At 44.5% G+C, this 288358-nt stretch overlaps 2 protein-coding genes and 1 non-coding gene across 5 annotated transcripts; 1 reads left to right on the top strand and 2 right to left on the bottom strand.

Moving 5' to 3' along the window:
- Positions 1-4077: 4077 nt before the first annotated feature.
- On the top strand, positions 4078-130460 carry LOC147895252 (uncharacterized). 3 transcript variants are annotated; one of them, XM_087383571.1, is made up of 8 exons: positions 4078-4431; positions 21758-22390; positions 22492-22551; positions 22633-23309; positions 26854-28411; positions 43875-43984; positions 98798-98945; positions 128867-130460. In XM_087383571.1, exons 1-8 carry the CDS (start codon positions 4209-4211, stop codon positions 129625-129627), a joined length of 4170 nt encoding a protein of 1389 aa, XP_087239697.1. In that variant the 5' UTR covers positions 4078-4208; the 3' UTR covers positions 129628-130460. The 3 variants fall into 3 exon arrangements, with proteins under 3 accessions (XP_087239697.1, XP_087239698.1, XP_087239699.1); XM_087383572.1 differs by having other exon boundaries at positions 22651-23309; XM_087383573.1 differs by having other exon boundaries at positions 22681-23309.
- Positions 130461-153870: 23410 nt separating this feature from the next.
- TRNAG-CCC (transfer RNA glycine (anticodon CCC)) lies at positions 153871-153941 on the bottom strand. Its single transcript has one exon. It is a non-coding gene; the product is annotated as a tRNA-Gly (tRNA).
- A 48225-nt stretch (positions 153942-202166) lies between these two features.
- LOC147895254 (syntaxin-22-like) lies at positions 202167-254935 on the bottom strand. Its single transcript, XM_087383514.1, has 7 exons — positions 253760-254935; positions 212499-212592; positions 212124-212263; positions 211856-211927; positions 203792-203949; positions 202542-202642; positions 202167-202383 (listed from the first exon to the last, which is right to left on the bottom strand). The coding sequence occupies exons 1-7, from the start codon at positions 253945-253947 to the stop codon at positions 202312-202314; spliced, it is 825 nt and encodes a 274-aa protein (XP_087239640.1). The 5' UTR covers positions 253948-254935; the 3' UTR covers positions 202167-202311.
- Positions 254936-288358: the final 33423 nt, after the last annotated feature.

Here is a 288358-nt window from a genome sequence, read left to right on the forward strand (position 1 = left end):
TTACTCTATCCATAGCTTGACAAATATTTGCTTTCGCAAGTGCTAGCATTTCTTGATTCAGCTTACATGCACAAACACCCCAAAGCAAAAAATGTGCATAGGATGGTAGCACGCAGGCCATCGAATCGTGCAGTCATCTATGATGGGGGTATGGTAGACCTTGCATTTTGGACCCTGATGTAGGCATTCGATTTAACTATTGCGGCCGTCAATACCACAATCTTGCTCTGTATATGATGAAGTTGCTTCTTGATTCCTTTTTCCCTCATCCTAAGGTTGCGGATGTTCTCCTTTATCTCCTCCGCTCTTTACTCACTCTATGCAATAACTTCATCTGAATCCCTCAACACCTCATCCAAAAGACCCCCCCCCTTGGGCCTCACATATTATGAGAAATATGTACAAATCTAGAAATCTTGCATATTTTTGAAGGTATATACCTTATATTTTGTGGGAGGGGGGACATGAAATTTTTATATTTTTCCTTGCATATTTGAATTTTTTAAAGGAAATCCATGCATATCATATATGGACCTTGTCCCCCTATACCCGGCATTTTGGATGAGGGTAGTAACACATTACATATTGAGTTACTACAATTTCAAATATGCAAGGGAAAAATATGAAAATTTCATGTGCCCCCTCCCACAAAATATAAGGTATATACCTTGAAAAATATGCAAGATTTTTAGATTTGTACATATTTTTCATAATATGTGAGGCCCAAGGGGGGGGGGGGGGGGGGGGTCTTTTGTATGAGGGGGGTAAAACAAAACATACACTAAAATATCAAAACCCATCTCCTTTCAAATTAATGTAACTTTTTCATGTGTTACCCAAATCTCAAGGGTTAAAGACATATTTGAAGCTCTTCTAGTGTAGAACACAACCATGTTAATTTGGATAATTTCTACTCATGGCATTAAATTCATCTCATACTCAAGATTTTGGTAGGTTTTCTTACTAAAGGGAGTTGGTGCCCCACGGTTGGTGCCTTAGGGGTGCAGTAGGAGGTGCAATAGGAGCGTTGAATAGGAGACAAGGGTGGAGCAGTGTGAAGCTGATGAGGGTTGTGGAGGTGAGAGTAGAGCAGCATGAAGTCAACGAGGGTGGTGGAGACGACGAGGTTGGAGCAATGTGAAGTTGATGAAGATGGCAGAGACAATGAGGGTGGAGCAGTGTGAAGTTGACAAGGCTGCATGGCACTTAGATAGCTAGTGGCCACCCAATCACCTCAACAAACAATTGGCTATTTTGATTAAATTGCTAGTCGTCGACAAGGAATTGGCTACCTACCACACAAGGTTGCATGGCACTTAAATAGCTAGCGGCCACCCAACCACTTCAAGAAACAATTGGCTATTATGATTAAATTGCTAGTCGATGAGAAATTGGCTACCTATTATCATTTTGAAGGGGCACTACAATAAATTTCCAATGTGGCACTTTATTTTGAAGGAGAGAAGAACCTCCTTTGTGTAGAGTTCCCTGGCCATAGGCGGCGTATCAAATGATCATGCAAGTAGGTGGTTGTAGGAGCCCTGTGGCTATTTAATTTCCCGATGGTTAAAAAGCATCAAAATTGAGTCATCCCATGTAATCCTAATCAAATTTTGAGGGCCACCACTTAGGAATTGGTTGCAAGCTTGGTGACTAACAAGTAGCGAAATTAAGTCATCCTACTTAATCTTAATCGAACTCCGAGGGCTGCCACTTATCTCACCATACCATCATTCACCTGCATGATGCTGTTCTCTCCATCATTTTCCCAACTACCATTATGTTACATTAGAGCAAGCACCATGGTCAATTTCCATTATCATTATTATAAGTATCTAGGTCCCAATTAAGTCTATTGAGAGGACACTATGGCTATCTTTAGCCCATTCCACAACACAACTTCCAAACATGGGTTGTGACATGGTGGACACAAGAACAATGCAATCATATAAGGAAAAGATTTCAAAGGGTGTTGGCATGGCCACAAAGTTCACATTCAGTTACAAATGAGCATGGTTGTCATGCTTCATGCCACTCCATCTTTTTGTTCTTTTTTTCAACATTTCCAAATTCATAGAACAAAGGCTATGTGGTCATGTAAGCATATAGATGAAACTGTTTTTCATGCTTTGCCTGGGGAGTATCGGGGGAGCAAGCAATGTGAACAAAGGGTGATTTTTTTCAATCTCATGCTGTAAGGACAATGTGGTTATTAGGTACCACATATTACAACAACCATTGTATTTTGCCTTTTAGTATAGGAGGTGAAAGAAAACAAGTGGCCATTGGCTTTCCTTTGATTCACACATTCATGACATCTCCCCCATCAAGCTTGATAGGTAAACATACCACTATGTTGTCATCATCATTCGAGTCACGTCATAGTGGACTCTTAAAGATACTCGAGCACTAAATTCAACGCAAATGTTTTTTATTTTTGCCTTGAAAGTTGAAATGTTATAAAAAATTGGTTATATTGGACTATAAGGTTTTTATTGTATGGTTTCATGTTATGATGTTAAAAATTATGCATTATTTGAAATTCACCTTATTTAGGGGTTTTAACTGCTATATAAGGTGTAAGAGCCATTTGTTATTCACTTTCACTCTTTTATAGCAAGAATTTCCATAATCATGCCAATCCCTATAGCACCCCTAGCTCTAACACCACAATCTCCATGGATTCAGCACGAGCAACTTTCAATGAGTTCATCTCATGAACCTCGTTTGCTGATAGGGAGAAAGAGCATTTTCCCCTATTTTACAAGGCCATAGATGTCCTAGCTAATACAAGGGGGAAAAGTGAGCTTCTATCTCATTAAGTACATGTAAAGGAATTTGCATGGCAACTTGATGAACCTGGGAAGCGATGGCTCCCCATAGATTACTGTCCTTTGCGGAGCCTTGTTTGGTAAAGCATCCTGAGTGTTTTGCCTTTGATCTTCCAGTCGATTGTTACACATGATGTTAATATCAGGAGCCTTCTAAACCCCTTCTAGACTTGGGTATCATAGGGAACATAGAACTATGTTCCTCTCTTAAGAGATGACTTTTATTTTCCTTCTCCAAGAAAGCCACTAAGATAAGAGCCCTCATCCCCACACGATCCCTCTACCTTTGGTTCCAACATGCTAGACCCTAAGGATAAGTCTAGCCTTTGCTTGGAAGAGGCGATTGATGAGGAAGTTGAGGAGATTTAGGCAATGGAAGCCTCGAAGATGCTCTAAATTGCTCCTAGCACACGGCCCTTGATCAACACAGAGCCTCACCCACCTTTGGAAACATGCCCAATAATCCTAAGACGATCTCATTATTGATGGAGAGGAATACCTATTCCTCCATGTCATCGAGGCTCTTGTTGGTTTGAGGGAGGATGAGGGACTAGGAGTTTTGTCGAGTTATGACATTGACACCAACATCAAAGATCCTGAATTTTTGGGATTGGACGAAGACAAATATAAATTTCTTAGCACACTATTGGTGAGCTTGAGAATGCAAACCCCTCGATTTACAACATGTTACTAGATGTTACACAGGATGCAGTAGCTTTGACCTCTTGCACAAACAAAATGAAGTTGAGAGGAGTATTTACAAAGGAGATAAAAAAAGGTGGAGAAGACGATGTGGATATGGTAGCAACGAAAAATTCATTCTCTCTCTCTCTAAGAAAGGCATGGTTAGATGGTCTGATGGGACCTTAATATTGCCAATTGACCAATGCTCTTGTGATTAGTTGGATGCTTACTTCTCATTGATTACTTCTAAGCCTACTCTAGTTCAAGAATTGTTAGCAATTATTCCAATTACCAATTATGCCATAGAGATTTATAAGTTTGAATCCATGCTTAATTAGGTGATGTTCTTTCTTTGAGATCTATAATAGTAGAGGGAGAAGCTTGATTATGAATCTTATAAGCATAATATGGATTTACTTCAACGAAGTGCTTAAGAGCCCTCTCAAAGTGGGAAAAATTGCAAATTCCATTTGCATAAACTCCAAGGCTTTATCATCGTTATCAACGATGCACTTCTCTTTGATCCTTTCCTTGTTTCGTTCAAAGAACGCTGCTCTCCTATACTCTTGCATCGTCTCCTACGACGAGAACACTCGGAATCATGGATAACAAGAACTAAATTGTGCTGTACTTCCATAAACCTCCAAAGATCCCAATCTCTATCTTAAGAATCGCCCAACAATCACAACGAACATGAAATCCTCTCAGCCTTTCACATGGATCTCCATTACCCTCATCAGCATCGCCACCACCATCAGCTACAATGACTGCGCCTATGCTGCTCCAGCTCCATCCTCCTCTGACTCTGGGCAGCCTTTCCCCAAACAGCAGTTGCAATGGGCCCGGCTCACAAAGGAGAATTTCACATCTGATATTCGGCAGCACCCTTATGTCCTCTGCATTGCCACCGTGCCTTGTGAGTATATACTTCCCGCTTGTCAAGGTACAAGAACGAATGTATGTGCGTGTGCATGTTATTCATCCAAAGTTTGAACTTGCATTTGGAGTGTACTCGAAGTGAATTCGCATTTCAAGTGTACTCGAAGGTTTGCACACAAACATTGCGTTTGTGGAGCTAAGGGTACCATCGGGTGCAGCAAAGGAACCGGCAGATACAGCTGCCCTTAGCCATTGTGTAGAGGTCACCCAGCGGGCAGATTGGATCGGGCAGAAAGGGTGCTGAGTTTTGGGGCTCCTCCCATAGCCACTCAAGAGCTCATTTAGAGGCACGCAGCGTAGTATGGTTTGTGAGTGCACCTTTTTGTATCTGTTTGGGGTCTTATCTCATGGACACTATTATTCAGTCTTTGGTTGACATATCTTGCTGTTCGATTCCAAATCTGAGTGTAGTTTAAATTTACATGTTTTATGCACATCCTGAGTAGGATCTAGACTTCTCAGATGTGATCTCGTGGACGATTCAATGTCTTCTGTGTATTCTAACATTGTAACAAAAGCTAGGACCATACTTCAATTGGGCTATGGACGCCTTCCCTCTTTGCATCTCCCTTTGCTGTAACTTAAGATCTGGCTCACGATTGTTTGGTGTTTTTTTTTGGGGGCGTGGTGCTGCAATCCTAATGTGGTTGAGCTTCTTGAGGGTCATGGCACGACAAACCACTTTGCCACCAGCTAAATTAAGTCGTTCCTTAGTCTAGGGTTTCATATGTAAATGTCCCTATACCCCCTTGTTTGATCAAGAGTGCCATTGCTTTCCTTAGCAATAATTAATTTTGCATGATGGTTTTTGTCTCTGTTAGGCAGGCACTAGTTACACTTTCAACGCCCATTCTCCATAGTCAATGGATTAAGAGGCATGTAAGGATGATTGGTTGTAAGCAGGGTCACTAAGTGTGGGCATAATGAGATATGAAGATTGTAGGGCGTAGATTTGGATGGCATACTAATAGACTGTGGTTTTTTTGTGAATCATTATCCCTATGTAGTTCTTAGAACCAATATGAACCATATGGTAAAAGAGCGTGGTGTTCTGTGAGTTTGGCAGACCTGCAGGTTCTTCACAGATTTCATCCACATGGTGATGAGTTGGAAAGATCAAATTTTTGGATTTCTATGCCTCAACAACTTTCTTAGTGAACACAACAGAGGGCTTTAACAAAATTTGCTTGAATCGATTGTAACTGTTTGTAGCCTTTTTTTGGATTTTCTTGTTTGACGTTTTGCTCCTCCAATTCTCATTCTTTCTTCTTATTATTTGATCTTTGAGCCTCTTAACTCAGTGATGTTGGTCATTGTTTTGCTAATTTTTAGCTCCTTGTTATATTACTATTTCACTATCTCTTATTATCATGATTCTTAGAAATCATGTCTTCTGTACTGAAACTGTTGAAGAGTATTGTGACATTGAGTTTGCTTTCGTGGAGATTTGATTTGTAGACCATCCTTATCTGACAATCTTCCGTGGTATTTGCAAAATGGTAACCACACAAACGGTTATTGTGTGCTTGTTGCTGATCGGGCTTGTGTTGCCATTCGTCTTGGAGCTATTTCTCTTTATGTTACCTTGTAATGAAGAATCACTGCCCCTCTATTTGAGTCTTGCTTTTCATTTGGAGCTACCTGCACAACCCCTAGCTGTTTGAGCAAAGATTATGGATAAAATATTTGAAGCTTGATCTTATGGTCCTTTTGTAATTGAATGGCCACTTGTTTAATTCGTTTGCATGTTCGTTTTTTGACTTATTTTCTCTTTGAGCAAGCCTTAGAGTCAAAACAAGGTTCCTTAAGGTACTTCATGTATGGAGGTCGAAGGAATTGAGATCTAAGGGATTTGCATAGGGTTGGTGCAAATGAGTAATGTTCAATCTTTTGTGTTGGTGCAAATGAGCAATGTCCAATCTAAGGGATTTGCACAGGGTTGGTGCAAATGAGCAATGTCCAATCTTTTTGTGTCTGTCTGATTCTTTTTTTTCAAAGAAAGGAACCTTCTATTAATGCTTGAAAGATTTCATACAAGACAACAGCCCCGAAGGTGCTGAGTATGAAAAAACCGGAAAAGGCTGAAAGAAAAAACCGGCCTGTTCCAGAGAAGCCCAGCTCACTGCCTAGGGGGTCTCGGGAACTGGGGCTAACAGCCAAGTGGGGGGACTATACAGCCAGCGAATCCCTCGTGGAGTGAAGATGTAGAAAACACTTGCAGGCCAAGCCTTGCAGAAATGAGCATGCCTCTCAATAGTCGCCCTGGAGCCTGGAGTCCCACGCTCCCAGGTGGACCGTAGAGTGCAAATGATATCCTGCGAGATGGCAACCAAGGTAGCCGAGGGTGGAGCCGGGTGCTCTCCCCCCATCACAAGATTGCAGGGAGCCACCCAAATGTTCCAAGCCGTGATGTTGGCTACCACCTCCCAACTACTGTCTTCCCTAGGGGAAGGAGGAGCTAGGGCGTCAGGGGGGGCTGCCTCGTGGAGTGCAATCCTCTGAATGCTTTGACCCTGTATCCGGTAGGTTGGGGAAATCTTATCAATCTGGAACGCGTGTCCTCCCTCTGTCAACCAAGCCACCATCCCCCAGGTGTAGTCTTTGTGAAGACTCTGCATGCGTGTCATGATCCTGAGGGCTCTCATCCAAATCCTCGTTGCGCTACGACAACTCCATAGGTAGTGTGGGATAGTCTCTAGGACACCATCTGAGCAGCAATGGCACTGCCCCTCGACTCGCATCTGCTCCAACCACGGGCCGATGGGCAAGCCTCTGTGGGCTACCAGCCAAAAGAAGTAAGAAATCTTCCTCGGCCGCAAGCTGGACCACAACCGCGTCCAAAACCTGGAGCGAACATCTCGGGGCACTCTCTGGGTCTCTTAGTGTCTCTCTCTCGAGGGAGTCCATCTCAACGAGTCCATTTGAAGTCTCCTGCCAATCCGTGTGGTGTAGGAAAAGAAAGGCACCTCATCTATCGTCTCAGCTAGTCCGCTTTTGGAGGGCCAGAACCACTCCCCCGGGTCCCACTGGACCTCTCCAGGGGTCTACCCCTCCCATAGCCAGAGGTGCCATCTAGAGGCGTTCTGCTCTGAGATACTGGGAGGATCAATGTGCCACTCCTTTCCCAAGCATCCTACCACTCTGATCATCTGCCAGTGTATCCCATCAAGACTCCCATCCATCTCAGGGTCACTCCTAGTGAGGGGCTGTAGTAGGCCTCCAGGTCCTACATGGAAGAAGCCAGGGTGCGTGTTGTCGCGCTGCATCAAAATCCTCAAGGGAACACCAGTATGGGAAAACTGCCCTAGCCATCTGCTGTCTCTACAAATGTGAAGTCCTTCCCACCAGGACTCAGGAATGGCTAAGTTGATCTCGCCCATCCGCTGCCCTGCCCCTCTCAGATGCGCTAGGGCATCAGGCCTCGCCTCTGCCTCCATAGGTAGTCTGCTCCAGTGACCAAAAGACCTTGTTGGACCACTGTCCCATTGTGCCCAACCAATGTGAGTCTGCTGCCCAAGCATACGTCCCTCCTAATCTCTGACCTCTGGGTGCCACATAAGGGGTTGACACTCGAACTCCTCTTTGCATCTGGGCGGAGCACGGATGAGACCCCCTGCTAGTCTTTGCCAACCCTGTGAAGACTCCTCATTAGGGGGGAGCCCTTCCCCGTAAGGGGGGCCTCTGAGGAGATCCATCTATGTGAAGGCTGCCACTGTCCCCCAGTGCGTGGGGTGTTCCTCAGAAGCCCTCTCTGTAAGAGGAGCTTCCAAGGCTTGGCACCTAGGGTGAGGCCACGAACCACTAGCTTGCCCAGAAGGGCCCTGCTCTGCATCTCCGGATCAATGATACCCAAGCCTCCCAGTGCCTGCGGCATGATCACCGTCTGCCAAGCTACTCGGGCCCTAATGTTCCTCGTGCCGTCTGAACTTGCCCAGAGGAAGTTCCGTACCAACCGTCGGAGCTGCCCAATGCATCCTCTGTGAAAGCACCAACAGGAGGCAGTATACCAGGCAGTGGCAAGAAGGACCTGGTTTGCCACTAAGGCGCGACTTGCAAGGGAGAGTTTGGCCGAGCTCCAATATAGAACCTTGCGCCGAACACTTTCAAGGACCGGGGCAATCTGCTACTCTGCTGTAATGTGAATACCCACCTGGCATCTGAGGTATCTCGCTGTTTGGCCCCGCGGTATCCATCTGAAACCAAAGTCACTCCCCCACTCACGGATCCCCTGTGTCTCCTCAAAGCCCGTGAAGAAGCCTATGGATTTTGTCCAGTTGATCCGTGCCCCCGAGGCCTCACAATAGATAGCCAAGGCGCCTCTGACTCTCTCTAGACTCGCTGTGGTGCCCTCAACATACAAGGCCGTGTCATCTGCAAACTCCGAGTCAAGAAGCTCCTCCTCCTGCCTGATTGGGAGCCTCAACCTTGTGAGACCCGCCACCTGTGATCTCAAATAGTAGCCCAGAGCCTTTGCTACAAACAGGAAGAGGAAGGGAGCTAGTGGGCAGCCCTGGCAAACCGAGCAAGAGAGGAAAGGCCTCGCCTGTGTGTCCTCCGATAATCATCTGACTAGAGCTCCCTGCGTATAGTGCTGAAACTCCTCCGACCCATCTGTCTGAGAAACCCAATCTCCTCATAGTGCCGTCCAAGAAAGACCACTCCACCTTGTCGTAGGCCTTCTCAAAGTCCAAGAGAAGGATGGCCAGTGGCTGTGACTCCTTCCTGGACCAATCCATTGCCTCCCAGAACATGAAGATGTTGTCCAGGATGCTGCGCTCTTGGACAAACCCAGTCTGTGTGTCATGGATGATGTTGGTAAGACGAGGCCGTAACCGCAAACTCAAGACCTGGGCGAGGATCTTGTATGCAGTATCAAGTAGAGTGATCGGCATCCACTGTCGAATATTTGACCTATCCCCCCCTTTTGGGATCAAACAGATCCACCCCCTGCACAAGGACTGAGGGAGAAGGCTTGTGTCGAAAATCTCCTAGCAAGCTAAACGGAAGGAGTAGAGATAATCTCCCAGAAGTTTCTGAAGAAGGCCGGAGTCAAGCCATCCTGCCCCGGGCACTTCTGGGTCGGGAGAGCCTTGAGGGCTTCCTAGAGCTCCTCCTTGAGGGCTTCCCATAGCTCCTCATCTGTGAAAGGCTCCTCAAGTCTGCTGCATAAGTCCCGCGAGACTACTGTCGGAACATGACCCAAACTAGTTCTCGGGCCACAAGACCAGCTGGGGTCATCCTCTATGTTTGAAAGAGCTGGCTATAAAATTCGGTGGTCATGTCAAGAATCTCGTGCAGGTCAGTGTGCATGATGCCCTGCGAGTCCCGAAGACGCTGTAGCTATGTGTCGGTCGATCGGGGCCCAGTGGTCTGAAAGAACTGCTTCATCATCCTGTCCCCCTGCTGTACCCATCGGGCCCGGGAGGAATGGTAGGAGAACTCAGCCCACCGCAGCTCTGTGTCCTGAAGCTCGAGATGAGTGCTCTCCAATCTGTCACTAAGCCACTGAGAAACTGAGTCCTGCTCCCTGAGCCTCTCGATGGAGGTGAGGTCTCTCCTCAAAGCCTGCTCTCGCTCTTGAAGGATCCTCCTCCGCCTAAGGGCATGAGCCTGCAGCTTTGCACTGCTCCTCTGAATCGCATTGGCCACCCACGCAGCCCAGCCCTCACTCGGTGCCATCTCTGAGTGCTCCCAGATCTTTGCCATAACTTGCTGAATCTCCTCGTCTTGCAAGAGGTCCTCTGGAATGCGGACCCCCTTTTGGGGGAGACCTCTGTGGGGCTGATCCAAGTGAAGTACCATTGGAGAGGTCGGACATCGTGGTACTTGCCAGAATCCCGGTAGAACCGCCTCTGTGTAATGCCCAGTCCCCAACATAGAAGCAGTCTAATCTCTTGAGCAATCCATCGTGTCTCCTCTGTCCAAAGGAGAAGAGAAGGCTGCCAGGAGTCCTGCTGAACTCTGGCTCTCTCCACGGGTCTCTGCCATTGATCATGAAAATGAACTGCTCCCAGGTGCTACGCTCTGCTGTTGGCATCTCTGAGAACGAGGCGCCACCCTGCTTGTCTTCCCCAAACTGCAGGTTGTTGAAGTCCCCTCCAAGAATCCAGGAATCAACATCCGGAAGACACTCTGATAGCCTCCTCCAAAAGGCCGGGCGATGTTGTCTACACGCTGGGGCATACACATTCAGGATTCCAATCTTGGACTCTCTCGTCCGAACTCCCATTCAAACTGCCCATTCTGGAATGAGCTCACCTTGATCGTAGACCGCTGAAGCCAAAGTCTGTGAGACTGAGATGCAGACCTCTCCGCTCTGTCCTACTGCGGGAGACCACTCCTCTGGACCTCTCCCTGGGAGAAGGTGATGGCGTTGTGTGATGTCTGCTGCTGAAAACATGTGCTCCTAAATCATAAGGATGTCCACTGCCCGCCCTACCACTGCCCTTTGCAACTCCTGCTGGAGCATTAGGTACTGCGGTTGACTACGAACACGGTCGTGGAGCCCGTGTACGTTCCAGCTCACTATGGTCCAGCTCATGAGGACGGGGGAGTCGGGAACAAGGCTCTCCTGTGAGTGGGTGCCTGTTCTAGAAAGACTGCCCTGTGTGATTTTGTCGGGGGTTTGGAGGGCAAGTAGTCAGTGTCTGTGCGGTTCGTACTAGGGTGGATACTGGCTCAATACCGATCTTCCGTGCCCACTTCATCATGAAGGAGGCTTCCACCCCGAGCAACTCGGTGCATGTCTGGAGGGGCCATAAGTGTGCTTGCTCCACCTTTGCCTCCATTGGCAATCTGATAACTCTTGTTGCCAAACCACACATTGGCTCCTCGCACGTGAAGCTCAGCTGAAAGTTCACCTCCGCGCCATGGGCGTACCAAAGATCTAGTCCCTGTGGTCCCATCCACTCGTCCATCATGAGCATAATCTGATTACCCAAAATAGCATCAAACACCTCCGGGGACCACTTCTCCAACCCTGTGGAGGCAAACGGAAATCTCCAAACGGGGTGTGTCTGAGATCCCACTGCACTGATCGAACCCCCTTTCGGGGCTGAAGGACCATGAGTGTGACCTCCAATGGTAGAGGGTATGAGTCCGGAATCTCTAGATAGTTCCAGGGTCCTAGCCTCCAGAAGTCCCGCGGTAAGGGACACCCAGGCTGGAAGTTGGGAGCTACTGGTTGGGAAGACGAGCCTTGTCCCTCAGGATCCCTCTCTGAGCGGACCTGTTGCTGCGATGAGGAAGCAAAAGGGGGCGTCGTCGTTCCCTTGCCTAATGGCAGGGGTGTCGAAGCGGAAGAGGCTGCTACTGAAGCGGGGAGGGGGGCGGCAAGAGTGAGAGGTAGGGACGTGGGGGACAGAGGGCGGGTAATGAGGGTGACCATAGAAGGGGGGGCTGAGGGGGGGGAGGGGGCGGGGGCAACTCTGGGGAGGGAGGGGGAAGTGAAGAGGAGGGGGAGGGGTCTAGGGGAGGGGGAGGAGGAGGGAAAAGGGCGACCACAGGCCCCCCTGCTGATCAGGCTTGCCGGAGCTCTGGATCGGCTCCTTCACGGCCCTCGTCGGGCTAGCGTATGCGGCTTCCGCCATTGCCGCATCTGGAGCTCCTGGGGCTCTCTGCTGCTGCAAGGGTTGGTGCGGAGGCTGAACTTCCGAAGTTGGAGGATCGACTGGATGGACAGTGGCCTCTGCTGCTGGGGGAGGCGACTCCTGCTGTTCCTCCTTCGAGGCCTCTCAGTCAACCTTGTCCCTCTCCCTACAGTTGGCCCTCTGTTTGCAGCGTTTGCGCGCCTGCTTGCTTGGTTTCTTTTTCTTTTTAACTTGTGTCCAGTTCCCTTTTGAGGGGGTAACCCATGGGGTTTGGGACTCCTGCTGCTCCTGCCTGAGAGGGCGTTGAACTCACTCTGTGGAGGAGGGGGGGGAGGCGCACGAGGGTGGCCATGGGGGCAATCTCTGGCGAGGTGACCCATCTGTGTGTAACGAAGACACTAGCCTGGTAGCCCAGAGATCTTCACCCTCTGGCGAAGTGTGCCCCCTTCCAGGGTCTCGAGAAGGATCAACTCTGGAAGGGACTCCGGGCTCTACACCACCAGTCTGATCCTGGGGACTCCATCATCTGCTAGGACGGAGGCGGCTGTCTCTAGCAGGGATTCGAGCACTGTGCCAAATGTCCGGCCAATGGAAGGGAGGATGGCTCGATACTCCGTGGGGAGCCCTGGGAAGCGGAGTGTAATCGGAAACCGTGGAACATGGTGTGTCGTATTCATGTCCACTATGAACCCATGATACCAAGGAAAGAGGTAGACAAGGTGCGGGCCAAGGAGAATGGGGCTCTGCTCCACAAGTGTCGAGGTGGTGTTAGGGGAGCTCAACTGGATGAGGAAAACACCTCGTCCATAGATGGTGACCTCCTGGATGTGGTCGCCCTCTAATGTCAAGCTCGCCTAGATCCACTCTCGCACCTGTCTCCGTGTAGGCGTGAGGCCCACAATTCTGCCCACAAGCGCCTTGTCTTGGAGGGGCTGGACTGCCTGCTGTACATGTTGCTTGTCAGCTGGGGAAAGAAGAACCTTAACGGCTGTGGGAGTCGAGGGTGCTGCCATAGAGCCCCTCTGGCTAGACCAAAGGTCACCACCAAGATTTTCTTTCGCCGTAACAAACACGAGTGCTCCCGGTGCAGGGAGGCAAATGAAAAAGGGATGAAGCGGAGAGGCGAAGGAGAGAGAAGGAGAGGGCAGGGGGAGGAAGGAGGGAGCAAGGGGAGGAGGAGGAGGAAGGAATGGAGAAATGGTAGGAGGCGGGAGAAGAAGGTGGGAGGAGGCGGAATGGCGGGGGGGGCACTTTGGCGGGAGGGCAGAAGGGCAGGAAGAGGTGCGAGGCGGCAAGGAGGGGAGGCGAGGAGGCGGAAGGAGGGAGGGAGGGGGGGCGGAGCAGGGAAGGCAGCGGGCGGGGGGGCGGAGGTGGAGCGGGGGAGAAAGCAGGGCGGGGGACAGAGGTGGAGCGGGGGAGATGGCGGAGGTGGAGAGGGAGGAGGAGCGGGGGAGGCAGGGCGGAGCAGGGGGCGGAGGTGGGCGGAGGTAGAGCGGGGGGAGGCAGAGTGGGGCGGGCGGAGCGGAGGTGGAGCGGGGGGAGGTAGAGCAAGCGAGGGTAAGGGCGAGGGCGGAGGCAAAGCGGGGGGCGGAGGTGGAGCGGGGGAGGCAGGGCGGAGCGGAGAGGGAGGAGGGGCGAGGCGGAGCGAGGGCAAGGGCGAGGGCGAGGCAAGGAGGCAGGGCGGGCAGCGGGAGAGCAAACAGGCCATGGGCAGCCTACAGGCCGCCGTAGGGGGGAGCTCACCTTGACAAAACACTTCAAACAACTCTTCTCAAGAAATCGTCTGTTTGATTCTTTTGATTCCACCACGTTACTACCATTCTGCTCAAGTGCATGGCTGCAAGGAGGCATGTTTAGTTGTTTCATTCATTTGACTATTGAGAATTAGCATGAGATAAGAAGTTAGAACAAAAGGATTTTTTTGACAATCTTTTGCCCCTCTTATATTATACTTTGAAACTCAACACAAGATCAGCTATCTGCAAGGGTGCTAACAAAAGGGGACCGGCTGCTTCACAGCCTCCTTCTCAAGGTTCTAGTTCATTGCCTAAGGTAACCCCAAAGCAATGCCATGTTATGTTTTAGGATATTCACCAACACGGTTATAGCTGAGGCACCGATGGTGTCGATATTGTGTACATTTTATTTGTAATTGTTGCGAGTGGGTGAATTGTGAGGTGGGAAATGTGTGTGGTTAAAGCAGGATACCCTATTGTGAGAAGTGCAGTGGAACTGAACAGAAATGGAGAGAGAGAGAGAGAGAGAGAGAGAGAGAGAGAGAGAGAGAGAGCAAACCTCACACACACAAAACTGGAAAGGAGAGAGAGATGAGAGAAATGTAAGTGATCTCACGAAAAACCCTGCTCTATAGATAGGAACCGAGCTCCACAATGAGATACCAAGCAATGAGGGAAGGGGGCCTATATATAGCCTGCACTCCCCCCCCCCCCAGTCGGTTGTAGTAAATGGCCGGCCCCTAAGCTGTACTAAAAGGGGAGGAGACAGTCCATCTGAATGCCTTGACTGCGAAACCATTTGGTTATGCGTGCATACCAAGCCATGCTAAGCCCACTCAGCTAGTCGTATACACTTTGGAAAACTTCAATACACCTCGAAAAACTTCTCTTTTGAAGATTTGAATCTAGAAAAGCTCCATTAAATACAACTTAAAACTTTGTTCCTTTCAAGGCAAAGAACTCTATCTAAAGTTTAAATAAGGAACTCTTGATTACTTCTCCCTCTCTTGACAAGGTAGGCTTGAACTCAATTTTGAAGTCTCCTGAAGTAATGGATTCTCTCCCTCATTATGTGAGAAGAATTTGGAAGCATCCAGTAGGATCTTGAAAGCATGTAAAAACTTTAGGACTGTCAAATTAAGAGGTTCCAAAGCTTTATTGATGTTGATTTAGGACATGTAGGCACAGCTGATACTTCAATTTTTCTTTCTAATAACTTAAGAGACCTTTCACGAAAGGCACAAAATTTCGATTGTACTCTTCAAAAGAGTCTTTCCTTTAAGAGCTATTAATAAGGGAATCTCAAAGTTTGTTTTGCAAATACAAGAAAGTTTAGGAGTTCAAAATATCTTATCAGAATGGAAAGGGAAGATTTTGAAGAAAGTTGCTTTGAAACTAGAAGGAGTCCCTTTAGTTAATTGCTCAAAGCAAAGTAACCATCTTTCTAAAGAAGATGAAATTCTTCTTCGAAAATTCCATAGGAAATTTGTCATTTCTTATATGGACAAATGTTCCAAATTCCAATAACTTTGTTTTAGGGTTTGTCTTTGCTAAAGCTAGATGCAAAGTGCTAAAAGTTGAGAAAACAGCTTTATGTTTTGACTTTTTGGTGGCTAAATAATAAAGATCATGACATTGATACGCTTTCCCATGAGTGAAGTGGCGATTCTATACAAAGGTAGTAAGTGTTGAAGATGTTTGCTCTTGGATAGATTTTCTTTTAGATAATCTTTACATCACAATAGGTGATTCTTTGTTTAGGAATCCCTATGGGCACTAATTGTGCTGTCTTTTTAGCAAACTTCCATCTTTTCATTTATGAATTTGAGTTTATGCAATGTCTTATTTCTATCAATACCTGCCCTATCATTTTACATGAACTTTGCCAAGTTAGGTGTTTTATAGATGATTTATATATACCTGATGTTCCTGACTTTCAAGACGTTATGCACAGTCTAGGTATAGGGCAGTATACCACGATGCCTCACCTCCTCTTGGAGTTCCCTCACAAAATGTGAGGTCTTCGGGGGAAAGTGGCAAACTGCAATGAATATGTCATGTGAAGATGTGCCCTTGATCCTGATCCAAAGGAATCTAGCATGTGGGTTGCGTTGCTCCATAGAGATTATCCCAGATAGAGAGGATCAGTACAAAACTATGATGCCGCTTGATCCTTGTACCCCACTTGTTTCTCTAGTCTCATCCGGATAGGCTGATTCCCATGTGTATCCACTTATTGGTAATAGTGAATGCTCTAGGCTCTGGTGAGTCTCTTTGTAGAAGACAATGTCTCGTCCTCTGTATGACTTGAGAAGCTCCCTAGCTCTAACCTTAAGGTTCGATTGCAGTTCCAAACGGGTCACTTGAACAAAAAGGCATAAGAGAAGCACTTGAAGAAACAGGAGCTCCAACCTGCGCCGCCTGCTCCCCTTGTGCCGCCTTGCTCCAACTCGCGCTGCCCTGCCCTTGCTGGTGCCGCCCTATTTCCGTCTGCTTACCCTACGCAGCCTGCTCTCTCTTCTTTTTCCTTCCTATTTCTGAGCCTAACTACTCCTGTTTTATATCTCCTACCTTTCACTTTGTGGTCTCTTCCTCCTCTCTATGGCTTCAGATGCTACTATGTTAACTACCTATGTGCGCAAGGAGCGCACACAGGAGGTTAAAAGACGCTGTCCTGATCTCACTTCAGACGCAAGTATGGATTTAGAGGCCCAATATGTCTTTGATACTCTCAAGGATGACTTCCTTCAATCTCGCCAGGATTGGAGCAAGCCTGTTCCCCAGGTTACTTATAAATTGCAGCTACCATCCTTGGTACAGCCACTTAAGAAGCTTGCCCACACTGCAGTCATTATCTTTTTTCCGGGAAAGATACCATCTGCCAATGATGTTGCGCAATGGATTCAGTCCATCCTCGGAGGCTCTTTTGTGGAGGGAGTGTACTTTGCCTCTCGTGGGTTTTATGAAGTTCACCTCACCGATGCTTTGCAGAAACAGCGTGTGCTTGAATTTTCTCCTTTGTTTTATGGCCGGCAAATGGTGCATGCTATGCCATGGTCCCCTAACAAGGACTATCAAAGTCTCATTCGGCATCATTGTCCTGTTTGGGTGGAGGTGGTTAATTTCCCAGACTATATGCGAGAAGAACTGCCAGGATTGGCTGCTGCACTGGGCCAAGTTATCTGCCCTCCTCGCCCTGCTGGGAATCGTAATAGATTCTGTATATTGTGGGACACGGATACCCCTACTCTCCCCTCCATTGCAGTGGAGGTTGAAGGTTTGCCGATGGGGCAAAAGTACTTTGAATTGAAATGGGGAATTTTCGCAGGTGCTTGTTTTTCATGCCATAAGTACGGGCATTTGGCCTCTGAATGCCCTACTGTCTTGCATCCTCCTCCAGCCACTGCCATACCTCCTCCAATGGTTCAGCCAGCTCGTAAGCAAGAGACTATTGGGTCTAAGAATCAGGATAAAAATGCCTCTAAAGCTGGAAAAGTGGCTTCACAAATCCCAGCCATAGTCAAAGCCAAGGACAAAGGTAAAGAGAAAGAGAAGGCTCCTGATATTGATGGCTTCTTACAGCCCAAGCGGGTTCTCAGGCAAAGACCCCTTCAATCTCGCCACTGGGATGCATCTACTCCTACTCCAGGCCAAGCTTCTACCTCAGCCACTCCCTCGCCCTTACTCAATTGGGTTGGAGTCCTCAAAAAACATATTCCTGTCTGTGAATCTGAGGAAGGGCTATCTTTTGACCCAGGGAAGGAAGGGCTGCAGCCCATGATGGCAGATGATTAGCACTCTTTGGTTGTACATTCTTGGCCCTTTCCTTTGTATATATCCTCATGCTTGATAAACTTCTCTGTGTTACTTTCAATGTACAGGGTCTCTGCAATCCCTCTAAGTGGAGGTTAGTGTGGAATTATGTTTTAACCAGGCAGCCAGACATTCTCTGTTTGCAAGAACATAACCAGCATTCTATGGCAGGCCAAGTTGGCCATTTTGGGGGTTATGATATTCACTATGCAGGTACTAAGCTTTTCTCGGGTCTATGCATATTGGTCAGACATGAGCTGCAGCCCCAGCTTGCCTTTAATGACTGTGATGGCAGATGGATGGTGATTCAATGTGATGTCAATGGTGATATTTGGGAATTTGCCTCGGTTTATGCTTCACAAACTTCTGCTTCCAGAGCCTCCATGTGGCATGCTATTGCTTGTTACCCATGGCGATCTTGTGCTCTTCTTGGTGGAGACTTTAATAACTCTCCCATGTCTTCTGACAATACTACTCAAAGATCTCATATGATCCCTTATGAAAAGCAATCATGGGAAGAATTACTCACCACGACACATGCGCAAGATTTATGGACAGCCATGCACACTGGAATAGGGGGCTACACCTATCATCATAATGCCTTTACTAACTACTGGGCTCGCCTAGATAGATGGTATTTACTGCAGGCTCAGCAATATACAGATTTCTGCCTTCATATTGAGATTGATCATTCCCTTGGTCTCTCTGACCATGCTCCTTTATGCCTGCACATTCAGTTTGGTCAGCCCTGGGACGACATGCCCTTGCATTCCATTCGGATGAAACATATCAATCAAGGCTATCTGCAGCATGCACATTTTCAACAGTTGATCCGACATGCCATAATTCCTCTTGCAGCACATGTCCATTATGACAGTAATTTTGCATGGCAACGCCTTGTGGACAGGCTTCAGCATGTCATACATGAATATGGGAGTCATTTTATGCTTGATTGGAGAGCTAAAGTTCGGCATGCTAAAGCAGTGGTTCAATCTTTGACTGCACTTTTTCAGATGCAGCCCCTTTCTTCCCAACAAATGGACACTCTCGCTCAGTCAAAAGCTCTTTTGCAAGCTAATGACCGACGTAAATTGGCCAAGTGGCAGGTTCGGGCAAGGATGACTCAATTTTTGGATAAAGGATGCTCTTCTAAATCCTTTTTTCAAGGGTTACATGCTTTCAGGAGAAAGACATCTTGCCTCAGAGTCCGCAAACGGGATGGGGAATGGACTCGGTCTTTCTCAGAGCTTCAACATGAATGCTTTTCTTACTTTCAGAAGCTGTTTGCACCCCCTAATACTACTTCTTTGCAAGAATTACAAGCTCGGGAGACTCTTTTGCATCAAGTGCATCCCATTATCAACCCACAGGAAGCTCTCAAACTGGATATGCCTTTCACTGATAAGGAGCTTGACGATGCCTTGTCTCATCTTAGCCCTGGTAAGGCTCCGGGGTATGATGGTCTCACAGTGGAGTTTTTCTTACACTTTTGGGAGGATCTTAAAGGTGTCATCCTACAAATGATTAATAACTCTTGGCACACAGGAGTACTCCCCTTCTCATGGAAGCATGGCATAGTTAAACTCATTCCCAAGAGGAAATTGTGTGAGCATCTTATGGATTGGAGGCCCATCACATTGATGCCTGTTGTTTACAAACTCTTTGCTAAAATGCTAGTGCACCGTCTTCATCAAGTGCTTTATGAGGGCTTGCATCCTTTGAATATGGTTTCGTCCCTCGGAGGCAGATTCATGATAATATTGGCAATGCTCTCATGGCTATTGAATATGCAAAATATTCTGAACAGGATGTTTTTATTATGCAAGTGGACTTTGCCAAAGCTTTTGACACGGTCAACTGGGATTTTATCTCACAAACAATGGCTAAGATGGGCTTCCGGCCAAAAATGGCTAATGTCATCTACTGTTTATATGCTGGCTCTACAGCCCAATGCATCCTTGGAAATCATCTCTCGCAATCTTGGTCCTTGGGTCGTTCGGTTCGACAAGGATGTCCACTCAGTGCCTTGTTATATGCCATTGCCACTCACCCACTTCTCTCATATTTGGATCATCTTACCGCACAAGGTCTTCTCACTGGTCTTCAGATTCCTGGAGCCCCTTCCTTTATTGCTCAGGCCTATGCAGATGATTCTTTTTTTATGCAACATAATTCTCCACAGCAGTTGAAGACTATTATGGACACTCTTTCTTCATATGGCTTGGCTGCTGGCATGAATGTTAATTTCGATAAATCTAGCCTCATACCTTTGCATTCATATGATTGGCATACTCTTCTATGGCCTGGGCACATTATGCAGCCCTGTGATGTGGTCCGCCATCTTGGTCACCCTATTGGCTGGCACATCACTAGGAAACAACAGTTAAAGTGGATTTTTGATAAGCTTCATGCCAAACTCCATTATTGGAAGCTCCCCACTTGGCCACTCCATGTTAGGCTCCGGATTGTTCAGTCGATTATTATGGCTTATGTTCAGTTCTATTTGCCTTTGATGCATTGGACTTCTCAAGACATTTCTGCCTTTATGTCTCACGCTATGGAACTGTTATGGAAAACAAAGTCTTCTGCTAAAGCTCTAAGACTAGGATGACAAAAGTCTGTTCCCCAAGGATGCACGGTGGATTGAATGTGCTGAATATTGCGCACCATGTCTTGGCCAGGAAAATTCCTCTTCTACTCACCTTTTTTTGTCAAAAGCAGCCATGGACTCATATGCTTGCAACCATGTGCACGTCCTTACGTACTACTGCACATGGTGCATGGATCACTGATTTTTGGGAGGTCATTTTGGGCAGATTTGTAGGCTCTATTCCGGGTTGCCCTTTTGCTACTTCACTTATTAGCGATTGGCAACAGGTCCTTTCACATGCTCATTGGGCCCCTTCCGTTTTATCTCATGCCAATTCCCTTCGGCAAGAAAGTATTTATTGGAGTGCTGTTTTTGATCATCCATTGGCCCTCCAAGAGCCGATTCGGGCATATAATCTCAGCAAATTGGGGATCAGGTGTATAAATGACGTTGTTGATGCTACTGGTCATATGCTTTCCTTCCCTCAAGCCATGGCTTCTTATCCACTAGCCATGCATCACAGGTTTATTTGGGGAAAAATTGCTGAATTACTGCAGCCTTTTCTTCCCATCCCTCCTTTATCTAACAGGGACCGATTATATGATTGGCAGTTACACCCGGTGGGCTCAAATTCTCGTCCTGTTACTCTTCCTAACCTAACGGTTAGCACGACATACTCTTTCCTCCAGTCGTCACCATGGATTCACTTACATGCTAATTCTCTTTGGCATATGGCAAAATCACTTGCTTGGTGGCGAAAGAATCTCCGCAATTTATGGAGAAGCAAATTGCCTCTCAAGCAAAAGCTTTTCCTATGGCGTTGTCTTACAGGAACCTTATCCGTGGGGGTCACTCTGGCTCAACGAAGGATTGCATCTGCTTCTTGTCTTCGATGCATGGCTCCTTCTGAAACGGTGCCTCATTTGTTTTGGATGTGTTCCAGCACTAAGACCTTCCTATGCAAAATTTCCATGTCGCTTCGCCTTCGTTTCCCTAACTCTCCTTTTGGGAAACATTTTTGGCTTTTTGGCAGACTTCCTGCAACCTTGGTCCATTACTCTTTATTTTTGAACTGGGTCAGATATTGGGCTTTTTGGACCATATGGCAGGATCACAACATGCGATATTTTGGGAATCCGTTCTTGCAATCTTATGAATATTTCAGACTCTCCCTACGGCAATCTATCTATGATGCTTGCCATCAAGGAGATCTTCCTCAGTCATGCCTGGAAATAGTTCTTCTTTGCTTTTGATTTCCTGTTGAGGCTCTCTGCTTTTTTGAGAGCCTCATGTAAATTTTGCTGATAATATAATCATGGATTTACCAAAAAAAAAAAAAGTGTGTGTGTGAGAGAGAGAGAGAGAGAGAGAGAGAGAGAGAGAGAGAGAGTATGAACAAAAGGGCATAAGAGAAGCACTTGAAGAGAGTGTCATTTGCTGCTGTATGTAGCAAACTTGAAACAGGAGCTTTATTTTAAGAGTGGTAAGTGCAGAACAATAAGCTAAGTGTCAGGTTAATCATCAAAGTCACTGAGAATTATCTTGGGATCTATGATCTTTGTGTTGCGTTTTCAGGGTGTGGAGAATCAAGAAGCATCATGCGAGGACTTTTGAAGTCTATAGAAGAAGATACTGATTTGCTTCATTTGGTGCAATTACGAGTTGTCTATGTGAACCTAGATAAAGATCTAGGCTTCACGTTCTCTGAAACAAGAAAAACCCCGATATTGACACTCTATGGGCATGCTGTTCCTTACAAATACAAAGGGAAGCTCAAGGTGCAAAATATCTTAGCGGGCATTCGTCATGGGATTTCTATTGCTCGCAAGGATTTACCTTTTAGGAGGTTGTCATCATTTTCAGAATTGGAAAATTTTATGGAATCCACAGATAGAGCAGTTGTCCTCTTTGACCTTTGTAATTGGGCTCAGACATTAGGTCAGAAGAAGCGGCAGAAAGTGCAAGAAGAGCGCTTAGTTTGTAAAAATGCACCTATCTGGTCATCTCAAGATACTGTGGAAAATGAGGAGGAGATTATGTTTGGATCTTTGTCTCCTGATGGTATTGGAGGAGATGAAAAGAAAGCCATTGGCGCCAGCAAGAGGACTACCACAATGGCTTTAAGCAACTTAGAAGAGGGGAGGTTATCCCAACAAGGGAATCATGAGCTGGAGGAAATCGGAATATCGGCTCTGAACACAGAAAATGGTATGTATCTAGTATCTGGAAGCTTTTTGCATCAATAAGGGTTTGAGGTGGGAGAGGTTACAATAGGACTGATTTTAGTGTTAATGTTTGTATTTCTGCAGTAATATCTGGGAATCATGAGCTGAAGGAAATCAAAATATCGACTCTGAATACAGGAAATGGTATGTACCTAGGATCTGGTAGCGGTTGCACAATAAGGGCTTGAGGTGGAAGAGGTTGCAAGAGGACTGATTTTAGTGTAGATGTTTTTATTTCTGCAGTAAAAGCTTTCGAATATACCGCATCAACAGTTGTGCAGATGGGTGCTTCACATGATCAGCAGAATCTTGACAACGACACTTTGCCAGATGGAGCGGATGATACGAAGATTTCAAAGGGCATTGTAAAAGAAGATGCTGCATCATCTAAGTTAATACTTGTGGAAGATCTGGAAAAGGCTACGTCAAGCTCTGTATCAGAAGACCAGTTGGAGAGTCAAGATGAGATTCTGCACGTTTTGCAGGGCTGTGAGTCAGATTTTTTTGGTGCACCATGGAAGGCTCCAGGGTCTGAGACTTATCTAAGTTCAATCTTGAGGCAGATGAGCTACACAGAACCATTTGGTCAGTTGGGAAACAGCAGCAGAAATAGCATTTTTGAGCAGGTTCATGGTTGCAATCAGACGGTGTACCACCAGTTTAGAAATTTATATCGAAACTTAACAAAAATTGCTAGGGCTCATGTCCTCACTCCCGAGCGTGCTAATTTCGGGATTGTCACAAACAAAACTCTGCTTGCAGACTTAGGCCTTGCCAGGATGCAAAATTTTTCATGGTTTCTTATGTTGCGACTTTTAGATCAGCCTCATATTCCTGAATTCTATTTTGGAAATGAAGGGTTGGATTCTTTCATTTCTGGCTCGGTGCAGCTTGTACCTGAGGTAAACTTGTTTTCTTGCATGATATTACTAGGCCAGTTTATAGGTAACAAGGAAGGGTTGTGAAATAATGAGGGAGTCCTAGGTATTTTTGCAGTAAGTCTATCTTTTGATGCTTTAATAAACACATAAAATATATACCAAAAAGGTAAATATGTTATCCTATTCAGGACCTGGCTATGTGAGAAGTCCTTTGTAATTTCCAATAAATTTGTTTCCGAGGTTTCAAGCCAACATGAAATTGAGAACAATCATCTATAGACTATAATATGTTATTGTATTGAAACAAGGAACAAATTGGAAACTTTGTGACAAAAAGGGGGAGTTGAACACCCGTTTGTTTGTTTGTTTGAATAAGCATGTGCATGTGACACTCGCTTTTTTTGTATTTCACATTGGTGTCAGAAGGACTATTCTAGATAATATAGGTGACACTGCTGCTCACTCCAATATTCAAGCTTGCATGTTTTACACTTCATTACTCTAGATGCTCTTCACTTGTAGACTATGTAGAGCTGGCAAAACTTTTCAAAATAAGAGTGGTTCACCTCCCGTGCTGGGCCTTCAGCTCATGTGTGAAGCCTGCTGTCTGCGCTCTTGTACTTACACCCTTCGATGCAATGCAAGACCTTTTGAATTCTTTCATTGTATCCCCTCGAGTGGTATCAGAGCTTTATCTCATCTGCATTACTTAGGCACCATGTCAAGACATATTCCAAGGTTTGTATTGCTTTAGGGTTTGTAAAAAACATTAGACGGAGAATGCTCGGACAGCATCAAGGAAAACATATGGGGTTCATACTTCGACCAAGCATAAAATGCTCGGACAGCATCAAGGAAAACATATGGGGTTCATACTTCGACCAAGCATAATTTTATTATGCTTGGTAAAGAGTATAATATTTAGGGTTTGTAAAAAACATTAGACGGAGAATGCTCAGACAGCATCAAGGAAAACATATGGGGTTCATACTGTGGCCTGCATTTTAGCATTTATGAACTCCATGTAGAGAGTGGGACGAAACAAAATTCGTAGAATGGCTAAGGTAGTAGATTGGAAGGAAGAGGGGAGAGATGAGTGAAAGAAAGAAAGAATAATTAATATCTGTGGAAGATCACAAAGGTCAATGAGACCAAAAGATAAGTAAAATGACAAGAAAATCTGCACGCAAAGTGCCGTGGTGGCATCTCCAAGTCACAAAGATGCTTCAAGACCAACCTAGTATGAGCTAGCTGCATCTTGAGTAAGCGATGCTGCCAAAGGAGCTTCCAGAGCTCAAAACTTGGGGTAAGGCTATGTACAATAAGCTTGCCCAAGAGGCTCTGCGACATCTCAGGGTCAATGATACGTAGTCATCTTTCCAAATGTGGAAGCATGACTCTCTGCTAAGCTATTTTGCAGTGGTCTCCTATGTGCCATGAAAGCTGGCCAAAGAAAGTTCTTAATGAGTTGGTGAAGCTGTCTCATGCAGCTTTTATCAAAACACCAACAAGATGCAATGTAGTATGTTGTGGCCAACAAGACTTGCTTCATGACCAAAATCTCTACATGGAGTGAGAGCTTTGCCAAACTCCAATACAAAAGCTTTGTCACACATTCTCTGGGACCGGGCTATCTGTTACTGTGCAGAAATGTCAAGCTCCATCTGGCACCCCAACTTCCTGCTGTTTGACCTCGTATGATCCATTTGAAACCTAGGGTCTTGTTCTTCGTGAAAGGGCTCTTGTCTCCGTGAAGAAACCAGTTGACTTGTGCTAGTTGATGTGTACCTTAGAGGCTGCATAAATTTGGTCCAGAAGGAGTTCAACCATCTCGAAACTGGGAAACTATCAGCTGATCCCTCCACAAAAAAAGGGCCGTGTCATCTACGAACTTAGATTCTAGTGGGAACTTCTCTTATTTGATTGGAACGTGCATCCCAACCAAACTTGCCTTCTGAGTTTTCTGATAATAGTCTATCCTCAACAACAAAAAGAACAGAAAGGGGCCCAGAGGGCACCCCTTCGGACTGACCGTGGGAGCGGGAATCATCTGTGTCACCCACAATGAGCAACTGATTGGAGCTGCATGCATAGAGGGATGAGACTCCTGTAATCCAATGTGCAGAGTGCCCAAGCGCCTCATGGTACCCTCTCAAAGATCCAGTCCACCCTGTTTAAGCCTTTTCAATATTGAGAAATGGTATTGCAAGGGGGTGGGAGTCATGTGTAGCACAATTAATAGCATTTTAGAATGTCTATCTATCCAAAAAACCTCATGTTAAGAACTCAATATTCTCACCAAGGACTGGCAAAAGGAAACTTTTCATTTTAAATGACAAATGTAAGCTACAAGGCTCAGCGTTTTTATTGATGACTGGTTAAAGAAACTTTTGATTTAATGCTACACAAAGTAAGTTATAATTCTTGAAAGGCTCATGGAGATTTGGGATTATATACATTAAAATGTGCTTGATTGTGGAGAACTATGAAACTTTGTGCTTGTTGGCCCTGACAAAACCTTTACAATATTAGTTGTCCTTATGCAAGCTGCTCCTAGGTTGTTTGATGGGGTTCTACTTGCTAGCATGAATTGGAAATAAGAAATATTTTATAGTAAAAAGAAGAACAATTGATCACAGTTCAATGTAGGTTTGCACATGGAGCTTAAATGCAGGCATATAATGTTGGTTTGTGCATCAAGCTTCAAAAAGATTTGTATGACACTTTTTGCACCCTGATAAAAATCTTATGATTCCATGTATGTACTTGCCTAACAAAATATTCTCAAAATAGTTTTTTTTTTTTGAGTCTGCTTATATAGGTAATAATAATCTTAGGTAAGCCTGGAATATGTATTGTTTCTCTCTAAAGTGTCGAGCGATGGGGGGCGATGGAAACTTGGAGAGGGGGCCTGAGAGCAAGAGGAGAATAACTAGCAAGGTAGAACTTATGGCTTAAATACAGTAGAAGAAGAGCAAAGCGGGAGCAGGAAGAGTAAAGAGAAGGCTGCCAGCAGTTGGCCAGCAAATGTGTTAAACAAGCAAGTATGCCATTCCGTGGAGACTTTTACAACCATGTCCTGGTGCACCTCCAGGGTGTTGTTACTGCAGAAACACAGTATTGGCTTTTGTGTGTCCTATGGCTATATAAATATTTATATGGTGTCAAGTTTTGGTAGGTTTCTTCCCATATGCCGTCCGTTATGTAAGCACCAGGTGGTTTGGGAAAAGTTGCTAGATGCAAAAATTGAAGTCTGTGACATTGGAAAGAATCGAGTTGAAGGCTTTCTTGAAAGCCGGTGCCATGTCTTATTGCCTTGTGGCTATCTCCTAGCTAGATCTATGATGTGTGGAGTTCAGTTAATGGATAGTAGCATAATATTAAGAGGCTTTCAATGAATAGACATCTACAATAACATACAAGATTTTCCAAACATTGCCGTAATGCGTTAGCCGTTTGGGTTGTATCACGACTGTATGGATATTTAAACTTTTGTTTAATTACATGGTCTATCTTTTCTCTAGTGCGGAAAATTGATATTGTCTGATTTCCATTTCTTTTACAGCTGGATGTTAAGATGGCCAAGTATCATTCTTCACTCTCCAGTGACACTCCCTCAGTACTACTTTTTATTGATAGGGCGTCCCCGTCGTCTGAGGTTCTCACAAAGAGCTGGGAGGCTCTAAGAGCAATTCAGGTGGTTGCAAGGGAATCTGTTGGACATGAGAATGTGGAGGTAGAGGAATATGTAAGCCGAGAGAACTTTGAAACGACAAAATTGATGAGAAAAGATGCGATGGATTTTGTCAAGACTAAAATCCAGACACAGATCCAGGATCATATGTTTCCTTTGAAAGAATTATCAAGGCAGTTGGCTTCTGAGTTGGAGCTTGGCACTATGCAAGCATCAACTGCACACTTTCAAAAAGGCAAAGAGAATGCCCTGTTCAATAGCAAGGAATATCGCTTGAGGCCGGAATCAAGCAGTCAGGATACTGCAGTGATTTTGCAGATTTCGCTTGAAGGTGACGAAAAGACACAAATAGAAGCTAATCTAAGAAACCTTTTATTGCAAAATCTTCTTGCTGTAGATCCTCACAGGACAATCACGTCTGAAACTAATGCTGTTGAAATGCAGCAGGATTTAAGTCTTGAGGACAGAGGAACAGTAATTGGCAAAATGACTACAGGTTCTGAAGAGGAAACAAAAGACTCTGAAAATGATTATCCTCCAGCTGAAAGTAAAGAAGAAGGGTCGTCTGACATAAATCTTAGTATTGATGCTGATAGAGTGCAAAAGGACACCAATATACACATTTTTACACCATTGGAAGTAGTTCAGACAAATGGTATAATAGGAGAGAATGTGCTTGTCAGCTCAGAAAATGTGGTTCAAGACTCAGATCTGGAGAGCAGCAAATCTGTGAGGGGTAATAATATGCTAATCAAAGACGCTGCATTATTATCACGTAATAAAGAATTAAATGATAATGCCAATTGCGAGCAATGGGAACAGGTCCTGTCATTCTTTTTTGTAGATGGTAATGACCAATTGAAAGACATGATTCTACCTAGTTTACCCTATCCATCACTTGTTATTCTCGATCCTCTCCAAGGTGGGCAATTTGTATTCCCTAGCAATCAATCTATGAGTCAGTCTTCCTTGAAGGAATTTATAAAGGGCTTTGGAAGAAAATCCCTTCAGAAGACTTATTATTCAGAGTTGACACCAGAAAGTCCCAGAAAGAAGCTACATCCACCGTTCGTGAATCGAGACTTCCATGAAGTGGATGGTGTGCCTCGGGTCACAGTCGATACATTTTCACAAATGGTATTGGGATCTCAGGTGGTAGAAAATACTTCCACTTCATGCATACAGGAGCCTTTGCATACAAGCAAGGAGGAGATGGGAGTGTCTTGGAAGAAGGATGTTCTGGTGCATTTTACAAATCCATGGTGTGGTTTCTGCAAGAGAACAGACCTAATCTTTCGTGAGTTGCATCGGTTATTATTGCAACATTTGGATACTGATGTTGGAGACATATTCACAGAACAAACATTCATGGAAATGCCGTCCATGACAGAGGGAAAGCGGCAGCTTCAGAGTGGGCAATTGCTTGAAGGTTATTTCCAGCTCTTTATTTTTTTGTAGTTATATGAGGATAATAAGTGTCAGTATTGCCATTGGATTTATCTGTACATTCTTGCTTATGATAATGTGTTTTCTGTCTCTACTTGTATGTGCTATGTAATTGCAAAGAAATCATGTCTGGCTGGCCTTTCCTGTATCCCTTATCCCGCTTCGAATCTTCAATGTCCTGTAAAACTGGCTGTTTATGTGTAAACATTCGTCTAAAAAATGTGTACCTGTGTCAATCACCGCCGCTAATACCATGAAATCCTTGGAAGTAAAGCTCCCTCCAGTTTGTGTGAATTTGATACTGTTTTTTGCTTTTATTCAACCTTTTCTTTCATATACTTGCGTCCCGAGCCCCTCCCAGCCACACCCCGCACTATACTACCTATCATGATATACACTTCGATCATAACCTCTCACCTGATTACTCAGCCCACCTAGCCTCCCTCCTCAGAACATAGGCACCATACCCTCTCTAGATCACCGAGCCACCCTTATCACCCACTCCCTTCACAATGCAGCCCGCCACATACCCGCCCTCCACCCGCTGGCTCTACCCCTTGCAACAGATGGTATGATGACGAGTGCAAAGCATTATGCCGCACACTCCGACTCACAACCCAGCGAAACGCTAGGGCCAACCCACGTCTTACCAGGGATTATCGTCGACTAGTCCGTCGCAAGAAGCTAGCCTTCCTGTGCCAGAATGAGGATATGCTACTGAACATTCTGTTAGTAGCAACTCCAAGGATTTCTGGAGGAAATTCCTAGAACGCCGTCCCCCTCCCCCCTCATGGACACTTCCCTCTGGCACACCTACGCACACACACTCTATGATATCCCTGATCAGCCCCCTCTCGACCTCTCAGCCACCCCCCGCCCCAATTCTTGTATCCTCTTCACAACCCAGGGAGTCACCCACGCAGCACATAAGCTTCATAACGGTCGAGCTAAGGATCATGAGGGCCTATGCACAGAGTTTGTTGCCTATGGCATCAAAACTCTAGCCCCCATCCTGGCAACACTGTTCAATGAAGCTGTCTGTCACGGGTTCCCCAGATCCTGGACCCTGAACACTATCACACCCATCCACAAAGCAGGAGATCCCATGGATCCAGGGAATTACAGGACCATCATGGTTGGACATGTTATGTCCAAGATCTATGCATCGGTGTTAGATGGTGAGGTCAGTGCTCACGCAGAGATACAGGGGCTCAGGGCATCCGGATAGGCCGGCTTTAGGACGGATCACTCGACTTACGATACATTTTTACACTTAGAGGGATCATTGAGGAGGCCAGACACAGGAGACAGAGAGTATATTGTTGCTTTGTGGATTTTCGCAAGGCATTCGACACCGTTCCCCGCGCCTGACTCATCAGACGTTTGCAGGAGTTAGGCTACGACTCGGCGATTATCTGGGCAATAGTAGCTCTCTATGAGCGGGTGACGGGGCAGGTCAGGATTGGCACCAGCTGGACCCCAGAGATCACGAGCACTATCGGAGTCAAACAAGGATGTCCCTTGTCACGGACTCTATTTGGCCTCTACATCGACGAACTCGAGACCACCATCAGGACACTCGGAGGTGCAGGCTGCTCTCTTGCGGAGACTGCCATCCAGATTCTCCTATACGCAGACGATGTAGTACTACTATCCTCTTCTGCTACTGTTCTTCAGCGACACTTGGATGGACTTCAGGCCTTCTGTGATACACATGACTTGAAGGTCAACCTTGGGAAAACCAAGGTGATGATCTTCAACACTTCCAGACCCGCTATGCACCGAGAGCAGTTCCTCTTCGCCGGCGACCCTGTTGAGATAGTTGACTCCTACACATACTTGGGCGTTGTCTTCTCAGGCTCGATCTTCACGATGCGCCCGGCCATGCAAGCCAGGATCACGCGGGGATACTCCGCTCTTGCCAGGCTGGAGCGACAGTGCTACCACTCCCACTTCCAGGACCCGCGGACCAAGTCTCTCCTTTTTGATTCTTTGGTCCGCCCAACAGGCATGTATGGTAGCCCTTGGTGGGGAGTCGACCTTTTAGACACAGAGTGGGCTCGAGTTGAGCGCCTGCAGATACTGATGTTTGCTCGGATGATCTGTAGCAAACCATCGGTACCACACCAGATCATTCTAGCAGAGTTCGGCGCCTCACCCCTACAGCTTGATGCGGCTTTTCAGGCTATCACCTCCTCTATGGCCTTATCCGTTGATTGGGACCAGCGATGCTGGTATAGTCGTCTTTCCAGTTGGTTCACCGGACTGGGCCTCGACTTAGACCGGTTGCCTCCTTTTCAGTACAGCCTCGACGCTCCACCATCTCCTCTCTCCCTCACTGACCAGGAGGTCAACCGGCTCATTCGGGCGGATCTGCTCCAGCTCCACACCTGGCGGACATGGTTTCTTCACTCCGAGCTTCCTGTGAAGCTCGACTTCTACCGCCGACACTGCCTCCAGATCTCACAGGAGGGCTTCATCACACCTCCGGGTTACACACAACTTCATCTACCACATGCGCTCCGGATCTCCCTCGGTCAGTTTAGGGTCTCGTCACACCGGTTACGGATCGAGAGTGGACGCGCAGAGGGTATCCCACGAGAGGACCGCCTTTGCCCACTTTGCGACTTACAGGAGATCGAGTCGGAGGAGCATTTTGCTTTCAGATGTCCTATCTATTATGCCATTCGAGGCCGATACCACTGCCTCTTCCGCAACGGATTCGGCTCCCTCCCACACATGCTACAATTCCCGGATCAGCGGTGCCTTGCCGCTTTCTTACATGAGATGACCCGCCACCGAGATACTTCTCTCCGAGCACGGCGACACGAGCAGCACACACAACGTGAGGACACCCAGCGGCCTATCACTGACTTCTTTCAGCCACAGGATACCTCTTCTCAGTCTAGCCGACGACGCGGACGTGAGCGAGAGCCAGAGTCACGACAGCTGCGTCAACGGACAGACTCACGCATCCAGGTCCATGACATCTCGTCTCTGCTCTCAGCCCGCCCCACTGGGGTTACCGTTGCCCTCATCCACAGGGCCACCCGTCGCCCCCGACGATCGAGCTCGACTAGGCCGCGTGACGTCAGAGGCCAATCATCTATCGCAGGGTTTTTTCCGACTTCCCATTTGACGGCCCCTCTATGATTGGTCTCTGACGATCACCACCTGCACATGTATACTGTATCTCCCCCCTCTGCCCCACTTTTTTGTGCCCCCCCCTTCTTCTTCTTTGTATCATCTGGAGGTAGACACATATTTTTTTGTATCAGGACTAGACACATAGTCCTTCATAACCTCTTTTTTGTAGAAATGGTTGGTTGGCCCGTTTTGAGACCACCACCGTTATGCTCATTGTATCAGTTATCTTTAGTCTCATAGACCTTCACGGTCTCCCGAAGACTTTAATAAACTTTCTTTCTTTCTTTCTCTCTCTCTCTCTCTCTCTCTCTCATGCAGTATGGATCACCATGGGCCATATCCGGGCCTCATCCCACAGGTTTCAGATTGAGGTAGGATATGAGATTGCAGCTACTCGATACCATAGAGACTTGAGGCGAAGTACACTTTGTTATGCACGAGGTGGAGACAGAGGAGCATGTCTTGATGCGATGTCGCAGATACTATGAGATTTAGGGGAGGTATCATTGCCTTCTTACCCATGGATACACATATATGGACAGTGTCATTGACTACCCCGACTTGAGATGCGCCACACTTTTCATATATGAGGTCACTGGACTCAAGTCACGAGACTCATGAGATCCACTGTGGGACATGACCGTAGACAGCCAGACTTCTTCACAGTGGAGGAGATCTTTGGGAGATGCCCGGATCAAGACTCTGACTTTCAGGCACACTAAGAGTGGGGTAAGCATTAAGGTAGGATGATGTGTAAACAGTTGACTTTGTCAAATGTTGGGGAATTCTCTAGAGTGGACATGAAGAAAGGTGGCACGAGATGGATAGATCATGGGCACCGAGAGAGGGGGATTCCCTTCTTTCGTTTCACGGTTGGTAATGCCAGGAGGTTTCAGCTGAACAGTAGGGGTTGGATTCCGTCCAGAGCCTCCTATTGGGAAAGCTTTTTCATCACTGCAGATTTGCGTAGAAATTTCTAGAGGAGGATCTGGAAATCCCTCAGAAATAGAAAGATCACTCTTTTCTTTTGGCTTTCTATTCATGGAGGGATTGCAGTGAACCTGTGGAGATCACGATTTGGGACTGATCCCACTTGTCCTCGATGTCATTGTGCAGAGGAGTCAGTGCGACATTGCCTTTGGGACTGCAGTTAGGCGAGGACTGTTTGGAAAGGGGTTGCTCGGATACTCAGCATCTTTCACACTTCCCCTTTCTTCATGACTTGGGGCTCGATCGCATGGTTATCTCTTACCGGGCCCCAGGTGTTTTATGAGGGTGAGCCTTCTTCTTGGGCACTCTCGGTCTGCCGGCAGGTGATAGAGCCCTGCTCTCTGCAGGATGTACCACTTACTCCCTTCATAGCTTCTCATGTTTCAGTGGACACCTCTTGGGAGATTTTGGCTAGCATTTCCTCTTGGCACATTTGGAAAGCCAGATGTACTGAGGCCTTGGATGGCATCCAGATACACCCATTACAGGTGTTCACGGGTATTTGGTCTGACACGGTTCACACTTTGATAGCCATATGGGCTAGCATGCAGGGCCCTTCACGGGCAGCCTCTTCTAGAAGGACTATATTTCTTCGAGTTTGGAGGGGTTCTCCCTTTTTCTCGGAGGTTTCTACCGGATTGAGATGGCACTATCAGCCTCAACCCTTTCTTTTTGGCTCTTGAGCTTTTCATGCATTGCATGATGTATCCCGTATGGAGCTTGCTCTAACGGTTTTTCTTTAATACTTAATAGAAGTCTCTTTTTGCAAAAAAAAGAAAAGAAAAGAAAGGTGGCACGAGATGCCTTAGATAGAGGATACGTGAATTTGAGAGAGGAGAACAGAGCATGTACAGTTTTTTCGATTGGAATGGAAGAGCAAGTTGGTGTTTTTCTCCCTCCTTCACCCTTGCTTGCATCTCGAATACAAGGCACGATGAGCACATAAAATAAATAATTAGCTTTCATTTTTGGTGGAGACGGCGGGCAAGCTCGTGGTCACGTAAGGAGAGACTCATCAAGACTTTAGGGATCATGCGGAATGGAGGTTGTGGGTAGTTCATCGTGAAGGCTAAATAGTGGAGAAGCTGACGCATGATTAGGACAGCACGCAGGGGACGTGGAGAGGTGGCCGGTGTGAATTGCGTGTGATGAGGAGCGAAGCGGACCAGAGCTGGACTAGAACAGAAGAGCTCAGAGGCTTGGGCATGTACCAAGTGTATATGGGATAACTCCTAGAGTGACACGTGGCACTCACACATGACTCACACACATGAACTAGTACTAGAACTCCTAGTACTACACCAACACATCACATGACCAACACTTTGGCTATGATATCTCCAACAACAACTTGGTCGACAATTGCCAACTGGAGAAGTTTCGTCCTTTGAATTTTATAATGGCCGCCTCGGTTTTCTCTTTCTTCATAGACTCCATCATGAACCGTTTCACTTACGAAAACTGGATTACGATCTTTCCAACTTGCCAGACAGCAAGCCTTGTCAACCGTATGGCTTTGATACCACTTGTTGGAAGTAAGAGCTCAAAATCTTATATTGCATGCAAATAAAACAACCAGTACAAGACGATGTTCTCCTACTTCATGCACATGAATTACGAAAGAGCTATGAAAATAATTTGTGACTAAGGCATAAGGAGCTTCATCAACATAGCAAGTCGAATGACAAACTTCTCAATGCATGTATTCCTTCTAGAATGACTAGACAAAGACTCAATACACCAACCTGGACATCATCTCATCCCTACGGGACTTTTTGTTGGTACAATCGACAAGATGACTTGACTAAGGACCCTACAAAAAGCAGCTTTGAGACACAAGACCTGACGACATAGACAGAGAGCCACAAAGGCTCGGACAAAGGGAGTCTGCTCATCATATGCGACCTGCATATAAGGTATCACCGCCTCAGCTTCACCACGCCATGAAGATGGCGCAGCAACTACCAGATCGCCTACCATGCACAAGCCAGCCAATCATAATCTAGATTGCATGGACCAATAGTCATTCAGTATCCATGTTGAACCGTGTCTTTCCATGCGTGTCCAAGCCAACCTTTCGATGACACCACACCTGAAACCTATTCACGAAACTACTAGCCACCCCATGTGGGTGTATCACAAGGAACCAACTCCAACAGCTGGGCACGTGAGCATTGATGATGGAGATGGTCAAAGCAGTGAATGAAAGTCAAATTGATTGATTGAAATCAGCAAACAGTTCACTGCTGACTAGATATCTGGGTGCTGCCCTGTGTGAAGAGACCTCTGTAAAGTATCTCTTTTTGGTGAGAGGCCTTTGTAAAAAGGGTTGTGTGGATTGTCCTTTTCTCTATTTGCAGGTGTGATTTGACAGTGTTGAAAATAATGGAGGTACCGATTTTTCAAATGCAAGGAGGGGGAGGATGTTGAGGCTTATCTCAGAAGTATTGTGAGAGCCAGCCATATTGTTGGTTGGCCAGAAGCTTTGTGGGTCCAATTCCTTTCTGACTTCTTGGAAGGGATGGCATTAGCCTGGTATAGGACACTTTCAGAAGGAGTAAGTAATGATTGGGGGGCTGTTACTGTTTAAAGAAGCGGTTTGGGGTAGAGGAGTCCCCAAATGTTTTGCTATGTTTTGCTGGTTCAGCTATATCAGTTATGCCAAGTAGAGGGGGAGTCAGTCAAGAGCTTTGAGGTGCGCTTTGAATCAGTGTGGAGCAAGTACGAAGCACATGTCGCAAGGGATGTTCCTGCAAAGGCAGGCTGAAGCCGTGGATAGGCTGAAGGTGAGTCGATGAAATCACTTGTACCTGTGTGCACTACTGGACTTGAGAATTCGAAGTTGAATTGATTCTTGCAGGCTTGGAACCCCAGCTGAGACGGAAGGTTCAGAAGGACCCCCAAGATTATGCTAGCACTTTACAGGTGGCTCTAGCCAAAGAGGAGTAGAACTTCGAAGCTAAGCCAATTATACCTATACCTTTGACTTCAATGGGAGCGGGTACATCTTTTGCAGTGAATAACACAGTTGCTATGCCATCCACTAGTGCCAACTAGTTGGAGAAGAATATAGAGAAGATGATGGCTGAGTTCAATGAATTGAAGTACATTTGGTGCAGGCCCCACTAGCTAATGTGCCCAGGATGGAGCCTAGAATCCCACGTGACAGTGGCAATATTATCTGCTTTGAATGTCATGAAAAGGGACATTTGAAGTATAATTGCCCTCTTTTGGTAGGAAAGAGAGGAAATGATAAACCTGTCTTTTTGTTGGATGCAAAGCAGGAGACTGCTGGAAAGGTTAGAGGTGTTTGTATGAAAGCGAGGTTGTGGAGATGAGATGAGTAGTGGACTGATGAGGGCCATGGGGAAGGGTGTATGAAAGAAGGAGGAAGAAGAAGAAATCTTCCAGGCGGAGGATTGGGTCAGCAGATTTTTCGTTGTTGGTTCAAGGAGTGCAGGATTATGATCTCATCACTGACTTGCGTGGAGTGAAGGCAAAAGTCACCATTCCTCAGCTACTTGCAGTCAGCTGTGCTTTGAGACAGCAATTTGTAAAGGCAGCCAACTCACGTAAATCAAGGAAGAAGAAAGGAACAGAGGATGCCAAGTATAGATCTGAATGACCAGATTCCGGTGGTGATTGCCTCAATAAATGGTATACCTGTTAAAAATGTGTATGTTGCTGGTGGGGCTGCCATTAATGTTATTAGTGAACAGATCATGCCTAAAGTAGGTTTGAGGAGCAACGCTTCTTCCCCGTATAAGATTAAGTTAGCAGACAACTCAAGAGCTAAATCTTCAGAAGCTATCACTGATGTCCGAGTAGATGTATGTGATATTGCAGCCTTATGTACTTCTCACATACTCCCGACAAATCCAGATAAGAATGCTTATCCCATCATATTGGGAAGACCATGGCTGCGTCAAGTTGGGGTAGTGCAAAAGTGGGCAACATGGGAGTTAATCTTGCATGATGATGCCAAGAAAGTGAAGTACAGCTTGGGAAATGGGAAGAAAGAGTTAATAAAAAGTGAGGAATTAAAGGAACATCATACACAGGATATGATGAATATGACACAATTATAGAGGAATCTACTTCTGAGGAGTTGTAACTGCTGAACCGTTTGGCACAACTTTGGGGGCAGCAAGGAAGCCGCAGGAAGAAGAGGACACAGTGGACAGATCTGAAAGGATGGCAGCAAATGCAAAGATGTTGAATCCACAGTTGGAGAGCTCAGAAAGAGAGAAATATTTCTTTGTTACTGACTACTGGCAGATGCGTAGACTATGATCATCATGCAAGTGCAGCACGAGATTAAATTGAAGCCTGCTGCTAAGCTGGTGGTATAAAGACTCAGAAGGCTAGGTGTGATTCAAGCAGATGCCTTGAAGATAGAATTTCAAAGGTTACTTGCTGCTGATTTTATCTTTCCCGTGGAGGATATAGAGGGGTTGTCTGCAGTGGATGTCACACCAAAGAAGGGGGGAAGTGGCAGATTTGTGTAGACATGCGTCCTTTGAATTCATACACTAAAAGGGATTATTATCCTCTCCCATTTGAGGATGAGATCTTGGATCAAGTGGCAGGTCACGAAAGGTACACTGCGTGTGATGGTTACTCTGGATATTGGGATTGTAGAGGAAGACCAGAAGAGGACTACCTTCGTGACACCCTGGGGTACTTATGCATATAGAGTCATGATATTTGGGTTGGTGAATGCACCCGCCACCTTCTAGAAGTTCATGAATGAGGTATTTGAGCCCTACTTGGGCAAGTTCATATGAGTCTTCATAGATGATTTCTGTATCTATAGCTCTAGAGTGGAACATTTGGAAAAGACTCATCTAGCACTGCAAAGGATAGATGATGCCCAGGGCAATTTAAACCCTCTTAAAATGTCACATTGTAGAAGAAATTATTGGGGCATGTTGTTTCGCAGGATGGGATTGAGATGGACCCCGAGAAGGTGTCTGCCATAGATGTTATGCCGGTGCCAAGGACAGCTTGCCAGCTAAAAAATTTTGTGCAAAGGTTACATACAATGGTAGGTTCCTATGGGAGTTGGCACAGGTACTTCATCCTTTGCACCCACTGACGAAGACTCAAGCTGTATTTATTGTGGTGTGATCAGGCCCAAAACGGCCTTTGAAAAGGTTAAACAAATGCTTCGGGAAGGGCCGATTCATATGCCTTCTGATTGGGAGAAGATCTTCTTTGTTAGTATGAGTGTAACAGAAGATGCCGTGGCTGCAATCTTACTGCACAAGGGAGTAAAAGGCTTTATGCAACCCATCTATTATGCCAGCTGCCATTTGATGGATGCAAAGAGGAGGTACTCTGAGATAGAGAAATCGGGGCTGTCTATGATATATGCGGTGGGCAAGTTCAGGTCATATTTGCTTCCCCAGACTTTTTTTTTCAAAGCCAGTAGGGAAGTTCGTTAAATGGCTGGCTGAATTGCAAGAATTTTGGTTTAATTTCATGACAGAGCACTCTACACGTGCCACTGTGGTGGATTTGCTTACAGGGAAATAGGTGGCACAGGAGATGGAGAATCAGGTCAAAGAGAAAGGAAGAAATTAGTTTGAAATGCAGTCCACGAGGCAAATGCAGGTAGTGACAAAACCAGCATATACCCTGTACTTTCATGGGGCTTTTCAAAGGTCTACAGGAAGGAAGTATTGTCATATGTGTATGCAACCCAGAGGGGCAGGAAATTGCTGCAGAAGGAAGGGAAATTGGTTGTGTGAACTCAAATAATGAGGCTGAGTATGCAGCCCTGATTTATGGCTCAAAGTACAGCCAAGAAAAGGGAATACGAGGGTTATATGCGGGGATTCTCTGTTGATAATTTCTCAGATGCAAGGGGCGTGGCAGGTACGAAATGAAGCATTTAATCCCTTGCAGAAAGAAGCAGAGCAGTTATGCAAGGACTTAGGAGTGAGGTCATTCCTGCCAGCAAAATGCACGGGCTGATGCATTGGCTCAAGAAGCACTTAAGCCCATGGTGGGTGCGATATTCCTGGAAACATGATTGGAGAATTTACAGGATGTGTATAACTATTTGCAGGAGGGGGTGTTCCCTGAAGACATGCCAAAGTAGGAGCAAAGGAAGTTGTTGGTGAAATCCAGGCCCTACACACTATTGGGGAATACTTTGTATAAGATGGGCAAGGATATGATCTCGCGCAGGGTGATTGGGACTGCAAAAGCACAGTGGGTGATGGAAGCTTGCCATGAGGATGTATGTGGAGGTCATTTTGTGCATGAAAGCACAGCTAGGAAAATCTTGGCAGCCGGATATTTTTGGCCTATTATGCATAGAGACATTCAAGAGTGGTGCGCAACATGCCATACCTGTCCGGCTTTTGGCAGGAGGGGACTGAAGAGAGGTCCTCGTCATCGTATTTTGGCATTGAGGCCTTTCGAGAAGTGGGGATTAGATTTTGTGGGACCACTACCCTGCCCTGTCATGGAAAATATTGTATTGTGGTTGCTACAGACTATGCTACCAAGTGGGCTGAGGCAAAGGCAACAGTAAATTGTAGTGCGAAGACAGTAGCCAACTTCTTGATGGAGAATATTTGTAGTTGCTTTGGGTGTCCACTAGAGATTGTAATTTGTCACTGATCATGGTCCTGCTTTCAGAGAACTACTGCAAATCTTTCTGTCCTGATTGTCGGTGAAACACATACTTTCTTTTGCTTACTACCCTCAATGCATGGGTCTTGTGGAAAAGACCAATGGAATACTGTGTGGCATTATTGCTAAGATGATTCAAAGGACCTAAACTGAATGGGAAAAATGGCGTGCTACCAGATGGAGAATATTTGTAGTTGCTTTGGGTGTCCACTAGAGATTGTAATTTGTCACTGATCATGGTCCTGCTTTCAGAGAACTACTGCAAATCTTGCTGTCCCGATTGTCGGTGAAACACATACTTTCTTTTGCTTACTACCCTCAATCCATGGGTCTTGTGGAAAAGACCAATGGAATACTGTGTGACATTATTGCTAAGATGATTCAAAGGACCTAATCTGAATGGGAAAAATGGCATACTTATAGTGGTAGCTTGTTGTAGTAGAGTCGATGATGAGACTGTAGGTCCATCATGGCTGTAGCAGTGAGACAGGGCTGTCCTCTTGCCCCCTACCGTTCCTCTTTGTAGCGGAGGCCCTAGGTTACCTTTTGTGCTCCCAGGCACTTAGTCTCGTAGGGATGAGGCTTCCGATCCGGCAGCAGGAGGAGCTCTTGAATACTGAGTTTGTAGATGATACAACCCTTTATGTGGAGGGCTCAGCATCCAGTTTAGAGAAGGTCAGGGGGGCCTTGTCCATTTATTGTGAGGCTTCCGGAGCTCGCATAAACTGGACCAAATGTGCCCTGTTTCTTTACAGGGCTAGAGGAGATGCAGGAGGTTCGCGAGTGGGGGGTTGATTTCGGCTTTCGGTCGAGGGGGAGTCAGCAAGGTACGCGGGCTGCGAGGTTGGCATTGACATTTCGGCAGAGCAGCAGTTCAGCCCAGTCCTAGAGAGCGTTCGGCACAAGCTCTTGTATGGGAGCTCAGTAGGTAGAGCATTAACCAAGTCGTCCTTGCCACGGCTTGGTATATTGCCTCCTGCTGGTGTTTCCATCGGGGTTGCATAGGGCAGTTACGACACCTAATGCGGAACTTTATGTGGGAAGGATTGGATAGGACTCCTAACACCAGAGCTAGGGTAGCTTGGCAATGGTGATTATGCCACTGGCGCAGGGAGGATTGGGCATCATTGACCCAGAGATGCAGTGCAGAGCCCTGCTGGGCAAGCTAGTGGTGAGAGGCCTCACCCCAGGAGCGGAACCTTGGAAGCTCCTCCTCCAGCATAGGCTTCTTGGAAACACTCCTCGCATAGGAGGTTAGTGGCGGCAGTCTTACAGGTGGATTTTCTCCGAGGCTCCCTTGACAGGGAAGGGCTCGCCATTGATGAGGAGTGTGGCAGAGATTAGTTGGAGGACTCATTCGGGCCAGCTCGTCCTGCAGGGAGGAGTTTGAGAGGTAACCGCTCATATGGCACCCAGAGGTCAGGAATTCAGAGGGACGCATGTTCGGTCAACAGACCCACATTGGATGGGCACAATGGGACAGTGGTCCAGCTGGATCCTTTGGAGCTTTGAGGCGACTTCCAAGAGAGGCAGAGGCTAGAATGCATGCCCTCCCTCATCTTTGAGGGGTAGGCACCTGGATGATGGAGATTGAGCCAGCCATCATCGATTTGTGGTGGGAGTGGTTACGGAGTCCTTGGACCCCACATTGCTGGTGAGGATAGTTCTCGCGGACCAGGGTAACTCTCAGGATACGCTTCTTTTGAGAGTCTCTTGGATCCTGCCACTACCAGTTTTACAAGGTGGGACCCCGGAGGCTCATTGCAGGCATATACAGAGTTGGATGATGAGATAGTGTCATCCCTGGATGATCTAGAGTGGTAGAGGGGTAGGACGGTGGGCTGCTTGGCCAGGATTTGGTACATAGACCCCACCATAGTCTTATCAACACTAGAGGGAGTAGTGTGGCGCCTGTGGCTTTGGGAGGGCAGACCCCTATGTGATATCTACCGGGGTCCCAGAGAGTGGTTTTGGCCAGCCCGTGCAGGGAATGTGGATCGGGTGGAGGAGGTCTCCTTCTTTTCCTACATGACTCGCATTGGACGCTGCTTACAGCTTGAGGCAACAGTGTGGACTCCCTCGAGGGAACGACATTGGTTAGCGCAGGTTCTCTCGAGGGAGGTTATTTCCCGGTTCTGGCCTCGTCTCTGGACAAGCCTACGCCCATGCAAGATTTCCTACTTTCTTTTGGTTGATGGCTCACGAGGGTCTGCCCATTGGCCCTTGGTTGTAGTAGATGAGTGTAGATGGCAGATGCATTTGTTGGGTGGATGGAGTTCTTGAGACGATCCCTCATTGCCTATAGGGATGTTTGGTTGCATTGCGGATATGGTTGGCTTCCCTCTGTGGCTAGTACATATAGGATGATGAGGGACTTCAGTTGGGGGATGGCAGCCTGGCTCACAGAGGGAGGACACGCTTTCTCGATAGATCGACTTTCACTGGCGTACAGGGGACATGGACAACAGGTTTCCTGGATAGAGATCTACGATGCATCTCTGCCCTCCCGGTCATGTCCATTGACTCTACCAGAGGATAGTGCTTGGGAGACGGTGTCCAACATTACGGCTTGGAACATTTGGGTCGCTTGGTGCAGTCGGGTGATGGGAGGCCAGCTGATATCCCCGGCAGCTACCCTAGTTGCCATCTGGCAGGACACCACTTTTACTTTGCACGCCATTTGGGAGCATGGTACTCCAGGTTCGAGAGTGAATGCCGAAAGGCGGGAGCGTTTCTGCAAGGCCTGGCCTGTAGGAATCTTTTACACACTTTCTGCGAGAGGTATTTATATAGACCTCCACCGTGGTTGCTAGCTGTTGTTTTGGGATCTCTTTAGGCAGTGAGCTGGAGATCTGGAAACAGGCAGGCTGTCCCATAGCTGGCAACCTGTCTCTTATGTATGTACCTTCTACAGCTCCTCTCGGGACTTGTTTTGGTATGATATTTTTCAAGCATTAATAGAAGTTCCTTTCTTTGGGGAAAAAAAAAAAGAGCTTCAAACATCTTGTTCTAGATTCAACTTGTTCATGCACACTCAGGAGCAGCCTGCCTCCCTCTTACTCCATCCAAGGAAGGCTTATCTTCATCAAGTCAAAGGAGCAATCGTGTGCATTGAAGTATTGTTCTGATGATGAGCCTTTTGGCTGCAGCAGTGCATAAATATTCTCTACAAAGAAAGAAGAGGGGGAGGCGCAGTTTAGGGGTAAGAGGGCAAGTTGCACCCTAGGTTCTGTGTTCTTCTTTCATTGGGGGCAGGGTAACTCGTCTCTTTCATTTCAGCAAGCCATAAAGCTTCCGCAGTCAGTTAGTCCAAGGATGCATGCAAGATTTAGAAGAACCTTTCATGTATGCTACATCTGAAGTGTTTTTTGGTTCATATTAGCGAAAACTTATGTGCGGTCAATATGGAGATGACATGTGGCATTTTATGAAGCCTTTCTTCAAATTAAACACATTCTTTAAGGCCTTTAAATGATATTTCAGCTAAAAGGAAGAGATTCAACTAAATTGACCGAACGACTTCTACTTGGGACACGTCACACATAGACATCTAGGTAATTTTGTTTTGTAATACGCTTCCTCTCATGTGTGTGTATTTGAGTCTGCCATTTATCTTCGGATCTTTTTGGATCCTATCATGTGCCCATCACCTCACACCCAAGCCTTGTTCAAGATAATCTTAACAAGCTCTGGAGGCGTGATCTTTTTTCCCAAATAAAATACTTGTCACGTGAACCTGCCAATATAGAATGCAGGGCATACGATCGTCAGGAAGTCAAGTAAGTATGAAGTAAATCTGATAAATGCTCATTGACACAAGCCCAAGGTGACCTCTCAATGTCGGCCAACCTGGGCAACACTGTCTAGTTCTACTGCCTGGCACTTTGGTGTCACAATTCGACTACTGGCCTGCTCTACAGGTACATAATGTGTGCTGGTGTATGCAAAATGATGTGGTAAAGTGATTCAGTGGGGATGCCTATCAATGACTTATCTTAGATCTATCATAGAATTTAGTGCTTTGCTAAAATATGACTTTCTGCAATAGTGTGGAACGAATTGAAAAATCTCCATTACATCCTATCAGATAGAGATTGCAGTAGCATACTAGGACCTGAGTAGGAAGAAGCAATGGCAAGGTTTGCTTATTAGGGGAGAGGTGGTGAGGGAGGGACAAATGCAATGTAGCAAGGTGGACAAGGTCCAGGCGGGGTGAAGCAAAGGAAGCATGATGCAGCAGCATGACAAGCTCCTAATTGGTGTAGCTTTGATTCAAGATATTGACCGCGCTGTTTGGCTGCTTTTGCATCTCCACCGTCTCGAACTAGAGCTTCTTGATTGACAGGCCTTTCATCTATTGTTCCTCTCATTCTGTTGTGTGGCATGCTGTATGTGCCCTGAATGCTGCTCGTTTTTGTCTCTAATGTCATCCTGCTTGCCTTCATTGGCACAAACAGAAACTCCTTTTGTATTAGGACTGTTGTCCCTTGTGCCCCATTCACGCCCTCTTCACTTGGCTTGCTAGTAGTTGCTTCTTTTCTCTGTTTCTACCAGTATGCCAATTATCTAAGAGTAACCTTGCCCTTTTCCTTTCTGGTTGAATAACTGGTTTAGATGCACTGATTCATGTCCCTTCATTATCATCTTGTGTATCCACTATCCAGGCCATTTAACAGAGAATGCTGTGCGTGGTATGAATGGTGAACTACCTTTGCTTCTCCAAATAGATTGCACAATGAATGACTGCAGTGGTCTGTTGAAGAGCATTGGCCAGGTTTCAGTCTGCACCTTCACTTGAAATGCTACCTGCTTCAATAAATGGAAAATTTTGATGCACTTTTAAGCTCCAAGACATTTCTTTTAAAATCATGGCAAGAAGTAGAATTATTTTTAAAAGAATTCGACCTGCAACTTGCTTTCTGTGAAATTACGTTAAATGAAATATGAATATAGATGTATGTGTGGATGTGTTGCACACATGCACATGTGTGCGTGCTCACACTCTTTTTGTGTGTGGGTGAAAGCACGCGCTCACATGCACAGAGAGAGAGAGAGAGAGAGAGAGAGAGAGAGAAAGAAAGAAAGAAAGAAAGAAATTTTATTAAAGGTCCACGGAAGGCCATACATGGCCTATGGGACACAAAATCATCCGAAAGGAAAATACATCATCAACGATGCGCCAACTAGGTGGCCTCATCGTAATACCGCTAAGATGCCAAAAATGGCTACAAAAATCCTGGATACAAAATGAAATGAAATAGAGTACCAAAAATGCCTAGATACAAAATGTAAAATATGAAATATGAGGAACATCGTCTTCCCTAAGGGGTCTGTGATCCAAAGAAATGATGGAAGTCATGGCCATCGACCATGCCTCCTGCCATGAGTGTGAAGATCTGGGCAAGTGTCAAATGGGCTGCTGGCGGTGCCAAGTCTCCATGGAGCAATCTCCTCCGAAAATCTGCCATCATCCTCCGTCGTCTAGAAATAAAGCGACGGGTACGGCCTCTGTGTAAGATCATCCTGCGGTGCTGCTGGATCATGTCATATGTACATCCTCGGGGTGGAACCATCGGTGCTCTCTGGCAAGATGGGCTATCTCTGTGCTCATGGTCCTGCGCCTCGTCCTGCTCCTCATGAATAAACAGGTCTCTGGCAGGGATGCGACGGTGCTCTCTGAGGAATCTCTCTCTGTATCTGGTGATCTCCCTGATGAACAACGCTAAGCAATACTGATCCTCATACTCCATAATCCGAGAGAGAGGTCCAAATCCGTGCCCAAATAAACAGTGAAATCTGCCACGGATCTCATAATATAAAGGGCATCTGCAAACAAAGTGCTCCTCAGTCTCCACCTCCCCCATAGTGCAACAAGGGCATATCCTAGTCTCTCGCCTGGGTCTATGTCCGGTAGCTGTACGACGCATCCTGCCGGCCTCAACGTCTAATCTGTGGGAAGATACCCTGAGCTGGCCCAAGGCAATCCTGAGTGAGTGCGACATATGAACGCCGATATATCCTGGGGATATGATGAAGCCATCCTCTGAAATCCTGAGAAAATGGTCACGATATGTGGCCATCTTCGTAGGAAGCTCCGTGGGATGAACCCAAGTGCGAAACGTGTGTAGTTGCAACAAATCTGCCCTGATAACCTGGCTGAGCTCATGTCGAGTGAGAGGGAGGCGAGGGGCATCTATGCTGTATCGAAATGGTGGCAGCCTATCCATATCCAAGCCTAGCGAGGTGAGCCATGTGGAGAGTGTGTGGTACCAACAAAAAGTATGACCTCTCTCCGCTAACATCTGCGAGGATGTCAGTGCTAGCCACGGTAATCGTGCTCTGCCTGCTGCTGAGTCTCCGAGCGCCCTGATCCTATGCAAGTATGTAACTGACTGAAATGCTGCATCTAGCGCTAGGGGTGTAGCTCCGAACTCTGCGAACGTAATCTGATGCGGTACCGTGGGCTTCGCTCTGATCAATCTGGAGAACATGATGATTTGTAACCTCTCTACTCGTCTCCAATCTGCAACACTGAGATCTCCTGCCCAAAAGGGGCTAGCATACATGACTGCAGGTCTCACCAGCGTATCGAAAAGTAAGGACTTCGTGTCGGGATGCTGAAAATGTGACTGTGCACACTGCCTCTCGAGAAGAGCCAAGGCGGCATGCCCTCTACTGATCCTATCTCGTGCTGCATGCGTCATGGTGAAGACTGGACCTCTAAATGTGGCACCCAAATATGTATACTCCCTGACTAGCTCCACCTCCTGCCCATCAAATGTGAAAGAGAACTCGCCTCTCCTATAAACCTGGTATGACGTGTTGAAGACCATGACTTTGGTCTTCCCAAGGTTTACAGACAACCCTCTGTCCTGACAAAAGCTGTGGAGTGCATGGAGATGTGCCTGTAAACCCTGCTGGGAGGAAGAAATAAGAACCACGTCATCTGCATAGAGGAGAATCGGTATCGTGGATCCTGCCAGTAAAGAACCTGTATCACCCATGGTCTGTATGTACATCTCTAACTCATCGATATAGAGACCGAAGAGTGTCGGAGACAAAGGACACCCCTGCTTCACCCCTATCGTACTGCGTACTTTCCCCGACAGCCCCACCCGTGTCCTGACTCTACCTGTGACTCTCTCATACAAGGCCATAATCGCCCATTGAATCTCCCCATTGAATCCCAAGTCACGAAGTCGCTGGAAGAGTCTGAAACGCGGCACAGTGTCAAATGCCTTTCTGAAGTCCACGAAGCAACAATAGAGCCGTTGCTTACGTGACTTCGCCTCCTCAATCAAAGCCCTGAGTGTGAAGATATGATCTAGAGTCGAGTGCTCTGCACGAAATCCTGCCTGCCCTCTAGCTCTCATGCCTGTCGCCTCGGCATGGTCATTTATATGTCCTTCTAGAATGGTCGCATAAATCTTGGCCATGACATGGCCAATCATAATGGTCCTGTAGTTCGACGCCTCCAAAGGATCCCCCGACTTGTGTATGGGTACTATAGTATTTTCTAGCCAACTAGGTGGAAGACCTGTACAAATGGACTCGTTAAAAAGACGGGAGAGGACTGTAGCTAAGGCATCAATCCCATGGGTTACATACTCCGCTTGCAATCCATCATGGTCCTTAGCTCTCCCAGTCTTCAAACGATGAGCTGCTGGAGAGGAGAGAGAGAGAGAGATGTCCGCGGAAGGCCTCACGGGTCTCTGGAGCAAGGTACACCAAACAGAAGTGTAAACTCATACAAACCTCAAGGGCTGAAGCAAAGGGCACGCTAGGGCCCTTGCTGAGTCAGGAGGACTATGATAGTCTAAGCTATAGCTATAGATTGCAAAACTCAGAAATACAAACAAAACTGGAGCTGAGAGTCCGGCACTGAATCAAAAACTGAAACCTGGCACCGTAGTAGCTCTCCAGTGGGCTGCAAAGATCTCTCGAATCTGTGTCTGTCGAGTTGTCTCATGCTGTGGCGGAGGGCGGGGTCTCCTCGACCTCTTTATTGGGTTATCTATGTCAAGGATGACCCCTCGTCTCGGGCGATCGCCTCTGAGGAGGACAGAGATACGTCAAACCTTGATGGTGTGTGCATTGGTCACTCTCCATGTCGTTTGTGGACTCTGTATCCCTCGGTCGGCAATATCATGTCGTCTCCCTCTACTGATCCACAGTGCTCACAGGTTAGCTAGATCCTCCTCCTCCTCCACTCCACTGTATCCTGGAGTCGGCTCAAAGGCATAGAAGCTATATTCCTAGGTAAAGCGATAACAAGCTGGGGAAAACAGGAACTACTTGTCTACACAAACGTAACTATGCTGATAGGCCTCCTAGGGCACGAACTCTCCCTCTGACGGACTCGTATAGGCTCATCACCCCCCAGAGCAAGACCTCTGGAATCTGCATCTCTTGAAGCCTCCTAATTAGACGGGAGCGTGGGACAGTGTCGAACGCGTTCCGGAAGTCTACAAAGCAAGTGTAGACTTTTTGGCGCCTCGACCTTGCCTCCTCAATCATGGCTCTCAAAGTGAAGATGTGATCAAGGGTGGAGTGCTGTTGTCGAATGCTTGCCTGTCCTAGAGCCCGTTGTTCGTGTGCCTCTATGTGACTGCTGATCTCCCTCTGTAGTATTGATCCATAGATCTTAGCCAGAGGGTGCCCAATCATGAGAGTACGATAGTTCCTAGTGTCCATGGGGTTTCCATCTTTGTGTATCAACACAATGGTGGTAGTTACTAGTGCTCTAAGAGGATGGGAAGCCATGACATACCGCGTGTTTAAACATCTATGCGAAGATTGGAGCAAGGACGTCCTACCCATATGCGAAATGCATCCCTCCTAATCTTGGATCTCTGGGTGCCAAACAAGGGGCTCACGTTCGAACTCCTCTCTGCATCTGGGCTGAGCATGAATGAGGCCCCCTGCTAATCTCTGCCAGACCCTATGGAGGCTCCTCATAAAGGGGGAACCCTTCCTCGTAAGGGGGGCCTTTGAGAAGATCCATCTGTGTGAAAGCTGCCATTGCCCCCCAGTGCGTGGGTTGTTCTTGAGAAGCCCTCGTTGTAAGAGGAGCTTCCAAGGCTCTGGACCTGGGGTGAGGCTGCGAACAACCAACTTGCCCAAGAAGGCTTTGCTCTGCATCTCCGGATCAATTATACCAAAGCCTCCCAGTGCCTGCGGCATGATCACCGTCTGCCAAGCAACCCGGGCTCTAGTATTCCTCATGCCGTCCGAACCTACCCAAAGGAAGTTTCGAACCAACCGTCTAATGCATCCTCTGTGAAAACACCAGCAGGAGGCGATATACTAGGTCGTGGCAAGAAGGACCTGGTTTGCCACTAAGGCATGACCTGCTAGGGAGAGTTTGGTCGAGCTCCAGTAGAGAAGCTTGCGCCGAACTCTCTCAAGCACCAGGGCGATCTACTGCTCTGCTGTAATGTCAATACCAACCTGACATCCGAGGTATCTCGCTGTCTGGCCCCACGGTATCCATATGAAGCCAAAGTTGCTCCCCCACTCAGGAATCTCCTGTGTCTCCTCAGAGCCTGTGAAGAAACCTATGAATTTGGTCCAATTGATCCGTGCACTCGAGACCTCAGAGTAGATAGCCAGGGTTTCCCTGACTCTCTCCAAACTCGCTGTGGTGCCCTCTACATACAAGGCCTGTCATTTGCAAACTCAAAGTCCAATGGCTCCTCCTGCCTGATTAGGAGCCTCAACCCTGTGAGGCCTGCCACTTGTGATCTCAAGTAATATGCCCAAAGCCTCCGCCACAAACAAGAAGAGGAAGGGAGCCAGGGGGCAGCCCTGGCGGATTGAGCGAGAGAGGGGAAAGTCATCGCCCATGTGCCCTCCGATAAGCATGTGGCTAGAGCTCCCCGCATAAAGTGCAGAAACTCCTTTGACCCATTTGTCTGAGAAACCCAATCTCCGCATAATACCCTCCAGGAAGGACCACTCCACCCTGTTGTAGGCCTTCTCAAAATCCAAGAGGAGGACGGCCAGCGGCTGTGACTCCTCCCTAGACCAATCCATTGCCTCCCAAAACGTGAAGATGTTGTCAAGGATGCTGTGCTCCTAGACGAACCCGGTCTGTGTGTCGTGAATGATGTTAGTAAGATGCTGCAAACTCAAGACCTTGGCGAGGATCTTGTATGTAGTAGCAAGTGTGCATGATGCCCCGTGGATCTCGGAGACGCTACAGCTGCGTGCCTGCCAATCAGGGCCCAGTGGTATGAAAAAACTGCTTTGTCATCCTGTCCCCTTGCTATACCCACCGGGCCCGGGAAGAGTGAAGGGAGAAGCCTGCTGAATCTCCTTGTCCTGAAGCTCAAGGTGAGCGCTCTCGAACCTGTCACTAAGCCACTGAGATCCTAGGTCCCGCTCCCTGAGCCGCTCTATGGAGGCGAGGTCTCTCCTCAATGCCCGCTCGCGCTCCTGAAGAGTCCTCTGCCGCCTAAGGGCACGAGTCTGCAACTCCACTGCTCCTCTGGATCGCATCTGCGACCCACGCAGCCCAGCCCTTGCACAGTGCCGTCTTTGATTGTTGCCAAATCCCTGCCATGACCTGCTGAATCTCCTCGTCCTTGCACGGTGCAGCCCAGCCCTTGCACGGTGCCGTCTTTGATTGTTGCCAAATCCCTGCCATGACCTACTGCATCTCCTCGTCCTGCAGGAGGTCCTCTGGAATGCGGACCCCCTTTGGGAAAGACCTTAGCGGGGCTGCTCTAAGTGAGCTACTACTGTAGAGTGGTCTGACATCGTGGTACCTGCCAGAATCCCGGTAGAGCCGCCTTTGTGCAGTGCCCAGTCCTCAACGTAGAAGCTGTCTAGCCTTTCAAGCAGTCCATCATGTCTCCTCTGTTCGAAAGAGAAGAGGAGACTGCCAGGTATCCTGCTGAAATCTGGCTCTTGCCATGGGTCTTTGCCACTGATCATGAAAATGAACTGCTTCCAAGTGCTCCGCTTTGTTGGTAGCATCAGGCACTGCCCTATTTGTCCTCCCCAAACTCCAAGTTGTTGAAGCCCCCTCCAACAATCTAGGAGTCTACATCTGGAAGAGACTCTGATAGCCTCCTGCAAAAGGCTGGACGGTGTTGTCTATACGCTGGGGCATACACGTTCAGGATTTCAATCGTGGACTCTCCCTTCCTAACTCCCATCCAAACTGCCCGTCCTGGGATAAGCTTGCCCTGATCATAGACCTCTGGAGCCACTGTCTGTGAGATCGAGATGCAGACCCCTCCGCTCCGTCCTACTGTAGGGGACCACTCCTCCGGACCTCTCCTTGGGAGAAGGTGGTGTCGCCGTCTAATGTATGATGCTGAGAACATATGCTCTTGAATCAAAAGGATGTCCACTGTCCGCCCTACCCTCTGCAACTCCTGCTGAAGGATCAGATATTGCGGTTGACTACGAGCACGGTTGTGGAGCCCGTGCACGTTCCAACTCACTATGGTCCAGCTCATGAGGACTTGGATTCGGAACACAAGGCTCTCCTTCCAGAAAGACTGCCTTATGTGACTTTGCCGGGGGTTTGGAGGGTGAGTAGTTTGTGTCTGTACGTCGACGTACTAAGGTGGACAACGGCTCAATGCCAATCTTCCGTGCCCACTTCATCATGAAGGAGACTTCCACCTCAAACAACTCTGCACACTTCTGGAGTGGCCAGTAGTATGCCTGATCAACCTTTGCCTCAAGTGGCAGTCTGATAACTCCTACCGCCAAACCACACATTGGCTTCTCTCGCGTGAAGCCGAGCTGAAAATTCACCTCCGCACCATGGGCGTGCCAAAAGTCCAGTCCCTGTGGCCCCGTCCACTCGTCCTTCATGCTTGAAATTTGATCTACCATAATAGCATCAAACACCACTAGGGACCACTTCTCCAACCCTGTGGATGTGAACTGGAATCTCCAAACTGGATGTGTCTGGGAGCCCACTACGCTGATCGAGCCCCCTTTCTAGGGCTGCAAGACCACAAGCGTTACCTCCAGGGGTAGAGGGTAAGAGTCCAGAATCTCTAAAAGTCCCGCGGTAAATGAGGGACGCCCAAGGTGGAGATTGGGAGTTGTTGACTGGGAGGATGAGCCCCTTCCCTTTGGCTCCCTCCCTGACTGGGCAGGATGTTGCAGTGAGGAAGCGGAAGGGGACGTCGTCTTCCCCTTGTCTGCAGGCAGGGGTGTCGAGGCAGGGAAGGGGTGGAAGGCTGAAGAACCTACCAAGGAGGTGGAGAGGGGGGGGGGGGAGGAGGAGTGGGGAGAGAGGGGGGCGGGTGGTGAGGGTGACAATAGCTGATGCAAGGGTGAGTGCGGGTGTTGAACCTCCACCACAGGAGGATCCTTTGGCTGGGCAGTGGCCCCTTTCGTTGGAGGAGGTGGATCTCCACATGAGGGCTCCTGCAGCTGCTCCTCCTCAGGTGCCTCTCGAAAAGCCCTCTGTGTGTGTGTGTGTGTTTGTAGCCCTCTGCCTGCGATGCTTGCGGGCCTGCTTGCCTGGTTTCTTTTTCTTTTTAACCTGGATGCAGTCCCCTTCTGAGGGGGTCACCCAAGGGGTCTGAGACTCCTGCTGCTCCTGTTTGGGGGGGTGCTGGGCTCTGTTGACTCTGCTTGCTCTGCGGGGGTTAGGGGGGAGGAGCTCTCGGCCTTGGCCGTGGGGGCAATCTCTGGCTAGGTGACCCATCTGTGTGTAACGAAGACACTGGCCTGGTAACCCAAAAATCTCCACTCGCTGGCGAAGTGTGCCCCCTTCGAGGGTTTCTAGGAGGATCAACTCTGGGAGGGACTTTGGGCTCTCAACCACCGCCTGATCATAGGGTCCCCATCATTTGCTACCACTAAAGCGGCTGAATCTAGCGGAGACTCGAGCACGGTGCCAAATGTCCGACCAACGGAGGGGAGGATGGCTCTATACTCCTTTGGGAGCCCTGGGAAGCGGAGCGTAATCCAAAAACGGGGAACATGGTGTGTTGTGTCCATGTCCTCCACTGTAAAGCCATGGTACCAAGGAAAGAGAGACACGAAATGCGGGCCAAGGAGGATGGGGCTCTGCTCCACAACCAAGTGTCAAGGCAGTATCGGGGGAGCTCAGCTGGATGAGGAAGACGCCTCTTCCATAGATAGTGACCTCTTGAATGTGGTCACCGTGTAGTGCCAAGCTCGCCTGGATCCACTCTTGCACCTGTCTCCTTGTGGGTGTGAGGCCCACAATTCTGCCCACGATCGCCTTGTCCTGGAGGGACTGAACTGCTTGCTGTACTTGTTGCTTGTCGGCTAGAGAAAGAAGGACCTAACGGTTGTGGGATTCGAGGGTGCTGCCATAGAGCCCCTTTGGCCAGACCAAGGGTCACCACCAAGATTTTCTTTCTCCGAATAAGCACAAAAACCCCGCTGCAAAGGGAGAAGAGATAAAAAGAGGAGGGGCGGGATGAGGTGGAGAGATGCCGATGGAGGAGGCGGAGAGGAGGTGAGGGGGGGAGCGGAAGAAGACAGGAAAGGAGGGAGAGTGTAACCGGCCTTTGCTCACAAAGGGCAGTGTAACTGTCTCTACTATCTCACAAAACTGGAAATACAGCCAACTTGAAATATTGCCATTGTCCACAAACAAAACTCAGAGCTAAAAACTTCATTGCATTGAACCATTTAACAAAGGGAGGCTAGAATGCCCCTATTCAGAAGCATGAAGAGTGACACCTGTTGGCCCCAACACTTGGCGCCCCTTGTGGTATTTATTTAATTACTGGTTAGCTTACAATTTAGAGGGACTTCCTTCAAGAGCTCACCTGCAGGTGCAACCCAGTACAACGCCAACCCGTGGCTGTGCTAGTGACCAACTCCCAGTGCTATTCCTTTGGTTCCTTTCAGTAGTCATGCATAACACCAGTAGACAAACCTGACAGCATGCCAAGCAATGCATTCACACATATCCAAGCCATTACTGAGCCCAAGGCTAGCCACTGCACCCCCAGGAAGAGAGTATCACAACCAGTGCCCCAATCCTCTCCAGGGCCAACGGCAGGGCATCAAACCTTGCAGAAACTCAGTAAGAATGGCAGCAGCATAGAGTAGGAAGAGAAGATAAGAATTCAGCCAACAGAAAGAGCCTGTTTCAGCCTGTTCCCTGGAACATCTTCAGAAGTTACTCTTATGGAGATGGATAGATGCATGCGAAAAAGCAAAAAATTGCCTCACAAATTTTGGCTTAAAGGTCTCATGTGTGCCAATTATGTTTTGAATCGGGCTCCCACAAAAGCTTTGAAGACCAAGACTCCCTATGAAGTTTGGAAAGGGAGAAAGCCTTTTGTGGATCATTTTCGTGTTTTTGGATGCCTTGCATATGCTCATGTGCCCGTTGAGTTTCGGCATAAGTTGTCTGATAAGGCAATCAAATGCATTTTTGTTGGGTACAGTGCAGAGAGCAAGGGCTACCGTCTCTACAATCCTGTCACACGCAAGATTATTGTAAGTAGAGATGTTATATTTTCAGAATGAAGAGATTTTGGACTACCTTTTGATTAGCCTTCTCCTTTAGTGCTAGCCTTCATCATGGCTGAGTCTGCCCTTCACCTCCGGAGTGCTGACAGAAACTCAGTACGAAGACTTTGTATAAATGGATGCTCAAGTATGTGTGGGTGTGTGGATTTGTATGTGTGAGAGCATATTTTTATACTATGGTCTACACCCACTGTTGGGCGCTGATGACGTCAGTGGGGATGTCATAGTAGCTAGTCCCTGCTATGCATGATGGAGTTTATGGTTTTCAACCTTGTGAGTGACTCTCATGAGATTGAAACTGCACTATGTTGTGTTTTTAGAGGATGAGTTTGGGAATGTTCCTGGATTCATCTAGGTATATGTTATATTTTCAGAAAATTCAGCTCACACTCAAGCTGAATTTGATATGCCTACTTCTTCCGATGATGTCTTTGAGGGATTACTACCCATTGCCTTGGGTTCCCCTGCTGATATATCTGATGCAAATAACAATTTACAGATACCTCCACATGCTCCGATTCAGCCACAGGATGTCTTACCACCTCCACAAGCAGTGGAAGAGGTTGTTCAGCAAGAAATTGCAGATATACATGCAGCAAAAATAGTTCCAAATTGGCTGTTACAAACTCTCAGTGAGAGTAAAATTGATGCTCCATTACCTGGCAGAACTCATAGTGCAGTAAGGCACATGGAGGGAGCTTTTCAGTTGAATCAGCTTATGCAGGTACTCTTCTTGATGAGGAGGAGCCTGAGACATTTGAAGAAGCACATGATAATGTGCATTGGATGAATGTCATGCACGATGAATCGCAGTCCATTTAGAAAAATCAGACATGGGAAGTTGTCGATTTGCCACCAGGTAAACATGCCATAGGTACACGGTGGGTTTTCAAAGTCAAAAGAAAGCCAGATGGGTCCATTGATTGGTACAAGGCAAGGCTGCTTGCAAAAGGATATGCTCAGAAAAAGGGCATAGACTATGAGGAGACTTTTGCTCCTACATCCAGAATGACAACTATCTGGTTAGTTATAGCCATGGCTGCAAATTTTGAATGGAATGTTCATCAGTTGGACATTAAAACAGCTTTCCTTAATGGAGACTTGTTGGAAGAGGTTTATGTCAAACAACCTAAGGGCTTTGCAATTTCAGGAAATGCACATCAAGCTGAATAAAGCTTTGTATGGGCTGAAACAAGCCCCACGTGCATGGTATGCCAAAATTCATGCCTTTCTGACCAGCAAGGGGCTGCACAATAGTCCAATTGAGAGCACCCTTTACATCAAGAAGGATGGGGGGGGATATTTTAGTCATCATTCTTTATGTAGATGACTTACTGCTCACAGGGTCAAATGAGGATAATATTGCAGATTTTAAAGCTGAATTGCAGTGGGCTGGAGACTATGATACTAGGCAGTCCACAAGTGGCAATTGTTTCTTTTTGGGCAAAGCTTGTATTTCTTGGCCAAGCAAGAAACAGTCTACAGTGGCTACCTCCTCATGTGAAGCTGAGTATAGGGCAGCTTTCACAGCGACAGTTGATTGTGTTTGGCTGCATCGTTTATTTGCTGATCTTCATCTTTCATTGGAGGGTCCTTCTCCAATTCTCACTGATAGTCAGAGTGCTATTGCAGTGGCAAAGAATCATGTGTTTCATGCTTGCACGAAACACATTGAGGTTCACAATCACTACGTCAGAGAGAAGTTGCATGCAGGAGAGATTAGTATGATCTATGTGTCAACACATGACAATGTTGCAGACATTTTTACCAAAGCACTTCCACGTGAAAAGTTTGAGGCATTTTGCAGTACCCTGAACTTATCTCCTTTTGGTGATTGATCATTTCCTTGTACATGACATTGGCACTGTAGGGGGTGTTAGAATTATTGTTATAATTCAGTAGTGACCAATGTAATGTAATAAGTAGGTTAGGGGCACTTTTCCCTCATTTTAGAGGTTTTTTCCCCTAACCACAGTTAGTTCACTAACTACGGTTAGTGAAGGATAAGGTTTTGTCACTTAGACAAAACCTATCCCACTCTTCAGTTGTACTACACTCTTCTATTGCAACTATTGCTTTCAGCTCTCACTCTCCTACTCACAAGCAGTCCACTGCCTAAGCCAATGCATCAATACTGGCCCCAACAAATGCTCAAACAGCCTCAAGGCATAAGAACTGCAATACACCATCCCTCTAGCACCTTTCCAGGCACACCCTCTGTGGTTGGGTGCCTGGTTACAGCCTGTATGGCCTAGAGAGAGACTTCAAGCAAACAGAAGCAATAACAACTTCAAAAATGACAAATGAAATCCAAGAGGAAGTCATAATATCCATACCCGCTGTCCATGGAAGTGGGGCAAACTCTATCCTTGCACCTATCCTCTGTCCAGGCCCCCAGGGGTGTAGAAATGACTTCCAGCCAAGGGAAAAGAGAGAATATGAGAGACAAAGATTCTGGAGCTGAGAAGAGAAAGAAGAGCCAAGGTCACGAGTGCAGAGGCCAGAAATCGGTGAGAAAGGGCTAGAACATCAGCAACAGGGCGTCGAGAGGTGCGACAACAGCCTGTACAGCTTCCAGATGATGCCTCGGGGTGCGTGCCAGCTGCAGGAATCACCGTACAGCAAGGAGTAAATGCTGTCCGTACAGCAGCTATAGGTGACCATACAGCAATTAATGAGCCTAGGGAGGCATGCTAGAGAGAGAACAGCTTGGGAGGCACCTTGGGAAGTGAGCCGCGAGAGAGAGAGAGAGAGAGAGAGAGAGAGAGAAATTTTATTAGAGTCTTCGGAAGACCGATGGGGTCTATGAGACTGAAAGAAAACCTGATACAAATCACAGTAAGGATGGAGCTACTGAAACGAGCATCATCACCCATGCTGAATCCTAAGTCTGATAATACATAATCAAATCAAATACATCTGGATGTAACAATGAAAAGAAAAGGACTGGAGCGGAGCGGAATTCTCCGTATGTCATGTCGCCCTAGCTGGTGCATAGCCGATGATGGGACGCTGGTGCCCGTCAAGGGGTGTTGTACGTCTCGATCTCCTGGACGAGGCTCGATGCAAGACCAGAGCCACCGTGACTCTCGTGGGACGTATCTCGGGTCTAAACAATGACGGGAGGTCCCCCAGAGTGATCTGTGTGTCCCCTTGATGTCTTGTGTGTCGTGCTGCGGTCGTCGGGTCGGGGTCTCTATCACGCCTACGGCTAGAGACTGGACGATCAATGTCACTCGATGGGAAGAACTCTGTGATCGTGCTCTAAGAGGTGTCTGGTAATATGGCCAAGCCCCGTCGCTTGAGTAAGTACTCTATGTGTCGGACCCCCTTGTGAATGATGGCCGCGAGGCATCTCTGATCTGGGTAGGCGAGGAATTTGGAAAGGAGTCCGAAGTTGTCTCTGAAGAGGCAGTGGTAGCGACCTCGGATCTCGTAGTACACTGGGCACCTGAAAATAAAATGCTCCTCCGACTCGGCCTCTCGACAGTCGCACAATATGCATAAGCGATGCTCCCTAGGAATCCCCTCTGCTCTGCCGCTCTCTATGCGGAGGAGGTGTTATGATACCCGAAACTGTCCGATGGAGATCCGTAGTGAGTGAGGCATATGAAGCTCAGTGTACCCCGGTGGTGTGATGAATCCCTCCTCCGAAATACGAAGATAGTAATCTCCGTAGAAACTCAGCTTCACTGGAAGGTCCCTCGGCTCCAACCAGGTCCTAAAGGTGTGTAGTTGCAGGAGATCCTCACGAATGACCTGGTTGGTGTGTGGCCCGATCGGGATGGTGGGTGGGAGTACCGGAGGGGCATCTAAACTATACTGAAAAGGAGGTATCCTATCGATGTGGAACCCTAGTCTCACAATCCATCTGTGAGTCCGTGCATACCTGCATCACTCGTCTCCCTCTGTTGCCAACCTCACGGAGGAATCGAGAGCCAACCATGGCAACCTCTGTCTCCCTGATGTGCAGTCCCCATATGATCTAACCCGGTGTAGATATATAATGGTCTGAAAGGTTGCATCTAGCTGGAGTGGAGAAGCACCAAACTCGGCCTGAATGATGTGATGTGGTACAGACGGTTTCCCTTGGATCATCCGTGAGAGCATGAGGATCTGCAGGCACTCCACCCGTGTCCACTCTATCTCTGACATGTCAGGCCCCCAACAAGGGCTGCCATACATACCGGCTGGTCGGACCAAGGAGTCGAAGAGAAGAGCCTTGGTCCGAGGGTCCTGGAAGTGGGAGTAGAAGCATTGTCTCTCTAGCCGAGCTAGTGGGGCGTATCCCCTGCTCAGTTTGGCCTACATCGCTGGTCTCATCGTGAAGATCGGGCCGGAGAAGATGACCCCCAAGTAAGTGTATGAGGATATGATCTCATTTGGTGACCCACCGAAAGTAAAAGTAAACTGCTTCTGTTGCATGTTTGCTAGAGAGGTGTTAAAGATCATGACCTTGGTCTTGCCAAGGTTGACCTCCAAATCATGGGATAAACAAAAAGCATGCAGTGCATCCAGGTGTTGTTGGAGCCCCTCGGGTGTGGACGACAAGAGTGCCACATCATCTGCATAAAGAAGAATCCTGATGATGATCCCGGCAAGTGAGCAACCGGTCTCTCCGAACGCCCCCATGAAAGTCTCAAGCTCATCGATGTAGAGGCCAAACAGGGTCGGTGATAAGGGCCAACCCTGTTGACTCCTATGGTACTCAAGATCTCATCTGTCCAACCTGCGCCTGTCCGAACTCGGCCTGAGACTCTCTCATACAGTGCCATGACTGCCCAGATGATCTCCTGATCAAATCCCAGTGTCTGTAGGCGTGTGATGAGACGAGCTCGAGATACTGTGTCAAAGGCTTTGCAGAAATCCACAAAGCAGCAATATACCCTCTCCTTCCGTGATTTGGCCTCCTCAATGACACTCCTGAGTGTGAGTGTGATCCATAGTCCCATGGTCTCGCCTGAAACCGGCCTGACCCTCTGCTCTGAGCCCTCTCATCTGTGCGAACAGGTTGACCGACGCATCCAATACAGCTGCATAGATCTTGGACATCACATGTCCAATCATGATAGTCCTGTAGTTACTTGGGTCCATGGGATCCCTTGCCTTGTGGATGAGGGTGATGGTGTTGAGTGTCCAGGTGCGGGGGAAGTTAAGGCAAACGACGTCATTGAATAGCTTTGCTAGGATCGGGGCTAACATGTCGATCCCATATGCGATAAACTCAGTGCATAGCCCCTCGTGATCCTTAGCTCGGCCATTGTGTAGTTTGTCGCGTCCTTGACTCCCCCTCTGGTGAACAACGAGCAAGTGGTGGGGCGACGTGTGTGTATGAGATCTGGAGTGGGCTGGTGTGGGACATCATAAAGATGGTGTGCATACGTTTGCCAAACTCTCGTGGCGGTGAGGGGTGATGGAGACCTACGCTCAAGGAATCTCCGCCAAAAATCCTTGACAGAGAGAGAGAGAGAGAGAGAGAGAGAGAGAGAGAGAGAGAGAGAGAGAGAGAGAGGTGTATTAACGTCTTTAGGAGACCTCGCGGGTCTAGGAGACAAGATACAAGATATATGTAACCCATACAAGTCAATGTGGGCTGAAGCAAAGGGCTCACTAAGGCCCTTGCTGAGTGAAAAGTTAGTGCAAAATATAGTAGGAAAAAAGAGTAATCAATTGCTCAGAACTAGAGCTCTAAGCATAGTTGCCAGATGTTTGGAAACGCGTTTCCAAACGTTTGCAAACGTTTGGAAAATTTTCCAAACGTGTTTCGATTGAAAAGTTTCCCCAGGTGCATGTTTTACCAAAATTTATATGCCTACTATATAAGTACACATTTCTGGGACCTAAAATGCATACTTTCATGCACTAATGGCACCCAAAACACTGAGGAACATAGAGGAAAACATTTTAGCAATCTAATATGTTCATACACTTAGAAGTGAGCCCGGGAAGGCGTTTTCCAACAAAGCGTGATGGCGACAGCTCCTTTGACGGTTTTGATAAAAAATAGGGCCAAAAATTGACCTTAGGGCCTTTTGCCCAGAAAATCATTGCCAAAAAAGCGAGTTTTTTATTTCCAAATGTTTGGCAATGTTTCAAAAAATAAAAAGCGCGTTTCATTGCAACCATGGCTCCAATCACATGTGGAGGCTCTATATAACCTGGCTCCTTGATGGTCCTCTGATGTGATGCAAAGAGCTCACGTATCTGTGTCTGTCGGGTTGTCTCCCGCGGTGGCAGGGGCGTGCTTTCCTGGATCTTTGTATCCGATGGGCTACATGGAGAGTAATGCCTCATCTCTGGCAGTTCCCTTTGAGGAGGGATGAGATAGGTCGCACCTCTATCGTGCATGCTCTGGTCGCCCTACGTGTCGTGTGTGGTCTCCGCGTCTCTCGTCGAGCCACATCGTGGTGACAAGCCTCATTGCTGATTCATAGTGCTCTCGTCTCCTTGAGCTCCTCCCCCTCGATCTCATCTGGTGCTGGCTCGGATGCGTAAAAATCAGTGAGGTGTATCTGTGCTCGGTCTAGCTCAATGTCCTGAGGCATGGACTGTAGCTGATCTCTGGCTTGCCGCACAAGGGAATCTTTGTGTCTTCGCATCTCAATTAGGTAGAGCCTAATGCAAACCTGGTTGAGGAAATGTATAAGTCGTGTGAGTGGTCCGAAGCCGAGCCCCTCCTGAAAGAGACAGTGGTATCGCCCTTGGATCTCATAGTAGGCCGGACAAACACATACAAAATGCTTCTCTGTCTCTACCTCCCCCAGCGTGCATAGTCTGCAGACCCGTTGCTCTCTAGGTATGCTGGCCTCTCTCCCAGCCTCAATCTGCAGCTGGTGGGACGAGACTCCTATCTGTCCGATAGCAATCCGCAAGGTGTGTGAGACTCTCCTATCCTCGAGGTAGTGGGGCCTGATGATAAGACCATGCTCCGATATCCTCAAAAAGTGGTCATGATAGAACTAGGTCTTGGTGGGGAACTCCTGATCCCCCCCCCAAAGCCCGAGATGTGTGAAGTTGGAGAAGGTCTAACCGTATGATACAGTTAATCTCATCATGTGGAAGGAGCTCCGGTGGTGCATCCATGCTGTACTGAAAGGGGGGGGGAGCCTATCCATTTGGATACTGTGGCTATCAAACCATGTGGACACCCGCGCATACCATGCTGTATCAAAGCCTCTCTCTACCAGGCGTCAGGATGACTCCAGTGCTAGTCTCGGTAATCTCCACTGAGGTAGGGCCCAAACTCTATTGAGAAATGTCACGGTGCAGAAGAGGGCGAGGTGTCATGGCGAACTTTGCCTGTATGATCTGATGGGGAATTGAAGGTTTACTCCGAATCATCCTAGATCCCATGATCACTTGTAGCCTCTCAAATCCCTTCTAGTCAATAGTTCAAAGGTCACTCCCCTAAAAAGGTGATGCATACATGGTTGTCAGTCTCACGAGAGTGTCAAAAAGCCAGCCCTTCGTCGGTGGATCTTGGAAATGCGTCTGGAAGCACTCTCTCTCTAATCGGGCCAGGGCACCCTTTCCTCGTATGAGTTGTGCTTTGGCGGCATGGGTCATCGTGAAGCCTGGTCCGGTGAATACTGCCCCTGCTTTTCTCCTTCTTCCATTCCTCTTGCATACGCCCTCCTTGTTTCTTGATTTCATTTAATGTTTTGTCAATGTGTGCTTTTTCTGCCAACAGTGCCACATTGGGGGTCTCGAGGCTATCTACTTTCTCAATCAAAGCCATACAAATTTTATTGAGGTGAGTCAAGACCTCAGAAGTTTTTCTGGGTGGCGAGCCTGCCATGTAGACTGTCATTGCACTTTCAAGAGCTTTTACATAGCTCCGTGCCGTCTAGCTCCGTGTCATCATGATCTAATATTGCATTTGCTCTTCACTGCTCACTGTTTATTTCATATTCACGAAATATATATTTAAGGAAAAGATAGCATCCCAAATGTCCTCTTCACTGGCAATTTCGAAAAGCAGATTTTACTCAATTTTCTGCTCTTTTTTTTTGCAGGTCCTTCTTGGTTGGTCTCTGTGGGTTTTTCCACAACCTAAGGGCTGCCCATAGCAACCCTTGAGCTGCCAAGAAATGTATTAACGTCCATGGAAGGCCTCACGGGTCTATGGGACAAGGTACAAAATACACCAAAACGGAAGATCTCATACAAGCCTCAATGGGCACGCTAGGGCCCTTGCTGAGTGCTAAGACTGCTAAACTGATAAGCTGCTACAGTGCTACACTGCTAAAACTGATCTACAGAGCTCAAATGCTTGAGCAAAAATCAGATATAAACCAGAGACTAGCCACCAGCTGAGAAGCTGAAGTATGCTGACAGATAAGAATCAGGCTCAGAAGCCGAAGCCCGGCACCGTGGTGGCTGTCCTGCACCATTTGGAACTGTAATGGTACCTTATGGTCAGAACCAGGGAACTTCTCGGAATCCTATACAGGCCACGACATAGTCTTCTATACAGAGACACATCAGAGTCCAGAGCGCCCTCTCCCAATAGTCAGCGGATATACATGGGAGTCTGCCTACAGAGATGAGACGAGGGGTACAGGAGGAGTTCGAGGTTCAGGTGGAGTTGCAGTCCTTTTCAGATCCACACTTCGGGGGATCATTTCAGTAGAGCAGAGAGATACACATTCCAGATTTCTTTGGATCCGGATACGACACATGGATAGCCAGGATCTGTTTGTCGCAGTTTGCTACTTCCCCCCGGAGACCTCCCACTTTGCCAGAGATATTCGAGGTGATGATGAGACATCCCCGTTTGCTGCCCTTTATCAGTCCATCGTTGACTTTTCTAGCCGCAGAGAAGTCCTTCTAGTGGGGGACTTCAACGCGAGGACAAGGACCCGTCAGGTACCACTTCTTGATTTCAGAGATGATTCCACTCTACTGGCAATTGTTGACCTTGAGGAGGCAAGTATGCTACGGGTTTCGGCTGACAGGCGAGGTCCACTTTCATCCTATGGGCAGGCCCTATTAGACCTGGGCAGAATACATGATCTCATTATCTATAATGGTCTTGACAGATGGCCCGCTTCAGGTGGTTTCACATGCTTTCCACATGGGGGGGGGGGCTCCAGTGTTGTTGATTACATCATGGGATCCCCTGTCTTCACGTCTTGCACTACTGACTTCACTGTAGCACCTCTCCCCCCAGGGGCTGATCACACATACCTTTTCTTTCGCATCTCCACCTCCCTTCGCACAGCACCTTCCACCCCACTCAGTGCTTACTCCACCTACCACGATATACGCTTTGATCGGGATCACTCACCTTCTCACTCTGGCCGTCTGTACATACTTCTCGCTTATATTGACTTCATACCCCTTTTAGAGGATCGTGCTGCCCTTGTCACCCGCTCACTACACGAGGCTGCCATTCACGCCTTTCCCCACACCACCCGCTCCACCCGCCCACCATCCCCTGGAACCGTACCCTGTAATAGTTGGTACGATGATGAGTGTAAGGCCTTACGCCGTCAACTTAGATTCGAAACCAAAAACAGTCTTCCGAGCGCACCAGATACGCTACGTGAATACCGTAGACTGGTACGAAGGAGGAAACTAGACTTCGTTCGTCGAAACGAGGAGGAGCTACATTGCCTAGCAGGGGCACTCTAGCCTCCCTTTTAGTTTTTTCAAGGTTGTTTCGAAGTGATGTTTAATTAATGGAAGTGGCTGGAAATGTTGCAATGTGGCTGTGAATATAGTGTATGCTAAGTTAGTTATAGTTTACTGCCCTTCAGATTTCTGAAGGCCAGTTTCAGTGGGGTTCCATTGCCAGGACAATCACCATCTTCCCACAAAGGTGAGCCCTGCTAGTGTTGGGCAAAGGAACTCTTTGTGGCACTTTTATTACAACCACACAATTCAGCCACCATTGTTGACTCAGCCAGTGATCCAGAAGTGGACTCCGAGTCCTCCGCATCCTATGACTTAGAATATATAGACTTCGAAGACTTAGAACAGGAGGACAGCGTGAGGCACAGCAGAACAGCATGTGCAGTTTGATGCGGGACAACATGTTCCCTTTGAGCATACCACTGTGGACCATCATGAGAAGGTAGATGAGACAAAAAAACTTGATGCAGAAGCCCTCTTCAAGGTGCGAGTGGCAAGTGCAGTGGGCACTTTGACACAACTGATCCACAATCTTGACGAAATTTTGAATGCCCCTCCCAAGAGCAAAAAGACAGCCAAGAAGAAGCAAAGGAAGCAAAGGCCTATGCACAATGTTACACCTGCAAGTGGAGAGCCACCCGTGACTCCACCTGTGATTCCTTCAATCACTCCTCGCATGGGGAATGCCCCACAAGGCAACAATTTTCAGTCGGTGAATTATGGACAGCAACCCTTTCCTCCTTCGGTGATGCACCCAGGATATTTCGGAGGAGAGTCGGTCTTCCAAGCAATGGTGGGACAGCTCACAGAAGGGCTAGGAATGCCTCGCAGATACTTGGGAAGTTTTCAGCCAGGAATGCAAATTTTTCAGCAACAAATGATGGAAGGTATGCAGGTTCAAAATCCCAATACCATGTATGCCAACATAGGGATGCAGCCCAGAATGCAAATGGGCATGCCTGGAATGATGATTGGTTGGCCGAGCTTCATCAGCACCAGACCGAGCTTCATCAGCGCCCCCCTTTCTCTTTTGCTCCTCTTTTTTCAGGCATGTGGAGCTGTCCAAACAGATTGATAAGCATAGTTGTGGGCTGCCAAAGGAGATCTGAGACTACTGCACCAAAAGCAAAGTCACCAATATATCTCAGCTGATAGAAAATCACACTACAGCAGATGCCCTCTTGCAAGGGAAGACTTTGGGCTTCAAGGGCAGCAACCAGGAAGCACAAAAGTTCAAGGCCAGCAAGCAGGAAGGTCCTAAAAATTTCAGGAAATTTGAACGGCCCATCAAAGCTCGGTTTGTTGCAAGACAAAGACGAGGACCTCCTCGACCGAGAAGAAAGTCATCTATGACGCCAATAAATGTTACATATGCAAGGAAGACGAACAGATCATATGATTGCCCAAACAAAAAGAGGAAGTTTCCCTCTTCGGAGCAAGGTGAGAATAAGGCAGAAAAGAAGAATGATCAGAGGGGTAAGAAGCCCAAACCCACTGCTAGTCTTATGACAGATGTGATTGGAGCCACACAGGATGTCGATACCACGGAGCTATGCACAGCATGGGGCAAAATCTGTAACGAGTCTCTCATAGAATACCTGAGGCCTTGTAAGAGAAAGCCAAGCCACTGAGCCCCATGTCATAAAGAATGGGGAGTGGGCAAGGTGACTCAAAATCCTGGCTACCCCCATCCAGATCATCCTCGCCTGTCTGCAATCCCATAAACAATGTTGAATAGTCTCCGAAGCAGAGAGGCAACGAGGGCAAGTAGGGTTGGATCAGAACCTGGATCTCCAAAGGTTCACTGCAATCCCACCATGGATAGAAAGCCAAAAGAAGAGAGTGGTGTAGGGGAAGAAAGGGGAAGAGGAGCAAGAGAGTGAGAGTGAGAGAGAGTGACACTCTAGTGCGGGTGTGAAGAATGATGAGCCACACCACAAACTCACTTGTGTTTTATTAGGATTAGGTTTACCCTATGACTGTCTTAAGACAGTCATAGGTGTCCTATCTTTAAATGAAGGGTTGGCAATGTGCCTTTACCCCAACAACCTCCCACCTAAAGGCCAATGTGCCTAAAGGGGAGAAAAGAATAAAAATTACAGCAATATACAGTTACTGTATACAAGACCATAAACTAAGAATGGTCTCATCCTAATCCCATGATGTGGCGGCAATGTGCAAACCGCTCTGTAGGCAAGCTCTTAGTGAGCAAATCTGCAGGATTATCATCAGTATGCACTTTCACAAGCTCAAGTCGCTTGTCTTCCAGTACCTCCCTGATGAAATGATATTTCACTTCTATGTGCTTGGTCTTCTGATGAAAGACCGGATTCTTTGCCAACATGATAGCACTCTGACTATCACAATGCAAAACTGGCATATCTCCTGTAATACCCAAATCTCCCACCAGCCGAGTAAGCCATATTGCTTCCTTGCAGGCCTCAGTGGCTGCAACATATTCAGCTTTTGTGGTTGACAGTGCAACGCATTTCTGCAACCGAGACACCCATGATATAGCACCTCCTGCAAATGTGAAAATATAACCGGTAGTAGACTTCCGGTTATCTGCATTCCCTGCATAGTCTGAATCTGTAAAACCATGCACCAATGCATCCTGCCTACCATAGCATATGCACAAGTCTTTGGTACCTTTGAGATACCTCAAGACACCTTTCACTGCTTCCCAATGCCGCTTGCCTGGATTTGCCATATACCTGCTGATGACTCCCACCGCAAAAGCAATATCCGGACGAGTGGCAACCATGTCATACATCAAAGATCCAACTGCAGATGCATACGGAACCTTGGCCATTTCAGCCTTATCATCATCTGATCTGGGGCTGTCCTTACTGCTGAGTTTTAAATGTGGAGGCAACGGGGTACTAATGGACTTCCCCCCCTCCATTTTAAACCTCTGCAGTACTTTGTCAATGTACTCTTTCTGTGACAGAAACAAAAGTCCCTTGGACCTGTCACGAGTAATACGCATGCCAAGAATATGATTTGCATCACCCAAGTCTTTCATGTCAAAAGACTTATGCAGTTGTTTCTTCAAAGCACTAATTTCATGCTGAGATTTACTGGCAATAAGCATGTCATCCACATATAGAATGAGTAGCATCAAACTGCCATCCTTTGCCCGTTTGGTGTACAAGCAATGATCGGTCTCACACCGATGATACCCTTGGGACTGCATGAAGGCATCAAACTTCTTGTACCATTCCCTTGGCGCCTGCTTGAGTCCATACAAGCTCCTCTTGAGCTTACACACAAGCTGTTCTTTCCCTTTAACAGCATATCCCTCTGGCTGACTCATATAGATCTCATCATGGAGATCTCCCTGAAGAAAGGCTGTCTTCACATCCATCTGACATAAATCCATGTCGTCATGAGCAACAAGAGCTAACACTGCTCTCAAAGTAGTCATCTTGACTACAGGGGAAAAGATCTCATCAAAGTCAATGCCCTTTTCTTGCTTAAATCCCTTGGCAACCAATCTGGCCTTATACCGAGGTAAAGCATTTGAATCCACTTTGACTTTGTAAACCCACTTGCATGGCAAAACCTTTCTGCCTGCAGGTAACTGCACCAAGTCCCATGTATCATTCTGAAGTAGGGAGTCCATTTCTGACTGCATGGCTTTCTCCCACTTCTTTTTCTCTGTTCTTCCCATAGCTTCCTTGAAGCTGGAAGGCTCACCACAATCTGTCAGCATGATAAAATCAGCCACATTATTGGCTCCTGGAACAAACCTGGCAGGAGGCCGTTGTGCACGGGTGCTCCTCCTAACAAAATGTTCCGGATTAGGCTGCTGTCCAGCCTGTTCTTCATGCATGACGGGTGGCTGTACCACCATATCTGGCTGTTCTACAGCCCCATCTGTTGGCACATCCAGTGGTGCATCATTGGCAAAATTATCTGGCTGATTTTCAGCATGTATACCCTCTTGAACGGGGTTATCTGCAGCAGCCTGCTGCTGCATATAAATGGGCATTCTTTGCTGTCCAACATCATCATAAATAACCCTCCTGTATTCCACAGGTTGCACGGGTTCCTTGTGTACACTATCTTCTTTAAAGATGACATCATTGCTGCGTATAATCTTTCGTTTAACGGGATCCCATAACCTGTACCCCATTTCACCTTCGTCACCATAACCCATAAAGATGTATCTGATAGACTTTGGATCCAGTTTGGTGCGTAGGTCTTTGCGTACATGAGCAAAGCACTCGCAGCCAAATACACGTAAGTGCTTATATGAGGGTGGCTTGCCAGACCACACCTCCTCTGGCACTTTCAACTCCAAAGCCTTATTTGGTGACCTGTTAATAATGTGAACTGCTGTTTGCACGGCTTCTGCCCAAAAGCCATGGGGTAATGCAGCATAAGACAACATACATCGAACCTTTTCCTGAATAGTTCGATTCATCCGCTCACTTGCACCATTTTGAGATGCATTATGAGGGGCTGTGAGTTCCTGTTTGATGCCCTTAGCTTGGCAAAACTGCACAAAAGCATGTGACACATACTCACCCCCATTATCGGATCTGAGGCATTTCAGCCTACGACCTGTCCGATTCTCTACCTGAGCGACAAACTTCTTGAAAGCATCTAAGGCATCTCCCTTATGCTTCAAGAAATAGACCCACACCTTACGTGTGGCATCATCAATGAAAGTAATAAAATATTTTGCACCCCCTAGTGATAGCTGTGGCATCTCACACAAATCAGTGTGCACTAGATCAAGTGGTGCTCTATTCTGGGGAGTTCTCCTCTTATGAGGAGTGACAGAGTGCTTGCCAAAAATACAATGATCACAAGTAGGCAAATCTGAAAAAGAGAGAGGCGGCAGATAACCCAAACGTGACAGTTCTTGCATTCCTTTAACAGACATGTGTCCCAACCGGCTATGCCACAATGAAACCTTTGGCAGCTCGGTTATGGCAACAACATGATTACCCACACTGGAAACATAAAGAGGGTACAAGGTATCACTCTTAAAACCCTCAGCCACTACAGTCTGGCCATCAGTAATCACCCATTTGGAATCCCCAAATGTGGTGTGGTAACCACTGTCATCCAATAAGCCAGTGCTAATCAGATTTTTCTTGATTTGCGACACATGGCGAACACCATCAAGCATAAATGACTGTCCATCAGGAAATACTATCTGTATACTGCCAATCCCTGCAATCTGACATGCATAGTTGTTCCCAAGATGAACAACTCCATGAGTACCTGTGTAGGAAGTAAACCACTCCCTATGAGGAGTAACATGAAAAGAGGCACCTGAATCCAAGAGCCAGGTGTGCATGTCATGGCCATCAATAACCAAAGCATGTGCTATTACAGCAGAAGAGCATAAAACATCATGTATGTCACTGTCACTGTCCTCTGCTGCAACATTCACTGCATCCAAGTCATCTGCCTTGGCCTTGCCTTTGCCTTTGCTTGCATTTCCTGCATCCTTTGTTTCAGCCTTCTTGGCTTTCTGATCCCGTATGAACTTGAAGCACTTCGACTTCACATGTCCCTTCTTGCCACAATAAAAGCATTCAATGTCCTTTTTGCCACGGGACTGACTGCGGGATTTGGACTTACTAGCAGATCTCCCCTTCTGCTGAGTCTTGCCTCTGTCCTGTACCTGCAAAGCATTTGAAGACTTGCTGCCCGCATTATTCTTCCTGCTCATCTCCTCCATAAGGAGAGAGCTCTCTACATCAGCATAAATAAGAGTGGCATTCGAGTTTGACAGGGTGGTCTTGAAAGTGTCCCAACTCTCGGGGAGGGTACACAGCAAGAAAGTAGCCTTGAACTCCTCATCAAGGTTCAACCCCTGTGCAATCAGCTGTGTAAAGATAGCATTGAACTCACTCAAGTGTGAGGTCATAGCTGTACCTTCCTTCATGCGAAGATCGACCAGCTTCTTCAGCCAATAAACCTTACTGGCTGAGCTCTTTTGGGCATAGAATTCTTCTAGTCTTTGCCATAGACCATAAGAGGTCTTTTCAGCCTGTACATTGAACACAAGAGTGTCTGAAATAGTGAGCATGATAGCTGCCCTCGCGGACAAATCAAGCTCTTCCCAGTCATCAGCTGCCATGTCAGATGGCTTGACACCCTTCACCCTTATGGGCTTAGCAATCTTCTTTAACAGAAGTACATTCAAGCACTGTTCTGCCCATAATGCATAGTTGTGTGCTCCTTCCAGTTTCTTTATGTTCAGAATTGAAGAATCACTTCCCCCTGATGCCATATCAGATGAGGAAAGTACCTGACTCCCTGGAAGTAAAAAAGACTGAATAAAAAATTCTGATTTCTCAGAAAAACCTGCTCTATTCAAGAGCCAGAAGCACTCTCAATGGTGCTGTTTTTACTGTCAGTAAAATCTGCAGCAGAACAGTAAATGACCCTGCAAATACTGTACCTTCTGACACACTGTTCTGAGCTCAAAGAGGCATAAAAACAGTAATTTCAGACTGCTGCAGCTGCTCAACAAGTGCTTAACAGTGCATAATCATCTGACAAAACCACCAACACTGCTGTAAACACTGCTGTACTGACTGTACTGATCACTTCTCCCACCTCAGATGAGGTATTGCACTGAGTTAAATTGCAGAAACCACTTGACAAACACCCAAAAAAAAAGTAAATGACCCTTCAGCCTGTCACAAAACCTGCAACAGTAAATGGGATAAATCCCAAGCAATCACCCTTATACCAAGGGGAGAAAATGCATCTGAAGATCTCTGTCGGTAACCCAAGTGCTATCAAACAAGGTCTGGGCAAAAGCCCCTTGATCTGACACCTGAATCAAGTGGAGAACACCTCAACACTGAGGTAGCATGCAATATGAAAATCTCTCTGACACTTGTACCTGACAATGTGCAATGCATAGACTGCCCCTGTGTACTCAGTAACAACACAAATCACAAAGTACAAACACCAAGAAGAAAATCTTTTGAGCACTGTCAACGATGGGCAGTTAGGGACCGAGTAAACTCGATGCGCCCTGACCAAGCGTGGCTCAACTGAGATTTTCAAAGTGCGTACAAAGAATGTGACCTGCAACAAATGTCACCAAATGCACTGCGGAAACAAAGCAAATGTGTGCTCCCTGGCTACACACTGCCTCAAGGCATATATTGCAAACACATCCAGGCAAAAGCCCTTTGAAATGGTCACCCAAAACTGAGAATTGCACTCAGTAAATGCATAGAAGCTTCTGCAAAACAAGCATCTGACCTTCCTGAAAGACAAGTAACTGCGCAAACACCACCACTGTGGTACAAGTCACCTCAAGCGTGAGTGACACGAGAGTATCTGCTGTACCTCAACAAATGCACAGTATACAGCTGAAATGCTTCAGGAATGCATCAGGAATGCTTCATGTAGTGCGCGTACATGCACAAAACAGAGTGCTTCAGCACTATTCCTCTTCCAACAAAAAGTGTCTGCCGTACTTTTCAGTACTTGCAGAGTACCTGTTGTACTTTCTGTCCCTGCAGAGTACCTGCTGTGCTTTCTGTCCCATGTAGAGTACTTGCTGTACTTTCTGTCCCTGCAGCAGGCACGCTTCCCCCCAAAAAAAAAAGTCGAGTCTTTGCAGCACAAAAAAACGAGTCCTGCAGGTGGGTGAAGACTGCAGGTGAGTCGGCCGTACAGTTGTACGGCAGTCCATACGACTGTACGGCAGTCCGTACGGCTGCCTTGAAGCAGCTGCGCCGCCCTGCTTGAGCAACTATAGCAGCTGCCTGATGCAGCTCTGCCTCGCGTCGTCGCCCGTGACCACGCCCTAGCCCGCGCCCGCGATACGCTCTAGCCCGCGCCCGCACTGTCGCCCTGATCTGCTGCGCCGTGCGCACTGATCTGCCGCCGCGCCGCCACAGTCCGTCGTCCTGCGCAGGTCTGGCCGCGCCAGGTCCGTTCGTACGGTTGTACGGACGACGTACGGCTGTACGGCTCTGTCCGTACGTCCGTACGGAAAGAGTAGGCTAGGGAGAGGAGGCTAGGTAGGCAAGGGGAAGCTAGGTAGGCTCTGATACCAGTTGTAGGGGAAGAAAGGGGAAGAGGAGCAAGAGAGTGAGAGTGAGAGAGAGTGACACTCTAGTGCGGGTGTGAAGAATGATGAGCCACACCACAAACTCACTTGTGTTTTATTAGGATTAGGTTTACCCTATGACTGTCTTAAGACAGTCATAGGTGTCCTATCTTTAAATGAAGGGTTGGCAATGTGCCTTTACCCCAACAAGTGGAACTCTGGAAGGTCTCCAACCTCTACTACTGAGCTGAAATCTCCAAGCATTACTGACCGTGTAATGAAAGAAGGGGATGCTCTTCTCTCGATGCCCTACGTCAATCCACTCCCACTCTCCAGGGTCCCACTGCAAACACCTAATGGGAACTCCCCATAGAGCCAAAGTCTCCAAGACCCGGTGGAGAGTAGCCGGGGGTTTGGGTCGAGGAACCACTCTGAATCTGATCCCTGCACCAAAAGACCTACAACCCTGATAGGCTGAAAAGCAGACTCAAGCAAGATGTCCTCTGTGGATCTGAGCAATCTGCCACCATCTTGCACAGTAAAAACTAAAGCATCCTCTTGTGCATCTCGAAAGGCCAAAACCTAAAGCGAAACACCGCCTCTCGTAAAAGTACCTGCCCAAGTGGAGCAAGTGAGTGGCATATCATATGTGTCTACCCACTCTTCTGGAAGGGCTGCCTCAATCTGCAAGATCCTCCTACACTCCCTTTGAGATGTCCTGTCAACTGAGACTTGGTCTCCTTTGGAAGCCTGCGGAAAGCTTTTCAAGACCCCAAAGATGATGCAGGTCCCCTCTCCCACTTGGACCACTGCATATAGAGTGAGGCACCAAGTGGTCTTCCATGATCATCTAAAATACTGTCATTCCACATGATGGGTTGCCTATCAATCTATTCACGAGAAGAAGGCGGAATCCTACGAAGAGTGCTCCTGAAACTGGCTCATGCTTTCAGAATGGCAACCATGAGAGGGGACGAAGGTGATCTCAGGTGTGCTGTGGTGAAGATCCACCTAATACTGCTCATCTAGTCTCCTCCTGAAGAAGGTGTGCACCTCTGCACTGTAAATCTGGATCAACAATATTGAGACCCCCTTCCTGTGTAGGGAGGATGAGGGTCTCCTAAGCCACCCTGACTAAGGTATTTGCTGTGCCATCAAGCCCACTCCAAAGAAAATTTTTGATCGGTCTCTTGAGCTGAGTGATGCAGTCCCTAGAATAGCACCAGCAAGAACAAACAAACCAGACCGTGGCCAAGAGGACCTGGTTGACCACCACAACTCTAGAGGCAAGATCCCAGCTTGGCTGAGCTCCAAAAAAGGAGCTTCCTCCTGATGCTCTCCAACACGGGAGCAAACTGCTGCGTGGAAGAAATATCCAAGCCGACCTGGCAGCCCAAATACCTGATAGGCACACCCCTCTAAACCCAAGTGAATCCTATGTCAAGCCCCCAAACTGGAGTGTCCTCATCACTGATCCAAAAGCCACTGGATTTATGCCAATTTATCTGCGTCCCTATCGCCAAGCAAAATAAATCCAATGCTGTCCTGAAAGAAGTGAGCGTCTGTGGAGTGGCATCCAAGTAAACTGATGTGTCATCTGCCAACTCACTATCAAGTAACTCCTCTTCCCTTCTAATGGGAAGTCTCAGCCCAAAGATGTCAGCTTGAGATCTAACATAGATACTCATAGCTTCGGCCACGAACAAAAAAAGGAAAGGAGCAAGGGGACATCCGTGACGGACTAATCTAGAAATCTGAAATCTCTCACCCCTTACCCCACCAATAAGTACTTGGCTGTGGGCTGATCTGTACAAGGAGGAAACACCTCTGATCCAAGCATCAGTAAAGCCAAAATGTAGAAGGGTGCCCTCCAAAAAACCCCAATCTACTCTGTCATAAGCTTTCTCAAAATCCAAAAGTAGAATGGCTAGATTCTAGCCGCTCTGCATGGCCCACTCTGAGGCTTCCCAAAAAGAGAAAATGTTATAAAAAATGCTTCTGCCATGTACAAATCCTGTCTGAGTGTCATGAATAAGATCTGGGAGAAGGGGCTGCAATCGGAGGCTGATTGCCTTGAAGTGTGATAGGCCTCCACTGGGACACTAGATTTCTGCAACCTCCTTTCGGGATAAGGTGGATGAGACCTTCTGTAAGCGACCCGAGCATCTCATGAGAGTCCCAAATACCCTACTAGGCTGAAGTAATGTAGTCTCCAATCATATCCCAGAATGCAATGAAAAAAGAGGGGATAAGGCCATCCGAACCTGGGCACTTGCCCTTGTGAAGGGCTGAAAGTGCAGTCCGGAACTCTGTGTTGGTGAAAGGTGCATCAAGCAAAACATGGATATCCGGTTTCACCAACAAAGGGATGCTCTGCCAAATAATCTGTCTAGCATCCTCTCTATTCCGTGTCTCAGGATCAGCAGTAAGAAGGGCGGCATAAAAATCTGAAGCTATACGCAAGACATCATCAGGATCTGTTTGTAAAACCCCATGTGAGTCAATAAGTTGGGATACACTACCAATCTCACGTCTAAGAATATCTCATCTCTTGGTACGAGCAACTGAGAGGTAGAAGTCGCTAATACCAGAAAGGGCAGCAGCTACCTGTGATGGCAATGGCTGCCCACCCTGGACATGAGAAACCCATATCTGCAGGGCTGCCTCTATAAGGTCCTCCTTTGTGTACAAGGCATCTGGAATCCTGATGTTGGCAGATCGGCCTCTCAAGTGAGGCTCTAAGATAGCTAGCACAACAGGAAAGTGGTCTGAAGTGGAGATCCCAGCAATAAAGCATACCAATCCACCTCTGTCAAGTGCCCAATCATCTACACAGAATCTGTCAATACGTGCATGAATAGGCATCTGTTGCCTCCTGTTCGACCAAGAGAACAGGAGGGACTGTGGCTGAATAAGAAAGGCATTGTCCAACCAAGTATCTCTGCCACAGTAGTGAAAAAGGAAAGCATCCCAAGCTGCTCTCTCCAAAGAGTGAAGTCCTCCCTCTCTACCTCCTTTTTTGTCTGACGGTAACTCAACCATGTTAAAGTCACCTCCAATCACCCATGAATCCACAATGGGGGCCCAGGAGAGCAAATCCTTCCACATAAAGACATGTTCCCCTCTAATGTTGGAGGCATACAAGTTAAGGAAACCAACCTTACATCCTCCAATCAAGAGAATAATCCACTGAGCTCTAGTAAACTGCCCATATCTTCCCGACCGCTTCTCTATTTTTTATGAAACTTATATCAGAGCGAAGAGCTTTCACTCCGTGTCCAACAACCAAGGGGAGAACCGACTGCGAAACTGAAATAGAAGTGCCCCCCTTGGTGCCCACGGCAGGCGACCAAAAAGTATGACCAAAAAGCAGTTTGCCATACTTAGAGCAATCCCTGGCATCCAACTTGTGTTCCTGGATAAAAAGGATATCAATAGCACGTCCAGTGACATCTGGATGAAGCTGATTCTGGATCAGCTGCCTACAGCGACGGTGTGGAACTTCGCCTAAGCCCTGTATGTTCCAGCTGACTATCTCATCGACAGGAGGATACTTGATGAAAAGGCTTACCCGACCTAGTAGAGGAGACCAGCTTCCTCTGGGTCGAAACACTCCTGTTGAGGGCAAGAAACTCAACAGGTGAAAGGATTCCTACACCTGCTGAGGGGGAGGCCCTGTCAAAAGGAATCCCAATGACCGGGACCCCTAAGGTGGAGGGCACAAACTCCTCCTCATCCATGAAAGTCGCCGAATCAGCCAGTGTCGAAAAAGAGTTCCTGAGAAGCAAGTTTGGCCGAGGAGTGCGAAGAAGACCTGCACTCGTGAAGGAAGGAGGGGACCTGCCAGGCCTCTATCAGCAGATCTGGAGCTAGGAGCTAAGGAGGCCTATGGCTGGGCTGAAGAAGGATCTGTAGTCCTCATCTGTGCAAACCCTCCCTCAGATGTGGCATGAACAGTCTAAGGGAAAGAAGTATCGGTAGCCCCCTCGTGATCAGAACGAAAATGACTGGGGCTGGTAAATCTGAAGTCCCCTCCTGATGTGGAACTGTAGTATCTGGGGCTGCAATAGCATCCACCTCTGGAGAGTCTAGATGGCATCTGTCTGAACCGGATCAAGGGTCTCCTCCTGAGGCAAAGGATCCACTCTGACCGCTCTCCAACGTGGTATTGGGAGTGCTGCACGCTTTGGGCGCCCTGCTGCCCCTGGTGGTCTTGGGGTGCGTGAAGCAGAGCGCCCTACTGCTCCTGGTGGTCCTGGAGTGCATGGTACAGGCCGCAGGGGAGGTGCAGACGGGGTAGTACGTGAAGGAGCCGCACCAAAAGACCTCTTGGGTCTTTTTCTCTTCCTTGGGCAATCTCCAGCAAAGTGCCCAAGGGTCCTGCAAATCCTGCACTGATCCTGTCTACCGGTAATCTCGATTCTCTGTCGAAAGAGAGACACATCTGGACGCTAAATCATGATGTGGTCATATGAGATGTTAGGGTCAGAGACAATGACTCTAACTCGAGGCACCCCGTCCGCTCTGACTGCTTCTGCCGAGGAAGAAGGCATGCCAGGGAGGGGGGGAATCTCAGTAACCACTCCGAAAGTGGCTCTGATAGTAGCAAGAAGTCGATGGTAAACCTGAGGAAGACCAGGAAACCTGATGAACAGTGATGTGACCTGACTGTCCTCCTCGACCAGATCGAAGCCCAAGGTGTAGGGCAAAAGAAAAATCCTCCTCGAACCCAAAGCCAGGGGATTAGCTTTGAGAACAAGGTGCTGTGGACTCGTGGGAGTCGAAAATCACTTGGAAGAATCCACGTCCCAAAAGTCAAATATCCCTGAGGTGTGGGGCGAGATCTCCTGGTAACGCCGCCAGCATCCAGTCTCTAGCCTATGATCTGGAAGGATGTGACAAGTGATGTGGAGCCCTCTAATTCCACATCTTTCTTGAGCTGTTGCAACTCGTCTTCTGAAAAAAATGACAGTTCTCACGGCCGCTGGAAGTGGACGGAGATTGGCTGAATGGAGATCCATTCGCCAATCGAAGTGAAAAGGCCGATTCCAACACCGTTAAAGCTCCGTCCGTGAAACTACTGCCCAGAACGCCCTGAAACGGGCGTAGGAAGGAGGAGAAAAGGAGAGGGTAGGAGAGAGGGGAAGGGACGGAGAGGAGAAGCGGAGGGGAGCTGAGATAGGATAGAAGGGAGAGGGGCTGACGGGGAAGGAGAGGGTAGGCGACGGAGAGGAAAAGAGGGGGGGGTTAGGAGGGAGGGAGGGGGCGGGTTAGGAGGGAGGAAGGGGGCTGAAGGCAGGGAGGGAGAAGGTGGGCGGGGGAGAGGAAGGGAGGGGGCGGGGGGGTTACAGGAAGGGTGGGGGAAGGGGTCGGGGAGGGAGGGGGCGGGGGAGGGGGAGGGGGAGGGGAGGGAGGAGGGGGGGAATGAGGGGGCGGGGGGGCGAGGGGGGGGGGGAGAGGGAGGGCGGGGGAAGGGGAAGGGGAAGGGGAGGGAAGGGACGGGGGAGGAGGAGGGGGGGGGGGCAGCGGGAGAGGGAGGGTGGGGGAGAAAGGGGGCGGGGGAGGGAGGGGGCGGGGGGGCAGCGGGTGGGGGAGAGGGGCGGGGGAGGGGGGAGGGGGAGGGAGGGCAGCTGAGAGGGGGCTGGCTGAGAGAGGGAGAGGGGGGGGGGGGGCAGCTGCTCACGGGGAGAGGAGCAGCTCGTCAAGAATGTGTGAAGTATCTCAAAGGAGTGTCTTTCAGGTGGGGTACTAAAGAAATTGCAGCCTTTGAAGAGCTTAAGGAAAAGCTATATTTCGATCCTGTCATTAGCTTGCCAGATCTACATAAGCCCTTTGATGTCCAATGTGATGCATGTGGGAGCAGCATAGGAGGAGTGCTTATGCAGGATGGTAGAGTGGTTGCATATGAGAGCAGGGTGCTCAGTGATGCTGAAATGAATTTTGGGATCTATGAGAAAGAGATGGTGACTGTCATACATGCTCTTTCTACCTATAAACATGACCTTTTAGGTGCTGATTTTTATGTGCAAACAGATCATCAATGAGGTACTTTCTCACTCAAAGAAAGCTGTCACAAAAACACATGCGGTGGGCAAACTTCCTTTCATCACAAAAACACATGTCGTGGCAAACTTCCTTTCAATGTTTCATTTTCAGATTGTGCATGTTCCTGGCAAGAAGAATGTTGTTGCAAATGCACTTTCCAGGAAGTCAAGTCCCAAATGCAGTATCAAAGAAACTACGAGTTTCAGCTGTCACCATTGCATACCACACTGAACTTGATGCCATGAAGGATCAGTATGCCAATGATGAGATTTTGCAAGGATTTATGATCAGCTGGCTGAGGGCAAAGACATGAGCACTATATGCTTGAGGATGGTTTTTTTATGATGCATGGCAAACCTTGTGTACCAAACAGTTGAGGCCAAAGGTTTTGATGGAGAGTCATGCCTCACCATATGCAGGACATAGAGACATCAATTCCACAGTGAAAAGGGTTGGAGCACTTCTTCTACTAGCCAACTTTGAGGAAAGATTTTGAGGCATTTGTGCGAACATGCATCACTTGTTAGAAGGTAAAGTATGATAGGCGGAAGCCAGCTGAATTACTACAGCTATTGCCTACTCCGGATAGACCTTGACAAAGCATTGCCATAGTCTTATCTTTATCTGCCTCGTACACCGTCAGGTCATGATGGTATTTGGACAATATTTTACAGATTCAGCAAAACGGCCCACTTTATTCCAATGCGGAAGAAAATAACAGCAGATCACATGGCGAGATTATTCATGTCTCATATTTTTAAACATCCCGGGATGCATCAATCAATTGTCAGTGATCGAGACCCTCGCATGACCAGCCTTTTCTGGGGAGTCTCTTTGAGAACATGGGCACTACACTGAATTTTTCGTCCTCTTTCCACCCACAGTCAGATGGACAATCAGAAGAGACAAATTCTACTGTCCTGGATCTCTAAAATGCTATGTTTCAGACCAGCAAACAAAATGGGAACAGTTTTTGCCACTGGTTGAGTTTGCCTACAACAATACAGTGCATTCTTCCACAGGGAAAGCACCCTTTGAAAGTGTGGAAAGGCCAAAGAAAGGTACCTCCCATTTTGCACACAAAAGAGAAGATCTTTGAAGCAGATTGGTATGTAGAAGTTTGGATGCAGCATAAAGAAGGTGAAGGAAGCGCTCCTAAAAGCTAGGAAAAGCATAAACGGGCAACCGATCACCACTAACGTGAGTTAGTCTTGAAAGAAGGTGATTGGGTGCTGCTGCATTTTTCAGAAAGCAAGACTTAAGTGGATGAAAGGCAAGGATAAGGTCTACACCAAACTGAAAATGTGATACTATGGACCCTTTCAAGTCTTGCAAAAGATAAATGATGTAGCTTATAGGCTGGAGCTACCACAACATTGGACAATTCACAACACCTTTCATGTGAGTTTGTGAAACCTTTCTAGGGAGATGTGCCTAAAGAGATACTAGGTGAGAAACAGCCTGAATTGGAGGAACTGGATGAGATATTGGTACAGAACAGATCCTAGCACACCATGAAAGGAAAGTCAGAGCTAGAGTTTCCAGAAGATATCTAGTTAAGTTTCACAACTAGGAGCTGCTGCTCCTCCCCGTGAAGCCCTCCTGCCCCCTCCGGTCAGCCCCTCCCTCACCCTCCTCCTCCTCTCCCTCCCCCCCTCGCTGCCCTCTCACTCCTCCCTCGCTGCCCTCCCCCCGCCGCCTGCCTGCCCCTGCCTTCCCCGCCCCCTCCTCCTCCCCCGCCCCCTCCTTTACCCCGCCTGCTCCCCTCTCCCCCCCCGCCTGCTGCCCCTCTGCCCCCGCCCCTCTCCTCCCCCCCGCCCCCCTCCTCCCCCCCCCCCTCCCCTCTCCCCTCTCCCCCCCCCGCTTGCTGCCCCTGCCCTCCCCGCCCCTCTCCTCCCCGCCCTCCCCCTCCCCCGCCCCCTCCTTTCCCCTCACCCGCTCCCCTCTCCCCCCCCCGCCTACTGCCCCTACACTCCCCGCCCCCCTCCTCCCCCCCCCCCCCCGCCCCCTCCTCTACCCCACCCTTCCTAACCAGCCCCCTCCCTTCCTCTCCCCCGCCCTCCTTCCCCTCCCCCGCCAGCCCCCTCCTTCCCTTCCTAACCCGCCCCCTCCTTTCCTTTCCTCTCCCCCGCCCTCCCTCTCCCTCCCCGCCCCCTCCCTTCCTAACTTCCTCCCCCCCCCCCCCCCGCAGCCCCCCTTCGGCTCCTTTCCTCCTCTTCCTCTCTCTCCTTCCCTCTCCTGTTCTCCTTCTTCCTGCGCCCGTGTTCCAGGGTGTCCTGGGCAACAGTTTCACGAACGGAGCTTTCTCAGTGTTTGAATCGGCCCTTTCACTTCCATTGGCGAATGGATTTCCACTCAGCGAGTCTTCGTCCACCTCCACCGGCCGCGAGAACTGTCATTTTCTCAGAAGACGAGTTGCAACAGCTCAAGAAAGATGTGGAACTAGAAGGCTTCACATCACTTTTCGCCCGCATCTTTGGGTCACACCCTTCCAGATCATAGGCCAGAGATTGGATGCTGGCGGCATTACCAAGAGATCTCGCCCCACACCTCAGGGATATTCAACTTTTGGGACGTGGATTCTTCCAAGTGGTTTTCGACTCCCACGAGTCCACAGCCCTTGTTCTCAAAGCTAATCCTCTGGCTTTGGGTTCGAGGAGGATCTTTCTTTTGCCCTCCACCTTGGGCTTCGATCCGGTCCAGGAGGACAGTCAGGTCACATCACTGTTCATTAGATTTCCTGGTCTTCCTCAGGTCTACCATCGACTTCTTGCCTACTATCAGAGCCACATTCAGAGTGGTCACTGAGATCCCCCCACTTCTTGGCATGCCTTCTTCCTCGGCAAAGGCAGTCAGAGCGGACGGGGTGCCTCGAGTTAGGGTCATTGTCTCTGACCCTAACATCTCAGATGACCACATCATGCTTCAGCGCCCAGATGGCTCTTTTTCGACAGAGAGTTGAGATTGCAAGTAGACAGGACCAGTGCAGGATTTGCAGGACCCTTGGACACTTTGCTAGAGACTGCCCAAGGAAGAGAAAAAGACCCAAGAGGTCTTGTGGTGCGGCTCCTTCACGTACTACCCCAACTGCACCTCCCCAGCGCCCTGTACCACGCACTCCAGGACCACCAAGAGCAACAGGCCGCCCTGCTTCGCACACCCCAGGACCACCAGGGGCAGCAAGGTGCCCAAAGGCCGCAACACACCCAGTACCACGATGGAGAGCGATTAGAGCTGCTCCTTTACCTCAGGAGGAGACCATTGATCCGGTTCAGACAAACGCCATCCAGACTCCAGAGGTAGATGTTGTTGCAGCCCCAGACACTACAGTTCCACATCAGGAGGGGCCTTTAGATTCACCAGTACCAGCCCCAATCACTTTGGTTTCTGATCATAAGGGGGCTACCAATACTTCTTCCCCACAGACTGTTCCTGGCACAATCAAGATGACCGAGGGAATGCATGCACAAATGAGGACTCCAGATTCTTCTTCAGCCCTGCCACAGGCCTCCTCAGCCCCCAGCTCCAGTTCTGCTGATAGAGGCCTGGCAGGTCCTTCTCCTCCATCTTCCACGAGTGCAGGTCTTCTTCGCACTCCTCGGCCAGACTTGCTTCTCAGAAACTCTTTTTCAACACTGACAGACTAGGTGACTTTCATGGATGATGAGGAGTTTGTGCCCTCCACCTTAGGGGTCCCGGTCATTGGGATTCCTTTTGATAGGGCCTCCCCCTCAGCAGGTGTGGGGATCCTTTCACTTATTGAGTTTCCTGTCCTCAGCAGGAGTCTTTCGGCCCAAGGGAAGCTGGTCTCCTCTACTAGGTCAGGTAAGCCTTTCCACCCAGCATCCTCCTGTCAATGAGGATAGTCAATTGGAACATACAGGGCCTAGGCGGAGTTCCACACCATCACCGTAGGCAACTGATCCGGAATCAGCTTCATCGAGGTGTCACTGGAGGCGCTATTGATATCCCTCTTATCCAGGAACACAAGTTGGATGCCAGTGATTGCTCTAAATCTGGCAAACTTCTTTCATGACATACCTTCTGGTCGCCTGCTATAGGCACAAGGGGAGGTACTTGCATTTCGGTCTCTCCTTCTATTTTACCCTTGGTTGTTGGTCATGGTATTATCTCCCCCTCTAGAGCTCAATGGATCATTATTTTGATTGGATTGGAGGGCATAAGATTGCTCTTCTCAATCTGTATGCCCCCAACAACAGAGGGGAGCGAGTCTCCTTTTGGAAGGAGTTACTATCTTGGGCCCCCCTGCAAATTCTTGGATCATTAGTGGCAATTTCAACATGGTTGAGTTGCCATCAGACAAAAAGGGAGGCAGAAAGGGTGGAATTCATTCTTTGGAGAGGGCAGCCTGGAATGCCTTTATCTTTCAGTACAGTGACAGGGACACTTGGCTTGATGATGCCTTTCATGTTATGCCACAGTCACTCCTGTACTCTTAGTCGAACAGGAGAGTACACATGCCCATCCATGCACGTATTGACAAATTTTATGTAGATGATTGGGCACTTGACAGAGGCGGATCTGTATGCATTTCTACTGGGATTACCACTTCATATCATTTTCCAGTGGTGTTGCAGATTCTTGAGCCTCATCGGAGAGGACGCTCTGCCAGTGTCAGGATTCCGGATGCCTTTTATGCAGAGGAGAGCCTCACGGAGGATATTTTACAGATTTGAGTTTCTCACATACAGGGTGGAGTTGTCCACCCATTTCAGGTAGCTGCAGCCTTATCCGGAATTAATGACTATTATCATACAATCGCTGATTCCAGGAGACGTGAGATTGGTATACGCCAGCAATTAGCGTCCCTTCAGAGGGAAGAGCAGAAGAGGCCCACTGATGCTTGGATTCAAGAGCGCCTTGCTACAGCAAGGGCTCATATACAAATATTGTTGGATCAAAGAGCAGAGTATGCCTTTCATGCACGGGAATCCTTTTGGATTCAGATGGGTGGCAGGGTTAACAAACACTTTTTCTCTACTCATGGACCCAAACATAGTAGAGATAGTGTCTCGCAGCTTGTTGACTCAGACGGGGTGTTACAATCAGATCTTGATGCCGTCCTCTGTGTGTAGCTTCAGATTTTTTTGCATCCCTTTTTATTGCAGATCCGGGCACACAGGCCATAGATGATGCCAGAGAGGTTATTTGGCAATGTATCCCTTGTATTGGTGAAAGATGAGATGTATGTTTCTCCTGATGCACCTTTCACCAATGCGAAATTCAAGACTACATTACTTGCCCTCCACAAGGGCAAGTGCCCAGGTTCGGATGGACTTACCCCTTCTTTTTTTATTACTTTTTGGGAGCAGATTGGTGATCACATTACATTAGCCCTGCAGGGCATGTGGGACTCTGGTGAGATGCCTGACTCACTTACACATGGTCTCATTCATCTCATCCCAAAGGCAGATAATAGGAATCTAGTGTCACAATGGAGGGGGACGAGCATTTTCTGAGCGAAATCTTCCGAGCGTCCGAGCGAAGGAAAAAAAAAGCTTCCAACTATGCATAAATATGGCAAAAATCGATCAGAAGAAAACATAGTTTCACTTAGAAATATGCAAAGTATTATAGCAATGCCTATTTTATACAAAAATCTTTAGGTGAATCTGTAGGAATGGTCAGAGCATAATGGGATGGCTTTTGAAGAAACCCACATGTAGAGTAGACTTCTCTATGAAAATTCCCTTATGATCCTTCTTACAACTTTTACTTAATAGGGGGTGACATTGAAAACCCTCTCTCAACCTATCTTCATGAAAGAGTTTCTTCAAAGAAAACTCATTGAAGCAAGCCATCCAGGTAGTTTCGCCAGCGAAACCCCTTTGAAGCAAGTCTCCCAAGGTAGTTTCGCTGGCGAAACTACCTTGGACAGCACTTTTAAAAGTGACATAACTTTCATATCCAATGTCCAAATATAGTCATTCAACCACTCAAATTGATCGGAACACCCCGTTTGAGCACATCTACGAAGTTATATTTTGGAAAATCTTTCATATATAGTATTAAATATTACATGTATTTTATGAGAGTGATATATAAGCCCAAGTTAATACTTATTTATAGTAATTTAAACTTCTTTAGAAACATGTCCATAAATATGCTATAAAAACACTAAAAAGTATGATATAAATGTGTTAATAAGTAATTATATATGCATAGTATTATTACATTGAGAGTGATTATGAGGAATGTTTCTTAAAGGAATCAACACTTTTTTAAGGTAATAACAGGGGTACAAAGGGATGTCTCTAAATAAGAAAATTATGTTGTGTAAAAATGAATGAGTGACTAGTCTGTGTATTTTTATGATAAAGGGATCTAGTTCTAGTGAAAATAAAAGTGTAAAAACCATGTTTCCTAAAGAAAAACATTTTTAAAAATCTCTTGAAAAACACGCTCGGATAAACCTGCTAATAGGTTTTTGCTCGTAAAATTGACGCATCCACAATGGAGACCCATCACTTTATTGGGCACTTTTTGTTAGATTCTCACTATGCCCACCTGTGAGCCCCCGATTTGAGGGGACAAGGGGCAGTGAGAGGTAGGAGGGCTGGGAGAGAGACTCAGGCCAGATCCGGAGGGAGGATACCATGGCAAATATAGGCGACCAGCATACGGACTGGTCGCAGTCTGCAACAGCAGGAATAAAAGGGGCTCTAGGCCTCACATGGAGGCACCAGGAGCAGCACTGACTGGCCGCCCAGGGCGACCTTATATAAGGGCCTGTGGCTGGCCAAGTCGGCCCAACCAGGGCCAACCCTGGTTGGTTTATGAGGCCCATGTGGTCGGCCACCAGACAGGGTACCGACCCTGCTGGTCGGTCATCTGAAGGGGCCTGGGCAGAGCCTATAAAAGGCCCACTTCTCCATTCAGCCCATCATCCAGTGCGAAACTGAAAGCCCCTCTCCAAGGCTGTATTCAGCACTCAGATCTGGGGCAGTTTGTGAGAGAGAGAGTCCATCAGTTTTCTCCAGCACTCTGCTGTGTTTTGTACTGCTCCCTTGGAGCTATTTTCTGCCCACCATCCGGTGGATGAATATACTCTCTCTCTCTCCGTCTATATTTATTTCTGAGTGTGTGTTACTTGCATCTGTGATCATCTATCTGAGTTGAGTGTGTAAGAGTTGGAGAGATCTTGGGTGGAGGTTTGAGTGATTCATTCCCTCCTATTTTTTAACATGGTATCAGAGCGATAGGCTCTCAACTCTTCTTCATCAAAGCACTCTCTGAAGGAAGGAGTCCCTTGGCAGAAAGGCGATTCTGTTTTCAGCTCAGGCTAACAGTGGGTGTAGACCATAGTATAAAAATATGCTCTCACACATACAGATCCACACACCCACACATACTTGAGCATCCATTTATACAAAGTCTTCGTACTGAGTTTCTGTCGGCACTCCAGAGGTGAAGGGCAGGGCCACAGGGGGCAGGCCCAGCCATGACGAAGGCTAGCACTAAAGGAGAAGGCTAATCGAAAGGTAGTCCAAAATCTCTTCATTCAAGCTATATGCTGATGCACAGATGTGGGAGAATGTGAACCATGTAAATGAGCTAAGACAAAAGAGGTGATGTTTTATTTGAAGTAGATGTGGATGAACTCAATGCATGGGAGGAGAGGGATGCTCAAGCCTTAGCAATGCTAATTGGCACGACAGCAGATGCTGTGATTCCTCATATCCAGTTGGTAGAGACATCTTCAGAGGCGTGGGCCATACTGAAGGAGCTGTATGAAACCGATAATACAGCCCCGTATCATTACTCTTCAGCATCAACTTTATAATCTTGATATGAATGAGGGTGATAGTGTGCATGACCATGTGACAAAGGTGAAAGTCGTGCGAGACCAGCTCGTAGCGGTTGGTCAGAAGGTGGACTCGAGTCAATTGGCGTGAAGCTATCAATACAGCTGTACACATTCTCAACAGGACCAAGACGAAGGCCGTCAAGGACAAGACTCCATATGAGGCATTTTATGGTAAGAAGCCCTCTATCACTCATCTTCGCATTTTTGGTTCTAACGCATGGGTGCATGTGCACAAGGAAGACAGGACCAAGCTTGATTTCCAGAGCAGAAAATGTATCTTTGTTGGGTATAGCAAAGAATTCAAGGCCTATCGACTCTTCGACCCAGTAAAGAAGCAGATCCTTATCAATCGAGATGTTGTCTTCGAGGAAAAGGAACCTGAACCACAGTGTGAGCCTCAGATTGAGGAGGAGGAGATTGTTCAACCCCTGAACCCACCCCGCCCCAGGTTGACCATCCAAGAGGTGGCGAAATCAGAAGCTGATGTTCCACAAGGTATCGAGGAAGAGCAGGCTGTTCCAGAAGCAGTTTCAGTTCCTCCTCCTACTGAGAAGCAGAAGAGGTTGCCCCGATGGTACCTAAGAACATTGGAAGACTCTCGGGTCACCGAAATACCTGAGAGTAGCAGTTCCGGATTGCGTCGGTCCCAACGTCTTCAAAAGACCCCATCCATGAATTTTGCGTTGGTGGCTCAGCTTGAAGAGCCAAGGACCTTTGAGGAGGCGAAGGACAATCCAAAATGGCAGGCTGCCATGCAGGCAGAGATGGATGCTATCCTGAAGAACAATACCTGGGACTTAGTGGCCAGGCCCCCACGATTGAAAGTCATCGGTACTGAGTGGGTATACAAACTTAAATACAAATCAGACGGCAGCTTGGATAAGTACAAAGCAAGGTTAGTGGTCAAAGGTTTTGCTCAAACTGAAGGCATGGATTTTGATGAAACTTTTGCTCCCACCGTTCGCATGGTTACTATCCGGACAGTGATTGCCCTTGCTGCCCAATTCCAGTGGCCTATTTTTCAAATGGACGTGAAGTCCGCATTCCTTAATGGAACCCTGGAGGAGGAGGTATACGTAGAGCAGCCACCGGGCTCTCAAGATCCAGGGTCCCCATTAAATGTCTGCAAGTTGAAGAAGGCATTATACCGGCTGAAACATGCCCCCAGAGCTTGGTACCAAAGGATTGATGTATTCTTTCAGAAGATAGGGCTAAGTCGGAGCCCTTTTGAGGCAAACCTCTACTTGTTCATTGAGAAGGGGTTGCGATTGGTACTCATCCTCTATGTTGGTGATCTTATCTTGACAGGTGACCATGTCAAGAAGATTTCTCAGGTCAAGGAGCTACTTATGTCTGAGTTTGAGATGACTGACCTTGGGTTATTACACTACTTCCTTGGGATAGAAGTAAAGCAGGCCAAAGACAGGATCTTCATTTCACAGGAGAAATATTGCATAGAACTTCTGAAGAGATTCCAGATGGAGGATTGCAGGATAGCAGTAACTCCCATGGAGGTCGGGCTCAAGCTAAGTGTTCACGACACATCCAAGCCGGCCGATACTCCTTCGTACCGACGATTGGTAGGAAGTTTGCTTTACCTTACCAATACTCGACCTGATATTTGTTATGCAATTGGACTATTATGCCAGTTCGCTGCTTCTCCCAGGAAGAGTCATTGGGATGCAGGTTTATGGGTGCTGAGGTATCTAAAGGGTACTTGCACCTATGGGATCACCTATACCAAAGGCATCGAACTAGGCGGGTTCTGTAACAGTGATTGGGTGGGTGATGCTGATACCAGAAGATCAACAACAGGGTATTGCTTCTTACTTGCATCTGGTGCCATCTCTTGGCTGAGTAAGAAGCAACCCACAGTGGCCCTTTCATCTACAGAGGCAGAGTACAAAGCCGCGTGTACAACAGCTTGTGAGACACTGTGGTTGAGGTGGATTATGGAGGACATGGACGTGTGTCAGGAGACCGCAACAGTGCTAATGTGTGACAATCAGAGTTGCATAGCCATTGCCAAGAATCCAGTGTACCATGCGCGGACCAAGCACATTGAAGTTCATTACCACTTTGTTCGAGAACTCATCATCGACGACATGATCGATGGGGATTGGCCCACAGTTGTGACATTGAGGGGGGGTGTTAGATTCTCACTGTGCCCACCTGTGAGCCCCCGATTTGAGGGAACAAGGGGCAGTGAGAGGTAGGAGGGCTGGGAGAGAGACTCAGGCCAGAACCGGAGGGGATACCATGGCAAATATAGGCGACCAGCACACGGGCTGGTCGCAGTCTGCAACAGCAGGAATAAAAGGGGCTCTAGGCCTCACATGGAGGCACCAGGAGCATCACTGACTGGCCGCCCAGGGCGACCTTATATAAGGGCCTGTGGCTGGCCAAGTCGGCCCAACCAGGGCCAACCTTGGTCGGTTTATGAGGCCCATGTGGTTGGCCACCAGACAAGGTACCGACCCTGCTGGTCGGTCATCTGAAGGGGCCTGGGCAGAGCCTATAAAAGGCCCACTTCTCCATTCAGCCCATCATCCAGTGCGAAACTGAAAGCCCCTCTCCAAGGCTGTGTTCAGCACTCAGATCTGGGGCAGTTTGTGAGAGAGAGAGTCCATCAGTTTTCTCCAGCACTCTGCTGTGTTTTGTACTGCTCCCTTGGAGCTATTTTCTACCCACCATCTGGTGGATGAATATACTCTCTCTCTCTCCGTCTACATTTATTTCTGAGTGTGTGTTACTTGCATCTGTGATCATCTATCTAAGTTGAGTGTAAGAGTTGGAGAGATCTTGGGTGGAGGTTTGAGTGATTCATTCCCTCCTTTTTTTTAACACTTTTTACAAGATTCTGGCAAAAGCCATCAGTATGCGGCTACAGGTTTTTCTTCCAGATTTGATTCATGACACACAGACAGGTTTGTGCATGGTAGAAGTATTTTCGATAATATTTTCTCATTTTGGGAGGCCTCAGAATGGGCCATGCAGAGCCGCCAGAGAATGGCCATTCTACTCTTGGACTTTGAAAAAGCTTACGACAGAGTAGACTCGGATTTTTTAGAGGGTATTCTTTCTCGCTTTGGTTTTCAGATGCATGGATTAGAGGAGTATCCTCTCTCTACACATCAGCCCATAGCCAGGTGCTTGTTGGGGGGGTAAGAGGGGACAGATTTCAGATCGGTAGATCAGTCCGCTAGGGATGTCCTCTTGCCCCTTTTCTTTTTCTGTTTGTGACGAGCTATGAGTATCTACCTTAGATCTCAAGCTGATATTTATGGGCTGAGGCTTCGTCTTCCCCGGGAAGAAGAGCTCCCGGATAGTGAGTTGGCAGATGACACGGCTGTTTTTTTGGATGCCTCCCCCAGGACACTCACTTCCTTCCGAACAGCCTTGGATTTATTTTGCACGGCTGCAGGTGCACACATTAATTGGCATAAATCCAATGGTTTTTGGATTTGCGATGATGACACCCCGGATTGGGGTAATGATATTGGTTTCACTTGGGTACAAAGGGGTGTCTCCGTCAGATATTTGGGCTGCCAGGTTGGGGTGGGCATCTCTCCTTCACAACAGTTTGCTCCGGTGTTGGAGAGCATCAGAAGAAAGCTCCTTTTCTGAAGCTCAGCCAAACTTGACTTGGCATCCAGAGTGGTGGTGGTTAACCAAGTTCTTCTAGCCACAGCTTGGTTTGTATGCTCTTGTTGGTGCCACTCTAGGGATTGTATCACTCAGCTCAAGAGGCCCGTACGAAATTTTTTATGGAGTGGTCTAGATGGCACAACTAATGTTACAGCCAGGGTGGCTTGGGAGAGCTTGATTCTTCCTACAAGAGAAGGGGGTTTGAATATCATTGACCTGGATCTACAGTGTAGAGCTTTACTCTGCAAGGTTGTTGTGAGAGGACTTATGCCAGGACAAGAGCCTTGGAGGGAACTTTTTATCAGATGCATACAGTCTCACACACCCACTTCAGGAGATGATTGGATACACAGTACCAGATGGGTTTGCCCACCTCAAATTTTCTTCTTCCCCTCTTATGGTTGCTATACTGAAAGCATGGGCCAGTTTCAGGAGTACTCTTCACAAGATTCCCCCGTCCACCTGTGCAGAGATTGAAAGGCAGCCTATCATGTGGAACAATAGTATTTTCGATGAGCATGGCAAACCACATAGAGCTTCTCTTTACATGTAGCGGCCCAGATGGGAGAGGGGCCCTGCATCTACTGTGGGAGCATGGAAAGCCTTCAGGAGGCTTCCTGCAAACCGTCAGGCCCAGGTGGTTCATAATTTCAGAGGGAGTGCAGTAAGAATTCAACAGATTGATGCAGCTTTGCCCTTGGATTGGGTGGACACAAATGACATGCCTATTACTTGTTCCACCTGGATGGGGGCATTTTCCAGATCGGGCATTCCTTTGCAGGCGATTGCTTTATGGAACACACATGAGGATGCCCTAGTCTTTGATGTTTCTTCGGGGGGCAGGCTTTCCAAGTCCACAGATGATATATTGCTGGAGTTACTGTTTCAGCCAGTCAGAGTAGTGGGCTTCATGGAGCATGGCTCTCTTTCACAATGGTACTTGGATCTTGACCCGCTACTCATTACCCTTGGCTCATGGAGGCTGTGGCTCTATGGAGGTGTCCCAATTAAGTTTTTGTAGTGGGACCCTGGGGAATGGGAGTGGATAGATGAAGGGCACCGAGAGAAAGGCATCCCCTTCTTTCGTTACACGGTCAGTAACGCCAAGAAATTTCAGCTCAGCTGTAGGGGTTGGAGGCCCACCAGAGCTCCTCATTGGGAGAATTATCAGATTTCTGCAGACTTGCAGAAAAAATTTTGGCTGAGGCTCTGGAAATCCCACCGGAATAGAAAAATCACTCTCTTCTTTTGGCTTTCTATTCATGGTGGGATAGCAGTGAATCATTGGAGATCCAGGTTTGGGGCTGAGCCTACTTGCCCTCGTTGCCTTTCTACTTCGGAGACAGTACAGCACTGCCTTTGGGATTGCAGACAGGCGAGAATCATATGGAAGGGGATTGCAAGACTTTTCAGCACTTTTGTTCGCCTCCCCTTCTATATGACCTGGGGATCAGTGGCTTGGCTCACTCTTTCAGGACCCCAGGTTTTCTTCGAGAGACATGACTCGTCTTGGGCTCTACACATCCGACGACACCTTGTGGAGTCATGCTCTTTAGAGGATGTTCCGGCCACTCTCTTCAGGGCTGCTCATTCCTCGGTTGACTCTCCATGGGAGGTTTTAGCTAGCATTGCAACATGGCACATTTGGAGAGCCAGATGCACTGAGGCTATGGAGGGTTCTCAGGTTCACCCTTCTCAAATCTTGGGCAGTACTTGGACAGATACGGTACACACTCTGATGGCCATATGGGCGACCATGCAGGGATCCTCTCGAGACCAGCCTCCTCCAGGAGAGTTACTTTTCTCAGGGATTGGAGAGACTCTCCCTTCCTTGCTGAGACTTCTATAGGGTTGAGTTGGCATTTTCAGCCTCAGCCTTGGTTTCTTTCTACCTCATTTTTCTGAAGTGTATTACATGCTTAGCATGATGTATTTCCGCTCAGAGCTTGCTCTAGTAAGTTTCTTTCGTACTTAATAGAAGTCTCTTTTTTGCCAAAAAAAAGAAAAAAAGTTTCACAACTATTCAGCACTGGATGCCAAGTGGATGGAGGAAGGTAAACTGGTAGATTCACCTAGGGTATTGCAACTCTAAGCCGACTGCGGTTGAGGCTCATTTAGGCTCAACACAGCACCCGTCTAGAGCATTGCCTGATGCTCAAGAGGGGGCTACCACCTCCACCCATTCAGGATAGATAGGCTCACGTATCTAGAGGTCGCTTGGTGACACTACAGGTCTCACCCGACGTACTGATTGCTGCTAATAGTATTTTTGCCCACACGATCTCTACGATGAGAGTAGTACTCACTTCACACAGATGATGCATTGATATATGGAAGGAATCGCATGCTCTCCTAGACCATATCACATTGTTGGTTGTATATTGCAGATCATGTATTATCTAGTATGGGCTATTCATGCCTCTTTCATTGTTATATATTTGTTGTATATGTTAGCAGCACATTGGGTAGTTTGCTGTTTTAAGAGGAGGGTATGTCACGGGGACATAGGGGAAGTGATACTTCCTACAAGTCCCTAGGAATGCATCCAATGCCTAGGTGCAATCACTAGGCCCAAGTGCTAGGCCAAGGCAAGGTCAAGAGGGGTCTAATTGTTGGGCCCAAGGAAACCAATGTCTCATTGGTGAGGTGGGTTAGAGTTTTCAATGTGTCATTGGTAGTAGGGGTTAGGACTTTAATGAAGGTGGGGCAAATGTGCCACGTGGCAATTTCCCATGCACCTTTCTCTCCAAATCCCCCTACATCCAACATTTGATGAGCTATTCCTTCTTTTGTATGGATTTTCCAAGCCTTGGGCTCTCTCCCTCTTGACGCATTTTGAGCTCTCTCTCTCTCTCTCTCTCTCTCTCTCTCTCTCTCTCACCTCATGGACACCGAGAACTATCGTCCACCCTCATGATTGGCCACACACTGGCCAAGATCTATGGATCGGCACTAGAGAGAGATCAGCAGTCATACAGAGGCACGGGGGCAACAAGCACTAGGGCAGGCAGGATTCAGGGGGCAGCACTCTACTCAAGACCACATTTTCACTCTGAGGGCTATCATTGAGGAGGCGAGGTCCAGACATCAGAGAGTCTACACATGCTTCATAGATTTTCGAAAGGCCTTCGACACTGTTCCACGATCTCGCATGATCAAGAGACTACAAGAGATTCAGATCCCAGAGATGCTGATTTGGGGTGTGATGAGCTTATATGAGTCAGTCAGAGGCAAGGTCCGTGCCCCAGGCGGTCTATCGGATTGGGTCAAGAGCACCATTGGGGTGAAGCAGGGCTGCCCTCTCTCACCGACTCTCTTTGGACTCTACATTGATGAGATCACATCTTTCGTAGATCGCCTAGGTGGTGAGGGCTCATTACTAGGGGATCTCCTCATATAGATATTGTTATATGCTGATGATATAGTCCTTATATCCTCTTCAGCGGAGGGGCTGCAGAGACATCTGGAGGCTTTAGAGGTGTTTTGCACAGAGAGAGATCTGGTGGTCAACTTTAGGAAAACTAAGGTTATGATCTTCAACACCTCGCGAGCAGTGACTAACCGACTTACTTTCACCAATCGTGGTGAACCAGTGGAGATAGTGCAGTCATACACATATTTGGAAGCAGTCTTCACAGGACCCATCTTCACGATGAAACATGCAGCCCAAGCATGACTCACACGGGCGCGTAGTGCTTTGGCTAGACTAGAGCGGCAGTGTTTCCAGGCGCACTTCCAGGATCCACCGACGAAGGGCTAGCTTTTCAACACACTAGTGTGGCCGACTGTCATGTATGCAGCACCTTTCTGGGGGTGCGATCTTCCGAGGACAAATTGGAGGAGCTTCGAGCCGCTACAGGTGATGATGGAATCCAACATGATCCGATGTAAGCCCTTAGTTCCACATGAGATAGTACAGGTAGAGTTTTCCATGACACCTCTCCAGGTTGATGCCATCTTTCAGACAGTGACTTTCATCCACAGAGTCTGGGACTTAGCCCATTGGAGACTTCCGAGGTTGGCCCTAGAGTCATCCAAACGACTCGTAGAGAGCAAGGCAGACACATGGTATGTACGCATATCCACATGGCTTGCCAGGCACAGTATCCAAATGGACAGGCTTCCCCCCTTTCAGTACAGCATGGATGCACCTCTTGAGACAGACGAGCATTTTCTTTGTGTTTGTCCAACCTACTACGAGATTCGGGGACGCTACCACTGTCTCTACCTAGAGGGGAGTGGCTTCGGTCCTTTGTCACGACTGATCCATTTCCATGACCAAGTATGTATCAAGCTTTATCTGATGGAGATGCGGCAACATAGGGAGACGCTTCTACGACAAATCAGAGAGCAGCAGGGGATGTTCAGATCACTACAGGACATAGAGGGTGACCGGGCACAGCGACACGTCACAAACTTCTATACATTTGAGTCAGCCCCCAGACATAGGGGAGTGGAGGAGGAGGAGCTTGCTGACATGAGAGCAGTTTGGATGAGCAGCTGGCACAGTACCACCGAGAGAGGGGCGCAGAGGCCACATGTGCAATAGAGAGCCCCCAGGATACACTCTATTGAGGTCCGACCTATCACAGCTTACCTCAGGGGAGACCGACAGAAACGAGGGATCACCCTAGACGTAGCCCAGAGAGTCCAGAGAGCGAGGAGACCGTGTCCCCCACCGCAGCGCAAGACAGCTCGACAGACGCAAATACGAGACATCTTCGCAGCCCACCAGAGAACCATCACTGTACCAGGCTTAAGTTTTGTCCTAGCACCTAGATAGATTGATTGATTGATATGGCCCACTCTACAGTTGTTGTTGTAGTTGACTTTTTTTTCTCTCTCCATGACTATGATTCTGTTAACATAGATCAATACTCATCAAGGGTCCTAGCGTACCCTTTGCTTCAGCCCACTAAGGCTTGTATGAGCTCACTTTTCTGTGTGCTTTGTCCCATAGGCCCGTGAGGCCTCCCGTGGACATTAATCTCTCTCTCTCTCTCTCTCTCTCTCTCTCTCTCTCTCTCTCTCTCTCGTCACACCGGTTACGGATCGAGAGTGGACGCGCAGAGGGTATCCCACGAGAGGACCGCCTTTGCCCACTTTGCGACTTACAGGAGATCGAGTCGGAGGAGCATTTTGCTTTCATATCTCCTATCTATTATGCCATTCGAGGCCGATACCACTGCCTCTTCCGCAACGGATTTGGCTCCCTCCCACACATGCTACAATTCCCGGATCAGCGGTGCCTTGCCGCTTTCTTACATGAGATGACCCGCCACCGAGATACTTCTCTCCGAGCACGGCGACACGAGCATCACACACAGCGTGAGGACACCCAACGGCCTATCACTGACTTCTTTCAGCCACAGGATACCTCTTCTCAGTCTAGCCGACGACGCGGACGTGAGCGAGAGCCAGAGTCACGACAGCTGCGTCATCGGACAGACTCACGCATCCAGGTCCATGACATCTCGTCTCTGCTCTCGGCCCGCCCCACTGGGGTTACCGTTGCCCTCATCCATAGGGCCACCCGCCGCCCCCGACGACCGAGCTCGACTAGGCCGCGTGACGTCAGAGGCCAATCATCTATTGCTGGGTTTTTTCCGACTTCCCATTTGACGGCCCCTCTATGATTGGTCTCTGACGATCACCACCTGCACATGTATACTGTATCTCCCCCCTCTGCTCCACTTTTTTGTGCCCCCCCCTTCTTCTTCTTTGTATCATCTGGAGGTAGACACATATTTTTTTGTATCAAGACTAGACACATAGTCCTTCATAACCTCTTTTTTGTAGAAACGGTTGGTTGGCCCGTTTTGAGACCACCACCATTATGCTCATTGTATCAGTTATCTTTAGTCTCACAGACCTTCACGGTCTCCCGAAGACTTTAATAAACTTTCTTTCTTTCTTTCTCTCTCTCTCTCTCTCTCTCTCTCTCTCTCTCTCTCTCTCCCCTACATAGGGAAGCGGGGCCTATGAGACTCAGATAGACATAGTCAATGATATCATCATACATGTCACCCTAGCCATATGAAATCCATAGTATCAAAAACTCCATGGAGTAGGCAGTCTGATCAAACGTCCAGATACATCCGATGATGGACTACATAGTTTAGGCAAGAAGCCTGTGATAGATCGCTGTCTACTATCTGGATGAGATGTCCGTCGTGCCCTCCTGGTAGCTCTCTGATGCCTGACGAGCACTATGGTAACCCTGGTCCGCCGTGCCCTGGGTCCAAAAATGGAAGAAATGTCGGTGAGTTTGATCTGCATGTCTGTCCTCTGTTGGGTGTGCTACATCTCGATCTTGGGGTCCCTGCCTCTCCTGCTATCTGTGATCGAGGGGATAACATGCTCCGACTGGAAAAACTATGATCATACTCTGGGATGGACCAGGTAAGGCCCCTCGCTCCTATCTCCATGATCTGATGAGACGCTCCCTGTGTCAGACCGCCTCATAGATGAAAGTGGCCAAGCATCTTTGGTCTAAGTACGAGAGTCGTCTGGAGAGGCCCTCGAACCTGTCTTTGAAAAGGCAATGGTATCGTCCACGGATCTCATAGTAGACTATACGACGAAAGACGAAGTGTTCCTCTGAGTCCACCTCATGTCGATCACAATTTGTGCAGATATGACTCTCCCTGCGGATCCCATCTGCTCGCCCACTCTCGATACGGAGTCGGTGCGATGACATGCGGAGCTGTCCAATGGCAATCTTGATTAAGTGTGGTAGATGAATCTAGGTGTACCTTGGTGGGATAATGAATCCCTCCTCAGAAATGTGCAGGCAGTGATCTTGATAGAAACTGAGCTTCAACCATCTGCATGTGTGTGCATACCAGCCTCTCTAATCACCCTAAGCTGCCAATGCCATAGAAGATGCTTATGCCACGAGCCATGTGCTCGCATGCGGTATAGATAAGTAATAGTCTGAATGCCGCACCTAACTGCAGTGGGGAAGCCCCGAACTCAGCTGGAATGATCTGATGAGGAACAGATGGCTTGCTGCGGATCATCCGTGACGACAAGAGAACTTGTAATCTCTCCACTCGAGTCCACTCTGTGTCGGATAGATCTGGCCCCCAGCAAATGATGGGGTTGAACTTGTTGCCTCGAAACGGGACAAACGGGGCATCAATGCTGTATTGAAAGGGAGGTAGCTTGTCCATATGGAAACCCAATCTCTCAAACCATCTGCATGTGTGTGCATACCAGCCTCTGTAATCACCCTAAGCTGCCAATGCCATAGAAGATGCTTATGCCACAAGAGCCATATGCTTGCATGCGGGATAGATAAGTAATAGTCTGAAATGCCACACCTAACTGTAGTGGGGAAGCCCCGAACTCAGCCGGAATGATCTGATGAGGAACAGATGGTTTGTTGCGGATCATCCGTGACGACAAGAGAACTTGTAATCTCTCCACTCGAGTCCACTCTGTGTCGGATAGATTTGGCCCCTAGCAAGTGCTCCCGTATATTCCTGTAGGTTGGACCAAGGAGTCAAAAAGGAGAACCTTGGTCTGTGGGTCCTAAAAATGTGAATGGAAGCACTGTCTTTCTAGTCGGGCAAGGGAGGCGTATCCTCTACTCAAATGAGCCTGCATCGCCGGCCTCATTGTGAAGATAGGTCTAGAGAATAGAACCCCTAGGTAAGTGTATGATGAGACAATCTCAACTGGTGCCCCGTCAAACGTGAACTGCTTGCTCTCTGTGTGCGGCTGCCTTGGAGGTGTTGAAGATCATAACCTTGGTTTTACCAAGGTCGACCTTCAAATCATGGAAATCGCAAAAAGGTAGTAGTGCATCTAGATATTTGCTTTACAGATGTTTAAGCATCTTCCAAGCTTTAGAAGCGATCTCTGCCAATCATTTGTGCAGAAGCACCAATTCGCAGTCATCCTCATAATCGTCGATAGTGCCTCATTGTGCCTAAGTGCCCAATCTTCGACCTGCATTGGATCTGCAGCCTTCATAACCTTACATGACACATCTAGTTGACTTTGGGACTTCGTCTTAACACCATCAATAATCGTCTCCCATAAGGTTCATGCTGTTATGTGACTTAGTACTATCTTCCAGATAGGATAGTTCCAGTATCCCCTTCTCACCAAAGTTAGGGATAGGTATACGAGATGCTATGGATGCCTTCATAGATTCCTTATAAGTTTTGTCAACCAAAATGTTTTGCACTTACAACAAACCTCAATCGATTAAGCACACCTTGTTGAATTCCCTTTCTTAGAGCAAGGGCCTCCACCTTCAATTGTAGAAGAAGATCTTTGGAGTAGACTACCTATGCTATTATAGCACATGTATCTCTGATTGATGGCAGCTCTGATATCAATGTGGAAACACACAATAGCGTCCCATTGGCTCTGATGCCATGTAATCTTACACACCATTTGAGAACAACAATGACCTTGCATCAATTGCATGTAGAAAAACACACTTGCTATAGGCCAACTTCCTTAGCAGCGGAAGATTTACCTCAAGAACACACTAACAGAAAGACAAAAATCAATGCATGTGCTTACTGAACAGTAAGTAGAGCAACACAGATCTGGAAGAGAAGTTGTGTGTACAGCCAAAATGGAATAGACATAATGGTGAAAACCAAGTACAAAACTGCCAACTCATGTACCAACACCTTCAAAGGAAAGGTACCTCTGACGTAGACTCTACCTCTTCTGCCACATGCCTCTGTGTAAGCTTCAGTAGCTGCTCAAAAGTGGAACACTACTGCAAAGTTTTGCTCTAGGTCACTGCAGAGAAAGTTCCTCCTGCATACTTTCTTATGCTCTCCTACAGAATGTAGGTCTGCACCTAGGTGTGCTTTGGATTTTGGGAATTCTACTCCTGCAAGACCGGACTCCTTGGCGGCTTTGCTGCTCTGGATCTTGAGTTACCAAGACTCCCAACAATGGAGCCTTTATATAAGGGATGTATGGCCCTGAAGCTGGTCAAGTGGCCCTAGTGTTAGGTGATTGTGCTGCAGACTGGCCAACCTGTCTGTCAGCCAGCCACAGACTGTGCTCAGTCTGTCCTCTGCTCAACTGATCTTGATCTGGGCCTACTTAAGGCCCTGTTGTTGGGCTCTGTCCAGCCCTGATGAGGTACCCAATGAATACCTTGTTATGCTGTATTGTCTCAGAAACCATGTGCTTGGGGATGTAGATGATACGGCCTTCTTTATCCATAGGTGGCAATTCAAGGAGGACATGCACATTGTGGCCCACAACACTAAGGGCTCAGTCTGTGGCAACATCCTGGTATATTGCTATGTAGGACGCTCTGGCAGTGCCAACCCTGCTGCAGGTCTGGCCATGAGCTGGCGCTTCCCTGCTTGTGTGTTCTTTCTCGACTCAACACAACGATTCTTTCTCTGGGTTAAAAAAATAAATGAATGTTTTGAGGGTTTGAATAAAATTCTTGGCATGGCTTTTCTGTGAGGTGATGTAGGCTGGTTTGCAGATGATGTGGCCAGACAGCACACGTAGCCAGTGACATAGCAGCTCAGCCAGATAAGCTATACAACAGCCTTAAACATGTGCTCTCAAAATGCAAACAAGACCTGGCTTGAGTAGACGATAAGTTTTTAGATCTCAAACCTCGTATATTAACTTAATGAGCTTTCCTTGCAAAAAATGTTCACCATCTAAACCAAGGTGGAAGGTGGATTCAGGAAGCTTGCTTTACTAATATTGTTTGGTGGTTTTTACTGTCTAATTGATTCGATTGAAATAGACAAGCATATACACATCATGTTTGATATGTCGATACTCCTTGACTGCATTGTAGTTTTACAGACTGTCAGCCCTTTCTTATAATGCGTGAGTCTACACGTGTCCTTGAGCCTGTTCTTAGCATTTCTTGCATTCTATGCTGTTTTCAGGAGGAGTCGTATCCTTCCATTGTACTATTTCCAGCCAGGAAGAAGGAATTTCCGATTGTATTTGATGGAGGCTCAAGCGTGCATGAGATTCTAGAGTTTCTAGTGGCTAAAGAGAATGCTGTGACCAAAGGTCTTCTTGCAGTCCGAGGTAAGTTCTTTTTCCAAATGAAGTGACCAAAAACAAGCGTCAATTGAATACAGAATATATATCTCAAAAGCAAATTCTAGCTCTTTCATTTCGTCTGATGAAAACAGGGGAAATGGTGGATTCCCCTGAAGTGTTCGTAGATACTTCACATAAAGCAAGAAGTAGACATGCAGGTTATGTCTTTGTGGCATCACAAAGAAATGTTTAGCCCTATTTAGCATATCATAGAGGATGCACAATTTGGCCACTTTTCTAGAAAACATGCAGGCATGACAGGGAGTTGGAGTGAGTGAACTCTTCCTTTAAACCATGCATGACTTCATCTTTACTTGTAGCCTCTCGAAGCCCACCCCACTCATGCTCTTTGAGGTCTATGCCCCAAAAATCTCCTGCATATAAAGCTGCTAGTCTGGCTAGAGAATCTAGAAGGAGGGATTTTGTATTCACACAGTGGAAGGGGGTTGGAAATATGTCGCTCCATCCTCACTAACGATGCATGCCATTTGGTCAAGCATTGCTATGTCCACGTCAAGACATAACGTGGCTAGTGTTGTGGAGGTCGGGTTAACCTAAGGTCATGTAACCTTGGGATGGTTAGGACATGACATACCTTTAGTACATGGTCGTAGACACCTAAGGCATCCTATGCCTATTTTATTGTGAGCCTTACCTCGTTTGGGGCATTCTAGGGAGTGGGGCCTCCTAAGAATACCAAGTTAGGAAGAAGCTCGTCCATGCCTATTGTTCTCTAACATCAGTGTGCTAAAGTTGCTGTGTAGTATGGGATGTGTAGTCTTACTTGGGGAGATCAATGGTCCGGGGCTTGCTTGACCTTTAGCTCGGGGGTGATCCTTGCAAGGATCTATGGGTGGTTGGTGACACATTAGCCGACACCATGTGTATGCTTGTGTCTGTATACTAACATCTGGTGGTGTTGCAGGTAGCTCGTGGATAGAGGATTGCATAGGAACCGACCTATCTATAACTATTTTTTTGGTATCGGAGCCTACTCTATGTGCTAGTTTCAATTTTTCCTGCTTACTTCCTATACATGCTTGAGGTTTCAAATTCCCATCTAGACAGGCATGTAGGGGTCCTCTCGAGCAACTCACGCTAGGAGGGCTGCTTTCCTCAAGGAATAAGTTCTCTTGCTGGCTTTTTGGACTGTGAAGAAAGAGAGAAAGAAAGAAAGTTTATTAAAAACTCTTTGGAAGACTAAAGGGTCTATGAGGCTAAAAAAGGCATGATACAATGAATTGAGAGGGATTGGCATGGCTAGGAGGCAGGGCTTAGGAACCCTGCGCACTTGGTGCTTTCAATGAGGCATGGCGGTTGTTGCCACATTTTCCAACATGGTACAGTGCAAGGGATGCCTGCGGTTTTTGTGGACTATGACTTTTGCATCTGCGCATGCGGCGAATAGTGTCCCAATCTTGCAGATGATTTTGTAAGGGCCATAATACCGACGAGCAAGCTTTGTGTTGCTAGTACCCCTCAGCGAAGCATAACGATTTTCATGGAGACATAAATGCACATAATCCCCTTCCTTGAAAACCCAGTATGGGCATATCGCATACTCTTTTAAACCAATTTTAGAAGAGCCTCCATCCTCTCCAAGTCATCTCGTGCTTGCTGATTTCTCACAACCATGTCTGCCATTGAGGAAGGCATTCCCCATACATTGCCTCAAACAGGCTCATTCTAATAGAGAGATGCTCTGAGCTGTTGTGGCAAAATTCAGCAAGTGCAAGCCACCTATCCCATGACCTCTGGATGTCATGAAAAAAATGCCTCAAGTATTTCTCTTCTCATTTGTTCACCCTTTCAGACTGACCATCAATCTGAGGATGGTATGTAGTGAGTGCTAGGGGCAAGTAAAGTACCCATTTTCTTGCTAGAAATACTCATAAACTTTGCATCTCTATCATTGACAAATTTTTGAGGGAATTTTGAGGGAATCCATGATGCTTAAACACCTGATCAATGAACTACCAGGCAACCTGTGATGCTGAATATCAGCTCTTAGTGGGTATGAAATGGATTTGTTTGTCAGCCTATCCACCACTACATAGATGCTATTTCATACACTACCTATAGAGGCCAATCCTGTGATGAAATTCATTGCTTTGTGTGTCCATTTGCCCTTTGGAATGGGTAATGTTTGCAACAAAAGAGCTGTAGTTTGCTGTCCACTTTATTTTGTTGGCATGGCAAACATTCAGCAACCTGTTCCACTACATCTCTCGATAGATCTTCCTAAAAGAAACTTTGCCTTACCCTCTCCTATGTCTTTGTGACACCTATATGTCTTGCTATAGGGGAAGGAATGCATTTGCCTCAACACCAATTATCTATATTGTGAATCTGGAACTCTTATGTAAAAGTCCAACGTCTCAAGGAGGATCTTCTTTGGCAGTGACTCCAAGTACTCTGTGATCACCCTGAGTTGAGGAACCCTGTCATTTGCTAGAATTGAAGCTGCCATAGGTTGGAACTCCAGCACGATTCCAAAGCACCCTCTAATATAAGATAGGATGGAACGGTATTCTTTACCAGGCCGGGGAAATGGAACGTCATAGGAAGACGTGGCACATAGTGAGTCCATGCTACCATGGTATGAAGAACACGAGATGTGAGCTGAGAAAAATTGGGCTCCGCCGATCAGTGAGGGCCTAAGTGATGTCGAGGAAATCAGTTGAAGAAGAAAAAAATCCTCTCCCACTAGATGGTGACTGCTTGAATGTGGCCACCCTTAATGCCAAACGTGCTTGTATCCAATCACAAACTTGGCTTTGAGTGGGTGTGAGGCCAACGATGGGGCCCGTCCAGAAGGGACTAAACCACAATCTTCACTTGTTGTTTATCCTTTGGGGAAAGTGTAATCCGAATGGCTTGGGGAGTGTAGGCAGATGCCATGAGAGCCCCTCTTGCCATACCAAAAGATCGCCACCAAGATTGTGTTCCCTGGGACCAAAACGAAATCTGCCCTTGCTAGCGGAAAGGGGGAAGTGAGAGGCAATGCAAAAGAGGGAAGGGAAGGAGGGACAGAAAAAGAGTAAAAAAAGGGGGCAAAAGGGATTTTATAGGGAGCAGCAGCCCCCAAAAAGGCCCAAACAAAGGGGTTGGAGAGCAGAGAACATAACCCTTGCTTTAGATCCAGCACCTGGCAGCACCTGCACAGTAGGAAATAATGTTCCCACTGCTCAAGGTAGCTGAAGCGAAGAAGTCTGCTCAAACAGTAGCAAACGACCACTTCAAATCAGCAACATTGAAAGGTGGGGGAGGGGGAGCTCACAATAAGCAGCAAAGGCAAGCTGATTGGGGGGGGAGGGGTGGGAGGGGGGACAGAGACTCACAGTAATGGGTTTGTTGCACGAAGGCACACTGCAGACGGGGAGGCGGAGGAACCTGCGAGGGGGATCAGAGCGAACGTGGGGGGGGGGGTGCGGGTAGTGTGCGAAGGGGAGGGGCAGGGGGAGCAATGGAGTCGGGGTGGTGGAGGAGTGGGCTGGGTGGGGCTAGCATGCGGGAGCAAGGAGAGAACCTCATATATACGTGGACTTACCTTTTCTGATAGCCAATGGGGAAAGTCTTTGTTACCCCAAGTTTCTTATTGCCACCTTTCCTTCTGGTAGAGCTTCATCTTTGATTCTTTATTTTCTAGCCATACAATCCTAGCTGCGAACTCTTGATTTGAGTCCTTCCTTCTGTTCAGGTCAATCCTTTTCTTTCTATAGTCCTTTGCAAAATGTCCTGGCTGGTCACAGTAGAAGCATTTCTTTTTTTTCTTGCTTCCACTAGATGAACATGAGTCGTCCTCATCAGGTTTTTCATTCCTCTTTTAGTTGCCGAGCTTGCCATTACCAGGCTTGGCCCTTCCCTATGCCCTTGCTCTTGTCCTGTGTAACAAAGGCTTTGTCCTGGATTCCTTCGTACTCTCTCTCCCAAGCTTTGTTCTGCAGAAGCAGAGGCACTAGCTCCTCGAAAGTAACTGGTGCCGACGGTTGTCTTGTAACCATGGTCATTACAATCCCTTTATAGCTCTTGGGGAGCATGCCAAGCAAAAGCTTAGGAATCCGCGACAAATTCATCTGTTGATGAACGTTGCTGACAGTTGATGTGTCACCACCTTCATTTTGGTGATGTGATCCTCTCTGTCCCCCCGTCCTCCATCTTCATGTTCTGGGGTTTCGTCTCTAGGTCAAGGATAATTTGAACCACCATGTGGCTCCCGATCTTTATCTTCCAGAGAGAGTAGTTACTTTTGTTGAGTACCCGCTTACCCGCAGCTTGGGATGGGCAGTGTAGTAGCCATGACCAGGAAATGAAGGGCTTAGGAGTACACACGTCTGAATCTTGATCACCCTCGTTCTCACAAGGGTTCCTGTTGGTCAGATGTAGAAGCCGATTTCTACAAGCTTAAACTGAGATCCCCTTTCAAAGGTTATTTGGTCAATCTCCTGCGCCTTGCTCCTACATGGCAGCCTTGCAGTCTACACCTGTTGCTACTGGTTTCCAGCCTGCCCCGACCTGTAGATCTGCTCAATCTGCACCTGTCTGTTGTGCCTTTCTCCTACTCAGAGTTGTCTGTAGATTTGCTCCAGCCGTATGAAAGGAGCCTTTGCTGCTTGTTCTGGTCATGGTACCTGCCCCAAGCTGTAGGCCCTTTTGTCCACCATCTAGTTCTTGTCAACAGTCTGTGCTTGCTGCTTATGCTGCCCACACGGTAGCTGAAGGGATGCCCATGTGGCAGCCCTACATATGTCCACATATCTGGCCCAATTGCAGCCCTTTTCACGTGGCATGTCTCAAACCCTGCTGGTACACCTCCCCTATGTCCTCCTCATGTGGGGGTCCATTATTTCTTTTCTATATTCTTCTGAATATTCCATTCATGGAAAAGATAAGTGGCGTGTGAGAAGATTCAAGTGTCTATTTTCCAATCCTAAAGTTATGTATGATGTGGGAAGCTTTATTTGTGTGATGTAACAGTGAATATGGGGGCTTCTAGCTCAAAATAGGGGTGAGCAGGCTTTGGGCGGAAAAGGCTTGGCAAGGTTTCTAGCAGGCCCATTTTGGGCTGTTTGCAGATTGTAACAGCTTGTGTTAGGTGGCTGTTCTAGGTAGTTGAGGGTGGAGGTAGATGATTGCCCACGAATTCACCTAAGCGATGACAAATGCCTATGAAGTTTCTGATATTTTCTCTCACTGGATGTAAGGGATCCCTAATCTCCAGTCCCATAGATCCTGAAGGGTCTCACGCGGACTTTAATACAATCATATCATATCATCTCTCTCTCTCTCTCTCTCTGTCCCATAGACCGGCGAGGTCTTCCGAGGATGTTAATACATGTTTCTTTCTTTCTCTCTCTCCCCCATCTCTTTCGTAAAGGCTTTTGACAAACCGTATCATGTCTTCGCATTGTGGCTGCTTCTCTTGGGGTTGGTTGCCGTGCAATTTCTGAAAAAACTTTTTGGATGTAACAAAGGCCACTAATAAGCTGCAAAAAATGTTTAATTTGAAGGATTGCCCTGTCCACATGACCTTTAGATGTAGGTTTAAAGGCCATTCATACATAGTTGAACCGTCTCTTCAAGAAAGACATGGTGTTATGGCTGAAACATGATCTCCTACAATATTTATTTTTGGGGATGTGGCTGAAACATTGAATGAAGTTCAAAGCTCCTTCGATAAATTCACTTTTTCTTTCCAAACAGATACGACAATGTATGTAGCAAAAACATTTTTTGGCCTTCCACTAAGGCGACTAGAAGTTGATGATGCTACCGCCCCTAGACCCCTTGAAGCATGGAATTTCAAAGCCAGTACCATGTGTGTCATCTTCAAAGAATCCTCAAAGCTCTCAAGCTGCTTGCTCTTAAGATCTTTTTTTTCTCCTTACCACCTATTTATATGTTCGAGCTTTGTCCTCCTCCTCTGTTCTGTTTGCTGTTTTTCTGCATCCTACAATCATGGTCATACCAGTGATTACATGGCATCCCCGCACTTCTCCACTTGCTTTTAGTGAAGCATTTTTGGGCTGTTGATAGCAGCATATCTGTTATGTATTTGCTCATTTTGTGGCATGTAGAAGGCATTTTTCCTTGTGCCATTGCTGCCTTTATCTCCCTTTCATAAATATGAGCTTTTTTGTAGTCCATTCTTAACCTAGGATGTGTAATAATTTTCTCTTTTTTAACAGCATTACTTGTTCCCATTATGCCTATAGACATTGCCCTATGGTCAAATTCAAGAGACTCCTCCTCAATCGAGATATATTCACTCATGTGCTTTGCATGTGAGTTGCGAACAGAAATCAACTACACTTGATCCTTGAGTTGTCTTGCCTATGTATCCTCCCAAATTCATTGTGCCATCACATATTTGCAGCCCAAAGCATCCACACAATGTGAGGAGCCCTTCCCATATGAGTGATTTCCTGATAACTCTACAAAGCTCAATAGCTCGAGCAAAATCAGATATATAACCCGGAGACTATTTGAGATCTGAGACTCAGGCTCGGAAGCAAAAAGCCCGGCACTGTGGTGGCTCGCTTGTGAGCAGTGAAAATGTCTCGGATCTGCGTCTGTCAATGTTGTGATGGCGGAGGGGGACGTGGTCTCCTCGATCTCTGAACCCGCTGGGCTATGTTCAGAGTAACCCCTTGTCTCGGCCGGTCTCTGTGGTCATGCATAATAACAGCATGGACACTCAGGGTTATGCTAACTCATATATTTACTTTTTAGGTTGGGGCTTGGCAATCACTAGAAATAGCCCCTTGTACAACTTCTGGTACCTAAATGAAGACGCGGTACATATTGGTCCCCACTGAAGGGCTAGGCTAATGCTATGACGCTATTCATGGTGTAAGATTTGGGGGAGAGAGAGAGCTGAGAGCTGAAAGCTTGAAAGCTTAGTTGCAATGAAGAGTGTGAGAGTACAACTGAAAGAGTGAGAGATAAGGTTTTGTCCTAGTGACAAAACCTTAGTAGTCACTAACCATAGTTAGTGAACTAACTGCGGTTAGGGGGAAAAACCTCTTAAAGAGGGAAAAGTGCCCCTAACTAGCTTATTAAATTACATTGGTCACTGCTGAATTATATCTATAATTCTAACACCCCCCTGCAGTGCCAATGTCATGTACAAGGCTGATCAATCACCAAACGGATATAAGTTCAGGGCACTGCGAAATGCCTCAAACTTTTCACGTGGTAGTGCTTTGGTGAAAATATCTGCAACGTTGTCATGTGTGGACACAAAGATCATACTGATCTCTCCTGCATGCAATTTCTCTATGACGTAGTGATAGTGAACTTCAATGTGCTTCGAGCGAGCATGAAACATTGGATTCTTTGCCACTGCAATGGCACTCTGACTATCAGTGAGAATTGGAGAAGGACCCTCCAATGATGATGAGGTAGCCACTATAGATTGTTTCTTGCTCAGCCAGGAACTGCAAGATTTACCCAAAAAGAAACAATTGCCACTAGTGGACTGCCTAGTGTCATAATCACCAGCCCAATCTGAATCACTGTAGGCATGCATCTGTAAGTCACCCCTCTGGGAAATAACAAGCCAAAAGACTTCGTGCCCTGCAAATAACGGAAGATGCGCTTAACTGCCTGCCAATGCATAGTTTTTGGGCTGTGCATATACCTGCTCACCTGAGATACTGCAAACTGAATATCAGGTCTAGTGTTGCAGAGATATATGAGGCATCCAACAGCCTGACTGTAAAGTGTGGCATCAAGTAATTCTCCTGCATCATGCATTGTGAGTTTCAGCCCTGGCTCCATGGGAGTGGCTATGGGCTTACAATCATGCATGTTAAATCTGTCCAAGAGTTTCTGCACATACTTGGACTGAGACATAACAGTGCCACGTCTCTCTTGAGAGAACTGGATCCCCAAATAAAAGTGAAGCAGTCCCAAATCTGACATGTCAAAGTTGGTGCTTTGAAATCTGCAATATTATCTTCATTGGACCTTGTGGGCAGTAAGTCATCGACATAAAGAAGGATGACTAAAATTCCCCCCCCATCCATCTTGATGTAGAGGGTGCTCTCAGTAGGAATATTGTGCAGCCCCTTGCTGGTCAAAAAGGCATGAATCTTGGCATACCATGCACGAGGGGCCTGTTTCAGCCCATACAAAGCTTTGTTTAGCTTGTATACCTGAAGTGCATTTGCTGTAATTTCAAAGCCTGGAGGTTGTTTGACATAAACCTTTTCCAACAAGTCTCCATTTAAGAAGGCTGTTTTTATGTCCAACTGATGAACATTCCACTCAAAATGTGCAGCCATTGCAATAACAGATCGGATGGTGGTCATCCGGGATGTATGAGCAAAAGTCTCCTCATAATCTATGCCCTTTTTCTGAGCATAGCCTTTAGCAACCAGCCTTGCCTTGTATCTGTCAATGGAGCCATCTGGCTTCCGTTTCACCTTGAAAACCCATCGTGTGCCAATGGCATGTTTACCTGGTGGCAAGTCTACAACATCCCAAGTCTGATTTTTCTTAATGAACTGCAACTCATCGTGCATGGCATTCATCCAATGCACATTGTCCTTTGCTTCTTCGAATGTTGCAGGCTCCTCCTCATCGAGAAGAGTACGTGCATATGCTGATTCCACTGAATTAGCACCTTCCATGTGCCTTGCTGCACTGCGAGTCTTGCCAGGTAATGGAGCATCAATCTTACTCTCCCTGAGAGTCTGTAACAGCCAGTTTGGGACTGTTTTTGCTGCATGTATGTCAGCAATTTCTTGCTGAACCACCTGTTCCACTGCCTGTGGAGGTGGCAAGACATCTTGTGGCTGAACTGGAGCATCGGGAGGTGGCTGTAAATTCTGATTTGCATCAGAAATATCAGCAGGGGAACCCAAGGCAATGGGTAGCAACCCCTCAAAAACATCCTCTGAAGAAGAAGGCATATGAAATTCAGCCTGAGTGTGAGCTGAATTTTCTGCAAATATAACATCTCTACTGACAATGATCTTGCGTGTAGCAAGATTGTAGAGACGGTACCCCTTGCTTTCTGCACTGTATCCAACAAATATGCACTTAATTGCCTTATCTGACAACTTATGCCGAAATTCAACTGGCACATGAGCATATGCAAGGCATCCAAAGACTCGAAAATGATCCACTGAAGGCTTTCTCCCATTCCAGACCTCATAGGGAGTTTTTGTTTTCAAAGCCTTAGTGGGAGGCCGATTTAAGATGTAGTTGGCACACATCATACCTTCAAGCCAGAATTTGTGAGGCATGTGTTTGCTTTTCAGCATACATCTGTCCATCTCTCTATTTTTCCTCTCAGCTTTGCCATTTTGCTGAGGGGTCAGCCTCACTGTGAGCTGATGCACTATACCCTTGCCTTTCAGAAAAGCATCAAAATCTGCAGACAAGTATTCTCCACCTCTATCTGTGCGCAATGTCTGTATTTTGAGTCCAGTTTCATTTTCAACCATGGCTGAAAAGTGTTTAAACACCATGAACACTTCTGATTTGCACTTCAGCCCAAAGACCCAAGTGAAATTGGAGTAATCATCAATAAAAGTAACAAAGTAGAGATGACCACCCAATGATGGAGTCCTCATGGGACCACAGACATCACTGTGTATAAGCTGTAATTTCCGGACAGCTTTAACTGAACCATCCTTTTTGAAGGGGAATCCATGCATCTTGCCTAAAATGCACCCTTCACAGGCATGTGGAGGAGGTATCTCAAGAGGTGGCAATGCATCAACCATAGAGTGCTTCTGGAGTGTCATCAAGCTGTTGTAATGCATGTGGCCATATCGGGCATGCCATAATTCTACATTCTGCATGGCAGCAGTAGGAGTAGAAACTGCAAGAGCATGGGCTGCTCTTTTCTCAAAAAGATCAAGCTGAAAAAGCCCACGCAGCAGAGTACCAGATAATCTCAAGGCATAATCATTTTCCCTGTCTCGGACAGCACATTTGTCATCCTCAAAGATGACCTGAAATCCAGCCCTGTTAAGAGTGGACACTGAAAGGAGATTTTTGGTGATACCAGGCACATACAAGACATCTGAAAGTCTGAAAACTGAGCCATCAATGGCGGTAAGCTCAATTTCTCCTGTGCCACATACTGAATATGACGAGTTGTTGGCACAAGTGACTTTCTTACCAACGGGAGGTGGATGCAAGGAAGTAAAGAGACACTTCCTAGAAGTGATATGCTTGGAGGCACCGTTGTCAAAATACCAAGTATTCAGTGTTTCTCTGACACTGAAAGCTGATGCATCCGTAGAGGGGTCATAACTGCAAGTCAAAAAGGCATATGTATCATCATTACAAGTGGCTGTACTATCCCGAGCATCTGGAGCAGCCATCCTAGAATCTGAAATGCAAGATAAAAAGGCATAATCCTGTCCAACAAAGTTGGCTACAGCATCCCCACTGTTAGATGCATGAGGAGCTGAATCTGAAACAGCCATACCAGAGCTGTTTTTCTTCTCGTTTGCAAGCCTTTTCCTGCATTCTGCAATGTGATGACCTGGCTTTTTGCAGTAATGACAAAAACCCTTCTTCTTGGGCTTACTTGCATCATTTTTAGCCTTTTGTGAAGGCTGTCCTGACCCATTGGAAGGCTGATTTACTGATGTCTTTGCCTGTCCCTTTGTTTTTGACGTGAACTTTGAGAGCATAGCTTGTTCACCTGCACGTGAAGCCAAGTTTTTCTTGGTCCGCTCTTCCTGAAGCAGAAGTCCTATCAACTCATGAAAAGTGAGAGGATTTGCACGCCCCCTCAATGATAAGCTCAGCAAGGTATGAAAGCTGAGATAAGACTTAGGAAGAGAATTCAGAGTGGTGGTAATCATCTCTGAATCAGGAATAATCTCATCTATGTTCAATAATTGCTCTCTAAGATCCTGTAGCTTTGTGAGGTGGACTGACATGAAGTCACCCTCCTCCATATGTGTATTACTTAAGTCTTTTTTCAAGAAAGATTACCCTTGCATCATTCCGGGCTGCATACATGCTTTCTAAGATATCCCACGCTGCCTTCGAGGTCTTACACGACCGGATATGCAGAATGATAAATCTTTTCACTGAAAGAGAGATGCATGACAAAGCTAAGGCATCCTGTGAATCCCATCTCTTCTGCTCTGGAGTAGTGGCTATAGCTGCACCAACAACTTGTTCTACAGCTGCACCCTGTGCACGACCTCTTCCACCTCCTTGCTGAGGAGGGGTATTAGGTGCCATACCTGCTGGTCGGATCTCACCACCATTCACATAAACCCATAAATTGCGAGAAATCAGAATATTGCGTACCATAAAACTCCAGAGGGAGTAGTTGGTACCATCCAACTTGTCTTCCTGTGAAAGACCACCGAACTGGAAATCATTCTGATTTTGTTGGGCCATATCTGAGAAAGAGATTTTAGTAGATACAAGACTGAATTCCCTTACTGGGAATGAAATGCACAACTCCCAAAAAACACAGCTAAGCATTGGCTGTAAATGCAACTCAGATTTCTGCACTTGCACTGTCAGAAATCTGTCCAAGCATCAAAAAACTCTCAAGAATCTGCCAAAAGTGCTGAAAAACACTTCAAGAAAGGCAGTATGAACTGAAATCTCCAAAATTGTCCCAACACAAAAGCCCCAAAATAGGTCCGAAATTGCAACTAGAAAGGGGCAAATTGATCAAAAGCCCCAAATGTTGCAAGAATTGCGCTCTGTCTGCAAAAGCCTTAAATTTCACCGCGAAATTGCAGTGTAATCACAAAATCCCCAAATTTCTTCGAGAGATTGTACTGCAAAATTGAAAGCCCCAAATTTCGAGCTTGAAATTGTCTGCAAAGCCCAAATTTTGTCTGCAAATTTGCAAGCAGAACCAAAAAGCCCCAAATTTCTGAAGCAGATTTTGCAACTTGATTGCAATGTCTGCAACAAACAGGATGCCCCAAATGTACTTCAAAAAACTAAGCCAAACAATGGCTGTCTGCAAAATGTGCCTGCCAAAGATCGCCTGCAAGGAATAGCTTGTGCACAAGTACAACCTGTACGGCCAGGTACACACTTGGAGTAAGAACCGTACAACTGTACGGCCGATGGTGTACGGACACTCAACGATGTATGGACCAGCTGTACCGAATGTCCTGTATGGAAGCAGGTACAACGACGAGATTGCAAGTACGAACTGTACGGCGCTGGTCTTGTTGTATGGTATGCGCATGTACGTACGGTATGATTGCAGGTACGAGCTGTACGGCGCTGACGCAAAAAGGTACGTCGAACGTACGGACGACGATGTATAGTACGGAAGGTGCTGCAGTCGTGCTGTACGGAATGCGCATGTACGGTAGGTACGGCAGAGTATGAGCAGGTACGGACGAGTGGCGCAAGTATAGTGCGGGACTGTACGTAAACAATCCGTACAGATTGTACGGACGATCTGTACGGACGACGATGGAGATGAAGCAAAAGCTTGTGGGCTGGTGATGGAGGCGAATATGCAGCAGAAGGTGAAGGGAGCATGGAGCACGGAGCTCTTGAACCTGCTCTGATACCAAATGTAAGATTTGGGGGAGAGAGAGAGCAAGAGAGTGAGCTGAGAGCTGAAAGCTTGAAAGCTTAGTTGCAATGAAATCAGCTGCTAGCTTGCTGTCAGAGGTGCTGGTGGTCTTGGAACGTGCTTGCCTTGAGGTCTCCTAATATTCTTGTTGAGAGGACCTTTGGGTCCATGACCTGCACTCATGAGCTCAAAAATTTTAAGCAAGCTCATAAGCGTGTTGTACGTCATCGGCCTGAAGTTACAGACACACCACTAGATGTCTGACCAAAGACCATGAAGAAACTTCTTGATCTGGTCCTTGTCAGGAACTTGCAACTGAATAGCCACTTATCTGAAGTTATTCACATTGTGGTTGACCAATTGCGTGCCCCCTTGTATTAGCTCAATGAACCGCTTGTGGGATGGTCCATGTACTGGCGTAGCAAGAATTAGGCTCGGCTGCCCTCGATGAACTCCTCCTGATCATAATGAGTGATCCCTAGTACTGCATTGTAGTGCTCTGTGCCATCGAGTGATGGCTTCTCCTGTCAAGGGCATGGAAGCTAAGATGCTCCTTTCATTGTCTTGGGTCTGCGCAACGGAAAAATAACTTTTGAATTAGTTGAGCCAAGACAAGAGAACTAGCAATTCTATCTGTTTGTCGTATTTGTTGAAGCTCAGCTTCCCTGGAAAAGAAGGCCTGATTGGAGTTGGAACTCATTTGTCAAGATCTGTTGCTGTGGGCCAAAGTAAAGACATCAATAATGCTTGGTCTCGTTCCTCTGTTCTTTTGCTGCTCAAAGACGATCTTCTTTGGCCTCTTGAGTAGCTTCCTTGGCCCTGCAGAGATGTTATTTTTTGGCCTCCTGGGCCACTTTCTTTGCTTCCTAGGCAGCTTGGAGATGTTCTTCTCCGGTCTCTTGGGCTGCCTATCCCTTAACTCCTGGAGTTGTAACATGTGAGCTCTGACTATTGAGCCTGCATATGTATCATGGCGTTCATCATAGCAACCATGTCTAAAGGGGATACCTGTGCCTCCGGTGCTGGACTTACTGGTGGCAGAGTTTCCTCTTGATTTGAAACCACCTTTTGCTCCAAGGTCGGACTGTTCCGTGGGACTCATGGTTGTCTTGCCAGAGTGTGTCATCACCATGCACGGGCTACCTGAGCTAGAAATGTCCCTGTTTCCACTCCTTATCCCCCAGCTCCTCGTCACAATCTTAGAGGAGAAATTTGAAGCTCTAATACCAATGTAAGGAGCAAGGTGGGATACTCTCCTAACTACGGAGTGCTGAAGTGTGGAATGCTATCCGCTTTGTATGTGCACTCGTGCTTGTGTGAGTGTATATATTATATTATCTTATATTATTAACTTTCATCCAAAGGTGTGTGAGTGTGTGTCCCCTCTCTTTTTTGAGAGAGAGAGCTGCAGCCCTTGCTTCAGCCTTCCCATCAGCTCCCTAGCCTCCCCAAACCAGCCTGTTGGTATCACCTACCTGCTGCGCGACATCAGAGTGCAAAAAACGACATTTTGGAGCATTAAATACCTGCCGTACAGCCCGCCATCCTTCCGTACAGTTTCCGTACAGGTGTACGGACCTGTATGGCCTGTCCCGCTCTGCTCAGGCTGCTGCTGCCACTTGATTTCCTGCTCCTGGGTTGCTTTTCTGCAGGGATTTGCTCACGGACTGCATCTTTACGCTGGTTCTGAGGGCTCTCGGTTCCCCTTTCTCTTCTCTTGGGTTTCTGGGTCCTGTGTACTCTTTCCATCGCCAGAATCTCTCTTCTTTTTCTGAAATCTAGTTCATCTAGGAACTTTTACTGTTTTTTTTCTCTTCTTCTTCTACAGAACTTGTCATTCCTTTTCTCTAAATTCCTACATCTCTCTTTCCCCTTCTTCTCTTTGCAAATACAATACTTTCTTCTTCTCTGTGGGCTGCTTTTTTGGGACTGTTTTTTCTCTTCTATCACTTTACAGGTACCTGCTTTTTGGGTTCCATCCTCTTCCGAAGACATGGCTGAATACTCTTATGAAAAAACTTTTCAAAAGGATCGATTAGTTCAATGCAAAAAGCAAAAGCAGGCTGAGGGTCAGCATGACCCAGTGCATGATTCTGTTGAAGCACAACTGGTTTATGATGTCATGCATGAAGGATTTGCAGATACAAGGAAAGAGTTGGAAAGACTTTGTTCCATGGGTTGGTTTGATGGTTGAAGTGGATGAAATTGTGGATCCAGTTAGAGAATATGCTAAAAATGCAGTTATTTTATTTTTCCCAGGTCGGATGCCACCTGCTGCAGAGGTAGGCAACTGGTTGACCCGCACACTGGCTGGCTCATTTGTTCGGAAGGTACACTATGCAGCCAGGGGCTTTTTTGAGGTCATTATGGTAGATGAGATTCACAGGCAAATGCATTTGGAACATTCGCTCCTCTTTTTTGGGCAGCAAATGGTGCACGTTTTGCGATGGTCTCCAACAAGGGATTTTCAGGCTTTGATCCGACACTGATGTCCGGTCTGGGTTGAAGTTGTAGATTTTCCACAATGCATGGCTTCACTGTTGCCTAAAATTGGAGTGACTTTAGGTTTGCCCACCACGGTCTAATGGCAATTCAAATCGATTTTGCATTCTTTGGGATACTGATAATCCCACACCAGAGTCTTATTCCCACACGAGAGTCTTATTCAGTCACAGTGAACAATGTTGACATGGGAAGTGCTTTTTATAAATTGAAATGGGGCTTATTTGCAAGGGCTTGCTTTGATTGTAAAAAATTTGGGCACATGGCTTCGCAGTGTCCAATGAGTCAGCATAAAATGCCTCCTACCACTTTACCTGTTCAGATGTCCACTAAGGATGCTCCTGCCTCTATTGGGAATAAAAATAAAGGTAATAGACAGCTTTTTGTGAATCAGGATAAAGGCAAAGCTCCAGTGGTTTCAAATGGGATTGCTTCTTCCCCTTCGCTTCCTGCTATTCAACCCTCAGCAAAAGGACCGAAAATTCCAATTGATGGATGGCAAAGTCCAAGAAAAGTTATTTCTGTTCGACGACCTCCACCCCCTCGCACTTGGAATGGTGCATCCTCTAGTGGAAACTCTCCAGAGGTCAATTCAGGAATTGGGCTGCAGTAACAACTAGCAGAACCCTCTTTCCTGAAGAAGAGATTGTTGCTTTGCTGTCTACTCCTCAGGCAGATATTTCTTCTCAGGGAAGAGGCCCTGACCCTGAGGTAGAAATGCATGGTTGATATCCTGAAAGTTGTTGCTGTACATAGCTGTTATTCTCCTATAAATATCTGTAAATATGACTGCTCATATCGAATGCTTTACACTTAATGTTCAGGGGATGTGTGACAGTAGGAAATGGAAATCTGTGTGGCTGTATATCAATAGATTTCAGCCTGATATAGTGGCACTCCAAGAACACAATCAACATGTCTATACAGGAAAGATAGGTCATTACTATGGCTATGATATCTTCTATGCTGGGGAGCACTCTTTCTCAGGAGTAGTCTTTTTGATCAAGCATGAGCTTCAGCCAGCTATTGCTTTAAATGACAATCAAGGCAGATGGATTATTCTTCAATGCATCATTCAAGGCGAGGTGTTTGAATTTGCTTCTGTCTATGTACCTCAATCTTCTCGGAATAGATCTACAATTTGGGACGCCATGCAACAATATCCATGGAGATATCATGCCTTTATCTGTGGGGATTTCAATAATACTCCGCAACAGGGTGACAATACATCAGATCCTCCACTTCTGACATCAGCTCCTTATCCCTTCTCAGATCCGTGGACTCTGCAACCTACCCCTGTACTCTCACGAGCAGTAACACCCATTTTGGCATCACCAGTGTTACCTCAGATAGGACCTCCTTTACCAGATTTCCACGGCTGGTTCCATCTTGCTTCTCCTGCCCCCTCCAACATGAGCAACCTCAGGGAGCAGCCCGAATCTTCTTCCAGGAATGGTACAAACTAGAGCGCAGGTTCGTGCTTTTCTCACAGGGATCTTAGATATGTCACAACGCTTGCATGCAGCCTCTCCGGAGATAAGCGACTCAAGTCTAAAAAGACCCCTGAAGTCAACTTACAAGGCGAAGCACTACTTCAACTTCAAATTTCCGAGCTTCAGGACAGCATCTTTAACAAGAATAGAAGATGCTACCCCGCACAAGATAAGAAAGGCAAAGCTGTTCGAATGGCAAATACCATCCACATGAGCCTTGCCAGCAACCCGAACCTTCCCTGGCCACTCAAGTACTTTGTGTCCAAGGATCAATTCGTGGAACAACGGTCACTATCCTCATCGACAGTGGCTGCTCTCATAACTTCCTAGCTAGTTCTATGGTCGACAAACTTCGGTTGACCACCAGTCCTAGTCCCATGGACTATTAGATTGAACTCGCAAATGGAACTACCTTCTTGTGCAACACCAGAATAAAAAACTTGTCTTTTTGCATCCAACATTATACGGACAAGTTGAACTTCGACATCATGCCTCTTTCTTGGTACGATGTCATACTTGGACAACAGTGGCTCTACGACTATGATCCATCAATCAGTTTTCGCAGCCATACTATCCAGTTTGTCCACCAGGGAAAACTTATTGAGCTAACTGGTTATAGGGACTCTCCTTCAATCCCAGTTACCTCTGCCCTACAAGTAAAGAAGTGGGTTCGTAAACGTCAAGTAACGACTTCACTTCTGTTGGTTACGGCAGTAGAGGAGACACCAACAAAGGATCCTCCTGAATACCTCAACCAACCTTTTTTCCAGCCCTACCTGGATATTTTTCCACAGGAATCGCCAAAGCAGTTACCACCTCGACGACCAGTGGATCACCCAATCGAACTTATTCCCGGCAGTAATCCACCGTCGAAACCTCCTTATCGGGTTTCTTACACTCAAAATGAAGAAATGCAAAGACAGGTGACCGAACTACTTGACAAAGGTCACATTCGGCCTAGTCGCAGCCCTTTCGGATCTCTTGTACTACTTGTGGAAAAAAAGAATAAGTCAATGCGCCTCTGCATCGACTACCGAGCCCTCAACAAGCTCGCTATAAAAAACAAGTATCGATTGCCTCGCATTGATGACCTCTTCGATCAACTTCTACACGCAACACAATTCTGAAAGATTGATCTTCCTTCAGGTTATCATCAAATTCGCATACGAGAAGGCGATGAGTACAAGACAGCTTTTTGAACAAAGTATGGACACTATGAATGTTTGGTCATGCCTTTTGGGTTAAACAATGCCCCGGCCACATTCATGACACTAATGAACGACATCTTCAGGCCTTTCCTCGATAAGTTTGTCATCGTTTATCTCGATGACCATAAGAGACCCAGTTCCTACTATCCATGGAACATATATCCATTGAACATAATGAAATTTTCAGCTTCGACATCTTTATCGAACTGAAATGTTACCATAGAAAACTTTTCAAGGACTAAAAGATTCCCAAATCCAAGCTTGTCTTAAACCATACAAATATAGCCCCCCTAGTTCTTGCCATAAGGAAAAATAAAGCATAGATCTTGCTTAAACACAGGACAACTACTCACGTGTGTGCACACACACACGTCCACGATGATGCATAAAATGAATCATCCCCCAAAAAATAGAAGAAATAGCATTTATTGACCTTTGTGATTGTCTTGGCCGATGACAACATTGGAATACAGAACACCATGCATAAAGTGAAGAAGCAATGCATTAAAGCTTATTTTAAGAAAACAAATAGCCGTTGAATGTATTATAAGGGTGGTTAGCCCTTGCAAAAAAACTGTGTCAATGTGTGCATGTGTGTGCCTATAAGGCTCGTCAGCCCTTGCAAAAGAATCCACCATGAGATGATAATATGCATAAAAGCTCTTAATTAAGTTCAAGGCAAGCTAGGCATAAGTAATGTTTATAGGGAATCTTCGGTGAAAATTGTTGTTACATAAGAATAGATTGCAAATACTTTTTCCGAAAACATGCTTTACAATAAATTAAAGTCCCACCTCATGGCTTAGATAATTTCTAGATATTTTTCAATATTTTGAAGTATTCAAGCTACTCTCTTGGGCAGTTCTGAGTCTCTTCACACAGACTTCGCATCGAGAGTGGCAGAGCCGAGTGACTACCGAGGGAGCGGCGCATATGCACACTATGTGACATATAGGAGGTTGAGACAGAGGAGCATTTCATCTTCAGGTGTCCTATGTACTATGAGATCCGAGGACGTTTCCACTGCCTCTTCAGAGATAGTTATGGGATTTTAGCCCATTTCCTCTCCTACCCAGACCAGCGGTGTTTGGCAGGTTTCATTCATGAGGCACTTAGACACCGCGAGAGGATACTCCGAGCACGGAGATAGGAGCAGACTTCTTCCTCGGTTGATCCCTCTCAGAGCTCTATCACGGAGTTCTTTCAGCTAGATCACATGGACCCCAACAAGACGACGCCTCGACATGACCGTGACCCGGAGCTCGTGACCCGACAGCTCAGACAGAGGGTCGACACACAGATCACACATGGAGACATCCCCTCCTTGTTTAGAGTTGGAGCCCGACCGACGGGGGTCACAGTAGCCCTGGTTAGATGCAGAGCTACGACCAAGAGACGTGCCAGGACCGCACCTCTGAGTGGCCGATAGCACTCTATTGCCAACTTCATGCCTCCACTGCTTCATCCATCCTGATATTTTGCTGTTGCTGGGGATGATGATGCTGAGATTGATATATAGTCGACCATCGACATGACTATGTTGTACTTAGGACTTAGTAATGCCATTCTGCATTTTTTGCATTTTTTGCATTTTGCATTTTGCATTGGTATGGACGCTTGTTTAGTAGCTCCACTACTACAGCTCGTTGTATCAAGATTTTCACAGTCTCATAGACCCATCGGTCTTCCGAAGACTTTAATAAACTTTCTTTCTTTCTTTCTTTCTTTTGATTCTCCTCTTGAATTAAAGCATAATGTTCCACCGCCTTTTGTCTGTCTAAGTTGTGCTTCCTGCAAATCCAATAACCGGTTCTGGAAAGTAGAATTTGAATCCTCGTTTATCTTCATTAACATCTGTAATGCAGGAATTTCTACTTCCAAGGGTAATAGAGCTTCTTTCCCGTAAACAAGATGAAATGGTGAAAACTGGGTGCCTTCTTTTATTGCAACTCTGTAAGCCCATAAAGCCCAGTGCAAAGCAAGATCCCACTCCTTCTCATAGGTTCTCATGATCTTTCCCATGATATAAGTACACACACCTTTAAATTTTTCATTCATCCCATTACATTGAGGGTAATAGGGACTTGCATATCTCTGTCCTTCACAAGGGCAAGTGTCCTGGTTCAGATGGACTTAACCCCTTATTTTTTACTACTTTTTGGGATCAGATTGGGGATCGCATTACCTTAGCCCTGCAGGGTCTATAGGACTCGGGTGAGATGCCAGACTCACTTACGGAGGGCCTCATTCATTTGATTTCGAAAGAGGGTTGCAAGAGTTTAGTGTCTCAGTGGAGACCGATTACCTTACTGGGTACCTTGTATAAAATCCTAGCTAAAGCTATCAGCCTTCGTTTGCAGCCCTTTCTACCATATCTTATCCATGATACACAGACCGGTTTTGTGCATGGCAGGAGCATCTTTGATAACATCTTCTCATTTTAGGAGGCTTCGGATTGGGCCATGCATAATGGCCACATGCTGGCTATTCTACTCTTGGACTTTGAGAAAGCTTATGACAGGGTAGACTGGGGCTTTCTGGAGGGCACACTTACTCGTTTTGGCTTCTCAGATGCATGGATCAGAGGGGTGTCAACCCTCTACAGATCAGCCCAAAGCCAGGTTCTTTTTGGTGGAGTTAGGGGGGATAGGTTTGAGATTACCAGATCAGTCAATTAGGGATGTCCCTTAGCCCCCTTTTTATTCCTTTTTGTGGCTGAGGCTATGAGCTATTACATTAGAGCTCAAGCTGGGATTGTAGGGCTCAGGCTTCCTCTGAGGCAGGAGGATGAGCTCTTAGACAGTGAGTTGGCAGATGATACGGCTGTTTTTTTGGATGCCACTCCACAGACATTGAATCAGTCAGTCAGGGATGCCCCTTAGCCCCCTTTTTATTCATTTTTGTGGCTGAGGCTATGAGCTATTACATTAGAGCTCAAGCTGGGATTGTAGGGCTCAGGCTTCCTCTGTGGCAGGGGGATGAGCTCTTAGACAGTGAGTTGGCAGATGATACGGCTGTTTTTTTGGATGCCACTCCACAGACACTGAATTCATTCAGGACGGCATTGGATTTGTTTTGCATTGCGATAGGTGTACACATTAATTGGAACAAATTCAATTGTTTTTGAATCAGTGATGAGGACACTTCAGTCTTGGGGATTGACATAGGGTTCACTTGGATTCAGAGGGGAGTCTCCGTCAGGTAACTGGGATGCCAGGTTGGGGTGGGCATCTCTCCAGCACAGCAGTTTGCTTCCGTGTTGGAGAGTATCAGGAGGAAACTCCTCTTTTGGAGTTCAGCCAGACTTGACCTTGCATCCAGAGTCGTGGTTGTGAACCAGGTATTATTGGCCACTGCCTGGTTTGTTTGCTCATGTTGGTGTAGATCTAGAGGTTGTATCGCTCAGCTCATGAGACCTATCAAGAACTTCCTATGGAGCGGTGTAGATGTCACCTCAGATGTTGTAGTTAGGGTGGCTGGGGAGACCCTCATTCTGCCCACAGGAGGAAGTCTCAATATTATTGACCCGAACTTGCAGTGTATGGCCTTGCTTTGCAAGTTTAGTACGTGGATTGATGTTTGGACAGGAGCCCTGGAAGGATTTTTCCTCATGCAGCATTTAGTCTTGTAACCCTTCTCATGGGGGAGATTGGTTGGACAGCAACAGATGGATCTTTACTAGCCCATCTCAAATCTCCCCCTTCCCCTCTCATGGCTGCTATTCTGAAAGCTTGGGGCTGCTTCAGAAACACACTTCGCAAAGTTCCACCCATCTCTTGTGAAGAAATTCACAGGCAGCCAATCATGTGGAATGACTCGATTTTGGATGACCATGGCAGGCCACTTGGAGTGTCGCATTGTATGCAGTAGTCTAGATGGGAGAGGGGACCTGCTTCTACTGTACGTGCTTGGCAGGCCTTTATGAGACTTCCAGAGGATCAGAGACTTTTATCAGTTGGCCACCTTAGAGGGAGTGCACTCAGGGTACAACAGATACATGCAGCCATTTCGCCGGAGTGGATTGACACAGATGACATGCCGCTCACAGAGTCCACTTGGTGGGGAGCGTTTTCACGGACGGGCATTCTGTTACAGATTATTGCACTGCAGGATGCATATGAGGATTCCCTTGTCTTTGATGTTTAGTCGGGAGGCAGACTTATCAGATCTTCTGATGATATTGTTTTGGAGGTTGCATTTCAGTGTGTCAAGATTGTAGGTTTCATGGAGTGGGGTAGGTATCTTGACCATGATCCTATTCTCCTTGCATTGGGGTCTTGGAGACTCTGGCTGTATGGTGGTTCCCCTATTAGGTTCTTGCAGTGGGACCCAGGGGAGTGGGAATGGATTGATGAGGGGCATACTTAGAGGCCCTCTAGAGTGCCACATTGCGATAGTTTTCAGATATCCGCAGTTGTGCGGAACTTGTGGCGTAGGCTCTGGAAATCCCTCAGGAATAGAAAGATCACTCTTTTCTTTTGGCTTTCTATTCATGGAGGGATTGCAGTGAACTCGTGGAGATCCAGGTTCGGGGCTGACCCTACTTGTCCTTGTTGTCACATGGCAGTTGAGTCAGTATAGCATTGCCTTTGGGAGTGCAAACAAGCGAGGGCGATCTAGAAGGGTGTTGCTAAGATTTTCAGCATCTTTCATAGAGCACCTTTCTATATGACCTGGGGTTTAGTGGCTTGGTTATCTCTTACTGGCCCTCAGGTGTTTTTCGAGGGACATGATCCAGATCCAGCTCTCATTGTACAGTGACACTCAGTGGAGTCTTGTTCCCATTACTCCTTTCAGAGCTGCTCATGCCTCAGTTGACACGTCTTGGAAGATTTTGGCTAGCATTGCAGCTTGGCACATTTGGAGAGCCAGGTGTACAGAGGCGATGGAGGGTATCCAGGTTCACCCTTCCCAGAGTATTGGATCGACATTGTACACACTCTGACGGCCATTTGGGCAAGCATGCAGGGATCCTCCAGAGCAGCCACTGCCAGGAGAGTTACTTTTTTCAGAGTTTGGAGAGGATCTCCTTTCTTCTCTTAGTCTCCCTCAAGGTTGAGATGGCATTTTCAGCCTCCGCCTTGGTTCTTTATTAGCTCATTTTGACCTGTTTTTTTCCTCATGCATTGCATGATGTACTCCCCCATTTGAGCTTGCTCTCGCGGTTTTCATTCATACTTACTGAAGTAATTTTCTTGGAAAAAAAGAAAATGCACAAACGTGGTATGATGCACTTCCTTTTGAAGTTCAATCAAGGTGGAGGCTTCTTTTGAAGGCTGTGGTGAAGAGGTTCAAGGTGAATGAACCTGAAATGAGAACACAGAAAGAGCTGATGGTTAATGATGATGCTACAGTAGAAGCACGATTTTCTGTGGTTGATGACTTTTTGTGTCTTAACGATGTCTTGCCTTTGGGTCTTCTTGACGAATATGATAGATGCCATGAGGAGGATAGCACATAATCTTTTACTTACACATTTGAATATGCAAGAAATAGAGGATAGTTGTGGGAGAGGTTGTTTAGATACATGCTTTGAGTTTGAGGATGCCTCTGATGCTTTAAATGGCTCATTGGATGAAGAGGATAGTGACAGCATTGGTGAGTCGTGGGCGGTTTGCTGCGGAAAAGAGGCCAAGAGAGCGTATAGACTGTACGCAAGTGAGGGTGCCCTTTGAGATGGATAGTCATAATCCAGTGTCAGAAGATTCTTCTGTGGTCACAAGTCATGGATCAGGTCAAGTAAACTCAGCAAGAGTTGATGGTATGCATTCGAACATCCCAGTGTGTGACGGGGATAAGACACAATATTTGCAAGATGATGGTGGCATGGATGATGAACTGAATTGTATGCCAGCTGTACAGGATGGTAGTGACAGTATGATTGATGCTGAGTTGGATGCCTTACTCAATGAGGCAGTGATGGATTTTGCATGTATGGTTGGTGATGCTAAGTAAAAATGTGTTTCTCATGAATGTCAACAAGATGGTCTCGATCTTGTGCATGAAGTTTTGGACCCAGATGCAAGTATAGATGCAAAGCAATGCAAGCAAGAAGATGAGCTAAAGGTTGATGAAAGGGAGGATGTAAGTGAAAGAAATGCTGAGTGTCCAAGATTATACTCTAAGTGTGTGTGGTGAAGAGGCGGAGATCTCAGACGCTTTGACAGCAGATGTGAGTGTGGGCGAAGCTTCTAATGAAGACATGATGCATAGCATTCAGTGGGGTGATGTGCCTGAGGATGGGTGTCTTTCAGGCTATTTCTATGAGCTTTATAGGCCAGCAAACAACAGTTTTCTGCCCAAACTCCATACCAACATCATTATCACAAACCTGTGAATTACTCATACCAACAAGACCGTGCATAGCCTCTAGCAAATCAGCAAACTCACCCCCCTGCAAACATAACACATAACTCTCCTGAACATGAGGTGTCACACTTGCATCATAAGGCTGGTTCATCTCCATACAAGCCACAGCCTTTGGGGTCATCTCGACAAACATAGATCCCTGGGGTTGACCCAACGCAAGATCTATAACCAGCGACTCCTCAACAAGCTCCACCCCCTCAGTCCTGCAAGCTGCAATACTGTCAACCAGATCACCTAAGTCATCACCACCAACCAGGGGCATATGAGCATTCCCCACAGCTAAAGAAAGCCTTGGCCACGTTTGGAAAGGCCTTGCATGGCCTGGATGAATGCATTATATGGCAATGTCTTTGAAGAGGTTTTTATGTTTTTGTCATCCTTTATGGTGGGCAGCATGCATATGAGGGTCAGAGGGTCCCTACTTCCCTTGATGTATGGCAGGCCCTTACATTTTGCTTTTGATACGGGGTGTCAAGCTGTTGAGCTTTTGTAGGTGCTGAGCACGCGTTGTGTACACCGCAGCTTGGGGGGGGGGGGGGGGGGAATGTTACCTGGTTTTTTTAGTTTTGGCCCGTTGAGGGTCTTTGCAGATCTTAATGACACATGTACAGGTTGTGTATGTTGTGCTTTTGTACACCCACCTCTGCTATGGAGTCCAAAGGGAGGTGAGGCGTCATCAGGGCTTACAAATGGGGCCAATTTTGGAATTGATCGGGTGGCCGAGGGCCGAGAAATGTAGTTAAACGTGATGGTGTTGTAGGCCATCTTCTGGTGGTTCTAGTGATGCCCTATAGGCCATGGTATGTGCCTTGTAGGCATAAATATAGGCACTTGTAGAGTTAGTGCCTTTTAGGCCACATAGGACACTTAGTCCTATGTGACACCTAGGACACTTAGTCCTAGGTCTAGGTACTTGTACCTTGGACTTCTCTTTTTCCAATTATCCAAGTTTGACGTGACGGCTAAGACTTGTGCGACGCTTTGCTATCTGCACACTCTCTCTCTCATTCGATCCTATAGTGGTATCAGAGCCCGGATCTGCTTCCTGTCCCCGTATAGTCCGTACAACCGCCCCGTACATTTGCGTATCAGCTGCCCGTACATCTGAGATCCTACAGTGGTACATGCTGTACATGCGCCGTACCTGCTCAATGCCGTACCTGTTGTACAAGCGTTGTTGGAAAATGTACCTGCGTTGTACGTCCGTACTTGCATACAGTACTGTGCCGTATTGTACTCCCTTGCGCTGCACCTTCCGTACGTCCGTACCTGCAGACAGTCTTGCGTCGTACAGTTTCCACACAGCGTACCAGCAATTGACAGTTAATGCCTCTCATGCTATTGAATCCCATGAGCCAGAAGATGCTTCACATGCACATGCTCTTCAGGATGATTGGGCATGGGCTGTCCATTGCTCATTTGATCCCTCCAAAGCTGATGCATTCTTTACTGCTAATGATGCTCAGTCCTGGTACTTTGATAGTGGTGCTTCCAAACATGTCACATCTTGCAGATAGTTGTTTCATTCTTTAGTTGATGCACCTCGAGGGGGGACTGTCACATGTGCTAATAATGCTTCATATGCTGTAAAGGAATTGGAGATGTGCACCTCACATCCATTTCAAGCCATCCTGTTACTCTGACAAATGTCCTTTTTGTGCCTGGAATTGAAGTCAACTTGATTTCAATTTCAGATTTCAATTTCAGCAATTGCCACTTCAGGTTTCAAAGTTATTTTTGATGGCTACAGATGCCTAGTTTATGATCTTCATGATGACAATGCCATAGTTCTCACTGGCACTTTGCAAAAGGGGCTTTATCACCTTGATCATCACTCAGCTGCACTTTCTATTGAAGCATTGGCTATTTCAGATTCACAGCTTGCTGAAACTCATCTTTGGCATGAGAGAATGAGCCATCTCAATTATAGAGCTCTTGCAAAGCTACATTCACAAGAGATGGCAAATGATGTACCTCAAACTCACACAGTTTCCAAACATGTGTGTGAGGGTTGTCTTTTGGGTAAGATGCATCGATTTCCTTTTCAAAAGAATTGTCCAAAACTCTCACAAAGGAAATTGCAGCTAGTGCACAGTGATGTCTGTGGCCCAATGAGGACAAATGCCATTGGGGGGTACAAATATTTCATGACTCTCATTGATGATTTCACAAGATATTGCTGGATATATCCTTTAAAAGCCAAATCTGAAGTTTTCCTATGCTTTCAGAGATGGCTGAATATGGTTGAGAATGAATCAGGATGCAAGCTTATCATCCTCAACACAGATAGGGGGGAGAGTATATGTCAAAGGAGTTTGATGCATTTTTGTCTTCACGGGGCATTATTCACTCATGTACTACTCCTTACACTCCTCAGCAGCATCCTGTTTCTGAAAGGAAAAACAGGTCCACAATGGAGATGGCGAGATGCATGCTCAAGGCCAAGTCTTTGCCCAATAAATTTTGGCTTGATGCAGTAATGTGTGCCAACTATGTGCTGAATAGATCACCTACACGGGCATTGAAGACTGTTACACCTTATGAAGCATGGAAAGGCAGGAAGCCTTCACTTTCACACATGAGAGTTTTTGGGTCTCTTGCATATGTTCATGTACCATCTCAGCTGAGACATACGCTTGATGACAAGGCAACCAAATGCATATTTATTGGTTACAGCCAGGAGAGCAGAGGGTATCGGTTATACCAACCAAATACTGGGAAGATTACTGAGATGTAATCTTTGCTGAGCATTCAGCTTCTCCTCTTGTGGACTGCAAAGCTAAGCTAGATGTTGACATGTGTGATACCTTAGAATCTTGGTTACCTTTGCCATCCTCAGATGAGGACTTTGACCAGCAACATGAGCCTCCTGCAGGCCCTCCACAAAGCAATAATCAGCCACTGCCTCATGCTGATTTGCAGGTTTCTCTTCCGGCACAAAATGATCCCACTATTCATGATGCAGTCATTGAAGAAAGAGCTGTCAATAGACAGCAAAGGCAAGTTCCCGGATGGCTTCTTGATACATTGAGGGACAGCAAACAAGATCAGCCTTTTGCTGCCCGGACAAGATCAGGGAATAGACAGCATGGTCACTTTCTTGAGTTTGCACTTTCTTGAGTTTGCACTCATCGCTATGAAGAGTCTCTGTGCCATAAAGATGCTTTTGACAGCAAAGAGTGGATGGATGCAATGAGGGCTGAATTACATTCCATTGCTAAAAATGACACATGGGAATTAGTAGATCTCCCTCCTGGCAAGCATGCCATTGGTACTCGGTGGGTCTACAAATTAAAAAGGAAATCTGATGGCAGCATAGATCGATACAAAGCCCGTCTTGTTGCAAAAGGGTATGCCTAACAACAAGGCATTGACTTTGAGGAGACCTTTGCTCCCACATCCAGGATTACTACCATTAGATGTGTCATTGCCATTGCAGCCCATCGTCATTGGCAAGTGCACCAACTTGACATCAAGACTGCTTTTCTTCATGGGGATTTGCAGGAAGAAGTATATGTCACACAACCTCCTGGCTTTGAGGTTGTTAATTCTGAAAATAAGGTATGCCGGCTTAGAAAAGCCCTTTATGGTTTGAAGCAGGCACCCCGGGCATGGTATGCCAAAATTCATGCACACTTACTATCCCTTGGTTTTCAGAATAGTCCCACAGAACCCACTCTTTATGTCCGTGGGAGTGGATCTGATTTTTTAGTGCTGATTTTATATGTGGATGATATGCTCATCATGGGCCCAGATACTCAGCAAATTTGCAGATTTCAAGGCTGATTTGCAGCAGTTTTTTGAAATGTCAGACATGGGACAGCTCCACTATTATTTGGGGATTCAGTTTGCTCATGTTGAGGGGGGTATCATGATGTCTCAGTCCAAGTATATTGGGCAACTCCTTGATCGTTTTCAGTTTGAGGATTGCAAGCCAATCTCTACTCCAGTGGACCCTGGCTTCAAATTCTCAGCTCATGATGGGAGCCCACCATGTGATATCACTCTTTATCAGCAGGCTGTTGGATGCCTTATTTATTTATGTCACACCAGACCTGACTTACAGTATGCAATATCTCAGCTCAGTAGATTCATGCACATGCCCAGTTCACAGCATTGGCAGGTAGTGAAGAGAGTCTTCAGATATCTCAGAGGCACTCAGGATTTAGCCCTCTTCTATGGTGATCAGGGTTCACTTACCATGCATGCTTACACGGATAGTGACTGGGCAGGATGTTCCGACACCAGAGTGTCACATACTGGCAATTGTTTTTTGCTTGGCAATTCATGTATCTCTTGGCTCAGCAAGAAGCAACCAACAATTGCCACATCTGGCTGTGAGGTTGAGTACAGGGCAGCTTTCACTGCTACAGTAGAGTGTGTTTGGCTTCAACAGTTACTTACAGATCTTGGTATTCGCTAGACATCCTCCACTCTTGTCTACACTGACAACCAGAGTGCTTTGACCATTGCGCGTAACCCAGTGTTTCATGCGCGTACCAAGCATATTGAAGTTCATTATCATTATGTTCGGGAGCGGTTGCCAGTAGGAGACATAGAGTTGTCCTATCTTCCCACAGAGGACAACATAGCAGATATGTTTACAAAGGCACTTCCTTGTCCCAAGTTCGAAGTCTTTCGACAGGCTTTACACTTGGTTCCCTTTGTTACATGATCTGACATCCCTTGTACATTCATAGGTGGCTATATTCATTTGGATGAACATGTGTCACCATGACCAAAAAATACTAGGTATTCTGAGACGTTTCCAGATTACTTCAGCCCATCCCATGGAGGGGGGTTTGTAGGCCATCTTCTGGTGGTTCTAGTGATGCCCTATAGGCCATGGTATGTGCCTTGTAGGCATAAATATAGGCACTTGTAGAGTTAGTACCTTTTAGGCCACATAGGACACTTAGTCCTATGTGACACCTAGGACACTTAGTCCTAGGTCTAGGTACTTGTACCTTGTACTTCTCTTTTTCCAATTATCCAAGTTTGACGTGACGGCTAAGACTTGTGCGACGCTTTGCTATCTGCACTCTCTCTCTCTCTCATTGGATCCTATAGGTGTTGGGTTAAATTCACCAAGGGGGGGTGGAGTGGTTAGCATTAAAATAGGTGAGATGTGTAAATAGGGGTAGTGTTTGGAGAGTTAGGGAGCGATGTTTTCCAAATAGGTAAGGCGCGTGGAGAGAGGGGGGGGGGGGGGGTGCTTCGCAATGTACAGATTTGGCAGAAGCTTGGAATGGGATGAGTTTTTTTTCCATGTGGTTCTCTCCTCCTTCATCCTTGCTTGCGTCTTGAGCATGAAGCACGTGCAATACATAGATAAATAATTGGGCTTTCACTACTTGTAAATGTGCCTAGCCATGAATGCATGTGCCCAATGAAGATCCATGGTGGCATGAGGTAAAGGAAAAAAGATAAGCTGGAATAAGACTGGGTTGCTGATACAATTCGTGCATTGTGGAAAAACTGATGCGACAGGGTATTTCTTTTTCCAAAAAGTGCATGTCTAGTATGATTCCCATAAAAAAACTCTTCAAAAGGTCTCAGGAAATTCTGAATATAACGAAGCAGAAACAGGTTGATAGATAATTGATACAGGGTTTGTGCCAATCAGATAAAAGGTAAAGAGCAGCAATGTAGGAAGAGGCTGAAATGGAAGTTGTAAAGCAAAGTTTGGGTTGATGAAGACAGTTTAAGTGTTCAGGTTCTGCTGACAATAGCTGTATTTCAATTCAGGTAGAATTCTCTATGCCAAAGACTCAAAATCTTGGGTTTTTTTCTATGCAGAGCATGCTTGGAGAAAAAGGTTAAACATGAAAATCAAAACAGGCAGTTCCCTCGTGTCGTTTTCCTCGAGTCCGATACAAATTGAGTCAGCTGCTGGAAATATGCAGCCTGTCTATCATTTTACAGCAGATGTAGCAGATGAACGGCCCCCTCCTGGGAATACAGTTTCTCAGATCATTGATAGTGATGCTGGAACTCCAAAGACTGTTACCTACCCTACCATTGGTTCTGTGCTTGTCGCTACTGAAGTCCTGTCAAAAACAGTATCTATATTTGAAAATTCGATCATTCTCATTGTAAAAGCAGATGGCCGAGAAGGTTTCCAAGGCTTAATTATTAATAAGCCTTTGTCTTGGAAGGTTTTATCAGGGCTGGACACTGAGATGGAGTCTATGCTTAACAAAACTGTCCTCTGTTATGGTGGTCCTGTAATCTTGCATGGGCAGCCTTTTCTAAGTCTTACCAGATTAGAAAATCTTGAAGGATTTGTTGAAGTTGTCCCTGGTGTGCATTATGGAGGGCCTGTGGTGACAACGAATGTGCTCAAATCAATCAAGGATGACAAGTTAAAAGCAACTGAATTTTGGTTTTACTTTGGACATGCTGTATGGAGCTGGCAGCAACTGCTGGATGAGATGGCAGCACAAGTATGGAAGTTGGATAACTTTAAAGGTGGCTTAATTAATTTGCCATTACAGGACTGGCTCGATGGATCAAGTATTGGAGTCTCAGACTTACATCAAAGGGAGAAAAAGTCCTAATTGATCAGAAAGAGATGCTGTTTTCGTCAAAGTGCAATCATGGTCATGTGCACACTCACATGTTTGTATGTGCACACAAGGAAATGCAGGAAGATTCGTGGCAAGAGTAAAGCAGAGAGATTATTCTTTTAAAGAATACCAGGTCTTTCAGAATGCTGTGGAGAGGTTTTGAACAAAATTCACAAACGTTCTTTGTTCCATTTCTATGGGCCTCTCCAAGGGATAGAAGGCAGGAGATGACAAGCAACAAAATTCTTACAGCTGGCTGCATGGAAATGTGTAGAACATGTTGGAAGAGTGATATCGATGGCAGTTGCTGAGCAGCAGCTTGTCAAGTTGTAAGGGAAAATGGAAAGTTCCTTGAAGAAAATTTAATTTGGTGAATTCTAATTGTGAAGCAATGACCTTGAAATTTTCTAAGGTCAAGGTAGAAAGGTAACATTCATTCTAAGCACATGTAGAGAGCAAGCCAAAATATGAACAACTCCATTTTCGGGTGGAATGTGGAAGCATGAAAAAGGCAATGAGTGAAGTTTGCTGCACTAAATGAGGCCATTAACATGCTCGAATCAGGTGTACTTTCAAATTGGCATTTAATTATCAGCACACAATAAAGTAGTGAAAAGAAGAGAACATTTGTGGCGGAGTATTTTGTTTATGGGAGGACATACTGGATTGGGTATGTGAGCCTGATTTAAGGCTACATGAATTGACAGGCTTAGTAATTTATAGTTACGGTCCTCCCCTTTCTACATGCAACCATTACTATTGATACTTGTTGGCTCTTGCCAAGGGAATGCAATTGAGATGCTCAAATTCCTCATATTTTTGCTACTTCTCTTGCCTTCAAAATCTTACTAATTCAAGTTTCCCTAAGAATTGGATGTATGTAAGATAATCATGTCTATTACATAGTTCAAACTATAACTTCTTTAAGACATTGTAACATTTTAAAATTGCAATGGGGGTTAAGGTTGATGGTTGTATGGAAGCTTAAGTATACACACACTTTTAACTAATGAAGCTCTTTTTGGTTGATGGTAGATACTTCAAATTTCAGTTATGCTATAATTTGGAAATTCTTGAGCCCGAAAGGGTAGGGCACCTTGCATTCCTTTTTTTTGGAATGAAGCATAAGAACTATATAAAGTCATGCGACATAATTTGACATTGCACTACAAAGGTGAAGTAAGCTTGGCACTAATGAAAGGTAGTCTCCACTCTTGTAGATTTAGCTAGCATGATTTAAATATGTGAGTTGCCCTTTTGGTTCTTGTTCGTTTGTCCCTACGATAGGCTTCTTTTTTAGCTCGTAGTGGTTTGCATAAGCATTATGGTTCTAGCTCATCTTTCTTAACATAGTCTTGATAAAGACTTCTTTCCTCTAGATTTTGAACTATTAATCAATTAATTTTTGCGTGAGACACAATGTTTCTCCATGTAATCCTTACGTATTAGTATTGTTGCATTGAAAATGTCGGAGAGGATCGCAATTGTTTAAAATCAATAGAGAGCAAGAGTATGAGAAGCTTAACGATTGGGAAGTTGTGACAAATTCTATTGAAGGGATGCCATTTTCATGCCTTTGGGCTCGATGTTTTTGATTATCGCCATTGTCCCCTCTTAGGTAAGGCTTATGCAACAATTGAGTATGTAGAGTTTATAGATGCATCGGAAGCATGTTTCACAATATGATGGGAAGAGGGTGTCTAGTAACATGCATACGCATTAGACATACGATGTTTCACAATGCGATGGGAAGAGGTGTCTATGGTTAGTTTCTACACTAATTGTCCCTTCTTTGCAATGTAGTTCTTGTCAAAGGTCAAGGCATCTACTAGGGGGATTTCTCAAATAGCTCTTCTTTCCCCTTCAGTAATGCTAGGGTTTAAGGAAGGATGAAAAGGTCTAGGGTAATTATAAATGCAACAATACACTTAACTTGGATGAAAAGGGGAGCATGATTAGACATGCACTTGCACATGCATGTGTGTGTGTGTGTGTGTGAGCATTCACAAAATATGTATGTGTTTGTGCACACGCGCGTGCGCATTAGCGCAAAAGCTTTTTCAAAGGAAGCAGATGGAAAGCGAGCTTGGAGGCGTTGCTGAAGAAATAATAGGAAGTCACGAGTGATAGGACAAAGCTGGAGGAAGGATTCCTTGGGAACCAAACATCTGTGGCATAAAACAGGAGCAATATGTGTAGGGGTCAAGAGAAGGCTGAAGGGAATTACACCAAGCATCACCTGCCATAGAAAAATCTGTTGACGAAGTGGTAGTTTGCATGAACAAAGCTGTTGCAATCTTTTGCGCCACCATTTAAAGACCAAAGCTGATTTGCATGATGCGATATCTGAGGAGGCATCAAAACCTTGTATAGACCAACCATTGAGATATCAGTCAGGCGTAACAGGCGGGAAGAAGAATCTTGGCGATATAAGGACCAATCACTGAGGCAATATGTAAGCTCCAACTTGGGCACTAGTAAGAATAAAGCATCTTAGAAAGAGAGTGCCAGAGGGGTCGATAATGCATCCCCAAGCCATATTGTGTGGCCCCCAAAGGAAAAGGCAATAAAGTACCATCATCATGAAGTACATCACCAACAACAGTGATGCCTTTAGATGAGACAAAACACGAGCGCCTAGGTTCCCACAAAGCAAGAGGTTGATCTAACACCTTTAACCAGTGTAGGTTCTCTGCACGCAAGGAATTGCCATTTAGAGAGTCACGACCATTCCATTTGAGATAAGAAAGAGTCTCCTTCCAGGCCAATAGCATTTTAGAAACAAAAGGGCAGCCTTTAATCGTGCCATCAATATAACCGAGACTGAAGCCCCATGGAGGGGGATGCCAGTGCCGAAAAGGAGTTTTCAACGCAAAAGTAAATGAGTCATCCTGGCAGCCGAAGGTTGATCACCTTGTGAAAATTGCAGCATCACTTTCCACTTGTGAGCCAAGATATGGATATGAATATTCAATATGCTCAAGCCACCATGCATCTTTGGGGAACATAGATTCTGCTTGGAGAGTAATCTGATACTCTTACTGCCATGCTTTGAGCACTAGAAAGTCTTCATAATAATGGACATGAAAGAAGAAATGTATTTTTTATCGAACATGATCAAAGGCAAGAAAAATCAAATATAAACCACCAAAATTGATTGCACAATTCGAAGCAAACATGAAGAGGCCAAGTGGCTAATTTCCAATGTTCTAGTTTCTTTCGAAGCTTTGCAAGTACCTAATCTATTTGCTGAAGTCGAGTGATGTTCCTTCCCAAAGGGCATCCAAGATGTCGAACAAGCTGATTGGGCAAGACAATTTCTCTTGGCCACAATAATCAATGCCAATCCTTAGCATGCAAAGGCAAAAGCCCAGACTTTTGAAAGTTCACCTGCAAACCAACAACTATTCTACATAAGGATAAATCCTTCATGAGTTGCAAGAGATAAGATTTTATGTTCATGGGAGTGAAGAACGAATCATCAGCATAAGCTTGCACAATCATGGGCTTTCTTCCATATATCTGTAGACCATGCAAGACATCCATACCCAGTTCCTACATGATGGTCTACATCCTACCCAATATGGCTTTGTTCCTCGTAGACACATCAATGATAATATTGCAAATGCTTATGTTGAGATAGAATATGCAAAATACACCCAACAGGTTGTTGCAAGTGGATGTTGCTAAAGCATTTGATGCTCTGCAATGGGATTTCATCTCGCAGACTATGCTATCATTAGGCTTTGGACATCGAATGCAACATGTTATCGACTAGTTATACAATGATAGTAGTAAAGCCACGTGCATCTTATCGAGAGATGTTTCTGATGAATGGACTTGATACTAACCAGTAAGAGAGGGATGCCATCTTAGTGCATTGCTTTATGCCATAGCTACACACCCGATGCTTTGTTAGGGGCAATCATTTTATAGATGACTGGCATGAGTGTAATAGGTCTCCAATCAACAAAATGATTCACATAGATGCTTCTTGGGAATCAGTTTAACTAGCCCTTTCTTTTAAGCATGTGGCATTTGCTGATTTTGCCAGGCAATATTAATCCTTTGCAACAAAACATGCTTAAGGGCATCCCACTAGATGAGAAAGAACTCTACTGTAAGACCATCCCAACCCGGGGATTTCCATTTACCACATGACTTCAAAGCATCAAGAAGCTCCCTTTCTGTAAAAGGTATCTCAAGTTGAAGAGCGGAGCAATAATGGGAGAAACATGATGTAGTAACTGCGTCCGTGCCAACAAAACCTCTTGCGAAGTGGACTCTGGACTGCCAAACTATGGTGAAAAATGATCAGCACATGCTTGAGCAAGTTGTGCCCATGATGTAGTCCAAAAACCATCACATGTCAAAACCTGAGAGATATTTTGAGTCTGCTTTTTATAGTGTAAACTTTTAAAGAACTCTTTAGAAGAACAACCTTTATCCAAAAGCATCATATTGTTGCACATTTAGCATGTTTTTAATGGTCCAACTGGCCCGATATGCAAAGCGAGCATTATGCTGAAAAGTATATCCTGAAAGCATGGGCTTCAACTTTGACCAAAGATCTACAAGATCAAGTTGAGAGATCAAGTCGAAGAAGATGTGGACCAAGAGTGATTATGGAAAACATATATGGGCAATAGAATGGCTTTGGGACTTACAAATGTGTTGCATGCTAAAAATTCGAAGGTAAGTTTTTTGTGAAATATTCAATTTTACGTAGGCATTTGGGTGGTTCACACATTATGAAGATAGAAGGTTTAGAAGTTTGTACAAGCCTTACTAATGACTAGCTCTAAAAAATTCAACTTTGCTAGAGTAAACTTGAAGGAGATTGTATGATGGTTTAGGAATCATCATTATGGAGGATGATGATATTGTTGATCTCTAATCTATCATCTTCCTAAACTTATTTCTAGCTTCCTTGATGTCTTTTTCATCCTCATGCTCCTTGGTTCCATCCTCTAGAGCCTTCTCTTCCTTTGTCTCTTGTAATGTTCTCATGAGTATCCTTGAGTGCCTCCTTGCATCTCTATTATCCTTAATAAGCACCTACCTCACACTTGTAGAACTTATCACTAATCACTCCATTTCTTTCCTCCTCTTCCTCCCCCTCCCCCTCACTCTATCTTCTCTTTCCCTCTCCCGCTCCCTCTACTTGCATCCCTATCATCCTTAATAAGCTTTAAGCTCAGCCTATATGAGTTCTCTTAGGTCCCTCCATTACTTTCCCCCTCCCACCCCCCGTTCTCCTTCCTTTTCCCCCTCACTCTATCTTGCTTCTCCCTCTCCCTCCCTTCTCCCTTCCTTTCCCCCCTCACTCTATCTTCCCTCTCCCTCTCCCCCTCTAAAATTCCCTTTCCCTCTCTAAAATTCCCTCTCCCTCTTTCTATTCCCTTAAAATTTATCCTCCCATTCATTCCATTTTCCTCTCGTTCTTTCATCCTTTCCTCTTCCCTTCTGAAACCTCTTTTCCTCACCCCCTTTAACAACCTCTTTTCTCTCCCTCTCTAACATCCCATTTCCCTCTCTCCAAAACACATCCCTCAAATACACCTTGTGTTCAAGCTCGAAACCAAATGCAAAATACAAAAAACATCAACAAAAGTGATGGAATATATTTTGAAAATTTGCCGAAGTCATTATAAGATGCAGTATGAGCATTGAAAAACATCAGGAATAATATCATGACCTTCCATCAAATTTGTAACTTCTTGGCATCTTTTGTCCCCAACCCTTGCCCTCAACCTAAAAACCCCATTGGGTCCTTTCAATTGCAAAACCTTGTTTTCACTTCCCTCCCTAAAAGCAACATGATAATGGGATTATGTAGCACTTTCCTTACTAATGGATTGGTGCTATTTTTAATTAGTTTCACCAACTTGATTCCATAAAGGTTGCACTCAAAAGCACTCTACCCACTTAGGGCTAACCAATGAATAATCGATCCCTTGATATAGAAGTGTGCAAAAGGCCATTTATGGTTGAGTAAAATGGGAGAAAGAATTCAATGCTGATGTGGCATTGCCAAAAGCTCAAGTGCAAAAGCCTCATGTTGGATTGACAAAACAACAAAAACTAGCCCAATCTGCTAGTAAGGGAAGTGTGACTTAATCCCATTGTCCCATTGATTTTAGATAGGGAAGTGAAAATGTGAGAGGGACCAATGGGGTTTTAGGCTAAGGGCAAGTGTTGGGGTAAAAAAAAAGGTCAAGACATTGTTGCTCAAGTCGGGGGACCTTACCCACTTCTTCTTACATTTAAAATAGTGAAAATGGCTCGAAAAGCTATAAAAGTTAAAAAAATGATCATCCATGGTTGAATTGGAAGGGCAAGGGAATTTGATCCTTTAAAGGGATTGTCATGAGCTCAAAATCATTGATTATGCTGGACTTACACACTTATTTTCTGACTCAAGACACTTGATCTCCTAGGTTTCAGTCTTCATAATTGATGGGTTTGGGCTTGTGGCAAGGTTGTGTACAGGTGGGAATCCATTTACTCTTTCAAATCTACCATGGATGGTAATGAATGTGCAAGGAATTTATACCTAAAGGTTTTGAGCTAGTGGTAAGGTGGTTTAAGGGTTAGAATCCATTTACCTTCCAAATCAACTAGCTATTAGGGTATAAGCATGTTAATGTGCTACAATTTCTACTATTGTTAGCATGTACCAAATAGCATATCTAGCTAGCATATTAAAAGAATATATGTTTGCATTAAAATTTCAAATTAGAATCATGCAAGTGTTGATAACGAATACATATTTGCTTTGATATTCCAAATTATAATCATGCAAGTAGCCGTTAGTGATGTATGCTAGTGATTGTCCTTGTGCACACATTCCTTATTGAATTCAAGATTGCAATAGCTTTCAGTTTCTAAACAATTTCAAGACAGCGAAGGAGATGTTTCACAACAAGCGTGGAGTCGTGTAGACCATGGGGTCCATATGCAAGCACATGGGAGTGGGGATAATCACATTGGGGGCCAAGCCCAAGCAACGTCAGTGTGCAACTTCTCTTAGGAGAAATAAGACGGGTGATACTGCCTTTCTACTATAGCAAAAGAGAGAGACGTAGGTGGCTCAAAGAGCTAACTTTGGCTCTTTACCACCTTGAAAAAGGGTGAAATTGAATGACAACAAGTTGCAAATCACACCTGAGACCACTCATGTCTAAGACCACTCAAATCACACCTGAGACCACTCATATATGTGGTATAGCAAGAGGAGCATTCACGACACATGTGGATACAAGTTCAACTACCATATGCTCGACTTATCTTTATGTCAATATGCTACTTTCCTCTAGGCACATCATCCTATGCATGAGAGGTCAGCGTAGAGGGACACAGCCCATATGAGATGATCCATGATGGTATCATGAAGTACTATAGATAGGGAGACACCCTCCAGCTAGGGGACTTCAATGCATGGAGAGGAGATTGACAAGTGGGTTTACTTGACTTCACAGATGATAGAGATCCCCACATAGTCCTAAAGCTAGAGGTAGTTGAGCTAGGGATACTGAGACAATCGACAGATACCCTACAGGCGATAGGATATGGGTGACATCTACTTGACCTAGGGGCAGTCCATTACTTGATCATCTACAATGGTCTTCAGAGATGGCCATCATCTAGAGGACTCACCTGTTTCTCACATGGTGGTAGGTTAAGTAGAATGGACTACCTACTAGGCCCACTAGCTTTTGTCTCAGGATACATGATTTCATTGTACCCCCGCCCCCACTTGGAGCCGACCACTCATTCTTGGCCTTCCATATCTCTACTACTATGCCAGTCACCACTGGAAGAGCCCCCCTCATGCCTGCACGTGTACATATCCACTTTGACTATGCCCTCAACCGAGTGTATGTGAGTGACTTAGCCAGGGCACTCCTGGCCCTACTTGATGATGATATAGACCTCGCACATGCCTTGGAAACCCTTGTCTTAGTGCTATAGAATGTTGCCACCAGATTCTTTCCCACGACCCCTGATCCATGCGAGTCTAAGATGGGAAGATGACTCAAAACCCTTGGTTCATACGAGAGCAGACCTTAGGACATCTGACGTCATTTGAGGCATAAAGGATCTTTCAACGGTTGACACGCCACAAGAGGCAAGCCTATCTCACACATAGGATGGATGAGATTGTCAGATCTTTTCGAGGAGGAGATGGATGGGGGTTCCTATCATAGGGGAAGCCACCTATCCCCTAGATGTGTGGTACACATATGCATGTTCCCTCTACGATGCCCAAATGCAGACACCACCGGACATATCCGCTATGCCTAGGCCCACCACTTGTCACTTGTTTACCACATAGAATGTGCGGTCTGCACTCCGTTGACTACACAATTGGAAAGCACAGGATCATGAGGGTCTACGGACCAAGCACTTTGCGCATGGATATGAGGTTTTAGCTCTGGTCCTCTTTGAACTCCCCCCTTTGCCTGATGGATCTCCAATGTCTGGAATGGAACAAAATGCCGATGGTCATGTATGGGCAAAATATTCAACATGTTCACAAGACTTTTTCAATGGAATTGTAAGGATGAGTAGATGTTTTGGATACTTGAGATGCTGTAACGTTCATTGTCCTTACCTTGAACGAATGGGAGTTCTAAATGATACACAATGGAAGGGAAAGCTTAGGAAGCCACCTATGCCTGGTCCAATTGATATGGTATTGTGAAATTCATTCTCCACCACCTTCTCGAGAGATGTATCGATCGTCGGGCTCCATTTCCACTTGCTCTACTGCGCTTTCAAAGTTGATTTGTCTTGCTCCTTTCTTGCAAGGCTAGTTTGTTGCCACAAATTCTAGCCTGTGAGTGGCATTTTCCTACTCTGTTGTCACCTTATTGATGCTTTTATGCTTATGAGCCGTTGTTATGTTGTCACCCCTAAATTCAGGCTCTTGATGCATAGGAGTACCGCTTATGACACCCTCCACCATCCTTGATGTTGCTGCAGGGGTTGGGCTTTTCCCTTGCTGAGCTTGCCTCGCAAGCTTCTCTACATAAGGGCCAGCACCATGATACTTCCCTCCAATGAATGTGTGTCTCTTGGTGCTTTGGAACAATGCATTGGACAAGTCACTGACATACACATAGTAGAGATTCAATGTCCCCTTGAATCCTTCGCCAACTTGCATGTACAGGCTCAACAAGATTTATCATGGGCGCGTGTGATATGTCCTCCATGTCCTATCAAGAGTGAAGTATAGTGAGTGGTTTGTTTGCAAAATTTGGTGGGAAAACAAAATTTTGTATTTGTGAATGGATACTTACACCAACAAAGTGCTTTCGCCAACGCAAATATCAAACATGCCACCAGCCTAGCCAATAATCCATCACAAGGATGTTCGAATAAAAAACCTTCCCTCTGGCCCACCAAGCCCAAATGTAGCTTTGCTGTGTGGTTGCATCCTCCTCTATCGATGCACACCTCCACAATCGGCATAGGCGTTTGGTTTACAAAGTGAAGGAGGTTTGAAATTTATTCTAGAATGATTTCAAGCGAAAGCTACCTATTTGTAGCACCATGGTAGGTGCAAAGGAGTTGAGCCAAGGGTTTATTAAAGAAATACTAGTTTGCAACCCTTGGCAAGCCAAGGCTACAAATCAAATTAACAATTCTAGGCAGAGTGAAAATCAAACATATAACATCATGCATGAAAAGCAACAAATACAATACATAACAATCATTTCAATAAATGATGATCTCTTTGAAATTGCATATAAGATTAAATTGTCTATTATCACCATCCATTGTGATTAAAGTCATTAAACTATTGCAATACTAAACTGAAGCACCACCATCCCCCTACTGTGTAAGCAATGGATGCAAGAAAATGTTTGAATATGACCAATTCTAATGACACTTAGTCCTACAATAATTCAACAATTGATGCACACTCAAGCTAGTGTTGAGTGCTCCAACATTGTGCCACTACAAGCCCCAATTGCTCTGCCGCTCACCTACATCAAAGTTCTCAAAACATCTTCTCTAGTCACCGTAGCATCTATCTAACATAGAGACAAATTCCTTAATCATCAAATCTATTTGAGTGGAAAAATTCATAAACCTTGCATTCAGCAAAAGTAGATTTGGTCAATAGGACCTATCGTCTCATTAGAGATTTCACACTCTAGACCTTCCAAATGTTTGGTATTGTTATAGAGCGGTTGCAACACTAACCTTCCATAGTCTTTATAAGACGTGTGAGAAAACATTCCATGTGTCAATTCTCAATGTAAATCCAAGCTATTCATTGATATATTGAAGGCACTTGACGCATGGAAAAGAAAGGTGTTCCTATTTGCAACAAGGAAGGTGTGAATTGCAATAATGAATGATTGTCTGCTTGATAATGATGAACAACTTTTGGCTATCTGGGTACAATGCAAGTGTTGAGATTAGTACATCTAGGTGACTAGAGGGGTGTAAATCTACATCATCTTGATTGGTTGGTGTAGATCATGGATAGGATTTGGGTTGGATGATGGAGGCTTGGGAGTCTATAATATAGGTGGTACCTTGTGGATCTAGTGTGGATCACAAGGAGCCTTGTATTGTAAGACTGATAGCTAGTGCAAATTCTCTATGCTTTGGCTTTGATCTTTTGGTTCTCCATAGTTCTCTTGTCCCTCATCCCATGTTGTGGCTCTACCTATCTCCCCTCTCATCACTTTTGTGACAATGTATCAGATCTACGGCTTTTCTCCTTCCTTCATACTCGTGCACTTTGTAGCTATCTCCTTCTTCAACCTACTATTTGTTTTCTCGATCAACCAAGCCACAATTTCACCTTGGGTCTCTCTTTTCGAAAGTGTACTGCTTGAACCCCTTGTCTTGAGCTCTTCATAGAGTTTCAATGTGTGTAGAGGGTTTCCTAAGCCAAATATTTCCCTAGTGGGCTGATAAGAGACTCCCTTGAAGGTGCCTGACAGATTGGAAAATAAGCGATAGTTGTTGAAAGTAGTCTTTTACTATTCCATTGTTGCAAGACTCAGTAATACATTCTACGAAGCTTTATTTCACCAGTATGTTGTCTAAGAATTTTGGCTAAAGGAATGTTGGTGGAAGCTATAGGCCATTTGCTAGTATTTTTTTAATACATTGCTGTTTATTTAGAGCTCTATCATTGGTCATCTCAAAAGAGTTCTTATAATGGAGGTATTCTTTCAGTAAAACCACATTGGGTAAGTAAGCATTGCTTGTGATTATGTTGTTCTTCCATATGTGACTAGTTATTTGTTTTTTGCAGGATCACATTTCTTTGTTGTCCAGTTGCTAGTTGTACTTATACATCCAGTAAATCTTACTGCATTTGAAGCAAATGACTATGGTTGAAGGTCTTTTTACAATAGCCATGGGAGGTTTTGCCGTGTATTGGTTTGATAAGACAATTTATATGTTGGCTTTTGCATCACAATTAGTCAGCGCCAATTCTTGTGGCTCTCATAATTCACACACGCACACACATCCCTTTGGGGATCCTTGTGTGCTTCAAGATTGTAAACATACTGATGGCCCATAAAGGTCGGATATCCTTGTATGCTTCAGGATTTGTCAATATACTGATGGCCCATAAATGTCAAAAGTCATATTGAAGCCTTTCAAAAAGAATATGATGTCCCACTTATGCATAGGCTTAGTCCCATGGAGGTTATCACATCCTATAGGACTTGACAATACATTATTAGTGTTTTCTCCATAATGTTTTTATTAGTGATCATGGAACTAGCATAGTGGTGTTAATGGAGGAACATGGCCAAGCCATTATTGATTTATTATGATGAACTTTATCCACTAATAGAGGAAAGTTATGTGGTTTATTATGCTTTAAAACATATAATTATTACTCGTAGAAAAACCCACTAGTATGCTTCATTAGGACCAACTTCACATAGTGGACCAATAAGGGATATAAAAGAAAAAAGAGACCATTTTGTCCTTACTTTATCAATTATTAGAGAAGGATTTGCATTGAAGAAAGGGACTGAAAGTATTGTGTGGAGGGAAGAGATCACATATTGATACGTTTTAAATGTTATGGAAGGACTCTTTGTACTTGAGGAGTTACACTTTTACCAACGTGGTCTATTGGGAAATTGAAGGCATGGGGATGTACATCTTCCCCTCCCTTCCAACCATGAGAAACTCTAGAAACACTTCCCTTCTAACCACAAATTGAAAGCAAGAAGAATCGAATGCTCCTCTCTCTACATTGAGAACAAGACGCTGTGAAGCATCCACTGCATGCAATGTTGCCCCTGACGGAATGGATATGCTACCAAGGGACATGCAACAGACTTTGGAGCATGGAATACCAACAGGTTTGCTATATGACAACCTTCCCGAGGGCTCCTACTGATCGAGATACTTGTATTTTTGTTGTTGTGCAACATTTTTACTTTATCATGCTCATGCACAGTTTGCTCCACTTTGCTCATACGCATTCATCGTTAGCAAGAGTGAGCTTTGCAGAACCTCCTCAAAGGGATGCGGATCATTCACTACAAAGTGCATTAATATACACTCAGCGAACACTGATCCAAGGACTATGTAATAATCCAAGGGACAATAAGATTTCATCACATATATTGGTCATGGTCGGGTTATATCCCTTCGACATAGAATAGAGGCAACCTTCTGGATAGACCGTCACCTTCTGCTATTGTCTATAGTTAAGGAGGGTAATGGTTTGTGAAAATTAATGGTTATTGCCAAGTTAAATGACAGTTCTAGATGGGGAGAGACATCAACTACGTGAGGCATTCCCTGAATCGGAGGACTCCTTCCATTCCCTAAGCTCGTTACGCCTTTTATGTACATGATAATCCAGGGCCCATTTTTTCACGGCTCATTTTTTCCACCTCAGAACCTCCTCAGAGGGGTCCTTGATAAAACCCTTTATATCATCCACGTTTGGGTGCCGAAGTGAAATCCCTAGCTTTTGAGCGACCCTACTAATCCGGCAAGCTATCTCTCCCCTATAGTAGATATAGAGAAGAAGGAGATTGTAGTGTCCTCCAGACTATTCAAAAGACTTGGTTGGAATACCCAAATTTATGCTTACTTGAGATTCCAACTTATTAATTGGATTTCACTAACATTTTATATGCATTTCTTCATATCTTTAATTGCCCACCTCTGATTACTATTGAATAGTAAAATGCAAAGATTTGATTATGCTAGTCTAGATCAAGTGACATGGATAACAACTGTGTGCAGGTATTGAAGCCTGTAGTCCCACAATTCATAGTATAGATGTTCTAATGTGCTATGTTTGTGGATGGATGTAGGTGAGTCAGCATACCCCTCCATCAGGTTTGCATTAGAAAATCTAAGGCATGAAGACACGGTGTTGGCAACTTCGAGAAGCACTCTACAATGGATTTTCCCCAAGTATTGTTAAATATAATTAAACTCTTTATTGGAGACTAATCATCAGTATCATTGTACTATTTGCAATGTACTAATATAAATGTGAGTATAATAATTGACTCCCAAGTTGATACCTTGTTAAGAGGAATGTTATGATATGGTTTATTCTCACTTATGAAGTATTGAGATTGGTTATTAATGGACTATTCTCACTAGTTGTTTGAAAAGGGCAATAGTAGATGTTTGTAATTGATTTACTTTGACATTGAAAACTGGTCATGTAGTATAATAGGATAGATGTTTGATAAGTTGAAACACACACACACACACACACATTTTGATTAGTAAATATATCTCACACGCACAAACACTTATTTCTTCACACACACACACACACACACACACATGTATACTTCCCCAACAATAAATTATTATTTTGTGTACACCAAGTGAAATCTCCCCTTTACACTCTTTTTTTAACCACCCCTAGTCCTCTCATACCTCCACTAATCCCTTAACAACCCATTCTCTCATTCGCTCATTACTCCACTTGTGACTTAAACATTTTTTAAACTAACTAAGAATCCATATGGTTGTCTATATTCGTAGGTAAAGCGATAAAAACCCAAGAAAACAAGCATTATTTGTCTACTCAAATGTAACTATGTTGTTCTAACACCTACTTTGTTTGGATGGTGGCAGGTAAGTGGACCCTGACCTTGGAACCTGGAATGCCTGAGGATTCGACATCGTTTTTCAATATTGTGTTTGTCAAACTCAATATTATTAAAAATTCTTAATTTTGGTGGAAATTTTTGCAAACTCTAGTTGTTGCGTTTTTTAACTTAGATGTCTCAAACATTTTTTCCTTATATGTTTCTTTTTTAACTTTTTATCCCATTGATGGAATTAATTGTATGGCTCAATTATTGATGGGACTTTTTAATCTAAACACACACTTTGATTTCCCAACTAGCCTTTGGTTGGGCTAGTGCCATACAATTAATTCACATCCATTGGATAACTCTTTAGCATGGATAATCTCTAGTCATTTTATGATCCGCCTTAGTTTTTACTAATTTTTATATCTATTTTGCAGAATTGGTTTACGCATTTACTATTGGGATCATTTGTTCATTTTGACACTTATTATATAGGCCCACTTTTATTCACTTATTGTTGGTAGGTGGGAAGTAAGTTCCACATGGTGGGCTTACTCCCCACCATGTGGTCTTATCCTCTAGGTTGTGAGTGGGTCAAACACACACACACACACACATAATATAATTTTGAATAGTAAATGTATTTGACACACACAAACACTTATTTCTTTACACACACACATGTATACTTCCCTAACGATGAATTATTCTTTTATATACACCCTGTGAAAACTCCCCTTTACACTCTTTTTTTAACAACCCCACACACCAAGCACACTAATCCTCCCATACCTCCACTAACCCATGCTCTCCTTCGCTCCTTATTCCACTTGTGACTTAAATGTTTTTAAAATTATCTAAGAATCCATATGGTTTTCTATATTCATAGGTAAAGCGATAACAAGCCGAGAAAAACATGCATTACCTATCTACCCAAACGTAACTATGTTGTTCTATTGCTTAGATGGTGGCAAGTAAGTGGACCTTGGCCTCAGAACTTGCATTGCCTGAGGATTCAACATCGTTTTTCAATATTGTATTTGTCAAACTCAATATTATTAAAATTTCTTAGTTTTGGTGAAAATTTTTGCAAACTCTAGTTGTTGCATTTTTCAACTTACATGTCTCAAACATTTTTTCCTTATATGTTCCTTTTTTTTTCTTTTTATCCAATTGATGGAATTAATTGTATGGCTCAATTATTGATGGGACTTTTCAATCTAAATGGACACTTTAATTTTGCAACTAGCCTTTGGTCAAGCTAGTGCCATACAATTAATTCACATCCATTGGATAATTCTTTAGTATGGATAATCCCTAGTCATTTTGTGATCCTCCTTATTTTTTTCTAATTTTTGTATCTATTTTACAAAAGTGGTTTCAGCATTTACTATTAGAATCATTTTTTCATTTTTGACACTTATCATATAGACCCACTTTTATTCACTTATTATGAGTAGGTCGGGAGTAAGTTCCACATGGTGGGCTTACTCCCCACCATGTGGACTTATCCTCTGGGCTAGGGGTGGTGGGCCACACACACACACAATATAATTTTAATTAGTAAATGTATCTCTCACACACAAACACTTATTTCTTTACACACACACACACACACACACACACACACACACTATTAACTAGAAAAGAAATCAAGGCATGAGGCTAGACACTAGACATGGCAACGCTCGAGAACCATGGGGGAAAGGGAACGTGAGGGGAGAAGCATTGACATGGGAGAGGAAAAGGGATTAAGAGGGGTGGGAATGAAGAAGGAGACTATGGCACAAGGGAGAAGGGAGAGGGGGATGAGAAGCATGTACATGATGGGAGGAGGAATGTAGAGATGGAGACATCAAGGGAAGAGAGTCATGCTTTATTTGAAAGGAAGGATGGGGAAATCAGAATACTAGAATGGTGGCTATACAAGAATGAGCGTGTCCCATCAAGGAATAGCCCCCTCCTTTTATAGCCAAAAGAGGGGATCTCTCTTAATAAATGCCACCCACCCCACATGCATGGCATGAGAGAAGGCTCCTTCCATCTGAGCTTGGTGGGTATGCACTCTCAATTGTGTGCGACAAGCCTTTTCCCCTCAATTCAACCCCCATATCCTATAGTGTATCAAACTCCCATGGCTTCTTCCTATATTTTAATATACACAAACATCTAGGAGGACAAATGGAGGGTTGGCACAAGGAATCTTGCCACCTTATCCTACTTCCCCATTATTTAACTTGCATTCTTGGACTATCTACACCCCCCCCCCCACATGGGTCTATCCTACATGGAGGGAATAATCCAAGATAATATCCATCTCCACCTATTTAATATTACTTTCCCTATGGTTATTGGGCCATGTCTTACTAAATGCAGGCATGGGGCTACGTAGTAGAGGGGTGGCACATGCAAGAACCATGCCACCTCAGCATTTTATAATATAACTACCATGGATTATGTACAACACACTTATGGGTCCTCTTACATGGAAGGGTGGCACCTGCCACCTCAACCTTGGGCCCTATGCACCCTATATTTTATCATACTATTGCCACACATACAAGCACACAGACATATTTATGCCTTTTACGTTGGTCAATTTTTTCCATAACAATTCCCCCCCCCCAAGGCAGGGAATGCGCACCATTTCCATGCCTAGAGTCATCACGCACAAAGAAGGGCTTGAGATAATGCTTGTTAATCACCTTCTTGCCATGTGGCTCATGTAGCTCGTGAACTTGTACAGATGCATTGCTACATTCCTTAATGACTTTGTATGGACCGGTCCACATTGGAAGGAAATTTTTATCCATTGGGTGGTCCAATCTGTTATCAAAGCATAGAACAACATGTCCCTCAGCAAAGTGTCTTTCCCATCCCTTGTGAATCTCAGCATCCAAGCGGGCTTCTATCGATACATGAAAAGTGGCCCGCCCATCCCATAAGTACTTGATCGGATAACATACCTAGCAGTGTGTTTTTTTACGGATGTGCATGACATGAGCAAAAATAGAATTTAATGCTCGATCGACCATGCAAAGGATATCCGATGGGCACAGTACTTTTCCTATGCCTCAACCTAGGTGGTATTGAAATGTTCGCGAAGAGGCACACCCATCCGATAAGTACTTGGTCAGATAACATACATAAGGGTGTGTTTTTTTGCGAATGTGCATATCACTACGGGGAAAATGGTGGATAATGCGTGATCGACCATGCAAAGCATATCCGATGGTCACAATACTTTGCTCGCACCTCAACCTAGTTTAAATGGACTTGCATGCAAAGTGGAGCCCCCATCTGAGTACTTGTTTGAATAACACACCTAGGACCGTGTTTTTTTATGGTTGTGGATGACACTAAGGCAAAAACGGTGTTTTATGCTTGATTGACAATGCAAAGCATATCCGAAGGGAACAATACTTTGCACACACCTTCAACTAGGTGGAATTAACTTACATGCAAAGTGGCGTGCCCATCCCATAAGTACTTGATTGCATAACATACCTAGCGGCGTGTTTTTGCATGACACTATAGCAGAAATGGTATTTAATGCTGGATCGACAATCCAAAGGATATCCGATGGGAAAAATACTTTTCCTATGCCTCAACCTAGGTGGTATTGACATGTTCTCAAAGAGGAACACCCATCTGATAAGTACTTGGTTAGATAACACACCTAAGGGCGTGCTTTTGTACGGATGTGCATATCACTAGGGAAAAAACAGTGCATAATGCGTGATCGACATGCAAAGCATTTTGGATCTCTGTTTGATGTAGTGCAAGGTGTCAAGGTCTCATCTAACTTCTCAAGTTGTACCAACCTGGTCTCTACATGTTCATCTTTTATCATCTAAGACTCATCTTCTATTCTTGTGCCAATCTCAAGGTAGGAATCTCTATCTCTAGCGGTAAAATTGCCTCAATACCATACACCAACTCAAAAGGAGTGTGACCTGTAGACATTTTATGGGTGATGTTGTAAGCCCACACGCCTTCAATGAACGCGGCAGCCATTTTTCCCATGGATTTACAAAGGAGGCCATTGGTTCGCTCCACTTATCCCATGGATGATGGATAATAGATGCTACAAGTGTTATGATCAATACCCATACAATCTATGAGCAACTCTACTGCTTCATTTAAGAATGGACTCCTATGGTCAGACACTATTTCCATGGGTGTCCCAAACCTTGTGCAGATATGTTCAAATATGAAATCTGAAACTACCTTACCATTTGCAGTAGGGAGGGCAACAACTTCAGCCTACTTAGTGACATATTGAGTGGCCACCAAAAGATACTTCTTTTTGCAGGTAGTCATGGGTAGGGGCCCAACATAGTCTATTACCCACTTTTGAAATGGATGGATGGACATCACTGGATGATATTGCCCAAGCCGCAAATCTTTCCTACCAAAGAATTGGCATGGTTCACAAGTTTTGCAATACATACTGACATCCTTAAACAAGGTCATCCAATAGTACCCAGCATGTAAATTTAGCTGTTTAGTCACCGGCATAGTGGCCTCCACAAAATCCATCATGGTAATGCTTCAATACCTTCGGTACTTCATCTACATCAATGGCTCGTCCCAGTACCCCATCCATACCCTGGCAGTACAACACCCCATCAAAGAGAGTGTAGCACCTACTATCTAAGTGGATCTTCTTTCTCTCATAGCTATAGTACTTTCTGGGGGAAAGGAGAAAGCGGTCAGAAACCTATAGATACCACCATACCATGGATCCCCAATTTCTATGGCTGCTACAAGGTTTAAATCGGGGCACTCCTCTAAATTAATCAAAGCATTTTTCAAGTTGGAACAACCCCCTTTTACAATTTTGAAAGAAAAATGATATTCTTGTAGAACTGCCAACCACTTGGCCAACCGGCCCATGGGATTTGGTGATTGAAGAACCTACTTTGCAAGACCATTGCTAGAAATTAGACTTTCCAGCCACAATGCTTAAATTTCTCAATGCAGAACACCAAAGACAAGCATGCTTGTTAGCCTCAGAGTAGCATCGTTCAGTTTCAAGCAATTGTCGACAAGCAAATTGAACAGGGTACATGAACCGATCCTCCCCTTGCTGGAGAAGAAAACCTGTCGGCGGAGTGTGCTCAACAAACCCACGATTAATATAGAAAGTCTTTGACCAATCAGAATTGCATAGAATGGGTTATCAATCTAGAGCACTCTTGATTTGTACAAACCCTTGATCACAATCCTCATCCCAAGAGAAATCAACCCCATCTTTTAACAACATAGTCATGGGTCATGTCAAAGTAGCATATTGATCAATGAAGTGTCAATAGTATAGTGCTAGATGGACAAATGAATGTACTTGACATTTGGTTATTGGCGGGGAGAGCTTGAGAATAGCTTCTACCTTCTTGGGGTCACAAGCTTGACGCCCTCGGATGAGACAATATGTCCCAGTAACCTCCCTTGAGTGGCTCCAATGGTGCATTTATCAGGGTTGAGACTGCCATTCGCATCATTGACCCTTTGTAAGGCCATCCTAATCTTTGTGATATGCTCCTTACATGCCAAGAATATACAAAAATCTTCTAAAAACACCTCCAAGAAAACCATAAATAGGGAGCAAACACCATCTGCATAAATCTGTGAAAGGTAGCAAGAGCATTGGTGAGGCCAAATGGCATCACCTTGAATGCAAACGTCCCCCAGGGTGTGGCAAATGTGGTTTTTTGGAATATACTTCACTTAAATCTCTTCAAAGTCATGGCAAAGTTGAGTGGCCTGTTGATGGTGGCATGTCAAGGCTTCACTTCTCACTTTCCACTCACCACTCACTTGTCGACATACCAATTGTGAGTTGCCTCGTACCTCAAGCTGAGTGATTTGGTGTTCTTTGGCTTTTTGTAAGCCATAAATGAGATCAAAATATTCGACCTGATTGCAAGTGTCTGCTACCACAGGGCTGCCGTACAAAAACCATTCTTCGTCAGGTGAAGTCAAGGTCACCCCTACCCTTGCCACTTTTGTTGAAGGTCGATAAGAACCATCAAAGTGTAAGACCCAAGCAGACATCATATGAGCACCAAGACACATACGTCCCAAGTCTCCCAATAATCTAGGATTGAGAGGATGAGTGGATGAGGGGAAGCTAAAACCTCAGCAAAGCATTCGGGGCCGAACAAGCTCACAAAAACAATTTGGTCTTCAAGCATAGTTCTTGTAGCATGATGGCCGTGTAGGGACTTCTATTGGTTTCCTCCTAAGGGATGACACTACTTGGCTTCTCCTCAAGGATGAGCCTCAAAGCTCCATTTCTTGGGCCGTGCACCAATTGTTTTTCCTGGCATCTTCCAAGCTCTCTTGTAGATTGAGGCATAAGCTCGATCAAAACAACTCACACCCATTGGAGTGCTTTGATGCCCATTGTAGCAGGCTGTACATGCTGAGTAAAAGCCACATTCTCATATCTTTATTTGAACTATATGACTAGCTTCTTCCATGTGTTAGCACCTCTTGGTCTTTATCTTCCTAGGGTTGACTTGAGTAAAGAGTAGGAATATTCAAATGAATGTATCTTTTCATCCTTATCCTAGATCGAGGTGAAGTAAAAATCAAAGATGCTCAACTTAGTAAGCGCCATGTATTTAACTAATCAAAACATCAATGGCATCATGGCGGCATGTTTACATGTGTAGACCCACTAAAAGCTAAGCCTTTTACATTTCACATTATACATATAAGACTAGACTGATATAAGATTGAAGAAAACATGTGCGGACCCACTATAGGGCCATATAAGACTAGATCCTCATTGCATAAGAAGATATCATGAAATTTAAGTTTTTTGAAACTAATTGAGATGTCATATTGCAAAGCAACTAAATGGCATTCCTCTAATGACTTTTTAATGATTATTCTAATGTCTTTCTTTTAATTATTTCTCTAACCTAGTTGAGATGTCATATTGCAAAGGAATGAAGTGTTGTACTCTTATCGGTGTTTTATAATTGTTGTGTGGACAATCTCAAGCATTTAACAAAATCCTTAAATTGACTTAAAACACAAGTTAGCTACATCATAGACCTATAGGCCCTAATCGCTTCTCCTCCAAATCCTATTAATTAATTTGTGTCACTCTCTCCCTCCCTCCGATTAAGCTTGATTTTCCTCGCAGGCTCACTCTCTTCCACCTCTCCTCGCTAGAATCCCTTCGTTTCTATATCTCAGCCTCTCCCTCCCTCACTCCTCTCCAGCTTCTCCCTCCCTCACCATCTCTCAACCTCTGTAGCCTCTCCCTCACTCACTTCGCCCTCCATCCCTCTACAGCCTCTCCCTCACTCGCTTTGCCCTCTATCCCTTGCTTCCCCTCCCATCACCATCTCCCAGCTCTCCGTCACCATCTCTCAGCTCTCCTATTTGCCTCTCTCCCCCTCCCTTCCCTTCTCTCCCTCCTCCTTCTTTAGAGGCTTTCACAGCCCCCATCTTTGCCTACAACACCACCCTCAGAGGCTTCTAGAAGTGGAGGCTTCTAAAAGAACCCTCCCCCCCTTACGTTAATCACAACATAAATTTTGCACCCCCCCTCACACATGCTTAGGTTAATCAAGCAATCAATCCCTTAGCCGACGATCCACAAATTAATTAATGGTAATTGGGGGCCCCTATTCAAATATGCATGCCTTGGCCAAGGAATGGCCTTTAGTGGTGGCCAAAGAATGTCTCTCCCTAGCCATCAAAGACAATTCTTTTTCATTGAGTTTTGGGATACGCTTAAGGTTGATTTGACAAATATGGTTGACTCTGCAGTGCAAAGAGGGTTTATCTCTTATAAGATCGCTTGTTACTAGTGTATAGTTGTTTATCAGAGATGGATCCAAGGGGTGGTTCTCCCTTCGCTAAATAGTTGTGCCAAGAGTTGAAAGAGGAATGTGGATTGGATGCTCGAGGCAAGTCGGTATGCAGGCGTTTGCCTTCAGGGTCGCTTTGGATTGGGTAGTTGCCATTTGATTGGGATTGCATAACATATTACTCTCTTGTTATGAAAAATTATTTTCATGGTTTCCAGGTGGCAGGGTTGGTTTCCACCTGGAAGAAGTGTGGTGATTTCTCAGACACACTCATGGCCACGTGTCATGTGGACATGTGTCTTGCTCGCTGACCACATATTTTATTATTTTAACAATATCTAAAGTTGTCAAACGTCACCCCTACTTGATTCTATGGATGCCATTATGTGTGTGTGTGTGTGTGTGTGTGTGTGTTACCATTGAATAATTTTTTTTATTTTTGGGCTGTTTGCATACTTAGAATCTCCTTCTTCCTTTTCACCTTGGTGTCTCCAATTGTGTGCTCTCTCTAGGCATTTCACTCATGCACTGGTAGGCCTAATGAATGATAGAGATATAATTCACCTTGTTTGTCTTGAAACAAAAAGAAGAAACAAGTGAAAAAAGATGAATGACACATATCATTCAATAGGCCTGCCCAAAATAAATGGGGAGGTGAAGGGGTGGGGCTAGGGATGAGTGGTGGAGTGAGGGAAGCTAAGAGAGAGAGAAAGAGAGAGACTAGTGGTGGAGTGAGGGAAGCTAAGAGAGAGAATGGGGAGGCAAAGGGAGGGTGGAGTGGTGGAATGAGGGAAGCTCTGTGTGTGTGTGTGTGTGTGTGTGTGAGAGAGAGAGAGAGAGAGAAACCCAAAATTGTTAGTTGTGCATAATTGCCCCATTAATTGGGCTGACAACTTTAACAAAGGCCAATGAGAAAAATCTAGAATTTATGAAATTTAAAAAATCCCCTATTTTAGCTTTGCCAAAGTAGAACCATTGCTAAGGCTACCTATAAGGCATGCCAAAAAATGAATATGTGGAATGAAGTTAAAAGAAGAGGGGCAACTTAAAACAGCTATGTAGGTACCCACAACATTGGAAAAATGGGTATTTGAATTAATAGGAGGGAGCATGATCCCTGATTAACATAAGCTTGTGGAAAGAATTGGGCGCGATGGCCGATTAAGCTAAGACTAAGCTAAGACAGATTAATGGAAGTTTCTGGGTGTGGCTGCATCTCGAAGCTTTTGGGCTTTGCCTCTCGCCCTTTATATATGCGTCACCCCCCCTCACTCAGGCGCTCACTCTCTCCCTTCCTTAGCTCCCTCGCTCTATGCTCGCTTCTCTCAACCTTCTCTCTCTCTCTCTCTGCATGACGGAGGGCTCTGGCTACTCTCATAATATATTTCACTCGCACAGCTTCACAGTCTTCACTACCTTTGATTGTAATTGCATTAAAGACATAGAAAATTGTGATTCTATTCCGCGCAAGTATTACTCTCCATCTCTGCGTCCCTCTCTTGCAGCAACTGTGCCTTTCAAGAAATCTCATTTGGGAAATTTTCTTTACAAAATTAGAATCAATTTGCAATTGATTCCAATTCGAGACGATCAATGGTTTTGTAGCCCTGAATTTTTGAGTTGAATAGGAGCGTGAGCCAAGTTACAAGAAGTTAACAAGGTGAATGATATATATCTATCATTCATTGGGCGTGCTTGTGGGTGAGTGAAATGCTTAAGAGAGAGCATAAAATTAGAGGCATGAAAAGGAAAGAATGTACAAAGAGTAGTAAATGCAAATGGTCCAATAGTCAACAAGATGAATTTCATTGAGAGAGAGACAGAGAGAGAGAGATGGGGGGGTGGCTTGCCTAGAGAGAAGAAGAAGAAGAGAGAGAGAGAGAGAGAGAGAGAGAGAGGGAGAGAGAAAGGAGAGAGAAAAGGAGAAGAGCAAGGGGGGAGAGAGAGAGAGAGAGAGAGAGAGAGAGAGAGAGAGAGAGGTGGGGGGGACGAAGTCACTAAATGCATGCATTAAAGCCTCTTACAAGGAGCATACTTGGACCAATCATCTTTGTACCAAAGTCATAAATACAAGCCTACCAAAGTTGCTAGCAACCAATAGGAAATTCTCACCCCAACAAATAAAAATAATCAGGATTTTTAGCTTTGCAAAACTAGAACTGTTGCTAAGACTATCAAAGCTTTGCAAAACTAGAACTGTTGCTAAGACTATCAAGAGGGCAGGCCAAAAAGAAGAGGTACAACTTGGGGCAACTTAAAACGGGTATGCGCATATTCTTATATAATTGAATGAAGTATGTAATATTCAAGTTAAAAGAATAAAAGGAAAAACATGCGCAGCCGGGGAATCGAACCCCGGTCAGTACCGTGGGAGGGTACTATGATACCACTACACCAGCTGCGCTGAACGTTGAAAAAAATGTGTACATAAAAATTATAAACCTGTTACCATCTATAACTCACTGCTGCCTCTCCTTCAATCCTCAAGAGAACCAGCAGTCTCATTAGCAATTGTTATAATGCCATGATTACAGCCCAGCTGCCCTCCAACTTTTTGAAGTCCTGGGAAGATCGTCTAAACCACCTTCGCCTTACTATCCTGACTGTCTCAGAGGCTCAACGCTGATGATTGAAAATGGTCTTCTCTTCCCAAAGCACACGAGCTGGCATCTTGTATTTTCACTATATTTCCAGGTGCCAACTTTTCTGTAACTCGCAGCCGCTATTGTTAGAAGGCCATTCCAGGCAGGTTGTGCTAAGTATCTCTTCGCATGGCGTTCAATCACAGACACACTCCTAGCTGGCACTGCAGGTATTGGACAATTTCACCAAAGCTTCACCCATATAACGCCATACTTGTTCTTAGTCTATGCCTCTGCGAAGAGCCAGATCCCCAAGCATTTGGTCATATTGTATACTGGACCAAAAGCGTATCAAACCAATCTGGCAATCTTTAGTAGGCAACCACCCAGGACTTCTCAATGACAAAGAATAAAGCACTGTAATTGACAAACAATTGTGCTATTAGCTCTTTTCCCTCAGAGCGATTGTGCTCAATAGAGGCTCAATGACCATTGCAAAGAGCACTCTTCTTCATTGGATGTTCGAGAGAAAAGTGATGTGCAACTAGAGACATCAAGCAGACGAGGAGTTCAAGGACATGCCACCATTCCTAGCTCCTCGTCCATGAAGTCCACTAGAAGTTGTCATATTGTTTGCCAAGGATTATGATTATAAATCTCTCCTCTTTCTTTCCCACAATGTATACTCAGTCTCGCATATATTCATCGCGTCGAAAGGCTAAAGTCCCTCCTGCTCCCCTTCTCCATCATTCGAGTGAAAGTAGAAAGGGCCATGTCGCCTCGGCCTGCCTTGAGCAAAGGTGCAGGACTCCCATAGGATAAAGCAGTTGTCCGAAACTATTGTGATCCTGGTATTTGTCTCTACTGCCAATCAAACAAGATGTGCGGTTCTGAGCTCTTGAAAAGCTCTGAACCTGATCTTAACGTTGCAGGAACTGCTTTACTTAGCTGTAACATCCGGAAGTGAGCTGATAACTTTCGATTATTCCAATCAATACTTGCTCCCCTTTTAACTTTACGCAAGTATCAGTCTGAAACACAGCAACATTGTAAGGCTTGTATACACGACGAGTATATGGTGTGTTGGGTAGCTACAGAACCGTGGCTGAATCAATCTAAGAACCATCATCAGTATCTCAAAGAAGAGAAAACAAGCCAACTAAGCCACTTGACCTTGAGTGGGACTTTGCAGAAGAGACGCATGATTGTTGGAAATACCGAGTTGTTACAAAAATTATTTTCAGTTGTCCTTTTCTTGTAATGGCAATTGCAAAGTGATCCATAGAATAGCACTAGATGTGGTGAGGTTCGAGCCGACGCATTTTGCAAGGTTTGATACCTAATTAAAGCTATGTTTTGTGAGGCTAGATGGTTGGTATTGTGGGTGATTCTATGTTAGTACTAATGTGGCTAGTGTGATTGGTGTTATTGCAACTAGATGCATATGATTTGTATCTCAAGCATAATGGTGTTGGAATTAATTTGCGTGATGATTCATCAAATGATTGGTACTAATACAGTTGGTGAGATGGTGCTTTGATACCAAAGAATGGCATAAATTCCTAAAGTAGAGTACAAGTGAGTCGTAGTGGAAACAATGCAATGCAATGAATATTTTGGAGTAAGAAATTTCATTGAAACATTGGGGAACTAATCTTGTAGCCCGTACTCTCCTCTTTTGTGGACCACTAATGGTTGCCAATGCATCCATAGATTGGGGAACTAACCTTGTAGCCCATACTCTCCTCTTTTGAAACATTAGGGAACTAACCTTGTAGCCTGCACTCTCCTCTTTTGTGCACCACTAATGGCCACCAATGCATCCATAGATTGCAGATTTCTTTTCCTCTCCTTAAATCCCAAAGGTATTCCCATCAACTTTTATACTCGTTCTATTGATTTCTCCCGTTCCTTCTCCACGGCACATTGAACTTGGACATGGATAGACCTTTCCAAAGCTTGTTTTCTTTCAGCGAGCTTATGGATTGATGAGGGATTGATTCTTCTAATTCCTGTCGCTCCAAGTCTAGTGCATGGGTTTTGTCACTAAGTTCCTTGTTTTGCATTTGAAGATTCTACATACTACTATGCATTGCCACAATAGTAATATTTCCCAAATGTGCTAGTTGTTTCTCTGCACCTCGCTTGCTTACATAGCCATTGTTTGTGTGTGGTTCAATTAATTGCAATAATTGAGCAATCCAACATGTGCATCGCTAACGAACTGAACAAGATCATGCACTGTAGGACTCTTTTGGGCGGCAGGGTCCAAAGGATACAAGGTTCCATCCACCCAAAGGTCAAGATGGTTCTTCCCTTGCAATCAAAGACTGTTGAGCACATTTTGAGGAATTTTCCTAAATCTTAAACGTCGTGTGATTGTATATTCAACTTGCCATTGGAAGCTCACATGGTATGTGTTGGATATGTCCTCAAATGGTACTCAAAGAGAGATATCACTGTTGTAGCCTGAAATGTAGGTGAGAGCAGGTAAAGGAGAAGTTGGCAAAGAGGGAGCAGTGAGAGGGAGGGAGTAGCAAGAAAGAGGAAAGAGAAGAAGCAGGTCAAGGCAAGAGGAAGAGGAGGCTCAAGAGAGTAGGGTGGCTGGTGCAGAAGGGAGGGAAGGAGCTGATATGATGGGAACAATGGAAATGGATGATATTGACCTTCATATGTTCTCAGAAGCTTAATAAAGCCAAGTGATGTCATTGAAGTGCTGAAGGACCCTAGATAAAAAGGGCTACGTGAACAAGTTGCTAGGTAGGTAATGAAGGACTTCAAAGGCTTTGTGCAAACAAAGGAGGTGCTTGGATCTTGTTCGTACTGTTGTAAGTTGTGAAGCTTACAACTCTGTTTTTAGTATTTTCAAGTCTGCTATGGAGAAAAAGTACATTAGGAAAAAAGGAAGCTCATTTTGGGGCCTTTTAGGGTTTGGGAAAAATGACTCTCAACCAATGAGGAGAAGGCCAACATAACGTAGAAATTTCCATTAAAAAAAGACAAAAATATGAAAAAAATAGTACTTTATGTTGCTGCAAGCATGTGCCATTAATGAGATTTTTTTTTTTTGATTCTCTTGTCCCTATCAAGAGACTTGGACCCAAAATCGAAACAAAGCTCCATTTTGAAACCTTCCTGCATGGTGACTCGAAACAACCATCCACTTTCTCTTGTTGTCAGGTGCCATTCCCTCTTGTCAACAAGCATTCCTCTACTTTTGCCACAAGCCATTCCATTCTAAAGGTATGATATTGCTAAAAATTTATTTTTGCAAATACTACAAAGGAGCAAAAGCAAAATTCAATGCAAGGACATTGTAAATAGAACAATTGAGATAATTTAAAGCTATTGACTCTGGGCATTACTTGCAATCCAAAAAAAAGAAGTTGACATGTGATGTATGAATACAAAATGAGTACAAGTATCATATGTTTTTCTATTGTTGCTTAAAATCTTTCTTTGGACTTTTGTGCAGTGAAGACTCCTTCTTCTAAGAAGAGTTGTCTTTAGCTTCTTCCACATGCTGGTTAGGCGGCTGTTATTGTACATCCTCTTGATGCCTTGACTCCTTTGTGGGCTTGAAATCAGCCTACTACAATCACACTACCTCCTCGTGCCTCTGCTCCGAGTTGTGTTGCTTTGATGTCTTTGTCTCCTCGTGCATGGCTTGGGATTTTTGGTAGCTCTACCTAGATAGGATCAACTGACGTTTCTCCTTCCACATCCTTCGAGAATTGTTCTAGGAAGTCATCAACACCAATACCTTCTAGGATATCTTCTAGATTGCTAGCAACAGGGACATTTTTTTTGGCCTCCTCAACCTCTTGTTCAACCCAGAGATCTTCAAGGCCTTTTGAGCCCTCCCATGTATGGAAATTTTGATTTGGCACTGAAGCAGGGGAAGAGACCTCTAGCAGCTTCAAAATTGTCTTCGCTTTGAAGCTATTTACATATTTAGAGCCAAAACTATTCTCTTTCATCTGCAATAAAAAACAAGTATTTTTCAATCTTCTTTGTATCAATGCATTGAATTTAGAACTTCTTATACAATATGCAATAAAGGTGCTTACAAATTCAGGCTATATCCCTACAAAGTATGTGTTCGTCATATATTTTGCACTTATTAGAGTCCTCCATCCACAAGTGAAAGGATCCTACTATTGTAGTGTCTGTTTTATCAAAAAAGAATGCTAAGATCTATCTTGGACTAAGAAGAGTGCCAAAATAAGACAGAGATATAGATAAAGTGACAATGATTACTGTACTTGCAATGACATTGGTTGAACTAAATCTAGCATCTTTAAATTCGGATCATGGAGGTCTAGTGCATCCATTAGTCTTTTCAAGAAGCTGCAATGGGAATGAAGGTTATGGGAATGAATACTATTAAATTAAATTGGGCAACAAAATGTAAAATTAATACTTTTGCATGTAAAGGTGATATGGCTGATTTTCTAGGAGAAAACATAGAAAACACATTTTGTAGCAAAAACATGTGGAAGACTAACATACAATTCTAAATCTTGGTGGGTTCCTTTTAAGGAGTTGAAGGTATAACATGACTTTTGTTCTATGTCTATATGCACTAGACTCCAGTCATTACTACAAGAAAAACAAGTATGAGGGGATTAGACCAAGAGGGTGTCAATAGAGTTTGAACATACCAAGAGTTTTTCAATAGAGGGTATTAGTGGAAAAGGTCAAGAAACATAGTCTGAACAACATGGGAGGAGAAGCATATCAATCACATCGAGATTGCAAAACCAAACCCACTTGGAAATGCTTTTTGTTTATGTCTTATTATCCTTCAACTTGAATGAAATAGCCAGATCGACTATATGTAAAGTGTGCTGAAGGCTCTGGTGGATTTGACTTTTCAAAAAACTACAAAAAACCACTTCACTTAGCCTATGGAAAAGTGAATGCTATAAAGACATAAATACAATTTGCCTTGGAAGATATACTTACTACAGAGCTGCAAGCATGATTGTGCAAGTGACATGTTTTTCTTTCTGTGTAAAGCACTTATGCAATCCTTTGTCAAATCCATCCTAGCTCATATCATCATTCACAGTCTGTATAGATATTATGATCCTTAGTCGAAGTTGTAGAAGCTTCTGCTAAATTTGCAATTTCCTTAGTAATGTCTGGGACTCCAAGGCAGACAATGTTACTTTAACTTGCTCCCTCAGGGACTCTTCATATGAAACCTTGCCTCTAGACTCATGTGAGTGACTGACCTCTATTATCTTTGCTGCACCTGTTGTGAAAGCGCATGGACCGAGCTCTCCTATGGACCCTAATCTACTCTAATGACACACTAATCTAAGGTGGATGAATCCTTAGAGTGATCATGATCTATAACTCAAGTCAATTATGTTCCAAGATAGATTAGCTTGGACTCATAAAGAGAATCTTGAGATAGTGCAAAGTGCTTGATTGATATTACTTCAAATGAACCTCCCTTTTATAGGTGAGGGTACTTACATGCATATGCTTGCTCACATGTGGGATATCTCCTCCATGCCATGTGGCAGCTTGCCCTTTACTCATACCTTTGCTCTACATGTGCTCATGGCACCACAACTCTCAACACCTCCCCTTGGTGCCATGATCCTTTGGCTACTACAAGGTGGTCAGATGTGAGTTACAAGATCAAATCCTCCCCTGGGTGCTTACATAGCTACTCTCAGGTGGTCAAGCTTGATTTACAAAATATGGGCAAGGTTGGCAAGGTTTTTGTTTCTCAATACATTCCATTGATGTCACCTTTTGGCTCAAGGCTTGATGACGATGCTGTGTAGTTGACTTGTTGGTTCTTCAATCTGCAATCTTCTTCCTTATGTCCCAGCTTCTTGCAATGGTGACACTTTGGTTTGTTCTTCAGTTTGCAGTCACTTTGATAGTGACCCATCCTTCCATAATGGTAGCACTTTGTTGATGTTTTATTGAATAGTGCTTGTTCTTCATTATAGCTGTTGCATGTAGATGTCAATGTTGATGCCTTCAACTCTCTTTCTTTTTCAAGAAGAGAGGATACACATTCCTCAAACTTTGGATCTAGCAAATTCTTCAAAGTGGTTGTCAGTGCACTGTACTCTGCAGGCATGCTTTTAAGTAGAATTGCAAGTGCATTTTTCTCCCCTACTTTTGCATTTATGCCTTCTATTTGGGTCATAATGCTTTTGATTTTGTTGACAAATTGTGCCATGGATTCATTGAAGCCCATGTGCATACCATAGAATTCAATCTTAAGATGGATTTCTTGGTTTTTGGCTTTTGCACTAAACACTGTGTTCAACTCATCCCATGCATCCTTGGCATGATCCTTGGAGTCTATATGATGAATTATGTTTGGACCCAAGTGCAATCCAATGAGTGATAGTGCTGCTTCGTCTTTTTCCTTCCATGCATCATTTTGTGTTGTGGGTATGTCTCCTTTTACAAATTTCCAAAGCTTTTGATGCATCAGGAGATACCTCATTTGTGTAGACCAGGTATGAAATCCTTCCCTGGTGAATTTCTCAACAGTTAGGGTGCATATTGCCATTGCAAAGGTCTTACCAGTTGACGATACTTTCAAATCTGGCAGTGTCTAATTGCATATAGAAAATCTGAGTTGACAGGCACGTAAAGCTCATAAATTTGGTTATTTTTCCTTTTTGGAGCGTGTGCAAATTCCTCCTAGATTGCAAGTTATGCCTTGTCGAAGATTTTGTGAAGAAGAGAAGGCCTTTGCTAATGTGGCACAGAGATTCACATGCAGAATTCCATACTGTGCTTAGCAAGGGTTACTATGTGCTTAGATGGCATTCTTCTGCCCAAATAGGTTAAGCCAAGGTTAAGAAAACTTAACCATGGTCCAACTAAATTAAGCGCAACTATAAACTTAACCAAGTTAACTTACCCACAACCAACCTTCTCTGCCACGTGTCCTATCAAGGGACTACCACATGGCCTAAGGTAAGCCTTAGAGAAGGAAGAAAGAAGATCTTTGAGGCTTCTCTGATGACGGCGACGAAGGAGTTCAGGAACTACGAGCTGCGCTGACGGAGATCCCTGACGTTAGGGGAGCTACGCTAATGGAGAAACCTACAGTTTTATTGCACAGCCACAGAGCAAGGAGTGCCATAGAGCCGGGCTGGTGTAGATGCACTACTGAGAGCTCCTTGTGGGAGCACAGCCATTCGAGGCTGCTTGACAGTTCGAGGCTGAAGCAGTCGGACGTTGCAAGGCCTCTCAGGCCTGGAGCGGTGCACTGTGGGGGCTGTTGGCATCTATTAGCAGTCCGTGGACACTGGAAAAGGAGTCTATTGTGCAGCATGCAATCGAGAGCAGTTGTGAGGTAGATGCATACTGGGATGATCACTTGTAGTAGCTGAAGCACGGGATGGTTGCATAGCTTGGATCTGGAAAGGGCGGCATGTCTAAACCAAAAAGGTAGCACACCATGATTTAGAAGGTTGTAGGCTACAGGTTGCTGGAGACATTGTTGATTGTTGAAGTTGTGTGCCGTTTCTTACTTTGTTGCTGTTCAATGGAGTAGCAAAGGTGTTTCTTGGAGCTTGCTGAGGCTTGTTAAAGCTATACGGGCTTCTGAGATAGATTCGTGCAATGAGACCCAACCTTTGATGTAGCTCGTGCTTGAGGCTTTCTTCAGTAACAGGAGTAGAGTAGTTCTTCTCTCTCACACATACCTATCCTCTCTCAATGAAAGAGTAAACTCTTTCTCTCTTGAACAACATGAATGAAAGTGCTCTCTCTCAACCTCTCAATCAAAGAATAGAAACTCTCTCTCTCAGTGAATAGAAATGGGTGGAAATCTCTTACAATGAACCAAAATTCTCTACAGAAGTGAACTCTCACAAGAACACTTGAGAAGCTCTCAAGATCTCAATCAAGAAATCTACATCTAATCTAGGAGAGCTAGAACTTGGTTCTAATACCATGTGAAAGCGCATGGACCGAGCTCTCCTATGGACCCTAATCTACTCTAATTGTTGAGATATCGAGCTCCACTCGCGATATGCCAGGGTGACCGTTGTGCATTTATGTCACCTACTTGTTAGCTGGAGATGCGGTTGGTACACCGCCCACGAATAATAGCTAGATGACAGCTATCCTTATCTACTCTAGTTTGTGGCTTAGTTAGTATGCCACCTTAGTTAGTTGAGTTTGGTTTGAGACCCACATATAGGGTTCTTCTATTTCTTTGTACTTGAGTTCTTTTGGCTTTCACAACTAAGAAGAGGAAAACTGTTTTCAGCCTCCACCTTTGTGTGTATTCCCCCATTGTGTATGTGAGAAAGCCGCAAGTGAGACTCCTTCCCTCTCTCCCACTATCTTCACATGGTATCAGAGCCTTGTTCGTGGTAAGGAGCTCAAGAAAGCAAACCAAGTTCGTGGTGTCCTGGTAAGAAGATCAGTGTTGCTTTCCTATTTCAAGTTTGGGAGCAAATCTCTGCAGGTAGCACAGCCAGAAGTGCAAGAGTACACTGTCTCAGATTGAGACGCCCTTCGCGGTGTGGCGAGAGCGCAGTATATGCTGTGGGAAAAGGGCGAAGCCCTAGGTGACTTTATTTTTCTAATTCGAGGCCATTTCGGGGCCCGTTTTGAAGGCGGAAGTTCTTCACAGGCACTCAGAAAAAGGCCCTGTTTTTGCTGTGCGACCACTGCGCGGCTAGTCGGTGAAAAGTTGCCACAGAAATTGCATCGTATGCATGTGTGCAGAGATATTGGGAGTTGAAGAATCATGCTTGTTGCCTGTTGATGCAAAATCGTCACTAGGAAGTGACTGTGTGGTCAAATACCACTTTCGTCAGTTTTGCAAATCTGCTCGTGTGAGGCAAAAGCTGTGTTTTTTGCAGTGACAGAATATTTTGCAGTGTTCTATAATGGAATCTGATTCTCTTTCACAGATTGTCACTGAAAAGCTTGACAAGAACAACTTCCAGGCATGGAAGTTTAGAATGACGAATTTCCTTATGGGAAAAGGCTATTGGGAGTTCATTACAGGAAATGAAGAAGAACCTGTTCTTCCTAATGTTCCCAATCAATAGGAAATGTAGGCATTTAAAGGATGGCATCAGAGAGCTAGAAAAGTTATGTATTGGCTGTCTATCAGTATTTCGGACTCTATGATTGTGCATATTCAGGATGCAAGTACGCCAAAGGAGCCATGGGATACTTTGGCAAAAATGTACAGCACAAATACGCAAGCCAGGAAAATGCAGCTCAAACAGGAGTTGCACAATGTGTAGAGAGAAAATTTGAGCATAAATGACTACCACATGAAGGTGAAGAAAATTGCAGATGCACTTGCTTCCATTGGGTCGCCAGTGGAAGATGATGATCTAGTTTCTGTGACCTTGAATGGTCTAGGAAAGGATTATGCACAGTTCCGGACATCCATTGCCGTCTGTGAAAAATTTCCTGATTTTGAAGAGTTGTTTGCTCTTCTAATTTCTGAAGAGTAGAGAAATGGGGGTGCATCTTCTTCAGGAGGAACTTCAAAAGAAACTGTCTTCTACTCAAATGCTAGAAGAGGTAGAGGCAGAGGTAGAGGAGGCCGATCTGCAGGCTGTGGTAGAAATCAGAATATGCAGCAAACTCAAGAAAACCAGTCCTATGCAGGAGGACGTGGTAACTCTAGAGGCAGGGGGAGCCAAAGAGGCCGTGGTGGATGGCAGAGAGGCCAAAATGTAAACAGCAATGTTGAATGCTACTACTGTGGTAAAATGGGTCATATGGCTAAGGACTGCTACAAAAAGTAGAATGACATTATGAATGGAAAATTGCAGCAAGGCAATTATGCATCTTCTAGTAGACAGGGTGATGACAGAAATGAGCATCTACTTATGGTGCAGCATATGACCAATTCTGTAACAAGTGCAGAAGAATGAAATGATGTGTGGTATGTTGACTCAGGTGCTTCAAACCACCTGACAGGTCATGCAGAATGGATGCAGGATGCAAGGAAAATGGAAAAACCAGGATTTGTGGAGACTGGTGATGATACTGCACATCCTATTGTGCAAATTGGTAAAATTCCTTTGTCTATGCAGGATGGGAAAAAGAAATACCTGTCCGATGTATTTCATGTCCCGAACATCACCAAGAACCTGGTTTCTGTTGGTCAAATGGTTGAGCAGGGCTTGCAGGTCAGATTTAATCCTCATGGATGCTTTGTTGAGGATATGAAAAATAACGGTCGCTTGATAGCAAAAGGAAAGAAGAAGGGCAGGATGTTTACGTTGGATGCGAACATGCCTGAATTGAGTGTCTGGCATAAACGCATTGGTCATGTTAATATACAGCGACTTAAATCAATGCAAGCCCAAAATATTGTTGCAGGATTGCCTAAATTCAAGGTTGTAGAAATGCATAAGGTTTGTGAAGCCTGTCAATTTGGAAAACAGGCAAGGAAACCATTTCCTAGGCATGTTCAAGAGAGTAAAAAGCCATTGGAATTAATCCACTCTGATGTGTGGACTACTAAAGCTGCATCTATTGGAGGCTGTCACTATTTTGTCACATTTATTGATGACTTCAGCAGAAAACTTTGGGTGTATTTTATGAAAAAGAAAAGTGAAGTATTTGGGCACTTCAAAGCTTTTAAAGCTATGGTTGAAAAAGAAACAGGCCTGCAAATAAAATGCCTAAGGTCAGATGGAGGGGGAGAGTATCTCTCAAATGAGTTTGCAAGGTTCTTGCAGGAGCATGGCATAAAGCAGCAATATTCATGCAGTCATACCCCACAGCAAAATGGAATTGCAGAAAGGAAAAACAGGCATATTGGAGAGGTATCTAGGGCCATGCTAAATGAAAAAGATCTACCAGATTATTATTGGGCTGAAGCAGTTGCTACAGCAGTTTACATAATGAATAGGACTCCCACTGCAGCAATACATGGCATGACGCCAGAGGAGATGTATACTGGTAGAAAACCAGACATTTCTCATTTGAAAATTTTTGGTTGCATTGCCTATGTCCATGTGCCAGATGAGTTGAGGTCCAAGTTGGATCCAAAAGCTGAGAAGTGCGTCGTTATTGGTTATTCTCTGTAGCAGAAAGGGTATAGATGCTATAACCCTTCTACTCGTAAGTTTACAGTGAGCAGAGATGTTGTTTTTGATGAGATGAGCAGCTGGTATAAACCAAACTAGGGATGTTTTAAGAGCACCTGGAAGTGAGCCTATTTTGCATAGGTCTACTAGGGTTAGGTATCCTGTGGATAGGCTGAAATATGATGGATTTACAGCCATTCACTATGCCTATATGGTCAAAGTGATACAGGAACCAGAACCCACTTCTTTTGAGCAAGCCATGGGAAATGAAAAATGGGAGAAAGCCATGGATGAAGAAATGGATGCCTTGGAAGCAAATGCTACATGGGAATTGGTGCCTTTGCCTAAAGACAAGAATGCAATTGGCTGTAAGTGGGTTTATAAGATCAGGCACAATGCAGATGGTTCTGTGAATAGATACAAGGCAAGATTAGTTGTCAAGGGGTATGCACAGACATATGGCATTGATTATGAAGAAACTTTCAGTCCGGTTGCAAGGATGGCAACCGTAAGAGCAGCCATTGCTATGGCTGCATCAAAGGGATGGTCTTTACATCAGATGGATGTAAAGAATGCCTTCTTGCATGGTGATTTGCAAGAAGAGGTCTTTGTGGAGCAGCCACCAGGTTATGTTCATGCTCTTCATCCTGAGTTTGTTTGTAGGTTGAAGAAAGCCTTGTATGGCTTGAAACAAGCACCTAGAGCATGGTCTGACAAAATAGGACAGTATCTTGTCACTATTGACTTTCAGATTTCCAAGGCAGATTTCTCACTCTATGTGAGAAAAACAGAGAAAGGTATTATGCTACTTGTTATTTATGTTGATGATTTGATCATCACAGGTGATAGTGATGAAGATATCCTTCATGTGAAAATGCTATTGAGGCAGAAGTTTGAGATGAAGGATTTGGGAGAGCTGCGTTATTTCTTGGGCATTGAGGTAATTAGATCACCAAGTGGGATACAGCTCTTGCAGAGGCAGTATGGATTGGACATGCTGTCCAAATATGGGATGACAGGCTGTAAGCCTATTTCAGTTCCTTTGGAGTAGAATGTGAAGCTGAGCACAGATGTAGGTGAGCTTTTGGAAGACCCTACTATGTACAAACGCATAGTAGGAAGTTTGATTTATATGACTATTACCAGGCCAGATCTATGCTATGCTGTTGGATTGGTAAGTCAGTTTATGCAGGCTCCAAGGAAACCGCATTTGGATGCGGCTAGACGCATACTCAGGTATGTGAAGTCCACATTGCAGTATGGACTATTTTATGAGGCTGGGGTTCAGATACAGTCGCATGGATACACTGATGCTGATTGGGCTGGTAGTATTTCTGATAGACGATCTACCAGTGGATATGTGTTCTCTTTTGGGAGTGCTGCAGTCACTTGGAGCAGCAAGAAACAGCCTACAGTTGCCTTGTCGAGCACAAAGGCTGAGTACAGGGGTGCAGCAATGGCTGCATGTGAGGTAGCTTGGTTGCATAAGCTACTTTATGATATGCATCAGTCTACAGATGGGCCAGTTGTCATTTATTATGACAACATGAGCAGTATATACTTGGCAAATAACCCAGTCTTTCATGCTAGAACAAAGCACATTGAGGTGCATTATCACTATGTGCGGGAGAAGGTTTTACTAGGTCTTATTGATCTAGCTTATGTCAGCACAGAGGATCAGGTAGCTGACATATTCACGAAGGCATTGGGCGTAGAGAAGTTGCGCAAGTTCAGAGACTTGCTTGGTGTGCAAGAATTGGGATTGAGCTCGAGGGGGAGTGTTGAGATATCGAGCTCCACTCGCGATATGCCAGGGTGACCGTTGTGCATTTATGTCACCTACTTGTTAGTTGGAGATGCGGTTGGTACACCGCCCACGAATAATAGCTGGATGACAGCTATCCTTATCTACTCTAGTTTGTGGCTCAGTTAGTATGCCACCTTAGTTAGTTGAGTTTGGTTTGAGACCCACATATAGGGTTCTTCTATTTCTTTATACTTGAGTTCTTTTGGCTTTCACAACTAAGAAGAGAAAAACTGTTTTCAGCCTCCACCTTTGTGTGTATTCCCCCATTGTGTATGTGAGAAAGCCACAAGTGAGACTCCCTCCCTCTCTCCCACTATCTTCACACTAATGACAACACTAATCTAAGGTGGATGAATCCTAAGAGTGATCATGATCTATAACTCAAGTCAATTAGGTTCCAAGATAGATAAGCTTGGACTCATAAAGAGAATCTTGAGATAGTGCAAAGTGCTTGATTGATATTACGCCAAATGAACCTCCCTTTTATAGGTGAGGGTACTTACATGCATATTCTTGCTCACATGTGGGATATCTCCTCCATGCCATGTGGCAACTTGCCCTTTACTCATACCTTTGCTCTACATGTGCTCATGGCACCACAACTCTCAACACCTGCTTTAGGTTTCTTGGATGGAGGAATAAGCAGTATATTTCTCATTTTAACATCATCCCAATCCTTTGCATTAAGGATCTTGTCATATCTCCACCTGACCCTTACGAGTGTTTGGAATCTGGATATCTTTTCTCATTATAGTCACCTTGTGTGCATGTGTTGCTACCAGCATTGTGTCTTGGAAAAACTCTATAAGCCAGTCTTCAGTATCTTCTTAGAGAGCAAGCAGTGCAGTCCATTGTCACCTGAAGTCCAAGTTCTAGTTGCTGCATATTGCCCTCACGAGCCTCTGGAAAGGCACCATGGGTACTGCATACCCAATGGCTTTCTGGGCCTTCATGAGCTCCATCAAGATATATCTAACTTCGCTGACTCTTTTCTTCCTGTTCCTTGCTATCATATGCAAAGGCTTGCCCTTCTTTGAGGATTTTGATCTTGATGTAGCTGTGGTAGCCCCTGCAATGTTAGGTCCCTTAACTTTCTTCCTGGTTGTCGCTTTTGTTTTTGCCATACTCTATTGTTGTCTTTTCCTAAACATAAATCCAAACATACCAAAGAAATAGAATACTTAGTCCAATGTATAAGCCAAGCAACATATGCAAATCAAATAAATTTGCTTGAAAATGCAATTTGGAGCAGTTGACAAAATCACATTTTAGATCAAATTTGTGTGCAAATAAGTTTGATGTAGCATCCTCCGAATTTTGATGTAGCGTACTCTAGAATGCAGATGAGTTGTACCAAACAGAAACTCATGATATAGTGTCTTTGAGAAAAAGCTAGAGAAATACTATTTTACCTTAACAACAAGCAAAATATAGTTATGAAGATAATATGAGCTTGATGGGTGACAGATTTCTTACCTTGGCTTGTGTCTCTTGATGACAAATAGGTCCAAGTGATGGTTGAAGATGGAGCTAGAGCTACAGAGTGGGTTTGTGTGATGGAGCTGGTGAGGTTATATAGCACAAGATAGTAGGGAGATAGATGAAACTTGAGATGGAGATGAAAAGGGGAGGTTAACTCTACTTAGTGGTGGCTTGGTCTCAAAATACGTGCAAGCAATGATTAGATACTTAAATTCACATGTACCTAGAAGGTCGGTTTTAGCACGTGTGGCTGAGAGGGCTGATGTGACTTACAGATATCTGTGCCATCTCCTCTTATCTTCACTTTCTCCATCCCTCCAACAGTTTTTATCTTCTTCCCTTTCCTTCAACACCACATCCTCATCTGCATCTGGACAACATTGTAGCCTTGGCTTTTCTCCCACCATCATCCCCGCCTACCTACACTTGTGCAAGAGCCATAGACAAGTCAAGGAGTAGCCATGGAGAGAAAAAATCTAGGTATTTATATACGCCACTTTGGAAGCTGCTATATTTGTGGGCTATAGTGTTTTCTTGATCTACCTCTCCATGTGTTTGTGGGCATAATAATGCAACAGATCCTATGCATGATCCAAGTCCCAGAATTATCTAAGTTTGTATAGACCTCAAGTATTGCTTCCTTAAAATGAGATTTGAGAGAATCTTAGCAAAAAAAAGACCCCATAATACATTTATGGGCAAAGCGTGTTATTCCTACACCAATTTGCTTGAAAATGCAATTTGGAGCAACAAATTTGGAGAAACTATAAAAATCATGTTTTAAATCGAATTTATGTGCAGCAGTCTGTAGAATGCATCTGTAGAATGCAGATGAGTAGTGCTAAACACAAACACATGATAGAGCTTCTTTGAGAAAAAGCTTAGAGAAAGACCATTTTACCAAAAATACTCCCTTATAGGTATGAAGATATATGAGCTTGATGGGTGAAACATTTCTTACCTTAGCTTGTGTCTCCCAATGACAAATAGGTCCAAGTGATGGTTCAAGATGGAGCTAGAGCTATAGTGGGTCTTTGGGATGGAACTGGAGCTGCAATGGATCTGTGTGATGGAGCTAGTGAGGTTGGATAGCACAAGAGAAGAGGGAGGAAGATGAAACTCAAGATGGAGATGAAAAGGGGAGGTTAACTCTACTTAGTGGTGGCTTGGTCTCAAAATAGGTGAAAGCAATCATTACATACTTAATTCACTAGTATGTAGAAGACCGTTTTTGGCATGTGTGGCTGACAAGACTGATGTGACTTGCATAGATATCTATGCCATCTCCTCTTATGTTCAGTTTTCTCCATCCCTCCAATAGTTTTGATCTTCTTCACTTTTCTCCAACACCGTAACGTCATCTTCTTCCTCATCTACATCTGGACAACTATAATCCTGTTACCAAGAAGGTAATAGTAAGTCACGATGTGGTCTTCTTAGAACAGCTGCATCAATTGGAGGAGGATGCTTCCTTCCCAGACAACTAGGACTAGGATATCCATCCAATACAACCGCCAACAGCAAACCGAACTCCCCCAACGGTGCTTGGGAGGATTCAAGATAAAGAAGATGAAGAAGAGCCTGCAAAACCACAATGGCAATGGCCATTCCCAAAGTGGGTAAAGTTGGCTTTCTCCCACCATCATCCCTACCTACCTACACATGTGCAAGAGCCATAGACAAGTCAAAGAAGTAGGCATGGAGAGAAAAAATCCACGTGTTTATATATGCCACAGTCTTGATCTACCTCTCCATGTGTTTTCTTGATCTCCCTCTCCATGTGTTTACTTAAAAACCCAATTCTGGTGCATTGTTGAAAGAAAAACATGGATATCGAGTTAATGCGCAAATACTGCACCAGATCCTAGGAATTTGCTTCATCATTTGCATGATCCAAGACCATTTTCTTTCTAGAATTGAATTTACATAGTAAAATCCCTCCTATGGACACCCAAAAGCTTTAATAGTAGTTTTGTAGAAAGACATAAAATAATTGTACGACAGTTTTATGTCCTATTTGTTAACTTACCCACTTTGTAGAATTATTCGAACGAATTGATAAGGTCTTTTGGGGTTTTGATTATTGACCATAATAGCCTATGTGCTAGGAAAAACTTAGAATCATTATGGACTGAAACTCACACCTATAACTTTGAGTTTTACGTAAACTTTTAAGGTCAAGCCGTCACCAAAATTTCAAGTTGTTTCTCAACATTTAGATAAAATCTTGATTAGAATGATTTTTTTGAAGTTTTTAAGTTCATAGTCTGATAATAACTATAACTCATATGTTTAGACTGCCTTTTGAGTTAGATAACCATATTTACTATGATTTATGGACCAAAACTTAAATGTTGTGGATGCTGATAGTTGAGCAAAATTTAATCTTAAGGACATTATTTGACATTATGATAAGTTCCAAACTCAACCATAGACTAGCTCTAGTCATGACTGAATGATACCCAAAAGAATTTATTATATATAGAACACTTATGGATACTTCAAAACTATAAAAGCGAGATTTGTTGTTTGTGAAACCTATTTTGAATCCTGCCTTGGTGAAAGATTGTGTTACTATGCTTTTGTGGGAAGCTCAAGAGAGGAAATCCTCAAAAAATGTATCTAGATCAAGTTGAATTACTAGTGTTAAGACTTTTTATAATCTTAAATTACCAAATTTCTTGTCCATTAGAATTCATCACCATCATCATGGTAGAACTTTTGAAGAAAACTTCATCATAGGTTAGTGGCCTCTTGACATGGGTTAAGTTGTTATGGATGTTGGATACAACTGCTCCCTATAAGTGAACTTCTTTGTTGGCAATGTGCAAATGGTTGGCATTGGAATGCAACATGGATCATCCAAGCATATCCTTTCTATTTGTTGATTCTAGCCTATATGTATGTTTCAAAAAGAGCAACAGAACCTCATTTCCTATCTTTCGTCTCCATGTCCTGTGGCTTGCTTCATCCTTGCTTTCTACTGATCCTTTGTTTTCTTTGTAGCCTCGTATTTTCTAATAGCATTTAACTCTTGTTCTTAATTGCATTGTTGTCCTTTCATTGACATCCTCAGGTGCTGAAGAAAAATATGTTAGACGCACTTGTTAAACAATACCATAAAACATCACAGCATGAACCCTTTGTAGTGCTATCTTGAAAGATCATTCAAGAAAAGCAAGAAATGTATTTCTTGTAGAATCACATCCAATTTTGCGTGTGAAGCTACATTTTGTTTCTATGACACACGCGTAGAGCTCTAGAGAAAGAATGAATATGACCAACACAGAGTCACAATTTAGGGAGAGACAGAGAGCTTGTAGGCATTTGAGAGCGAGGGAGACATAGAGCTCCAAGTAAGGGAGCTTGACAGCACCAACAAGAGAGAACTATGGGTAATAGGGAGCCTGCAAGCAAGGAAGAGACAGTGTAACAGAGAGAGGGAGCAATAGAGCTTCCAGGAGAGGAGATACATGGGTTGTTACAAGCAAGGGAGAGTCAGGGAGACAAGCTTGTAGGCAAGGGAGCATGAATGGAGACATAGAGCTTGTAGGCAAGGGAGAGACACAGACACCAGAGAGAGTGATACCTACCATGAGAGGAGACAAGTTAGGAGTTGTTATACCTTGAAGATGGTTATGCATGTGGGATGTGGGACATTGCATGAGTCCTTTACTTTTTTTCAGTTTGTTACCTTGGAAACTTTCATTTGAATGGCCCTTCTCCATATCGGCTATAGATATGTGATGCTACCAATGGGTAAGGACACCTAGATATCTTCAAGGGTTTCCCACTCACTGTCCTATGACCAATCTTGTCCAAGAATGTCTAGGACAATGTCCCTAATCTCTAGCAACATCCTAACATGATCATATCAAAGGCCCTAGGATATGTGAGTGAGGTGATGGGTATGTAACTAATCCTCTAAGGTTGTCGTGCTACCTATTGCACACAATGACGTCAGCCTAGGCCTCCAACAAGACAGAGGACGGTTGGGATGTCATGTGCCTCAGTGCGGGTTGAGGGGCTATGGGAACCAATGCTAACTAGGATCGGTCACAAGGCAAGCAACATGCTAAGAGAAAATGCTAGGGGTGGACGGGGATATAGGGGGGGATGTAGCCATAAAGTTCTAAAGGCTAAATAAGTCACAAGGAAAGCAACAAATGCTAAGGATGAGAAGGGGAAGAGGGCTTCACATCAAAAGCATGGGCTAGGAAAAGGCCCACCACCCAAAAGTGAGACCTTAAGTAGAGATTACTTGCCCTTAGATTAACAATAAATAATCAGAGCAGGGGAGCAACAGCAGATGCTAGTGCCATACTATTCCCTCAAATCATTCCTGATGTGATAGTGCTGGAAGATACGACATATGATAATTGGCATGACGACCATAAACAGTCTAAGGCAGAAGCACAGTTGGTTGCTGAAGGCATAGCAGTGGCTCAGCAGGAAAAGTATCCGCCGGATTGTCCTGTGTATATGCTGAAAGTTTTTGGCACCTTTGTCACAGTGTATAAGGCCGTGTTTACCAGTGAATTTGTAAATTCTGCGAGGAAAGGATCGTGCAGGATTCATTCCTTCCCCCCAGATTATTGGAAGGCATACACCTGCCACAGAGTTTGGAAGAAGAAGACCAGGGTATGACATTATGGATCGGAACCACCGACAGAGGCTGGTTACCTTGATCTGTAGCATGTCTAAGGAGCTAGAAAACACTTTCCCTGATTTGTAGTGATGGGTTTGTTACAGTGGTCATTGTCTTTGCTCCATTCTGAGATTCTGGTTAAACCAGGGCTGCACTCATAGAGAGTGCTCTGAAGTTAAGCGTGGTAGTTACTCCATAGTCCAAAGCATTATTACATCTAATTTTTTGTAATCTTGTATTTGTCTGTAAGACAACAAATCAATGTCATCGAGCAGCTAGGGGGTTTATGTGAGAGTGGATCATATGTCAACATGTTTGTGGCAATTTGGGTGGTGTCAATTCACCCGCAGTCCTGTGATGTTCGTCTGGTCGAAGTGGTGCCCTAAGTGAATTGAATGCTTTGCTGTCATAGTTAAAAGCAGGGCAGCTGAAAGGCCTCAGGGTGTGTGCTCACCAAAGGGTGCCCGCCCAAGCCCAAAGCAAAGTAAGAAAAGGCTGTTTTTTTCTGACAGTTTGGGGATCGGGCAGGCATTGGGCATGTTCCTGGATTCATCTAGATATAGGAGTTGGGCAGCCAACATTGGCTGCCCAGTGCCTGCCCAAGCCCCAAGCTGTGGGCAGGCACCATTTCGTGTGTAAACACCCTCAGTACTATGCATTGGAAATTGTATCGCTGCTCCACCGTAAACCTATCGCTGAGAACCTCCTCGAGAAGGGATTGCACCATTACACCAACACAACTTCCTGTGTCAGGATTCACATCCACAAGCAGTACCTTCCTCTGAAACGCAGTTTTTGCTGCCCTGGCTAACTCCATTCCATACGTTCCAGTGAATGAGGATGCTTCCAAATCATTATTGGCAGTGAGAAATCCATGGGCCTTCTCACTGATGGGATGAAGACCGAATATATCAGCTGCTTCAGCATCCTCAAATAACACATTAAAGTAATCCAGGTGAGAAGGGTCCCAATCTGAGCCTAAATTCACAGAAGTGAAATATGAATCATCTAAGGAAAGGAGTACCGAGGCAACGTCTTGATGATGAGTTACCAAGAAGGTCAAAACTTCTGCGTGCGTTATCACCTGTGCATCCACTAATCTCTTCAGCTGCTGTGCTTTGATCTCCACATTGAGATTGGCGTTGTTACTTATAAATTTCACTCTATGATCAACATCCTCCATCATCAATCATCTCAGATTTACTCCACAAATCCACATCCTTCACTACAATCCACATCCTGCATCATCAATCATCTCAGATTTACTTTAGAATCCACATCCTGCATCATCAATCATCTCAGATTTCTTTTTGGGGTCCTTCCCTCGCAAACCACCACCCCCCCCGCCCCCCCCCCACGCCTCCCTGGCGTAAAGGCTACTGCCCGCTATACGAAACAGAAGAACTCAGAGGTCGCGCCACTCTGTTGCCGAGAAAACCACAATAGGGTTTCGGATCGCTTACTGAGCCCTCGCAGCCGCCAGTTGACATTGAAAAATGGGAAATTCCTATTAATTAGTTGTGGAGTTTTTAAAAGAAGAGGGGTGAAAAGGCCCATAATTAAACTAACGGATAAGCAGAGAAGGGAAGAGGGAGATTCGGGAGGGGGGAGAGGGACCACTTATGAAGGGAGCATTAAAGACAAAAGGAGGTGCCAAGGCGGCAGACCGTTTATAATATTATAGTTATCTTAGCTTAGTGGTGGTAAAGCTCACATGTGTGAAATACAAGATTATGGGTTCGAATCTCCTTGAATTTCACATAAAATGTGCACGCCTCTTAGACAGGCTTAAAAGCTTAAGCTATGCATAAAATAAATTGACCCATGCACAAACACAGGTTAATTAGCCTCCATGGCCCAAAACAAATATAAAACAAAAGGAACAAAGTTGAGTTGAGCAAATATATGGTTTTCACAAAAATGAGTTTCAACTATGAAAGCTTCTGTCTATTCTCTATCTATCTATATACATAGTGGGGATCCAACTAAGGCCCTGCTCTTTGCAATGAAATAATATTTTGTAAGTTGACTCCGCTATTGACTGCCCATTTAGAGAAAATTCCAATAAAATTATAAAGGGGAAACACTATACGATCACCTTCATTTAGGTCTCTGGCCTTTGGATTGCAGTCAAACCACCACATACGTGTAATTTTTCACCTTTAGGCTATATGCTGACCTAAGCTTGGTTTCTTTTAACTTTTTGAGTTCTATTGGCTTTTGAAAGGGCTTCCTTCATGAGCCTTTCCCAAACTGCAATCCTTAAGCTTACCAAGTATTCCATGGGCATTACAACTTCTAGTCCAAGCTGCAATCCTTAAGCTTAGCACCAAGTATTCCATGGGCATTACAACTTATAGTCCAAAGCCTAGACTAAAAGGCATGCAGTTAGTTTCCAACTTATATGATGTGCGATATGCCCAAAGAGCAACCGTGAGCTTATGCTTCCAATCATTTTGGCTTGCCTCAATTGTGCAGGTTAGGATGTTGCATAGGATCGATCTTATTTATGCTCTCGACTTCATCATTTAGCTAGAGGATAGTAGGATGTGGAATTCTTAAGGAAACCAATCAACAAAAGAGAGATTGCCTCATTCACAAAATCAGAACCTCTATCGCTCAAGCGACAATTGACAACATCTTTGAAGTCCCAAACCTTGGACCTAACCTTATGTCTGTCTACCACCTGCCCCTCCTTGGCCATGGAGTTTACTTCAACCGTCGAGTTGTCGACGTCATTGACAAAAGCACGATGACCCGAGGGCATGCTAAAAAAAAAGGCTTGTACTTGATGAGTGAATTCCTCTCCGAGCCAGCAAGGTGAGTTTCACAAGGTTCATGACTCAAGTTCCAATTGATATCGGGTAACTGCGGCACTTTGTCTATGGTCACATGCTCTGAGTTGATCAGGACCAACTGATTTCCTGATTAAGCCACCCATAGTGCTCAAAGAATCCTTCAACTCATCCACCTTAATCTAAGTGGACCGGCTCTCATAGCCTCTCTCAATCAATCATTTTACTACATGCTAATCATGGATGACTTTTCTCGGTAGATGTGGGTCTATTTTCTGAAGCAGAGGTCTAAAGCATTTGCTTCTCAACTTGGCAGCTTCTAGAGAACCAAATGACCAGTCCATTGGTACTGTTGCAAAGTGATCACCTCCCAATAGTTCTATGACTCTCTTCAAGAGCGTGGCATTCAATGCCAACTCTTGTCTCCCCTCTCTCCACAGAAGAATGGGGTAGTGGAACGCAAGAACAAACATGTTTGGAGCAATGCACGCTGCATGCTTTTCGTAGCTGAGCTATCTCCTCGCCTTTGGGCAAAGTTGCCAACATTGCTATGTACCTTCTGAGTAGAAGCCCAACAAGTGTTGTCCCTAAAAACTTCAAGGAATTTTATGGCGAGAAGCCCATTGTTTTGGGTCTCTACACAAAGTGGAGGGACCTCAAAAGTGTAGGCTTTTAGTATTTCTCTCTCTAGATTTAGTGTTTCTCTCCCTAGATCTTGATTTTCCAAGTATGATTGGATCTTTTTTGGAGAGGATTTTGGCTATCCTCATCCTTTAAGATTCATCATACCATCTTTCAGGCTCAAGATATTACAAGCCGAGCTTTGCCGCTACTCTAGACACACAATGCTCTCATAGTTGTTGTCCTCGACTGCACTTCTAGCCCTTGTTGCCATAGGGTTAACAACTCCCCTAGACCAATTTGATTACCCATCCTTGGGTTATGGTTGAGTTTGCAGACGATGTTGTGTTGCGGTTGTCTTTACCCAATGAGTATGGTAAAGATGGCAGCAGTGAGATAGATGGAGCGAGCTTGTTGTTAATCTTTTCCTTGTGATTCCATGAACACCGTAGATTGCTTGCTCAGTTTTTAAGAAGCCAATGTCAACCATTTCTTCAAACAAACACACGTAATGCCCTCGAAGAGATATGGCTCTTTCAAAGAGGTGACTTATTGTTTGAGCATCTATCTATTGATTTGGATTGAAGCTGCGGTTGGGCAAATAGTCATCAACGGTGGGGGACACCTCCAGGACTATTACTAAGACTTCACTGTATTTTGTGCTTTCCTTGAGTGTTTTGTCATAACTACCTTGCATAATTGATGCATGTTTGTCCAAGGCTCTGATGAGTGTTTCCTGGCTTGTCCATTTGATTTTAGAGTTTCTATTGATTAAGGGCTAATTGCGAGGAGCATCTACACTATCTGGATCATGAGATTGGCATCCCACCGGTAGCGACGGGATATCGCATCAAATGTGGGATGTGTGCGAAAGGAAGATGGAGCTTGTAAGTATTCAAGGAGATACTTTTCATTGAGCAACTTTGGTCTACGCCAAGCAGGCTATGGCTCCAATTTGATGCTGATGCCTGGAGTGATTTGTGCTTAGCGGATATTCATTGAAATTCCAAAGAGGTCCCATCCTCCTTTGGATTGCATGTTTGGGTATTGCCTCCAAAAATCACCAATGGAATTACCAGGCATGGGAATCCTATCTGTATCTTGTTGCAACTCCCATGTGGGTGTGCGAATTGGATTATCCAATTCTTGAAGCTCATTGATGGAATCATTAATGGTGTCTTCCATTGAAAATTCAAGGGAGATTGGAGGAATATGTGGTCTTGGGGGAGAGGAAGAGGTTATAGGGGAAAAGCTTGAGGTCGAAGCAAGTAGTGAATTTGAGAAGGTAGAAGTAGGGATGTTGGTGGAAAGTGGAGGGAGAGCAGGGCAAATGGATTTAGCAACTTGATAGTCCTCAAGGTATGGATTGTCAAGTGTTGGAAAAAAGTTAGGTGTAACAGGATGATAGGAGTTAGATTCTTGGATTAGGTGATAGTGTTCAAAGACATGGGCAAAGAGGCATGGCAAGGAATATGGGTTAGCACAGATTTCTAGAAAGGTATGGAGGATAGTATTGGAGTTAGGGAGGGATGTGAGTAGATCAGAATAGAGAGTGGCAAGATAAGGGAGATTAGGTGATAGTGTTGAGAGGCATGGGCAAAGAGGCATGGCAACTAATATGGGTTAGCACGGATTTCTGGAAAGGTATGGAGGATAGTACTGGAGTTAGGGAAGGATGTGAGTAGATCAGAATAGAGAGTACAAGATAGGGGAGATTAGATTGAAGGTAGACCACATATTCCTCTCGCAGATCTTTGTCACTTCTGGTAGGCATTGACAGCTTTAATGTTGGATTTTTTTGGGAGTTATATCCCATGGAAGTTGCTGGTGATTGTTGCAGTAAGGGTAGGAGGCTAGCTACTACCCAAAGAGGGGGGCTTCCCATCAAGCATTCATATAGTAGTATTGCATTAGCCTTTAACTGTATCAGATTTGCATGCTCTGAGAGACTGAACACATTCTTCTCATCTTCATCCATATGCTAGCATAGATCTCGGAGAGTCTTTGTGCTTACTGGTCTAGTCCAATCAAGGCTAGATACTACATGTAACATTTTGATTTGCAAGTGTTTCCACAGTATGTGTATTCTTCCTTAAAGGTGTTCCTCTTGCTGGAGGACTGCAACAAGCTCCTCTTGGTATAATGTAGTGATGCCCTTTAGCAAAAGATCTTGTGCTGACCCCTCTGCATCGTCATCGGCTTGACCTAGTAGTTAAATTTCCAACTTGTAAATTATTGCCTTTTGATTTTGCCACTCCATGCACTTGTCTTTATACTTACCCAGTGTGGAGGTGTATATGCAAGCTTAATATTATAGAATTGTTGAGCTACTTTTGGATGCCTTGGAAATTGATCATTAAGCACGCAGACTTGGAGTATCTCTTGCTCTTGAGTGTCCAGTTCTGCTATGGTGTTCACAAGTATCTCCCTTGATGCCATGCATTCCTTCTCTAGTGCTTGAATTTGATGCTTACCTTCTTTGCGGTTGTTCTGCAACTCATTGTTTGTGTCTATTTTGGCATGGAGTTGATCCTCTTTATGTAGTAATATTTCATTTAAGTGCATGACTTCCTTCTTGATATCATCACAAGTGACTTGTATTTGGGAGAGGGATAACTCAACCTCTTCCTTTCTATTCAAGGCATTAGATAGCTGTAAGTGTTTTTCTTGGAGAGAAACCGTGGCTTATTGAGCATCCTTTTCTACTTTCTACTAGAGCATTTTGTGCAAAGCACTATTGCTACATTTGTTTTGCTATTCTTTCCTTGAGCTTATGAATTTCAGTCTCGGCACTTTGCAACTTGGTTTGGAGTGATGGGAGCATCTACCTTTCCATTTCTCTTTCTTTCTCATCTGACGCCATGGTAGCAAATAATTGAGACCATTGTTGTAACTGTTGGTTGTGATGCCATACGATCTAGAATGTCCTATGGCCTTGCTTGTATTGGACATATAGTTGACTCCCATGTGCCCATGTGGAATCTTGATCTATTTCTTGAACAGTAATCTATTGTATGATGCCACTTGAGACATTTGGGGGTCGTGACTCTAGAGTCGTGGAGTCGTCAATGTTGGTGACTTGTGATTCTTGGAGAGGCATGCTATTTGGCTCACTTGCAAAGTCATTATGTGGCATGGTATCCTCTTGGATTTCCACGCTCGGGTCCTTCTATTGTGGGAGCAAGACTGAACTGACTTGTAGGATTCTTTAGCAAAGTTCCACATTGTCATTCTCTGGAATCTGTTCGGATTGTCGTCCATCCATGTTATCCGCATTGAGAGTAGGTGGAGGGGTCTAATTCCCATTTTGGCAATAATATCAATATATCTTGAGTTGAGAGGGGTGTAGAGTCTTCCTCTTGTTCTATTGCAAACCCAATTATTATGGCCATAGATGGGCAATGTAGCTTTTGCCATTATGTGTAGTGGATACATAGGATATGTGTTGAGCCCAGTCTTGTTTTGCTCTATAAAGAAGTGTAATATTTTTTACTGAAACATAATTTTTTCACTCCTGTATGATTGAAAATGTCAGCCAAAAACTTAGCTGCCTCTTTGCATAGGGGATCCAAAATAATATCATGGTGTACTCCCCCACTTTGTGACTTTGTGTTAGGTGGGAATAAATCCTGAATCTCAGAGAATCTTGCATCCAAATGTTTCTTTGGATATTCTTCTTATGCCTCCGGAAATGAGAAAGCCTCCTGCATAGTGGATCTATTGAGGTAGATTTATAAGGGCTTTTCTTTTTATGTTACTCTGCCATACTTATCTTTCTCCGACTCTCTACTTTTATATGATGTTATGAATTGACAAATGTATTCTGTCATAGAAGGTGTTGGTCGGAAGGATTTTAGCTTCTCAAAAAGACTTCCTAGACCCTTTGACTGCATGAAGTTGTAAGCATCGAGTGACATGCTGAACATTGAGACTCATGGCCATACAAGCTGTATAGTCTCATCTATTGCTAGCTCTTTGTTGGTTTGGTCATCAAGGTGTTCTACACCTGCATCTGGCATAGTCAATTGCTCTACCTCAATTTCTCATGAGTTTAGGATCCTTAGGTTCTATGGCATATCTTCTTGGCATGTTGCATTTATTTGCTCATTAGTATCATTGTCCAAAACCACTAGCCATGATCGTTTTGGTGCTGACCTCTGGGTTGGTGATTCTGGACCATGTCCTTCTTCAAGGTGGTGATTTGAGGAGGGGTATTGAGGTTGAGGCTTGGGCCGTTTGGCATGGTGTCACTTTGTCGATGGCATTGTAGGATTTTTTCCCATCTTATTGGACTGTCTTCACCCTGGCATTTCACATATGAATCACGTCCCAGTTTGACAGTGCCAATATAGTGCCATGTGCTAAGAATGCCTATTTCTTTTGTGAGTGGCTAATGCATTTTACTCTTTTTGTGATGATGGTACTGTGTGTGTGGATCAAAACAAGTATCTCTTGGGCTTCTATTTATGCAATTTATTCGTGGTGCTCAAAATGTGTGGGAGCACTCTGCATGACTAGTGAGGTGGGCGTTCCTCCTATATGCTTAATGCTAAGGGAATCATAATTCATCACCTTTGAGCCCTAGGTTGAAATTGATTAAAACTACCTATATGTACAAATTCATACGTATTCTAGTTAGTGCTCGTGATACAATCTAGTCCTAACTATAGAAGACTTGGGGCCCCCAAATCTTTATTATTATCGGGGATGGCTTGCATGTTGATGTAGTAGCGCTTCAGTTGGCTCCTGTTTATTGTTGTTGTGAACTAGGCTCCATCCAGTGTTCCTAGTACCACAACTCCGATGGGGTTCATTTGTTTTAACTCTATAAGGTCCTTGACCTAGAAATTTGAGCTTGGCCTTATGGACTTTGGTATTGTATAGCAAAACCAGGTCACCTTCCTTGATGTCTTTGTCTTTGAGGTTTCTATCAAACCATGCCTTCCTTCTTCATTTTTTCATTGTCATGGCATGGTAGGAAATGATCTCCCATACGTTCTTGTACTGCTACACATAGACTGGGTATTACAAATTCCAGTGGAACCACAGCTTCAAGGCCGTACACCAATTGAAAAGGTGTATTTCCTGTACTGACCTTGGGTGTGGTTCGATATGGCCATAAGGTTGCATTTAGTTTCTCTGCCCAATCAAAACACTTTGGTTCTACTACCTTGGTGAGGACAATGCATAATATTTTATTGTGGATTCGCGGCTTGGTTGTCCATTCCCTTGGGGGTAGTAAGGTGTGCTCTTTCTATGGATCACCATAAAGCCATACAAGAGTTCTTGGATGATCTCATTGACAAAATATGTGCCTCTATCCGGCACAATTTCAATGAGACATCCAAATCGGGTGATCACATTCTCATACAAGAACCTTGCTATGCTTCTAGCATTTGCCTTTCTGACGGCTTTAGCTTCAACCCATTTGGTAAAGTAATCAGTGGCCACAATGATAGCGTGCATGTGTTCCTTTTGTTGCTGGATGGATGGGACCCACAATGATATAGCGTGCCTGTGTTCCTTTTGCTGTTGATGAAGTCCTTGTGTTGTGGTTTAGTAGTCCGTTGGCATACATCACAGCTTTTGACATATTCATAGGCATCTGCCCAAAGTGTTGGCCACCAATATCCTATGACAAGTACTTTTCTTGTTGTTGCTTCCCCTTGGAAATGTCCACTTGCAATGCCTTCATGTGCTTCACTGAGGATTAGTATGATCTCATGTGGCATCACACATCTCCTTAAAACTTGGTCCTAACCCATCTTGTATAGTTGCCCTGCAATGACTTGATAGGGTGCAGCTTTTAGAATTAGTTTTCTGGCATCCACTTCTTTCATTTCTGGAGATTTTCTTCCTGCCATTAAGTACCCAATGATGTCTGCACACCAGTCAGGCATAGCGTCTATTTGAAATAATGTGGCATCTGGTAGGTCATCTTCTATTCCTTCCGAATCTTCTCTTGTCCTTAATCTTGACATGTGATCAACAATGAAATGTTGAGCTCCTTTTCTCACCATGATTTTAAAATTGAATTCTTGTAGCAGTAGAAGCCATCGAGTGATTCGGCCTGTGGTACATGGCCGGTTCACAAGATATAATAAGGCTTGATGATCTGTGTAGAAGATAAAGTCAGTAGCCAATAGAATTTCTTCACACTATAGATCATTGCCAAGGCTTCTCTTTTTGTTGTGGTGTAATTCACCTCCACATCATTTAGCTGACTGCTTGCAAAGTATACTGGGTAGTCTTTGTTGTGTTTTCCAGGTTGGCATAATACACTCCCTACTGCATAATTGGAACCATCAGTATGTACATGAAATTCTATGTCTCAATTTGGCGCCATTAGAGCAGGGGCTGTGATTAATATCCACTTAAGGGTTTCGAATGCTTGTTTGCATTCCAAATGAAGTTGACGGGGTTCTTGCAATCATGGCATACCTCAGTATGAAACTTCTATAGTATCTGGCATGTCCCATGAAGACTTGGACTCCCTTGGCATTTAGTGGGGGAGAAAGTTCCACGATGATCTTTATTATGTCCATGTCAGTTGCAATCCCATGTCGAGAGACTATGTATCCCAAGACTACTCCGTGTGTGACCAAGAATTGGCATTTTAGAGGATTCAAAGAGATTCCATACTCCCTGCATTTTTTTAGCACTTCTTCAAGGCATTTCAAGTGATCCTTTTTTCTTGAGTATACACACAAGTCATCGAGGAAGACTTGTAGGAACTTGTTGAGAAATTCTTTGAAGGTGGTGTACATGACCCTTTGAAAAGTAGATGGGGCATTGCATAAGCCAAATGGCATGACTCTGTATGTAAAAATACCCCATTCTATGGCAAATGATGTCTTTGCATGATCTTGAGGTGAACTTTGTACTTGGTTGTACCTGTTGAACCCATCCAAGAAGCTATACACTTCAAATCCCACTACCCTTTCTAAAATTGTTTCAGTCAATGGTAGGGGATAATGATCTCTGATTGTTGCTGCATTGATGTTCTTGAGATTCACACATATTTTAAGTTTCTTGTTTTTCTTAGGAATAATCACAATTGGTGACACCCAATCGGTATGCTCGATCTCATAAATGAAACTAGCATCCAGTAATTTTTCTAGTTCTTCGTAGACATGGGTGCCATACTTGGGATTTGTCCTGTAAGGTCCACATACCTTTGGTTTGGATCCTTCACTTATTGGTATGGTATGTACTACAACTTCAGGGGAAATCCCTTTCATTTCTTTGTAGGACCAAGCCATGCAATTTCTATATTCCATCAGCAATGCTTTTAATTCTTTTTCTTCTTCTAGAGTGAGTTGTTCGTCGATGTATACAATCTTTTCTTCTTCTCCATCCAAGGCAAGATTTGGTTTCCTTGTCTTGGCTAGTCCTTCATACACTAGGGTATCCTCAATATTCTCTGTTTCTGTGAGCTCTGATTCCCTGACTGGCCTAGGCATTGCTATTGCTGCTTCTGCCCTGGTGTAGTTTTTGAAGTAATCGGAAACTTCCCTTAGGCCTTCATGGCACTTTGAGGTGCTTGCTTGGCTGCTAGCTCCAGTAGAAGATATTTTGTCCAATTCACCTGTGTTCCCTTGTTCTTGTTTTTTGTTTCTATTCACCATTTCACTCTTCATTCTCACATTGGGTTTGAACTTTCTAAGCCTTTTGCTTTGTGAGACTAGTGATGGATTTTCAATAGAATCGCACTCCCAAGGAGTGGTTCTTCGGCCATACAAACACCTTCAAGCCCTTTAGGATCCCATTCAAAATTTGGGGACTTAGGTGCTTTTGTGCGCTTAGTCAACTACAATTCCACCACTCTGTTCTGCATTCTTTCAAATTGTTTGAAATGCTCTATCTTGGCCTTTTGGCATTGTACACCCTCCTTTTTCCTGGAACAATTGCTATTGGCTAGTGCTAGAGGGTCAATCAATGTTTACACCATAGCCTTCTATTATGGCCTCTTCAGGGTCACTGTCCCACTTGACGCTTGCCATGAAGACTGGCATTTCCACTACTTCTGATTCATCATCCTAGATTGGTGCTTCTAGTTGTATCATTTGGGCATCCACATTTGGCAACATTGGATGTGTTGTTTTACAGTTATCTATTGTAGCCGACTGTATGTAATTATTGATGTCACTTTGTGTATCCCCTTCTATGGGTTTTAGTACATTGGTAGGTACAAGGGATGCATGACTGGTGACTGTAGTGGAGGAAGTGTCTTCAACATTTCGAGGAATAGTGGGTTTGATTTTCCCTAATCGTAGATTTATCTTGACAGCAATTTCTCTATTTTGGATAGTGATTCTATCAGTGCCCCAATCATGGAGTATCGATGTTGTTGTGGCTCCCTTGGGAAGATCCAAAATAGTAATCTGGAGAGTGAACCTCACTCCAACAATTTTTGTTTTGACACATTGTCAATGATACCCAATGGCTTCACTTGTGTGTGGTCTGCTAGGCGGATGTTAAATGTGGCCTTCTGCATTAGAGATAGGCCCCATTCTTCATATAGCTCTCTTGCCAGAATGTTTACTTTGGCTCCACCATCCACTATTACCAGGTATTCGCCACAGGCTGTATGCTCCAGCGGGATGGTTACATTTTTTATGTCATCCCTAACACCAAATTTTACTGAAATTACATTTTTCTCTTCTTCAAGTGGGGGGAAGTATTATGAAGATTCGATCCATCCCCTGAAACTCTCCCACATTGTAGGGCAATTTATTTTAGTAAGGTCCCGATTGGCATTGTGATGGGGCAGCTTATCAAGCATGCTAGTGCCGTGCCATCCAATTAGGGATGTTTTGCATGTTGCTCTATTACCCGTTGGAAGTTGTTGGGATCAATCACTGTGTCAATGCTGGGTGTTGATGATGCTCTGACCTCTACTACTGCCATCTTGTCTATCTCACATTTTTCTTGCTCCTATTGTACCCATTGCTTCAAGGCTTAGTAACGCGCTTTCTCAGTTTCAACATTGGGGTATTCTTCCTTAGCTCCTTGGGTGGCATTTTTCGTGAATGTGCTAGGCATGGTCTCACTCTGTTGTGGGATTGGCATGGCTTGTTTTGCCAGAGGGCTCTTTGCTTCTTGAGTGGGAAGGAGTTTTTGCCGTGCCTTCTGCTGTCTTGTTATGATAAATACTGGCTGTGATGTCACACTATGATTTTCCACAGTTATCATCCCCAGGGGTACATCAGGTTTGCTTCCGTGGTTGGTTGAGGCTTTGTTCTTAGTGGGCAGTCCATGCAAGCATGCTTAACTCCGCATTCCCTACACATAGGTTGGAATGTAATGGGGTTACCTTGTGTGGGCATTCTACTTTTCTCCACAACCAAAACACTTGATGGGTGTCCGATATGTGGTGGGCCTTACTTGATTAGCATGCACCAGGATGAGTCCTTTGGCACCATCCATGTAGTACATAGGGTATTCTATTTCATACTCATAGTGAGGTTCCAGCTCTTCAGGTGGAGTTGTTGCACCGAAACTACTAGAGCAAGATTGGGAGCCTGTGGATATTGAAGAGGATTGGGATTCCTCATTAGTTGAGGCAGGGAGTGGGTTGAGACGTGGCACTTGTGCATTAGGTGCCAATGCATTGGGATTGGTGGTTGTTAGTATTGTTGGGTGCTACCCTCATATTATAGAAATAGGTATTTACATCATGCCTTGCAACATTGCAAATGGGACACCATAACTGTGGGAGTTGAGCCAGTTCTTGTGGGTTTAGTCAGTGTGGGCATCAAACATTTTCTCTCTATGGGTATTGTGGTGGCTAAGAGACACACAGCTTTTGCTTGATGGCCTGCATCATTTCATCTTTTACTCTTAGGGCCATGGTTTCCACTCTTCCTTGGTGGTACGATCTTTGTTTGAAGTGCTTCCCTTCTTCGAAGATTTCTTTTTGTGATGACTTGATTTATAGCCATCACTATCGCTGTCAGAATCGGCCATGCTATCCTCAATGTCAATTGCAGCTTCATGAGTGTCGCTGAAATGTGCATAGCTTGCTGACTTTTTTCATGTCCTTGCGAATGGATTTTTTCAGGCCAAAGATAAACCACGCTGTGAGGTACTTGTCATCCGGACGGGGAACACACTTTGCTATTAATCTTTTCATTCTTCCTAAGTCTGTTCTGACCTTTTCTTTCTTACGCATTGCTATATTGCCTGGTTGTAATGCAGGGTCATCTTGTAGCCTTTCTGTTTGGAATCTTCTTCTGAACTGATCAGATAGCAGTGCCCATATGGCTCTTTCCTCTACGAGAAGATCGAGGTACCATTCCGAAGCCTCATCGGTTAGGGCCATCGGGAACTAGGCGGCTTTAGTTTCATTTGACATTGCCTCCACCACAACATGCTGCATCAAAGTGTTGAAGGAATCTGGCGGGATCCCCTCGTCCAGTGTACTTTGGCATTTCCAATTTACCAAAGTGTTGTTTGCCATTGTTGTTGTGGTTGTGGTTCCGTTGGTCACCAAAGTAATCTGCAGGATGTAGATCACCGTTACCTATTTCTTCTTCAACCCTTAGGTCTTCCATGTTGCTTGTCAATGGTGAGAGGTTGAATTCTTGGAGAGCATCGAGGGCCGAAGAAATCTTACGAAAGTATGCAGGTGCTAGTCTTTGTCTAAATCTGAGGTGCCTACACAATGCTTAATTGTATCTTTCAAGTGAGTGCATTTGACTTTGAAATCCACAATTGATTTCGACCTTCGTGGCCCGATAATGGCAAAAAATATGCAATCGATGGGTCAAAATTAGTGCCTACGTAATTGTGACTATCGAGATTGAAAATGATGGTAAAAAGACTTGAAAATTATTGTTGGAGATTGGACTTTGCATGCGTGAATCTTTACGTCAAACTGGGTGCGATTTGGCCTTCAAATGGCCAAGATTCGAGCCTTGAAGAAGGGGTAAAAATGTTAGGGGAGATAGAGATGCGTTAGTGTATTAGGGACCGTCCTGTTAAGAATGTGTCTAGCATTGTCCCATGTGAGTGGGGGAATGTGTCGGTGCAACAGATTGTCAATCAGAGGTCACGGTGGAAACTTATGAACAAAATAGTGCAAAAAGGGATCCCACATGGGGGCACAAATTGATGACTTTTATGGATGGTTAAATGGTGTGGAATGGTTTGAAAAAAGTCCCCATAGATCAACGGTTCTGCATGTGAATTTGTGGTTCAATCCAGGTCCAATTTAGGTCCCAAATAAGCAAGTTATGGACCTTTAAAGTTAGGGGCCCTTTGGTCTCTTTAAGTCCAAGTGTGAATGGACCTAGACCTTAGGCCTAACTAGGGTTGCAAACTAATTGCTAGTTAGATTGAGATACAGTTACTTTAACTGGTCTAATTCATTTAGCCTAACCTAGTTAATCTAACTATCCAGTTAGTCCAACAAGTGTAGTTAGTCCAACTAACATTAGTTAGTCTAATTGAACCTCGTTGGGAGATTGTTATGCAATACAGGGAAGAAAGAACCAAGGCAGATCACAATCCACACGAAGACCCCAAAGGGAAGGCCAGAGCAGTGCAGCACGCTGATCAAAGCAAACTATAGTACAGAGGAAGCCAATCAAATTATATATGGAAAACCTCTTGCCGACACTCTCTGGGATACACCTAGCGAAGGAGAAAAATTGTTGGTTCGACCCTCTAATGCAAAGAAAGCCAAGAATACAGAACTTACAACATGTAAAATGCAAAGACATTGATGAGGACATTGAAATCGTTATGCTAACACCTCTGAAGCATGCAAAAGACAGTCTGGTGACTCCAATAATTATAAACCAGAGAACCTCATTTGGAACTTTAGGAAACATTTCTGGAAGTTGAGCATGCGATGTCCATTCTCAAGTCGTTCCATGACCAGCAGCATAGTGTTCATCTCAGCTTGACAAGACAGGTTCAAGCCTTTCAAAAGGAGAGAGATGTAATCACACCAGCTCAGCATGCATCAGAAGCAACAGAACCAATTGCAAGAAACTCAAGAGGAGTTGGAGAGACTCAAGGAGGAATATTCGCAATACAAGGACTCCTAGGAACAACAGGTATCTAAGCTACGTGCTCAAGTAAAAATTCAAAAGGAATGTCTACCAACCATTACAAAGTGATTAGATGAAATGAAGGAGGAGTTTTTTCTTTAACTATGAAGACTTTCAGGAGATAACATAGATCAATAGGTTGAAAACACTTTGCTCATGGAGAGAATTAAAGCACTGGAAGGAGAAGAACAATCCCTAAAAGAAATGGCTGAAGAGGTAGATGGTATTTTCATGTCTTCTGTGGAGCTGGCCAAGACCTGAAGCTCCAATTGATTGAAACATCTCATGCCCTATGGGCAAATATTAAAAACAGATTACACGTCATTGCCAAAAGGCCATACGAGGCCTTTTCTTCCACAGCTTATGCCTATGAAGCCATGGCCCAAGAGATGGAGGGCATGCGATCCAAACTGAGATAGATGCCACAGCAAGATATCCAGATGGACGACGCCAAATTCAACCATAGCCCCCAAATAGAGTTTCTAAACTCTAAGGTTTATATTTTGATTGAGGCTGCAATAGAAGTGGAACCAGAAGAAGAACCTATGCTTACTGAAGAGTGCACAAAGCCCAATTCTGAACCTCGAGATGAATACAGTAGTGGCAAGGAGCCAGCTACTACTGATACCAGTGAATCCAATTTAGCAGATGAGCATATTGAAGGTAAACCTGCAAGTCTGGACCTGGTACCCACTTGGGAGGAACCTCTCTTTGGAATGAAAGAGAGCTTTGACATCAAGTGTAGCCAGACTATCAATTTTCAGTACAGCAAGGAGTATTTCCAATAGGGTAAGGGTCCGAGTCTACATCTTTTTGTTCCAAAAATACTAACCACCGGGGAGTGCCAAGTGTTGGGGGTTAACTCCACGACCCCACTAAGCCACTACTCCCAGAAATAGAATATAGTTTGTAAATGAAAAATGGTTATAACTGTTTCCAAGCACTCTCTTGGATTTTGTCTCTACAATGATGTATGCAATCGATAGTTATTGGACTGCACCCTGACTACAGTCGATAGTTATCGGACTGCAGCCTGACTAAGGTTTTAGTCTGTTTTTGTCTCAAGCTGAGCTCAGTTGTTGTTCAAACAAACATCAAGAAGAGAAACTTTTTTGTTCAACTCTCTTTTACTTGTCAAGGTCTACAAATCTATCTGTAGTCCTCTTTTGAGTTATTCCGCCTTGCTTCCAACCGTGTACTATTCTTTGGAATTGTATTGTTTTCGGTTAAAGTTAGTCAAGTATTTTTGCACTTTGAGTAAACTGGGAATATCCACGTATCTACTTAGACGCTTTTTTCCTTAAATTTTGATAAAATACTAGGATTCCGCTTCAATTTAAGCTAGTAGTTATGTGCTCAATGACGGAAAGGTTACCTGCCGATGCAAAACTAGTTTCCATATACTTCTAAATCCCTTCTAGATGTAGGGGGCTACAAAGGGTGGGAAAAGGAGAATGCTGGAGGAGATGGAAGGGGAAAGTAGTGGGAAGAGAAGTGAAGAGAGATGGGAAGGGAGCATGAAGCAAGTGCAGACATTGTTGTATTGAAGGATTCAGTTCCTCTTCATTATTTTAGGTATCAATTGATGTAATTATAGAAGCACTAAAATGACGAATCACGCATAGAAATGAAATGAGATAGGGACCTACCTTACCTTTACATTTGGCTGAGCCATTGAAGCATCAAATATATATAAGTAGTAGAACATTTGGCCACCTATGAGCAACCAAACTTTAAAAATATTCCCATCAACGTATAAACAAACATTTAAGTCATATTGATAGTATTAAGGTTAATTTTGTAAAATATAGGCTATCCTTGCATGGTTTTTAGTATAAAAGGAAACTTGAAACAAACAAAGAGTGACTAGTCAACCTAACAACTCCCTTGAAAATCAATACTTATGCTTGGTGCTAATATATGATACAATTCACATTTTTTTGGTCAATTAGTAGTATTGAGCCTTAAACATATAACTTGTTCTTTAAAGTAATGACAAGATTGAAATGATTATGAAACTCAATTCATCGAAAACACTAGTAACATTTAATAATGGAAAACAGAGGGTATAAATGCAAGAAATCCAAGATGGGTAAAAATACAAGGATTCCAAGATGGGTAAGGCCTAAGCAAATCTAGGTAGGGGATGTATTATCCCTAGGTTTGCAAAAGAACATTTAATCCATGTATTTCCACCATCAACTAAGTATGTGGCCTTTGCATATCACTTTCTATCTATATAATCACAAAAATGGAAAGCTTATTGAAAGAACATTAATTCATTGTTTGGAGTTAGTTTTACAATGAAGGAATGTGCTTAAATTTCCTATATTCATGAGAAGGCAAAATATTCTTAGAGAAAGTGGTGACGATCAAGTTAAACATGTCATACATCAAAGTACATGCTACTTAGATTGAGAGGGTCTCAAGAGCATTGCATAGAATCCATTGACTTTGGCTGAGATGTATTAACAATGTTGATTGTAGAAAGATCTCAATACTAGAGACTTAACCAAAGGTAGACAATTATTATAGTTTCAATTTTTCAAGGACTTACTTTGAGTGCACAGAAGAGCTTCACTAATAAATGTACTTTGTGGTGAACATGAACCTAGCAAATACATTTCTAGGAGACAATCTCTGTTCGTCACAAATGGTGAGATTTATACGAGTGTGATTAGAGTGGTTCAATTTGCTTCCATGTGATTGGAGAATGTGGATATTGGGTAGGGGTTGGATAGGGTTGATGAAGTGGTTAAATATGTCTCCATGTGATTGGAGAATGTATAAATTGGATAGGGGTTAGATGTAGATGATGGAGACTTGGTTGCTTTTTAGTGGGTGGTCACACCCCTTCTATGGTGTGGATCATTCTAGTCTTCCATTTCATGAAGGTGATAGCTAATCCATTTTGGTTGGCTCCCATTTGTGTAATCCTCTATTCTTCTTCTCTCCTCTTCCCCTTGTGAGCATCTTCTCCTTGTTGTGCACTCTCACCTCTAGCTTTCAACATGGTATCAAAACCCTAGGCTCTTCTTTTTGTTTCTCTTCCTGTTACCATTTTGGAGCTCATTCCATTCTTGTGTGAAAATGAAAGTGATGGTTGAGATATTTTGAAGGTTGTTTCAAAGGAAGTTGAAACCATGCGTCACCAAAGGAATTTTCAATGCAATTTTTTCTATCAATTGAGGGAGCCATTGGTCCCTTTATTCAAAGCTAGTTTTGTTTTGCAACCACCTACTATCACGGTTGTTTACAATCAACATGGTTGCTTGAAAGCTTTGGTCACACGTCTTTATGCTCTTGATCTAACAAAATTGTTGAAATGCCTTCAACAAGTATCCACTACTATCATTCATAGGTTTTGCCAAGTGGTTCCAAATTCTACCACCATTTCATTGACAGTTTTTAAGAATTCATTTTAAATGATGCATATATGCTCAACGGTATCTCTATTAAAGGAAATTGATCAAAAGGGAATATTCATTGCAAGTTCTTTTTCTTGGGAGTCTCTTTTTGAAACAAGTGTCCAAATTTTCTTACTGTAGTTATTCAAATGCTCAAGAGTTCCTCTATCAGTGATTCTTCCAAGGGAGACTTTCAACACTCCTCCATATTGATTATTGTTCTCTAGTTGGCAGATTCTGTGTTTTTCATTGCCAAGGATTTCTTGATATTCTAGTGGAGCTTCTGCTTATTTCCAGCAGAGAAGAGACTATGGATTTCATACTGCCATGTTTGTTCTAGAAGGCTTCTTAGAATAAATATATCTCTATTGAAGGGTTGAAAGTTGGTGTGCTTTTTTGAAGGAGGTACTTGTAAATTCTTTCTAGATCTCTGTAATTCTGACGCCATGTTCTACATCATCGATTCTAGACTATTGTGTGGTATTCTTCATAGGTGAATTTGAGGTTTTGTTTCTTACGAGCTGTTATGGCTTCTTTTGGTTTGTAGCCTCTCTGCAGGCTTCTCTGCAATCCTCACATTGCCATGTAATTTACTCGACTTTTTACAAGAATCATTGCGATGGAGTTTTTGAAATATTTTTTTGTCCAACGTAAAACCCATCTCAAAACACCTCAGGTGATGGACACATGGCAAAACACCTCAAATGGTGGACCTCAGATGATGGATACATGGCAAAATACTATGATCGAAAGCCATCTCAAACTTTTTTTGCCATGTTTGGAGAACTAGAAGGTTTCCATAACCATAGACATGAAGGTTGGAAGATCGCCTTTGTTGAACATGATCAAAGGCATATAAAACTACATGGAAGCCATTAAAATGGATTGAACAAACCGTAGACTGACATGCAATGGCCAAGTGACAAGTTTCCAATATTCAAGCTTTTTCTTTAGCTTTGCAAGAACCCAATCAGATTGCTGGCGATGAGTAATCATCCCACCTAAAGGATGATTAGGTTGGACGATTTCGCCTGGCCATAAAATAGAATGCCAGTCTGTGGAATGTAGAGGCAGCAACTTAGATTTTTAAAAATTAACATAAAGACCAGCGGCCAAACCATAGAGAGATAATGCATACATCATGGATGATAGATCCTGCCCATTATTTTGAGAAGTGAAAAATAAACGATCAGCATAGGCCTAAAAAATCATAGTATCACTTCCAAAAATCTGCAATCCATGGAGCATGTCTATCGCCACCAGATGATCCATATATTGAAGCATGGGATGTGTGGCAATGGCATAAAGCAATGCACTAAGTGGACAACCTTGACGAGCTAAACAACAAAGAGTCCATGCTTCAAAAATATCTCCAGACAGTATGCAAGTAGCTTGACTGTCACTGTAGAGCCAATAAATAAGATGTTGCAATTTATAACCAAAATCCAATGCACGCATAGTTTGTGAGATAAAATCCCATTGGATTGTGTCAAAAGCCTTAGCAATGTTAACCTACAATAACAAAGCATCATGCTGTGTATATTTGGCATATTCTATACCAACATATGCATTTGCAATATTATCTGTGATATGCCGTCAAGGAACAAAACCATTTTGTGTAGGATGAAGCCATCATGAAGATTACCTTTGATGCAATCAACCACCATCTTAGTGATGATCTTGTGAAGTTTTACGAGAAAGAACTCAACTGTGAGACCATCCCATCCTAAAGATTTCCATTTGCCACAAGATTTTATTCCATCAAAAAATTCCCTTTCAGTAAAAGGCACTCCCAGCTCCATAACTTGTGCAGGAGTAATAATAGGAAAGACATACTGAAGGAGTTTGCTCCTTACTGTAAGAACCTCTTGTGAAGGGAGATCTGCAAGCCCAAACTGTCTAGAAAAATGAGCAACACATGCTATAGCAAGTAGTGCTCGGGAAGAAGTCCAAACCCCATCAGGCATAAGAACACGGCAGATGTTTGAAGATTGCCTCTTGTAATATAAACTTTTAAAAAATTATTTGGATGAACAACCTTTATCGAGGAAAGCTCTCTGTCTTGCTCTTGTCTCCCATTTAGATATTTTGCGGTGATCGTTACTTTGCGGACAATATCTAGCTTGATATAGAGATGTGCTTTCTTCCGTAGAGAGAAGCCGAAAATGAATAAGCGTAAAGATTGACGAGTCTTTTTTGCCCGAGCAACATTTTCCCTCAAAGTCTTCATATAATTCTTGCCATAGTCCCTAATGACAGATTGCAATCTAGCAACAAAGGCAGCCCAGGCTTAATCTATATGAATTAGACTCTGATGTGAAAGAGGCTGAACTGCATCGTAAAACCATTTCCTTGTAAGCATCATGCTGGAGATAGCTATTGTTTACAATGAGCAGCCTTCTTTGCGATAGTCAACCGGCATGCGACCTGGAAAGAAAATAATGACAGCATGCGTGGCATAGTTCCTCACAGGATCAACTATGTCATCTAGCTCTACCATCAGTCCAACTGTAGGGGCTGAATCTTTCCAGGTTTGACGCATGTCCTCAAAGCCTTCATGCATTACGTCATATACCAATTTGGCTTCAAAAGAGGCATGAACAAGATCATCCTGACCCTCAGACTACTTTTGTTTCTTGTGATGTCCCAATCTTTCTTTCTGAAAGGTTTTCTAAAACACATACGCAGCCATGTTGACCAATCCAAAAACCCACAGAGGGTTGAAAAGCAATAGCAAAATGAAGAGCAACTGTGGAAAGGAAAAAATCATGAAACCCTGGAGCTTGCACAACCCTTTATAGAGGTTGTATGGAAGACATCCTGGCAGAGCGTGAACGAGGAACTCCCAGCAGAGACTGTACGGAAAGACAAACAAGACTGAGAATTTGAGAGGCAAAGGAAAGCAGGGAAAGGCTGTATGGAAATTGTGAAGAGACTGTACAGAAACCCTGCCATGGGCCTGCACAAGGTTACGGGATCATGTGTGCACTGTACGAGCAGAGTTAGGGGTCGATGAAGCGAAGGAAAGCTATACAAGAACTCAGACGGGATTGTATGAAAGCAAGGAAAGGCTGTACAGAAACTGTACGAGAACGTTGCCATGAGCCTGTATGGAAACTGTACGGAAACCTGCCATGAGCCTGTACGGAAACCCTGTCACGAGCCTATACGTGAACACTGCCACGAGCCTGTACAAAAATTATACAAGAACGCTGGTACGAGCCTGTACAAAAACTGTACGGAAACCTGAGTGACGAGGTTGCAAGTGCACTCTCTCTCTCTCTCTCTCTCACACACACACACACACACTTTTTTTGGTAATATCCAGTGCAGTATATTTATATGCTCATAAATTTACATGATGGGAGGTCTCCGAAATGGAGAGTATCCCAAAGATCAAAAACATAAAAAGAAAAGCTCTATGCAAGAAGCATCCATATCACCCTCATGGCAGGCATCATATAAGGATTGCCGCAATGAGGCTCGGAAAGATTCATATGACTTGTGAATCTGCCGACCCAAGTATGCCAAATTATGCTCACTCCAGATTGTCCAACGAGCCCAATATCGCACCCAAGAGAGAAATAGTGAGTATTGAGACAAAGACTTCATAAATCTGCCAAAGAGCCAGAAATGTTTCCGAAATCTGTGACTCGGGAAACGGATCTGAAGATAATCTGAAATTCTCCTGAGGAGGATCCTAGTACACGGGCAGTGCCAAAGCAAATGAATAACAGTCTCTGAAGGAGCCTGACATCTTAAACATGTGGATGGTGCAATGCGACGTTTAGCAAGTGTGACCCCCACTGACAATGTACCTGTCATACATCTCCAAAGAAAGTCTTTGTTTCAATGGCATTTTACACTTCCATAACATCCCGAGATTCTTCCGCCACCATGAGAGGGGCTTCCTTATATGCCACAGAGAATTAGCATATTGCTGAATCCATGGAGCACGCTGAAGAAGCCTATAGGCTTTGATGGAGGTTAAGGCAAGAAGAGGAACAGGATGAGTGCATGTAGCAGAGGGTAGCAATTGCCAATCCATAAGCCTGTCTGTGTCAGCCACAGGAGGAACTGGTAGAAAAGGATGTAATAAATCAGCAATTTTCTTCCAAATAGGCCTATGATGCATTCCCAATGCATAGGAAGTAGTGGCCTGAGGAAAAGATAAGACATATCCCTGATCATCTACCACATCATGTATGTATCTAATTCCCAATTTCATGAGATTGTATGCCCGAACAGGTTCCTATAAAGCGAGTGGAATGTCAAAGATGGCACTCCAATGAATACTTTCTTTCCTCATTGAGTTTGTCCCCGAGCAATTATCAGGAGCCCATTTGACCTTAGAAAGTACTTGTTTCCAGTCAAGTATCAGAGCAGTAGAGAAAGGACAACCAGGTATCTTCCCTACAAATCTGCCAATGACAACCTCCCAATGATCAGTAGTCCAATGACCATAAGCACAAGTCCTCATGTTGACACACATGGATGCTAGCATACAAGTCCATGGCTGTTGTTGGCGGAAAAAAGTATGCAGCATAGTCGCCTTCCTTGCAAGCACATGATATCTTATATTGAGAACATTAAGTCCACCATGCATCCTAGGAGAGCACACCATTTCCATCTTCATTAGTCTCAATGCTTTCACAGCAGTTTTTGTCCTCCATAATATCTCCATAGCTTGAGACATAAAGGCTGAAATATCCCTGGAGGACCAATGCAGCAAAGGCAAATAGAACTGAACATAGGACATTACAATGGACTGTACTATTCTGAGCCTGACATGAAGAGGCTAAGTAGAAATCTTCCAGTATTCCATTTTATGTTGAAGTCTTTGGAAGATCCATTTTAACTGTTGCTTCCTGGTGATATGCCATCCTATGGGATATCCCAAATGCCTGACTACATCTTTGGAATGCACCACCTGACCTGGCCAAAGAATAGAATGCCAATCACATTGTTTCAGGGGAAGTAATTTAGATTTGTCAAAATTGACATGCAATCCCGCTGCCAAACCATAGAATGAAAGAGTGGTCATAAGCATGTGAACTTCCCGGGGAGAATTTTGTGGCATAAAGAAGGAATCATCAGCATATGCTTGTGCCAAAAAAGATGCAGCCCCAGGGATTTTTAGACCAGTCATCTATCCTGTGTTTGTAAGATGATCAAGATACATCAAAAGGGGATGGGTCGCAATGGCATAGAAGAGAGCACTAAGAGGGCAGCCCTGTCTAACTGATCAATCCAATGTCCATGAACGAGACAGATGACCCCCAAGAATGCACTGAGAAGTAGAGTCAGAATAAAGCCAGTAAACTGCATTTGCTATCTTGGGACCAAAGCCCAACTTCGTCACGATTTGAGAGATAAAATCCCATTGAACAGTATCAAATGCCTTAACAATATCCACCTACAATATAAGGACATCTTGATGCGAATACTTAGCATATTCAATTGCAGTCAAGGCATTGGAAATATTGTCATGGATTTGTCTTCGCGGCACAAACCCATACTGATGAGGATGAAGTCCCGCATCTAGTATCCTGTGAAGCCTATGCACAATCATTTTGGTAATGAGTTTGTAAACTACAGGCATCAAAGTAATAGGCCTCCAATCTGACATATGGTCACACAGATGTTTTTTGGGCACAAGTTTGACTATGCCATGCTTCCAAGAGTGCGGCAACTGATTTTCTTGCCAGGCAACATTGATCATTTGCAAGAGGATATCTTTCAAATCATCCCAAAAAGAAATATAAAATTCCACCGTAAGGCCATCCCAGCCAGGGGACTTGTATTTGCTGAGGTGGAATAATGCATTATGAAGTTCTGTGTCAGTAAAAGGTCTCTCCAAGGTAAGAGCATCATCCATTTCCACTATTTCAGAAACATATTGGAGAAATTCAGTCCTAGCATCAGTCATTTGATTTGATGGGGAACCAGGAGCAGAGAACAATTTCTCGAAATAATTTTGGCATTCATCTTGGAGATCAGAGAAAGAGTGCGTCCAAGAGCCATCTAGCTTCCTTACCCTTAGACATGAGTTTTTCTTTCGAGTAGCATGCAGGCCCTGGAAAAAGGCTTTTGATGAGCAGCCCTTATCCATGAGGGGCTTCATTCTTGCCCTAATCTGCCATTTGTGCAATTTCCTATGATCATTAACAGTCAATTTAATCTGAGCATGTGAAAGGGAATCATTTTTTGAATCAGCGAGAGACCTTAACTGAGAAAATTCAGTCAATTGTTGTGCTGTCCTTTTTGTCCATTTGACCTCATTCCTCCATTTAGTCATATGCCAGTTGCCATACTCCCTAATGACATTCTGCATACGAGAGACAAAACTGTCCCAAGCATAATCCATGTCCTCCTGGGCATGCAAAGGCAGGGGATGAATTGCAAGTCTGATCATTTGCTGGAAATAGTGATGTCGGAAATAAGCCTGATTAACATGCAATAATCTACTGGAAAGGGGTGGCAAATCATCCAAAGGCATACCAAGGTGCAAATTCAACCACAATGGGGCATGATCTGGACAAGCCCAATGAGAAATCTATAAGGAGATGAGGGCTAAAATCTGCAAATTGTTGTGGGTAAAACAAATACCATCTGTCAAGCCTTGCCCAGTATGTAGTAAGTGCATTATGATGAAAGGTATATCCAAGCACTGACCCTTGGAGAAGCAGCCATAAATCTTCAGCCTGCACAGAAAGAAGCATGCTATCCCATTTCTGCCTTTCCAATGATAGCATATGAGATCTTGAAGTGGTGTTATCTCTTGGCAGAGGGGAATTATTAAAATCTCCACAGATGAATGCATTGGATCTCCATGGATATCTGCATAAAGAATCCCATGATGAAGCCCTCATGGCACAGGTCTGGGAGGCATAGAATGCAAACTCAAGAATATCACCATTGACATTACATTGTATGACCATCCATCTGCCACTACTGTCATTGAAGGCTAACTGAGGCTCCAGCTCATGTCTAACCAGTATGCATACACCTGAGTAGGTAGTGGTACCAGCATAATATATATCATAACCACCAAAATATTCATGATGACCAACCTTGGAGTGTTGATTATGCTCTTGCAAACAAACAATATCTGGCTGCATTTTATGTACATAATTCCATAAAAGCCTCCACTTTGAGACATTGCAAAGGCTCTGTACATTGTATGTAAAGCACTTACGTGTTTGATGCATGAAAGAGGTATATACAGTAAAGTATAAGAATAAAACAAGACATCAAAGAGGCAAAGCCTCTGCCTGCATGGGCTACATTCCTTCATGATCCATGAAAGACATAGCATTCTCCCCTTCTTCAGAATCACATATGGGGATGCCCTTCTTCAAAACCCCCATCCAACTTTGAAGGACAGGAGCTGAAGTAGAAGCCTGTCCTGGTGAGGGAGAAGAAGCATCCCATTGACGAGATTGAAAGGGGCGTTGCTTCAATACAATCACCTTCTCAGGTTGTTGAAAACCATCCTGATCAATCCCTGCTGATTCCTTCATCTTCTCTTTTTCTTTATCTTTTCCTTTTCCAGCAAGTGACTGCACCTGATTGATTGGTTTGGCATTCTTTGCTCCATTTCTGTTTGCTGTCTTAGCTTGCAAATTCTCATTCTTTTCCCGTGTTTGGGTCGGCAAGGCATTGGGAGGGGGCTGATGCAGAACCACACACACACACACACGCACGCACGCACGCACACATGCACACACACATACAATGGAGGTCCATCCTATCCCGAGGGCTTGTTTCAACCCGTGCAAAGCCTTCTTTAGATTGCAAACTTGTGAATCTGAACTTGGAACTTGAAAAACCATGTGGCTGGTCCACGTACACCTCCTACAAGTTCCCATTCAAAAATGCAATTTGGCATGCATTTAAAGAATGGTCCACCCATGGTGGGCAGCCAAGGCTATTACCGTCCAAATGGTCACCAGCCATGCTATGGGAGCAAAGGTCTCATTTTTTTTCGATGCTGTGTTTTATTCCAAAAGCATTTTTGATGTAGCTATCAACGCTGTTTCCAGCAAAAGTTGGGCTATCATCGACACTTGTAGGCTCTAATAGTGACAAATATCTGGACATTATGTCTTTTTGGCTCTAATTTTGACGGAAGGCTTCTCTACTTTAAAAAATAAGTAATAAGCGTTGAAGAAAAGTGTTGCAATAGGAGCTAATGGTAGTAGTGTGAAGTCAATGAAGCCAAACACTTTTGTAGTCAATGTGGATCAAAGCAACGTAGTTAACTTTAAAGCTGGAGAGGGCCACACACTCAATTTTACTTTGTACACCGACGTAAATCACCTTCCTCTTGAAATGTCTGTCCACTAAATCCCAAGTGTCATTCTTAAAATGGAATCTTTTTCAGCTTTCATTGCTTGTTGCCATTCTGGTATATCTTTTGCTTCCTCAAAAGATCTTGGCTCATCAATCTAAGCCACTAATGTAAAGTTCGTAGTAAGATTTCTCAAAATGTGTTGAGACCCCGTTAACCCACCCAACACTTGACTCACGTCTTTCTCTTACACGAGGCTCTTGCATTGCCCTTACAAACTACAAAGGAAGCTTCTTCTCCATTCTTGCTGACTTCTTTGGCCATCTTGGTACTTCTTGCTCTACGTCTGACTCCTCAAACTCTTCATCCTTTTCCTTTTCCTTCATTGCCAATCTAGGAAATGGTGGGGGTTCCTCTAGAACTTTTGTGTGACCTCCTCTAGCTAGGACTCAATCTCCTTAAATACAACATCCCTATTGATAAGGATTTGTTTCTTGTCTTGATCGCAGAAACAATAGGCTTTCAACCCCTCCCTATGTCGACAAATATACAATTGTAGCTCTTGGAATCCAACAACTTTCTTTCATCCTTATGCACACGTACAAAGACATTAGAACCAAAATCCTTTAAATGTGAAAAGATAGGTTTCTTACCATCATAGGCTTCATAAGGTGTCTTGTCTTTAACCGACTTTGTCTTCATCTTGTTCAGGATGTGAATAGCTAAGACTTTGAGAGGTTCTTCCCCCTCATCATGATCAACCCCTTTCCACTATGGCACAGTTATTTCTTTTTGCAATTCTGTGCTACAGTAAGCTATCTTTTGATTCTGTTGTTCTTATAGTTTCTGAGGTAAATTCCCCCTCTTGTCAATGCGAAATGCCTTAATAACCTTCCCTGAGCCCTTGTTTATCTTGACCTTCCACTCATTGAATTTATCTAAAGCTTGATATTCCTTGGCCAGGCAACATACCCAAACCATGTGACTGCAATCATCAATAGGAGTCCAAAAGAGTGAGAACCTGTAAATGAGTTTATTAACATAGACCCAAATATCGGACTGTACGGATTCTAGCGACGTCTTGGCCCTCGATGTGGCCTCTTTGGGAATCACTGCCTCCAAGCAAGCTTTACAGACTCCATCAATGCCTGCTATTGGTGGAAGTCCATCCACCATCTTTCCTTTTTGCATCTTTGACAAGGTCCCATAATTAATGTCACCAAATCTCTCATGCCACATTCTGAAGCCTTCTTTGTCATCATGAACCAATAGTGCATTGATCCTGTGCAACGCATTTTCTTCAACTCCTTAAGCCACGATCTCTTTGATATCTTTGGAACTTACCAAGGCTTCAATGGATTAAGTATACTTCATATATGAGCTTTTTATAAGCTAGAATTTTAAAAAAATCTAACCTTATAGATAGTTCCAAATGACTCCTGCGGATCACTTTGAGTACTTGGAGGGCTGAATTTAGAGCTTGTATGAGAAAGTCATGTTGATTTTTGGGCAAATTTACCAAATTTAAAGCTTAAATTAGCCCAAGGAGAAGGCTCTAGAATTGTCATTGGGCTAGTATTCACTCCCTTAATTTTTCCTTGTCTCCAATGCACTGCAAACAGATGCACAATCCTGCTCCAGGTAATCCCTAAATCCCTCGGTCTACTGACCCTTGTCCTGCTCATTTGGGGGCTCACAGATGGGATAGTGACTTCTAGCGTGTTGTTCCCAAGCTCAGATACAAAAAAGAGTGCCTTGCAATCCATTCTAGGGTCTAAACCTTTCCATTGATGTGGTGAAAATTAGGAGCAGCAATTTTGCTACAAGAGTCAAAAGGAATCAAGAAAATCACCCTAATAAAAAGTGGGAGTCCTTTGATTTCATTTAAATCTCTAATTCAAAAAAGATGTGATGTGCTTGCACAAGCTCGACCTTATATCGTTCCATTCTAGAGGGCAATAAGCACACAGAAAGTTCCTAGGTAGTCCAAGTGCATATGTACGCATGTAACAAATCATAAGACAATTAGCAGCACAATAACCAGAATAAGCACAACCACACCGATTGTCACCAGAAGGCAGCACATCTGCAAAATAAAAAAACAGCATTGAAAGCTAAGAATTCTTCTCTCCATATGTATCTGTGCGTAAGGCAAAGGTTACCAACTAGGTAATGCACAAAAACAGTAGCGACATAATGGTACGTCACAAATAATGGAGGAATTGATCTTCATAAATGCCTTACTCGGGACGAAGTCGTTTTTTGACTTTTTGCAGCTTTAACAAGCTGATCTTTGGCTTGTGTTGTTGCAGCATGTGAGCTTTCAATATTGGAATCAATATCATCTGTTCATGAGCAATCAAGGTTAGTCAGTAGACATATGCTTTGTCCAATCACAAAGAATTCCAGCTGCTGATAGTATACAAGAAGAAAACAGACAGACATCAGCGAGTCATAACAATGAAACTTCAAAGCTTCGCCCTTTCCAAAAGGAACCAGATCAAATAAGGTCATTTCCATATGAACATGAATGTGAAATCTCAAAATATGTAAAAGACACCATAGAAATTCAGGGTAGAGAATAAGGTTTGATTGTTAATTCTTTGAAAACCACATACTTTGGATGGTCCCCTACCACTCCATGCCAAACATGTATAAAGGTAAGAGGACAACTGATTAGAGGCATAGTCACAGCTGACAAGCTGCAAGGGATACTCTACAGACTGTTGATGACAGAAGCAGAGCTTAAATCAAGAGCAAACGAGCCACCTTCTCAAGGAGGACAGTAGAAGGCATAAATGGTAGAGGTGATGACCGCATCATTCACTGAACATACAGATATCTAAAGAGGTAACTGACAAGAAGACATTGGCTATCCTGCACATGCTACATAAACAAGAAGGTGCTTGCTTTACACAAAAATGATACAATTCGAGGTACACCATTTGTGATTGATTTTGGAAAAGCCAGACATTGGAGTCGTCAAGAAACTTGTTAAAAACTGAATTGTACTTTTCCTTGTTCATATGATTCTGGATCCAAAATTCCTTTCTTTCATCCTTGACTGAGAATGCACATTGAGTAAAAACCCAAGAGCAAACGAGCCACCTTAACAAGGAGGACAGTAGAAGGCATAAATGGTAGAGGTGATGACCGCATCATTCACTGAACATACACACATCTAAAGAGGTAACTGACAAGAAGACCTTGGCTATCCTGCACATGCTACATAAACAAGAAGGTGCTTGCTTTACACAAAAACTATACAATTCGAGGTACACCATTTGTGATTGATTTTGGAAAAGCCAGACATTGGAGTCATCAAGAAACTTGTTAAAAACTGAATTGTACTTTTCCTTGTTCATATGATTCTGGATCCAAAATTCCTTTCTTTCATCCTTGACTGAGAATGCACATTGAGTAAAAACCACTTATTTTAACAAAAAGCCAGTATGCATGTGACCTTGACCCCTTGTAGACTTGTTTGTACTTACCGATCATTACACCTTGTTCATGTACCAGAACGGCAAGATCCTTAAAAATTTCATTCACTTCACCAATTTGTTGTTGAATGTCTTTAATTCCCTGCTCTCGCTCTTCGATAATAGCTTCATTAAAAATAACCTCATTTTCCAATTGAAGAAATTCCTGTCTGCAACCACAACAATCTATGATGATCCACAAGCCAAAATCTATATACCAGACATTGATTAGTTTGCACTATACAATAGAAACGCACTGCAAGCACCAGCGAATAATCTTTTCCAAATTCGAGCATAATTGAAGTTTGCATAACTTTAAAAGGCCCCCACAAAACATCATTAAAACCATATTTGTCATTACACTTGAATTTGGCGAGGACTAATACACGTGTGCTGCAACATCTATCGTGTTTTCCCATGAATCAGCGCCTTTTAAAAAGTAGTTTCCTATGCCTGATAGATCCGTGATCTTGAAGGGACAGTAAATAAGATATTGGCAAAGAACACCAACCTCACCAGCAACTCCTATCAATTGACTTAGTACATGAAATTCAAGAATAAATTGTCATGAAATTTTACCAAAAAGAGTAATATATTCCATTCAAAAGAACGAAGTACCGAAGTAAATCATTAAATCAGGAGTGGGAGAGCTATCTCCATCCCAATCCTCCTCAAAAACCCCAAAAAAACATTACAACGGAGGTGGAGAGATAAATCTCAATCCACAACCTCACATAGCCTACTCAAGAGTCGGGAGATAGAGATCAATCCCAGTCCTACAGATCAATGAAGAGCTCCAAAAAAAAGGCCACTCATGACTGCTACTTTGTCCCAACAGGTCACATGGGAAACGGGCCTGGTTTCCTCATGCCGGAAACAAACACTGGCCTGCTTTCCATAAACTATTTCGAGGCAGTGAATATTTGAAACTGTGCTAAAAAGACAACCATCAAAGCACTGACAAGAGAAAAACGGGTCGAGATCTATTCTAACTCTTCCGGAACTGGAATTGGTAGAGAAACAAACACTGCAGCAGGCTTCCAAACTTGATTTCACCCCAAACTGACTCCCTCCTGACAAATCCTCTCTAGGCTACCCTGGGATTGTCACACACATTTTGTGGGATAATCATATGGGTGAAGCGAGTCACCAAAGTTTGGCTAACCCTAGTTTTGAACTTGAATGAAACTTAAGCTAGAGTCAACCTTGGCTTCCTTGAAGGTACCTTGTCCCCGGTGGTCTCCTCTGACAACCATGTGTTATGACCCCAAGGTCATAGCATGAGCTGGCATTAATGATGGTTAAGTCTTGTTGAAAGTTTCGACATGTGGCATTTCATTGTGGAGCCGTGTTCTGAGGGTGCCCCAACTCTTAGCCATCTAGCCACTCCAAGGACCTCTCCCCTCAAAATGGATCCGGGGTATTGGAGGTCCTCTCCATCCAAGGCTTATATGCCTTGATACTAGGCTACCCATTTTGTATATACGATCAACCACATGCATATTTCCCACTTGTTATTCTTGGGTGAGGTCTTATTTGCCCACTCTCTTCTACACATTCATGCACAGTCCAATAGCCCCCCTCAATAAGTCAGGTTCTAACCTGCTACTGACTTCATCCTCACGTGCTCCATGGGTTCAATTTGTCATCAGCTTTCATGCCGTAGCTCTTGTCTGCACATGGTCCAATTTTTCCGAGGTGTGCGGCTTTGTTGTCCCTCAGCTTCATTGCTGTTCATATTAGTCTTGGCATTTTGTTCCTTGTGTGGCTTCTTCTTGGAGGACTTTGGATCAAAGCTTATAATTATGTGTGATTATTCAAACTTAGGAGTCTATCTGGCTGCATGTTCCCATGTGTCAATATGTGCTTTGTTTCTGCCAGCCCATGTCATGTGCATCTGCACTGCAACAATCAGCTGTCCTTCACGTCGGCTTGTATTTTTGTGTCAAATCTGGTCTTGACCCATCTGTTTGCGTACTACCACCTGTGCAGCGTGGTCTATGCAGGACCAACTTGCCACGTCAACGCTTGCGTTAGGTCTCTTGGGTTGCGTGAAGTCAGTTCTATCTGACAGTCTACCATGTCAGTTCTGGTAGCATGTTCTATGTGGCTGCTATTGGCTAACAGTCTGTATACATGCCTTGTGCTCTCCGTCAATTTGCGTTTGTTGGCTACCTCCATCTGGGACAGCTACTGGTCCATCTTGTCTACGACAACACTGCTCTATGTCACCCAGTTGCATCAGCCACATGCATTGTTGCGCTCTGGCTGTGTTCTGCCCGCTGCTCTTCTGCATCAGGTCGTCAAAGTCAGTTATTCCACCATGTGTATTGCGGTTTGGTTGACTTGTTTTTTGTGCTTGGTGCTTGTTGTATTACTGCCCAATCAATCTCTGTTGCCTACTCACAAGCAATCAAAGCTAGGCTCTGATACCATGTTGACATATTTGATAGGTGGCATTTCATTATTGAGCCGTGTAGTACTGAGGGTACCCCAACCTTCAGCTACCTAGCCACTCCAAGGACCTCTTCCCTCACAATGGACCCGGGGTATCAAAGGTCCTCTCCCTCCAAGGCTTATATGCCTTGGTACTCGGCTACCCATTTTGTATATGGGATTAAGCACTTGCATATTTGCCACTTGTTGTTCTCAGGTGAGGTGTGAGTTGTCCTCTCCCTTCTACACATTCATGCACTCATGATTGCACATTCCAATAGTCCCCCCTCAATCATGAGTTGGGTTCTAATCTACTATTGACTTCATCCTCACTTGCTCCATTTGCAATCCGCGGGTTCGATTCGTCATTGGCTTTCATGCTATGGCTCTTGCCTACACATGTTCCAAGTTTCACAGGTGTGTGACTTTGTTGTCCTCGTCTTCACTTGGCTTCTTCTTGGAGGACTTTGGATTACACTTATGATTATGTGTAAGTTTTCAACCTTAGGAAGAGAGAGACGCCTTCAAGGGGCCATATTTTACTCCCTTTTTCCATCCCTTTTTATTGCCCACAAGTCGTCTTATACATGTGTCTGCCACATGTACATCAAGTCTAATTTTCTAAGTTGCAGCCTATCTAGATGCATGTTGCCACATGTCGATCTCGTATCTACCAGCCCACATCATGCACATCTGCATTTGCAACAATCATCGTCTTGCTCGTGGCTGCTGTTTTTGAGTCAAGTCTGGTCTTGTCCAATCTGTTTGCTCTGCTACCGCTTGTGCAGTGTGGTCTATCCAGGTCCACTTATCACATCAACGCTCGTATTGGGTGTGCTGGGTCATATCAATTCAGTTCTATCTGGTAGTTCACTGTGTCAGCTCTAACAGCACGTTCTGCTGGCTGCTACTGGCAGACAATCTATCTCCACACTTTGTGCTCTTCATCACTTTGCGTCTGTTGGCTACTGCAACTAGCTTCCGTTTGGCATAGATATGGTCCATCGTGGTCTACGACAGCAAACAAGCTTGAGACAGTGATGCAAACACAGGGGGGTGTAGGTTGCTCTCTTGCAGGCACGCTGATCCAGATTTTGCTCTATGCAGATGACGTGGCTCTCTTGTCTTCCTCAGCAGAGGGGCTTCAGAGACACCTAGACGCACTACGGTCCTTTTGTGAGTCTCATGATTTGAAGATCAACCTGGGTAAAACCAAGGTCATGATCTTCAATACATCTCGATCCATCATGCGTCAGAAGCAGTTCACATTTGCGGGGTCATCTGTTGAGATAGTTTCATCATACACTTATCTTGGGGTTATCTTCTCTGGCTTCACTATGAGACCCGTGATGCAGGCACTCTTGAGTAGAGGGTATGCCTCATTGGCTAGGCTAGAGAGGCGGTGCTTCCGCTCACACTTTCAGGATCCATGCACCAAGGGGTTGCTTTTTTACTCCTTGGCTCGCCCAGCGGGGATGTACGGTAGCCCTTGTTGGTGGCCAAACTTGTCAAATACAGAGTGGGCCCGTGTGGAGCAGCTACAGGTTCTCATGCTATCACGGATGATTCGTGGTGAGTCATCCGTTCCTCACCAGATCATTCAGGCTGAGTTTGGGTTACCCCCTTTATAGCTAGATGCTGCATTTCAGGTCATCACATATCTGTACCGAGTTAGGGAATATGGGGATTATACCTCGGGGCGTAGCAGGCTACCATGGATAGCTCTATCCTCTTCTATGGCACTTGCAACAGGAGGAGATCAGAGGTGTTCGTATGCACGTACAGAGAGATGGTTTGAGCGACTAGGGCTCCACATGGATAGACTACCTCCCTTCCAGTATAGCATGGATGCTCCGTTCTCTCCCCTCTTATCACACAAGGTCAACCAGGTTATCCGTGAGGATCTACTATAGCTACACACTTTTCGGACCTGGTTGGAACCCCCAGTGAACTCCCAGTGAAGCTTAGCTTCTACAAAGATCACTTCTTACATATCACAGCGGAGGGTTTCATTGACCCACCAGGATACACACAGATTCACCTACCCCACTCGATGAGGATCTCTCTTGGGCAGTTCCGGGTCTCTTCACACAAACTTCGTATCGAGAGCGGCAGAGCAAAGCGACTACCCAGGGAGCGTCGCATATGCACACTATGATGTGACATACAGGAGGTTGAGACAGAGGAGCATTTCATCTTCAGGTGTCCTATGTACTATGAGATCCGAAGACGTTTCCACTGCCTCTTCAGGGATAGTTATGGGATTTTAGCCCGTTTCCTCTCCTACCCAGACCAACGGTGTTTGGAAGGTTTCGTTCGTGAGGCACTTAGAAACCGCGAGAGGATACTCCGAGCACGGAGACAGGAGAAGACTTCTTCCTCGGTGGATCCCTCTCAGAGCTCTATCACGGAGTTCTTTCAGCTAGATCACATGGACCCCAACGAGACGAGGCCTCGACATGACCATGACCCGGAGCCCGTGACCCGACAGCTCAGACGAAGGGTCAACACACATATCACACTTGGAGACATTCCCTCCTTGTTTAGAGTCAAAGCCTGACCGACGGGGGTCACAGTAGCCCTGGTTAGACGCAGAGCTACAACCAGGAGACGTGCTAGGACCGCACCTCTGAGTGGCCACTTCATGCCTCCACTGCCTTATCCATCCTGATATCTTGTTGTTGCTGGGGATGATGATGATATTGATGATGATGCTGAGATTGATATGTAGTCGACCATCAACATGACTATGTTGTACTTAGGACTTAATACTGCCATTCTGCATTTTTGCATTTTTTGCATTTTGCATTTTGCATTGGTATGGATGCTCGTTTAGTAGCTCCACTACCACAGCTCGTTGTATCAGGATTTTCACAGTCTCATAGACCCATCGGTCTTCCGAAGACTTTAATAAACTTTCTTTCTTTCTTTCTTTCTTTCTCCTCCATCTATTCCCCTCATGATGGGTAAACAGCCCGAAGTCTTCTAGACACCATGCTCTCAGGAACCCGTCCACCATCTAGCAAGGTCTGCAACAAAATAGCATACTCTAGACATTATATCCCAAGCATAAATCCAGATTACCTGAACCATCAGCATCCTTGTGTGGTTCTGTGTTGCCCCCTCTAAGTCACAGTCTCTCGAAGCCATAGGTCCTGTCAAAGAATCCTACTCTGTGCCCGTAATACCAACAAAGCACCCAGATAGCTCCACGCACTCATCAATGTCCTTCATGTTCACAAAGGTCTCTGACTCCTCTTCAAATCATTTTTCAATGTCAGACATCATTATCATAACACCGGGGTTTGCATAACTAATCTCAGAAACACCAAGAGATGCCACCAAGGAAAGTTCCTCTCTCACCACCACATTAGCTGAATTCGACTCCTCTCTCTCTGAGCTGGGACCCTCTTTTTCTAATCAGCCTTCTTCTTTCTGCAATCTTTTGCAAAATGCCTTGGCTCATCACAATAGAATCTTTTCTTCTTTTTATTCCTCTTCTTCTTGTTTTCTTCCTCTGAGAGTCCCTCCATCATCAGATTTGTCCTTCTTGGGCTTACCTTTGCTCCTGTATCCTGAGCTGTAAGGGTTTTATCATCTGCTCCATCATATTTCTTTTCCCAAGCTTCTTGTTGCAGCAGCAATTGTACCAGCTCCTCGAACAACACTAGTGCCGCCTCTGCCCTGCAATCATTGTAGTCACAAAACTACTATAGCTCTGGGAGGAGCATTCCCAGCGATAGTCTTGCCATCTTGGTCAAGCTCGTCCACACCACCTTCATCTTGGTGATGTGATCCTGTACTGAATCCCCCTCATCCGTGCTCATGCCATACAGCTCCATCTCAAGGTCCAAGATCCTGGTCCACACCTTGAACGAAGTGTTCATCGTCCGTATGTGAGGACGCACCACATCTGTCATGGTGCCCACAATGATAGCCAAGGCACCTGCATCACGGATCTGCGAGGCTCTCACTAACACCAAGTCCGCTAGTGTCGTCACCGCCGCTGCTGCAGTTGTTGTGGCTAGAGTAGCCACGGTGGGTTGAGGCATCAGCTCAATCTCCCACGACTCCCTCAACACTAAGTGGCTCCAAGAATCTTCATCTTCCATAATGGTTAATTCGTCCCATCAAGCTTGCTAGTGTCACCAAAATTAGGGATTTGATATCTATTGGCCATGACAATGAATTGAGAAGGATGAAGTTAGAGTGTCGTACACCTATCGAAACTGAGCCTTTTGCCTAGGTACAATCCTTCATACACTTGTTTGAACTTGAGCCTCCTGCCTAGGTACAATCCTTCAGACGGAGCAGGACATAGACGGTAGAAGGTAGGATCATGTCACAGAAGACACTTAAAAGTCTGCAAGGACTCCAGACTGGTTCGGCCATACAGCCCCCTGGTGGCATCTTGACTGGTCCGCAAGGACACACACTGGGTCGGCCCAGTCTATTCCGGTCGCCAGACTGGGGGCTGCGGGCATTCCTTGCCCATTGGGGGTTCTCAGTATTCACTTTGTGCCTCACTCTTGGCTGCATAGAAGAGCAGCAAGGAGGTCTAGTAACAGTTTAGAATTGCCTCATCTGTAGCTGCAGGTAAGAAGGCAGCGGGAGGTCTATGGGAGCAGCATCCAAGCCAGCCCACTAAAGCTCCATTATAGCCGTTCCATTGGCATGCAGGCCGACATATGTTGGAGGTGTTCTACGAAAGGCAGAAAGCAGCACATGGAGGCGTCTGCAGTCCACATCTAGGCAGCACACGGCCTGCTAGATGGTGGTACAGTGAGCACCTCATTTCGTATTAGGGTTTTGCCTATTTTGTGCAATCTATGCTACATAATTTGGTTGTTCTAATCCATGTCCATAACATGTACATGGATTAGAACAATCTATTCTACATGGTTTGGTTGCTCTAATCCATGTACATAACATGAGTATGTGTCTGTGATTTACTGAAGTATTACTTGTGTGCACAAGAGACAGAGTGAGATTTGTTTATGAATTGTGTGAGCCCTGGATTATAGTCTTCCATTGTGGGGAGTTGGCTTAAGCAAGAAGCCTCTATATTCTGACGGGATTGTTTTTTATATTTTGGATCCTACACCATCCAAATTTTTACCCATCCATTTCTTCAAGTTCTTGCACAAGGAACACATTAAAATATTTCAATCTAAATGCCAACTGGTAGGCCAAATATATCAGAACCAAGATTAGGCTTAATCCTTATTTCACATTGCTTTGATTTCTAATCTCTCGAGCCTGCCCAGTACTACTGTGTGAGTGAAAAATCTTAGGTTTAATCCTTATTTCACATTGCTCTGATTTCTAACGACTCGAGCCTGCTGTCCAGTACTGCTAGTGAGGAAAGGCAATGCCACTTCTAAATCTCTTTCGTCAGGAGGACGATTGTGATAAGATGAAAGATCGAATACAAGCAAGCCAGTTGCACATTAGCTTGAGTACGCAACATGAAAGACCGTATCAGAAACAAACTGCTATCTTTGCAAAAAGACTGGACTGGGCTTCAGTCACATCCTCTAAATTGCTAAGCCATGGTGCCTATTCGATCTTGTACTGTGTTTTTCAAAACCAAAATCACTCATGTATTGGCGTTTTGGGAATAACTGACTATAGACCTACCGTCTTTCTTGGGAGAGGAGTGCCTGATTTTCCTGATCATCTTGATGAAGGTTTGATTCATTCACGACCTGTCTGGATTAGCCACAAAATTACAATATATCAGTACATTTTAAGCAAAAGAAGACTCAACAAATGAACCTCCAATCACTACATTTCTGTGATATTTGCGGAACATAAGAGAAAGCAACATACAAAAGTAAAAAGAGTTTCCAGGGATGTGAATTTTTTTGAACAAGACTATAATAATTTTGAAAAAAGAAAAGCACACCTTGAAGGAGGGACAGCCTGTGGTAAAATAGGTGTGTAAGTACTTTCCTTTTCTGCTGCTGTCCTTTGAGCTTTCTGGAACTCTGTCAAAACAGCCTGAAAATCCTTTGCAAGCTTCGCGTCACCTACTTTTTTGTTTGTCTGAGAGTGTTGAGTACGATGGTGATCATTAGTGTCATTCGAAACGATGATCTAATAAGCACTCTGGCTTTTCATCCTGAATCATGAAGAAAGACTACACCCAGTAATTTCACCATTGGGCATGCTTACACACTCATGAAATTCAGATGGCCTAGATGAAGATTGTCTTCAGTATGAATACATGACGGTTTTTTTGGAAGATATCCTTCTTTAGGTACAGGACGGTTAAACTTACGCTGACTTGTGCAAATTTGTCTGTTGCACTTGCAGCTTTAAGTTTGGCAGACACATCTTTGGCCAATTGTCCAATGTGCTGCCTTGTCTTATGCCTGCAGTAGATCACCAAAAGCAATCAATTATCAAGTGATCATTAATACATGCCAAAGGGATATCCCGATCATTGATGATGTTTGGAGAAAACGTTATAGCACTACTATAAGGTATGAGCATACATTGGAGAACACATAACTTAAGTAATCTGAGAACCAAATGGAATTACAGGTACCTTTATTAGCCGCAGAGCAAGCACCATTACCTACAAGGTTTGCTTTGAATATTAGACACGGAGAATTACCACCCCCAGCAGTATGAACGACATATTTTGGAGAAATTTGAAATTCTTCAAGCTAGATCACTTAAACGTTTGAGTCTCCCCATATGGTGGGTTACCATTTCAACACTCATATCCCAAGGGGGAGCAAAGTGGTCAAGATTTAAGTATGCACAAGATAAACCATGCTTATGCATTTTTGAACAGCCCACCAGGACACAGAAGCACATCATCTGGCAGGCTCCCTGCCTTCATTGCTCAATGATAGAAGTATCCCCACGGTCAATTGCTTGAAATGTGGCAAAAAGTTATAACTAAGCTTCAAAATAAATTTTCTAAACTCTCAAAAGAGACACTCAATTTAATATTTACATGCTGAACATATGCTGATGTGTACACATGCATGTATTATTTTCCTAAGTGATCATTGGTTATTGACTACATGCATGGTCAAAGTCTTCCCCTCAAGGTCACAAATCATTATACATGGTGCACAACTGTAATAAAATTGTGGGGCTCTCCTTGCTAGCCCCTCCTTCTCCCCGCCCTCCCCCCATTTCCTACTCGCCTCTACTCGTCGCCCCCCGCTTGCCTTCGCACCGCCTCCCTCTTCTAAGCTCCCTCCCCCCTTTGCTGCTTGGCATGAAAGCACCACCCCCCTTCCCCAATTTCTTGCCGCCTGCTACTCATGATTGGTTGCAGCACAGCAGCGGACTTTCCACCCCCCACCTGCCAATGGCTGCCCATGCAGCTGCTCGTGGGTGCTCCCCACCCTCCTGCTTGTCACGCTACTCGAGAGCAGCTTCTCGGGGGCTGCTGCTCCACCTATGCTTGCGGCTCCTTCTGCTTCTGGCTGAGGAGGCTCTTGTCTCTCCCCGGCATTGGCTTGCTCAGAGCCAGCTCGGTTGGCTGCCAGCCCCAAAGGGGCTGAAGCAAGGCAGCCTGCCTCACTGATTCCCCCTGCCTGCATTTTTTTGGGGGGGGTTCGTACCCTGCAGAGCCTCTCTCTTTCTGCCTTGTCCCCTTTTCCTTTCTTCCATCCACCATCGCCTCTTCCTTCTTCCCGCCCAACATGAGCAGCTTTTTGTTTTCAATTCTAAGGAGTGGGATCTTGGTGGTGGCGCTTTTCTGGTCTGGCCAGAGTGGCTCTTATGGAAGCTCCCTCAACTCTCCAAGCCGTTTGGATTTCTCTTTCCCTAGAGAACAAACAATAGGTGAAGATTGTTGTTTATCCCTTCAGGACAGTGCACTGGTGGGCCGCATTGTTAGCCTCACACCCACCTAGAGCCGGTTTGTGATTGGATACAGGCAAGTTTGGCTCTAGAGGGTAACCACATTCACAAGGTCAACATCTATGGGAGAGATGTTTTCTTCTCCAGCTGACTTCACCTGGGCCCTTGTGGAGCAGATCCGATTTTCCTCAGCCCACATCTAGTATTCTTCATACCATGGTGCCATGGCTTCTTCATGGTTGGTGACATGGATTTGACACACTATGTGCCACATTTCCCAATGACGCTTCGTTTCCCTGTCACACTAAAGGAGTATCATCCCATCTTATCTTCTATTGGAGGTTGTGTTGGCACAGTATTGGAGTCCCTGCCTACAACAGCCTTGGTTCTGCGGTTGACGTATTCCTTGATACTCAAGATGATTGCGGAGTAGCCAAAGTCCCTGCCTGAGGAGATCCTTCTTGAGACCTTAAACGGGGGTGAGTTCCGTCAGAGGGTTGAGACTTCAAGACTCCCAAGCAATGCCTTCAGTGCAGACAAATGGGACACTTGGCAAGAGCCTGCCCTTGTAGCATAGGTTAAGCCTCCACGCAGCTACAGCCTCACTTAGGTTAGAAATGGAGCGTAAGTGTGTATAGACCCCCTCATCCAGATAGACAACTACACAAAGCCCTTGGGTTGAGCCTTGGAGGGGGCTTGGACCTAGGTGGGCGCTGGAGGAAATCGGGTAAGAGAGCAATGAAGAATCCTACTCGCCATCAATAGCAAGTGATAGCAAGTTAGGTAGCAAGTCACGGTGAGGCTTCCACCAGCTCCCCTGGCCTAGGAGGAGCGGGTAGAGAGGGGACCCTCAAGACGCCCGCGGACGGTTTTCTTTAATCTCCCGGCTGACCCTCTCCCATCAATGCCACAAGGCTCCCAGCCAACTCAGGAGTTTTTAACCCTCTATCAGTTCTTCTTCACTCACCTTAGAGTCAACACACCACAACTCCCAAACTGAAATTGATGGACTCTCATAAAGAAAAAGGCAGAATTGTTTCTCAAAGAGTACACTCTTACCTTATGCATATCTTAACTCCCTACTACCAATTTACAACATCATATGGATGAACACACTATAATAGCAGGTATCTCCATTGATGATTGCAACCCATTCGATCCAAAAACCTATCGAAAGTAGCATGCAAAGTGAAGGACGGGAAGAAGGTGGAAAGGAGGCAAGGGAGCTAGAAGGAAGGAAGCATAACTTGAAATAGAAATGAAAGGAAATGAAAATGGAAAGAAAGGCAAGAACCAAAGGAAATCACTTACATGACCAAAAGCTCCACTTGAGTTGATTGATGTGACAAGTGAAAGTACAACACTCATGGAAAGTGGGCACACACACTCAAGTACCATATGTATATGGGATAACTCCCAAGATGCCACATGACACTCTCTCACACAAAGACTCATGAACTAGTTCCTAGTACACACTAGAACACACTCTTTGACTATGATTTCTCCAACCTCCCCCCTCAGAGCAAAGGGTGTGAGACCCAACACACAAGGAGTAGAATGATCCCCCCTCCACCGCAATACTGCAAAGAGGAAGTCCAACTATCCAACACCGCCCGTGTGATAGTGATGTCTCAGTCAGCTTGCGACCGGCAGTGAGAACCATCCCTTGTCACCCCCCCTTACTCTGAACTGGGTAGGAGTCTCGCATAGCCATAAGAGTAAACACCCAATACAATCATTTTTTGGAGGACTACCCAAGGACGAGTACCCTTATTGACTCCAAAGCCACAAAAGCATACATCATTTTAGAGGGACTACTCAAGGCAGAGGACCTTTATTGACTCGCATAAGAGAAATCAGAATCCATACGAGTCAACATCCTCCACTAAGATTAGCTACATGCGAAGTGTCCATTCCCACTCTACCCACTTTCATCATTCACACCCTCCTCCCTCGCAACTAGACCCTCTCCCCCCTCTGCCCCCACCCACATCCATCCCACCTTCTTCCCATTCATTACCTCCCCCACCAGCCCACCCTTCCCCTCCCCCCCTGCCCCTTCTCATTACCACCACAATTAAACCCAATGATCACCCTCACCACCCATTCCTTGGTCATCCCTTCTCCCTATCCCCCCAAAAATGTTATAGCCTCTCCCCCTCGCTTCCACGGTCTCCGGTTCTCCTCATCCCCTCCCAAATTCACAAGTCTGTCAGCATCCTCCTATGCCAAGGCCCCCTGGCCAAAATGATGCTTCATCATCACAATCGCAACAAGCCTCATTGCTAGCTCAAGGCTAGCACAAGGAACTTCCCTATTCTCTAGGTCTCTAGGACTGAAGCCTTGTCCAAGGCAGCCCTCCCGTGTGAGTTCTAGCCGTTGGGGTCTTGGAACTATCTTGATGTTCCATATGACTATCCCATTGCTTTAGAAATATTAATCCCGATTTTGCAGCCGAACTTAAGAATCTAGAGTTTGAGGAGAACAAGCAAGGTATCCTTCTTTTCAGCAATTCCTTAATCTCAGGGTAGCACTTGGGAGCAATTCATCTTCGTGGTATTATCCGCAACCCTAGCAAGAGGCAGAGTTCTCCACGCTCTTGCGTAGCCTCTATACTCCTTTTGCCAACAATGGCATGATGAACTGCTCGAGAGACTTGATAGAATTACATAGGGGATTGGGCCTGCATGCACATAGGTGGATCCACTAGCATTTTCACAAGGACAACGATGTTAAATCATTCCCCTAATCGTGATGCATCTAGAGAAGCCTCATCATGGAAATCCAAAAGGGGGGGGCATTCTTGATGCTTGCAACACGCGGAGGAGGTGTAGCAAGCCGTAGTAGTGATCTAGTAGTAGCCAAATAGGCCCCTCAGGACAGCTGGGCTAGGTGGGTCGCAAATGCGATATGATGAGCTTCAATTGTAAGCACTTCAGAGACAACAAAAGGCTTTGTCCATGTTTGGGCTCCACAAGCAGAGGATCCAGGCTCTGATACGGAGAGAGAGAGAGAGAGACAAAATCAAGCTTCCATAGAGACTCAAGGAGCAAAACCGGGCCTCTCAGTGGCCCGCACACAAGTATGAGGGCGTGTGTCTTGACTTCCAAGCCATTGAGATCCACAGTGTAGATTTCGCCTATCGTTCCTTCAAGATGTGATGAGCCCAACAAGGGGATAGGATGACCACACAGTTTTTTACACCATCGGTCATCAGCCAACAAGAATCTAGTTACAAGGCTTGGATGATGATTTATGCGAGCAACTAGATTCGCTCAGACCCTCAAGAGATTCTAGAGATGGTCTCTGCCTTCTATCGATAGTTGTTCAACTTTGAGGAGGACTCCCTTAAGATCTTGCAGCCCGGAGCACCCATCAATGTGATGAATGTATGAGTTACTAAGTCCCAATGCTATGATAGCAAGGGCCTTTTCATATCAGACTATCCATTGTACTTCCCTTGTTTTCAGGATGGTGAACTTCTTGTTCTCCATGATCTTCTTGAAATGTCCAAGCTTTATCTTGGTACCACAGCATATCATCTTGATCATACCACATCCAAGCTCATCACTTACAATCTTTTTAGACATCAAGGGCAGGGTAGAGCACCCAATGAAAAGTGATGATCTTCTATATATGTCACTATGAACAAGTAAGTACCTGTGGGCAACTCCTTCACCTTGTGAAAACATGATATTGAGTAGGTCTTACCACTTGATATATTATTCAAGGGCAGTGTCTATACTCTTACAAAATAGCATTTAAACATATTCAATTCAAAATATATCATAAATGCATCATGAGCATTTACCAAAACTATCAAACCGTAGGACAGTGCTCCAAAGATAAGACTGAAAAATGCCTCAGATCACTTCCAATGGTCAAACATCCAAAAGCACAAAGATAACTGAGATAATAATGAAACTTTCTAGTACTTAACCATATTCAATGGTTCATATTAGAAGCAAATATCACTGTTACCCCCAAATTGAACAGTCTAAAGTTGGAGGGTGCAATTGAAGCTGAAAGAAGAAGCATTCAAGGGGCTTTTGGCATGGAAATGAAGCTCTTACTAAGGACTACTTCCAGCAAAGAGGAATGGTGAAATTTTGTGCGGCATTTCCTAGGGCAGAAGCTTGAAAGTTGACTGGTTTTTCTCTGATTTCTCCTCCATCTATGGACCAAATGGGCTCAAACTTGAATAGCAAGTAGCTAATAAGGTCGCCCAACTGTGACTAAGAGGGTTTTGAGAAATTGTCTCCCAACAGGCAGATTTTTGAGCAAGATTGGCAAGCAAAGAACGAAGCGGCACGGCAACTCAGAGTAAAATTCCATCAATCCCAACAGTGAAGAGGTGCGCCATAGTGTGGCGAAGCTGGAGCTGGAAGCATTTTAAAAGTTAACGGTTGGATTTGGAGATTTGGTGCTGCAAGATTCGGGAAGAATTGAAAAAAATTGCAGAGAGATGGAAGAAGATGATGAGGTGGCAGCCTAGGAGTCTAAAAGCTCAAGGAGGATCATAGCTCTGATACCACATGTTGGAACGTGGGGAAGAATAGATGCAATGTGGCAAGAGGAGTGAGAACACGTAAGATATTGAAATGGGTGTTCTATTGATTTGAGAGGGAAATCCCTCTTTTATAGAATGGGAAATATGTGTCGCCCGTTGCAGTTTGGTAATGGGTGGCCAGCAGGTCCCCCCAGCAGCCACCCTCATTGCCATGTGGTAAGCTATCATCTAGAGTTTGCATGCCATATGGGAGTGAGGGACGATGGATCTTGGGCCACTACCGAGAGGCATGCGCATTTCTACAAGGCTTCGCCTCTTCAAAATTTTCATGGAGCGAGGTATTCTCTGGTTGTACAGTCCACCCTAGGCAAGGAGTTGGGTTGTCTGTGAACAGGCTCGTTGACAGACAGTTTTTTTCTTCTTTGCTTTTGCTTCCATGATCAGAACCACACAGATAGCTGATTTGTGTGGTTGGTTTTTTCATGGGGTCAAAAAAGGGTCACAAACCATTGGGTTCAGTTCACACATAGCCAAACATTTCATAGACCAGACTATCACAAGCAAAAAGAGAGATTACACCCTTTCAGACATTAAGTGGCATAATATGGAGCTGCTCTTCTCACTCAATTGCTCCATAGAGTAGAACCAGTACATTCCACATGAATCAATTCCCTTGTCTTGTCACGTAGATATCCAGCACTCCCCCTTCCCGATATGTCATGTTGGCTTTGTATCTGTTGCAAGTCTGAAGGGTGTATTACAGCTTTGCGTCATCCTTCCACCTCCCTTTGTCATTCCTTACAACGGGGCAGACTCCAGTCATGAAGCTGCCAACTTGCTGTCCAACCTCTGTCCAAACTACTTTGCATCCCCTTCATGCTAGCAACGCTATTTTGTCCCCTAATTGTTTCCTCCGCTGTCTCTTCTAATATCTCTTGCACCCCCTGCTTACATCTTCAGGCCTATGAAGCTACTTATTTTCTCACCCACCACTCTTAGTTTTGCTTTCTATTAGTACATGATGGACTCAATTGTACAGTACTCTTTGAGCACAAGTTAAATCACACCCTCCAACATTGCTATTGGACATTGATTTATGTGTCAATAACAATAATTCCAAACCCTTCCACTCCACAGCTCATTGCCACACTTGGATTCCTTCTGGGGGGCATCCACTACATCACATCTCTTCAACCCAGTTTCTACAATAGGTTTGAGGTGGGGGTCATTTCCTCCAAAAAAAACAAAATTTCACTGCGGCACCACTAAAAGAAATTATAGTGACCTAATAGCATTAGTAAGCAAAGCAGCAGAATGAGATTATAAAGATAGTAAAGAACAGAATCTAACTAATGAATTGGAATATAAATGCTCCATACAGTGGATTCTCTTAAATCGAAAATGGAGAGTCTCATTTGAAAAGATTGTGTTGCAAAAAGGGTATGACCCCTAATGAAGGGATGACCTTTTATAAGAGGTTCACTATATAGCCATAAATAACTGTCCTCTTCATGACCAAATGCTTTTTCCATGGACTTGATCATCTTGTGAAGGGTGTGCCACATGGGAAGGGTCCCGTCAAAAGAGAATATCACCCATCGGCCAAACCATCCATAGGTCAAGGGAAAGGATTTAAAGTCGCAAACCGTAACAAGGATGCTTTTATGATGCTCCAGTATAGATCATCAATGATAACTTATAAGGCACACACGATAAACCTTTGAGCCAACTTGTGCACTTGATGGATCCTAGTGGTACAAAAATTTACTTTCTTGAATTTTTCAAACAAACAAAGAAAGCCTATGTTTATTCATCTGGTGTCCTTTTCCTTGTTTCTCTGTGGCTGCAGGTTTCGAATTGGACAAGCTCAATTATTGGTGACAAGGTCCATTTTTGGTCCCTCAAAGGACTAAATGGTGCTCCCTTCCATAAAGTGGTCAATACCTTTTTTGGTTGGTTTCGCTCAATATTAGGAACATTTGAGTGGCATTAGTGATCCTCTTTTATGTCTATTATTGGCAATAGCCACGCTTTTAAAGGGCTTGCTCTTCAACATGCTCCCCCTTCCTCAAGTCTTGTTCACTCATCCTCTCTACCCTCTCTTGCATGGCCTTCCGTCCCTCTCCCTCACCTAACCCACTGGAAAAGCTCCCTCCCCCCCAATAGTCACTACAAATTTTTAAAAAAAAAGAAACTTGAGTTTAAATTTTGTACTTTGTGGCCCAATAAACGTGTATAACATGTCCCACATATATATGGTGTGTTGAAATGATTCTCAACATGAAGCATTTCCAATAATACATCCCTAGCGATGGCATATGACGCGTACAAGTATTAACAACATATTCTATCTTCTTTCTACAATCTCAATTGCCATGAAATCCAGATTTATTGTTGGACAAAACTTCAACAACATAGAATTTGCAGGAGGACAAGCTCGAGAAGCCTCAACCTTAGAGGTCCCTCCTGCAAGTTGAGGGTCAAGAAGTAGCTCACCTTCTCCATTCAGGGCAAGGATCCTTGTCCCTAGCATGAGTCAAAATTCTCTTACTCTCCATGCAATCTTCTCGATTCTTTTTAGCCAGTTCTGACTTAAAGAAGCTACATACAGAATTTACAAGAAGTTACTAACCGAACTAGCACAACCACTGGTAGATGGATCCTGTTCTAGGTAAAGATTATCATAAGCAGTGACATACGGGTCAAGCAAGGATGCCCCCTCTCACCGACTCTGACGCAAATACAAAAATGCAATAGATAGCCAAAACCTTTTGATTGAAAGAGGAACTACAAAATGAAATTGAAGAGCATACAAAGACAAAAGAGAAGTTATGAAAACAAGATCGAAAGCAACCCTATTGGGGGATAGGCTTATAACAAGAAAACTTTGCAACCTTGCAGAATGGAAAGTAGGGAGTGCGAGGTGCAAGCGGTGAGTTCAAGGAGAATTGTAAGAAACTTTTACTATTCAGAATGTAGCTATGTTCAATCTTGTTATGGATCGAGTAAAACTCTTATGTACTCGTGTTGTTTGTAGAAGAATTTTGGAGCCTCAAAAGGAGAAAGTTGGTCCAAACGCTCTTCCAATGAAACAAATGAAAGGTCTAGTTTCAACTACTATTGTAGAAGGGATGATTGAGGAAAAGAAGTTTAAAGCCATAAAATGAGACGTTGTGCATACGTTTGTGGAAAGAAACAAAGTTGATGTGAACTTAATCCAAGAGGTTCCTAATGAGAGTGGAGTTTTAATGGTATTGGGACCTGAAACAAACAAATGAATTTCTCATTCAAAGGAGAGTCTAGGAATCAATAACCACATATAAATACTAGGTCTGGATTTTGCAGATACTACAAGTGGAATACGTATGTGGAAAGAAAAATTGTGGGAGGTTTGAAAGATCTGTACAGCTTCCAAAATAAGTGCCAGAAGGCACACCTGTGGAATTTGGAGATGAGAAAATCCTATACATATGCTTGTGCAAATAGTAATACTCTATGGATGTCCAGCCTAGGCACCCGGGCTTTCTAGAGCATACTGGAAAAGAATAAAAACAATGCCTATCCCATATTACTGGCTGAAGACTGGTGATACCACTGGAGGGTATGCTCATTCATGGATACCTTCACAAACTCAAGAAGATGGACACAAATCAGATACCATAAAAATCCATGGAGGATACAAAGACCACAGGCTGGTACAAAGATGGAATGGATGGTGATATGGGGCATAAAGGCTACTTTTGTACTAGAAGATCCAAGTGAAATCAGAGACCTAGTAGTGCAGAAAACGATACAGAAACTATGGCTAGACCCAGGAACAAAAATGCAATTTTACAAGTAGGAGATTTACCCAATAGACAAGTATAAAGTACAGAAATATCTTGGAGAAGAGGCAGAGAGAGGCAGATGGGCACGGCCTTGGATCCCAAGAGAGGAAAGGGTATGCGAAATCTGCACTCCAAGGGAGGTAGAAGATGAGCACGCGCGCTTCTGAAATGTCGAGCACGTGGACACATCAGAGAAAAGTATAATGGCAGCACAGGTAACCTGAAGAACCTACTGGAACAGTCAGCCCAAAAGCTTGGAAGCTACCTAAAAGAAGTCCTAGGGCACCGCAACATAGTCTTTGGGCTCACACACAAAATATCCCAGCAAATACTCACAATAAGAAAGTGTTGTCGAGATCTCTTTTCAATGGATGTAATGGACCACAATTTATTTTAATAGTGGCACCACCAGTCCCATAGATCCTGAAGGGTCTCAAGAGGACTCTAATACAATCGTATCATATCATCTCTCTCTCTCTCTCTCTCTCTCTCTCTCTCTCGTTTCACACATATGCTGCGTGCACACTGTCACACACAGCACATAGACTATGTTGGACAGTGCACACATACACATGATAGGAAAACATACAAAAAATAGTGCACATAGACAGACTATAGTACACAATGCACTCACATGCACATCACACAGGCAATAGTGCACAATACACACAGATACACATGATAAAAAGACCAAGAACACATACACATGCAAAAAAAAGTGCATATGCCTGGCAGGGTGAATCCCAAACAGCCAGAACAACTTGCCAAAGCACGCACTAGGGAAATGGGCCTGAAGATGTTGCTATAGCAAAAAAAGAAGTGAGAATCAAGACAACACCAAAATAGATGAGGCATAGACTTCCATAAGGATAAACATCGGCGACACATAGCAGGAACAATATGTCGGCAAGCCAAAATATATTCAAATGGAAGAACCCCAAGCAGCAATCATCATAAGAAAATGTGTTGACCAAGAGGGAGTCTGCAAGCCCAAATTTGCTGCAACATTTTCTTCCACCACCTAGAAGTACGTGTCGTGGACCAGAAATGATCCACATGACGAGAAACCCAAGGAGGTAGCAAACCCGTACATAACGGTGCAACCATGACATCAGCTAAGAGCAATGAATGACAAGCATGTTCATCTGAATGAAGAGTCCAGTCTTTTAGAAGGTCCATAATCTCAAGACAAGACACTGGCTGAAAATCATGAAGCATCTGCCAACAATAAGTGCCATAGGGGTCTATAATGCTGTCCCTAGCAAAAATATCTGACTGCTGCAAGAAAATAAAATACCATACCAGCATCATCAAGCACATCACCCACAAGGCATATGCCCTCAGACCAAATAAACTAAGAGCAGCGGGGCTCCTGCTGCAGCGCCAACAAATGTGCAAATGCCTTTGACTAGTGAAGGCATTCAGCGCGCAAAGAGTTTCCAACAAGAGAATTCCTACCATCCCATTTGAGATGAGAGAGTATGTGCTTCTAGTCAGAAAACAAGCAAGAGACAACAAGGCATCCCTTAATCCTGCCATCAATGTGACCCAGGAAGGCATCCCATTGAATAACATAATGGTGCAACCGTGACATCAGCTAAGAGCAATGAATGACAAGCATGTTCATATGAATGAAGAGTCCAGTCTTTTAGAAGGTCCATAATCTCAAGACAAGACACTGGCTGAAAATCAAGAAGCATCTGCCAACAATAATTGCCATAGGGGTCTACAATGTTGTCCCTAGCAAAACCATCTGACTGCTGCAAGAAAATAAAATACCATACCAGCATCATCAAGCAAATCACCCACAAGGTATATGCCCTTAGACCAAATAAACTAAGAGCAGCGGGGCTTCTGCTGCAGCGCCAACAAATGTGCAAATGCCTTTGACTAGTGAAGGCATTCGGCATGCAAAGAGTTTCCAACAAGAGAATTCCTACCATCCCATTTGAGATGAGAGAGTACGTGCTTCTAGTCAGAAAACAAGCGAGAGACAACAAGGCATTCTTAATCCTGCCATCAATGTGACCCAGGAAGAAATCCCATTGAGTAACATAATGATGCAACCGTGACATCAGCTCAGAGCAATGAATGACAAGCATGTTGATCTGAATGAAGAGTCCAGTCTTTTAGAAGTGCTTCTAGTCAGAAAACAAGCTAGAGACAACAAGGCATCCCTTAATCCTGCCATCAATGTGACCCAGGAAAAAATCCCATTGTGTGAGCTCCCAGTGACCAAATACATGTACACTGCTATCCCACTGCATGAAATGAGGCATCGCTTTTCCCTTATGAGCTAGGACATGCATATAAATATTTAAAATATTCAATCCCCCATGCATCTTCAAGGAGCAAAGATAATCACAAAACACCAACGATGCGACTGCCCCAAAAACACTCCATGACCGCAGACATGAAACTCGAGATATCCTGCATAGCAAACATCATGAGTGGCAAATAGGACTGCATATAGGCAACCAAGATTGATTGAACTATGCAAAAATGTACATCTAGCCAAAGTCCAATATTCCAATTTCTTTTTCAACTTATCAAGCACCCAATCCGTTTGTTGGCGGCGAGTGACTGTCCACCGCAAAGGGTAACCATGATAACGCACAAGCTGTGTAGGTAAGACAGTTTCACCAAGCCAAAAATATGATGCCAATCTTTCACATATAGTGGAAGAAGCTTAGACTTTTGGAAATTCACTTACAACCCAGTTGCCAAACCATATGGAGACAATGCACGCATGAGGCATGGAAGGTCCCTTTCAGTATTCTTGAGAATGAAGAACAATCATTAACATACGCTTGCGCAATAAGTGACCTTCTTCCATGTATCTCCAACCCATGCAGTGCACCTATAGCTACTAAGTGATCCATGTATTGAAGCACCGGTTGAGTAGCTATTGCATAAAACAATGCAGTAATTGGAAAGCCTTGACGTATTGAATTCATTCATTAGTAAGATCACCCGCCAAAATACCAGCAGCAAGCCAATAAATAAGATGCTGCATTTTTACCCCAAATCCGGAAGATCGCATGGTCCACAAGATGAAATCCCATACTGTATCAAATGCTTTTGCAATATCCACTTGCAACAAGAGAACATCCTACTTAGTGTTCATTGCATATTTAATCCCTACATATATATCATTATCTATAATTATGTCGGCGGGGAATGAACACCTCATGTTGGGCAGGGAATGAACACCTTATACTGGGCAGGGTCTAACACCTCATGCAAGAAATTTTTTATTGGCTCACTATCATCTTAGTAATCAACTTATAGATGACATGCATGAGTGTATGAACCTCCAAATTGCAAAAGACTCACACAAATGTTTCTTAGAAAATAATTTAATCAACCCTTTCTTCCAACTCTAGCTGGCATCTCTTTGTTTCCCAAGCATGATTAACCATATACAATAATGCAAGTGAAATGGCATTTGCCACATAATTTGATGGCGTTTGTCAATTCTCTATCCTTGAAAGGAATTTCAACTTGCCTGGCTTAATGAGAAGGCAAAATTAGGCTAACATGTTAAAGAAGTTCTTGCCATGCAGAAAGAAAGAAAGAAAGTGTATTAAAGTCTTCGGAAGACCGATGGGTCTATGAGACTGTGAAAAACATGATACAATGAGCTGTGGTAGTGGAGCTACTAAATGAGCATCCACACCAATGCAAAATGCAAAAAAATGCAAATGCAAAATAGCAGTACTAAATCCTAAGTACAACATAGTCATATCTCGACTATATATATCAATTTCAGCATCATCGTCGGCATCATCATAACCATCATCAGCAGCAGCAGCAGCAGCAAAACCTCAGGATGGATGAGGTTGTGGAAGTGGAGGCATGAGGTCAGCAATAGAGCGCTGACACCCCCCCAAGGGTGCAGTCCTGGTACATCTCCTGGTCGTAGCTGCATCTAAACAGAGCCACTGTGACCCCCGTCGGTCGGGCTCCAACCCTAAACAAGGAGGGGATGTCCCCAAGTATGATCTGTCAGTCAACCCTCTGTCTGAGCTGTTGGGTTACAGGTTCTAAATCACAGTCATGTCGAGGTCTCGCCTCGTGGGGATCTATGTGATCTGGCTGAAAGAACTCCGTGATAGAGCTCTGAGAGGTATCAGTCGAGGAAGAAGTCTGCTCCTGTCTCCGTGCTCAGAGTATCCTATCTCGGTGTCTGAGCACCTCATGAATGAAACCAACCAAACATCGCTTGTCTGGGTAGGAGAGGAAACGGGCCAGAACCCCATCACTATCTCTGAAGAGGTAGTAGATACGCCCTCGGATCTCATAGTAAACAGGACACCTGAAGATGAAATGCTCCTCTGTCTCAACCTCCTGCATGTCACACAGTGTGCATATGCGCCTCTCCCTGGGTAACCACTCTGCTTTGCCTCTCTCGATACAAAGTCTGTGTGAGGAGACCCGGAACTGCCCAAGAGAGATCCTCAGCGAGGGGGGTAAGTGAATCTACGTGTATCCTAGTGAATCAATGAAACCTTCCCCTGTGATATGTAAGAGGTGATCTTTGTAGAAGCCCAGCTTCACTGGAAGATCACTCGGGCCCAACCAAGTTAGATGATGTGACAAATTGTGACAAAGGAACAACATTCCCAAATTGTTTAGCAAAGTGGCCAACACATGCCTAAGCAAGCTGTGCTCATGAATGGGTCCAATTATTTTTGACCCTGCAAATATTTTCACTTAGCCTCTTATAGTGCAAGCCTTTTTAAAACCCTTGGATGAGCAGTCCTTATCAGTGATGGCCCCTTACCTAGCCCTGGCTTCCCGTTTCTCAACCTTCCTATGATCATTACATTGTAGGAAACGTATAGCTTGACTTAGGCAAGTAGCCTCAGCAAGAGAGAATTCCCGAAGGTGACTGCTTTTTTGCCAAGTTCTAACAAGTGCCTCAAGCCTACTCACGGATTACTAGGTACATACGAGTAACAAAGGCAGTCCATGCATAGTCAACATCTATATGGCAGTGTACCCAAAGAGGAGCAATAGCATCCACGCACCATGTCTTCATATGCGTCATGTTGTAAATAATTGTTATTTATAATAAGCATCCTTTTATCTGGCAATCTAGCCTGCTACATGTCATAAAAAAGCAACTGCAACCAAAGTGGGGCATGATCCGAATGCTAGAAAGCATAATCTGTCGAAACTATGGATACACTCGTTACTATTCCCGTCCATTGATACTCCAATTGTAGATGACGAAGTCCCAGTGATTCCTGTTAAAATAAAAAATAAAAAGGTTTCAGGAGTTATTGTGGACAGTGGTTCTGGAGTCAATATCATTTCTACATCTGTGGTGAATAAGTTGCAGTTGAAGAACATGAAGCCATCTCCATTGCAAGTTCGAATGGCTGATCAATGACATGTGGAACCTAAAGGTATGCTTTCTGATGTTGTTTTGACTATTGATGGTAATCACTATACAGTGAGTTTTTTGGTTATCCCAACACCCATTGTGTGGTGTGGACATAATGGAAAAACATGGGAGGGGTGAAAGGCACTTGGTGCTAGATGGCACGTGTACTATGGAGACTTAGTCTCATAAGCAATAGTGGGATAAAAAATATCCTTGGATATATGAAGGGGTTGAAACCCCTCTCTAATATCCTACCTAGACTTGGAAAGGGAATTGCATGGCCAGGGGGCAAGAAATTGGACTCCTTGCACCCAATGCACCAATTGACACATGTCCCTTCTTTGGAAAAACAACAATGATATCAGAACTGCTCGTGGACTATGTAGTACATGTCGTGTGGCTAATATGTGGCAGCTATCTCTGGACTATCTCTGGTCTGTTGCAAATTGGGGTGACGTGTGGCAAACTATTTGGCAACAATAGTCTCTGATTGTTGTGGAGGTGTCACGATCTGTGGTAGTGATTAAGTGTGACTTGTATTCGATAGCAACTGCTTGCATTGGCCGTTATCTGTTGACTGGTGTGACATGGACATTTTGGGACACCTTGGATTTGTCGTTCTTCGTGTGGTTTATCCTATGTTATCCTCATGTGTTGTCCTGGCCTTTGCCATGGTCAGTACTTGTTCATGGTGCTTGGCTGATGAGGGAGTGTTGGAATGTGGGCCAACCCCCTTGTGTAATGTGGAGTTAATGGAAAATTTGTCACATGCACCCCTGCACTTGGGTGCAAAGTGACACATTGGCTACATCGACAAGTGTGTAATAGTTCCTTAATAGGAGATTTTGTCGTATGCTGTGAGCCCTTGTCCAGGGACAGTCAGGCACAGGCTACGTAAGTCAATCTCTCAGCCTTAGGTCAAGTCGGAAGATCAGTCCTTGATCACTAGTACCCACTGGAGAACTATAGGGTAGTGTTTCCGTCTTAGGTTTAGAAATAGGTTTAGATCCAGCCTAGGATAGGAGCCCTTCTGGGCCCCCTCAGGGCTGGAACAAGTGAAGAGAATGGCAAGGGACGGGCTGCTTTTATAGGCTACCCTGCACCCCTCCCTAGGACTGCCATTTATGGAGGCTAGACCTGCCATTTATGGGGCCTAGGGCTGCCTTTATGGGGCCAAGGGACCAGCAAACCAGCCCCAAAATCCCTATAAATAGGGGGCCTCCAGGCCCTCTTTCCTCATTCAGTTCTCCCAGCACTTCAGCCTCCTATAGATCCTCCTCAGCCCCCTCTAAACATGCTGACACTCAACCCCAATGGCCCTCTGACCAGCCTTAGCCTTTGGCATCAGTTCAACCCTCTGGGAAGGTGTTCACGCAGCGCATCAGACGGGGAGTCGGGACAGCGAACGGAGTAAGGTTTGGGGTCTGTTTCAGCAGCTCTTTTCAGTTATCTTTTACAGTTTTACACAGCTCATTCTCAGCTCTTTATTTCAGTCATCTCTCAACTCTCTTTTAGGATCTATCACTCCTAGCTTTCACTCTCTCACTCACGCAGTACCCCTGCATTCCGGTGGACAGCACAAGCCTCTCCCTTGCCTTGCAGAAGAGTCCTACATCGTTCATGTGGAGAGCATCAAGGTCTTGATATTCGTCAGTGTTGCCTCTCAGGTCTTTGGGTCTGCTCTACATGTGCACAGTGAGCTCTTCAGAAGCGTGTTCCGTGCTCTTTCAAAAAGTGTTCTTTGTATTTCTCAGTTCTCCAAGTATAAAGCAAATTCTCCCCTCACTCATGGAGAGGGCCCTCAGTGGATACAAGGACCCAATCGGTTGTCGACTCTACTCTCTCTCTACCCTCATCTCCTATCTCTCTCTATTGTGTACAATGCTAATTCCTCGCTAAAGGTTTAAAGAAGATCTTGCTGTGAATTACACGATCAGATTACCGTTGCATGTTACATTGGTATCAGAGCTTCGGTCTGTATCCATCTTGACTACCACGAGTGTATGGTTGTGTTGAGATCCGGAAAGGACACACAATCAAGCGCCATGGAAGGGTCAGGAAAAGGACTCAACCTTGAAGACTTTGAAGAGGAGAAAGACTACCAACAAGATACACTTCCGCCAAGTACTCAAGAAGTGATGGCGAACTTCTAGAGCAGAATCGGGTCCTCCTACAACAACTTGAAGAACATTCATCCCAGCTAGAAGAAAGCAGAAGACAGCTAGACCAGACAAAACAATGTCTGGAGGAAAAAGAAGCAAAAAAGCCGCTAGAAGAAAGTGGAACCACAGATTTCGAAAAGCTGCTCTTGTTGATGTGTGAGGAATGCAATAATGAGGAGTCACTGCGACGCATATAGCTCGCCCACGCAAAGAGGCAACAAAAGCTAGACTGAGAGACGATGCTTCTCCAACACAAACAGATGTTAGCTGCTATGCAGGCAAGTTTGAGCGCAGCAACAGCCGTCACCGCCACAGCTTCATCATCGACAAAGGTAACACCACTCACTCGGTCCACTCCAAATTTTGTTAAGTATGATGGTAAGTGACCATTCAAAAATTTTGTAATTTATTCATCAGTTTGTAGCTCATTTTCCGTTAGCACAGATTCAAGATGAGCAAGACAAAGTCCACCTCGCAGCCCCTCATCTTACGGGTGAGGCAATGACCTGGTGGCAACATTTGGCTAGTAAGCATACCGACCCAATAATGTTTAAGAAGAATTTCATTTGGGCAACGTTTGTGGCCGACCTCAAAGCCCATTTTCTCCCAATGCTTAACCTGGAGGATGAGTTTTCTTCCCTCTCCTAGAATGGTTTGCCTGTGTTGACATACAGTAACAAGGTCATCACGTTGGCGTAGCAATTGGGCGTGACAAAGAGCGCCAAGATGAAGCAATTCATTTAAGGATTGGACACCAACATCCGTTATACCATTTGGAACTTCGACCCGCCGGATTACGAGTGGCGGGCGCTGACTCTCGCACAGAATCAGGAGATGATGCTGAACGGGGGGAAAGATTCCAAAGTCCCGTAGCAGTCAAACAACACAGCAGGTAAGGATCAAAAGAAGGATCACGAGTTCTAACAACGAGCAGAAGCGGTACCACCAAGAACATCACTGCTTTCATTGCCACCACATCGCTGGGCATGGCAAGAAGGATTGCGTGAAGTGGCTTGCCGAGAAGGCTGCAAAAGCGCCTACTTCGTCCGTCGCCAATGTATTGGCGCTTCTAGCCCCGCCTCCATCAGCTACGAATGCCATCTTCCCTGCTTTGAACGTCGTTCCCACGGCAGTCTTTCAAGGTAAGAAGAAGGGCATTTTCTCATATCAAAAGAAGGTGCTCATTCGAGCGTACAGCACAACTAACAGGCATCAATTTATTGTCCTGTTCGATATGGCGAATTCAGAAGATGCCATCTCCCCTCAGCTTGCCAAGACAGTGGGGTGCACCTTGGTGCCTCACGAGCTTGCAATGGATGGGTTCACGCCCGGCTTGCGCACACACATCACGCATAAGGCCATCCATTTCACTTTTTCAGTTCAGAAGGCCATGTTTACGCGGGATTTTATTTAGACTCCTTTGATGGGGTGCGGCATGATCCTCGAGATTCAGTGGTTTCGTGAGCATGTACCGACGCCTAATTGACGGCAGGACACCTTCACTATTGTGGAAGGTTTACCTAAGCTTGTTGTGATACGCGGCAATCGAAGCATATCAGGGATTCCGTTAATCTCGCATATTCAAGCAAGTCGTGCCGCCCGCAAGGGTGCCATGTGTGCACTTATCTACATCTAGTGCCAAATCACTGCAGTTCAAGCCGCTCCTTCGATGGGGCAAGCAATGATGGATCTACTCCAAGAGTTCCGAGACATCATGCTCTGTTATTAGACCTTCTTCTTCGCCTTTTGCTGCACCCATTCTATTTGTGGCAAAGAAGGATAAGTCCGCACGACTATGTGTCGACTACAAAGCACTCAACAAGCTTACGGTAAGCAACAAATTTTCTATGCCCCGCATTGAGTATATCTTGGAAGGACTCAATGGTGCAAATTTTTTCTCAAAGATTGAAGTCAAGAGTGGCTACCATCAAGTCCGGATTTTTGAAGCTGACATCCCAACGACAGCTTTCCGAACAGGGCGAGCTCATTACGAGTTTGTCGTCATGCCCTTTGGTCTAAAGAATGCACCACCACATTCAACAAGATGATGTCACAGGTATTTGCAAAGTATATTGGGAAGTGCCTGTTCATCTTTCTCGACGATATCCTTATCTTTTTCGCTACAGCCGAGCAGCATATTAAGGATGGGCGATGTGCCCTACAGTTATTACGTGATAACCAGCTATACCTCAGCGCAAAGAAAAGTGAATTTGGCTTGTTGAAAATTCAGTATTTGGGCTACATCATTAGTGCTCAAGGGATTCGATTGGACCCACAAATTCAAGCTATCATAGGTTGGGCTGTCCCCACGACGGCTCAGTAGATCCGATCCTTTGTGGGTTTGTGTCAAGCATACAGCTCACACATGGATGGTTTCTCGACACACGTAGCCCCTCTTACAGATTTACTCAAGGGGCTAAAGACACGCAGACAAAAAGTTCAAGTCATAGGCAAAGCTTTACAAGCCTTCCATGACTTGCAACAGCTGGCCACAATAGCACCAGTTATGAAGATCGCCTCTTGGGAGGATCCATTTTTGGTAATCACAGATGCTAGCAATGTCGCCATCGGGGCAGTTTAACAGCAAGAAGATAGGCCCATAGCATATTACAACAGAAAGCTTAATGATGCCGAAAAGAACTATTCAGTTTATGATAGAGAGCTCTTCGGTGTCATCCAAGCATTAAAACATTGGAAGCCTTTTCTATACGGACGGACTTTCACGGTTAAGACAAATCATCAAGCCTTTAAGTGGCTTCAGGCAATGCCTAGTGCGCAATGGAGCGATCGGCAACAACAGTGGAGCCAGATATTTCAGCAGTTTGGGGAAATGATCGAGTATGTTCCCGGCAAAAACAACCCCATTGCCGATGCTCTCGATCGGAAAGGTTCCATCCAGACCATTGAGCAGGCCATTGTGCTCGAAATCAAAGAAAAGAATCTCGATAGCATGAAGGCATAGCACGCGGAGTAAGTAGAGTTTGGCACGCAGTTCCAGTTAGCCACAACGCTTGCTCCAGGCCATTACTCATTAGAGGACGGTTGGTTTTTCTATAAGAAAAGATAAGGGTGTACTCGAAGACAAATGGCAATTGCTTCTTCATGATGCCCATGACGCCCTTACCAGTGGTCACAGAGGTATCAACGGGACTTTGGAGAAGTTAGAGCGCTATTTCTATTGGCCAAAGATGTGGAAGGACGTATATGGCTATGTTCAAAATTGTCAGATATGCCAAAAGGTCAAGGCTTCCCATAAGAAAGCGGCAGGCTTACTTATGCCATTGTCAATTCCCGACAGTCCTTTTCAAGACATAGGTATGGATTTTGTGGGGCCACTTTCAACATCCGCAGGTACGCGTAATACTCAATGTCTTACTATTGTTTGTCGATTTAGTAAATATTGTATGCTTATTCCCTGAAAACAAACGGCCAACGCTGAAGATGTAGCTCATTTGTTTATCAAGTATTGGTATCCCATTGGAGGGTTGCCAAAAACCATCACATCCGATAGGGACTCCAAGTTTAATTCTAACTTTTGGAGAGCCTTGTTTGATAATTTTGGTTAAGCTACAGATGTCTAGCGCTTTCCATCCGCAATCGAACGGCAAGACGGAAAAGTATAATGGCATGGCGTTTGATATTTTGAAAGCATATTGTCATGATGCTCAAGGAAACTGGGAGCAATTTCTTCCACTTGTGCAGGCCATTCTCAACGATACCTATTCTTCGAGTATTGGTCGCACACCTTAAGCGGCGTTTGGACGGAGGTTTACATCACTCCTCACCCGGATGGTGTCTCCATCTCTTGAAGCCAACAAAACCACCAAATCAATGGTAGAGATTACGGAGTCCGTGAAAGGCCGCATCGCCAAAGCTCAAGCATTGTATACACGCCAGGCTAACAAATCCAGACGAGATGTCCAATATAAAGAGGAGCAATGGGTGTATTTACGCATTATCAAGCAAAGATTGAAGCAGGTGGGCAAGCGATTCCCTAAGCTGTCCTTCAGGAGCTTTGGACCATTCCCTATTATTCAAAAGATCAACGATGTCTCAATGAAATTACGCCTTCCAAGCAATTGGACTATGCAATGTGTTTCATGTAGCTTGATTGAAGCCATATTTTGGCCCTCCTCTTTCAGAGATTTTCGACGAAGAACAACCTGAAGTTCTTGATGAAGCCGAAGTTTTGCAGCCAGAACAGATCCTTCTTCATAAATTCAAGCATGGGTCAGGATGCGGGATTCGGGAGTTTTACACCAAGTTCCATGATCGAGGTACCCATGAAGCAGTGTGGTTGGACGAATATTTTTTCCAGGCGTTTCCCTAGATATTGGCGGACTACTTGGAAGCAATGAGCCTACCGCCAAGTTAAGAAGGAGGAAATGTCACATGCACCATTACTTCAGCCTCCTACAACTCCTCCTCAGCCCCCTCTGAACAGCCTGACACTCAACCCCAGTGCCCTCTAGCCAACCTCAGCCTTTGGCATCAGTTCAACCCTCTGGGAAGGTGTTCACACAGCGCATCAGACGGGGAGTCGGGACAGCAAACGGAGTAAGGTTTGGGGCCTGTTTCAGCAGATCTTTTCAGTTATCTTTTACAGTTTTACACAGCTCATTCTCAGCTCTTGGTGGACAGCACAAGCCGCTCCCTTGCCTTGCACAAGTGTCCTACATCATCAGTGTGGACACCATCAAGGTCTCGGTATTGTTCGGCATTGCCTCTAGGGTCTTTGGGTCTACTCTACGTGTGCACAGTGAGCTCTTCAAAAGCGCGCTCCGTGCCCTTCGAAGAGTGTTCTTTGTATTTCTCAGTTCTCCAAGTAGAAAGCAAGTTCTCCCCTCATTGGGGGAGGAGGCCCTCAATGGGTACAGGAACCCAATCGGTTGTCGACTCTACTCTCTCTCTACCCTCATCTCCTTTCTCTCTCTATGGTGTACAACGCTAATTCCTCGCTAAAGGTTTAAAGAAGGTCTTGCTGTGAATTACACGATTAGATTACCGTTGTATGTTACAAAAATAGGGAGAGGTGAATTGCGAATTGTGGAATGTGGGCCAACTCCTTGGCGCATGATGACACATGTTTGTGGAAACTTAGTCACACAAGCAATATGGGATCTAAAAGATCTTGGATATATGAAGGTTTAACCCCTCTCCAATATCCTGCGCCTATTTGAGACTTGGAGACAGCATTGCATGGCTACAACCCCTCCTACCCAGAGCATCCCGAGTTGACACACGTCCCTTCTTTGGACTGTACATCAGACAGCCATAGGATTCTCAATGCATTCTATTGACAGAACCCCTGGTAGTTTAGACGGATTTCTCCAAACATCTACTCCTCTTTCTGCTCAGCTAAACCCCCCACTACTCAAATGTTAAGCTTAGCACAAGCAGGATAGTTTTGGTACACATAACATACGGAATTTTTCGTACCTTACGGGACTGCACATTCCATACAGTACGGTGCACATGTGGGAAAAGTGCTTTTTTAAAAAACTTTTTGAAAAGGGTGTGGCTCAAATGTGTCCCTTTCCTTTAAATATATGCCTCTAATATTAAATGTACCTTAAATCTACTTTCAGGACATTTGGAACAGCGGTATCATGCTCCCCTTTTACTGTGACTTATTCCCAAGGGGCAAACAGATCCCTTATTTCTCAATGGATGCCTATCAATCTTTTTGGCACTGCCTACAAATTCCTACCAAGGGTTACTATCTCATCCCAAAGGGGGGAGACACTTATTTCCCTGTGCACACCCAGCAAGGCCTAAGTCTCAAATTTCAGCCCCTCCTCCCACGCCTTACACAACACTGAAACAGGCTTTGTACTGAACAATAGCAAATTTGATAGCATCTTCTCATTTTGGCAAGCACTTGAGTGGGCCAAGGAAAGTCATCACCCCTTGGCTACTCTTTTGCTCAACTTCAAGAAGGCTTATTATAGTGTAGATCGGGGCTCCTTGGAAGGACTTTACGAGGTATGGGTTTCCCCAAGCAATATATCTTAGTGTTTCTTCTCTTTAACACTCATCTCAAGAAAGAAAGAAAGAAAGAAATTTTATTAGAGTCTTCGGAAGACCGATGGGTCTATGAGACTGAAAGAAAACCTGATACAAATCACACTAAGGGTGGAGCTACTGAAATGAGCATCATCACCCGTGCTGAATCCTACGTCTGATCGTACATAATCAAATACATCTGGATGTAACAATGAAAAGAAAAGGACTGGAGCGGAGCGGAATCCTCCGTATGTCATGTCCCCCTGGCTGGTGCATAGTCGGTGATGGGACGCTGGTGCCCATCCAGGGGTGCCGTGCGTCTCGGTCTCCAGGACGAGGTATGGACGACGAAGGTACAGACGAGGTATGGACGGGGTGAGGACGAGGTACGCACGGGGAAAGAGAGAGAGAGAGGCTAACGGGAGAGGAGAGGCTGAACGGGGAGAGGCTAGCGCAGAGGAAAGGCTAGCGGGGAGAGGCTGAGCAGGGAGAGGCTAGCGGAGAGGAGAGGCTGAGCGGGGAGAGCCAAGGTATCACTCGAGGTGGCGAAGGAGATCGATTTCAGATACCAGGGCTGCCTGCTTACATAATTCCATTACCTCTTCGTAGCCGAGACGATAGTCATTTCCTATGCTCAAGGATACAAGACTTGGTCTTCCCATAAGGAACAACAAGGATCTTCTCCATTGTTGGTTGTGGATGACAAAGCTATGTTCCTAGAGGCCTCTTAGAACATTTATGATGCTCGATTAACAGGTAAAATCGGTTAGATTTTAGGTCATTGATGCAGATATGCCAAACTCGGTTTCAGATGGATAAAGAGGAATGCAACTGCCAGATATTTGGGATGCCAGACATAGAGATGTGACCTGCCACCCAGCAGTTTGCTCCGGTTTTGGAGAACATCGTCCTATATTGGAGCTCCTTTGCTGCCAGAGCCCTCATGATGAAACAGGTTTTCTTAGTTCCTGCGTGGCACATCACCTCCTCTTGTGCTTCTCACACTCATGCATTGGTAACTCAGGAGACTGGTATGAAACTATCTTTGGTTGGGATCTGATGGCACACAAGGCACGAGCGCCAGAGTGGCTTGGAGCACCATCATCCTACCTAGATATTGAGGGAGGCCTCAATCTTATTGATCCTGACATCCAATGTAGATCCTTGCTGGGTAAGTTGGTCATCAGAGGGCTCCTTACCCTTGGAAGGACTGCTTCACTCGGCAGATTCAAGGCTGCTTCAAATCCCTACTGAGGCAGTGATTGGCTCCCAGGCTTGAGATGGATTTTCATGGAGGCCCAAATTAGATTCTCATCTTCTCCCCTCTTGGCAGCAGTTATCAGAGCCTCACGTCAGATCAGAGTATCTGGAGATATTACCAGAGGAGACAAATTTCCATGTTCTTTTAGCTCTTTCCAACATGGTGGACTCTTGAGATAGACCTTTGGTGCAGATCCCAGATGCTCATGGTGCTACGAAGCATTAGAGCTCATTCAACACTGCATTTGGGGTTGCAAAAGGCATCTGGCATGGCATTGTGAACATGCTTAGCAAGATGAGGAGAGATACTTGCTCCATTGTTATGCTCAGACAGCGCCATTTCGATATAGAGAGGAGTCCCTTAGCTTATGCAATGCCTAGGTATAGGCATCACTCTCCTTCTGTAGATTTAGTCTGGGATATTGTTGACTGTCTCACTGCATGGCAGATGTGGAAGCATAGATGGGACTGAGGCTTTGCCTCTCGCAGGACATTGTTCACCTCCTTAGGGCAGAATTCTGGCTCCTAATGCTCCCAAGCGGCCAGGAGAGCCAACTTTTCACCCCCCCCCCTGTTGGAATGGTCACCTCCCCATCTGTTAGCCCCCATATGAGGAGAACATGGGGGGGGGTGAACCTAGGCAGAAAAGATAAGGGAGGGCGCTGCCACATGGGCAGCACCTCACAAGGAAAGGACAGCCATAAGGGGCTGCCACATGGGCAGCACATGAGCTGCATGTGGACAGCACAGCAGCCTTTCAGAGCCGCTTCAAGGGCTGTCTGTACGGACTGGAACAGGCCCCAAATAGAGGTGGACAGGTGGCACAACTGTGCGGAGCAGTACGGAGGGTGTGCAGACCCGGGACAGGTGGCGCACAACTGTACGGAGCAGTACGGTCTGGATGAGGCCTGTTGGAGCAGCAAAGGAAGCTGCCATGAGGCAGGGACCTGCCTTTATATAGGCTGGGCCCTTGCCTTGATTGGAGGGCCAAGGCCCCGGTTTGTGAGCCCTAATAGGGCTGGACCAGCCACAGACTGGTCGGCCAGTTTGGTGCAGGCTGGTCGGTTTTTGCCAGCCCCCTTGGGGCCTATAAAAGGAGGGCCTCCAGCCCTCATTCATTATCACTTGGAGCAGCCCTCAGGACAGCAGACAGGAGCAGCAAAGGGGGAGCCTTAGGCCTACATTTAGGAGGACAAGGTGATCTAGGAGAAGCTGCAGACTGAGCTAGAGTGGCTGCCTACCTAGGCTGGCTTCCGGACAGCAAAAAGGAAGGGATCTAGACAGAGAGTCTACATATGCTCTAGGTGGAGCACACGGGCTCAGAGATCTAGAAGTGCCAGGCTTGTAGTTGAAGAACCTTTTGGTATTGTATCCTGTCCTAGTTTCTAGACGGACGGAAATATAAAGTGGTGCCTCTATATTTGTCTCTAAGCATTGTCTATTTACTGGCTTGCACATCTATGCACATAAGTTAAGAAGTTTGTGATTCCACACCCCACATCACACTGTTTGAGCTCCTGGGCAATACTATCAGTCTTCCGCTGTGTGTACCCTCTGTTGGGTCATTTCTAATATGGTATCAGAGCCCAAATAGGAGGCTCACACGTGTTGGAGCCTAAAGGCAAGGACCTTGCTGAAGGACGACCTTGATTCAGACACTCTTGGAAATCAACTTCCACGACTGGAGGATTGCGTCCTTGCGAGAAGGAGGGTGACTCAGGTTCAGTCAGGTGCGTTCAGAGTTCTAGTCTACTAAAAATTGAGTTTGGTTGACTTTGCTGTGTGATATAACAGCAGAGATGTCAACCTCTACAGCCTCTTTAGCCCCTGCTCTCCCTTCCTCCTCCTCCAATTTTCTCTCATTAACTTCGGAGAGTCTCGAAAACTAAATGAGACCAACTACCCAATCTGGAAGGTAAAAATCTGGAGCCATTTAGTGGCTCGGAAGTTGTGGAAGCTGACAACGGGAGTGGAGGCGAAGCTGGAGGACATGGTGGACAAGCAAGGGAAGATAGTCATGGCAGTAGACAGAGAGGAGCTCGAAGCTTGGGAAGACAGAGATGCCCATGCCCTAGCATTAATCATAGGGACTACGACGGACTCTGTTCTTCCACATATCCAGATGGCCGAGATGTCAGTAGAGGCGTGGGTCACTCTGAAGGATCTATACGAGATGGACAACACCTCCCAGATTTTGCTTCTTTAGCATCAACTCTACAATCTTGACATGGAAGAAGGAGATACGGTACATAGCCACTTGACAAAGGTCAAGGTGGTGAGGGATCAGCTGGCAGCAGTTGGTCAGAAGACAGACGCATGCCATTTGGCCTTGATGGTACTGAGGAGACTACCTCGGAGTTTCAAGAGCTTTGTTATGACCGTGATAACAGGACAGAGAACCAAACCTCTGACGTTTAAGAAGTTGGGTCCATTACTGCTATAAGAGGAAGCTCGGGAGAAGCTCTACGACGACGACAAAGATCACAAGGCAATGCTGGGGAAGTATTACGCTGGCAAAGGTAAGGGCAAGCCTCACGGTGGCAAGTCCAAGAAAGACGACTCTGATGACGAAGACACTTCCGAGAGGAAGTAGAAGAAGAAGTGCTTCTACTCTAATACGCCAGAACATTTTGCAAAGGACTACAGAAAGAAAAAGGTGGATCAGAAAAACAAAAGGAAGGAGTCCGACTCAGATTCAGAGGGAGAGGCCAAAGCAAATGTGCTAATCAAAGAGTTGTTCCTGGTGACATCACTGAGTGTTACCGAGGTCAGATATGTTGACCAAGAAATCACAGTGAGGATATCTGACATAGAGATGTGGGTCAATGAGGAGTCAGATGCCTTTGTGAAGGTGAAGGACAGCATGGACCGCTTGGTACCTTCTAGGTGTGTGGTCGTTGACACTAACACAAGGGTGGATTCCATGGAGGGCCCTGGGATCTCATGGTCAGATGGATGCTGTACTTCAGAAGGGGACAGTACAAGAATACACAAGCTCTTGGTGGGTGCCTCAATGAGGTACAAAATTTGCTTTCAGAGCAAACACACAGGCAGTACCACAGTCTGGTATATACTTGATATTTTGCATTTAAGCCTTTATAGCATGCTGTGGAGAGACTCTACTCTTCATTTGTCTCAGGTGATACGACATTGGAAGGAATTAGCCTTCTTCAAAGGCAGAAGGAAAAGTATTGATGCTTCTTCAAATCTCGAACACAAATTGCTAGAAGGGGATGGACAAAGAGTACTGAAGCCAGAAGAGTACCTGCTTGAGAACTCAGCGAGAGTTCATGGTCCAGGTTATCTGAAAATATTCATTGGTTGCAAACCTAGCCAAAGGAAGGACGGGTTGAAACAAACCCTCAGAGCATGGCACCTGGAAGACTCCAGGTTGTTCACTCATTATGAGGGGGACAACTGGAAGATCATGATGGCTGGATTGCTCGAGTTCAAAGGCGGGAAAGTGACTGAAGGAGGTGGTGCCAGGAGGTGCTACCAAAGATGGACCTATGTACCAGGATGGCGTGCAAAAATGGAACCAGACTTGGTGGAACAAGAGCCACTGGATGAAAAGCCAAGAAAAGATTTCGACATCGAAATGTTCCAGAGGAGGACAACCAGGGAGTTACTGGAGCATCGTTATCGACGTGTTGGCATGGGCCTGGATGTGTCGGTGAGAGGGGGTATTGGAATGGTCACCTCCCCATCTATAAGCCCCCATATGAGGAGAGCATGAGGGGGGTGAACTTAGGCAGAAAAGATAAGGGAGGCGGCTGCCATATGGGCAGCACATGAGCTGTCATGTGGGCAGCACAGCAGCCTTTCAGAGACGCTTCAAGGGTAGTCTGTACGGGCTGGAACTGTAGGAACAAAGTGGAGACAGGTTATGAACACAAGTGAGTAAGAGTGCACACACAAGAAAGCTCCAATAGAAATGTTCAAATGAAACAATACAAGTACTTGGTATACATAGTACCCAAGTACTACTGGTCAACCATAGGGTTGACTTTATGCCTACAACACCATATCTTTGTAATCTCTTACAAATCCCCCCTCAAAGATATGGCTCAAAGTACCCTGGAAACATCTCAGGTGTACCCTACAGTACCTAAAGTACCATGGTTGCACAAATTCATCCAGATGGATATGCAACCTATGGGAGTACATGAAAACAATGTCATTGTGAATCACTTCACAACCCCCCTTGACATTGTGAGCATGTCTCTGATCCCCAAGCCATGTCGATGTCGTAACAAAAGATCTATTGACAGGACTTTGGTAAAGATATCCGCCACATTGTCCTCAGATGGACAATAGATGAGATCAATGAAGCCATCAAAAAATGCAATCCCGTACATAATGATAATGATTTTCAATGTGTTTCATGCGAGCATGAAAGACAGGATTGTTAGCTATGGCAATGCAACTCTAGCTGTCACGGAAGATAGAGTTTGCTCCGCCATCCTATGCATGATGTAAGTCATGCAAAAGCTTCCTTAACCACATTAACTCCGTAGTGGCTCAATTTGCAGCTTTGTACTCTGCTTCACTGGAGGAAAGAGAGACTCGCTCTTGCTTCTTACTGAGCCATGAGATAGAACCCAATGAGAAGCAATAGCCAGTAGTGGACCGTCTGTCGTCAATGTCCCCTAACCAATCTGAGTCGGTGAAACCACTCAGCTTTAGATCACAATCTGAAGCATAATGCAAGCCAAGAGAGAGAGTGCCATGGACATATCTGAGAACCCTCTTTGCTGCATTCCAATGTGTGATCGTGGGACAATGCATGAATTGGCTCAAAAGCCCTGTGGCGTAGGCAATATCAGGCCGTGTGGAGCATAGATATATCAAACTGCCAACCAACTGCCTGTACAAAGTGCCATCAAACTTTTCAACAGCATCATGCTTACTCAGCTTGAGTCCCTTTTCCAATGGAGTAGCCACAAGCTTACAGTTCTCCATTTTAAATTTCTGCAACAACCCCTTCGAATACTTTGTCTGTGACATAGAAATCCCATCATGAGTCTGCCAAAACTCAATGCCAAGACAATAATGCAATAGGCCCAAATTTGTCATGTTAAAGTTGTGACATAAAGCCGACCAAACTGCATTGCTGTAATTTGCTGCAAATCACTGCCAGTGAGTATGATGTCATCCACATATAGTACCAACATGACCAATTCTGATTTTTGCTGCAGAACATATAGATTTGGCTCTGTATGAGTGTTTACGAAGCCTTGGGACCACAGTTACGCTGAAACGCGTTTCAGAGCCCAGCCAGGCCTGAAACGCCGTTTCAGAGAAGCCCCGTTTCCTGAAACGCGTTTCAGAGTCTGAAACGTTTCAGGACCCTGAAACGGCTGGCTGAAACGTTTCAGCCAGTCTGAAACGCGTTTCAGAACTGAGTTCTGAAACGCGTTTCAGAGTTCTGAAACGTGCCGTTTCAGACAACACAGGCTGCTAGGTCTCCAAAATCACATTTTTTGTCTTTTTGCTTTTGATTTTGGTCTCCAGGCTCCTTCCACTCCTTCAGCCTCATACTCTCTCCATCCTCAAGGTTTTCCAGCCCTCCTTCAGCCCCATTCACTCCATTTCCTCTCCTTTCTCTCCTGCAGCCTGCTTCAGCCCTCCATCATCATCTACTCCCCTCCCTTGCTGACGTGGCGTTTCCCCGTTTCAGCCCTCCCAGAAATCCCGAAACGTTTCCGTTTCCGTTCCTCGTTTCCCCGTTTCCGTTTCCCCTAACTATGCTTGGGACAGCAAAAACTGATGTATCTTCTGATACCATGCACAAGGTGCTTGCTTCAGCCCATATAGAGCCTTCATGAGCTTGCATACCTTGTGCTCTTGTCCCTTCACCTCAAAACCTTGGGACTGATGTACATAGACCTCCTCTTTAAGATCTCCATTGAGGAAAGCGGTCTTGACATCCATCTGGTACACTGACCAACCATAAAACGCAGCAAGAAAGATGACAGAACGAATGGTGGTCATCTTGGCCACTAGAGCAAAAGTCTCCTCATAATCTATCCCCTCCTCTTGTGCATACCCCTTGGCAACCAAACGGTCTTTGTATTTCTCAATTGTGTCATCTGAATGGTATTTCACCTTATAAATCCATTTCCCAATGGGCGCATCAACCAAGTCCCATGTGGCATTCTTCTCAATGGATTTAATCTCAGCTTCCATAGCTTTCTGCCATGCCGGATTATGCTGAGCATTCTTGAAGCTCTGAGGCTCATTTTCAGCTTCCATCACTGAGGTCATCAAAGCAAAATTGACCTTTTTCTGATTTTTCTTAGTGCTGGCCCTGGTTTTCCCCAAAGGAGGCTGATCCTTAGCATCTTGAATGGTCAACCTTGTCCAACGTGGAATAGATTTCTCTGTTGTACCACTCGGGGCTGCATCAACATCTTTAGTGGCCTCACGACATTGATAATGTCTCCAAACATGAGGCTGTCTATTCTCATTAATTGGCTGCAAATCTGAAACATTTGAGGGAGAGCCATCCTCAACATGTGGCAAGCCATCTGAACTATGAGAAGTAGAAGGGAAGCATCAAGAGACTCCGTCTCATCATCCTCAAACTGGATGATGTCCAAAGAGGTGTCATGGTATGGTGGCAAGTCTGCACTAGCGGGCTGCATGCACTCATTCTCAGCAAAGAGAACATCTCTGCTGATTATTACCTTCCTGGTAGCAGAATTATAAAGCCTAAATCCCCTACTTTCAGTGCTATACCCCACGAAAATGCATTTGACACTCTTGTCATCAAGCTTTTTCCGATGTGCATCTGGAACCAAAGCATATGCCACTGAGCCAAAAACTCTGAAATGACTAACCTTTGGCTTAAAACCATACAAAGCCTCAAATGGAGTCACATTAACCAAAGCTTTAATAGGGCATCTGTTCTGAATGTAAGTGGCTGTCACAACTGCTTCTCCCCAAAAAGCCTTTGAGACTCTCTTGAATTTCAGCATGCATCTCGTCATCTCCATGAGAGTACGATTCTTCCTCTCAAGGACTGGATTTTGCTATGGTGTGTAGGGGCATGTCAAGTGATGTTTAATCCCATGCTGCTTCAAAAATCCCTGGAATGCATGTGACATGTACTCTCCCCCTCTATCTAAGTTGAGTGTTCCAATTCCATTCCAATTCTAGAATTGGTTTGGTTCTCAACCATAGCTTTGAACTCCTGAAACCAATAGAACACCTCAGATTTTTCCTTCATGAGAAAAAGCCATGTGAACCTGGAGAAGTCATCTATAAAGGTCACAAAGTACCTTGCTCCTCTATGCGTGGGAATAGTCATGGGGCCACATACATCACTGTGCACTATCTGCAACACTCTGGTTGCCTTGACCCAATTCTTGCCCTGTTTACTGAATGGCAAACCATGCAATTTGCCAAGTGCACACCCCTCACACACTTCATTTGCTGGTTGCTGTAATTTTGGCATTCCCTAAGTATAATTATTGTTGTACAAGTAGGACAATGCCCTATGATGGACATGTCCAAAACCTAGAATGCCATAAATCAGCCTGGGAAGTGTTTGCTACAACCAATACCTTCTGATCATAAGGCTGAGCATCAAGCTTGTATAAGCCTCTGTCATATGTGCATGTTGCTACAACCTCATACCCTTTCTTTGAATTCTTGATCCTGCATTGGTTATCCTGAAATTCGACCAACATATGTTAATCGTGGGCAATGTTTGAAACTGAAATCAAATTTTGCCTTAAATCTGGAACATACCAAACATCTCAGATATACTTAGCTTTCCCATAATCAAGCTGAATAGGAATGTGCCCAACTCCGATGATGTCTTGAGAAGCATCATTGACACACGTAACCTGTCTGTCATGAACAGGCGTGATGCTCTCAAACCAATTCCTATCTAAGCCGACCTGGCAGCCCAAATACCTGACAGGCACACCCCTCTGAACCCAAGTGAATCCTATGTTAAGCCCCCAAACTGGAGTGTCCTCATCACTGATCCAAAAGCCATTGGATTTATGCCAATTTATCTGCGCCCCCGCCGCCAAGCAAAATAAATCCAATGCTGTCCTGAAAGAAGTGAGCGTCTGTGGTGTGGCATCCAAGTAAACTGCTGTGTCATCTGCCAACTCATTGTCAAGTAGCTCCTCTTCCCTTCTGATGGGAAGTCTCATCCCAAAGATGTCAGCTTGAGATCTAACATAGATACTCATAGCTTCAGCCACGAACAAAAAAAGAAAAGGAGCAAGGGGGCATCCCTGACGGACTGATCTGGAAATCTGAAATCTCTCACCCCTTACCCCACCAATAAGTACCTGGCTGTGGGCTGATCTGTACAAAGAGGAAACACCTCTAATCCAAGCATCAGTAAAGCCAAAACGTAGAAGGGTGCCCTCCAAAAAACCCCAATCAAGGGCTACAAGCTCTACCAACCCTACACGGGCAAGGTTTTTGTTAGTAGGGATCTTGTTTTCTATGAATATTCATCTATGCCTTTGCTGGACTGTTAAAAACAGCCCATTGTTGATGCCATAGATATCTTTCACAGCTTGATGCCTTTGTTTCCGTTAGACTCTCTTGATGATGCCACATTTGAGGTGACTCTTCTTGCTTCTAATGGTCATTTACAGCCAGGAGCTTTCTCAAAATCCAAGAGTAGAATGGCTAGATTATGGCCGCTCTGCATGGCCCACTCTGAAGCTTGCCAAAAAGAGAAAATGTTATAAAAAATGCTTCTGCCATGCACAAATCCCGTCTAAGTGTCATGAATAAGATCTGGGAGAAGGGGCTGTAATTGGAGGCTGGCCAGAATCTTGAACATGTCCCCAAAAGTGTGATAGGCCTCCACTAGGACACTAAATTTCTGCAACCTCCTTTCAAGATAAGGTGGATGAGACCCTCTGTGAGCGTCCCGGGCATCTCGCCAAAGTCCCAAATGCCCTACAGGCTGATGTAATGTAGTCTCCAATCATATCCCAAAATGCAATGAAAAAAGAAGGGGTGATGCCATCCGAACCTGGGCACTTGCCCTTGTGAAGGGCTGAAAGTGCAGTCCTAGACTCTGTGTTGGTGAAAGGTGCATCAAGCAAAACATGCATATCCGGTTTCACCAACAAGGGGATGCTCTGCCAAATAACCTGTCTAGCATCCTCTCTATCCCCTATGTCAACATCTGCAATCATAAAAATCTGAAGCTATGCGCATGACATCATCTGGATCTGTCTATAAAACCCCATGTGAGTCAATAAGCTGGGATACACTCTCTCTACTATTTCTAGGGCCAAGTGTAGAGAAAAAGTGTTTATTAACTCTGCCACCCATCTGAATCTAGAAGGACTCCCGTGCATGAAAGGCATACTCTGCTCTCTGATCAAGCAATATCTGTTGATGAGCCCTTGCTGCAGCAAGGCGCTCCTGAATCCAAGCATCTGAAGGCCGTTTCTACTCTTCCTTCTGCAAAGCTGCCAATTGCTGGCGAACACCAATCTCACATCTGAGAATATCTCGTCTCTTGGTACAAGCAACTGAGTGGTAGAAGTCGCTAATACCAGAAAGGGCAGCAGCTACATGTGATGGATATGGCTGCCCACCCTGGACATGAGAAACCCATATCTGTCGGGCTACCTCTGTAAGGTCCTCCTCTGTGTACAAGGCATCTGGAATCCTTATGCTGGCAGATTGGCCTCTCAAGTGAGGCTCTGAGATAGCCAGCACAACAAGAAAGTGGTCTAAAGTGGAAACCCCAACAGCAATGCATACCGTTCCACCTCTGTCTAGTGCCCAATCATCTACATAGAATCTGTCAATGCGTGCATGAATAGGCATCTGTTGCCTCCTGTTCAACCAAGAGAACAGGAGGGACTGTGGCTGAATAAGAAAGGCATCGTCCAACCAAGTATCTCTGCCATAGTAGTGAAAAAGAAAGGCATTCCAAGCTGCTCTCTCCAAAGAGTGAAGTCCTCCTTCTTTGCCCCCTTTTTTGTCTGACGGTAACTCAACCATGTTAAAGTCACCTCCAATCACCCATGAATCCGCAACGGGGGCCCAGGAGAGCAAATCCTTCCACATAATGACACGTTCCCCTCTAATGTTGGAGGCATACAGGTTAAGGAAACCAACCTTACGCCCTCCAATCAAGAGAATAATCCACTGAGCCCTAGAGGGAATAATGACTCCGTGTCCAACAACTAAGGGAAGAACCGACTGCAAAACTGAAATAGAAGTGCCCCCCTAGTGCCCAAGGCAAGCGACCAAAAAGTATGGCCAAAAAGCAACTTGCCTGACTTGGCACAATCTCTAGAATCCAGTTTGTGCTCCTGAATAAATACGATATCAATGGAACCCCCAGTAACACCTAGATGAAGCTAATCCCAGATCAGCTGTCTGCGGCGGCGATGTGGGAAGCCACCTAGGCCCTGTATGTTCCAGCTAATAATCCTCATCGACGGGAGGATGTAGAGTGGAACACCTTACCCGACCTAGTGGCAGAAACAAACCCCTCGACAGGGAAAAGCCCCCTACTCGAGGAGCGAGGAATGGAACCAAGTGGTGGAAAATCAACAGGGGAAAGAACCCTGTCACCTGACGAAGAAGCCCTGTCAACAGGAAACCCAATCACTGGCTCACCAAAAGTAGAGGGCACAAACTACTACTCTAAGAAATCTGAAGCATCTGCCAGAGCTGAAAATGAGTTCCTGTGAATCAAGCCAGACACCGGAGTGCGAAGGATCCCTTCTGAGGGAAGAGGATCAATAGTGTAAACCATCCCCTTCCCCCTATCCAAGGGAGGAAGTGAGGACTGCTCTCGATCCTATGTCTGCTTAGCCACGGAGACCTCTACTGCCTCGAGGAGAGTGTCTAGCACCGCTGGTTCTAGGGAAGAAGCTGCAACTGGGGAGGAGGTCGTAGCTGAAGCGTCTCGGACTGTGTGAGGTGAGACTAGAGGGACAGCTCGAGGTGAAGCAGAGTCCACTAGTGTATCCTCGTGAACTGAAGGAGGAATCTGCACACGAATCGGAACCCACTGGTATGCGTCAAGTGCCCCTGAGGTAGAAGGTCGAGAGGCACCTGAGGTAGAAGGTGGTGGTATCAAAGGAGCGCTCAGTGGAGGAGCACTCTGGCGCGTAGGAGCTATGCCACCATCCTGAGTAGGACCACCATGTGGAGGTCGAGGAGCAAGTGCTGGACCTATATCACCCCTCTGTTGAGGCCGAGGAGCAAGTGCTGGACCTGTACCACCCCCCTGTCGAGGCTGTGGGGCGATAGCTGTACCAAAGGGCTTCTTGGGCCTTCTATTCTTCTTAGGGCAATCCCTGGCAAAGTGTCCAATGGTCCTGCATATCCTACACTGGTCCTGCCTGCCTGTAATCTCTACTCTCTGGTGAAAAAAGGAACCATCCGAGTGCTGGATCATAACATGGTCCATCGTGAGGTTAGGATCCTTACAGAGGACCCTAACTCTAGGTACCCCATCAGCCTTGGTTGCCTCTCCTGCAGTCAATGGCAACGCAGGGAGGGGTGGGATCTCAGCAACCGCGCCGAAATGCTCCCCAATAACAGAAAGAAGTCAATGGTAAACCTAGGGAAGCCCGGGAAATTTGATGAAGAGCGAAAAGATTTCCTTATTTGCCTCCAGTGGGTCGAAACTAATATCAAATGCGTCAAAGAAGATCTTCATGTGTCCCAGGTGTAAAAACTCAGCTTTGAGCACTGTGCCCGCAACCTCTGGAGTGTTAAAAACAACCTGGAAAAAACCTCGTCTTAGAAGATGAACATCTAACAATCGTGGAGTGAGGTCTGGGGGGAGAGCCGCAAGCATCCAATCTCTGACTTGGGATCTAAAAGGGTGAGACCCGAAGATGCGTGCGAGCAACGTGATAGACCATTCAATCTCTACGTCCTTCTTGAGTTGCTGCAACTCGTCTTTAGAAAAAGTAATAGTTTTCGCGGCCGGTGGAGGTGGAGTAGGATTGGCTGACGGAATATCCATCGCCAATCGAGGTGAGGAGGCCGACTCGAACACTTTTGAGACTCCATCCGCTCCAAAAAACGTTGCGGGAGAAGGAAGAGGGGGGAGACTGGAAGAAGGAAAAAGAATGCAGAGGGTAGGGAGCGGGGAAGAGGGAGGGCTGAGGCAGGAGCGGGGAAGAGGGAGGGCTGACGCAGGAGCGGGGGGAGGGAACGGGGTAGAGGGAGCGGGGGAGCAAGGAAGGGGGAGCGGGCTGGGAGGGGAGGAGGCAGCTGAGTGGGAGAGCATAGAAGGGGGTAGAGGAGAGGGAGGTAGAGGCGGGGGTAGGGATCGGGTAGAGGAGAGGGGTGTAGAGGCGAGGGGAAGAGTAGAGGTGGGGGAAGGGTAAGGGGAGAGGGGTGTAGAGACAGGGGGAAGGGTAGAGGCAAGGGAAGGGTAGAGGAGAGGGGTGTAGAGGCGGGGAAAAGGGTAGAGGCGGGGGAAGGATAGGGGGAGAGTAGAGGCGGGGGGAAGGGTAGAGGCGAGGGAAGGGTAGAGGGAGGATAGAAGCGGGGGGAAGGATAGAGGCGGGGGTGAGGGGAGTGGGGTATAGGGAGCGGGGGAGCAAGGAAGGGGGAGCGGGCTGAGAGGAGAGGGGGCAGATTGAGAGGGAGAGGAGGGGCGGAAGTGGGCTGAGAGGGGAGGGGGTGGGCTGAGAGGGGAGGGGGCGGACTGACAGGGAGAGACTGAGGGAGGGGGAGGGGCAGGGGCTGAGGGAGGGGCTGAAGGAGAGGGGCAGCAAGGGAGCGGGGAGGAGCAGCAACTGACTTCCCCTATGGCTGTGTTTTGGCTCAAACTTTTTTTGAAATGTGCCCTTTCCACCCATGGCAAGCGCTTGCTCACCCTGACGAGAGGCTTTAATAAATTTTGAGCATCTCTCCTCGTCCTGCAACAAAAGCCTAACTAACTCATCGAACAAGAGTGGGGCTTCCCTGAGAACAATGGTCAATGAAGTGACGAATATGCCATATGAGGGCACTAAGCTATTGAGAGTAATAGAGACGAGCTTCTTGTCTTCTATTTCCTCATCAATACTTGCGAGCTGATCACGTAGATCAGTGATCCTGGCAATATGATCAGTGATGGCCTGGCCTTCCTGCATCTCGAGATCCTTGAGCTGATTTGTCAAGGCAATAGCCTTTGCCTCATTCTTAACATGATACATGTTTGCCAATCTTTCCCATGCTGCCTTTGCATCCTTGCATGACTTGATAGTCGTCATAATGTGCCTCTTTATTTTTGTGGCAATCAAAAACATTGCTTGGGCACTGCGACGGTCAAACTTCTTCTGCTCCTCCGTCGATGCTATGGGACTAGCAGGAGGGGCTATAGTAGTCTGCTGTCTGCCTGTAGTATGACCCAAAGAGGCTGTGCTGGATGTAGATGAGCCTGCTGGCCTCACCTCATCCCCACTAACAATATCCCACAAGCCCTTACCAACCAAGATGTTCTTAAGCATGAATGACTACAAGGCATAGTTTGGTCCATCTAGCTTGTCACCCTCGGACACATTGCCAAAACTGTCTGAAAGAGTCGACATGATGCAAAATGGGATACCCATAAGCTGCAAATGTACCTGCAAAAAGAACTGCAAGTCCCAAAAGTGCAACTGGCTGCAAATGTGCCTGCAAATCCCAAACAAATGCTTGCTGCAAATGCAAAGTAAGACTTAGCTGCTCAGAAATGCCACTGACTACACAATGCAATTACTGCAAAAATGGCATAAACCAATCACTGCACTCTGCTGCAATCTGAAGTGCAATCCCAAACTGAAAATGCACAACCCAAATTTGAAATAGCACACCCACGAGTGCTCAAATGCATCCACCGAAGCTCAAAGGCATCCACAACTGTAAAGTAACTGCAAATGCACCCAACAATGCAGAGTATTTGCAAATGCACCTGAGAGTGCAAGAGTATGGGCTGCAAAAACAATCCCGAAGCAAAATACACAGCTCAAAACACTTACTGAAAGTGCACCTTGGCCCAAAACACCTGCAAAACAGTCCACTGACTGCGTGGACAAGCTGGAGATGACAAAGGAGCTGAAGTGAGCTGCTTGGAGCTGAATGAAGCTATCAGGAGTACTTTTGAACACAATACACATGTAGAAAAGAGCCTAGAGAAGTATGGAGACGCCAAGAGCTACTGGAACACACCCGGGAGAGGCTGGAGCTGAAAAGAGTCCAAATCTGAGCAAAAATGCCGAAAATTGCTCGAATTGCCTTCTAACAAGTCGTACGGACTCGAAATCAGGTTACGACAAGTCATACGGACTTGCGACACTGTCGTGCAACAGTACGGACAAACAAAACAGAAGAAAAAAAATTCGCCTGAAATGGTGCGGAACAAGCTTGTTTGTATGCGGGCAGCTCAAAAATTTTGACAAACGTCGAAATCGGACCTCAAAAGGTCAAAAAACAGCCACTGGACTGTTGGAGCTACCTCAAATGAAAGTTGGAGAGCTGAATGTGAGAACCAGGAACGCGCACTGGAGCACCAAGCTTGCGGGAGTCTGGAAGCAAGCGCGGGAATGGGATCTAGAAACGGAAGCGCTCTAATACCAAACGTAAGAACAAAGTGAAGACAGGTTGTGAACACAAGTGAGCAAGAGTGCACACACAAGAAAGCTCCAATAGAAATGTTCAAATGAAACAATACAAGTGCTTGGTATATATAGTACCCAAGTACTACTGGTCAACCATAGGGTTGAATTTATGCCTACAACACCATATCTTTGTAATCTCTTACAGGAACAGGCCCCAAATAGAGGCGGAAAGGTGGCGCAACTGTACAGAGCAGTACGGAGGGTGTGCAGACCCGGGACAGGTGGCGCGCAACTGTATGGAGCAGTACGGGGCTGGATGAGGCCTATTGGAGCAACGAAGGAGGCTGCCATGCAGCAGGGACCTGCCTTTATATAGGCTGGGCCCTTGCCTTGATTGGAGGGCCAAGGCCGTAGAAGAGTGGGTCCAAAAGGCCCCGGTTTGTGAGCCCTAATAGGGCTGGACCAGCCACAGACTGGTCGGCCAGTTTGGTGCAGACTGGTCGGTTTTGCCAGCCCCCTTGGGGCCCATAAAAGGAGGGCCTCCAGCCCTCATTCATTATCACTTGGAGCAGCCCTCAAGACAGCAGACAGTGGGAGCTTTAGGCCTACATTCAGGAGGACAAGGTGACCTAGGAGAAGCTGCAGACTGAACTAGAGTGGCTGCCCACCTAGGCTGGCTTCCGGACAGCAAAGTGGAAGGGATCTAGACAGAGAGTCTACATATGCTCGAGGTGGAGCACGCGGGCTCAGAGATCTAGAAGTGCCAGGCCTGTAGTTGAAAAACCTTTTGGTATTGTATCCTGTCCTAGTTTCTGGACAGATGGAAATATAAAGTGTTGCTTCTATATCACACTGTGTGAGCTCTTGGGCAATACTATCAGTCTTCCGCTGTGCGTACCCTCTGTTAAGTCATTTCTAACACCCCCCCCCCCCAAAAAAGAAAAAAAGGAGGACTTACAAATTCATGAATTTTGCTCTCAGAATTAAAAACTTGATTGTTATGTGCATCCTTCTAGGAAAGCCCCAGAAAACAAGCTGCCATATGTGAGCCACACAGGGAGGACAGCAAAACTGCAAGGCAGCCAACAACATGCTGCTGCATGGCTGCCTTGCTACCTCAAGCGTGCTGGTTGTGCATGCAGCAGTCCGCCAAATTAGCAGGCGACTAACTGCCTAGCAGGCTGCCAGGTCGGCCCTACAGAAGCCTATAAACAGTCTACAGGCTACCCTTATTTCCGCCTCGGAGAAAGGACAGCAACCACCCCACAGCACTCAATTAAGCATCTAAGAGAGTAGCAAAAGCTGACAGCACCAAGCGGATAGCCTCAACAGGGGTACAGGAACAGCCACCCAACTCCATCCACAGGAAGGGGGGGCAAGTTGCACCGAATGTTTGTGTCTACCTTCATACTCACTTGCACAAGTGCACGTGTGGCCTCATTGCAACAAAGCATCAACGCTTCCGCACTCAATTAGCATCCTATACATGCATGTGAGAGTAGAAGGAAGCCTGCATGCATCTACATGCTTGAAGCCAATCATACTAAGGTAATTCAGAGTTATACGATAGGTCATTTCCCGGCATAGTGTCCTCTGTCCCTCAACATTTTGTCAATTCCAAATGGTTATTTCACCCTTGCCTTGAGCAGCAATATATGGTTATATTTCTCCCTAGATATACTTATTTGCTAATGCAATACGACTTGGCAAAATGGCATTGCTGCCCAGGTAGGCAACTTTGGAGCTAGGGAAAAAATATGGAAGTAGAAAAGGGAGGCTGTCTCTTGCGAACCAAACTTCCAAAAGCTTACAGATTGATTCAAGTCCACACAACGGGAAAAGATTGGAGCTACTTTCGGATTCCTTCCCGAATGCACAGATCAGGCGTCATCAAGAACGGAAATCGCTACTAATCTTTCAAACATTGCGTGGTCAATGCACGTTAAATGATTTTCAATTACCGCCGAAAGGAGACACAATGAGACCCAGAAGTTGGAGAGCTCACAATTTCTCACGAAGCTCAACCGTATCCTTGGATGTTCCCAGCGAATTCACGTAGCGCTTGAAAGCGGACACGGAGGTATTGATCTGGAAGATCCCTGCGGCGATGGCTTGGCTTGGGTCTTGCCGGGTCGCAGCCGGAACACTGATGGTCTGGGAGGACTCTCCTCGCTCCAAATCTTGGAAGCTCATGATGGCTGGCCAAGTCTCCAAGGGCTCCAACTGCGATCGGGAACCGTCAAAAGTGTCTACGGGGTTCCGAAGCGCATTGTCACTTGTATGTGCGCAAGGTGGGCGACATGGGAGGTAAAACCCTGATGGGTTTTGCGTTCTGAGGGGGAGCAAGGATCGACGATACGGGAAGGGATGATGGAGGCGATCAAAGCGTGAAGGGAAGGGAGGTGAGGTGCATTGCCGGCATGGAGTGGAGCTGCATTGAAAGCGTGCATGTAGGAATCGTATTTCTACAGTTTGGAGTGAGATGAAATTCAATCAACTTTTGCAGCCGCCATCGAAAAATCCATTGCTCCAGCTTGTCATGCGCATCTTCAAGCTCCGATTCCTTGCTCTGCTCCTTCTATCTCCTCATCAATCAATCGCCAGCCCAATTCTCACTGCTCATCATTCTCAGATCAGCACCATATTCTTGGTACTTCAATCATACGCTCAAACTCCGTCGTATTCCTCTGTCGCTCTCTCTCATCAAACCAAAACAGAATTTACCCTCCTTTGCTCCTTCAGATGTTGCAACCTTTATCCCACAATCACAGATGTCTTCCTTAGATCATGAACTACTTCAGAGATGAACTCCTTCAGATCATTCTTAAGATTATCGCAATCAAGTCTCCTTAGATCAACACATTTTTTCTTCGCTCGACATTCGAATCCTTCCCTGTCCCTCGTCAACCCAGATGTCTTTCTTAGATCAGCTATTTCGGATCAATCTTTATCCTTAGATCAACACGATGAAGCCACCTCAGATCAACGCATTTCTTCCCTCGACATTCGAAATCCTGCAAGAGTTTTCGTCCGTTGCAATCTCTCGTCAACCCAAATGTCTTCCTTGGATGACATTTATCCCTCTCTTGCGACTTCCAACATCGCTCACGATAGTATGCTGGCTAAGTTCGATACATTTACTTAATACCTCATCACGGCAGTATTTTTCACACTTGTCAAATTTCCTACTACTCTTCATCTTCACATCTCGATTCCCACTTTAGTTTTTGGCCTGCCACAGGTAAGGCCTAAGTGTTTGGGTGCCATTTTCGCTTTCTTTGGAGAATGTATAAGCTTTTACAAGATGGTCATTATCATCGTTGCTGAGATGTGGGCAAAACTAGGAGGCTAGAAAGTGGGCATTAATTATTCTCCAAGATTCCTTTTGCCTTTTATGTCTAGTTCCTTGCTTTTCAAGTTTTTGGCCTCACTTGTGGCAAGGGTATTGCTCTCTTTTGAAAGGTAAATTAATATAATTTGTATTTTTTGTAGTAAGTCCACATGGCAATTTCAGATTGGTTTTTGAATGAAAGGTTTAGGACCTCGTTTAAGGTATCTTTAAGAGCGGATTTGGGACGTTGTAGTCACTCCATGCTTTCCTTTGCGAATCGTTCACCTATGGCTAAGAGAGATTACATTCCTGAAGCTATAGAGACAAAGACAAACACCTTCGAGAGAGGTAACCTTTTACAATGAAATTCTTTTGTACTTCCTCTTCAACTTCCAGATCACAAAATTATGTTGTCTTCGCCTTCGTAAAGTAATGTTGTCCTCATGCAGAGCTTGCCAAATGGTATGGGAAGGGTATTGCCATAGAAGGTGAAGATGAAAGTCGAGACTTCTCTAGTAGGGGCTTTGCTAGGTGCATGCAAGAGAAGAGCGTTGGTACTCGTCGATTCCACTTTCTTGTTGATTTTTGTGTTTTTTTTGTGTTTGTTGCAGATTCCGCTACCTCAGGGAAGGAGAAGGCCGAATCCTTTGCTGGGCACTCAATTCCTCCAACTGTTCCATTGCTCTTTACTAGCTTTGGAAAACCTCCAAAAGATGAGTAGTTGCTAAAGCAATCTTCCATCAACAAGACAGCCAAGAAATCCTTACGCAAGGCGTTTGAGGCTGCAGCAAAAGCCGCGTATGAAGAAGGTATGCATATTTGGGTTTGTGAAATTCTGCATCGCTTTTTAGTCTGCGTTTTGAGGATTTGATTTATTGTTGTTTGGCAAGTAAAAGAGGCATCTTGACTTGTGGTATTATTTTGTTATCGTTTCGCAAGTATCTTCTATGCAAACAACAGACTTTGCACTTATTGTTGTACCTACAATGCGTGCAGTATTCGTGTTTTCGTGACTCATCATGAGCAGTCGATTTGTTTATGTTATTTCCATTCATTAAAACGCTCTGCAAACAGTTTTAGTCTTCGTCATTTTGAAGTTGTGGGATATGCTATTACGATGCGATAGAATTCTTGTCATTTCTTTATCCTTAAATCTGATACCTCCCTCTGTGAATTCAACTACGTTTTTTATTATGTGGAATATATACGCCGTTCTCAAATATTGGATCCAAAAGTCCAGCAGTCGTGTTGCAAAGAGGGCATCTGTTCTTAGCAACCCACGTGAAGCTAATACCATACCGTAGACTAGTCTGGGAAGGGCTAGCTGATCTGAGCGATTGTGAAGCTGTTAGCCCATACACAAAAGTGGGATGCGATTTGAAATGCGAACAGAAGAAGGTTTATCAAGTCGTCACGCCCGTCTTGCATTCCATCCTAAGTTGCGTTGAAACATACATTGTGTTTAATAATTCTGTTATGTTGAAACATATATTGTGTTGCGTTCTACATTGCAATTCTGCATTTGGACATAAGGATAATTCTGTTGTGTTTAGTCATGTGGAAGATCTCTTCGTTTCATTTGTTCCAACCTTCATTTTATCAGTCGAAGTGAGTAGTTCATTTGGTCGCTCGAGCCGATCGGTCTTGTGGTTTCCTGTGGGGAGTTGGTCAAGCAAGGTGGAAGGCGTGTTTTCTTTTAAGAACAGCCCTTGGTTATAAGGTTGCAGCTATTCAGTTCCTGGTTATAAGGTTATAGCTATTCAATTCGATGAAGCTTGCATCCGCCTTTGTTATTAGGTAGTCTTATCATGAGCTAGAGAGCTCCTTGATTGAAGGTGGGGCAGCGCACAGTTTGTAGCCTAAGTCGGGCTCCATACCCTAGTTCTTGGTAGAAATTTGTATTGTGCATTATATTTTAAATTAAAGTTAGGTTAAACTTTAAAAAATGATAAAAGCAAAACAATGCCCTCTGTTGTTAGAATTCAATGAAAAGTAAGACATCACAACACTTTATGGAATGCAATGAAATTTTAGAGTATATAACACCAACATATTGTGTGCATATGAAAGAAAAACAAAACATTAGTATAAATTGTTTGTAAGGTTCATAGTAAATGGCACGCATGCCTTTTAAAATTTGAAAAACTTACTCAAGGCACATTGCAGCAAGTACAGTGTCTACAACATCAAAGCAAAATGGCAATGACGAGGTCAATACTTATTTGGCACGAAGTGAAGATCAAGGGAAAATTTTACCCATGGCATATGATGATGACATTTTGCAAGCTATAGTCCTCGCAATCGTTGAAGATCCCAAATCCCTCCCAGTATTATACATATGGCAGCTCATTGATTGCATTAGCCATAGGTTTGTGTTTGAGGGAAAACTCTTAGTTAAGTATGGGACCTACAAGGCCAAAGATGTTAGCTACCCAGTTGTCTTGAGGGCTGACTTTACTAATAGACACAATTGTGATACCATCACATTCATTGTCACCATGCCTCGGTCTAGCCATCTTGAATAAGTCTTGGTATCTCAAAGAGGGAGAAAGGCAATTGACAGATGTAGCTGTATATGAATCAATTCGGGAGGTTCCCTTAGAGGAGCTATTTTTTCGGTTGCAACAAGTTTGCTCATAGTTCAGGATCCTCTCGTCAGAAGACGTCAGATACATCCTCCAGAAGCCCAGTTCAGGTTATTGAGTTTGTGCCCTGTACTTCCTCCCGCCTATGTGGATCAATTCAAACTACAAGTAGATTGCTTCTATAGGATAGAAGGACCTACTGTACTTAAAAAGAACATCGATGAGGGAGGTACTTGTACATATTCCATCCACCTAGATGCAAGAACTACGGTACTCAAAGGCGAACCATTTAAGGGAACCATCACTTTGTTGAATGATCACAAACTTGCAACATATGTGCCTCACGTGATGAGACATTGCAGGTCCATGAAAAACATAACTATGGCAATGGGCATTGTTTCCTTTGTTATTATCAAAGTTGACAAGGATGGAGGAGCAGCTGATCAACTTGTTATTGTTGATTGTTGTCTCTGTTTCTCCCAAGTGCAAGTTCTGAGGGTTTTGGTCACATACAGTCGTGCCATTGCCTTTTGTAGCATAGGTTCTCACAAGTGTAGCATAGGTCCTCGAGTCATGTTTTGGTGAGAGATGTGGGCTAAAGCATGGAAGGCAGATCTCATGCACGCGTGGGTGAGAAAGAGGGCTTGAGTATAACGATTGATGGAGGCACTCACCTCCACGGGAGTTCAAGGGTTTAGAAGGGGATTTCAAGGTTCGAAAGGGGGACAGGGTTGAGAGAGCTAACTAGGAGTTCCAGGGTTCAGAGGGGGTTGCAGGGTTTAGGAGGAGTCCAAGGTTGAGGAGTGGAGAGCTAGTCTCCTTCGCAGATTCGAGGGGGAAGGGTGGAGGAGGAGGAGGGAGGAAGGAGGAGGAAGGAGAAGTGAAATTGATGTCTGGAGTGATTTGTGCTTGATGGATACTCATTGAAATTCCAGAGAGGTCCCATCCTCCTCTTGACTGCATGTTTGGGTATTGCCTCCAAAAATCACCAACGAGATTACCGGGCATGGGAATCCTATCTATATCTTTTTGCAACTCCCGTGTGGATGTGCGAATTGGATTATCCAATTCTTGAAGCTCATTGATGGAATCATCAATGGTGTCTTCCATTGAAAACTCAAGGGAGATCGGAGGAATATGCGGTCTTGGGGGAGAGGAAGAGGTTATAGGGGGAAATCTTGAGGTCAAAGCAAATAGTGAATTTGAGAAGGTAGAAGTAGAGATGTTGGTGGAAAGTGGAGGGAGAGCAAGGCAAATTGATTTAGCAACTTGATAATCCTCAAGGGATGGATTGTCAAGTGTTGGAAAAAAGTTAGGTGTAACTGGATGATAGGAGTTAGATTCTTGGATTAGGTGATAGTGTTGAGAGGCATGGCAAGGAATATGGGTTAGCATGGATTTCTGGAAAGGTACAGAGGATAGTACTGGAGTTAGGGAGGGATGTGAGTAGATCAGAATAGAGAGGGGTAAGATTGGGGAGATTAGATTGAAGGTAGACCACATATTCCTCTGGCAGATCCCCGGCAGTTCCTTGTTGCTTTTGGTAGGCATTTACAACTTTAATGTTGGATTTTTCTAGGAGTTATATCCCATGGAAGTTACTAGTGATTGTTGCAGTAAGGGTAGGAGTCTGGCTACTACCTGAAGAGGGGGGCTTCCCATCAAGCATTCATATAGTAGTATTGCATCAGCCTTTAATTGTATGAGATTTGCATGCACTGAGAGACAAAACACATTCTTCTTGTCTTCATCCATATGCTAGCATAGATCTCGGAGAGTCTTTGTGCTTACTAGTCTGGTCCAGACCAGATACTACATGTAATATTTTGATTTGCAAGTGTTTCCAGAGTATGTGTATTCTTCCTTCAGGTGATCCTCTTGCTGGAGGACCGCAACAAGTTCTTGGTATAATGTAGTGATGCCTTGTAGCAAACGATCTTGTGCTGACCCCTTCGCATCGTCATCGGCTTGACCTAGTAGTTGAATTTCCAACTTGGAAATTATTGCCTTTTGATTTTGCCACTCCATGCACTTGTCTTTATGCTTACCCAATGTGGAGGTGTATGCAAGTTTTAGACTATTGAATTGTTAAGCTGCTTTTGGACGCCCTGGAAATTGATCATTAAGCACACAGAGTTGGAGTATCTCTTGTTCTTGAGCATCCAGTTATGCTTTGGTGTGCACAAGTATCTCTCTTGATGCCATGCATTCCTTCTCTAGTGCTTGAATTTGACGTTTACCTTCTTTGAGGCTGTTCTGCAACTCATTGTTTGTGTCTAATGTGGCATGGAGCTTTAAGTAGTAATATTTCATTTAAGTACAGCATTTCCTTCTCGATATCATCACAAGTGGCTTGCATATGGGAGAGGGATAACTCGACCTTTTCCTTTTGGTTCAAGGCATCAGATAGCTATAGGTGTTTTTCTTGGAGAGAAACCGTGGCTTCTAGGGCATCCTTTCTACTTTTTGTTAGAGCATTTTGTGCAGGAAGCTAATGCTGCATTTGTTCTGCCATGCTTTCCATGAGCTTAATAATTTTAGTCTCAGCACTTTGCAACTTGGTTTGGAGTGATCGGAGCATCTATCTTTCCATTTCTCTTTCTTGCTCATCTGACGCCATGGTAGCACATAATTGAGACCATTGTTGTAACTATTGACTGTGATGTTGTATGATCTGGAATGTGCTATGGCCTTGCTTGTATTGGACATACAGCTGAATCCCATGTGCCCATGTGGAATTTTGATCTATTTCTTAAACAGCAGTCTGTTGTATGGTGCCACTAGAGACATTTGGGGGTTGTGACTCTAGAGTCGTGGAGTTGTCAACGTTGGTGACTTGTGATTCTTGGAGAGGCATGCTATTTGGCTCTCTTGAAAAGTCATTATGTGGCATGACATTGTGATGCCAAAAATTGATATTTTTTTATTTGGCTTTGGTATTGTTTTTCTCTATGTTTGAAGAGTTTGAGTATCAAGTGATAGGCTAGCGGCTCTCACTTATTTCTATTTTCTAAGATATTGTATGGGATTGAGAGGATGAGTGGAATGCATCATTGTAAATACCATGTGTATGAATGATAAATACCTTGGTATGGGATGAGAGTTATTTGTGTATGGGATATTATGGGGTTTTTAGAAAATAGGAAGAGAGCCATATAAAGAGGTGGGCTCATGTCCATGTGTTCTAATAATATAAGAGAGATCACATGCCAAGCGTGTGTAAGGCATGTGGAGGAGTGTGGAGTCAAGAAGAATCCCTCTAGAATTCCTATGTGAAATAAGGAGGATGTGGACATATGGAAAAGAGAGGGTCCCTATGGGCTCCATGTGGGGAGACTCTTGACTTTCTCAATATTTTAAGAGTCTTGAGCATCTTTTGATGGGACACATGGCAAAAGTAGCCAAAAAGGACATGGATGGTGACATACGGGCTTATGTGATTGATGGGGAAAGGAATCTACAGCAACAATTGTGAATGGGTGAAGGAGGGTAACAAAATCTCTTTAAAAGGAGCCCTCCTCTCTCTTGTTCATCATCTCTTCAACCATTGAACCTCATGCTACTGTAGCTCTAGTCTCTTCAAGCCTCTTTCATGAGCCTTCTTTCTCCCTCTTGTAGATATCCTCTTATGTAGACTCTTGAGTCCATATCTCTCTAGTTCGTTCTCGTTCTATGAGTAACCTTGGAGCTCCCGCTCCCTCTTGTATGTATGAAACCTCTTCTTCTCCCTTATGTTTGTAGTATTTTGAGTTGTATTTGAGTGGAATCTCACTCTATTGGTAATGAAGGTTACTTCAGGTTCTCTCTCTTGAGTGTCTCTTCCCTTTTTCCATTGCTTTCTCTTCCAAAGTGCTCAAAACTATTGTCTATTCGGCCGCTCATTGCCCATACATGGTTTATTTATTTCACAAGCCACAAAGGGAGCTCTTCCTTCCCTCCTAAGCAACCTCTATGGGACTTGGATTGTTGATGAAGTCTAAGCATGGAGGTAGTATTCTCCCAAGTCGGCACCAGTAGAGGGAGTAGGTGTTTTTCATGACAGTTTGACCCCCTGTCAGTATTTTGCTCATAACTTTCCGCTCGGTGGTCCAATTTGGATGAAACTTATATAAGAGCGAAGCTCTCTTCAAGGAGCATCATCTATGTCTTCAGTTATTGTATAACATGTCAAACCAAAAATCCATGACTTTTCGTGTGTGACTGTTTCTTTTTTAGATAGTTTTTACCCCCGTCTAGTAAACTGCCCATATCTTTCCGACTGCTTCTCTGTTTCTTACAAAACTTATATTAGAGCGAAGCCCATTTCAAGGGGCATTTGTATATGTGTTTGAATATTTGATATCATGTCTCTGTTGAAAGTTATGGGCCTCTGTGTCTGATGATATTTTGCATAGTGTTTTGAGCTAATTGTAAAGGTATCTATGAAGGAGGTGCAATGTTTCCCTGGAACCTACCCATCCGACCCAATCAGCCCCTTCAAACTCCTCGATATATATCAGTTCATGTCATGTTGAGCTGTAGGATCTTCTTTCAACAACGTATCGCTCTTCTCTTTGGCGCAGATCGGCTTGCTGAGATTATGGCCTCCGTTGATCCTTTCCTTCTCCCTATGCTTGAGTACAACATCATTTGGGATGTTACCATCTTCATTCTCATCTAAGGGAGGAAAGTATGGTGTGGTCTCTTGGTATAAAAGCTTCTTTTTAATGTCCCTTTCCCAGTGATAAATATCTCTATCACTCAGCTCGAAAGCAGTAGGAAGTGAAGAGGTGCGTGAAGTTTATTGCCCCCAACTTCATGTCACAGTATCCTCTTGGATTTTCATGCTCAAGTCTTGTTGCGGGAGCAAGACTGAACTGAGTTGTAGTATTCTTTAGCAGGTTTCACATTGTCATTCTCTGGAATCTGTTCGGATTGTTGTCCATCCATGTTACCCGCATTGAGAGTAGGTGGAGGGCCTAATTCCCATTCTGGTGATAATATCAATGTTTCAAAGTCCTCTATATCTTGTGTTGAGACCTCTTGCTCTATTGCAAACCCAATTATTATGGCCAATAGATGGGCAATGTAGCTTTTGCCATTATGTGTAGTGGATACATAATTGGTTAGCAGCAAGGATATGTGTTGAGCCCAGTCTTGTAGTTTTGCTCTACCAATGAGTGTAAGAGTTTTTACTGACATATAGTTTTTTCTCTCCTTTATGATTGAAAATGTCCGCCAAAAACTTAGCTGCCTCTTTGCATATGGAATCCAGAATCATATCATGGCATATTCCCCCGCTTTGTGACTTTGTGTTAGGTGGGAATAAATCTTGAATTTTAGAGAATCTTGCATCCAAATGTTTCTTTGGATATTCTTCTTGTGCCTCTGGAAATGAGAAAGCCTCTTGCATAGTGGATCTACTGAGGTAGATCTGTAAGGGCTTTTCTTTATATGTTACTGTGCCATACTTATCTTTCTCCAACTCTCTGCTTTTATATGACGTTATGAATTGACAAATGTATTCTGTCATGACAAGTGTTGGTAAGAAGGATTTTAGCTTCTCAAAAAGACTTCCTAGGCCCTTTGACTACAAGAAGTTATAAGCATTGGGTGACATGGCGAACGTTGAGACTCATGGCCATACAAGCTGTATTGTTCCATCTATTGCTAGCTCTTTGTTGGTCCGGTCATCAAGGTGTTCTTCACCTGCATCCTGCATAGTCAATTGCTCTGCCTCAATTTCTTGCCTCTAGGATCCTTTGGTTCTGTGGCATATCTTCTTGGTGTGTTGCATTTATTTGCTCATTAGTATTACTATCCAAAACCACTAGCCGTGGTCGTTTTGGTGCTGACCTCTAGCTCGGTGATTCTGGACCATGTCCTTCTTCAGGTTGGTGATTTGAGGAGGGATGTTAAGGTTGAGGCTTGGGCCGTTTGGCATGGTGTCACTTTGTTGATGGCGTTGTAGGCCTTTTTCCCATCTTATTGGACTGTCTTCACCCTGGCATTGCACACATGAATCAGTTGATAGTGCCAATATAGTGCCATGTGCTAAGAGTGCATGTTTCTTTTGTGAGGGGCTTGGCAATTTGCAAGTAGATTTTTATGCGAGTTTGTGAGTTTTGTGAGATATTTTTAATGTGAACTTTATAGCTAGTGGCTAGCTATAAACTTTGCATATAATAGAGTCAATGGAATCAATAAAACACTAAAAAAAACTAGTAGTATTATTAGAAGGTTGGATGCCCAAATTTTGTAAGTTCACTCACACAAAAATTTTCAAACCAACAAAAAATCCATTCTTACTTTGAAATAAAAAAACTCCTTAATAGTTCAAAAAGTGTAAAGTATATGAGTGCACTTAGCAAAATATTAAAAAAAAGCACTGACAATGTCCATGTGTATCCCTAGTGGCCAGCTATAAATCTTTCATATAACAAAGTGAATGCAATCAATAAAACACTCAATGAAACCCATAGATAGAAAATAAATTGTAGTTCATATGATCATTGCATGCCCAGAATTTGTGTCCACTAACACTAAAATTTTGAAGCCGACAAAAAAGCCATTCTTATTATGAAAGAAAAAATCTCCCAAAAACTTAATAGTTAAAGAAAAAAAAGTATTTGAGTGCCCTTAGCAATACTGCATGGAAAACACTAGACCATGTCCATGGATTTCCTAGTGGCTAGCTATAAAGCTTTCATATAATAGTATTATTAGAAGATAAATTGTAATTCAAATGGTTATTTCATGTATAGAACTTGTACGTACACTCACAATAAAATTTTGAAACCGACCAAAAATACATTCTTACTTTGAAATGAAAAACCTCCAAAAAACTTAATAGTTCAAGAAAAACAAAGTATATGAGTGCACTTAGCAATAGCGGATGGAAAAAACTCGACCATGTCCATGTATATCCCTCTGGTTCATCTTCAAAGTCATCCTCCTCCAATGCAATGTCATCTACAAACACAATGATTTCTCTCGTTTGACTTCATATAGGCTATGTATCAAATCATGCCTTGCCATGCAAAATGACTTTGCCTCTACATAACATGGCAAAGCCCTAGAAATTATCAAAATCTTGAAGGTTTCAGTGCCATGGAGAATTCTTGCCAATAAAAAGTCTATAAAACCATATCTTTAACCCACCACAAGTTTGATATCACTAGTTCTTCATTGTACTCCACCAAGAAGTTATAAGTAGATGTAGACAAAATCTTCCTCCCCCTCATAATTTCACAAAAACATGTAAAATATTAATTTATGATCTCCATGAAGCAAAGTTTGCTATCAGCATGAAAAAAGGTAAACTGTAAGTATGTGGCATACTCACCATTGTTCTCTTTAACCCATTCTGTCATATCCAACAACATGAACTCCTACTTGTCTAGGTGCCTCAAGGTATCACCATAGTGAAGAAAGACATCAAACAACACCCCTTCCACTTTGTAGAAAGACGCTATTAGGAATTGCATCAATAAGCACCTTTTTTGGACCCTCCATGCCAAGGGGTCTTCTAACTTGCAATACACCACTATGAATGTGGAAGGTAATGCGTCCAAACTACAAATTTTGAGCTAAATATCTTGTCATCCACAAGTATTGCTCTATTAACATAGCTCTACACAAGACAGACCAACACAATTTTAAGAGTTGAAAAGATCTTTCAAGTTGGTATGATACGAGTTAAAATTCAATGGCACATAAATGGAATCAAACAATAATGGATTGAAAATTACATTTACTCCATTTTCCATGCACCAAAAGGCTCTATGCCTCTTTTGTGCATACAAATGAATAGCGTATTTGAACCTTCCAATCTATATTAATTTTCTATTTCTCTTCTATATTGTGTGGTAGAGAACAAAAGAACCAATCCCCCATCATCAACTAGTTCCATACCCAAACCAAGAGTAGCCTCCAACAATTTCAAAGACCATTCATTTGATGATGGGATTTCTTTGAAGCGCTTGACAAGTAAGCCAATAGGCAAGTCCAACAAAATCATATCTGCAACCACTATGGTGGACAAGCTCTTTTTCATTCTATGGTTACCACTAGTATTTGAGACAATAAAATCCCTTATCTTGTCATACTACTTCTCCCACATTTTACACACATACCATCTGCCTCCAAGGCCAGGGACTGAAGATGTATTTGTAGATAAAGAAGTATGGTTTTCATAGTCTTGTAAATAGTAATCTCTTTGTGTATTCCCCTTAGTTTGCAATTACCTTCTACAAAGACATCATTTGAAGGTAGAAGTTGTGATGGCTTTTGATCTTTTGTCTACTCATGGGGTCCAAGAACGGCGATTGTGAAAGGAACCAATACCATCTTTTGAACCTTGGCTCGCTAGCTTCTTCATTGACCAAAAAGAGGATGTAAAGTGTAGAGTTATCCTTACCTTTTACCTACTAACTTGCCATCTACCCACCTCTTTGTCCTTTTAGCTTCCCCCAACACATATAGCTTGATAGCCAATAGGAACAAATAAAGTAAGTTTGATGGCACAACGACATGCTATAAAACTACTTTTTTTTGTCATATTGTTCAATAGCCCATAAAATGAGAATTGCATAAAAGGAAAAAGGAGAGACCGACTACGTATCTTACTCTTCTTTTCCATCCTCTGCTTTGTAGGTAAAAAGGGAGAATAAAGGAACTTGATATTTTGTTGATTTCCATCCTCTTCTCTAATATATGGGATTTTGCCTTTCAAAGAACATAAACACAAACATTTCCCCTTCATGTTTGGTCCGAGTTATTTGCATGTGTAAGCTTTGTAACCTAGGTTCATCGATGCTAAAACCATTAAACAAGCATCACCAAGCATGACGCACACAACAAGAAGAAATCTATCTTGTTTAGCTCCTGCCCCACATAGGTTGAAAGCGAGAACAAATAAAGCAAGTTTGATGGCATGCCGGCGTGCTATCAAACTTGCATTTTTTCTTCCTATCGTTCAATAGCCCATTAGCCAAGAATCACATAAAAGGAACATGGAGAAGCTTAATAACTCTCTTTCTCTTCTCTACCATTCTCTATTTTGTAGATAAAATGGGATAATAAAAGAAACTTCATGCATAAGTCTGTTGATTTCCATCCTCTTATCTGATTTATGGGATTTTTCCTTTCAAAGAACATCAACACAATCATTTCCCTTTCATGAGGGGTTCTACTTATTTATTTATGTAAGCGTTAGAATCTAGGCCCATCAATGTTGACACCATTAAACAAGCATGACCAAGCATGACTCACACAACAAGCAAAACTCTAGCTTGTTTAGCTTCCCCCCCACACATAGCTTGAAAGTAGGAACAAGTAAAGCAAGTTCAATGGCACACTGGCATGCTATCAAAGTTACTTTTTTTGTTCCTATTGTTCAATAGGAAACAAACTATGATAAGGTGCCGAGATCTAGGACGATTCCATAAATCTATTGGTGAATCTTCTAGCTGACTTGCATACAAAGAACAAAAACTTCTCCATTGCAATATCCTGAATTAAACATGCTCAGAAAACATATTGTGTTGACTAAGGCCTCCCCTTGATCTCACAGTGAAAGCTAGGATTTGTCATGTGCATCTTTGAGCGGGTGGCCCAATCAAATCCAACAATGAATTCCCAACCAAATGCTTACCAAAATAATTCACAATGTAGAGACCACCATGCTTACATCGCTCTACTTTATGCATGGCATGTAGTAGGATATTCCTAGCTACAAGCTCCCCTATATTGCTTCAATTGACCCCTCCAGCTACAAGCCCTTGCACTAATGGTGAGTATAGCATGGGGATCAAGATCAATCTCAATGTTGACTCCTAAAACAGAGCCAATGCAACATATGCTAGAAGTGCCTCCCCTTTGATGAAGTAGAAATAAGTAAAGCCTGTTTTGATGGCACGTCGATTCGCTATCACATGCGCTTTATTTATTCCTTTAGTTGTTTCATGGCCTCACATGCAACATTTGCAACTAGTGGCTCAAGGTAGCATGCTATCAACACAAGGTCGGAAGTTGGTGACATGGAAACAACGATCAGAAGTCTATGTTCAAGGCAAGTATAGCATGGGGATCAAGATCAATCTCAATGTTGATTTCTAAGGGAGCCACTGGAACCTATGCTAGAAATGCCTCCCCTTTTAGATGATATGACCAAAATGATAAACCCAAGTTTGTACAATCTTCACAGATTACTCTTCATTAGTTACATCTATAAGAAGAAATAATGCCTTTGCATTTATATACATAAATCATCAGTAAAGATGCCTATGCAAGGCTACTAGTTCAAGTCTTCAATTCCATCCTTATGAGGATTTTTGATTCATTCCAAAAAACACATATGAAATCTTTGACTGCTCCATGACTGCTCAACTGGCTCTGCCCTTGAGATTGCATTTGGTATGGCTGGAACAACGATTGGCAATAACATTCCCATGAGCATGCAAGAAAATGTGACCAACAAAGTCCTTAACGATGAGCCTCCTTAAACAATCAGATAACCCCATGATGCTTCCTTTGCTCTTAAGAGCCTATTTCTTTGAAAAATAAGGAACAAATAAAGCCATTTTGATGGCATGCCAGCATGCTATCAAATGGGCTTTACTCGTTTACTAATGAAGGACTTTGTGAGTTGGGTAGAGAGGTTACAATGGATTAGAATGTACTAATGTGATGAACGAGTAAGCTGCAGCAACAATTGATCTCTATGTAACTAAAGTCCCTCATAACATAGTTGTACATATTACACTTGCATCTCTACTTTTAGATTTGAAGAGGTTGGAGGAAGCTTCTAGTTTTCTTCAGCTTCCTAGTCCACAAGAGCCAAATCAGGTGATGAAAGGTTGTATTGATGCTTGCAAAAAGTTATCATTCAGCAAAAAAATTTGATTTGTTCGTTGAGTTCAACGTAGCCTATCTGCAAAAAGCGCTAGAGTTTGACGTGCAAAACAGAACCAAGTGTAAAAACTGCAGTCCTAAGAGTGTACTCTTCTCTAGAGTGAAATGGGTTGATGATGGGGAGGGACTTATTGATGCATTTATGCGTTTCAACCTCAGCCCCAAAAAATTGTAGACCCTGAAAATGTTTCAAAAATGTGAGCATTCAATGCCTTTTGAGCCAAGTTTGATGGCACATCGACGTGGTATCAAACTTGCCTTTTTTTCCTATGCTAGAATCATAGAGAAATATGGAAGGGGGGGTGAAATGTGGAAGGGTAGGATGAGGAAGGATGAGATGAAGGAGGGCGAAAGAATGGGTGGTAAAGGATTTTCCCTTCATTTGTGGTAAAGGATGTGTGGGCCAACATCAATGTCTCAAATGGGAAAGACATTGTAGGTAAGATGCTTCATTTTCCTTATCTATTTGCAGACACGTTTTAGCAATTCCAATAATTTTGTCTAAGAATTTTATGCTGTGACTTCTTGCATTTCAATATTTGGTATGCAGATTTCGAGCACTAAATTGTCAACAAGAGCCGATTTGATTTTCCCTTCAATTTCAAAGATTGGACGATCAGTTTTTTTGCTACTATGAAAGAGATGGTGGAATATGGGGAGGAACTAATGTCCAAGCGAAAACAAGCCTCTACATCGATGATGCCCACAAAAGTTCAAGAGGACTCTATTCATGATTTCTTGTCATTGGCAAATATAAAGCAACCCATCTAAATTATCAAATACTTCAAGAATGCATGTGCTCCACTATTGATACCTTATGCACCAATGCATGATGTGAAGGGGATTATTTATGTAATACAACCTGCAATAGGGAGGTGCATTGTTGTTGAAGTACAAAATAAAGAAACTAACTTGCTCATCGATGGACAAGATGTGCAAATACTTGAATGCATAGGATCCTTTGTAATACATGAGATTGTGTGTCTGAAAGTAACCGGATTGGCCATCCATCACTACATGTTCAAGGTTTGATTCTTAACTTGCTAAGAAGTAGCAAACTAATAATATTGTTTGGAAAGATAGGAAAGCAAGAATGCATCACTGAGTTGCCTGCATTGAGATATGATGATGACAATTTATTTGGTTTCCAAGTGTGAATGAGAAAGAAAACTCAATGAAAGAAAAAATTTTCTCTGCACTTTATGTTTAGAGGCATTGCGAATACTACCCAATGAAAAAGGGCATCTTTCCAAACATTATCTTTTAGGGACAATAGACAAAACACATGGTGGATTCTCAATGCCTTTTTCTTTGTCCCATTGTCCATGGGAAATATATTACATTATTCCTACAAACATCTGATACACAAGGATGGTGATACATTGTGGGGAACATACGCATGCAGTATTTGAAGGAGTATCCATAGAAGCTATTACTAATGCGAGAAATCTTGTGGATGAACATGTGCTAAAGTCACCTAGAGCTACTAAAAAAAAAAGAGAAGGATGCGGCTAAGGACATCATCATGTCTTATCTTACAAAAAAGGAAGATGCAAGCTTGGAGATTCTTACAACATAAAATGTTAAATCCATGCTTGATGCTTTGTAGCCATTGACACACCAAATAAGGTAGATCCCATAACTTTTATATAGTTGTTTCATGAGGTTTTCTTATAGTTGTTTCATGAGGTTTTCTTCTAATGAGCATTCACATTTCACTACTTTGTTTCAATTCTTAGACTAAGGAGATGGATTAAAGAATCCAGATCTTTGAACAATGAAAGACATGATTCACTACTCCCTTTTGAGGTGGAAAGAAATATGCCAGTATGACTATTTTGAAGGTTCCCTTTTCTCAGGACAATTGTTTGAGCAAAAGAGAGATGCTTCATGTGCCATATGGCTCATATTGTTTTTTGAATATTGGATTCAATAACCTTGCCGGCCAGCTCTGAATGCCTTGTCACTGATGTTGCTTATGAGTAATATCCTTATCTAGTTGTGCTTTCCTCTGAATGCTTTTGTACTCAATATCTAGCCTATGTGAGATAAAACCTATCTCTTTCAACCACTCTACATGAAGCCTTTTTCTCCCAATAGTGACCTCATTTCCATCCAACCCAAAATGTGATGTAATTAATGATGAAAATCCAACTACATCCTGAACAATATCCCAAAAGGTTGTCCCTCGACACATGGGAAAGAACAAAGCGAGAGTCAATGGTGGCAAGGGAAGATGAGTGTGCGTGTGCGTGCGTTTGCATGTGCATGTGCGTGTGCATGTAGACTTACTTATTATGGTGCAAATAATTATTAATGACTTTTTTCAAATTTCTTTATTAATGTCTCTTTGAATTGTCTTAAAGGCATTTTTTTCATTTAAACTTTTATGGTACCTCATTGATTTATCTTTTTCTCTACTTTTGCAAGTGGTGAGATGGTCCTTGTGTATCACTTAAGGGTCTGGAATACCCCCCTTGATTGATTCTCAAGCTTAATAGTGTGGAGTAGCCCCCTTGGGATTTTTCCTCATAAGAAGTTTAGGTTTCTACCAATCACTCATGGGTTGTGGAATACCCCCCTATTTTCTGGTTTCATAGTAGACTTACTACATACACATGGTGTTTTTGAAGATATTCTAAAATACCATATGCTTTTTTACTTTAGCATCTAGATGGGTGTTAGTTCTTAGGTAAAGTGATAACAAGCTATGGAAAACAGGCATTACTTGTCTACCCAAATGAAACTGTGATGTTCTAACACCTAGTTTTATTTGTATAGTGGTAGATAAGTGGACCCTAACCTCGGAACCTAGACTACCTTATGGATTCAATACTTTCTTATCAAACTTGTGTTATTTTTGCAAACTCAACAAAATAGATGGATTATCTAAATGAACCAAGGGAGGATACATTGCCCAAATTTCTTATGTCCTAGCCTCCCCCAAAGATATATTTAAGGTCCATGCATGCGATTAATTTACTATGAGAGTCCTATAAAATCTTCAAGACTTAATAATGGTGTTAATAAACACTTTTTAGAGTTTTGGAACTCTAAATGTCCAAGACGTAATAATGGTGCTTATAAACCCTTTCGGAGTTTCAAAAAGCAACAGTCGTACAATCTCAAAGAACATTATAATTGTGTCAATAAACACCTTGCAATAGTTACAAAGGTTTTTTGAGATGTGTTTGCAGTGAGTGAAGCACACACCTTCAAATGATGCATCTTGATGGAGGGGTAAAGAGAGGGAAGTAAGGAAAAGGGAGGGGAAGGGGTAGAGAGATGGAATGGAGTGGGAAGAGAGGGAAATGGAGGGTGAAGGAAAGAAGGAAAGGGGAAGAGGAAGGGGAGGGAACACACACACACACGCGCGCGCGTGCGCGCTCGCATGTGCACACACACACACATGCACACGCACACACACATACAACACACACACACACACACACACACAGATAGAGATAGAGATAGAGAGAGAGACACAGAGAGAGAGAGAGAGAGAGAGAGAGAGAGAGAGAGAGAGAAAGAGAGAGAGAGAGAGAGAGAGAGAGAGAGAGGTAGGGGAGGTAAGGGGGAGAGGGAGCGGGAGAGGGAGAGGGAGAGGAGAGGGAAGGGCAGAAAGAAATTTTTAAAAAGAAGGGATAAGGAGAGGGAGGGAAGAGAGAGAGAGAGAGAGAGAGAGAGAGAGAGAGAGAGAGAGAGAGAGAGAGAGAGAAGGGGGGGGGGAGAGAAAGATGGGAGCAGAAGGGGAAGAGAGAGTGGAGGGGAGGGGAGAGGGGAGGGGAGGGGAGGGGAGGGGTTCTCTCACGTTGTTGCAATAGCATGGATTTTAACACAAAGAAGGGGAAACAAAGATGGAAGAGGGAAGGGGGAGGGGAGAGAATATTTTTTCAAAAAGGTAAGAGGAGAGGGAGTTGGTGGGCAAGGGAGGGGAAGGGGGGGGTCGGACCGCTGTGGCAACATGCAAAAAAAAAGTTGCAACTTGTACTACCGACGACAGTGCGATGAGGGTGGGGAGGGGTGGGAAAGGGTGGGGAAGGAAGGGAGGGAGAGAGTAGAGGAGAAGGGGAAGGGAGAGGGAGAGGGAGGGGAAGAGAGAGGGAGGAGAAGGGGAAGAGAACATGGATATTTTTATCAAAGCTAGTTTTTTTAGTTTCAAAATATTGATAGAATATAGCACACTTTATATATTTTCTTTTGATATTTAAAGTAAAAGATGTTAATCCTAGTTTAAACGTAGAGTTTTTCACATAAGTCTCAAATTCTAGAGAATGTTTCAAGCATTTATTTTTATTCGGGCATAGAAACTTTTGACACCAATATTAAATTTTCTCTTCTTAAGGAAACTAGCATGAAAAAATCATCCATGGAAGAGAGAGGGAGAGGAGAGAGGAGAATGAGAAGGGAGAGGAAAGAGAAGGGGAAGAGCGAGGAAGAGGAGCAAGGAGAATGGGAAGGGAGAGGGAGGGAGGAAGGGAGCATAAAGCGACAGAGAGGGAGAGGGAGAGAGGAAGGGGGGCCATACAAAGGGACCAAGAGTAGAAGGGAGGGTGTGATAAAAAATGAGTTATGGGAGAGGTGAGAGTGAATGTATAGCCTTGAAAGAATTCAAACTCTAGAATTTAAACTTCTCTCTCTCTCTCTCTCTCTCTCTCTCTCTCTCTCTCTCTCTCTCTCTGTGCCCCCTACTCCCCACCGCACCCCTTCCCATCCCCACCACCCCTCCCCCTTCCTCTCACTCTCCCCTCTCCTCCCCTCCCCTGCCCCCGTCCTCCCCTCCTCCCCTCCCCTCCCCTCCCCTCCCATACCTTTCTCCTTCTCTCCCTTCCTTTCCCTCCCTCCCCTCTCCTTGCTTTCCTTGCCAATGTAGCCACACTTCCTTTTGTTTCCCTCTCCTCCATTCCATTACTTTCCTTCCATTCTCATCTCCTCCATTCCACTAATTTCATTTTAACCCTATCCTCCTATAACCATGGCCCCTTTTTTTAATTTAATTTACAAAATAAAAAAGGTAATAGATCCTTCCATGGACAAGGATTGTAGTCTATCTTCTTTTCCAACCCCTTTCATAGATTATGTAAAAGGCATGGTCATATAACTTTGCAAATACATTTACCATGCTTAAATTCTACATCTATAATCCTACACCATATACCCTATACCCTAGAGCTTGATCCCTATATCCTAATCCCTTATTTCTATACCCTAAACCCTAATCCCTATAGCCTATAATCCCTAATTTCTATACCCTAAACCCTAATCCCTATTATATAAACCCTAAAACCTATACCCTAAACCCTAAACCCTATACCTTATACCTTAAACCTTAATCAATGTACTGTATACCCCAAATTCTATACCATAAACCCTAAACCCTATACCTTGAAACCTAATCCCTATAACATAAAACCTAAACCCTAATCTCGAATCCCTATAAACTAAACCCTAAACCATATGTCCTAAATCATAAACCCAATACCCTATACCCTACTCACTAATCCCTATAGCCTATACCCTATACCCTATACCCTAAACAATATGCCCTAAATCATAAATCCTATACCCTATACCTTAAACCATGATCCCTATAGCCTATACCCCATATTCTAAACCTTAAAACATATACCCTAAACCATGATCCCTATAGCTTAATTTGTATAGCCTAAACCCTAATTCTTGTACCCTAAACCCTAAACCCTAACCCATAAAACCTATACCTTAAACCATATTCCCTAAACCCTATACCCTATATCCTAAACCCTAATCCCTATAGCCTATACCCTATACCCTAAACCCTAATACCTACACCCTATACTCTAAATCTTATACCCTAAGCCCTAAACCCTAAACCCTAAAATTGAATCCCTATAATGTAAAACCTAAACCCTATCCGTATACTCTAAAACCTAATCCTATACTCTTAACCCTAAACCTTATACCCTAAAGCCTAAGTCCTATACCCTTTACCCTAAACCCTAATCCCTATAGCCTAAACCCTGAACTCTAAGCCTTATACCCTAAATCACAAACCCTATACCCTAAACCCTAATCCCTATACCCTATACCCTAAACCCTAATTCTTATAGCCCTAAATCATATGCCCTGAATCATAAATCCTATATCCTATGCCCTAAACCATACGCCCTAAATCATAAATCCTATACCCTAAACCCTGATCCCTATAGCCTATACCCCATACCCTAAACCCTAATCCCTATACCATATATCATAAACTCTAAACCCTAAACCCTAAACCCTAAACCCTAAATCTATAACCCTATACCCTAAATCCTAAACCTATATCCTAAACCGTAAATCCTATACACCAAACCCTATACCCCAAACCCTAGTCCCTATAGTCGAAACCTAATCTACCCTATACCATATGTTAACACCATATTAGAAACTTTGGAAAAATCCCAATACTTTGGGAATTTTCTTTGTAATCTAATCTTAAATGTACTTGAGTATGAGAACTTTCAATTTGTTAAATAGTGTGTTTCTAGAACCTACTCTTGAGATATTTCCAATGATATGTCACATGATGGGGTTTCTACTAACTTTTGGAAGGTTTTGCTATTCTACATTCCAAGGTGTTTGTAAAATGAGACTTGGGATTTTCCTAAATTTATTAATATGATGTTTGGTCTAATCCCTATAGCGTAGATCCTAAACTCTAATCCCTATACCTAAAAGTCTACGATGGGTATGATACTTTGCACTTAGTCTTACCTACTTTAAGGCCTGTACAAAGTACCTTGCTCATCGGATATCATTTGCATGGTTGGGCATGCATTTACCTTGTGTTGCGTGATGAGAAACAAGGAAAATTGCATCCCCCACCATGCAAATGATATCCAATGGGCATTGTACTTTGCATAGGCCCTTGGGGGGTGCGCTACTAGAAAAACACGTGTGTTCAAGTGGTATTAAAAAAACCCCTCATCTAAAATTTTCTTTCCAATAAAAATACCCCTCTTTACTTATGAACTAAGTGATTTCTTTCTAAAGTTTAATTAAAAAACCCCTCTTGTTATTGTAATTATGTTAATTTTTTTCAAAATTTTGAATTAAAATACTCGTCCTTTTGAATGCATGTAGTACACTAAAATTCTATGAGGTGAATTCCCTAAGCATAGGACTTATTGTGGGTGTGATTAAGGGCCATTCAAAGTAATGTATTGGTCGGAGACACCACCTTCAAATGACACATCTTGATCCATGCTTTTGACCCTCATGCATGATTCATGTTAAAAAACAAGAAAATATGCATCCTAGACTATGAAAATGAGATCCGATGGGAATGATAATTTGCACGAGCCTTAAATTAGGTGAGATCATGGCCGTGTCCAAAGCATTATTGCCATGGAAGACTCGAGCGTTCAAAAAAGGGACCTTGATTCTTGCTTTTTGACTCTCATGCATGATACATGGTGAGAATCAAGGAAAAATGTATCCCCACCATGCAAATGAGATCCAATCGGCACTAAAATTTGCATGGGACTAAAAGTAGGTGAGATTAGGGCCTTTACAAAGTACCATCCCCATTAGAGACTCACACATTTAAATGAGACACCTTGATGTGTGTTTTTTAACCTTCATGCATGATGGCTTATGAAAACCAAGAAAACTGTGTTGCCAACAATGCAAATGAGAGCCAATGGGCATGATACTTCACATGGATTGAAAATTTAGAGATATTAAGGGACTTGCAAAGTACCCTCTCCCATGAAGATTTGCACATTCAAATGAGTCACCCCGATGATTGTTTTTTGATCCACGCATGGTGACAAATAAGCAAAAATGCATCCTCGACCATGCAAATGAGATCCAATGGGCATGGTTATTTACATAGGACTTAAAGTAGGTGAGATTAAGGCCCATTCAAAGTATCAATACCATTGGGGATTTGCACGTTTGAATCAAAAAACTTGATCCCTATTTTTTGATCCTCATGCGTGACGCATGGTGAAAAAGAATGAAAAATACATTCCCTACCATGGAAATGAGATTATATGGGCATGATTCTTTGCATGGGTACCAAATTGGGTGAGATTAAGGATATTTCAAAGTACCATCCCCATCGGATATTTTCGTGTTTGAATGAGACATCTTGATGCCTATTTTTTGACCCTCATGCATGATGCGTGGTGAGAGTAGAAAAATGTACCTTGGACCATGAAAATGAGATTCTATGGGGATGAAAATTTGTAAGGGCCTTAAAATGGGTGATATTGAAGCCCATGCAAGTTTATTCCCCATCAAAGACTCGCACATTTGAATGAGGCATCTCGATGCATTTGTTGGATTAAAGTGCAAAGATTTTCTCAAAGCCTTCCAAGAGTTCAAAGATAGTGACTTTGCTCGTTAAGCTGATCTCTACTAGACTACATAAAAGAATGACATAGAGAAGATACATATGCTCTCAAAGAACAGGTTCCTTAGGAGATGCTGGTTTGTCCCATTGATGGGAAATACTTTTGTGAAGCTCGTAGAATCACCCTTGAAGAGGGACGAAAAGGAAACGTGAATCACTCTGAGTATCTACAAAGTTTTCAATGGGTCATATTTCAAATATGCTTATTTAATGATGACTCAAAATATATTCTTGAATCCGAAAGGTTGAATCTGGTTCCATTGACTAGGAGGAGAAACTCAGCTCTTTATGAGATCCTAACAAAGGCAAGGGAGTTATGAATCGGATGCAGCTTTCCACAAACAGTAAAGGGAAGGAGCCCTACTGCTTAATACAATATGAAGTGGACTCATTTTTACATATTCTTGAAGGGCATAGTGAATGACACATAGTCAGGTGTGTAGGACTTGAAGTTTGGGGGGTTCATTTACTAAGAAACCCTATATATCACGTGCATTCAAGGGGTATTTTAAAAACCCCTCACCTAAAACATTTCCCCTAATAAAAAGGCCCCTCTTTACTTATGAAACTAAGTGATTTTTTTCTAAATTTGAAGAAAAAACCCCTCCTATTATTGTAATCATGTTAAATTTTTCCAAAAAGTTGAATTAAAATACTCCTGTTTTGAATGCATGTGGTACACTAAAATTTTCTAAGGTGAACTTCTCGAGACTTGAAGACTACAGTTGCAAGATATAGGGACTTTACTTGCATAGTGTTTCATGAGGAGTCAATCTTTCATATTATCTTGGATGTCTGTAAAGCATATGAAGCAAGGAAGATATCCTTCAAGGCACTAGAGCATGTGGCAAGTTAGAAAAAAACAACAATAAAGCAATTGTCTATTGTTTGGTGGAGACCATTACAGTATGTTTCAGATGAAATAACGAAGGATGTATGCCAATAGTTGCTTGATTGGTGACTGCTTCTTTGGGAAGAAGATAAAAAATAGTGACTTAGATGAAGTAGTCACCCAGAATGGTCAAAAGCAAAACTACTTTATCTCAGTAGTATTGTTTTTATTGAATTCATATCAACTGTTGGCTCGCAAAGTTGTTAATGTAGATAAGAAAAAGGTCCTTGGTCTTGGTCAAATGATTGAGGTTGTGGGCCAAAAAGTGGGTGTGTTCATTAGATGCATATGACACTCCAACAAAGGATCCAAGCCTGAAAGATGCCAAATATTCTAGATAAAGAGTATGCAGAGATCAAGAAGAACACCTTGGTGCTAAATTTGCAAAGTGCAGCAGTAGCAATTAGTTCAGCCTTTAGCTTCTCTTATGACTTGATCTTATCAAAGGAGGATGAAAAATTTATATGCATCAATGGAATTAATACAGAGCACTTCATGGCAATGATCGGTGATGCTTGGGAGAAGCCATGTGTCTTTATCTTGGATGATTTGCAAGACTTTGGAGTGGCAGGGATGGTTGACCTTGTAAATTTTATCATACAAGGCCCTTTGGAAGATAAGAAAAGATCAACGATGGTCTTGTTCATGTCAAAAGCACAAAGGGACTAGACCTTCTTTTCCAGTTTGACATCAATTGGATATCCAATTACAAAAGTCTTCCATGGTGTAGTGTTGCGCTATGACTTTGACCATGCTAAAAGGCACCGGCATTCAAGTCTCTCGAATCCATATTTGATTTGCTTCTTAGATAGGGTGGCCCTTTAGTTAAACTTCCTATAAATCCTTTGGAGCTATATTACAAAGAGGAAAAAAAGCCTAAACTAGATACAACAATGGTGGACTATCGAAAGCCGAAGCACCCTGAATTGATAGATGAGATGGTATCCATCCTTTTGAATGATGGATGGATGGTAGCATTGTACCGAATGGGTTTTGCAAATGAAAATTTGCTACTCCAAGGTATGAATGTAAATATCACTTTGATACCCCCCATCAAAGACAATATTTTGACACACTCTATAGGTGCAGTACAGTCTTTGAAGATGAAAGTTCCAAAGAAGAGAGAGGAGCTAAAGAAGGTAGTGACTCAGAGGCTAATGACTCTATGATGAGATGGAGACCTCTTCATCTAATGGGGAGCACCTTCTTGAAGTGTGCATGAAGATGAAGAGGGATTTAGTATCAGAGAGAACGAAGGAGGTCCCACCCATCATATGAGAGGACCAAAGGCAAGAAGTAGTCCACCATGTCACAGGCAAAGGGAAGGCTACAGAAGTGGAAAGTGTAGAGAAAATAAAACCCTACTGTAAGCAATCCAAAGTCTTAGATGAAGGAATGGGAAGTGGAGCAAATGGGATATTAAACAAAGAGATTGAAACTAAAAGTGTGAAGACTGGCGAGGATCCTAACCCTCAGGGTCAAGAAAGTGGAGCACATGGGATACTAAGCAAAGAGCCTCTAAGCCTGAAAGCTTAAAGACTAGCAAGGATCCTAATCCTCTAGAGTAGACTAGTGAGGATCCTAATTCTCAAGACTAGACTATTGAGGATCCTAATCCTCCAAAGCACCCAGAGTAGCCTATTAGTTAGGACCCTGGTACTCAAGGGCTTGTGCTTGGTACTCGAGAGCAAGAGCTTTAAATGTTCAATGCAAGAGACATTCTGGAAAATAATATATTTTGTATTAGTCAGGACCTTGTAGATAAGGGCCCTTGCTTTGATCTTCGATGTAAAAGAAATTTTGGAATAAAACAATATATTTTGATTCCATTATAATCAAGTACGGTGTTTTTCATTTATTTTATTTTTTCATGAAATTTTTCATTTGTTTTGATGTCTTTACTCTCATTAATGTTATATCCCTTTCTTATTAATTTGACTTTGTACTCAAGGGTATTTCTACAGTAAGGTTTATATATACACCACCTTTCCAAGAGAGTTGGTCTTCCATTAAGGGTGTATTTCTACACCAAGAAGGTGTATATGTACACCACCTTTCTAAGAGAATTGGTCATCTATTCTTAAGAATTGATAGAAAGTACAATGTTCATGAAAAGTTTTCTAACTTTAGCATAATTTGAAATATAAAAATATATGGTTAATCTTTAAAAATTGCATTAGGAGTGTAGTAATAGCAAGTAGGTGTTATTTTCACTAAATTTTGGTCTTTAAAGTTAGCTTTAAAAACTGCATTAGAAGTGTATTCATGATATTTGAACTTTCCTTTAGTCTAGTTTTGAAATTGGACTTTACATAAGTCCAATTTTTTTAAATAGTGTGTTCTCTTTGTCAAGATTTTATATTAAAATATAAGCATAGCTTCGATAAAAACATCCTTGCAAGTGACTTTTGGACTAACACTCTAATAGGAGGCTCAGTATGAAGTGAGGTTCTACTTATTATTGCACATAGGCTAAACTAGAGTGAAAACTCCTCTCTCTCTCTCTCTCTCTCTCTCTCTCTCTCTCTCTCTTTCTCTCTCTCTCATATTCTCCTTTCTAAAGAGTTTCACACACTACCCTAGCCCCAGAACCCCCACTTTCTTACTATAATAGTGGTCTTCCCATCTCATGCACACACACCTATCGCATGTATCCTTTAGCTCTCCATCGCCTTTCTACTAAATATCATCGACACTTTCTCTCTCATCATTCTTGTCACTCTTGGAGGTGTTCTCTCTCATTGATTGATTCTCCTCTTTCCCTCTCGATTCTCATTCTTGTCCCTCTCCTTGATGCTCCTCTTTCAGTCTCATCCCTATCACTCTCTCGCTCTTTTCCTACTTTCCTTTTTCTTTTCCTTTGCCACTACTGTTGGAGATTCTCCTACCCCTACCATGATGGATCTACAACTATTCCTCCCCTCCCACCCATCCATCTTGGAATTTAGCTTGGCTCCATATTGCAATCACCTAGAATCCACCACATACGTGCATCCATGAGCTGATGCCCACACAATCGACAAACCCAATAGAGCTATCTTGATTCTAGAATAGGAATACATTTTCTCATAAATTTTTGGAGGAAAGGGAATCTTTTGAACCTAATACTGACTTGTGTCACTTTGAGCATTGAATCCTACAAAGTTTCTCCTCCTTGGAGAGCTCACTAGTAGCAAGGGAATAAGCCAAATACTAGGAAATGCTTTTTCAAATCATAGCTTAAAGATTTTTCTTTTAAGAGGCCGTTGTCATCCCTCTATGGCAAAAAAGCATTTGTCAACTATTCTTCCTCTCTCCTAGCCGCACCACCCTTCCAGCTTAGCCTAAACTAGTACAAGCCATTCACAATAGCTGGTTTGATCCTTGTGCATGTCAAACAACACCTACTAGTGCCTCATCCAAATATCAAATTACCTATCCAATTTCAAACACCCAATTCTAGTTTTAGAACTAGTTGCATAGTCTTTACAAGCTTAGAGCACCATTCACAACTAACACCAGTTAATTGAGCAATACTTAACACCTCCAATTCTTGCAAAATACTACACTAGAGATTATGCAATTATGGCATGCCCAATTATCAAACAAAAGAAGGGAAATACTTACATCACGGTTCCTCTGTATTGTGCCTCTCTAGGTCATAAATATCTTGGAATTGTCTCATCTATATCGTGCCTCTCCAGGTCTTGCATATCATGCCAAAAATCTAGTTGTTTGTATTTGCATGCAAGCAAAGAGAATAGCAAAGAATCTTATAGTAGGAAAGCCAAGGCTGTATTAGAAGGAAGGCACACACAAAGGAGGAAATAGAAAAGAAGCACTACCAAAACTTTTGCATGCTTAAGGTCATGATCACAAATGAGATCGAGTTCTATGGTTCCTTCAGTGATGGTGGTGGATGGGATTGGAGAGAGAAGAGAAATGAGGAGGAAGAAGGAGGGAGGGATGGTGAGATAGAATTTGAGGTAGAAAGGGTGATGAGGTAGGTGAGGTAGGAGGATGACAAGTAGGCGGGAGGAGGAAAGCAAAAAATTTTGAACTTTTTGCAAAATATTTCTTTTTTATTGTTTTAGTTCTTTTAGCATGATTAAGTTGTATTATTTTGTGTAGTTACCTTGCTTAATACATGTTAAAATGCAATTTCATATAAAAGTGCATGCCAAATGATCCTAGTGGCAACCTCCCTCTATTTTTGTTGGAACGTGGGGAAGAATAGATGCATTGTGGCAAGAGGAGTGAGAACACATAAGATATTGAAATGGGTGTTCTATTGATTTGAGAGGGAAGTCCCTCTTTTATAGAAATGGAGAGAGGGTGTCCTAAATCAGTGGCACCTCTCCTACATCAATACAGGTAACTCCTAAATCATAGGAACTCCACAATCATAGGTACCATCCCATGTGGGGGGCCTTGCACTACATCACCACCTGTGTCATGGCCTATGGCACTAAGTGTGCCTCTTCTACACACACACACACACACACACACACACACACACACACACACACACAACCATATGACTGCTAGTGGATGCACACATGCACCTAGCAAGCCCTTGATCACACATATCCCAACATACCCCCCCTCAAGGGTTTGCCTCTTGCTATGTCAACAAGGATACATCTAGTCACATAGTTTCACATGCCACCTCATGGTGGTCAAGGATAAATCTATGGCTAGGATCTTAGGCTAGCAAGGGTTCCCAAGGGTTAAGGTTTACAAAAATGGGATAGAACCCCCAAATGGTTATCTCCCTTGCATGTACAAGGATTAATCTCAAGCCTTTTTGTGGACCTAGTTTCTCATGTCTGCAAGAGGTACCATGGGGGCAAACACATATCACATGGTGACCAGAGGTGATTTACAAAAGACAAAACATAAAACACATAACGTTCTTTTTGGAGTACTATTCGAGGTAGAGAGCCTCAAAATTGACCAAGTGATGACTAAAGCTCAATATGTTGGACTCTAGAAAGCCCAATCTATCATAAAATTTGATTCTTCATTTGCTAATGGAGTTCTTCCTTTAGCAAGATTTGCTTTGTTGTTGATGTAGCTCTTCTTCACATGATATGCTTCATTCTCTTTAGAGTTGTAGTGGGAGTCATTCCTCTCCTCTTCCAAAAGAGAAGCTTGAATATCCACCAAGTTGGATGTAAAAGTGTTGCTATACTCTTTATTTAGAAGACTTTCGAGTAAAACTTGTGCACCAAATACCTTTTCAAGTTGCACCCAAATCTCATGTAAAGTCTCACACCCATCTATGTGATGAGTGTATGAGTCACTAAGTTCCAATGCTATGATAGCAAGGGCCTTTTCATATTGGACTATCGATTGTACTTCCCTTTTGTTTCAGGATGGTGAACTTCTTGTTCTCCATATTCTTCTTGTCAACAAGTGTCTTCCATGCATCATGTGAAGTGTCCTTCCCATCATTGTGATGAACATATTCATCAATAAGACCCACAGCAATAATTGCTAGAGCCTTTTCGTCTTTTACTGTCCATGCTATTTCACCTTTTCTTGTTGAAGTTTTCTTCTTCTTTCCACAAGAAATATTCCATAGACCTTTCTTCATGCGAATGAACTTGACCTTGGTCTGCCAAGTATGGAAAGAATGACCATCGATCTTACTCATGTTAGCCATTAGGAAGGTCTTACCTCTTACAAGGTAGTGTCTATTCCTTCACAAAATAGCATTCAAACATATTCAAATTCAAAATATATCATAAATGCATCATGAGCATTTACCAAAACTGTCAAACCACAGGACAATGCTCCAAAGATAAGACTGAAAAATGCCTCAGATCACTTCCAATGGTTAAACATCCAAAAGCCCAAAGATAATCGAGATAATAATGAAACTTTCTACCACTTAACCATATTCAATGGTTCATATTAGAAGCAAATATCACTGTTACCCCCAAATTGAACAGTCTGAAGTTGGAGGGTGCAATTGAAGCTGAATAGAAAAGCTTTGAGAGAGCTTTTGGCATGGAAATGAAGCTCTTACTAAGGACTACTTCCAGCAAAGAGGAATGGTGAAATTTTGAGCGGCATTTCCTAGGGAAGAAGCTTGAAAGTTGACAAGTTTTTATCTGATTTCTCCTCCATCTATGGACCAAATGGGCTCAAACTTGAACAACAAGTAGCCAATAAGGTCTCCCAACTATGACTAAGAGGGTTTTATGAAATTGTCTCCCAATAGGCAGAATTTTGAGCAAGATTGGTGAGCAAATAACGAAGCGGCACGACAGCTCATAGTAAAATTCTGCCAATCCCAACAATGAAGAAGTGCACCCTAGTGTGATGAAGGTGGAGTCGAAAGCATTTTAAAAGTTAATGGTTGGATCTAGAGAATTTGATGCTGCAAGATTCGGGAAGAATTGGGAAAAATCAAAGAGAGATGAACGAAGGTTGAAGAAGATGATGAGGTGGTAGCCTAGGAGTTTAAAAGCTCAAGGAGGATCATAGCTCTGATACCCATGTTGGAACATGGGGAAGAATAGATGCATTGTGGCAAGTGGAGTGAGAACACATAAGATATTGAAATGGGTGCTCTATTGATTTGAGAGGGAAGTCCCTCTTTTATAGAAATGGAGAGAGAGTGTCCTAAATCACTGGCACCTCTCTTACATCAATGGAGGTAACTCCTAAATCATAGGAACTCCACAATCATAGGTACCACCCCATGTGGGGGGCCTTACACTGCATCACCACCTGTGTCATGGCCTATGGCACTAAGTGTGCCTCTTCTACACACACACACACACACACACACACACACAACCATATGACTGCTAGTGGATGCACACATGCACCTAGCAAGCCCTTGATCACACATATCACAACAATTTTGATTTATTTGCATGCTGTACTAGATTTTGAAAATAGTTAAATTAAGGAAAATTTCAAAAAGGCTGATTCAAGGAATACATGGATAGGATAAAACTAATTCTTTAAAGAAAAAGTCTTATTAAAATGAATGAAAATTTTCAATGTAGAACATTTTTAACACAAAATTTGTTGAGCTCTCTCTTGGATAAGAATGTCATAATTCTATTGTCCACTAGTTTCATTGCTATTACCTATATTGATATGTTTCTCGTCATAGTTTGAAGGTTTGTAATTGATGTTAATATACTCTAAAAGTGGTCAACGACCTTGCTAAGTCAAACATCACAAAGTGATGACATGTGAGGTGAAAAGTGTTCAATAGACATTATGTAGCAATTTATTATATAGAGATTAGTTAAAAGTTCCTTCCGTATAGGTACTAGAATTTAGATTCATCATTTTAGTGTCTAGTAATATGTTATAGCTAAGCTAAAACTATGTAACTAGGTCATATTCATATTTTCATGTTTCTTGCACCTCCCAAAAAACACAAGCATCGCCTTTTGATTATGTAATGGAGGATCCAAGCCTATGATTATTAACTTGAAGATAGGACAATTGCATTCGTGTATTCCCCAAGTCTTGAACCACAATTTCAAGTGCATGCCTATCTGAAATGTGTACTAATCAAAATGAATCCAACTGCACAAGGAGTATTGTCCATTTTCATCGTGAATTCCAGCCACAAGTCTATCTATGGTTTTGTCTTCTTTGGGAAATTAGAGTCATCATGCCTACAAAAATTCTGGGAAGTAATCCAAACCACAAGATTTTAAGATATCATGATAGCACCTCCACCAACTTTGAAAGCTTTGAATAGGTAGAACAAACTTCATGATCCTCAGTGCTAGTACTGCTTGTTAACTTCCTATTACCTCAATCGTATCCATCAAACTTTGGTAGCAAATCAACAAAACTACAATCTTAGGGGGTGCATTGCAACCAAGCTCAACTTGAGAGAAGAAGGAAGTAAAACATAGAGGAGGGAGGGGAAGAGGTAAGGAAGAAGCAAGCTCTGGCAAAACAGGTATAAAGGGGTCCTCGGGGGGTTCACCTCCTAAGATTTAGTGTACCACATGCATTCAAAGGGAGGGGTATTTTAATTTCACTTTTGGGAAAATTTTAACAGGTTTACAATAACATGAGGGGGTTTTTAATTAAAATCTAGAAAAAATCCGTTATTTCATAAGTAAAGAGGGGTGCTTTTATTTGAGAGTGCTCTCAACGGAAGCAAGAACGGAAGAAGGAGAGAGAGAGAGAGAGAGAGAGAGACAGAGAGCCACAAGTTTTGGTGGGTGCAGAACCACCCTAATCTTCTTTTTCATTCATTTATATATGTGTTTGAGTATTGTACATAACCGGGGTAAAGGAACAGTGACCTTTAACCCCCACAACCTCCCACTTAAAGGACAATGTGCCTTTAAGGGAGAACAACCAGTGAGCATACTATCCAATGCCCATCAATACACGACAATACTCAAACCGCTGACTAGGTAGACTCTTCGTCAGCATATCTGCAGGGTTATCATCTGTATGAACCTTGACAAGCTCTATGCACTTGTCCTCAAGTACCTCCTTGATGAAATGGTACCTGACCTCAATGTGTTTGGTCTTTGCATGAAAGACCAGATTCCGTGCTAGCTGAATAGCACTCATGGAATCACTATGCAATGTCGGTACACCTGTCTGAATCCCCAAATCTCCCACTAGCCGATCAAGCCATAAAGCCTCCTTGCAACCCTTTGTGGCTGCAACATACTCAGCCTCAGTGGTAGACAAAGCAACGCACTTCTGTGCATGAGACATCCACGACACTACACCACCTGCAAAGGTGAACACATAACCAGAAGTGGATCTCCTACTATCCACATGCCCTGCATAGTCTGAATCTGTGTACCCAAGTACATGCATGTCTCCTTTACCAAAGCAGATGCACATCTCCTTGGTACCCTTCATGTACCTCATGATGCACTTAACTGCCTCCCAATGCCTCTTTCCTGGATTAGCCATATACCAACTAACAACTCCCACTGCAAATGCAATGTCTGGTCTAGTAGCTATCATAGCATACATAAGACTCCCAACTGCTGATGCATTAGGAACCTTGGCCATCATGGCCCTTTCCTCATCTGATTTGGGACTATCTGTATGACTCAGTTTCACATATGGAGGCAATGGAGTACTCATTGCCTTCCCCCCCTCCATATTGAAACGCTGCAATACTTTTGTAACATACTCTTTTTGTGAAAGCCAAAGGAGTTTCCTACTCTGATCATGCGTGATGCGCATACCAAGAATATGACCTGCAAATCCCAAATCCTTCATATCAAAGGCCTGATGCAACTTGGCCTTTAATGCATCTAGCTCATAAGTATTCTTGCTAGCCAATAGCATATCATCCACATATAGTGCCAAGATTATCAGGCTATTATCCTTAGCCCTTTTAGTGTAGAGGCAGTGATCAATTTCACTCCTTCTAAAACCCTGGGACCGAATGAAAGCATCAAACTTCTGACACCATTCTCTAGGCACTTGCTTAAGACCATAGAGACTCTTCTTCAGCTTGCAAACTAAATGCTCTTTGCCCTTTTCTTCAAAGCCTTCCGGCTGCACCATGTAAATTTCCTCATGCAAATCCCCATGCAAGAAAGCTGTCTTGACATCCATCTGCATAAGCTCCATATCCTCTACTGCCACTAGTCCAAGCATGCATCTAAGTGTGGTCATCTTCACAACCGGAGAGAATATCTCATCAAAGTCCACACCCTTCTCTTGCTTGAACCCTTTAGCAACCAAATGGGCCTTGTACCTAGGCATATCATCACCTGTGACCTTCATTTTGTAGACCCATTTACATGGCAATGCTTTCTTTCCATGTGGCAAAGAAACCAAGTCCCAAGTCTTATTCTTCATAAGTGAACTCATCTCTGATTGCATAGCATACTCCCACTTGCATTGATCCTCGCGCATCATAGCCTCTTTGTAGCAAGAAGGCTCCCCGCAATCAGTAAGCATCACATAGTCTACCCCTGGAACAAACCTATCTAGCTTCTTTCGAAGCTCTTTCGGCATATGTGCATATGCCTCACACCCAAATATACGCAAATGAGAGTAAGAGGGCTTCTTGCCACTCCATGCCTCTTCAGGAATACCACCATCCAAACTCTTACTAGGTGATCTATTGATCACATGTACTGCAGTCTTCATCGCCTCAGCCCAAAAACCACCAGAAAGACTTGCATTGGAAAGCATGCATTGCAACCTTTCTTGAATGGTACGGTTCATCTTTTCTGCAACTGGATTTTGGTCTGGAGTACGAGGGGATGTGAGCTCCCTCTTAATCCCATGTGTATCACAGAAATGTTGAAAGTCATGAGAGAGATACTCTCCACCATTGTCAGTCCGTAGGCATTTAAGCGTTCTACCTGACTGATTCTCAACCAAGGCCAGCCATTTCTAAAATACCTGGAACACATCACTCTTCCAAGCTATAGCATAAGCCCACACTTTCCTAGTTGCATCATCAATGAATGTCACATAGTATTCAGCCCTGCCTAATGATCGTGTAGGCATGGGACCACATACGTCTGAATGCACCAAATCAAGCTTTTCAAACTCTTTCTTTC

This window comes from Dipteris shenzhenensis, chromosome 13 (assembly GCF_047967505.1).
Source record: "Dipteris shenzhenensis isolate YYH24624 ecotype China chromosome 13, Dip_SZ_1.0, whole genome shotgun sequence".
NCBI classification, from domain to species: domain Eukaryota; kingdom Viridiplantae; phylum Streptophyta; class Polypodiopsida; order Gleicheniales; family Dipteridaceae; genus Dipteris; species Dipteris shenzhenensis.

What these genes read in the sequence shown, in the direction of transcription:
- LOC147895254 (XM_087383514.1), bottom strand. Translation starts at nt 253,947, where the DNA reads ATGAGCTTCCAAGATTTGGAGCGAGGAGAGTCCTCCCAGACCATCAGT. An exon ending in GTTGAGCTTCGTGAGAAATT is followed by an intron (nt 212,593 to 253,759) that starts GTGAGCTCTCCA and finishes GATCTACTGCAG; the next exon opens with GCATAAGACAAGGCAGCACA. An exon ending in CAGGCTGTCCCTCCTTCAAG is followed by an intron (nt 211,928 to 212,123) that starts GTGTGCTTTTCT and finishes TGGCTAATCCAG; the next exon opens with ACAGGTCGTGAATGAATCAA.
- LOC147895252 (XM_087383571.1), top strand. Translation starts at nt 4,209, where the DNA reads ATGAAATCCTCTCAGCCTTTCACATGGATCTCCATTACCCTCATCAGC. An exon ending in CTGCATTGCCACCGTGCCTT is followed by an intron (nt 4,432 to 21,757) that starts GTGAGTATATAC and finishes TTGCGTTTTCAG; the next exon opens with GGTGTGGAGAATCAAGAAGC. An exon ending in AGGTCTTCTTGCAGTCCGAG is followed by an intron (nt 98,946 to 128,866) that starts GTAAGTTCTTTT and finishes TTTTCTATGCAG; the next exon opens with AGCATGCTTGGAGAAAAAGG.